Source organism: Oncorhynchus mykiss, chromosome 15, assembly GCF_013265735.2.
Source record: "Oncorhynchus mykiss isolate Arlee chromosome 15, USDA_OmykA_1.1, whole genome shotgun sequence".
NCBI classification, from domain to species: domain Eukaryota; kingdom Metazoa; phylum Chordata; class Actinopteri; order Salmoniformes; family Salmonidae; genus Oncorhynchus; species Oncorhynchus mykiss.
The window spans coordinates 36,272,574-36,560,931 of NC_048579.1; the positions used below are offsets into that span (position 1 = coordinate 36,272,574).

A 288,358-nucleotide genomic window follows, 5' to 3' on the forward strand; every position below is an offset into this window, starting at 1 on the left:
AGGTCCTCTTGACATCATGGGAAAATGCTTTTCTGCAGGAGGGACTGGTGCACTTCACAAAATAGATGGGATCATGAGGGAGGACAATTATATGGATATATTGAAGCAAAATCTCAAGACATCAGTCAGGAAGTTAAAGCTTGGTTGCAAATGGGTCTTCCAAACAAACAATGACCCCAAGTATAACTTCCAAAGTTGTGGCAAAATGGCTTAAGTACAACAAAGTGAAGATATTGGAGTGGCCATCACAAAGCCCTGACCTCAATCCCATAGAAAATTTGTGAGCAGAACTGAAAAAGCATGTGCGAGCAAGGAGGCCTATAAACCTGACTCAGTTACACCAGCTCTGTCAGGAGGAATGGGCCGAAATTCATCCAACGTATTGTGGGAAGCTTGTGAAAGGCTACCCGAAACATTTGGCACAAGTTCAACAATCTAACGGCAATGCTACCAAATACTAATTGGGTGTATGTAAACTTCTGACCCACTGGGAATGTGATGAAAGAAATAAAGCTGAAAATAAATCACTCTACTATTATTCTGACATTTCACATTCTTAAAATAAAGTGGTGATCCTAACTGACCTAAGAAAGGACATTTTTACTCAGATTAAATGTCAGGAATTGTGAAAAACTGGGGTTTAAATGTATTTGGCTCAGGTGTATGTAAACGTCCGACTTCAACTATATATATCTGCAGATGATCTGTCTATCTGGTCAACATTACTGATCCAGATCCTCCTACACCCTCTGGTGGTATGGATAACTTGTTATTATGTCTCCAGAAAATCCTAGATTCAAATAAAGGTCCTATATTTCAAGTTATTGTAGGCATAATTATATGTTTTTGGCTCTGGTCAAAATGATCCCACAGGGCTTGAATTTATGTTTTAACATTCCCCACTGGGAATGGGATGGAAGAAATAAAAGCTGAAATAATTCATTCTCTCTACTATTATTTTGACATTTCACATTCTTAAAATAAAGTGGTGATCCTAACTGACCTAAAACAGGGAATTTTTACTAGGATTAGATGTCAGGAATTGTGAAAAACTGAGTTTAAATGTATTTGGCTCAGGTGTATGTAAACTTCCAACTTCAACTGTAGATATGCCCCAGAGAACTTGCCATAAAGACAGAAATGCCCCTTTGTGACAATGGGGTATAAAACATGTGAGTTAAGAATTTACGTACAGACTAAAACGGACCACAGCTGCAGCATGGTCTAAGATAGTCGTGACCCCACAAACACAACACGAGGAAGAGGACAAAAGAAACTCGTAACAATCAAGGCTACGATTGAATGCTAGATCTACAAAGGTGAATTCAAGAAGGACCAACTGGTTATTCTCTTCAAATCATTGGTTGTCTACACGGCCCTCCTACCCATGCTGGGAGCATCAACACGGCTGATGAGCCTCCTCAGAAGTCCACTCTCACAGAACGAGTGCAAGGCAACAGACCACTAAGAGAAAGGACACCGACATCTTGTGGACAATCAGAGACTTACACCACTAGGTCGAACCGGCCCACTAAGCGGAACTCGGTCCACAAAGAGATACCCAACGAGACCTTCAACAAGTAATTACATCATTCTAATTCTGACCCTTAAGACCGGCAGTTCGGGGCAAGGTGTTCGGGCTAAACTATGCATAGTTTAGAAATGTATCTAAGTGTGCTTTTCTCTCGTGCACTCTCTCGCTCTCTTTATAAATCCCCATCTTGTGTAACACGTGTCATATTGTGTTGCTCCGCTAGGGACCTGTTTCATTGTACTAAGTTCTAATCAATAGCCTGGACTGTGTGTTTGTGTACGTGCATCTTATATTTAGCTTGTTAGTAAATAAATAATCAACTCAATTGGTTTGGTATGGAATGATTTAGTGAGACCCGGGTTTGTGCAGATTTACGAATTATGCAACGTTCAGGAAAAGACTGTAGAGGAAATGTATGAATTAGCGACTGCTGTAAAATCAATATTCTGATTTTTTTGTGTGTTAATTTGGGATAACGGAAACTCATTAAACAAACTTTTCCGATGTGGCCCCAGTTTACTGAGTTAATTATTACCTGATTAATTTAATCACGTAATTACAAACATAGTTAATTATTTGATAAACAGCAGTCGTCACATTAATGATACAACGTTACAACATATTTGATGCCCCGTGTGAGGAATCTAAGATAAAACACATTCTTAACTTCTTGGTGACAGGGGGGCAGTAATGAGTAGCTTGGATGAATAAGGTGCCCAGAGTAAACTGCCTGCTACTCTGTCCCAGATGCTAATATATGCATATTATTAGTAGTATTGGATAGAAAACACTCTGAAGTTTCTAAAACTGTTTGAATGATGTCTGTGAGTATAACAGAACTCATATGGCAGGCGAAAACCTGAGACAAATCCAACCAGGAAGTGGGAAATCTGAGGTTTGTAGTTTCATTTAAGTGATTGCCTATCCAATATGCTGTGTCTATGGGGCCAGATTGCACTTCCCAAGGCTTCCAGCAGATGTCAACAGTCTTTAGAAAGTTGTTTGAGGCTTCTATTGTGGAAGGGGGAGTCCTGGGAGTGCAATCAGACGAAGATCAGCAAAGGTAAGTGAAGATTTTTGACTTTTTTTTATTTATTTATGACTTTTGTTGACTCCACAACTTTGCAGGTAACTGTATGGCTTAATTTCAGATTATTGAATATTGTGCTTTTGCCGTAAAGCTTTTTTGAAATCTGACACAGCGGTTGCATTAAGAACAAGTTTATCTTTAATTCTATGTAAAACATGTATCTTTCATCAAAGTTTATGATGAGTATTTCTGTTATTTGATGTGGCTCTGCAATTTCTCCAGATGTTTGAGGCATTTCTGAACACGGCGCCAATGTAAACTGAGGTTGGTTGGAAAATGGCCGAATGCTTTCTGTGACTAGTTGCTGACCTAACATAATGAATGATATGTTCCGATTTCGCCAAAAATACTTTTTGAAATTGGACACTGTGGTTGGATTAACGAGAAGTGTATCTTTAAAATGGTGTAAAATACTTGGTTGAGGAATTTTAATTATGAGATTTCTGTTGTTTTGAATTTGGCGCCCTGCACTTTCACTGGCTGTTGGCGAGGTGGGACGCTAGTGTTTTTTCCTTTTCACCCAGATACTGGTAGGGAGAGAACCACTCATGTGTTGTATATCTGACGAAAGTCAGTTTGTAGGGGATTTAACGAATACTACGAGCCAGGGCATATGAACCAGCCGATGTTTAGGTATTCGAAAGGAATACATGCATTTGGGCTACAATGTAGTGTTATTTCTGTCTATCGCGGTCAGGAGCGAGTAGACTCGGTCATAAGTCATTTCTAGAGCAGCGGACATATGAGCGTTACATTACGGAAATTTGAGTAGATATATTTGTTTGACCGAAGTGAAGTCATTATCTCTCTACCGCTCACGTTTTGGGAACATGAAGAGCTCAAGGCGGGTATTTATTTTATGTTTCCGCATAGTCCGGAAACATTGCTAGCATAGAAATCCAACCTACGCCGAAAAGGTTGAACTTGAGATCACTTAGTAAACCCATTCTCTTGTTGGAGGGGACTTTTGTCGTGTTGTAAAGTAAGATTCCAAACAAGTGAAGCTAAGCATTGCACTAAATGCTAAGCTAACAAGGGGGAGCAGCCATTTTTGTTTTCCCCTTTGTTCAAAGGGAAATCCCGCGCCGTCCGGGAATCGTATGTGATTTCAGCTTGTGCTATCAGTGACCTCTGGTGGTGAAGAATCACCAGTAATTGTTTTTAAATAATTCAGGTTACACTGTATGGTATCCAACCAATCTCAACTGATTAGATATCATTGTCTCGTTCAATGTAATAAATAAGTTAAATTGCCATACTACCTTTTCAGGTCTTTTATTGGGATAATGTACAAACTCATTGGTTCCAACTTTTCCACTTTAACTTAGATAAAGCAACGCTTTCAGGTTAATTCAAGTTTAATTCCCAAATAGCCTATACAGGTTTGATTAATCATTAACATTGATTAATCAATTACATTTGCATTTGCAAGCTCATTAGAGCCAACTCCCACATTACTGATCTGGTATTGTTGGAAGTCTCGCTTTTGCTAAAATCCAGTGTGAGTTCAGCTTAAAGGCTTAAGTGGTTATCCTGTTATGGCTGCAATCCCGATCCCTGGATCGATATAACAACTACAAGTGAAAATAGAGGGCGCCAAATTCAAACCACAGAAATCTCATAATTACAATTCCTAAAACATACATGTTTTATATCATTTTAAAGCTATTCTCATTGTTAATCCCATCAACGTGTCCGATTTCAAATAAGCTTTTCAGCGAAAGCACTACAAGCGATTATGTTAGGTCTCCACCAAACCACAAAAAGCACAGCCATTTTCCAGCAAAATATAGCATTCACAAAAAGCAGAAATAAAGATAAAATTAATCACTAACCTTGAATTATGTTCATCAGATGACACTCATTGGACTTCATGTTAGACAATATATGCATGTTTTGTTTGATAAAGTTCATATAAAAAAATCTGAGTTTACATTGGCGCGTTAGATTCACTAGTTCCAAAAACATCAAGTGATTTTGCATAGCCACATCATTCAACAGATATACTCATCATAAATGTAAATGATAATACACATGGAATTATAGATATACCTCTCCTTAATGCAACCGCTGTGTCAGATTTCAAAAAAACTTTACGGAAAAAGAAACGCATGCAATAATCTGAGACAGCGCTCAAAAGTAAAAACACCACTGCCACAAAGATGGCGTCAACTTAAACAAGAAATTACATGATAAATATTCCCTTACCTTTGATGATCTACATCAGAGAGCACTCCAGGAATCCCAGGTGCACAATAAATGTTTGTTTTGTTCGAAAATGTCCGTTATTTATGTCCAAATACCTTCCTTTGTTAGTGCGTTTGGTTTACATATCCAAACGCAAATTCTGGTCTACATATCCAAACGCTAATTCTGGTTAGCGTTAAATCGGACAAAAACTTCAAAAAGTGATATTACCGGTCGAAGAAACATTTCAAACTAAGTACAGAATCAATCATTAGGATGTTTTAACATATAGCTTCAATACAGTTCCAACCGGAGTATTCCTTCTTGTCTACGTGAGCAATGGAACGCAAGTGACTACCATGAGGAAAAAGGGCAATCACAAAATGGCTGCTTGATGGACATCTGATATATTTTGCTCTCATTCACTCCCACAACAACATAGAAGCCTCATTATCATTTCTATTGATGGTTGACATCTAGTGGAACCCCTAGGCAGTGCAATATCATTCATATCTCAAGGGGATTTCATTGGGGACTCTTGTGAATACATACAAGCTCAGATTTCTGACTTCCTGTTTTGATTTTCAACTCAGAATTTTGCCTGCCAATATGAGTTATACTCACAGACATCATTCAAACAGTTTTAGAAAGTTCAGAGTGTTTTCTATACAATACTAATAATATGCAAATATTAGCAACTATGACTGAGGAGCAGGCCGTTTGATATGGGCACCTTTCATCCAAGCTACTCAATACTGCCCCTGCAGCCATAAAAAGTTAATGTGAACGTCCAACAGACACGTGACAAGGTTAATCCATTTACAAGAGCAACACGTGCAAAACGACTATGCTAAACTTGCCACAGTTTTGAAAATAGAATACAGGTGTTCTGCGACTCGCAAACATGACAGTTCGTTGGCAAACAATATTAAACAAGCTCGAAATGAACACCCACAAATCTACTATCATAGGCTTTGTTCAGCTTACTTTGGCATGCTCACTGAAACAGGAGTAGGAGAGCTATTACCCATTCAAACAACAGTTTCTGTCAAACATGTCTCCCAACTTCGTTAACCTCTCTAGGGTAGGTGGGACGGTAGCTTCCCACCTGTCAACAGCCAGTGAAACTGCAGGGCGCCAAATTCAAAACAACAGAAATCCCATAATTAAAATTCCTCAAACATACATGTATTTTACACCATTTTAAAGATACACTTGTTGTAAATCCAGCCACAGTGTCCGATTTCAAAAATGCTTTACGTCGAAAGCAAACCAAACGATTATGTTAGGTCAGAGCCAAGTCACAGAATAACACAGTCATTTTTTCCAGCCAAAGAGAGGAGTCACAAAAAGCAGAAATGGAGATAAAATGAATCACTAACCTTTGATGATCTTCATCAGATGGCACTCATAGGACTTCAGTTTACACAATACATGTATGTTTTGTTCGGTAAAGTTCATATTTATATCCAAAAATCTCAGTTTACCTTGACGCTTTATGTTCAGTAGTTCCAAAAATATCCGGTGATTTTGCAGAGAGCCACCGCAATTTATAGAAATACTCATAATAAACATTGATAAACGATACAAGCGTTATTCACAGAATCACCAGCCGACACATATTGCCCTCTCTGATGTGGGAGCGGACATTTTGGTAATAATATTAATAATATTAAAGATATACTAATCCTTAATGCAACCGCTGTGTCAGAATTTTTTTTTAAATTTACGGAAAAAGCAAACCATGCAATAATCTGAGTACGGCGCTCAGACGACAAATCAAGCCAAATTGATATCTGCCATGTTAGAGTCAACAGAAGTCAGAAATAGCATTATAAATATTCACTTGCCTTTGATGATCTTCATCAGAATGCACTCCCAGGAATCGCAGTTCCACACATGTTTGTTTTGTTCAATAATGTCCATAATTTATGTCCAAATTCCTCCTTGTTGTTAGCATGTTCAGCCCAGTAATCCAATAACATAACGCACAAGCTGACAAAGTCCAAAAGTTCCGTTACAGTCCGTAGAAACAGGTCAAACGATGTGTAGAATCAATCTTTAGGATGTTTTTAACATAAATCTTCAATAATTTTCCAACCGGAGAATTCCTTTGTCTTCAGAAATGCAATGGAATGCAGGTCGCTCTCACGTGAACGCGTTTTTTGAAATCTGACACAGCGGTTGCATTAAGGAGAAGTTTATCTAAAGTTCCATGGATAACACTTGTATCTTTTATCAATGTTTATTATGAATATTTCTGTAAATTGATGTGGCTCTGCAAAATCACCGGATATTTTGGAAGCAAAACATTACTAAACATAACACGTCAATGTAAACTGACATTTTTGGATATAAATATGAACTTTATCGAACAAAACATACATGTATTGTGTAACATGAAGTCCTATGAGTGTCATCTGATGAAGATCATCAAAGGTTAGTGATTAATTTGATCTCTATTTCTGCTTTTTGTTACTCCTCTCTTTGGCTGGAAAAATGGCTGTGTTTTTCTGTGACTAGGTACTGACCTAACAATCGTTTGGTGTGCTTTCGTCGTAAAGCCTTTTTGAAATCGGACACTGTGGTCGGATTAACAACAAGTATATCTTTAAAATGGTGTAAAATACTTGTATGTTTGAGGAATTTTAATTATGAGATTTCTTTTGTTTGAATTTGGTGCCCTGCACTTTCACTGGCTGTTGTCATATCAATCCCTTTTGAAGGATCTCAGATGTAAGAAGTTAAATACATCTTGGAGGACTGTTTGACCTGTGATGCTGATAGTTTCTGGTTTGATGATTTCCCTCATATCTGAAACTTTGCTGGATGAACTCAGAAGGGCAGTGGACCCAGCAAAACATTGGTTAAAAACACAATGTTGCAACACGTAACTTTGAGGTTTCACTCAAGCTCTAACCAAGCATCTCTTACTTTACTCAACTTTGAAAGCATCACTGATCCACCCTGTGTACGTGACTAGCATTGACACCAAACAGATGCTGATTGGGATATATTTAATTGATCGTTTTGGTACCACTGATGGATTGGAGAACCAACCAAGTCTGGTCACAAATAACTATGCCAACTCCGTTGACTTCAATTCATTCTTCAAAGGCTACATGCCATACATTATGCAAAGATATGGGTTTGACGTCAGCAACTGACGCAACCCCGGGGAACTTGGTTATGAGGCCGCCATTGGTGGCAAATGACAAGGTGACAAGTTCAACTCGAAACTTAACCAAACATGAGGTTTTCCAATGTGGCTTGGGTGAATCACCAGCCGACATATATTGCCCTCTCTGATGTGGGAGCGGACATTTTGGTAATAATATTAAAGATATACTTCTCCTTAATGCAACTGCTGTGTCAGATTTAAAAAAAGCTTTACGGCAAAATCCCACCATGCGATAATATGAGTACAGCGCTCAGCCACCATACCAGCCGACATATATTGCCCTCTCTGATGTGGGAGCGGACATTTTGGTAATAATATTAAAGATATACTTCTCCTTAATGCAACTGCTGTGTCAGATTTAAAAAAAGCTTTACGGCAAAATCCCACCATGCGATAATATGAGTACAGCGCTCAGCCACCATACAGATACCCGCCATGTTGTGGAGTCAACAAAAGTCAGAAATAGCATTAGAAATATTCACTTACTTTTGATGATCTTCATCGGAATGCACTCCCAGGAATATTTTATAAGCTCTTTATTATGATACTTGAAATTGAGCTCAGGTGCATCCTGTTTCCATTGATCATCCTTGAGCTGTTCCTACAACTTGATTGGAGTCCACCTGTGGTAAATTCAATTGATTGGACATGATTTGTAAAGGCACACACCTGTCTACATAAGGTTCCACAGTTGACAGTAAATGTCAGAGCAAAAACGAAGCCATGAGGTCGAAGGAATTGTCCGTAGAGCTCCGAGACAGGATTGTGTCGAGGCACAGATCTGGGGAAGGGTACCAAACAATTCTGCAGCATTGAAGGTACCCAAGAACACAGTGGCCTCCATCATTCTTAAAAGGAAGAAGTTTAGAACCACCAAGAGACTTCCTAAAGTTGGCCGCCCACCCAAACTGATCAATCGGCTCATTGACTAATTTAGCCTACTTGTGGAACAGTGAATACAGTGCAACATAAGATAGATGCATAATACACCTATCGTAACGTTGTATCATTAACGTGACTGCTGTGTATCAAATAATTAACTATGTTTATAATTACTTGATTAAATTAATCAGATAATCATTAACTCAGTAACCTTGGGCATCATGGAAAAAGTTTGTTTAATGAGTTTCCATTTCCCAAATTAATGCCAAGAATTTCAGAATATCGATTTTACAGCAGTCACTAATTAATTAATTTCCTCTACAGTCTCATCCTGAAGTCGCATAATTCGTAATTCTGCACAAACTCACTAAATCATTCTGTACCACATCAGTTGAGTTGATTATTTATTTACTAACAAGCTAAATGATAATATAAGATACACATACACAAACACACAGTCTAGGCTATTAATTACAACTTAGTACAATGAAACAGGTCCCCAGGGGACCAGCACAATATGACACGTGTTACACAAGATGGGGATTTAGAAAGAGAGAGAGAGAGAGTGCACGAGAGAAAAGCACACTTGATACATATGTAAACTATGCATAGTTTAGCCCGAACACCTTGCCCTGAACTACCGCTCTTATGGTTCAAAATTAGAATGATGTAATTACTTGTTGAAGGTCTCGTTGGGTATCTCTTCGTGGACCGAGTTCCGCTTAGTGGGCCGGTTCGACCGAGTGGTGTAAGTGTCCTTTCTATTAGTGGTCTGTTCCCTTGCACTCGTTCTGTGAGAGTGGACTTCTGCGGAGTCTAATCAGCTGCGTTGACAAGCCCAGCATGGGTAGGAAGGCTGTGGAGACTAGCAGTCCCCAACCTTTTTTTCTCATATAGACAATATTTTCCCGGACCGGGGGAGGGGTTCATGACCGAAATATTGATTAGGCCTATAAGTTTAGTACAGCCACTTTTTCATAACATTTTAGTTTACGTATATTATAAAAACATAAAATGCATATTTTTCTTTAATCACCTTATTATAAAAACATTGCAACTCACCATGTCGCTGAATCAGTGGGAGCCCTGAGCTTGTTTCCCGGCAACAAGACGGTCCCATCTAGGGGTGATGGGAGACAGAGGCATGTTCCTTATGTCCAGTCTACTCCATAATTTCATTTAAGTTGCCGTCATTGCGAAAAACCCTGCTTCGCAGAGATAGGATGTTGGAAATGGAATCAACGTTTAGAGTGCTTTGTGGCTATCTCAAACATACTTTTAAGGACACTGTCATTTGCGACCTCAAGGTGTTGATCTTCTTGCACGGACGCTTCACCTGGGCCATTCACAAATGGGTCGCGGATCCATTCCTTCGCACTTCGTGGGTCTGTAAGGGTTTTCTTCCCTTGAAGGAGAGGAGGACCAAAATGCGCCGTGGTAAGTGTCCATGGTTGTTTATTAAACACATAAACTGAACACTCTTACAAAACAATAAACGTAACGTGAAATGACGAAAACCGAAAACAGTACCGTGTGGTGTAAAACACAGACACGGAAACAATCACCCACAAACAAACAGTGAAACCCAGGCTACCTACAGTGCCTTGCGAAAGTATTCGGCCCCTTTGAACTTTGCGACCTTTTGCCACACTTCAGGCTTCAAACATAAAGATATAAAACTGTATTTTTTTGTGAAGAATCAACAACAAGTGCGACACAATCATGAAGTGGAACGACATTTATTGGATATTTCAAACTTTTTTAACAAATCAAAAACTGAAGAATTGGGCGTGCAAAATGATTCAGCCCCTTTACTTTCAGTGCAGCAAACTCTCTCCAGAAGTTCAGTGGGGATCTCTGAATGATCCAATGTTGACCTAAATGACTAATGATGATAAATACAATCCACCTGTGTGTAATCAAGTCTCCGTATAAATGCACCTGCACTGTGATAGTCTCAGAGGTCCGTTAAAAGCACAGAGAGCATCATGAAGAACAAGGAACATACCAGGCAGGTCCGAGATACTGTTGTGAAGAAGTTTAAAGCCGGATTTTGATACAAAAAGATTTCCCAAGCTTTAAACCTCCCAAGGAGCACTGTGCAAGCGATAATATTGAAATGGAAGGAGTATCAGACCACTGCAAATCTATCAAGACCTGGCCGTCCCTCTAAACTTTCAGCTCATACAAGGAGAAGACTGATCAGAGATGCAGCCAAGAGGCCCATGATCACTCTGGATGAACTGCAGAGATCTACAGCTGAGGTGGGAGACTCTGTCCATAGGACAACAATCAGTCGTATATTGCATAAATCTGGCCTTTATGGAAGAGTGGCAAGAAGAAAGCCATTTCTTAAAGATATCCATAAAAAGTGTTGTTTAAAGATTGCCACAAGCCACCTGGGAGACACACCAAACATGTGGAAGAAGGTGCTCTGGTCAGATGAAACCAAAATTGAACTTTTTGGCAACAATGCAAAACGTTACGTTTGGCGTAAAAGCAACACAGCTGAACACACCATCCCCACTGTCAAACATGGTGGTGGCAGCATCATGGTTTGGGCCTGCTTTTCTTCAGCAGGGACAGGGAAGATGGTTAGAATTGATGGGAAGATGGATGGAGCCAAATACAGGACCATTCTGGAAAAAAACCTGATGGAGTCTGCAAAAGACCTGAGACTGGGACGGAGATTTGTCTTCCAATAAGACAATGATCCAAAACATAAAGCAAAATCCACCATGGAATGGTTCAAAAATAAACATATCCAGGTGTTAGAATGGCCAAGTCAAAGTCCAGACCTGAATCCAATCAAGAATCTGTGGAAAGAACTGAAAACTGCTGTTCACAAATGCTCTCCATCCAACCTCACTGAGCTCGAGCTGTTTTGCAAGGAGGAATGGGAAAAAAATTCAGTCTCTCGATGTGCAAAACTGATAGAGACATACCCCAAGCGACTTACAGCTGTAATCGCAGCAAAAGGTGGCGCTACAAAGTATTAACTTAAGGGGGCTGAATAATTTTGCACGCCCAATTCTTCAGTTTTTGATTTGTTAAAAAAGTTTGAAATATCCAATAAATGTCATTCCACTTCATGATTGTGTCCCACTCGTTGTTGATTCTTCACAGAAAAATACAGTTTTATATCTTTATGTTTGAAGCCTGAAATGTGGCAAAAGGTCGCAAAGTTCAAGGGGGCCGAATACTTTCGCAAGGCACTGTAAGTATGATTCTCAATCAGAGACAACTAACGACACCTGCCTCTGATTGAGAACCATACTGGGCCGAACACAGAAAACCAACCAAGAAACACAAAACATAGAATGCCCACCCAACTCACGTCCTGACCAATTCTTCAGGGCGAATGCCTTGCATACTACGCCAAATCAACTGCTCTCTCTCTTCACTCTTCCCCAATTCTATTAACACCTCCTCGAGTGTCTCCTCATCTCCCATCTGTTTACTCTCCTCCATTCTGTCCAATAACTCCTCGACCCTCTCAGACTCAGCCCTCAGCTTCGCCGACAGCTCCGATAACATCCATGGCTCCTTACGGTAAACAGGGGGAGTTGACTCAGGTCTGACTCCTGACTCTGCCACACTCTCCCTGTGCCTCCCACAATACATTTTTGGGGCTGCCTTTCTGGGCTTCCAGCCGCTCTGCCATGCTAGCTCCTCATAATGCTGCCTCTCTGCTTTCGCTGCCTCCAGCTCGGTTTTGGAGCGGCAATATTCCCCTGGCTCTGCCCAGGGTCCTTTCCCGTCTAGGATCTCCTCCCAAGTCCACTTCTCCAAATAGTGCTGCCTCTCCCACTGCTGCTGCTGTTGTTCCTGCTGCTGCTGCCTCTCCTGCTGCACCTGTTGTTTCTCCTGCTGCTGTTTTTGCTGCTGCTTCTGTTTACCACGCCGCTTGGTCCTTGGTTGGTGGGTGATTCTGTAAGGGTTTTCTTCCCTTGAAGGAGAGGAGGACCAAAATGCGGCGTGGTAAGTGTCTATGGTTGTTTATTAAACACAAACTTAACACTCATACAAAACAATAAACGTAACGTGAAATGACGAAAACCGAAAACAGTACCGTGTGGCGTAAAACACAGACACGGACACAATCACCCACAAACAAACAGTGAAACCCAGGCTACCCAAGTATGATTCTCAATCAGAGACAACTAATGACACCTGCCTCTGATTGAGAACCATACTAGGCCGAACACAGGGTCTTTGGCAGGGTCTTTGGCGGTTGGGAAGTAACGCTCGAACTCTGTTAACAGCGAAGCTAGGTGATCGTGCATCGGCTGGGAGAATGACGGTTCAAAATCACCAATATTGTTTGGAACATAACAAATATGCCCCTGTCCACTCGTTGTCCTCACAGTTCCAGTTTTGCTTTGAATGCAGCCACTTTATCTGCCAACTTATAGACAGTTGTCATTCTCCCCTGAAGTGACAGATTGAGTTCATTGAGCAGTTTGAATATGGCACACATAAACAAGTTTTGCAACCCATTCCTCGTCTTTGAAATGTGCTGCCAGTGGTGACTTTTTCTCTGTAGCGGCTCTCGTAACTCAAACACTCTCAAGCGATCTCCCCCTGGATAGCCATCTGACTTCTGTGTATACTGTAAGAGAAGGCGTTTGTGCTCTGCATCCATTTCCTCACAAAGCTGTCCAAACAGACGCAATTTAAGGGAGTGTGCTTTGATGTGATAACTTTAATAACATCTTTCAATACAAGGTTAAGTGCAGGTACATTTTTCAGCTAGCCAGCATTTCTCTGTGCGTAGACTCACATTCAGCCGCAACGTCTTTAACCCGGGTAGTGAAACCAGACAGCCGTGCATACGCCAGCACAGAATGACCAATCCAATTTTCCTGACATGTAATCATCCAAAGACTTGAATAGTTCTGCAGCCATTGTGTTAGTCGGCAGGGACAGTGCACACAACATATCCTCATGCACATCATCCTGAAATATATTTTGCACATAAACAAGCAGTTTTGCCTTGTTGTCGACATCATTAGATTCTTCAACCTGGATTGGATACCACGTAGACTTGTTTAAGCCTCTCTAACAATTGTGCCTCAACGTCCTCCACTATTTCATCAATTCGCCTAGTGACGGTGGTAGCCGAAAGAGGAACCTGTGCTATCTTTTCAGCTGCAGCCTCCTGGGAGTTCACAGCAAATGTCCTTAGCAGCAGTTAGAATCAACTCCTCGCCAATAATGAAAGGCTTCTTGGCCTTAGCAATACAGCTAGCCACTAAGTATGATGCCCTCAGTGCAGCCATGTTTGTTGATGCAGTGGCTTTCAAGACTTCTGTCCTTCTTGTTCACGTTTTCTTCACTCAAAGATTTCAACAGGTTTGTCTTTAAGTGCAGGGTGCTTGGATTCAATGTGCCGAAGCAGTTTGAGGGCTTCATTACCTCGTTAGACAGCCTATCTCCACATACCACGCACAGGAGACTTGGAGCATGCGAGTCACCTGTCGCAATGAAGCCATATTTTAGGTAGGACTCTTTTTTTTTTTGCAGTCTTGGTCTCTGCATTATCAACATCATAGTTGGGCCTTTTATCCCCCTTACCCCTTCCGAAGAAGATCTCCAGTGACGTTTGTTTGTTTTTATTCATGTCAGCTGAAGTAGCTAGTTAGTACAAAGTTGGCGGGCAACACAGCTCACGCAGAACGTGATGAACTCAAGGCGCGCGCATTACTCAAGTTCAAAATCTGTAAACTGTTGTGGGCGTGACTGTGATATTAGAGTAGTGAGAAAAGGACCAACAGACTGCACCAAGTTCAATGTAATTACTGAACAACTAGCCTATAATTGTACATAATTATTATTATATTTTACAGATTAAAAATAATATATATATATATTTATTATATACAGTATATATATATATACAGTGCCTTGCGAAAGTATTCGGCCCCCTTGAACTTTGCGACCTTTTGCCACATTTCAGGCTTCAAACATAAAGATATAAAACTGTATTTTTTTGTGAAGAATCAACAACAAGTGGGACACAATCATGAAGTGGAACGACATTTATTGGATATTTCAAACTTTTTTAACAATTCAAAAACTGAAAAATTGGGCGTGCAAAATTATTCAGCCCCTTTACTTTCAGTGCAGCAAACTCTCTCCAGAAGTTCAGTGAGGATCTCTGAATGATCCAATGTTGAACTAAATGACTAATGATGATAAATACAATCCACCTGTGTGTAATCAAGTCTCCGTATAAATGCACCTGCACTGTGATAGTCTCAGAGGTCCGTTAAAAGCGCAGAGAGCATGTATGAAGAACAAGGAACACACCAGGCAGGTCCGAGATACTGTTGTGAAGAAGTTTAAAGCCGGATTTGGATACAAAAAGATTTCCCAAGCTTTAAACATCCCAAGGAGCACTGTGCAAGCGATAATATTGAAATGGAAGGAGTATCAGACCACTACAAATCTACCAAGACCTGGTCGTCCCTCTAAACTTTCAGCTCATACAAGGAGAAGACTGATCAGAGATGCAGCCAAGAGGCCCATGATCACTCTGGATGAACTGCAGAGATCTACAGCTGAGGTGGGAGACTCTGTCCATAGGACAACAATCAGTCGTATATTGCACAAATCTGGCCTTTATGGAAGAGTGGCAAGAAGAAAGCCATTTCTTAAAGATATCCATAAAAAGTGTTGTTTAAAGTTTGCCACAAGCCACCTGGGAGACACACCAAACATGTGGAAGAAGGTGCTCTGGTCAGATGAAACCAAAATTGAACTTTTTGGCAACAATGCAAAACGTTATGTTTGGCGTAAAAGCAACACAGCTGAACACACCATCCCCACTGTCAAACATGGTGGTGGCAGCATCATGGTTTGGGCCTGATTTTCTTCAGCAGGGACAGGGAAGATGGTTAAAATTGATGGGAAGATGGATGGAGCCAAATACAGGACCATTCTGGAAGAAAACCTGATGGAGTCTGCAAAAGACCTGAGACTGGGACGGAGATTTGTCTTCCAACAAGACAATGATCCAAAACATAAAGCAAAATCTACAATGGAATGGTTCAAAAATAAACATATCCAGGTGTTAGAATGGCCAAGTCAAAGTCCAGACCTGAATCCAATCGAGAATCTGTGGAAAGAACTGAAAACTGCTGTTCACAAATGCTCTCCATCCAACCTCACTGAGCTCGAGCTGTTTTGCAAGGAGGAATGGGAAAAAATGTCAGTCTCTCGATGTGCAAAACTGATAGAGACATACCCCAAGCGACTTACAGCTGTAATCGCAGCAAAAGGTGGCGCTACAAAGTATTAACTTAAGGGGGCTGAATAATTTTGCACGCCCAATTTTTCAGTTTTTGATTTGTTAAAAAAGTTTGAAATATCCAATAAATGTCGTTCCACTTCATGATTGTGTCCCACTTGTTGTTGATTCTTCACAAAAAAATACAGTTTTATATATTTATGTTAGAAGCCTGAAATGTGGCAAAAGGTCGCAAAGTTCAAGGGGGCCGAATACTTTCGCAAGGCACTGTATGTATATATATATATATATATATATATATATATATATATATATAGATATATATATATATATATATATATATATATATATATATATACTGTATATAATAAATATATATATATTATTTTTAATCTGTAAAATATAATAATAATTATGTACAATTATAGGCTAGTTCAGTAATTACATTGAACTTGGTGCAGTCTGTTGGTCCTTTTCTCACTACTCTAATATCACAGTCACGCCCACAACAGTTTACAGATTTTGAACTTGAGTAATGCGCGCGCCTTGAGTTCATCACGTTCTGCGTGAGCTGTGTTGCCCGCCAACTTTGTACTAACTAGCTACTTCAGCTGACATGAATAAAAACAAACAAACGTCACTGGAGATCTTCTTCGGAAGGGGTAAGGGGGATAAAAGGCCCAACTATGATGTTGATAATGCAGAGACCAAGACTGCAAAAAAAAAAAGAGTCCTACCTAAAATATGGCTTCATTGCGACAGGTGACTCGCATGCTCCAAGTCTCCTGTGCGTGGTATGTGGAGATAGGCTGTCTATATATATATATATATATATTCTTTCCATGTGGCCCAGTAGCGAATGTGCGGCCCGGTGGTTGGTGGCCGCTGGTGTTGACAACCGATGATTTGAAGAGAATAGCCGGTTGGTCCTTTTTGAATTCACCTTCGTAGATCTACTACTCAATCCTTGATTGTTACGAGTTTAGGACCACTTTAAGCCGTACACTCCACAGAGCTGGGCTTTACTGAAGAGTGGCCAGAAAAAAAGCCATTGCTTAAAGAAAAAAATAGGCAAACACATTTGGTGTTCGCCAAAAGGCATGTGGGAGACCCCCAAAACAAATGGAAGAAGGTACTCTGGTCAGATTAGACTAACATTGAGCTTTTTGGCCATCAAGGAAAACGCTGTGTCTGGCGCAAACCCAACACCTCTCATCACTCTGACAACACCATCCAACCATGTGGGGATGTTTTTCATTGGCAGGGACTGAGAAACTGTTCAGAATTGAAGGAATGATGGAGGGCGCTAAATACAGGGAAATTCTTGAGGGAAACCTGTTTCAGCCTTCCAGAGATTTGAGACTGGGACAGAGGTTCACCTTCCAGCAGGACAAAGGCCCTAAGCATACTGCTAAAGCAACACTTGAGTGGTTTAAGGGGAAACATTTAAATGTATTGGAATGGCCTTAGTCAAAGCCCAGACCTCAATCCAATTGAGAATCTGTGGTATGACTTAAAGATTGCTGTACACCAGCGGAATCCATCCAACTTGAAGGAGCTGGAGCAGTTTTTTGGGGCGGGGTTCAAGTTTTCTGTTTTTTTTATCTTATTTCTTGTTTTTTATACAATAAAACATGTTTTGCATCTTCAAAGTGTTGCATGTTGTGTAAATCAAATGATACAACCCCCCCCCCCCCAAAATCTATTTTAATTCCAGGTTGTAAGGCAACAAAAGAGGAAAAATGCCAAGGGGGGTGAATACTATTGCAAGGTCAGTACAGGTGCATCAAAGCAGGGACCGAGAGACTGAAAAACATTTCTATCTCAAGGCCATCAAACTGTTTAACAGCCACCACCAACATTGAGTGGCTGCTGCCAACACACTGACTCAACTCCAGCCACTTTAATAATGGAAATTGATGGAAATTGATGTAAAAATATATCACTAGCCACTTTAAACAATGCTACTTAATATAATGTTTACATACCTTACATTACTCATCTCATATGTATATGTATATACTGTACTCTATATCATCTACTGCATCTTTATGTAATACATGTATCACTAGCCACTTTAAACTATGCCACTTTGTTTAAATACCCTACATTACTCATCTCATATAGGGTAGCCTAGTGGTTAGAGCATTGGACTAGTAACAGGAAGGTTGCAAGTTCAAACCCCCGAGCTGACAAAGTTACAAATCTGTTGTTCTGCCCCTGAACAGGCAGTTAACCCACTGTTCCTAGGCCGTCATTGAAAATAAGAATTTGTTCTTAACTGACTTGCCTAGTTAAATAAAGGTAAAAAAATATGTATATACTGTACCATCACTCATTCATATATCTTTATGTACATATTCTTTATCCCTTTACACTTGTGTGTATAAGGTAGTAGAGGTAGTTTTGGAATTGTTAGGTTCGATTACTCGCTGGTTATTATTGCATTGTCGGAACTAGAAGCACAAGCATTTCGCTACACTTGCATTAACATCTGCTAACCATGTGTTGATTTGATTTCTGAAACTTTGGACTGGTAGTGTACGTACCCAACAAGACACACAATCAGGGGTCTCTTCAGAGTCCCTGAGTCCAGAACAGAGGCTGTGAGACTCACAGTAGAGTATAGAAAAATGACTACATGGAATTCTCTTCCACCTCAGGTAAGTCAGGCAAACAATAAAATCAGTTTTTATAAAAACAGAAAAAACACAGACTGTGAAGAGACACACACATACACTCACTCACTCACTCACTCACTCACTCACTCACTCACTCACTCACTCACTCACTCAAGAATGTTTGAGATTAGTATTATTTGTTTCTTTATTTTTTCTTTCCTATTATTATTTTTAAAATAGTCGTATTGTTCTTTAGTCAAAGTGTTCTAAGTTACAATTTGTGTTGCTGTTATTTTCCTTTAGTGATCTGTATTTTGTCATGTTCTATGTTCTGTGTGGACCCCAGGAAGAATAGCTGCTGCTTCTTGAATGGGGATCTGAATAAAAATCTATAACAAAAAAATCTATAGACCACAGCACATACATGTGCATAGTACATTGCGCACACAACCCATCGGGACTTCAGTGGTAGCGTACAGACCAGTCCGCTTTCTGTACTCCAGGTGTGATAAATGATGCAGTGAGTTAAGAGAGCTGAACAGTGACACTAATACAACACATCCTCTCTGCTCTCACAATCACTCTCACTCTCCTCATCCATTCCTCTTATACACTACACTTTCTCCACCCATTTTGGTGCTCCATTCCAGAACTGGACTTTAAAACCACTTTGAGACTCTGAAATGCTCCCTAATTGAGCCTATCAGAGTTGCAGAGATTACTGCTTTCAGTTTCATCACTTTTCATCACTTCCCCTGGAGTTACCAGATTCTGAGATCTGTTCGAAAAACATTGCAGCCTCCCGGGTGGCGCAGTGGTAAGGGCGCTGTACTGCAGCGCCAGCTGTGCCATCAGAGACTCCCGCCACCGGGAGGTCCGTGGGGCGACGCACAATTGGCCTAGCGTCGTCCGGGTTAGGGAGGGATTGGCCGGTAGGGATGTCCTTGTCTCATCGCGCACCAGCGACTGCTGTGGCGGGCCTGGCGCAGTGCACGCTAAGGTAGCCAGGTGCACAGTGTTTCCTCCAATACATTGGTGCGGCTGGCTTCCGGGTTGGAAGCGTGCTGTGTTAAGAAGCAGTGCGGCTAGGTTGGGTTGTGTATCGGAGGACGCATGACTTTCAACCTTCGTCTCTCCCGAGCCCGTACGGGAGTTGGAGCAATGAGACAAAATAGTAGCTACTAAAAACAATTGGATACCATGAAATTGGGGAGAAAAAGGGGTAAAAAAAAAAGAAAAAAAAAAGAAAAAAGAAAGAAAAACGTTGCAATTAACAACAACCACCCCATAACCCTCTCATAATGTGCCAATAAGCTGACCTACTGACCTAGTAGTGTGGGGCCTCCAGAGTCCATCCAAAACTCCCCTCTCTTCAGTATCTGTGTGTGTGTGTGTGTGTGTGTGTGTGTGTGTGTGTGTGTGTGTCTAGGGCTGTGGCGGTCATGCCATTTTGTCAGCTGATGATTGTCAAGCAAATAACTGCCTGTCTCACAGTAATTGACCGTTTATATTAATTAACACGTTTAGCATCTCCTGGCTTCCACACAAACCACTGACGCAGACCTTTGGAACATCTACAATTAAGAAAGCCTAATAAATACATTTAATATAGCCTTCGCCTTCACAATAAATCCATTATTTATTTTAGACAGGTCTAAAGAAACATGATATGAAGAAAATGCAATCTATTTCGGAAGAACAGAATAGCATACTCTGAGTTGTCTTTATGTTAGGTTCTGATATGACTAAGCCACATGGCTGTGTGCTACACTAGTTCATTTAGCAGATAAGATTAGCTTATTTTTGCTTATTTTATAGTATTAAGAATACAATTAAAGCTTAATAAAATGAGAAAGGATATTTTCTCCAATAGATTTCAAAGGAAGTGCGCACATGTGGCTATTCTGTGTTGAGTGGTTAACAAAGAACTGGTCCTCATATATTTAGTTATTTATGCAACTTTAGTTGTGATACAAACATTGGGCAATGTTTAGACTTGTAATACATTCTAAGGCTGCATAATGATCTGAAAAAAGTTGCAAGCTGCACACACTTCATCAGTCTCTCATTCACAGTTTGACAAGCACTTGATAATATTCTCACCAGGCCTCAAATTTCCAGGCGGCATCCCCCTTGTGTGGCCATGATGCCCCCTAAAAAATCCATGTCTTTTGTGGCCAGTGGCAGTTGTGCCCTGGGCTGAATATAATAATTATAATTCCCTTCTCCTGGCTGCCTTACTCTGAAGCACCTTTCACTCACATGGCTCTCTCAGATATTTCAATTCTTATTAGCCAACGCCCCCCATGTGATAGGGTTCTTCTCAGAAGTAGGCTACAAGTGAATGAAGACAGACGCATCACGGACGCAAATGCACGCGTCTCTCTTATATGACCGCCGAGGCACATATTGAAGATGCTAGAACTGTCCACATTTAGCTGACTTTTCGTCTGCAAACAACATGCCAATCTACTATTCTCCATAGCACAAAGTTAACCTATTCCGTTGGTCAACTTGTCCTTCTGTGCAAGAAATACATGTTCCAAATATACTCTGGGACAGTTGTGGGATGCAATAGATCCCAAATTAATTCAACCATTCGCATCAAAACATTTTTAAAAACAATGAAGCTGATGCAACAGATCAGAATGTTTAGTTTAAAATGTTGATAAACTATTAGGCTTTTTCTTCACATTATAAGCACAGCGATGCCGCACATGTCAGTAGGATATAAGAACAAATGTTCCAAAATGCAATCAATTCGCGCGAAAAACACGTCGAAAGTGACGCCAAATGCAATTTTGCGTGTAACGTTTTATCATAAATGTACATTTCTATGGTGAAAATTATCTTCCCCAACTTGAAACTCATATGTAGCCTATGTATGCCAGTTAGGGTCTACACCGGTTAGAGTTTTTTGGGCTACTTTATTTGTGAAAAAAGCCTTTTCAAAAACACAGAGGCCTATGGCTAGGCTACATGAGGTGTGCGACTATGATTTGAAAAAGTCAGGCAAAAAAAGATATGCAAATGTTTCTTGCCTTGCTACACAAGCTGGTCATCATTCACAAGTGATAAGCTAATATTGTCACCCATCAGACCATTCTTAATTTAATGTTATCTTTACATATATTAAACAAGATGTGTGAATTGAGTTTTTATTTAGAGTGGACCATTACTATGGGGCGGCAGGGTAGCCTAGTGGTAAGAGTGTTGGACTAGTGAATCCCCGAGCTGGCAAGGTATAAATCTGTCGTTCTGCCCCTGAACAGGCAGTTAACCCACTGTTCCTAGGCTGTCATTGAAAATAAGAATTTGTTCTTAACTGACTTGCATAGTTAAATAAAGGTTAAAAAAATATATAATTTGTCTGTTTCAGAACAGGGGCATGGGGAAAAATACATGTCATCTATGCACTTAAATAGCCAATGGAGGACACTTTTCCAGTGGTTAGTTTTCATGCCAGCCAGGTAGGCTATATTCCTGTTGTAATGCAAAGCAATGTGCTTAATATTAGGAACGTTGAATAATAACCTATAGCGTATAGAAAGCTGATGAGATCCTCCTCGTTTTAATAGAGGCCATCAAATTTCTGTTTTCTCCCGCAATTGCATAGCCTATAGGAATGCTGCGCAACATGAGCTCTGATGAAGTGTTTGATTATATTTTCAATTACATTTGCATTGAGTGATTAGAGGGACAATAAAGTGCTGAGTACGAGGCAGTTAGCAAGCTTGGTAGGCTACTAATGACCATCAGTAGAATCAGAGCTTAGAGCCTAATTACTGTGACAAAACGGTCATGTGGAATTTGACTGCCGTCATGGCTTGTGACCACCGGTGTGGCCATAACACAGTCACTGTAGCAGCCCTATGACTGCCTATGTGAGCGTGTATGTTTTGCGCGCCTAGGGCTAGTCACTGTCTCCAGGTGTGTGTCTGTTTCTGCACTCCTACACTGTGAGGAAAACACTGCAGAGCTTTCAATCATGACTGGAATAACAAGGCATAGTAGCTCCGCAGAATTCAATTAAATGGTATGACTACTCCTTTAAAGTGTGACCGCCACCAACCCACACACACAGACCCAGAAACATGTGCACACAGACACACAATTTTGTTTTGCGTCCTTGACCTTGTGTAACCAAACAATTGATTGCCATTCAAAATCCCATTTACCCTAACCCCTGACCCCAAACCTTAATCCTAAAACGGTAACTAAACCTAAATCCTAACCCTAAATTTAACCCTAATTCTAACCCTAACCTTAAGCCTAAAAAAAAAGCATTTTTCCTTGTGGGGACCTGTCTAAATGTCCACACGTCCGAATTTTCCTTGTTTTACTATCCTTGTGAGGATTTCTGGTCCCCACAAGGATAGTACAACCAAACCACACCCAAACAATGGACATGTTTGCTTAGGAATAAATGCAATTATAAACTGGGTGGTTTAAGCCCTAAATTCAGATTGGCTGACAGCTGTTGGTATATCAGACAGTATACCATGGGTATGACAAAACATTTATTTTTACTGCTCCAATTACATTGGTAACCAGTTTATAACAGCAATACGGCACCTTTGAGGTATATGGCCAATATACCACGGCTAAGGGCTGTATCCAGGCACTCCGCGTTGCATTCAGCATTGCATAAGAACAGCCCTTAGCCGTGGTATATTGGCCATATACCACACACCCTCATGCCATATTGCTTTGATATACCTCCGCAAGCACACACTCACACATATAGTACATACACACACAACAAGGATTGCATCTGTCCTTTACTTGACATCAATTATTCTCCATAACACTATCCTCTATTTAACCTACTGTCTTTTTCTTCTCTTCTTTAATCCCATCGCCTCCCCTTCCTCCCCCTCCTCATCTTCCCCCTCCTCAGGGATGCTGGGACCTTAGCGTGTAATCTCTGTCCCACCCAGTTTATAGGTCAGGGGATAAGCCCATAAAAGGGCATGACATGACAGCTCTGTTCACTCCCACAATACCTCACTAACCCTCCTGTCCCCTGGCTCTGATGAGAATTGCTACATCCTAAATGGCACCCTATTCATTACAGAGTGCCTATGGCCCTGGTCAAGGGTGCCATTTAAGACACAAAAGAGGTTAATAAGCAGGGCGGTGCACAGTATTAACAGCTTTACAATATGTAACACTAACCCTAGCTTCAACCCTAACCCTAGCCTCAACCCCAATCCTATCTCTTTGACTGAAAGTAGAATCATCTGTTCGTAGTCTTTGTAGACAACAACACACCCTGTACTGTAACACCTCTTCTAGACAGACAGACAGCACCACAGAGACCTCCAGTGGTGACACAACATAACCCTGAGGAATCCCTCATATTTGACACAGAGCTGAGATCAAATACATGGAAATATTTTCAAATACTTTGAGTCTGCAGTGCCAGGTGGGCAGGTTTGCAGTTTTGTGACTTTTCTATTGTCCATAGGGCTCTGGTTAAACGTAGTGCACTATATAGGAATAGGGTGCTATTTGGGACACAACCTATGTCAGCCAGTCCCCATGTGGAGGCAGAGCTCTGTAGGGCACAGGTGGTATAAATTATCCCCAGCTACAGGCAGCCTCAGCCGGGTAGACAAACGGTGACACACCCCTCACAGGGCTGGATCTCCTCCATGGCCACGGGCAGGGCTGGGTAGTGGGCAGAAAGACAGGCAGCACCATGGGACCATATGGCTGCCATGTATCACCAGCTACCTACAGCTCCTCAGTGCCAGGGGTGAACGATGGCAAATCTTTCTCCAACATAGATTTAGTATGTCGTTTTTTTGTCTCACTGCTTCACCAAGTATGCCATTTTGACAAGATAACAGATAATTAACCAAATACATTCTAATCCTGGAATGTGAGGTGTAGATTTGATGTGCATATAACAGACCTCTCAGAAGGTTCATAATCAATCAATCACTAAACTGATGCGCTGGCCCTTCATCCAGGAAATGTGGCAAAGCTCTACAAGGAAAAGGTAATACTCAAAATGAACCGTGCATAATGACCCTCAGAAGAACCTGAGGCTCTGGAATCTGGTAGTTTAGTTTTGGGCTTTCAGCAGCAGCACTGGCAGGCTGAGTGGCAGACCAGGGACCTCAGAGGTGGGAAATACCCCTGAAGACCTTCCAAAAAAACCTCTAACAGCCTTTCCCCCCTTTCCATAAATCCTTTGATATTTCAAACCTGAAGGCAGCTTCATATTCTTGATTCGTCTGCTGTACTATACCCGTTTTAGTACGTCCCTCGTGTTGCTGACTACGTTTCCTTTCACAAATGAGATTCATAAAGAGCCTCTGCTTTATTCACAGTGGGATCGACTTCAATGCCTCTCTCTCTCTTCCCCTGGCAGAAGGTACAGAGAGAGGGAGAGAGTGAGAGAGAGGGGAGAAAGAGAGAGGACAGGGAGAGGGGGGAGAGAGAGAGGCCCGGCTGCTGGTAAGGGGCAATACCTTTCCTAGCCTGCATTTGACATTAGTACTGTACCCCCTGATATTGTCAATGGCGATCAAGGGGCTTTGGTCAAAAATAGTGCACTATTTAGGGAAAAGGGTTCCATTTCGGACGTGTCCAGAAAGGCCTTCTCTGCATGTTCATCTTCTTATTTCCATCACACTGGTAGTATTCCCCTGAGTGCCTGGATGTTTGATGAAGTGCTGAATAGTATCATGGCCCTAGCATGTTCCACAATCGTGGCTGTCACGTGACAACTTTCCTGCTAAATGCATTATATTTTATTACATCATTGTAAAGGGTTTTCATCATCACATAAGTAAAATATGTTTCTATAACACATTGGATACATCAGTCTGTTGCAGGTTGGTTTCATGTAATATTCTGTAATCCATCTCCCAAATGAGAGAATATATTTGTGTTGGAGGACTGTCCTGACAGACCTCAAGGGATGTGTCCCAAATGGGCCCTGGTCAAAAGAAAATCACTATATAGGGAATAGGGTGCCATTTGGGACTCAACCAAGGTGTTGGTGATTGAAGATTATGGAGTGGAACCCTGAGGGGATGTTTTGCATTTGTCAGCTGAAGGAGGTGAAGGAGGGAGGGATGGAAGTAGGGAAGGAGGGAAGGAGAGCTGGAGGGCCCCATCTTTTCTCTCTTCACCTGAACTAATGGCCCTCGTCAGCCTGACAGTTCCCTGATTACTGCTTTTGAATCAAGCCTTTTGAGGAGAATGAGTGAGAGAGAGAGAGAGAACAGCCAGGTCACCCATGATACAAGTCAGCATTCGACATCCATGTCTGAGAATGTCTGGAAATTACGTGGAAATCAGACACTAGGGGCAACAGTGAGCGCTGTTACCTTCAAGAAGGTTCCGGCTTTGCTTGGGAGTTGTGGACAGGGATGGCGGATGGGTGTAAGCATCTGCCTCTGGTTGCAAGTTCGAATAGCGATAGAAAGAAAGTTGTTTTTTATTTTTTTTAATTAAGCCCATCCCAAACCTTAACCTTTCTGATTTAATGTCTGAACTTAACCTTACTCTTTTTAAACCTATATTTAACTAGGAAAGTTAGTTAAGAACAAATTATTATTTACAATGACGGCCTACTCCGGCCAAACCCGGACGACATTGGGCCAATTGTGCGCCCCCCTATGGGACTCCCAATCATGGCCTGAATTCGAACCAGGTTGTCTTTAGTGACGCCTCTAGCACTGAGATGCAGTCCCTTAGACCGCTGTGCCACTTAAACACTTCAAAATGTTGTGTTTGGTTCAACTTAGAAATGTTACATTTGAGAAACATGTCTAATTTGGACATGAGACAGTGAGAGGGAAAGGGGATTCTTAGTCAGTTGCACAACTGAATGCACTCAACAGAAGAGTGTCGTCTGTATTTAACCCATCCCCTCTGAATCAGAAAGGTGCGGGGGGCTGCCTTAATCGACATGCACGTCATCGGCACCAGGGGAGCAGTTGTTGTTACTGGGCGTTAACCGCTTTGCTCAAGGATAGAACGCCATATTGTTCCACCTTGCCAGCTCGGGAATTTGAACCAACGACCTTTCGGTTCCTGGCTCAACGCTCGTGTGAGAGAGAGAGTGGGAGATGGAGAAAGAGGTGAGTAGAGAGAGCGAGGAGAGAGAAAAAGAGGGATGCAAGAGAGTGGAGTATTGGAGGGGGGCATGACAGGTTGAATAATTAAAATCAGACCACGAGCCGCTGGGAAGAGGTGTCCTCTCACAAAACACTCCATCTTCCTGACGTCCCTCCATCCCGCCATCCATCCATCCTTTCCTTTTTCCTCTCTCTCTCTCCCTCCCTCAACCCGGTGGAGAGGAGTGTGGTAAGGAGGGGAGGGGGTCAGAGTTCAGCCTGGGCAGTGCTTCTCAGGGGGAACAAAAGGACAGACAGGTTGCTCAGAAGAGAGAACAGAGCAAGACGAGACACTATTTCTCACTTAGCTGCCTACAACCATGGTAAACTCTCCTTCTCTCATCTCCTTCCCTCATCTCCTTTCCATTCATCCTTACCCTCTTCTCCTCCTCCTCCCTCCCCTTCCTGCTTTCAGGTGAAATTGATTAGGCAGGTCATTAGTCACCGTTCACTCACAGTCATTCAGTCTGCCAGCAGCTCACCGCTCATCTACAGTCACTGCTGTAATTTCCCACTCATTCACCTCATCTTCCCTGTGACTCATGCTAACACTGTTGTTGGTGCTCGGTCTGGCTGTTATTACCTCACTCTCTCTGTTGGGAACAGGAGTATGAAATCGCATCATTACCATCAATATCACCATTGTGATCATCGTCAACATTATCATCATCGTCGTCTTCGTCATCATCAGCATGGTCATCATTAACATCATCATTATCATTATTACCATCATCAACATCATCATGGTCATCATTAACATCATCAACATCAGCATGGTCATCATCAGCATGGTCATCATTAACATTATCATTATCATCATTACCATCATCAACATCATCATGGTCATCATTGACATCATCAACATCATTATTACCATCATCATCATGGTCATCATTAACATCATCATTATCATCATTACCATCATCAACATCATGGTCATCATTAACATCATCATCATTATTACCATCATCAACATCATCATGGTCATCATTAACATCATCATTATCATCATTACCATCATCAACATCATCATGGTCATCATTAACATCATCATTATCATTATTACCATCATCAACATCATCATGGTCATCATTAACATCATCATTATCATCATTACCATCATCATCATGCTATGCTTTTGTTTTGCATGTCAATGTGACCATCAAACATATCTGGATCTAGTTTTCCATACTGGCCACTGACTTTATTTTTTGTAAGACAAGTTTTTGTTGTCATTTGTGAGACACAGATAGTTATTTCATCATATTTTGTCTTGTTCCGTGACACTGACTGTTGTCGACGAGATTTACTCATTATGTATCTGAGCGTATGTGATAATCACTGAGACAGGAAGGTGCTGGCTGCAAAGTTCCATTTAGCATACACACAGACGATCTGCTGATGTACGCACACACACAAACGTACACACTCACTCATGCACGCACGCATGTACGCACGCACACAGCCCAACTTCCATCCATCTGTTTCTGCTTGTGAAAAAGAGCAATTGAAAACACATTTCTGTAATTTGGCGTGTTCTTTCAAATGGAAATAATCTGCAGTCCTGTTTTTCTTTCCAAAGGGAGGCACCCACCTCTATCACCGGGCGGCTTTCAAGGTAAGATTAAGAGGACGTTTTTATTGCTCAGGTTTAGTTCTTTTCCGGAGGTAATTTTTCTTCCCCTCTTAACTTGATTTTGAAATGTTCGGGGCACAATGCATTTATAAACAGCACTTCTGGCTGCCTAAGGAACATCCATCACACAAAGCAGAGAGGGAAAAGAGAAAGAGGAAGAAGGAAGTTGCAAAACACTTTCCTTTAACACCCAAATAACAACAGGATTACAATAGGGAATGAGGACCGACTCGTTTAACAAAGAATGCATCCCTCTACTCCTCGTCATCCCTCCCGCCATCCTTCTCTCTGTTTAGCAGCCCATCCCTTCTCCTCTTCTTCTCCTCTATAAATTTAGAGGACATTTTGTTCTTACCCCTGCTGTGTGAGGTTAATTAGAGTGAGAGCGATAGAGTGTGTGTGTGGGGTGGGGGGGGGGGGGGGTGTGGGGGTGCAGATTGCCGCTCAGATACTTACTGGCCAACCACACACAGAGTGACTTACAGTTAGTGTATTAATCTAAAGATAGCTAGGTGGGACAACCACATATCTTAGTCATAGTAACTTAATTTTCCCTCAAAGTAGCTATCAGCAAAGTCAGTGCTAGTCAGAGGGGGGGAGGGCACTGTGGAGTTGTCAACCTTCTTGGAAAGGTCTTGGAGCGGGCAGGCCTTCCCCGGGGGGAAGGGCAGCTCCATCATGTCGCGGTTGAGGTGGTGTGACAACATCCAAACTGAGATATCTGCCAGGCACGCAGAGATGTGTTTCGCCACCTGGGTATCAGAAGGGGGGGGAGGAGAAAAGTAGTTAAGTGTCATCCGCATAGCAGTGATAGGAGAGACTATGTGAGGATATGATGGAGCAGAGTGACTTGGTGTATAGATAGAAGAGGAGAGGGCTTTGAACCAAGCCCTGGGACACACCAGTAGTGAGAGTACGTGGTGCAGACAGATCCTCTCCACGTTACCTGGTAGATGCGGCCTGCCAGGTAGAATGCAATCCAAGAGTGTGCAGAGACGCCCAGACCTGAGAGGGTGGAGAGGAGGATCTGATGGTTTACAGTGTTGAATGCAGCCGATAGATCTAGGAGGATGAGAAAAAGAGGAGAGAGCGTCAGTTTTGGCAGTCTGGAGGAGAACAGCCTTGTTTGATTGACCCGTCTTGAAGCCTGACTGGTTAAGGTCAAGAAGATTATTCTGAGAGAGATAGAGTTGGTCGGGGACAGAACGCTTTGGAAAGAAAAGAAAGAAGGGATACCGGTCTGTAGTTTTTGACATCAGAGGAGTCGAGTGTTGGTTCCTTGAGAAAGGGAGCGACTCTGGCCATTTTTGATGAGGGAAGTGAGTTGATGAGGGAAGTGAGGAATGGGAGAAGGTCTCCAGAGATGGTCTGGAGAGGATGGGGTCGAGTGGGCAGGTTGTTGGGCATGACCTTTTTCCAGATGAGAACAAATTGATGTTACTGTTTCATGCGGTCTCTCCTCATTCAAAACTAAACATCTCTACTGAGCAAGGACATGGATGCCTTTTTCTCTAAAAGTTTTGAAATACAAGACATCTCATGCCACTATCTTCTCAGGCAGACACAGACGGATGAGGGTAAATATCAATGCCTTATATCCTCTATCACAACTCCAACACACACACACACACACACACACCATCATAAAAACACACAGCTCAGACTGTAGGTTCTGGCAGAACCGTCCAAACTTACGCTGAAGTTGAGTTCTACTGAGGTCTGACTGGCAAGAGAGAGAAAACCCAGACTCCAGCCGGTTCTAATCATGGTGGAACCAATGTGAAACAGATCCTAAACCGTGTTGCTTCTGCTCTGTTCTCCATTCTCTCTCACCTAGGTGAGATGTGATGTCCACATCACCCCACCCTTCACACTGACGAGTGTAAATCTTCCCGTGTGTGTGTGTGTGTGTGTGTGTGGTTGTGCGTGTGGTTGTGTGTGTGTGTGTGTGTGTGTGTGTGTGTGTGTGTGTGAAGGCACTCCTGACACTTTTTGGGGATAGGTAGATAGATTGTGCCATCTGACTGTGCTATCCCTGCAGGTTAGCTGGTTGTCTGAAGCCATCCTCCTCCTCTAAAGGGTAGATAGAAGATGGCAGCTTCACAGTCGTGTGAGAGCAGAAGAGCAGAGGAGGAGAGAGGCCACAGGGTTTTTCGTTTGCAGCCAGGGAAGACTGGGGCAGGTCAAAAAATAGTGCACTACATAGGAGATAGGTTGCCCCTGTTGTCAGCCTGGCGGCTAGTCAGCCACACAAATGGCCGACACAGCAGAATTATCCTTCTAGTCTCTTCACATCATTTAGCCTGTAGCGCTGTCCGTGTCAGCTTCCTGCGTTTTACAGCAAAACCCCTAATTTCTCTGTTCTCTCTGAGGCTAAAGAACGTGTGTGTGTGTGTGGGGGGGGGGGGTCAAATCAAATCACATTTCTTTGTTACATGCTTCGTAAACAGGCGTAGAGTAACAGTGAAACGCTTACTTTCACTCTGCCCTTCCCAACAAATGCAGAGAGTAAAAAATAGAAATAATTGAAAAATAATAGCACAAGGAATAAATACACAATGGGTAACAATAACTTTCCTATACACGGGGTACCAGTACCGAGTCAATGTGCAGGGCTACGAGGTAAGAGGTAGATATGTACATATAGGTGGGATAAAGTGACTAGACAACAGGATAGACAATAAACAGTAACAGCAGTGCATGTGATGAGTCAAAAGAGTTAGTGTGTGTTTGTGTGCATGTCTGCAGTGTGTGTGTGTGTGTGTGTGTGTGTGTGTTCTTTGTGACACTAAAGAGGACAGGCGGAGTCTCCTGTGTTGTGCTGCTCTGTCGTCCCAGCATGCTAGCTAAGAACAGGTCACCCTGGCTGTGTGAGAGCGACTGTTTACTAGATACTGCAGGGCTCAGGCCCAGCACTGCCCTGCCCTGTTGTGAGCACAGACATGCCAACACACTCTCTCATCACTCTCCTCTGAGAGAGAAGAGAGAAGAGGGCGTGAGAGAGAGGCAGAGAAAGAGAGAGAGGCAGAGAAGGTAAAGGTAGAAAGCAAGAGAGAGAGGGCTTGTTAGCGCTAGCTGGTGGCACCCGAGTTTCTGTACCATGACACCGGCAGCTTAAAAAAAACAAAATTGGTAAGGAAATCGGAAATAACTGACACACCAGGTAACGTCCTGACTCACCTGAGATCTCTTACAGGGCAGTGCTTGGAAGGAGTCTGTTTTCTTTAAGGTGTACCTAAATAGAGATGACATGCCGTAGTGCTGCACGGCACAATAAAAAGTTATAGTACTCCCTCCACTGCACCGGAGGCCCTCGCCTAAAAAAAGCTGAAGTATTTGTTTTCTTTCTTTTTCTTTTCGCTAAAGATTCCTCGGCACACTATTTTCAATGCCAGAGAAAACGGAATCATTGTTGGTTTTAAATTGTTATTCTACTCCATATATCTGTTTTGACCTCCAAATTTGACAAAAAAATACTGATAAAAAAAAAAGAAAAAAAAGTTGAGACTACTTTGACAAATAAATGATGCTTTATGTTATTTAGGTATTCTTTTCTAGAGCTATTACTTTTAATAAAGCAAGACATTTTCCCTGACATTTTTGACTGCTCAGTTTTGATAGAAATTGACATATTGTGGAAATAAATTCCCTTGACTAAATATTTTAATAGCATGATGCATGTACAGTACCTTGACTTATTCCACATTTTGTTGTTACAGCCTGAATTCAAAATTGATTCAATTTATGTTTTTCCTCACCCATATACACACACACACACACACACACACACACACAATACCCCATAATGACGAAGTGAAAACAAGTTTAGAAATGTTTGCAAATTTATTGAAAGTTAAATACAGAAATGTCTAATTTCCATAAGTATTCATACCCCTTTGCTATGACACTCAAAATTGAGTTCAGCTGCATCCAATTTCCTTTGATCATCCTTGAGATGTCACTACAACTTGGAGTCCACCTGTGGCTAATTCAATTGTTTGGATATGATTTAGAAAGAAGCACACCTGTCTATATAAAAGTCCCACAGTTGACAGTGCATGTTAAAGCAGAAACTATATCATGAAGTCGAAGGAACTGTCTGTAGATCTTCGAGATGGAGGCATATATCTGGGGAAGGGTATAAAATAGAGTGTTGAACATTTCCAAGAGCACAGTTGTCTCCATCATTGGGAAATGGAAAAAATATGGAACTACCCAGACTCCAACCAAACTGAGCAACCGGTTAAGGCAAATGATTCTGTGGTCTGATGAGATAAACATTTTACTCTTTGGCCTAAATGCAAAGCACTATGTCTGGAGAAAACCAGGCACAGCTCATCACCCATTTAACACCATCCCTACTGTGAAGCACGGTGGTGGAAGCACAATGCTATGGGGATGCTTTTCAGTGGCAGGAACTGGATATGGGAACAATGAATTAAGCCAAATACAGGGAAATCCTTGATAAGTGCAAACAACCTTAGACTGGGGGGCGAAGATTGATGTTCCAACAGGACAAAGACCCCAAGCATAGAGCCAAAGCAACGCTGGAATGGCTTCAGAACAAGAATGTGAAAGTCCTTGAGTGGCCCAGCCAAAGCCCAGACTTGAAATCCATAAATAATCTGTGGAAAGACTTGAAGATTCCCCATTTAATTTAAGAGAGCTTGAGAAAATATGCAAAGAAGAATGGGACAAAATCCCCAAATACAGATGTGCAAAGCTGATACGGACATACCCAAGACAACTCAAAGCTGTAATCGCCGCCAAAGGTGCTTCTATAAAGTATAAAAAGGTGCTTCTATAAACTATAAAGACTCATGGGTGTGAATATTTACGTAAATTAGATATTTGCATTACATTTTCTATACATTTGCAAACATGATGGGCTATTGTGTGTAGAGGGGGGTGATTTTTTATTCATTTAATCCATTTTGAATTCAGGCTGTAACACAACATAGTGTGGAATACGTCAAGGGATATGAATACTTTCTGAAAGCACTGTATTTGTAGTAGATATCACCCAAGAGTTCTCTCTTGGGTCATGCATGATATATCTTTATAACATGCATGATTGCGTAATACATGGTGGCACTTTTTTGATAACGGTTGCATTATAGCCTGAATAAACCATATTAAAGATATCTATTATTATGGGTGTTTTGAATATCAAATATCGGAGTGATATTAAAATAAGTTGACTGAGGACTGAAGAAAAATGTGCTCCACGTTACAATAGTCTTGTATATCTTGTATCATCTTGGCCCGAGGTGAACAGCAAAATCACACCTGAGCCAGCACCCTCCTCATTAACAATTCTGAACGCCCCCAACCCCCTTTTCCCATCATGGTTTTAATTTCCTGAAACTCAGAAGAAAAGAGTCTGAAGGATCCATGGAACATCACATGTTTTTTTGGTTTTACACATGAATCATGTGCAGTTGTGGGGAGGACACTGGTTTAGCAACAACAGGTACTTGAATCATTTTTATGGGTAGTAGGAGTTTGCAGCCTTTCTTTACATGTATACTCTCTGACCAGTTGTGTTGAGGATAAATCATATTGCTATCAGGCTGGAGGGAAAAGGTCGGAGAGAGGGGAGGGGAGGCGTAGAGGAGAGGGGAGAGACACAAGAAGAGAGGAGAGAGGAAAGATGGTAGAAGGAAGAGGAGAGAGGGGAGAGGGCAGAAGAGTGGGAAGACGTTCTGACAAAAAAAGAGGAAAGCCAGACTGCAGAAGCACAAGAAGGGTAGGTTAACACAGTTGAGGTAATGTCGGTAAAGTTTAATATTATCTCCAAATATTGACATTGAACGTTTTTTCTCTCAGGTACAGGCAAATTATATTAGGAGGGGACAAGAATAGGTCATCATGATTTTCCCATATGATCACACTGCTAGGCCTCCCTCCTCCTCTTCCTCCTGGCAAATTTCATTGAAGCAACATGACCAGGCTGTTTTGAAAGAACGTCCTAGTTACTCTCCTTATTAGAGACCAATTAGGCATCAGACAGAGACCAGCTGTTTAGCACGCCTCCGTTTGTTTGTTTGTGTTTGTGTGTGTCGAGAAAACAAGGCTTTTGTCACCTGCAGTGAACTAGGTCATAATAGAGATGTTACATTTTGAGCGCTTTGAGCGCTTTGCGATATTTGCACATCATTTTTTTATTTTATTATTCAAGCTCTGTCCAGTTGGTAGTTGATCATTGCTTAGACAGCCTTTTTCAAGTCTGGCCATGGATTTTCAAGCCGATTTAAGTAAAAACTGTATTTTTATTTATTTAACCAGGTAGGTTTACTGAGAAAACATTCTCACATCAACGACCGGGGGAATAGTTACATGGGAGAGGAGGGGGGATGAATAAGCCAATTGGAAGCTGGGAATGATTAGGTGCCCATGATGGTATGCAGGCCAGAATGGGAATTTAGCCAGGAAACGCGGGTTAACACCCCTACTCTTACAATGAGTTAATTGTGATCTTTAGTGACCACAGAGAGTCAGGACACCTGTTTAATGTCCCATCTGAAAGACGGAGCCCTACAAGTTGGTATCTTTTTTTTAACACCAGAGGAAAAAGTGCCTCCTACTGGCCCTGCAACACTTCCAGCAGCATCTGGTCTCCCATCCAGGGACCAACCCTGTTCATCTTCAGAGGCAAGCCAGCAGTGTGATGCAGGGTGTCAAAACTGTAACTAGGCCACTATTGTCCTGCTGAAAGGTGCATTTGTCTCCCAGTGTCTGTTGGACAGCAGACTGAATCAGGATTTCCTCTAGGATTTCACCTGTACTTAGCTCTATTCCATTTATTTTTGTGTATAAAAAAAAAAATCCCTAGTCCTTGCTGATAACCAGCATACCCACAACATGATGCAGTCACCACCATGCTTGAAATGTGTTGTGTTGGATTTGCCCCAAACATAACACTTTTTTATTCAAGACTTAAAGTTAATTTCTTTGCCACAGTTTGACTTTAGTACCTTATTGCACACAGGATGCATGCTTTGGAATATTTGTATTCTGTACAGGCTTCCTTGTTTTCACTCTGTCATTTAGGTTAGTATTGTGGAGTAACTACATCGTCGTTAACCTTTTTGGGATAGGGGGCAGCATTTTCACTTTTGGATGAATAGCGTGCCCAGAGTGAACTGCCTCCTACTCTGTCACAGATGCTAGTATATGCATATTATTAGTAGTATTGGATAGAAAACACTGAAGTTTCTAAAACTGTTTGAATGATGTCTGAGTATAACAGAACTCATATGGCAGGCAAAAAACGGAGAAAAATCCAACCAGGAAGTGGGACATCTGAGGTTTGTAGTTTTTCAAAGCTTGGCCTACCGAATACACATTGAGATATGGATGAGGTTGCACTTCCTAGGGCTTCCACTAGATGTCAACCGTCTTTAGAAACTGGTTTAAGGATTCTACTATAAAGGTGGGGCTCATGAGACCTCTTTGAGTCAGTGGTCTGGCAGAGAGCCTCGGTCTCATGATGTGCGCTCCCGACAGAGTTACCTCTCGTTCCAATGCTTTTCTGAAGACAAAGGAATTCTCTGGTTGAAACATTATTGATGTTTTATGTTAAAAACATCCTAACGATTGATTCCATACATCGTTTGATATGTTTCTAAAGGACTGAAACAGAACTTTTCGAGTTTTTGTCTGGATGAAGTGCCTGCGCCTCATGAAGATGGATTACTGGGCAGAACACACTAACAACAAGTGGCTATTTGGACATAAATGAAGGACTTTATGGAACAAATCAGTCATTTATTGTCGACCTGGGATTCCTGGGAGTGCCTTCTGATGACGATCATCAAAGTGAATATTTATGGTGTTGTTTCTAATTTTGTTGATTCCAAAATGGTGGATATTCCTCAGGCTGTTTTGGGTTCTGAGCGCCCTTCTCAGATTATGCTTTTTACGTAAAGTTTTTTTGAAACCTGACACAGCAGTTGCATTAAGGAAAAGTCTATCTTTAATTCTGTGAATAACACTTGTATCTTTTATCAATGTTTATGAGTATTTCTGCAAAATCACCGGATGTTTTTGAATCAAAACATTACTGCACGTATATAATTATGTATTGTGTAACATGATGTCCTATGAGTGTCATCTGATGAAGATCATCAAAGGTTAGTGATTCATTTTATCTATATTTCTGCTTTTGTGACTCCTATCTTTGGCTGGAAAAATGGCTGTGTGTTTTTTCGACTTGGCTATGACCTAACATAATCATATGTGGTGCTATTGCTGTAAAGCATTTTTGAAATGAGACATGATGGGTAAATTAACAAGATGTTTATCTTCCATTTGTTCTAATGGACTTGTTAATTTGTAAAAGTTACAGATTTCTAAAAAATATTTTTGAATTTCGCACACTGCCTTTTCAGCGGAATGTTGTCGAGGGGTTCCGCTACAAAGGTTAATCCATCCTCAGTTTTCTCCTATAACATCCGTTAAAATCTCGAACTGTTTTGAAGTCACCATCGGTGAATTACTTGAGCGGTTTCCTTCCTCTTCGGCAACTGAGTTAGGAAGGACGCCTGTGTCTTTGTAGTGACCATCCAAAGTGTAATTAATAATTTCACCATGCTCAAACGGATATTTAATGTCTGATTTTGAATTTTTTACCCTTCTACTTATAGGTGCCCTTCTTTGCGAGGCATTGGAAAACCTCGATGGTCTTCGTGGTTGAATCTATGTTTGAAATTCACTGCTCGACTTGATAATTGTATGTGTGGGGTTTAGAGATGAGGTAGTCATTCAAAATAATTTTAAACACTATTATTGCACACAGAATGAGTCCAAGCAATTTGTTAAGTGACTTGTTAGGCACGTTTTTACTCCTGAACTTTAGGGTTGAATATTTATTGACTCAAGGCCACTGTCTAGGCCAGTGACATAAAATCTCAATTTAATCCATTTTAAATTCAGACTATAACAACAAAATGTGTACAAAGTCAAGGGGTGTGAATACTTTCTGAAGGGAGTGTTTTCTGTAGGAATGTACAGTAGTAGAGTAAAAGTAAAAGTTGTCAAAAAATACAAATAGTTAAATAAATTGACAGATACCCCAAAACCGACTTATGTAGTACTTTAAAGCAGTTTTACTTAAGAACTTTACACCACTGCTGCCAATGAAACAGAATACCGGGCTTCAGTTTGGACCTCAGGTTTTCAAATAAACAGCAGCAGTCGGTCAGACCTTGGGATCTAAAGTTGGGATAATGTTTTTGTTTCCTTGGATCTGGGCTGTGAAACAGAGGAGGAGTGACAGTATGAGCGATAGAGAATGAGTGAGAGGAGGAGAGGGAAAGAGAGCGGGTGAGAGAAAGAGAAGGAATGACTTTGGCTGAGCCACTCTCTCCATGGTAACACAGCTTTGTGATTTTGTTTTTCTCCATGTGAGTCCCAAACCGCACCTGACTCCCTCTCTCCTTTCCTAAAAATACTCACCAAAAAAATGCATATTGTCAAGTTAATGTACGTTGTTCACACTGGTGAAATTATGGAGATGTTATTTAAAAAGGATGGAGAGGTGGAGGAGAGGAGGATGGAGGTAGGACTCAGAGCAGAGAAGGTGGAAGGCAAGGAGGGAGGAGGGATGGAGGAGAGGGGAATGGAGGGGTGGAGGAGAGGGGGATAGAGGGGTGGAGGAGAGGAAACGAGAGGAGAGGGGGTTGGAGGCAGGAGTTCTGTTCTTGTTGATTAAAGAAGCAGGATCTGTAATGATGGGAGGGCAAGCTCTTGCATCAGGTCCAACTGGGTTCGCATCTCTGTGTGGCACACACACATATATGGGCACACACGCACACACCCAGTAATGGAAGGAGGTGATTGGGTAAATTATTAGATGGAGATCACTGTTTGAGTTCTCCTTGTGCCTGAGATCTATGTTGACTGACCTGCTGTCACAACACATTCCTGCTAATGAACAAAATGGAAAAGGTGAGGCTGAACTGGAAGACAAGGATGTTATCCCAATAACAGGGCCCGGGGTATAAAGAAAAACAGTTGTTGACAACATAGAGGATAGGGTGTGCACTGTTAGTTACAAAGGGAACTACAACAGGCTATAGTCCACAATCAGACTCCATCCATGCAACATAGCTCAATCCAGCCAGGTTTAAATCTGGGGTAATAAGTACAGATCAACACAAGGACTGACTGAGAGGACTAAGCTTGGGCAGGAGTGAAAAGGAAAGAAAACATTTATTTCCCATAAATCATTTCACTTTTTCAGCTCAGGGTCTTTCAGATGTGGCTAGGTTATGTCCCAAATAGCACCCCACTGCACTACTTTTAGTGCACTATATAGGGAATAGGGTGCCATTTGAGACAGTATTATTCTTTGGATAGTAAACTCTCTGGCTCCAGGGGGCTTTTCCTTTCCAACCATAAAATGAGGGAACGAGTTGGAGTAAGAGAGGAGAGAACGCAGGAGGAGAAAAGGAGTAGAGACAAGCAAGAAACATAGCTCTTTTGTGATGCATGGAGGATCTCTGTGATGCTCCCAACATAAATAGAAACTCAAAACAACAAAACCAAAACAGAAGCACTGAAGAATATCTGCTCAACCTTATTACGCCTGTCATTGTTATGGGCTTGTGATCTTCTATGGATTCTGGAAAGAGGGGTGAGAGGAAGCGAGGGAGGAGAGGCGAGGATCGTTAGAGGGAAGAGAGGAAGAAGAGTAGGATAAGAAAAGGAGAGGGAGGAGAGCGGCACCAGGCCAAATGCAAATATTGTGAAAAAAAGGTGCTGAAACGCAACTGTGCCACTTCGCACCTCAAGCCTGCGTGTTGAATTAACACTTATCATAAACATTATGTTCTCGTGGAAAGGGCCTAAGTAACGACAGATGGTTAAGAGCATTATGGAGATAGCTGCCAAGCTCTGTTTGTGTCCCAAATTGCACCCCATTCCCTTTATAGTACACTACTTTTAACCAGGGCCTGTAGGCCCATAGTGCATTATATAGCGAATAGGGTTCCATTTGCTTCCCCGTACATTTAGTCTATTAGTAGTGTATAGACGAGCTAGGCTAAATATTTACTGATATGTTAATTATACTTTGCATAAAGTAATAATTAATCACAAACAGTGCTGGAGTTTTTTTTTTAAGTGGTGGAATTCCCCTTTAAGAGAGTAGGCAAAATAGAGGAATCATGTCGATTTGATAAGAAACTTGAGGTGATGATAATGTGCGTGGTTGGCAGTTGCTTGGATTTGTTCCTTTCTACTGATGTATAATTTACTCTAATGCTCTTAACCGGAGACAGGATCCTTAACCGGAGACAGGATACTTAATCGGAGATAAGAGCCTGTCTCCGGTTAAGTATCCTAACTGGAGACAGGATACTTAACTGGAGACAGGATACTTAACCGGAGACAGGATACTTAACCGGAGACAGGATACTTAACCGGAGACAGGATACTTAACAGGAGACAGGCTCTTAACAGGAGACAGGCTCTTAACCGGAGACAGGCTCTTAACCGGAGACAGGCTCTTAACCGGAGACAGGCTCTTACCTTGAGCAGCTTGACATGATGTGAATGTGATGCCAAGATTGACTCCTGGCTGTGATACAGAGTCACTCCTGCATAGGAGTAACACACAAACACAATACCTTTTTAAGGCGGACTGGATGTGCAACAATTCTACCCACACCTGGGACTACCTACAGTTCTTTTATGTGTGTCCCTTTCTGCACGGTATTATGGATTATGGATGGTACACAGAAGAGAGAGGGTGGGAGGAGGGTTGCAAGAGAGGGATGAAGAGTGAGGAGAGAGAGAGAGGTGAAGAGGAAGAGAGAGAAACAGAGGAAGAGAAAGCAGAGAGAGGAGAGTCAGAGCATCTTACAGTGAGTGGGTGGTAGAGTGGGAGGAATCATTGCATGTCGCGTATCAAAGCCCTCAGAGGGTAGACTGGGACGAGCTCAGAAGAGACTTCACAAACAGACGGGAAGTTTGGAGATGCTACAGTGTATGAACAAAAATGTGGCACGCTAGTACACACACAAATAAACACACAGTAGATCTGACATTGTTGTGTTCAGCACTGTGTGTGTTTGCGTTGGTGCGTGTGTGAAGAGACAGAAAACTGTGCCAGGGAGTAGACGTCAGTTTCAAAGTGTGCTGCCTTGTCAGACAGAGACCCTGTGAACTTTGTGTAATGTTGAAACAAACAAACGCCCTGCCCTTCCAATGAATACAACATAAGTGATGGATCCACAATGAGCAGAACAGAGACAGCTACAGTGACAGGCTGTGGTGTATACTGTATTGTTCTTCTGTGATTGCACCAAACTTAATCAAATTGGCCCTCATTCCTCTTTCGTCACAATCTCAAAAGACACGCAGGCGCTCAGACACGATCATGAATACGACATCAAAGCTCAGATCTTGACACACCCCCCCCCCCCCCCCCAGAGGTCCATTTTACATGAGACAATCATCATGTATGTAGTCTGGAATAATAACATTTAATACAGGACCTCAAACTACAAATTGTGGGTGTACTATTCAATCAGACTGCACTTTACGCAGTGACACCATTAGTTACGTCGGCAAGCAAAAAAACCTGCAATTTACAGCAACCTGACTTGACTCATGCAACACCCTAAAATGACCCCTATGACTCAACAGCAACCAAGAGGAGAATCTCAGTGAATCAAAGGAAATTCAATTGAGAGTTTGTACCTCCTTCTCAAAACCCACCCAACGTGATTTGAGAAGTTGAGATTCTCCCATAGTATCTATCTGTGTTTAAGCATCATCCTCTCCACTGTAGAGGTGACAAGAACATAAGCAGTCTTTCAGCGCACTCTGTTGGAGAAACTGTGCATCAACATACCTTAGCAACAAAATACTTAAATCAATTGATACATATGCATAAACATACACCTCTGTTTTTTTATCTGAGAGAACATACCAGACTTACCAGTTTTCTGTGTCATTGAGGGTTTAGGCATTATATGGAAACTGAAAGCCTAGGGATTAAAGAAACAATGCGTATGTCCCAAATGGTACCCTATTCCCTTTATAGTGCACTACTTTTGACCATGGCCCATGGGGTTCTGTTCAAAAGCTGTGCATTATGAAGGGAATAGGTTGCTATTTGTGACATATCCATTTAGACCATTTCAGGTGATAAAGACGTAAAACAACATCCTTAGATTTAATTTCAATGTTTATTTTCTCTAATATCCTTTATATCACAGAGAGTCTTTAAAACACAGACTAATATTGTTCTATATATAAACTGTACATAAAAGCAAGGCACTATACAACGTTGAATTTATAAGATTCTGTAAATTCATGCCTGTAAAATACAACAATTCTCTTCAATCTGAGCACCTGAATGATGCAGGACAGCCTAGCAATGACAACAGACACTTCAGAATGTAGTAGATACATGATTTGTTCAATAAAATGGCGACATGTACAGTCTCTTGGGAAAGGAGCATTATTGTCCAACTACTTATCAACATATGACAACCTCAACATGAATAACAATACAATGTATTTAATTTCTTATCTCACAGATAATACTCAAAAGGCTTTTTATTCCTAATATGGAGTAAATATAAATATAAATGATTTATTCAAATGCACAAAGAACAGCTTGCAGAGAGTCTGTTTGGGGTGTGTCAAACAGAGTGGTTCTCCTGCTCGCAGACAAACTGCTGTACGGGCGATACTGTAAAAGCATGGTTACACCCACACACATACAGATATACGAGCACACAAGCACACACACAAACAGACACACGAGCACGCAAGCACACACACAAACAGACACACGAGCACGCACATGAGCACGCACACACACACACACACACACGAGCACACGAGCAAGCACACACACACGAGCACGCACACACACGAGCACGCACACGCACACACACGAGCACGCACGAGCACGCACACACACACACACAGTGTGGATTTAAAAAGCCGGGTGCCGACACATTACAAACATCCACTTAACATTCACCCGCACACCACTGAACTACCCACATTTAGAATTACAAAACAAAACTGGTAACACATACAAATAAAATAAGAAAATAAGAAAACTATACACGAGGCTGGCACAACTCTGTTGATCCTCACTCCTTCCACCACTGTGTCTCTCTTCCTCTTCCCTCCCTCCAACCAGGGTAGGGTTCTCAGAAGTGTGTGTTCCCAAGCCTTCTCCAGTCCGGAGATGAAGGGGTGAAATGTTAAATTAAAGAGTTCTCAGTGGCGGGCTCCTGTTACAACTGAACCACGATGCACTGACCGTCGCTTGTTGATGATGTCATCCGGTGGTCAAGCCTTCTGTCCAACGTACTAAAACAATCCTTTGGCTTTCTTCACGTTCACCTGCTTCCAACCTGGCAACACCTCATACTCATCCCTCGACATCTCCAGAGCTTTCTACAGGGGGGCCAAATACACATTGTTACCACACAATAAACACAAAATCTGTCAACCGCTATATCAACTCTTGTGAAATTCCTTATACCCATGAGTTGCAAAAAACAATATCCACAAGAAAATTCAAGGTCACAACATGGTCAGTGGTCCAGTTCATCACTCCAGGAGCATCTAGTGCAGGAAATCCACAAAGCTATTACTTAGTGAGTTGAAACAGACCAAACCATGCAAGAGAGGTTCAGAGTGAGAGTGTGTTGATCCAGACACAGAGTGAGGAGGGAGGTGAGACAGAAAGCAACACACACAGGATTATGGGTGATCTAGTTAGTCAAAGTGAGGACGCTGTGTACATATCTGGGGCCACCTGTGCTCTCAATTCAAAGATCTCACCTTCCCATAAGCCCCTTCACCCTGGCAGGTAAACACATGATGAGCCAGAGAGAGAAAATGAGGACAGAAGGCGATGAAGGGATGGAGAACATATTATGTACATAAAAACACAGACAACAAAAAGTTCAAGGAGACTGAAGGACACTCCTGTGTGATTACTGTGTGGATTTCAGAAAGAAGGACTGTTTTAGACCCGTTTGCCTTGACTACCAGTGTACAATGTTCCAGTATGATCCCTTGTCACACACACTGGAGAGAGTCTCATTATTGTAGGCAAACATAGCTTAGCCCCAGATCGAGTAGACAAACCTGTAATAGTATGGTTTGAGCCCAGGCAAACCTAGACAAAAAAGTCATAATTCACCAGGGAGCAGATGGTACCGTAGGTGTGGACGTGGCCTCACCTCAAAGTCATCATTGTCTAGGTAGATCTCCAGGCGTAGGGGGTCGACTCCCTCGGGTAGGGGCCGTGCCAGCAGGTCTGCCAGGGGGTAGGTGGTCTTACACAGCCGTGCCAACACATCCTCTACCAGAATTATCTGGTTACAAACCTCTGCCTCCTGGGACACACAAAGATGTAAATAAACGTGGTGAGTACACACACTTTCAAAATCAATCCCACCCCTATCCTCAGTACCCTGAGGGTTGCCAATTCGAAACTTCGGGCTGGCCAGGAGGAAATCAGTCTGGAATAAGTCGGCAACAGGAGGAGTTGGTTGCAATATACACTGCTCAAAAAAAATAAAGGGAACACTTAAACAACACAATATAACTCAAAGTCAATCACACTTCTGTGAAATCAAACTGTCCACTTAGGAAGCAACACTGATTGCCAATACATTTCACATGCTGTTGTGCAAATGGAATAGACAACAGGTGGAAATTATAGGCAATTAGCAAGACACCCCCAATAAAGGAGTGGTTCTGCAGGTGGTAACCACAGACCACTTCTCAGTTCCTATGCTTCCTGGCTGATGTTTTGGTCACTTTTGAATGCTGGCGGTGCTTTCACTCTAGTGGTAGCATGAGACGGAGTCTACAACCCACACAAGTGGCTCAGGTAGTGCAGCTCATCCAGGATGGCACATCAATGCGAGCTGTGGCAAGAAGGTTTGCTGTGTCTGTCAGCGTAGTGTCCAGAGCATGGAGGCGCTACCAGGAGACAGGCCAGTACATCAGGAGACGTGGAGGAGGCCGTAGGAGGGCAAAAACCCAGCAGCAGGACCGCTACCTCCGCCTTTGTGCAAGGAGGAGCAGGAGGAGCACTGCCAGAGCCCTGCAAAATGACCTCCAGCAGGCCACAAATGTGCATGTGTCTGCTCAAACAGTCAGAAACAGACTCCATGAGGGTGGTATGAGGGCCCGACGTCCACAGGTGGGGGTTGTGCTTACAGCCCAACACTGTGCAGGAAGTTTGGCATTTGCCAGAGAACACCAAGATTGGCAAATTCGCCACTGGCACCCTGTGCTCTTCACAGATGAAAGCAGGTTCACACTGAGCACGTGACAGGCGTGACAGAGTCTGGAGACGCTGTGGAGAACGTTCTGCTGCCTTCAACATCCTCCAGCATGACCGGTTTGGCGGTGGGTCAGTCATGGTGTGGGGTGGCATTTCTTTGGGGGGCCGCACAGCCCTCCATGTGCTCGCCAGAGGTAGCCTGACTGCCATTAGGTACCGAGATGAGATCCTCAGACCCCTTGTGAGACCATATGCTGGTGCGGTTGGCCCTGGGTTCCTCCTAATGCAAGACAATGTTAGACCTCATGTGGCTGGAGTGTGTCAGCAGTTCCTGCAAGAGGAAGGCATTGATGCTATGGACTGGCCCGCCCGTTCCCCAGACCTGAATCCAATTGAGCACATCTGGGACATCATGTCTCGCTCCATCCACCAACGCCACGTTGCACCACAGCCTGTCCTGTTGTTGGCGGATGCTTTAGTCCAGGTCTGGGAGGAGATCCCTCATGAGACCATCCGCCACCTCATCAGGAGCATGCCCAGGCGTTGTAGGGAGGTCATACAGGCACGTGGAGGCCACACACACTACTGAGCCTCATGTTGACTTGTTTTAAGGACATTACATCAAAGTTGGATCAGCCTGTAGTGTGGTTTTCCACTTTAATTTTGAGTGTGACTCCAAATCCAGACTTCCAAGGGTTGATAAATTTGATTTCCATTGATAATTCTTGTGTGATTTTGTTGTCAGCACATTCAACTATGTAAATAAAAAAAGTATTTAATAAGAATATTTCATTCATTCAGATCTAGGATGTGTTATTTTAGTGTTCCCTTTATTTTTTTGAGCAATGTAGATCTAATGGATATTTAGGTGGACGATAGGGATGTGTTTGGTGTAATGGGTAGGGTATGGGATGGGAAACAGGTGATGGATAGGTGACCCACCCTCTCAGTGATCTCAGCTATGTCCTCTCTGTGTTCCCAGCATGGAAACATGTTGGTGAAGGTTAGAGGTTCAAGTCCCGCATGGATCAGATACGCCTTGGGTGGCTTCTTCTCATTCTTCTCTGTGGGGGGTGGGGGGGGGCAACATTTTTTATGTTTAGTATAAATCAAACAGTTCCACATTCCCTCTCTCTTTTGATGATATACCTAGAACAAGGTATATCATCCTTGGCATGGTGTATGGCCAGTACTGACTGGTATGCCACTGATGAGATGGAGAGCGTTCATGCAAAGGTGGTGACGTTCTACTCCTGCATTCAAACTGCACTTGAATGTATGCATGCCAATCATAAATAAGAAAAACAACAACACTAGGGAGAAGCTCTGGATGACTGAACAAATAAAGGCTGCCATCAGGAAAAGACAGAACACGGTTCAACAGATGGGGAAAACCATGAAATTGAGAAAACACAGTGCAAATGCTTATCAAGGAAACAAATGAAAACTACTACAAAACTGAAATCCAGGACCTAAAGAAGAAAAACCCCAAGGAATGGTGGGACTTCATTAACAAAGGACTGGAACCAAAGAAAACATCAGGAGAGAACATACAGGTCGAGGGAGTTGAAGACGACATGGCTGATGTTTTAAATGGCTTCTTCGCTGAGGCATGGACAAGCACCACACCTCTCGCCACCGTCCCCCTGCCCATGCCTACCAGGCAGGTTGAGCTGTGCATCAACGGCCAGATAAAGCAAGCGCTGATCAGACTCAGCCCAAGGAAAGCATGTGGGCCTGATGGCATTCCAGCCTGGCTACTAAAAGAGCATGCCCCTGTCATCACACACATTGTTAACACCTCCTACCGGCAGGGGACTGTTCCAGCTTCCTGGAAGACTGCCAATGTGTGTCCCATACCTAAAGTGTCAAACCCATGTACAATGAGATGAGTGAGTGTCTGGAGGCCCATCTCTAACTTCATGCATTGGAAAAATCCAGAAGAGCTTCATCATGAAAACACTCATGCCAACAGTCCTCTCTGAGTCCACGAACCAGTATGCCTACCTCCCAAAGCCGAGCATTACTATTGCCCTTGTGAAATCCAAACACTCCTGGCTGACATCTTCAGACTCCAGAAAACCAAACAAGGATGAGGGTGTTACTGTTTGTCCAAAGCCTTTGATAGAGTAGATTACGCAAAGCTCCTGACATTGAACTGTCCAGGTTACTAGTCTGGCTCCACAGCTACACCACCGGAAGAAGGCAGAGGGTGAGGGTGATGGCGAATGGCACTTTCAGCCCTTGATCAGAGGTGGCCTTGGGTGGACATATGAAGGAGAAACCGATATGGTGAAACCATGGCCCCTTGTGGCACACCAGAAACACTGTCTTCAGTGACACTCTGGACACTGGGTATGCAGAATGTAGGGCTGTCCAGAGCCACACCACAACATCCAGGAGAACACATCCATGGTCTTGGAGGCAAACCAGCTGGACGTGTGGGACACATCCAACAACATGCTCTTGAATGGGGAAAAGTCTGGAAATCTGGATATGATTTTTAAGAACCAACCTTCACCACTCGTCCTAGGGGGACAGGAAGTACCAGTGGTAACATCGTCCAAGTATCTTGGTTTTCATCCAGACTCTAACCTCAGCGGTGAGACACATGTGGAGCAGTCAGTGAGGAAGGCCTCAAAACGCCTGCACTTTTCGACTGTTCTTGCCAGAAATGGCCTACCCACTGAAGATCTGGTCACATAATACACTACACTGGTCAGGCCTTGTCTGGAATACGGTGGAGTGTTAGTTGGACGCAACAAAAAAGCAGTAGGCCCAACTTGACAGGGTGCAGAGGAGGGCCCTGTGGATCATCTCCAGAGGTGGAGCAGTCTAACCACAGCTACCGTCACTGCAGAGCAGGCTGCAGTGCACCTGGTGAAGGAAATGTCTTGAACACCCTCTGCATGACCTGCTCCCTCCAAAAAGAGGCAACTACACAACCAGGCTTCTGAAAACAACCCACCAACTGTCCTGTATAAGTGCACTTACAAACCGCCTGAAAAACAACGCTCTAACCACTATTGTCAGACTGTACAACAACTCGAGCTCATAAATGTTTTCCCTAAAATTATATTTTTAACAATCACATTTCGACATTTGTTTCCACCATGAAAACATTTCCTGTAATGTTTTAAGCAATTTTTTTATTACGTAAATTCTGCATTTCTTCAGTTTTATCTGTGAGCAAGATTCATTAAACTCAAAATCAACTAAGTCAATAGCAACACTTTACATCTTATAAGGGTTTATTTTGTTTGGTTTTCTTTGTCTTTTTTGATATTTTGAGTGGTATTGTTAACAAACACGCCCCCATAAAGAAAATGAGAACTGAAAAACAGGTTCAGCCCCTGGTTCGACCTTGATCTTGCACAGTTAGTCCACCTCAAGAATTGCATTTGGCAAAAAGCTCGGCACACGCATACTCAGGCTGACTGGCTCTCGTTCAGGCAAGTGAGAAATAAGTTCCCTCAGGCTATCCGGAAGGCCAATGTTAGTTACTTTAAGGGGGACGGCAGGGAGCAGATCTCTCCCTGTGGGTCTAACAGCAAGTAGCTAAAGAAAACGGTTAATAAAAGAGAATAAAGGTCCTAAATGATGTCACCATTGCCCTTCATTCTCAGCAATGTTGTGCTGCTATTTTTATTTTCTTGGCCAAAGCTTTTGATACGGTAGACCAAATCAAATCAAATCAAATTTTATTTGTCACATACACATACACCATTCCATTCTTGTGGGCTGGCTAAGGAATATTGGTGTCTCTGAGGAGTCTTTGGCCTGGTAAGCTAACTACCTCTCTCAAAGAGGGCAGTGTATAAAGTCAGAACATCGGCTGCCTTAGCCACTGCCTGTCACCAAGGGAGTACCCCAAGGCTCGATCCTAGGTTCCACGCTCTTCTCCATTTACATCAACAACATAGCTCAGGCAGTAGGAAGCTCTCTCATCCATTTATATGCAGATGAGAGAGTCATACTCAGCTGGCCACTCCCCGGATTTTGTGTAAATCGCTCTACAACAAGAGTGATAGTGCCCAACAAGCTTTCTCTACCCTTAACCTTGTTCTGAACACCTCGAGCGGCTAGATGTGCTTTACCATTCGGCCATCAGATTTGCCACCAATGCTCCTTATAGGACACATCACTGCACTCTATAGTCCTATGTAACCTGGTCATCTCTGTATACCTGTCGCAAGACCCACTGGTTGGTGCTTACTTATAAAACCCACTCCCCCCTATATGAGATATATACTACAGCCCTCATCCTCCACATAAAACACCCATTCTGCCAGTCACATTGTGTTAAAGGTTTTTCACAGTGTTAAAACGCACTCATCCCTGGGTCGCTCGTCTTTTCAGTTCGCTGCAGCTAGCGACTGGAATGAGCTGCAACAAAACACTCAAACTGGACAGTTTAATCTATTCATTCAAAGACTCAGTCATGGACACTTACTGACAGTTGTTGCTGCTTTGCGTGATATATTGTTGTCTCTACCTTCTTGCCCTTTGTGATGTTGTCTGTGCCCAATAATGTTTGTACCATGTTTTGTACTGCTACCATGTTGTGTTGCTGCCATGTTGTTGTCATGTTGTGTTGCTATCATGCTGTGTTGTGTGTTGTTGCCTTGCTATGTTGTTGTCTTAGGTCTCTCTTTATGTAGTGTTGTCTCTTGTCGTGATGTGTGTTATGTCCTATATTTAGATTTTTTAATTTTTTTTTTGTAAATAAGAATTTGTTCTTAACTGACTTGCTTAGTTAAATAAAGGTTAAATATAAAAATAAAATTGTGTTCAAGTACCTGTGCAGTACTGCAGCACCGTCTCCATGGCACACTTCCTGTCTGCGTCCCAGCGGATACGGGCAGAGCCAGGGCTCTCGCTGTCCTGGGGCCACCAGCCTTGCCACAGGTAGACCTCGTGGAGGTTGTCGACCAGGAAGAGGGCTACAGGAAGATGAACAGGACGTGATGTCATGATAGACATACACAATGAGAGCTCAAATCTATGTGACATGTTGTAGTGTAGTCTTTAGCCATGTTGTAAGATTTGTTAGTGTATGTGTATTAGGGTTGGGCAGTATCGTGATTTTTAGACCATCATACCGTGTCTGTACTACACTGGGGTATACAGTATTACTGAATGTGCACACAAGGGGCGCTATTTAAAAAATGTAATAATAATAAGTACATTAAAAAAATTAGGCCGGTTGGACTGCCAAATTTTCTAAAACGTCATTGGAGGCTGATTGGTGTAGAAAAAAAGTACATTAAATTCTCTGGCAACATCTCTGGTGGACATTCCTGCAGTCAGCATTCCAATTGCACCCTCCCTCAAAACATCTGTGGTATTGTGTTGTGTGACAAAACTGCACATTTTAAAGTTAGCATTTATTGTCCCCAGCACAAGGTTCATCTGTGAAATGATCATGCTGTTTAATCAGTTTCTTGATATGTCACACATATCTTGGCAAAGGAGAAATGCTAACTAAGAGGAATATTAACACATTTGTGCACAAAATTTGAGCATAATAAGCTTTCTGTGCGAATAAAACATTACTGGTATTTTTTTTATTTCAGCTCATGAAACCAACACTTTACATGTTGCGTTTACATTTATGTTCAGTGTAGGTTTTCTCCTTTTGCTGCAAATCAACCTGCAATAGCCACGGAAGCTAGTGTATCTCTATGGAGTTATATTATTGGGGTCATCGCTATAGGACTAGCTTTCTGTTAAGATTAGGTCTCCATGAAATATACTGACATTTCTAGAACTAGATATATCTCAAAAATATACTAAATAATTTCCATTAACTGCAGTTTTGAAGAAAAGCGCACAGCAATTGCAAGCTGTACGTACGTACGTACATACATACATACATACATACATACATAATATATATAAATAAAATGTTTGGGGGGGGGGGTTGAGTATAAGCAACTGCTTAGAAGTATGACTATAAGAAATCTAAAACGTATCAAATTATGTCCAGCTCAGGGCTCAAGCGATGCATTTGGTTTGCTAACTTGCTAGCTAAGTGGCTAGATGTCAAGCTGTAACCAAGCTTCTTTGTTACAGAAGAGACAATCAACCCCACTTGGATAATAATCCCTATTTTTTTTGTGTTTTTTTTGCACAAAACAATTTAGGCAACAGGGATCTTGATCCAGGAAGGGATTGAATGTCTCTGCTGTAACCAATAAGCTTGGTTGGCTAGCAAGTTAGCAAACCAAATGCATAGCTGGAGCACTGAGCTGGATATAATTACATTTGACACCTTAGATCTTAAAAACATTTATGGTCTTGAAAATCATACCATCGGTATTTCGAAATATGACGTTATACCATACACCGAAGCCTAGTTTGTATGTGTGTGTATATCCTGTACAGTACCTGGTTGAGAGGCAGTGTAGAGGTCCTCCTGTAGGAAGGGCAGTGAGTTGACCTCCTCCGTTATTCTGGCTGGGTAGAAGAACTCCATTGCAACAAACTCTCCAGACGTACTGCTCAGCTGGTAGAGACGAGGGGTGAAGTTGAACTTCCCTGGATCTGTGGATCAAAGGTTGAAGGTCATCACATCAACCAACCAGGGGGATCGTGGACTACCAGAAATAGACCCTTAATTAAAGAAAAAGGACTCTAACCTTGGAGCATGCAGTCGTAGGCCTTCCTATCTCTCCTTCCCAGAGCTTCCCAGAATCCCGTAGGCTCCGCCCCCTCGTCACACTCATAGATGGTCACCTTACTGCTGCTGTGGAGCCCCGCCTCCAACGGACACCTGCATAAAAACAACTGGCTAAACACCTGTGGAACAGAACCTTCGACTACACCAACTGTGACATCAATCCCGTTGACCTTGGAGCATTCAACTAACTCATTCCCAGGTGCTGTATGGCTCACACACTCATGGCATGCATGCGCACACACTGTTAAAAGAGTTACGGCCTGAACCAGGCTTATTGAACACAGTTATACTAATGAGATCCATTTATTCAATTGGATTGGAGACCAACATTATTTAGACTTCAAACAAATCATATCAGCGAGTGCTCAACATCGTCTTCATGATGAGCCCTTTGACCTCTCACAGTGGCACGGTAGGCCATTACCCTAACCCCAACTGAACAATAACATGTCAGGGAGAATGAATGTGCCGTCTTCGGCCTGCCATGTCAGAATACTAGGAAAGAAATCATTGTAAAGTGTTGTGAATGTTGGGACTCACTGTTTTTTGATCTTGTCGGCGGCAGTGCACCCCACGTCGCGGGTGTGGAGCTGGGCCTTGCAGCCATGCCACACGTACATGGTTGCTTTAGAGACGCTGAGAAGCACCATAGAGGTCCGGGAGCGCAGACTGCTGCAGTGGCATGCTACCTCCAGCAGGTGGCCCTCCACCGGGACCTCCCCCCGCACACAGTACAATCGCCAGTCATCTGATGTGGGAGAGGAGTTAGAGGTGAGAAAGATGATGCCCTGGGATGGTAATAACCTATACCTCTCTATAAAAGTGTAATTACATAGCAGTTTCTATGTAACGAAACATTGTTACTACAGTTAATACTATGCAGTTAGGTCCGTATAGGGGCAACTTAAGGTAAAGTGTTGCCAAATATAACAAACACGAACATACACACAACGTACAGACACATGAGAGGGAAAGGTGTGGATGGTAACTTACTCTGTGAGTTCTCCTCCTCCTCTTCTCTCTTCCCTGCATGGACCACCATCCCTCCATTAAAACACTGAAGGAAACATGGAGGCTCCTTCCCCTGCTGCACCTGGACCTGTAAGAGCAGAGGAGAGAGTGGTTACATACACACACGGACAAGGAGGCAGGCGCACGCACACGCATGGATGACTGTATATATGAATGGACAAAGCCATCGATGACGTGACACCATGCATTCCTATGTGAAGACTCAACAGCGCATTGAAGCCAAATGGTTGTTAAGATGGCGTGCGTCTCATGGAGACATACCATGAAAAGTTTGAGTTACACCAGGAACTGACATTATATGCTAGATTAGTGCCGCCCCTTCTCATTGAGTAATTCAAGTTGAAGGCCGACCGGGGTACTACAGGCTGCCATTAGTAACTAAATTGTACTTTTAACTTCTTCTGAATGCATTTTTCAAATGTTTTTATTTATTTTTATAAATCGGTTCAATGACATACATCTGGGGTAATAGAAGCAATTATTGGTACCATGATTGTCTCTAAAAAAAGATTGACATTTTTACATGAACTATAATGGGGATCCTGTTTTCTGCTAACAAGGCCTGCAGTACAGCCTTTTACTTCAATGAGAGGGGGCAGTCATTTTCCCCTGGCGCGCCCGCCCGCACGCACACACACTACCTGTGCTCCTCTCTCCTCGTCCAGTTCAACAGTCATTAGCGCTGACGTCCCCTTTTCACTGACGGTAGAATTCCGGCCCTGCCAGAAGAAATAGGAACACTTCTCCTTCCCAGCTCCTGCGCTCCTCACCGCGTCCGGATTCTGCCTCTTCCCAACTAGGATCAACAGACAGAGACATGGATTCACAAACAGCTCGAATGAGCAACTATAAATTGTTGTGACATACTGTTATGAGACTGGAAATTGAGCTCAGGTGCATCCTGTTTCCATTGACCATCCTTGAGATGTTTCTACAGCTTGATTGTAGTCCACCTGTGGTAAAGTCAATTGATTGGACATGATTTGGAAAGGCACACACCTGTCTATATCCCCACAGTTGATTGTGCATGTCAGAGCAAAAACCAAGCCATGAGGTCGAAGGAATTGTCCATAGAGCTCCAAGACAGGATTGTGTCAAGGCACAGATCTGGGGAAGGGTACCAAAAATGTTTTGCAGCATTGAAGATTCCCATGAACACAGTGGCCTCCATCATTCTTAAATGGAAGAAGTTTGGAAACAACAAGACTCTTCCTAGAGCTGGCCAAACTGAGCAATCGGGGGAGAAGGGCCTTGGGAGGTGACCAAGAAACCGATGGTCACTCTGACAGAGATCCAGAGTTACTCTGTGGAGATGGTTGTCCTTCTGGAAGGTTCTCCCATCAGGACCTTATGGTAGAGTGGCCAGACGGAAGCCACTCCTCAGTAAAAGACACATGACAGCCCGCTTGGAGTTTGCCAAAAGGCACTTAATTAAAGGACTCTCAGACCATGAGAAACAAGATTCTCTGGTAGATGAAAAACAAGATTGAACACGTCGGCCTGAATGCCAAGAGTCACGAGTGGAGGAGACCTGGCACCATCCCGACGGTGAAACATAACCAAGAAAAATGTAGGCTGTAATCACTGCTTCAACAAAGTACTGAGTAAAGGGTCAGAATACTTATGTAAAAGTCATATTTCCATTTTATATTTTTAATACATTTGCAAAACAATTCTCCAGGTGACTGCCACAGGAAAGGAAGACCCAGAGTTACCTCTGCTGCAGAGGATTGGTCCATTAGAGTTACCAGCCTCAGGAATTGCAGCCCAAATAAATGCGTCACAGAGTTCAAGTAACAGACATCAACTGTTCAGTGGCGACTGCGTGAATCAATTGCTGCAATAAAACCACTACTAAAGGACACCAATAAGATGAAGAGATTTGCTTGGGCTAAGAAACACGAGCAATGGACATTAGACTGTTGGAAATCTGTCCTTTGGTCTGAGAGTCCAAATTTGAGATTTTTGATTCCAACCACTGTGTCTTTGTGAGACGCAGAGTAGGTGAACAGATGATCTCCGCATGCGTGGTTCCCACCGTGAAGCATGGAAGAGGAGGTGTGATGGTGCTATGCTGTGACTCTGTCTGTGATTTATTTAGAATTCAAGGCACACTTAACCAGTAAGGCTACCACAGCATTCTGCAGCGATACGCCATCCCATTTGTTTTGCGCTTAGTGGACTATCATTTGTTTTTCAACAGGATAATGACCCAACACACCTCCAGGCTGTGTAAGGGCTATTTGACCAGGAAGGAGAGTGATGGAGTACTGCATCAGATGACCTGGCCTCCACAATCACCCGACCTCAACCCAATTGAGACAGTTTGGGATGAGTTGGAAAAGCATTCCAGGTGAAGCTGGAAATGCCAAGAGTGTGCCACGCTGTCATCAAGGAAAACGGTGGCTTCTTGAAGAACCTAAAATATATTAGAAAATAGTAAAAATAAAGAAAAACCCTGGAATGAGTAGGTGTGTCCAAACTTTTGACTGGAACGGTATATTTTTTAAAAATTATTATTATTTTTCTGAATAGCACCCCTTGTGCACATTCGGTGTATCTGTCAAATCATACACACAACAATGGTACATCAGTGTGCCTGTATCTGTGTACTATGAAAGATGATACTCTATTACTGTAATCGGCTGGCATGTTTAGCAGCCCATACATTGACAAGTCCTATGGTCTCTCTCTCCCTCCCTCTGTGCGGAAGAGAACTAGCCACACTACTGCTAACCAATAAAACTAATCACACTCTCTTCCCACTCGTAGTGATATGAATTACTGTTTGGTTGCACGGGGCTGGCCCTGCCATGAGTTTATGTGATGGTTAATTATTACCCTAACATAGAGAGAGGGTGACGGGGTGACAGGGGGCAATCTTTATATGGCCTTTACATGGAGAAGAAAAGTGTATAAATCAAGGAGGATATGTTCAAGCTTACGCAAAGGTTAGTTGTGCTCAGTCTAAGAGAGGAACACAGGGTGTCTTTCTGTTAAAAAACCGAGGTAAAATCCAGATTTCAAACTCCTGCCCTGGTTTCAAGTGTGTCATCAGCGACAGTAGGAAAAGAGAGACAAAAAAAATAAACAAATAAAAAGAGAGAGAAAGAGAACTTTGTGGTGTGTGATGGTGTAGAGATGTGGCTCGATACTAACCTGCTGTGCTCACCATGTACTTCCATTTCACCACATAGGTGTCTCCCTCATGGAACTGTCCGATGCTCTGCTTGGGCAGCCGGCTGTAGGATATGAGATATAATTTTCCGATTGTCCTTTAACCCAACCGCACAGCGTCACACACATAGTACGCATCCCAAATGGCACCCTATTCCTTATACAGTACCCTATGGGCCCTGCTCAGAACTTACATGTAGCGCATTATGTAGGGAATATGGTGCCATTTGCTACACAGCCATACACACCCACCTGTAGTCAAACTCTAGTATGTGCCAGATGTCCACAGCGGTGGTGCTGATCTCAAAGTGCCTGCGGTCATCCCCCGCCACCGGGCCATAGCCCCGGCCCAGGTCCACCCCATCCAACACCGTACGAACCGGGGTCTGGAGCAGTGGCAGCATCAGAGAGGCATCATAGGCCCGCATCATGTTCTGTTCCGGGCTCTGCTGCTCCTGGGGGGAGGGGAAAGCAAGAAAAAGGGTTTAGGAAGAAAGGGTGAGTAGGGAGGTTAAGACGCGTGTGATGGTTGTTGTGAGGGAGGAGAGGTGGAAATGGGCGATGGGTTGTTGGAACAGAAGTAGGTTTTGTTGTCTTGTCAAATTTTGTATGATTTAGGCCAGTATTATGGCTTACTTTCTAATAAGGAACGCTTGAGAAGCTACAGGACAAAGGGTTGTAAAGGAGGTGAACAAAATAAAATATGTTAAAAACTATTTGGAGCTGTACCTTGTTGTTTTCGTTGAGGTGCTCATGGCCGTTCTTGATGGTACCTTCCTTCTTGGAGTCTGTCCAGTCCAGGAACTTCTCCTTGAACAGGGTGGTCTCGTTGTGTTGCGTCAACCTTCCAAACATAGCCCAGTCTGGACGGCCCTGGCCTTTCCTGCACTCGACAGAGGGAGATAGAGGCCAGGTGGAAAGGTACGAGTTGAAATGGGAGAGGAGAGGTAGAGAGGTAAAAGAGTTGGAATGGGAGAGGTAGAGGTGGAGAGGACAGAGGCTATTTGTAGCTTTTAATTTGATATTTTATTTAAAGGCCCAATGCAGAAGTTTTATATCAATATCATTTCTGTAAAATATTTCGATTTAAATGGCTACATTTTTTTAAGCAAAAATCTATTTCTCAAGCAATAATTTTGCTAGGACTTTCAGAGTGGTCTGAGTGGGGAGGGGAAAACTAGCTGTTATTAGCAGAAAGGAACTCTTTCTTATTGGTCTATTAACCAATTTACCTCATGATGATGTCACTACGGAGAGCCAAAACACCCGCACATTCAAACCTGCTGATTAGAAGGTCCTGTGTAGATTGTATTTTCAACCAGCAACTATCAGGAAATAACACTGACAAAATGTTTTCACAGATTTACAGTGTTAGTTTTCACAGCTGTTGTACAATATGATATAAAACACAGGAAACAAATATTTTAACCTTTATTTTTCCAGGCATTTAAGTTCAGAACCATTTCATATTTCCAATGACAACCTGGCAAGTGCGATTCAAGAAGCCTACCAACTTGTCCATGGGCATAGAGGCAGAGACAGGTTGTTTCGTGCAGAGTGGCGCGATGACACTCCTGCCCATTTATTATAGGAGTCTCCCCTAGCCTCTTAGCTGTTTACACATAGTGGAAAACTTGGCTATGGTACCTATTGGAGGGGGGGCATGTTGTACAACCTGTACTCACCTGGGTGGTTTTAAGAAGGCAGCTCAACGTTATTTGTAAACGCAAATTAACTGAAAGTGGTGGACTTTAAAGAGAAATGTTTTCCTGGTAATTATTATACTTTGTGTGTTGCATGTTTGTGTGGGAGTCAGAATATGAGTGGATATATAGCTGGGTATGAGTGTCTGAAACATACCTGAGTATAAGTGTCTGTGAGCCATACCTGGGTATGAGTGAGTTGCACTCTCCAGGGTCCAGGGGGTTAATGTCACAGTTGGTGTAGTCGAAGGTTCCGTTCCACAGGTGTTTAGCCAGCTGGAAGGCAACTTTTCTCTGGGCCAGAGTCACCTCCTTACCGTGCCACACATACACCTCACTGCCAAAGTCAAACACCAACACCTATAGGAGAGCAGAGCAGAGAGGCAGCAATCTGTCACGAATACCACCGAAGGTGGCTCCCCTTCCTGCTCTGGTGGCGCTCGGCGGTCGTCGTCGCCGGTCTACTAGCTGCCACCGATCCCTTTTTCCTTTTCGTTTGTTTTGGTCTAATTGTTTTCACCTGTTCCTTGTTGGGGTTTTGGGATGGGTGTTATTTAAGTTTGTTTTGCCCGCTGGTGTTTGTGCGGGCTCGTTGTGTTTGTTACGTTTGTGGTGTATCATCGGTTTTGGGTTTTCGCTGTCCGGGTTTGTGTAACTAGGTTTTTGGGTTAGTTTTGCACCTGTGTTTTAGGGCATTCACCCATGTTTGGACCTGTTACTTTGTTAAGGACATTAAAGCGTTTTTTTTCCGTTTACTTTGCTCTCTGTGTTTGACTCCTCACCCATCGTTACACAATCAGTACCAGTACAATGCTCCTTATGCACCAGCTCAAAATAGTCATTTGAAAGTGAGGAACTGTAGCAGGTCAGGTCAGAGGAGTGTACCTGTCAGTGTCAAACAATTCCTATTAAGGAGTTACAGCAGTGTCTGATCAGCCAGGTTAATATCTCTCTCTCTGTCTTAACTTGATTGGGATCCAGTCAGAGTGGAAATCTAAATCCAGCCCAAACAATGTTAGTAGAAGTAATGTCTGACCTGTTTGGGGCTGAGCAGCGTGCATCGGGGAACCTTCCCCCAGAAGTCGTCATCGGGGACCAGTTTGTCGTCCACTAGGCGGTAGATGCAATTGGTTTCTACGATGGCGCTCTCATACAGCTCATCCTCGTCTGGTGTCCCTGCGGCTACAGGGAGGACACAGGAAGTTAGAAAAACAGTTACAAAATTTCATAAAACTATCATCAACGTTAGAAACTGATGATACTGGGAAAACAGGGAAGCCTTTCTGGGTAGCACTTCAGTTGGAAGGGCACCTACATAAGGACTTCATAACACATTCATAACCCATACATATCACATTCATAAGAAGTTGCTACTAAGTTTGGATTGCTACTACATAGCAAGACAAAAAAAGGGGCGTCCCCAAACTGATTAAAATATGAACAGTCAGTTAGCCTTACACTGGTAGCTGATCTGTCCGCCCAGAATCTTCCAGAACTCCTTGGCAGCGTAGCTGTGTGTGTTGATACCCTCCTCGATCAGCTCTACATAATTGGCACGGCAACCCAGGTCTCTCTTGGTCTGGATGAACTGGGCCAGCTCAGCAGCCTGAGAAAGAAAGACACGGACAATAAGAAAACAGTTCATTCTCGGACTAAAATAAGTAATTCACCACTGATGATTTGATGTTTCATTGTTCGACAATTAGATATTTAGCTATTGGTAAATAGATATGTTCTTAAAAAGCATATCCTGAGATGGGCCTCCTATGCAAGTGTTTTGAACAAACCCTCATTGGGTTTTGCAGGTTGACAAAGTGCAGTCAACTTTGTTCTAAGGGCTGAAAGAACCTGTTTGGTTTAGGGCAGAACAAATGTGATTGGTTTCTAAAAGGTCAACGGGCGAAGTTTAGCAGATGCACAACTTTTAAAAACACGGTAAAGGTTTGAACTGAGAATCTTGTAAATAAAACTAGTTGTAACGTTTTTTGAAATGTTACTAGCTCCTAACAATGCAGTAAAATAAAACATTTTTATAAAAAAATACAACAAATCAAGAAGTCTCGGAATGCAATTAACAACCCAAATAGCACTAACAGTAATCCAAATTCAATATCTACATATATACACTGGATGAATTTACACAACATGTACTAAGAATGATATGTACAGCAGTAGATTAGAGTAGGCTATGTCAAGAATCCAGTATATAAATACATATACGGTGTATACAAAGTAACTAAAATGCAATGTACAGTAGTAGAAATATTAGAATGAGCCATGTCGAGAATACAGTATTTACTGTAAATACACAGTGCAAAATGGATAGAATTGCAGGAAATTAGCTTCCTAACCCAAGTCACCTGCTCGTCGAACATCTCCTTCCAAATCCATGGGCATTGATATGGAGTTGGTCCCCCTTTTGCTGCTATAACATTCTCCACTGGAAGGCTTTCCATTAGATGTTAGAACATTGCTGAGGGGACTTGCTTCCATTCAGCCACAAGAGCATTAGTGAGGTCGGGCACAGATGTTGGGCGATTAGGCCAGACTCCACGTCAGCGATCCAATTCATCCCAATGGTGTTCGATAGGTTGAGGTCCGGGCTCTGTCAAGTTCTTCCACACCAAACTCGACAAAGCATTTCTGTATGGACCTCGCTTTGTGCATGGGGGCTTTGTCATGCTGAGACCGGAAAGGGCGTTTCCCCAAACTGTTGCCACAAAGTTGGAAGCACAGAATTGTCTAGAATGTCATTATATGCTGGAGTGTTGAGATTTCCCTTCTGGAACTAAGGGGCCTAGCCCGAACCATTAAAAAAAGCCACACACCATTATTCCCCCTCCACCAAACTTTACAGTTGGCACTAAACATTCGGAAAGGTAGCTTTATCCTTACATCAGCCAAACCCAGATTTGTTCGTTGGACTGCCAGATGGTGAAGTCTGATTCATCACTCCAGAGAACTTGTTTACACTTCTCCAGAGTCCAATGGCGGCGAACTTTACACCACTCAAGCCGACGCTTGGCATGGCACAAGGTGATCCTAGGCTTGTGTACGGTTGCTCGGCCATGGAAACCCATTTCATGAAGTTCCCGACCAACATTTACGTTGCTTCCAGAGGCAGTTTGGAATTCGGTAGTGAGTGTTGCAACCGAAGACAGACAATTGTTACACACTACACAGCACTCGGCGGTCCCGTTCTGTGAGTTTGTGTGGCCTAGTCGTTTCCACTTCACAATAACAGCACTTAAAGTTGACCGGGGCAGCTCTAGCAGGGCAGACATCTGACAAACTGGCTTGTTGGAAAGGTGGCATCCTATGACGGTGACACGTTAAAAGTCACTGAGCTCTTCAGTAAAGCCATTCTACTGCCAACGTTTGTCTATGGAGATCGCATTGTAGTGTGCTCGGGTTTTATACATATGTCAGCAACGGGTGTGGTTGAAATGGTTGAATCCACTAATTTGAAGGGGTGTCCACATACTTTTGTATATATAGTGTATATGTATCTATGAATTGTGTGAATAGACAGTACGGACATTATGTGAATAGAAAAGGTGGATACAGTAGTAGTTATATAGGATGAGCCAAGACTTGAATACAGTATATACATGCACTGTGTACAAAACATTAAGAAAACCTTCATAATATTGAGATGCCTAAGAACAGCCACAATTCATTAGGGCATGGACTTTACAAGGTTTTAAAAGCGTAACACAGGGATGCTGGCTCAAGTCCATAGTTGTGTCAAGTTGGCTGGATGTCCTTTGGGTGGTGGACCATTATTGATACACACAGGAAACTGTTGAGGGTGAAAAACCTAGCAGTGTTGCAGTTGTTGACACAAACCGGTGTGCCTGGCACCTACTACCATACCCCGTTCAAAGGCACTGCAATATTTTGTTGTGCCCATTCACCCTCTGATTGGCACACATACACAGTCCCTGTCACAAGGCTTAAAAGTCCTGTGACACCAGGTGCTGTAGATTAATTTCTTCAGCCTCCTGTCAGTGTGAAGGGACCATTTCCGGTCCTCGGTGATGTGCACAACTAGGAACTTGAAGCTTTTGACCCTCTCTACCGCGGCAATGGAGGCGTGCTCTCTGCAGTTTCCTGTAGTCCACGAAAAGCTCCTTCGTTTCGTTGACGCTGAGGGAGAGGTTATTTTCCTGGCCATGCATGTCCACGCAGTCATGGGTGAACAGGGAGTACAGTAGGGGGCTGAGCACGCATTCCTGTGGGGCCACCTCTGCCACTCCCCCGAATCAGAGTGGCAGAGGTGTTGTTGCCTACCTTCACCACCTGGGGTTGGCCCGTCAGGAAGTCTATGACCCAGTTATACAGGGAGGGGTTTAGACCCAAGCACCTGAGCTTAGTGATGAACTTGGAGTGCACTGTGGTGTTGAAGGATGAGCTGTAGTTGAGGAACAGTATTCTTACATAACAAGAGGAATACCTATGTAAGAATGCTGAGGTGGGATAGGGCAGTATAACGGCGATTGCGTCATCCATGGATCTGCTGGGGCAGAATAGAAATTGTAGTGGGTCTAGGGTGTCGGGTAAGGTGGACGCGATACAATCCTTCACTAGCGACTCAAAGCACTTCATGATGACAGAAGTGAGTGCTATGGGGGCGATAGTCATTTAGTTCAGTTATCTTCGCTTTCTTGAGTACAGGAACAATTGTAGACCTCTTGAAGCAAGTGGGGACAACAGACTGGACTAGGGAGAGATTGAATGTCCGTAAACACTCTAGCCAGCTGGTCTGCACATGCTCTGAGGACACGGCTTGGGATGCCGTCTGGGCTGTTAGCCTTGCGAGGGTTAACAAGCTTGAATGTCTTACTCACGTCAGCCACGGAGATTGGAAGCGCAGCCCTCGTAATCGGCAGGGGCCCACTTTGGCGACTCTGTGTAGTTTTCCTAGAAGCCTAGAAGTCCCTTCCACATGCGTCTCATGTCTGAGCTGTTGAAATGCGACTCCACTTTGTCCCTGTACTATCGTTTTGCCTCTGATTGCCTTACAGAGGTCATAGCTGGTCTATTTGTAGATGTCCATTTTCCCAGTCACCTTGCTGTGGTTCGTGCTTTCAGTTCCCAGTGTGCGTGATCAAACAGTCTTGAAGCGTAGATTCCGATTGGTCAGACCGACGTTGAACAATCCTTTCCATGGGTGCTTCCTGCTTAAGTTTCTGCCTATATTCAGTGAGGAACAGGATAGAGGTGTGATCTGATTTGCCTAAAGAAGGGCGGGGGTGGGCCTTGTAACCATCCCGGAAAAGAGAGTAACAAAGGTCAAGGGTGTTCTCTGCGTGTAGCACAGGAGATGAGACAATATCATTTTTGGGAGCGTTTTCCTCTGGGGGGGGTGGGGGGTATGTTACTGAGTATTTTACAGTCCCTTATGCCTCTCTGAAAGGCGATCCTCGCCCTGAGCTAGTCTACTTTACTGTCCAGGGACTGAACGTCAGCAAGAAATATACTCAAAAGCGGTGGATGGTTTGCTCGCCGCCTGAGCCTGACAAACACCCCATTTCTCCTCCCTCTTCTCCAGCATCAAAGTTTTGGTGTAGCACCCGGGATGAATGGGGCTACCTCAGGAAGTCTAGACAAAGAAACCAGGTCAGGAAAGTCACATTTCTGGTGAGTGACCGCAATTTAACATCCAAAAAGTTATTTTCAAAAAGTAGGTAATAATACTAAAAATATTCAGGCAAATAATGTAAGAAATAACACAGACAAAAAATAGTGCAAAGTTGGCTAGGAGCTAAAAACTGGATGACCATGTTTGTCAGCACCATCTTTTATCAAGAGCAAAAGAGTCAAATGTGGCAAGTTAGCAGCAACCAATCAAATTTGTTCTGCCCTAAACCAATCAAATTATTTCTGCCATTAGAACAAAGTTGACTACACATTATGTCAATCTGCTTGGGGTTTTATAGTCTGAATTATAGTTTTTTTTTTTTTTAAATAGAACTTTAGAAGGAAGTCTGTGTTCCTCCAGGCCATACAGAGTTTAGAGTTCAGTTGAGCAGAGTGTGTTTAAAACAATGGCTCTAGGTCTGGGTTGATGTGTCCTGTTGCTACAGCTCCTCACACACATACACACACACACCTTCCTGTGTTGCTAGCTCCCACGACAATGCACTACATTAATCAAAAATAACAAGCAAAATAGTATTTACTTCCTACACGTGATGTAACACACGCCTAATAATAACAAAGTCCCTTTAAACCTCACTGACAGATTGTTACTCACATTCATCTATGGAGTATAGAAACATACCTAATGTAACAAAAATATTAACGAAATGTGTAAAGTGTTGGTCCCATGTTTCATTAGCTGAAATAAAAGATCGCAGAAATGTTCCATATGCACAAAAGGCGTATTTCTCTAAAATGTTGTGCTCAAATTATTTTGCATTCCACAACCAACAGCCTGATCAACTCTATGTGAAGGATTTGTGTCGCTGCATGAGGCAAATAGTAGTCACACCAGATACCGACTGGTTTTCTGATCCACGTCCCTACCTTTTTTTTAATTAAAGGTATCTGTGACCAACAGATGCATATCTTTATTCCCAGACGTGAAATCCATAGATTAGGGCCTAATGAATTTATTTCAATTGAGCGACTTCCTTATTTCACTCAGTAAAATCTTTGAAATTGTTGTGTTTATATTTTTGTTCAGTATGAATAAGACAGCACTGAGCAGCAATACTTACAATATATGTACGACAACATTGGTGCATGTGTTTTGATTAGTGTGTCTGATAAGCCTGTACTTTTATCATGCTACCCCTTGCTCATGAACCTAATTTTCCTCTAGGGACAATAAGTTACTTATAACACCAAGAGCAAGAAGACTGAATGAAAATGAACATGGCAGACTCACCTTGGCCTTCTCGATGACGTTGGCAAACTCTCCGGTCCAGACAAAGCAGTGATGGGGTGTGATGAGCAGAAAGCAATCCCCGCTGTTTAGAGAGGACGCTCTGGGTTCCACTAGTCTGGTCTGGATGTGCCGTCGGCCTGGTTATCATAAACCAGACAGAAACAAAACAAACACAGACAGAGACAGATAGGCATATATTATCAAATGTTTTTATCTTGATCTTTAACAGCATTTAAGAAGAAATCATTCATTGAGTTGTTAAACAGGGCTTGGGTCAAAATAGTGCACTATATAGGGAATATGGGTGCCATTTTGGACATACCCTAAGGGTGTTTGTAAGATTAGAATACCTGGTCTGGTTGGTTTTATTGGATTTGGGGGGGGGGGGGGGGGGGGGGGTAGAGCGAGGTGACCTGGGTAACATGATTAAGCACCACAGCTGCATGGAAGAGGATAAGAGAAGGATCCAAAACAACCATAAAAATAAAAAATAAACATCCCCTGGAAAAGAAAGGACACCCTTCAAGAGCATCCTTCGTTGCTTTGTGTAAAAATGCCAATTAGGCCATTTTTCTCTGTGGACCTCAGCACAGCAGCACTAGGAAATGGGTTACTACTGTGACAGATGTGGCTGCAATAAGCAGTGCAAACAGGCACAACGTACACAATCCTTTCTTCTTTCCCCAGACTAGAAGACAACAAGGACAAAACAATAATATAATTTAGTCAATTAGCATGCAACAGCAGACAGACATCTGCATCCCAAATGGCACCCCATTCCCTTTATTCCCAAGGGCTCTGGTCAAAAATCGTGCGCTATATAGGGAATAGGGTGCCATTGAGGATGTAGCCAACGTTTTGCTGCTCACTGTCCTGTATGGTTTGCCTTAGCATGCTTGTTATAGGCTACAGTCTCCTTGATACATGGAAGAGGAAGATGTTTTTCCTGCCCTCAATATCTGTCTAATCTAGGCGAATGACCTCTCTGATGACTGGCTGCATCCCAAATGGCACCGTCATTCCCTACATAGTGCACTGTTCACAAGTAGTGCACTACATAATGAATAGGGAGCCATTTGAGACACAGCCTGAGATATTTTTCTCCTCAATGTGACGCGACAGTCAAAGAACACACTGCCTTCCTTCTTTGTGAGGATGAAACCATTATCAGAATACTACACATAACTGATTACTCCAGTCCCTTTGTTGTCATTGTAAAGATGATCTACTATGAGACTGTCTGTTACTTTGTGTGAAATGTGCTTGGGATTCCAGCTCAGATGTATCCTCTAAACGGTTGCGTTTAAATGTAGCATTGTTGACCTGCATGTCTCTCCGAAGAACTACTAGCAAATGGCAGTGGAGGGAGCTGGTTTCAAGGCTGTTTCTTTATTTAACCTGGACTTTGTAAGGGAGTCATGCTGAGATCAAGGATTATTTTACAGATGAGCCCTGTAATTGCAGAAATACAAATGAATAAATATAAAAAGCAAAACAGAGATACAAAGCAATCATAGAAAACAAATACACTCTTCATTCAAATTATCCCTAACAAGAAAAATGCTCTAGAGCAGTGATTCCCAAACTTTTTATAGTCCTGTACCCCTTCAAACATTCAACCTCCAGCTGGGTACCCCCTCTAGCACCAGGGTCAGCGCACTCTCAAATGTTGTTTTTTTGCCATCATTGTAAGCCTGCCACATACGATACAGTTATTAAACATAAGAAGTTTTTGTCATAACCCGGCTCGTGGGAAGTGACAAAGAGCTCATTATAGGACCAGGGCACAAATAATTATATAATAATAATAATAATAATAATAAATAATGAGGATGTGCTTGAAAGTATGCATAAATCTGTAATGTTGGATTGTATTGGAGAGAGTCTCAGTCTTAAATAATTTTCCACACACAGTCTGTGCCTGTATTTAGATTTCATGCTAGTGATGGCCGAGAATCCACTCTCACATAGGTACTTGGTTGCAAAGGACATCAGTGTCTTAACAGCGCGACTTGCCACGGCTGAGCGCAGCCCAATCCAGAAATCTGGCAGTGGATTCTGATTAAATAAAATTTTCACAGAACCGCTTGTTGCAATTTGGATGATGCTCTCTTGTTCAGATATCAGTAAATGGACTGGTGGCAGGGCATGAAAGAGATAACGAATCCAGTTGTTTGTGTCATCCGTTTCAAGAAAGTCCCTGCGTAATTGCGCACCCAACTCACTCAGGTGCTTCGCTGTATAACAATTGACATTGTCCATAAGCTTGAGTTCATTTGCACACAAAAAAAGCATACAATAATGGAAAGACCTGTATGTTGTCTTTGTTAAGAGAAGAGCTCCAACTTCTTATTCATAGCCTCCATTTTGTACCGCACATTGAATATAATTGCTGAGAGTCCCTGTAATCCTAGATTCAGATCATTCAGGTGAGAAAAATCATCACCCAGATAGGCCAGTCGTGTGAGAAACTCGTCATCATGCAAGCAGTCAGACATGTGAAAATTATGGTCAGTAAAGAAACTTTAAGCTCGTCTCTCAATTTAAAAAAAACGTGTCAATACTTTGCCCCTTGATAACCGGTGCAATTCTGTATGTTGTAAAAGCATTATATGGTCGCTGCACATGCAAGATGGCGCCGACCGAGATGGTCGTCTCGCTTCGAGTCCTAAGGAAACTATGCAGTATTTACTTTTTTTTAATGTATTATTTCTTACATTGTTACCCCAAGAAATCTTAAGTCGTATTACATACAGCTGGGATGAACTATTGGATATAAGAGTGACGTCAACTTACCAACATTACGACCAGGAATACAACTTTCCCGAAGTGGATCCTCTGTTTGGGCCACCACCCAGGGCAATGGATCTAATCTCAGAAGCCGACCCAAAACAACGACACCACAGAAGAGGAAGACGGACCGGCGTCCTGGTCAGGCTCCGTAGATGTGCACATCGATCACCGCTCCCGAGTAGACTACTCACCAATGTCCAGTCTCTTGACAACAAGGTAGATGAAATTCGAGCAAGGGTTGCCTTCCAGAGAGACATCAGAGATTGTAACATTCTCTGTATCACGGAAACATGGCTCTCTCGGGATATGTTGTCGGAATCGGTTCAGCCACCGGGCTTCTGCCGGGGGTCTATGCTTCATGATTACAGACTCATGGTGTAATCATAACAACATATAGGAAGTCAAGTTCTTCTGCTCACCCGACCTAGAATTCCTTACAATCAAATGCCAGCCATATTACCTCCCAAGAGAATTATCGTCAGTTATCGTCACAGCTGGGTACATTCCCCCTCAAGCAGACACCAAGACCGCCATCAAGGAACTTCACTGGACTCTATTTAAACTGGAAACCATGGATCACGGGGCTACATTTATTGTGCTGGGGATTTTAAAAAGCACATTTGAGAACAAAGCTACCTAAATTCTATCAGCATATTGATTTTACCACGCGCGGGGGTAATACACTCGATCACGACTACTCTAACATCCACGATGCATACAAATCCCTCCCCCGCCCTACCTTCGACAAATCCGACCACAATGCCATCTTGCTCCTACCGTCTTACAGGCAGAAACTCAAATTATGTTCTAGTGACTAGAACCATTCAGTGCTGGTCTGACCAATCGGAATCCACGCTTCAATGTTGGTTTGATCACGCGGACTGGGATATGTTCCGGTCAGACTCAGATAACGACATCGATCTATACGTTGACTCAGTGAGTGAGTTTATAAAGAAGTACATTGGAGATGTACCCACTGTGACTATTAAAACCTACTCTAACCAGAAACCGTGAACGGATGGCAGCATCCGCGCAAATCTGAAAGTGCGAACCAGGTCTGGGAATATGCCTGAATATAAACAGTTGAGTAATTCCCTCCGCAAGGCAATCAAACAGGAGAAATGCTGGAACAGGGACAAAGTGGAGTCGCAATTCAACAGCTCAGCCACGAGACCTATGTGGCAGGGTCTACAGGAAATCACGGACTACAAAAAGAAAACGAGCCACGTCACGAACACCGACGTCACACTTCCAGACAAACTAACCACCTTCTTTGTCCGCTTTGAGGATAATACAGTGCCACCGTTATGGCCCACTAACAAGGATTGCGCCCCCCCTTCTCTGTGGCCGATGTGAGTGAAACATTTAAATGTGTTAACCCTCGCAAGGCTGCTGGCCCAGACGGCATCCCAAGCCGCATCCTCAGAGCATGCGCAGACCAGCTGACTGGTGTGTTTACAGACATATTGGAATCGCTACCTATCCCAATCTGCTGTCCCAAAATGCTTAAAGATGGCCACCATTGTTCCTGTACCCAAGAAGGCAAAGATAACTGAACGAAATGACTACCGCCCCATAACACTCACTTCTGTTATAATTAAGTGCTTTGAGAGACTAGTCAAGGACCTTAATCACCTCCATGCTACCCGCCCACCCTAGACCCACTTCAGTTTGCATACCACCCCAACAGGTCCACAGACGATGCAATCGCCATCACTCTGCCCTATTTTAATTATTATTTATCCTTCATTTAACTAGGCAAGTCAGTTAAGAACCAATTCTTATTTACAATGACGGCCTAGGAACAGTGGGTTAAATGCCTTGTTCGGGGCAGATTTACAGATTACAGATTTTAACCTTGTCCACTCTGGGATTCAATCCACCAACCTTTCGGTTATTGGTCCAACGCTCTTACCATTAGGCTATCTGTCTCCCCGATCCCATCTGGACAAGATGAATACGGGTCTCAACGCCACCCTGTACAATTGGGTCCTGGACCTTCTGAAGGGCCGCTCCCAGGTGGTAAAGATAGGAAACAACATCTCCACTTCGCTGACCCTCAACACTGGGGACCCACAAGGGTGCGTGCTCAGCCCCCTCCTGTACTCCCTGTTCACCCACGATCGAATGGCTATGCACGCCTGCAACTCAATCATCACGTTTGCAGATGACACAACAGTAGTGGGCTTGATTACCAACAACGACAAGACAGCCTACAGCCTACAGGGAGGAGGTGAGGGCACTGTGGTGTCAGGAAAACAACGTCTCATTCAACGTCAAAAAAACAAAAAGGTGATGATCGTGGACTTCAGGAAACAGCAGAGGGAGCACCCCCCTATCCACATCGAAGGGACAGCGGTGGAGAGGGTGGAAAGTTTTAAATTCCTTAGCTTGTCACCCAAAACCCTCACAAACGAGAGCATCCTGTCGGGCTGTATCACAGCCTGGTACGGCAACTGCACCACCCTCAACCACAAGGCCGCTACCATCCAGAAGGTGAAGGCGAGGTCATTGCAGGTGCATCAAAGCTGGGACCGAGAGACTGAAAAACAGCTTCTATCTCAAGGCCATCGGACTGCTAAACAGCAATAACTAACTCAGAGGCTGCTGCCTACATTGAAACCCAATCACTGGCCACTTTAATAAATTGATAAATTAATAAATTAGTCACTTTAAACAATCCCACTTTAATAATGTTCACATTACTCATATCATTACATTACTCACATCATTACATTACTCAAATCATAAACTCAGCAAAAAAAGAAATACCCCTTTTTCAGGACCCTGTCTTTCAAAGATAACTCGTAACAATACAAATAACTTCACAGATCTTCATTGTAAAGGGTTTAAACACCGTTTCCCATGCTTGTTCAATGAACCATAAACAATTAATGAAGACGCACATGTGGAACGGTAGTTAACACACTAACAGCTTACAGACGGTAGGCAATTAAGGTCACAGTTATGAAAACCTAGGACACTAAAGAGGCCTTTCTATTGACTCTGAAAAACACTAAAAAGAAAGATGCCCAGGGTCCCTGCTCATCTGCGTGAACGTGCCTTAGGCATGCTGCAAGGAGGCATGAGGACTGCAGATTTTCTTTCTACCTTTCTTTCCACTCCTTTCCTTTTTTGACCTTACCCTTCCCAGTCACAAGGTAAGCAATACGCTTGACCTCATCTTCACTAGAGGCTGTTCACCTACTAACCTCACTGCAACCCCATCCATCTCTCTAATCACTACTTTGTTTATTTTTCTCAACATATTTACTCCAACCGTACCCACTTAGCCTCTACCCAGATGGTCATGTGCCGCCACAATCTTTGCTCTTGCTCTCCCCCCCTACCCTCTCCTCTTCTATCTTTTCCTTTTGCCTCTTTTGCTAAATTCTTTTCCCTCCTGTCTCCTTAATATGCCTCTTCATCCTACTCTCCTCCCTTTCTGCATCCTTTGTCTCAATCCAGCATGACTTCTGCCACGCTATAAAAACTGTAAACTCAGAGCTGGGAAATCTGACTTCAGTGAGTTCAAGGCAACTGGGAACTCTGGGGGGGGGGGGGGGGGGGAAGAGCTCTGACTGGGAAACTACGTTCTGAACAGTCACCCAAATCTAAATTGCAAGTCAAAAACTCAGGCCTCTTCCTAGAGCTCTGACCTGAAGTTTCATCGATGTCATCATGATTCAACCTAGTTTTTTCCCCCAAAGTTCCCAGTTGTTTTGAAAGCACCATAAATCCAGAGATTTTGATGACAAAGTTTGATGCCAAAGTGCTGTACTCACCAAGTCCAAAAACATATTGTATGCTGCTGCTTACATTATGTAACATGCCAGGGAGATAGTATTACTTTCTTAGCTACAGTATAGATAAGTATATGTTGTGTAGTAAGCTGTTAATAGCCCAATAGCCCACCATAATAATTGTCCCATTTCCCCCTCTTAAATTCGCCTTCCTGTTCTGACTTGGTGGTGCACTTGTAGCCTACAGCCTGTTTTAGAGAAATGTAATCTTTGAATATTGTAAGAGCTTTCGTTGTCTGCTTTATATGCCCCCTTATCTTACAGCTCTGACTTGGTGTACAGGGAGAACACTGTCAGAACGGTCCATGTTCTGAATTCTGTAGCTGTACATTTCAAAAGTACTGAACAAATAGTTATATTGACTACGTCCGACCTAGCTTGCTCATTAATGTCTTAATCGAAATCACGGATTTCCTCTCATCCGCTCGTCGTCCCCTTTAGCCTTTGTTTGTACATCTCAATTGTCAGTAGAAACCACATTTGTTGAAGCAAGTCAGCCATATGTGCGCGTGTCCGTGTTGTGTGTAAATTGACTATGCAAACAATTTGGAATTTCCAACACATTGTTTCTTATAAAAACAAGAAATGACGCAGTCAGTCTTTCCTTAACTCTTAGCCAAGAGAGACTTGCATGCATAGTTTTAATATTAGCCCTCTGATTACAATGAAGAGCAAGACGTGCGGCTCTGTTCTGGGCCAGGTGCAGTTTAACTTTCTTTGCAGCACTTGACTTATATGACTGGACAATAATCAATGTAAGATAAAACTAGATCCAGCAGGACTTGAATCAAAATGTTTTGACCACGACAATTTACAATCTAAGGTAAGGCCAAGTAATCTCCTACACTTGCTCAACAGTCTCACCATTCATTCCTAGATTCAGCTGAGGTCTAGCACTTAGGGAATGATTTGTACCAAATGCAATGCTCTTAGCTTTAGAGATGTTCAGGACCAGTTTTTTACTGGCCACCCATTCCAAAACAGACTGCAACTCTTTGGTAAGGGCAGTGACTTCATTAGCTGTGGCTGCATATATGGTTGAATCATCAGCATACATAGACAAACATGCTTTGTTTAATGCCAGTGGTAGGTCACTGGTAAAAATAGAAAAGAGTAGAGGGCCTAGAGAGCAGCCCTGTGGTACACCACACTTTACGTGTTTTACATTAGAGAAGCTTCCATTAAAGAAAACCCTCTGAGATATATTAGATAGATGGGTCTGAATCCATGATATGGCAGAGGTTGAAAAGCCATAACACATAGGTTTTAACAACAGGTTATGGTGAATAATACTAAAGGCTGCACTGAAATCTAAAAGTAAAGCTCCCACAATTTTATTATCAATTTCTTTCAGACAACCATCAGCCATTTGTGTCAGTGTAGTACAAGTTGAGTGCCCTTCTCTATAAGCATGCGGAAAGTATGTTGTTAATTTGTTTACAGAGTAATCGCATTGTATTGGTCAAACAGGCTAATGCTAAGATCTGGCAGCAAGCTGATAGGTCTGCTGTTCGAACCAGTAAAGGCCGCTTTACCACTTTTGCGTAGCATAATGGCTTGAGGACAAAGACTTTCCTCTAGGCTCAGATTAAAGACATGGCAGATAGGAGGGGCTATAGAGGCAGCTACGATCCTCAGACGTTTTCCATCTATGTTGTCAAAAGAAAAAAAAAATATATATATATATATAAAATATATATACACCTTTATTTAACTAGGCAAGTCAGTTAAGAACAAATTGTTATTTACATTTACGGCCTACCGGAGAACAGTGGGTTAACTGCCTCGTTCAGGGGCAGAACGACAGATTTTTACCTCGTCAGCTCAGGGATTCGATCCAGCAACCTTTCGGTTACCCCCCAATGCTCTAACCACTAGGTTACCTGCCACCCTGTTAATGCCAGGAGGTTTGTCATTATTAATCAATAACAATAATTATCCCCTCCGTTCTGTGGCCGAGTGATTCACTGCTTGCTAACAGAACAGGGCTGCGGACCGTTGAGTAGAATTGAAGGAAAACGAAACTTCTGGAGGACTTATCCTCCCACTCCCTTCTCTCTACCTTCCTTTCCTCTGTATCCACTTCTAAAGCCTATTTCTGTCACTCTACATTCAAGATTCTGCCTCCATCCCTTGGAAAATTCTCCAAACTCCTTAATCCTCCACCTCCTCTCCTCCCTCTAAGCAGACCATTGAAAAAAAGTTGACAACATCCGGTCATCATTCACTTAGCCTACTGAGCCCACTCACACAGAACTACCTTTGCCTTATTCTCCCTTCTCTCTCCAGATGAAATCCTGCAATTAGGGATGTCCGGCCGCCCAACAACCTGCCCACTTAACCCCATTCCCTCCTGTCTTCTCCAGCCCATCTCTGGAGACCTTATCCCATTCCGCACTTCCCTCATCAACTCATCCCTGACTACTGGCTGCATCCTCTCTGACATTAAGATAGACAATCTCTCCCCTCCTCAAGAAACCAACACTTGACCACTCTGTGAAAAACAGGAAACTGGTATCACTTATTTATTGTCTTTCTAAAACACTTGAGTGCATTGTCTCTGACCAACACTCTCATTATCTCTCTCAGAATGATCTTTATGACCTTAACCTTCAAGGCGGCTCACTAAGACCACTGTCATATGTGTCACAAAAGCTCTCCGCTCTGCCAAAGCTGACTCGCTCCTCTGTTCTCATCTTCCTAGATCTATACGCTGCTTTCGAAACCGTGAATCATCAGATCCTCCTCTCCACGCTCTCAGGGTTGGACGTCTCAGGCTCTGCACACTCCTGGCAGGTCCCTCCTACCAGGTGGTGTAGAGAGGATCTGTGTCTGTACCACGTGCGCCCACTACATGTGTCCCCCAAAGAGGCCCTGTCCTCTTTACACCAAGTCACTCAGCTCTGTCATATCCTCACATGGTCTCTCCTATCATTGCTATACGGATTAAACTCAACCACTTTTCTCCTTACCCCCCTTCTGACACCCAGTTGGCGACAGGCCTCTCTGTGTGCCTGGCAGATATCTCAGCTCGACAAAACAGAGCTCCTCTTCTCTAAAATGCTAATTAAAAGCACCACTGATAAAAATAAACCTCAGTAGTCTGACAACTTGCATAAGCAGGGAAGGAGAGGAATTTCCACGCCTCAGTGCATTAACTGTTTTCCAGCAATTTGACAGATCACAAGCAGAGTCGGATAAAAATAAGTAACTTGATTTGGCGTTCTTAATTGCGGAGGTGCATCTATTTCGCAGCTGCCTGAAAAGCTGACAGCTACAGAGTTTCTAGCTTTAGCTTTTGACTCCAAGGCATTTAAAATGGGGGCGTTTGTCTGCTAAAGAGATAAAAATATATGAAAAAAATGCAGGGTCAGGCATAGAGACTAATACATATCATAAAGAAACCTTTGGGGAGAAAATATTTTATATCCCCATAAAAGGTGAGATTAACATACCCAGTATGTAATCAGTATGTAAACATTTCTGTTTAGAGGGTTGTGTGTGTGAGGCTAACCTGTAACGATGTACGCTGAGAGTCGGGAAGCAAGTTCAGGGAGTGAATCATTTAATAAATCAATTAAAACATAATACAAAACAAGAAACAAACAACGCACGGACATGAAACAGAAACAATGACGACTGGGGAAGAAACCAAAGGGAGTGACTTATAAAGGTCAGGTAATCAAGGAGGTGATGGAGTCCAGGTGAGTGTCATAATGCGCTGTTGCACGTAACGATGGTGACAGGTGTGCGCCATAATGAGCAGCCTGGTGACCTAGAGGCCGGAGAAGGAGCACACGTGACATAACCACATTCTTTCCCTGGGTTTTTTATCTGGGCTTTAACATGACTGACTGATGACCTTGTACCTTTGGGGGGTTGAGTGGTCTAGAGGTCATCTGACAATCTCACCTTTGACTTGCAAGAGCATGAGTTTCTTGTAGGGCACAGCGCTGTTGTTGGACATCTGGTCGGAGATGTTGACACGACGCAGGTTGACACTGCTGAAGTTCTCCTTACTGGCCAGACCCGCCAGAGCCACCTCAGAGAATCCACTATTTTTATTCACTGGAACAAAGAGATGGAGCCATAAGTTAGAGAAGTTATAAAGAAATACAATATACCATATAATTATTAGGAATCAGAACACCAGAATGGAAATGAACCTTCTTATGATGGCATAGATGTGGTAAAGGAGCCAATGGAACGCAGGCGTTCTTAGCTGTAACGCAGTTGATTTGTAACAATGACATGAACATATGTTGGGGTTGACATCCATACAAGCATCATAAGCAGTTTTTTTAAAACCTCAAAACAATCTGAAACACACATTAAAACAATAGCCTAATTGTATACATTTTGCGGGGGGGGGGGGGGGGGGGGTAGTGAGGAGACTCGGGATGTTTCCCCCATGTTTCCATGGCAATTCCACTGTTTTGGTTGATTTCGATTGACCTCTGTACTGCATCTATAAAAGGTCAGACATTATGGTATGGCAGTTGGTCAACCATGGTTTGCCTGCGCAATGAATTTGAAGATTATCGGCACTGTATGTTTGTTAGCTATCCAGACAGTTTTAGTGGAACGATTCCATTGTTTTCTAATTAACTGTCAATATGCCAACATTTCATTCAAACAGTGCAGTCAATCCACAGCCACTACTGGCTGAAATCAGTTGACTTACAGACAAGATGTAAATGCAACAAGTACTGATATTGTATTGTAATAACACACAGCTTTCCAAGACAACAATAATTGAGACATTTATGGCCTGTTTACATCAAGGCCATTTATCAAGGCCATTTATGCAGACAATTGGTTTTGGCATGAAAAGAGTGTTTTGCAACCCAGCCCACAGCACATTACTCAACCAATAATGGTAGAAAAACAACAGTGAACATTTGAATGATTGCTCTGCACAATACCAGGAAATTAAGGCAAGGTTGCATCCATAATGCGCTCTATTTCCCTATAAAGTGCACTACTTTTGACCAGAGCCCCACGGGCCCTGGTTAAAAGTAGTGAACTACATACGGGAATCCTGTGCCATTTTGGGACTCAGACAAGGCATTTAAATATAGGTCACTTTTACAGCGTTTACGTCTGCTATCCCAGAATGCAATGTGTGAATGTATTTATAGAATAGAACTACAGTACAAGGCCTGAGTACCAGCTCCTCCTTGACCTACTGAAGCTGCCAACCGCACTCAAGCTCACCCATTCAACCTGATTTGAATCAGTTCAGGTACTGTAGTATAGGAAGGAAGCGAGTTACTAACATACGATTGAAAGTGTGCTCTGGAAAGTTTGCTGTCGTGGGAAGTGTGGGAAGTGTTGGAGAATATTTTATCAGAGAGCTGTTGTGGTTCTGTTAATGTGTGTGTCTCAACTACAATCACACATACTGTAAAGCAAGCAATTTAAAGCACAGCACACAGCATCCACCTCTGCATAGACTGACAATGCATTTACAACTGAATCACAATCAGATCTAAAACTTATTTTCCCCATATTCCTAGTTACCGAAACTCCCCCAACCACAAGCACTTTTGTAGATCTGAAGGGATGGATAGGTGTAAGGTAAGCAATATGGCAAAATCATATTGTGGACTAACCATAACCCTTCTAAGCCTTCATCCTCTTGCTCTAGATCAGGCCTATGTTGAGTCCCTGCTCTATGTACTCCCTCTCGTGCACTCACTCTTCTCTTGCTTCATCCTCTTGCTCTCCAGCAGGCCAATGTTGAGTCTCTGCTCTGTGTACTCGTGTCGGATGTCCTCTCTGGCCGCCAGCATCTTCAGAGGGTTCCTGGACGACTGGACGTTGCGCACCGGACGCACCGACCGCTTGTGCTCCACCATGGCTGAGGTCAGCCTAGGTCAGAAGTTAGGGTTCAACAGAAAGCAGGTGACGGGTTTTTACAGTGTTGACTCACCCCTGACCTCTGCACTGTGTATTTGTGTGTGTGTGAGTGAATGTGTGCCCATCCTTACTTGGGCATCTGGGTACCACCGAAGATGTCGTCGAAGTCGTCATTGATGTCCACCTTGCTGTTCATGTTGAGGGGCATCTCGGCCATGTGGCGGTAAAACTTGTCGAACATCTCATCATCCAGATTCATGACATCTTTGACCGTCTTCTTCGTGACTGTGATGGTGGATTCCTGCAGGCCGCCCACTGACGGGAGAAGCATGGAAGACAAGATGAGTAACATAACATTATGCTCAAGATGTCCTCAGTCGTCTCCGATGGTGTTTTTACCAACGATTCCAGTAACTTTAAGTAAATGACCTGTAGTTTTGCAAACCTAGACATAACCCAGTCACTAAGGCCTTGATAGACAGAGACCGTCGGTCCCAACCCCTCCCCCTTGGCTTTAAATCTTCAATATTTGCAGATCTGTAGGGTCTGGACAGGAATAAGCAGTGTAGTGGCGAAGCTTCCACCCTATTCCTTCCACCTTACAGATCTGCAAACATCAGAGTTAGTGCCAAAGCGGAAGGGTTGGGAGCGAATTGGGAAAGACGGAAACAGTGTACTAGAACAAGGCACTTACCTTTACTGTTCAACTTGCTCAGGAAAGAGTCCAGCTTATCGAGTTTCCTGTCCGACTCCAGGATCATGTCCGGTTTGGCCTCGATCTCTGCAAAGCAACACGCAAGAGTTACTTTATGAATGGAGAGAGACTGACATCTACACTTAGTCAGCACGGGAATAGGGTGCCATTTGGGACTCACTTTTCAATTAAATCAGAAGACATCCATCCACAAAAAAATGTCAATCACAATAGCAATGAAGGTGACATCTGTCTCATGCATCAACACAGCGTTTAAGTTTGAGGGCAACCAAACACTATCCCGGGGATCATATTCTATCAGACATTGGTTTCCAGATAACAATGACCACACCAATGGTTAATGTCACAGGGAATACACATGACAATTACAGGCGATATGATGCACACAACACAACAGCAAAAGGAATTTGATAAAACACCTTCAGTATCAGATAAATCCTCCATTTCTTAAAGAATAAAAACAAAGACAATTGATTATAACCAAATGTTACCATTGGCAAAATAAGTATTGCACTGTAGTTTGGTCGTGAGTCAAACAGCACAGAGGCTACAATAGCTACGCAGTGATTGGATTATGTTGAGGTGATTTTTGACATATCAGTGCTAGTGTATTTTGTATTGAGTGGCTGATACACACATTTTATGATGAAGATGAGTAGTATAACATTATTCACAAGAACTCCTCAGTAGCGTTTACATTTGGGTCGGCATGACAGTACCCCAAACAACACAATGCAGTCACAACCAGGGGTTGGAACGGAAATTATTTTCCAATCGTTCTGAACAGAACAGCTCATTAACTTACTCAAGCCCTTAGCATGGATAGAGAAGCTTGCTAGTTATTTACGTACATGTTTGATTGGTCAGACAAATGCATGCGTGAGATGCGACTGAAATCTCCCCGGAGAGGAGAACCAGTAACCGAAAGGTCGTTTGTTTGAATCCCAGAGCGGACTAGGTGAAAACTCTGTCAACATGCCCTTGGGCACTTAAGTGCAATTGCTCCTGTAAGTTGCTCTGGATAGGAGCGTCTGCTAAATGACTAAAATGTAAAATGGGAGAGAGGTGGACATGGAGGGGGCTCGGCTTGATCAGCATGACATGACGTGAACTGGAATGTTTAGGCTATTACTAACGTTATAATGTTACAGAATTTTATACTAGACATTAGGCATATTTTTTGGAACAAAAAATGACATTAACCGGTTCTCAAGATCTTAAAATAAAAGTAATATTCTGGAACACTAGAGATCACTTTCGTTCCAGGTTCCGTTTCTGTTCCTAAAATGTTTGTGTTCTTTTTCGGTTCTGTTCCCTGAACCGGTTCCAACCCCTAGTCAAAACTATTTACTGTAAATAATGTTAAAGGAAAATTCCACCCAAAAACAATATTTTGGTATTTGTTTCAATAGTCCATTGTTGACATAGACCCAAACTGTTTTGCTTGTCAGCATTCAAGTTTTCAAGATACAGAAATTATCCCCTTATGATGCAAATTGCTAATTCCTGTATTTTGAAAGATAGTTTTTGGGTGCAGTTTCCCTTTAAGGTAACTCATAGACCAGAGAGGAGAGAGAGGTTTATTGCCCAATTATGATTTTTACCTTTCTCACAAAAACATGAACTTGTTCAATCCTACTCAAAAGTTTAAAGCTTTGGATATGTGTAATAAACATGGTAGACAATCTGTCCAATGCTTTTGAATCCCTAAGGGTGAGGGGAAAAAGGGAAAACTGAATTGGGCTACTGACCTTCCAGAGGCTTGGAGATGGCAGGAGTGGTGTTCTTGGGTTTGGAAGGGAGAGACGTCACAGGGTTCAAAAGAGCAGAAGGAGAAGCCAGACCTGAAACACACACAGACAGACAGAAACAATATAATTGGATGTTCCACCACACGGAACAACAGAAGAGACCTGAAAAGTTAGGGCATAATGTAAATTAACACACATACACACATACACACATACATACATATATATATATATATATATATATATAGTGTTTGAGCTACTGTAGCGATACGCTAGCCACCCACCCAGCAGCAACAGTAGTACTGTAACAGTAACTGTCTGTCAGTCAGTCAGTGTTTGTGTTCTCCCCCCCTCCATTTCTTACAGTAATGCACCACGCTTCACTCAATCTCACTCAGCAGTAAACCTGACTCAACCAGGAACCGCCAAGACCCTCTGTACCACTGCTAACTGGATAATAGGAGACCAAACACATAGCTTTCGGCCCGATTGAAATACACACTGACTGCTGCTACTCTATGGGAGCTGGGAGGGTCTGGGAAGATTGTAGGGATAATTCTAGGCACTGGCTGCCAAAACAAACTGCAGGGTTATATGGAATGAGTGTAACTGAATTGCGAATTGACACGGAAGACCACTATCCACTGACTGACACAAACCCTGGCTCCGTGTGCGCTCAGATGCGTGTGCAAATACATGTGTTTTTGTGCAAGTGTGCCCATTAGATGACCCAACCTTTCTTGACCATGCGTGCGGCCACAGTGAACTGTGTGGAGTCGTTAGCGGCCCCGTGGCCCTTGGACTTCCAGGCCTCTTCTCGGGCCACAATCAGCTGCTTCCTCTCATGGATAGACATCTCGATAGGCTGGTTCTGGTTTTCCGTAGTCTCCTCTCCCCCTCCCATCCTCTGCTTGGAGAACACAGAGACATTGGGATAGGGAGACTCTGGGTGTAATCAGTGATGTGAAATATTGTCTATGTACTAAATGGCAGCCTATTACCTACAGTGCATTCAGGGAAGTATTCAGACCCCTTGACTTTTTCCACATTTTGTTACATTACAGCCTTGTTCTAAAATTGATTAAATATATTTGTTTCTTCATCAATCTACACACAATACCTCATAATGACAAAGCGAAAACAGATTTAGAATTTTTAGCAAATTTATAAAAAATAAAAAACAGTAATACCTAATTTACAAGTGAGACTCGAAATTGAGCTCAGGTGCCTCCTGTTTCCATCTGTGGTAAATTAAATTGATTAGACATGATTTAGAAAGGCAAACACACATCTGTCTATATAAAGGCCCCACAGTTGACAGTGCACGTCAGAGTAAAACCAAGCCATGAGGTCGAAAGAATTGGCCGTAGAGCTCCGAGACACGAATGTGTCGAGGCACAGACCGGGGGAAGGATACCAAAAAAATGTCTGCAGCATTGAAGGTCCCCAAGAACACAGTGGCCTCCATCATTCTTAAATGGATGAAGTTTGGAACCACCAACACTCTTCCTAGAGCTGGCCACCAGGCCAAACTGAGCAGAACCCGATGCTCACTCTGACAGCGCTCCAGAGTTCCTCTGCAGAGATGGGAAAATCTTCCAGAAGGACAACCATCAAAACCAGCAGTCCATCAATCAGGCCTTTATGGTAGAGTGGCCAGACGGAAACCATCATCAGTAAAAGGCAATTGACAGCCCGCTTGCAGTTTGCCAAAAGGCACCTAAAGACTCTCAGACCATGAGAAACAAAATATTCTGGTCTGATGAAACCAAGATTTAACTATTTGGCCTGACTGTCAAGTTTCACATCTGGAGGAAACCTGGCACCATCCCTACAGTGAAGCATGGTGGTGGCAGAATCATGCTGTGGGAAGTTTTTCAGTGGTAGGGACTGGGAGACTAGTCAGGATAGAGGGAAAGATGAATGGAGCTAAGTACAGAGAGATCCTTGATGAAAACCTGCTCCAAAGCGCTCAGGACCTCAGACTGGGGAGAAGGTTCTCCTTCCAACAGGACAACAAAGCCAAGCATACAGCAAAGACAATGCAGCAGTGGCATCAGGACAAGTCTCTGAATGTCCTTGAGTGGTCAAGCCAGAGTCTGAACTTGAACCTGATCGAACATCTCTGGAGAGACCTGAAAATAGCTGTGCAGCGACACTCTCCATCCAACCTGACAAAGCTTGAGGATCTGCAGAGAAGAATGGGAGAAACTCCCCAAATACAACTGTGCCAAGCTGGTAGCGTCATACCCGAGAAGAAGCGAGGCTGTAATTGCTTCCAAAGGTGTTTCAACAAAGTACTGAGTAAAGGGTCAAAATACTTATGTAACTGTGATATCACTTTTTATATATACACACACGAAGTAGGAAGTTTAGATACACTTAGGTTGTAGTCATTAAAACTAGTTTTTCAACCACTCCACAAATGACAAACTATAGTTTTGGCAAGTCGGTTAGGACATCTACTTTGTGCATCACACAAGTCATTTGTCCAACAATTGTTTACAGACAGATTATTTCACTGTATCACAATCTAGTGGGTCTGAAGTTTACATACACTAAGTTGACTGTGCCTTTAAACAGCTTGGAAAATTCCAGAAAAGAATGTCATGGCTTTAGAAGCTTCTGATAGGCTAATTGACATCATTTGAGTCAATTGGAGGTGTACCTGTGAATGTGTTTCAAGGCCTACCTTCAAACTCAGTGCCGCTTTGCTTGACATCATGGGAAATTCAAAAGAAATCAGCCAAGACCTCAGAAATAAAATTGTAGACCTCCACAAGTCTGGTACACCCTTGGGAGCAATTTCCAAATGCCTGAAGGTACCACGTTCATCTGTTCAAACAATAGTACGCAAGTATAAACACGATGGGACCAAGCAGCCGTCATACCGCTCAGGAAAGAGACGCGTCCTGTCTCCTAGAGATGAACATACTTTGGTACAAAAAGTGCAAATCATTCCCAGAACAGCAAAGGACCTTGTGAAGATGCTGGAGGAAACAGGTACAAAAGTATCTATATCCACAGTAAAACGAGTCCTATATCGACATAACCTGAAAGGCCGCTCAGCAATGAAGAAGCCACTGCTCCAAAACCGCCATAAAAAAGCCAGACTACGGGTTGGAACTGCACATGGGGACAAAGATTGTACTTTTTGGAGAAATGTCCTCTGGTGTGAGGAAACAAAAATGTATCTGTTTGGCCATAATGACCATCGTTATGTTTGGAGGGAAAAGGGGTAGGCTTGCAAGCCGAAGAACACCATCACAACCGTGAAGCACGGGGGTGGCAGCATCATGTTGTGAGGGTGCTTTGCTGCAGGAGGGACTGGTGCACTTCACAAAATAGATGGCTTCATGAGGAAGGAGAATTATGTGGATATATTGAAGCAACATCTCAAGTTTGAACCAAGTTCAACAATTTAAAGGCAATGCTACTAAATACTAACTGAGTGTATGTAAACTTCTGACCCACTGGGAATGTGATGAAAGAAATACAACCTGAAATTATTCACTCTCTCTACTACTATTCTGACATTTCACATTCTTAAAATAAAGTGGTGATCCTAACTGACCTAAGACAGGGAATTTTTACTCTGATTAAATGTCAGGAATTGTGAAAAACTGAGTTGAAATGTATTTCGCTAAGGTGTATGTAAACATCCGTCTTCAACTGTATATACACTGCTCAAAAAAATAAAGGGAACACTTAAACAACACAATGTAACTCCAAGTCAATCACACTTCTGTGAAATCAAACTGTCCACTTAGGAAGCAACACTGATTGACAATAAATGTCACATGCAGTTGTGCAAATGGAATAGACAACAGGTGGAAATTATAGGCAATTAGCAAGACACCCCCAATAAAGGAGTGGTTCTGCAGGTGGGGACCACAGGCCACTTCTCAATTCCTATGCTTCCTGGCTGATGTTTTGGTCACTTTTGAATGCTGGTGGTGCTTTCACTCTAGTGGTAGCATGAGACGGAGTCTACAACCCACACAAGTGGCTCAGGTAGTGCAGCTCATCCAGGATGGCACATCAATGCGAGCTGTGGCAAGAAGGTTTGCTGTGTCTGTCAGCGTAGTGTCCAGAGCATGGAGGCGCTACCAGGAGACAGGCCAGTACATCAGGAGACGTGGAGGAGGCCGTAGGAGGGCAACAACCCAGCAGCAGGACCGCTACCTCCGCCTTTGTGCAAGGAGGAGCAGGAGGAGCACTGCCAGAGCCCTGCAAAATGACCTCCAGCAAGCCACAAATGTGCATGTGTCTGCTCAAACGGTCAGAAACAGACTCCATGAGGGTGGTATGAGGGCCCGACGTCCACAGGTGGGGGTTGTGCTTACAGCCCAACACCGTGCAGGAAGTTTGGCATTTGCCAGAGAACAACAAGATTGGCAAATTCGCCACTGGCGCCCTGTGCTCTTCACAGATGAAAGCAGGTTCACACTGAGCACGTGACAGACGTGACAGAGTCTGGAGACGCCGTGGAGAACGTTCTGCTGCCTGCAACATCCTCCAGCATGACCGGTTTGGCGGTGGGTCAGTCATGGTGTGGGGTGGCATTTCTTTGGGGGGCCGCACAGCCCTCCATGTGCTCGCCAGAGGTAGCCTGACTGCCATTAGGTACCGAGATGAGATCCTCAGACCCCTTGTGAGACCTTATGCTGGTGAGGTTGGCCCTGGGTTCCTCCTAATGCAAGACAATGCTAGACCTCATGTGGCTGGAGTGTGTCAGCAGTTCCTGCTAGAGGAAGGCATTGATGCTATGGACTGGCCCGCCCGTTCCCCAGACCTGAATCCAATTGAGCACATCTGGGACATCATGTCTCGCTCCATCCACCAACGCCACGTTGCACCACAGACTGTCCAGGAGTTGGCGGATGCTTTAGTCCAGGTCTGGAGGAGATCCCTCAGGAGACTATCCGCCACCTCATCAGGAGCATGCCCAGGCGTTGTAGGGAGGTCATACAGGCACGTGGAGGCCACACACACTACTGAGCCTCATGTTGACTTGTTTTAAGGACATTACATCAAAGTTGGATCAGCCTGTAGTGTGGTTTTCCACTTTAATTTTGAGTATGACTCCAAATCCAGACCTCCATGGGTTGATACATTTGATTTCCATTGATCATTTTTGTGTGATTTTGTTGTCAGCACATTCAACTATGTAAAGAAAAAAGTATTTAATAAGAATATTTCATTCATTCAGATCTAGGATGTGTTATTTTAGTGTTCCCTTTATTTTTTTGAGCAGTGTATATATATATATATATATATATATATATATATATATATATATATATATATATATATATATATATATATATATATATATATATATATATATATATATATATATATATATACAGTGCCTTGCGAAAGTATTCGGCCCCCTTGAACTTTGCGACCTTTTGCCACATTTCAGGCTTCAAACATAAAGATATAAAACTGTATTTTTTTGTGAAGAATCAACAACAAGTGGGACACAATCATGAAGTGGAACGACATTTATTGGATATTTCAAACTTTTTTAACAAATCAAAAACTGAAAAATTGGGTGTGCAAAATTATTCAGCCCTTTACTTTCAGTGCAGCAAACTCTCTCCAGAAGTTCAGTGAGGATCTCTGAATGATCCAATGTTGACCTAAATGACTAATGATGATAAATACAATCCACCTGTGTGTAATCAAGTCTCCGTATAAATGCACCTGCACTGTGATAGTCTCAGAGGTCCGTTAAAAGCGCAGAGAGCATCATGAAGAACAAGGAACACACCAGGCAGGTCCGAGATACTGTTGTGAAGAAGTTTAAAGCCGGATTTGGATACAAAAAGATTTCCCAAGCTTTAAACATCCCAAGGAGCACTGTGCAAGCGATACTATTGAAATGGAAGGAGTATCAGACCACTGCAAATCTACCAAGACCTGGCCGTCCCTCTAAACTTTCAGCTCATACAAGGAGAAGACTGATCAGAGATGCAGCCAAGAGGCCCATGATCACTCTGGATGAACTGCAGAGATCTACAGCTGAGGTGGGAGACTCTGTCCATAGGACAACAATCAGTCGTATATTGCACAAATCTGGCCTTTATGGAAGAGTGGCAAGAAGAAAGCCATTTCTTAAAGATATCCATAAAAAGTGTTGTTTAAAGTTTGCCATAAGCCACCTGGGAGACACACCAAACATGTGGAAGAAGGTGCTCTGGTCAGATGAAACCAAAATTGAACTTTTTGGCAACAATGCAAAACGTTATGTTTGGCGTAAAAGCAACACAGCTCATCACCCTGAACACACTATCCCCACTGTCAAACATGGTGGTGGCAGCATCATGGTTTGGGCCTGCTTTTCTTCAGCAGGGACAGGGAAGATGGTTAAAATTGATTTGAAGATGGATGGAGCCAAATACAGGACCATTCTGGAAGAAAACCTGATGGAGTCTGCAAAAGACCTGAGACTGGGACGGAGATTTGTCTTCCAACAAGACAATGATCCAAAACATAAAGCAAAATCTACAATGGAATGGTTCAAAAATAAACATATCCAGGTGTTAGAATGGCCAAGTCAAAGTCCAGACCTGAATCAAATCGAGAATCTGTGGAAAGAACTGAAAACCGCTGTTCACAAATGCTCTCCATCCAACCTCACTGAGCTCGAGCTGTTTTGCAAGGAGGAATGGGAAAAAATGTCAGTCTCTCGATGTGCAAAACTGATAGAGACATACCCCAAGCGACTTCCAGCTGTAATCGCAGCAAAAGGTGGCACTACAAAGTATTAACTTAAGGGGGCTGAATAATTTTGCACGCCCAATTTTTCAGTTTTTGATTTGTTAAAAAAGTTTGAAATATCCAATAAATGTTGTTCCACTTCATGATTGTGTCCCACTTGTTGTTGATTCTTCACAAAAAATTACAGTTTTATATCTTTATGTTTGAAGCCTGAAATGTGGCAAAAGGTCGCAAAGTTCAAGGGGGCCGAATACTTTCGCAAGGCACTGTATATAAAATCTGCAAAAATGTATAAAAACCAATTTTTGCTTTGTCATTATGGGGTATTTTGTGTAGATTGGATTAAAAAAAATCACTTTTAGAATAAGGCTTCAACATAACAAAATGTGAAAAAGTCAAGGGGCCTGAATAAAAAAGTCAAGGGGCCTGAATAAAAAAGTCAAGGGGCCCGAATGCAATGTATAGTGCACTACTTTTGATGGACCCTGGAATAGGGCCCCCCCCCCCCTTTATATAGCCTCACTATTGTTATTTTACTGCTGCTGTTTAATTATTTATTACATTTTTTACTTATCTATTTTTAAATTAATAATTTTTCTTAACTTTTTATACAGCATTTCACTGTAAGGTCACCATTTGATTTGAGATGGGTCTGTTACTTGAACTCAGTGAAACAATTATTTGGGCTGCAATTTCTGAGGCTGGTAACTTATCCTGAACTTTATCCTCTGCAGCAGAGCTAACTCTGGGTCTTCCTTTCTTGTGGTGGTCCTCATGAGAGCCAGTTTCATCATAGCGCTTGATGGTTTTGCGACCACACTTGAAGAAACTTTAAAAGTTCTTGACATTTTCCAGATTGACTGAGCTTCATGTCTTAAAGTAAAATTGGACTGTCATTTCTCGTTTCTTATTTGAGGTGTTCTTTCATTAAAATGGACTTGGTCTTTTACCAAATAGGGCTATCTTCTGTATGCCACCCATACCTTGTCACAAAACTGATTGGCCTAAACGCATTAAAAGAAGTTCCACAAATGAACAAGGCACACCTGTTAATTGAAATGCATGCCAAGCTGGTTGAGAGAATGCCAAGAGTGTGCAAAGCTGTCATCAAGGCAAAGGCTGGCTACTTTGAAGAATCTAAAATATATTTTGATTTGCTTAACACTTTTTGGTTACTACATGATTCCAAATGTGTTAATTCATAGTTTTGATGTCTTCACCATTATTCCACAATGTAGAAAATACTAAATAAAGAAAAACCCTGGAATGACCAAAATGGTACTGTATGTAGCGTCACAGCTATCACGCAACAAAGCTATGTACCGTCAAAGCTACAGATCCATAGAACCAAAGCTCTAGAAGCACTGACCGTCAAATCTATAGTGGATTATAAATAACCATGCTTTTCACTGGCAGAACTAGGCGTTTGGAAGAGTAGGTATGTTTTTAAATAGGCCATGAAAAAAAGTTGCCTCAGAATTGTGCTGCAGCGGTAGGACAGGGAGAGCAGCAGCAGAGCAACATCATTACAATGCCTGCAGACACATGGATAGCACTTTAGGAGTAAGGACAACTATAGAGACCGTATAGAACTGCAGGGTAGCGGATTTAACACACAAGCTCACAGCAACAAAAAAAAAACAGGCCTGGGCTTTTTTTGAGAGAGTATACAGTAATGGATATAGTGAATGATATGCATCCATATAGTAGATGAGCTTACCATGCAAAGCCTACAGATGCATGCATGATCTTTGGTGTAGATACTAAGCACATTACTACTCAATAACACTAACTGCATAAAGCAGGTAGGTAGGCTATGCATGCTGGCTATAGTATCCAGGTCATCAAACTGGATGCCTGATCTCACCTGGCTGTACTGATCAAGACAGTGACTAATATCATTGTCAGGGAGATCAGGATGAGAGAAAGTGGTGGTAAAGACCGGCTCCTACGGAGGGAGGGCCATGGAAGACACAGACAGAAAGGTCAAACGGAAAGAATCAATGACAGAGGGGAATAAACATTAGATGGAAAAACCGTGATACCGCCAACCTAATAAGCAACTGTACTCTGACAAAGGTTTGTAAATGTGGATTGTTGTCATAGCCTGCCCGCACAACTTCATTCAACACAAACAATGTCATGCAGTTTATGAGTCTGGATTTAAATGCAACCCAACTGGCACCCTAATCTCTACATAGTGCACTACCTTTGACCAAAGCCCTATGGGCCCTCGCAAAAGCCCTTTATAGGGAATAAGGGGCTAGTTGGGATGCAAACCCATGCCATCACCACTTTACACAAAAAGCCTTGAGACTTGAAGCTACAGCAACAACCACATTAATGACATCTGATAAGCAGCGGGACTGAATTTGAGCAGGTCAATATGACAACACACCATCACCATGGTAATAAATTAAAACATTGATAGGGTTGCACATTTCTGGACACTTAACCCAAATTCCCAGGTTTTTCAAGAAATCCAAGTTGGAAGATTTCCCAAATCAGGTGGGAATAATAAATACAGGAATCCTCCAAACAGGATTTCTGGAAAACCTGCTAAAGTTATCAGAATTTTGCAACCCTATGTAAAAAAAAAAAGAGACCACACCCCTGTCATTAGTGCCTTACCCCCTCAAGCATCAATACTACTGTGTATAAAACACCATACCAACAACACACCAGGGTATGTGTTAGGTTCCCCGCTAACACACTGGTCTTACCCAGAGCTGATCAGACACAGCCAACTCATTAATCAGCATCCCTTCTTCCTAAAGAAGGACAACCAGGAGAAAAAGGACAAGTGTTGTCTGTAGACTAAGTTGTCATCCGATTGGCTGAGGCTAAGCTAAAACATCAACCTCTACCTCAGCACCCTATAAACCTTAACTGACTTTTGAGATGTTGACTTTGAAATACAAGCTATATTCTTGTCAGGTGTCATTTAAACCAGGGGTTCCCAAACATTCCCTCCCCCTATATTAAATACAAACACCAGCTTTATTTTTTATTTTATTTAAGGGACCTAGGAAAATGAAGCTCATTTCCTGCAATTTTACGTGGTTTAACGAGTTTAATTACATCTTTTAGGTTCGAAGACGAAGAAAAGTCTAGAGCTGATTTCCCCAAATGTTATTCCACTACCAAATGTTTTATGATCACTTATATGAACACTTAATTAAATGACACACATTTCTCTAAAAGAGTGATTTGATCAATTGATAGGTGACAGAGTCACACATTCTCAATCTATCAAATCAAGATGCATACACATTCACCATATGGGGGGGCAATGCCCCTTAGGTTGGGAACCCATGATTTAAACAATGTTTTTAGGATCACCACTTTTTTTCCCACTTTCAGTTGAGTCCCTGAAGTTGCTGTGAGCTGTACCTTTAACATTTTAAGCAATGATTCCGTGTAGTTCAAACTCTTCATAAGCATGGACAGTGACATCCTAGAGCAGAATCTCATAAAGGGGTTGCCTTTCCTGATTTCTAATTCCTACTGTACTGTAGGCTACAGTATATCTCCTTTGACGTCAGAAGGACATGGTTTTGATTGAGCTTCCTGGCCAGGCTGAATGGGAGGCTAAAACAAAAACATCCATCCTTGACCTCATTTGAAGCCCTAAGACGGGCTTATTTCAGTTGATTCACTGCTCTTCTCTTTTATGCTTTGATCCTATACATTTAGTTTCCTCACCGTTCTTATCTTCCTCTTCAGAGTTAAAAGATCAGGGCCCATAGTCATAAAGAGTCTCAGAGTAGGAGTGTCGACCTCGGGTCAGACCCACCCCCGTGTAACCTTATTCATTATGATTTAAAGGGAAAACTTACTCTAAGTTACTTACTCTCTACTCTTACTCTCACTCCTACTCTAAGACGCATGATGAATACAGACGACTCAGGCCTGACAACAGCCTCCTTTTGGTTTCACGAAGGAAATCAAGTTTATCGCAAAGTCTTCAGAGGCTGTCATAACTTGACAAATGGCAGCTGTCATCGCATGTCTAATCTATCATAGCAGGCGTAAAAGAAACGCCTAAAACGAATTCCCCCTATATACTGGTCTTGACGAGAGAGAAAAAAAATGAACTGTCGGGGGGGAGTTTCTCTTCTGCACTGTTCCACCAATCAGGTAAATGTGGAGGAGGAGTTAAGAGGGAGTGTCGCCGAAAGCGGAAGTCGAGTCACAGGCTCTCTTTTCATTTCCCCTGAAACCGGAACATCCAGTTGTTGGCGACTCGGCAGAGGTTACCACGTGGAACACTGAAGAATGTTTTCATTCAGTTATGTCAATTACACCCGTACTGTAAAAAAAAAAAAAAACTGACAAAGCAACAGAAAAAAAATAGGATTGGTGAGCCAAAACAAAACATGGTATTTCTGCTTCGGTGATAGGACAGAGAATAGGCGAGGTTGTGAATAGTTCTAAACAGAGAGGTAAAGTGTAAAAAAATCTCCCCACACCACTTAAAAACCCTCACACAACATAACTACAGTGCGCACGCAGAGATTGAAATAAAAGGTTTATTTTGAATGAAAGAAATGCACGCAAACAGAAGGAAGACAAATAGAATAGGAGAAATGACATAGAACATGCATTGGTTATTGTAGGCTAAAGACAAGATACAGAAATGACAACAAACATGCATTAGATTCATATCCTACACTTCATGCCTGACAAATAAAATGTGCAAAACCACAACGGATATGTGATATCAATTAATCCAATTCCTGATACTGCTCAGGAAGTTATCTTGACCAGAATACCGGATTTAAGGAAATGATGCCAACCTTAATCTGGTCTCCTTACGATTACATTTACTTGAAAACTACTGTACAATGTCTTCAGAATACACACATGGTGAGATAGCCTAAGTTCCTTGTCTAAATGGCTTACAGAATATGGTAAAACAGAGTAAATACAGTACTACTGATATAGGCCTACTACTCATTTCCAAAACCAACAATGACTATCATATTTGAGTGTAAGTGCAGTTTAAGATATGCACAGCAATTCTGGCCTCAATAAGCATGATAAGAAGCATGCTTTATAAGTGATTCTAACATGACTGAGATGAAAAGGAAAAGACAGACACACACACACACAATATCGATGACAATACACAACCCCTCTGTTTAGAGATATTCACAACTGTGTCTTGATATGAATTTACAACGAGTTCATATTAAACCAACAATTTTACTTTATTTATGGTTCATTGATACCAGTTAAAGGTGATAGCTGAAAGAAGCGACAACTTCTGCACATGGCAAAAGGACTCATTCATTCAGACAAGTGTTCTTACAATTTCCCCTTTTGGGATTACTTGATTGGAAAAGTAGAAAGCAAATGAAGGTGTTTGTGATTTCCCCCCAAAATATGCCTTAACTGCCTGATTGACTCTTTCATTAACATAAGTGTCAGCCAAAATCCTTTAACCATGTGCTTGTGAAGAGTCTTTAGTAGGGGTATAGTTTTCTGTTGATAAAGGAGCCTACCGTAGAGTATATACAGTAGTGAGTCGGGTTACCTTCTTCTTGAAGCTCTGCTCCACCTCCCATAGCTGACCGTGACGTTCTGACACGGCCACCTTCACCACATCCTGCTTCCGATTAATCCTGTTCCTCCAGTCCTCCTCGCCACTCTTCTTCAACAGGGCCAGCCTGGGGGGGGGGGGGGGGGGGGGAGATGTCAGTCTTGGTTCTGCCAAAGGGCCATGGTTGTATAACACAAAGACACACGTAATACAGCACGCACAGTGGATTGTTTGAGCCACCTGTCCAATATAAGGTCAATTGGATCAATGACAACGAGCTGTGAGAGAGCTGGAGAGATGGGTGATAAACCATTCCCCCTATGGTCTCAGCTCAGTCATAAGGTCAGAACCTAGACTCTACAAGCTAGGTCCATTATTTAGAATTTGGAATCTAGCTCCTATTCTACAAGGAGCCAATCAGAGTGCCGGGAAGGCCTGGATGCTTAAACGACTCCAAAAGTGTGAAATGGCAACCTATTCCCTATATAGTGAACTATTTGACCAGTAACACAATCAAAAGTAGAGCGCTATATATGGAATAGAGTGCCATTTGGGACACAGGCGCACAGAACAGAGCTGAGAATAAATAGAGCAGGTCAGACCACGGGCACAGCGTCAGTCTCAGCCATGGATCTGGACCATAGCTACACACACTGATGGTGACGGTCAGTCATGATGGAACCCGAGTTGGGAGTCTGCTGCCAATGTTTGAAGAGCTGAAGGAAGTTCTTCTTATAACCATCAAAGTAAATAGTAAATTGTACCATTGGCAATGGAGATATTATATAGACTTAATACACTACATGGCCAAAAGTATATAGACAAACCTTCAAATGAGTGGATTTGACTATTTCAGCCACACCCGTTGCATGGAGCATACAGCCATGTAATTTCCATAGACAAACATTGGCAGTGGAATTGCCTTACTGAAGAACTTAGTGACTTTCAATGTGGCACCGTCATAGGATGCCACCTTTCCAACAAGTCAGTTTGTCAAATTTCTGCCCTGTTCAAGCTGCCCTGGTCAACTCCAAGTGCTGTTATTGTGAAGCGGAAAAGTGTCTAAGCGGAAAAGTGGAAGGGCACACAAGCTCACAGAATGGGACTGCAGAGTGCTGTCATGTGTTGCAACACTCTACCGAGTTCCAAACTGTCTCTGGAAGCAACATCAGCACAAAAACTGTTCGTCGGGAGCTTCATGAAATGGGTTTCCATGGCCAAGCAGCCGCACGCACAGAAGCTTAAGATCACCATGTGCAATGCCAAGCATTGGCTGGAGTTGTGTAAAGCTCGCCGCCATTGGACCCAAACAGTGGAAACACATCCTCTGGAGTGATGAATCACGCTTTGCCATTTGGTAGTCCGATGGCTGAATCTGGGTTTGGCGGATGCCACCTTTGGGATGAATTGGAATGCCACCTGGGAGCCAGGCCAAATCGCCCAACATCAGTGCCCGACATCACGAGTGTTTGTGCCTGAATGGAAGCAAGTCCCCGCAGCAATGTTCTAACATCTAGTGGAAAGCCTTCCTGTGGAGGATGTTATAGGAGCAAAGGGGGGACCAACTCCATATTAACGGCCATGATTTTGGAATGAAATGAGCAGGTGTCCACATACATTTGGCCATGTTGTGTAGGTAGAAATACTGTAGTCAGCTAATTTAATGAAGCTACAAATGGGCACATACTGTAACCTTTAAATATACCACATAATGCTGACAAGTAAACGCAAAGCTATAATCCCCTAAAACTGTTAAATGGCTAACACCTACTGTTCCTCCTCACACCTACGCTGCTACTAAAATTACTATGGATTATTACCACTACGATTTTGTTCATTGATTGCCATGATCATTAGTATCTATTTATCCTGGTACTGCTCACTATTAGTCCTGTTCACATGTATACATCGACAACTCAATAGCTCATAATGATCAAATGAAAACGTGTCGAATATGAAATACAGAAAAAATCTAATTTACATACATAAGCATTCACACCCCTGACTCAATACTTTTTAGAAGCACCTTTGGCAGCGATAACAGCCGTGAGTCATTCTGGGTAAGTCTCCAAGTGCTTTCCACACCTGGATTGTGCAGCATTTGCCCATTATTATTTTTTTAATTCTTCAAGCTCTGTCAAATTGGTTGTTGATCATTGCTAGACAACCATTTTCAGGTCTTGCCAAAGATTTTCAAGTAGATTTAAGTCAAAGCGGTAACTCGGCCATTCAGGAACATTCACTGTTTTCTTTGTAAGCATCTCCTGTGTAGATTCTGCCTTTTGTTTTAGGTTATTGTCCAGCTGAAAGGTGAATTCATCTCCCAGTGACTGGTGGAGAGTAAACTGAGCCAAGTTTTCCTCTAGGATTTTGCTTGTGCTTAGCTACATTCAGTAAATTTTTTATCCTGAAAAACTCCCCAGTCCTTAACAATTACAAGCATACCCATAGCATGATGCTGCCACCACTGTGCATGAACATTTGGAGAGTGGTACTCAGTAATGAGTTGTAGGACAAAAAGTTATTGCTTTGCCACATTACTTCAGTGCCTTGTTGCAAACAGGATGCATGTTTTGGAATATTGTTCATCTGTACAGGCTTCCTTCTTTTCACTCGGTCAATTAGGCTAGTATTGTAGAGTAACTACAATGTTGTTGATACATCCTCAACTTTCTCCTATCACAGCCATTAAACCGTGTAACTGTTTTAAAGTCACCATTGGCCTCATGGTGAAATCCCTGAGCGGTTTCCTTCCTCTCCAGCAAGTTAGGAAGGACGCCTGTGTGTGGGTGTGTCGATACACCATTCAGAGTGTAATTAATAACTTCAACATGCTTTTTTTTGTTACCTCTTACTCGTGAACTTACCTCTTACTCGTGAACGTGCCATAACAAAGGGGTTGAATACTTATTGAGCCAAGACATTTCAGCTTTTCATCTTTAATTACATTGTAAAATAAAAAATAAAAATAATTCCACTTTGACATTATGGGGTATTGTGTGTAGGCCAGTGACACAATCTCAATGTAATCCATTTGTTATTCAGGCTGTAACACAACAAAATGTGGAAAAAGGCAAGTGGTGTGTATACTTTCCGAAGGCACTGTATATATTATAATTCTATATATACACACTCCTTTTTCCAGTCATTTTTCAGCCTCATTTACATGTTTATCTGCCTATCACGCCTACACTGGCACTCTGCACACACACACTAACACCCTCACACACCAACCCACCACTTATGCTGTTGCCATACTGTTGACTATTGTTATTTATCCTGCTACCAGTCTCTTTCTCCTAATCGCCAGCCGAAAATAACACTGTATCTACTGTAGCTTCCCGTATTATTTTTTATGTTTTCTGTATTATAAGTTGGTGGTTGAAGATATCCCTCTAGTGGTGTGGGGGCTGTGCTTTGGCAAAGTGGGTGGGGTTATATCCTTCCTGTTTGGCCCTGTCCGGGGGTGTCCTCGGAGTGTCTCCTGACCCCTCCTGTCTCAGCCTCCAGTATTTATGCTGCAGTAGTTTATGTGTCGGGGGGACTAGGGTCAGTTTGTTATATCTGGAGTACTTCTCCTGTCCTATTCGGTGTCCTGTGTGAATCTAAGTGTGCGTTCTCTAATTCTCTCCTTCTCTCTTTCTTTCTCTCTCTCGGAGGACCTGAGCCCTAGGACCATGCCCCAGGACTACCTGACATGATGACTCCTTGCTGTCCCCAGTCCACCTGACCGTGCTGCTGCTCCAGTTTCAACTGTTCTGCCTTATTATTATTCGACCATGCTGGTCATTTATGAACATTTGAACATCTTGGCCATGTTCTATCATAATCTCCACCCGGCACAGCCAGAAGAGGACTGGCCACCCCACATAGCCTGGTTCCTCTCTAGGTTTCTTCCTAGGTTTTGGCCTTTCTAGGGAGTTTTTCCTAGCCACCGTGCTTCTACACCTGCATTGCTTGCTGTTTGGGGTTTTAGGCTGGGTTTCTGTACAGCACTTTGAGATATCAGCTGATGTACGAAGGGCTATATAAATACATTTGATTTGATTTGATTTGATTATATATATACACAGGTCAATGATTTATTATACTATATTAATATTGATTACTGCACTGTTACAAGTTAAGCATTTCACTGTATCTGTGCATCTGACAAAACTTTAACTTGAAGGCAGACTTTCTACTGTAAGCAGAATCACATAAATCCAGATCATAGTCAAAGTCACAATGGGGCGGTTTCACGGACACAGATTAAGCCTGGCGCATCGGGCTCTGGTCAAAATGTGTGCACTATATAGGGGATGGGGTGCCATTTGGGACACATCCCTAGTAGGAGACAGGACATAGTGGTCATAAAGCCTGGGTCAGTGGTACCCCTCTGTTCCTCTCAAAAACACCCCTATGTCCCAAATGAGTGGGCGTACAATGATGGATGCATCATGCACTTCATGGAGGATTCAAGAGGACAAACTCAATTTTGCACACACGCACACACAGAGTTTTGAAAGGACGAGGTGGATTTACACGCTTCCGTGACAGAAACACACAGACACACACAGCTTTGGCTAGTCGTTGGAAGCAAATGTTGTTCCATTATGTCACCAATCAATTTAAAAGCCAATCAATGGCCAGCTTGTTGACATGGAGAACAGATAGAAACATGCTTATCTAATTGATTGGATGCGCAAAACCATCACCGGTCTGTAATACTGATGGATCGGAAACATTCCTGTTCCTTGAACTAGATTTAAAAATCACGACTCCACATATTCTGCATTCCCCATTTGCTACAGAACACGACAAAACAACACTGACTACAATTGACAGCTAGTTACAGTAGATCATAGAGACTAGTGTATGTAAACTACTGACCCACTGGAATTGCGGTACAGTGAACTATAAGTGAAATAATCTGTCTAAACAATTGTTGGAAAATAACTGATGCCCTAATCGACGTGCCAAAACTATAGTTTGTTAGAAATTAATTTGTGGAGGTGTTTAAAAACAAGTTCTAATGACTCCAACCTAAGAGTACGTAAACTTCTGACTTCAAATGTACCTGTCTATATAAAGTTCCCACAGTTGACAGTGCATGTCAGAGCATAAAACCAAGTCAAGAGGTCGAAGGAACTGTCCATAGGACTCCGAGACAGGATTGTGCACAGATCTATATTATATTATTATTGCATTATTGAAGGTCCCCAAGAACACAGCGGCCTCCATTCTTAAATGGAAGAAGTGTGGAACCACCAAGACACTTCCTAGAGCTGGCCACCAGGCCAAACTGAGCAATCAAGGGATAAGGGCCTTGGTCAGGGAGGTGAACAAGAACCCGATGCTCACTCTGACAGAGCTCCAAAGTTACTCTATGGAAATGGGAGAAGTTGTCCAGAAGGACAACCATCTCTGCATCACTCAAACAGTTAGGCCTTCATGATAGAGTGGCTAGACGGAAGCCACTCCTCTGTAAAAGGCACAACAGCCCGCTTGGAATTTTACAAAAGGCACCTAAAGACTCTCAGACCACCAAGCCTGAATGCCAAGCATCACGTCTGGAGGAAACCTGGCACCATCCCTACGGTGAAGCATAGTGGTGGTGGCAGCATCATGCTGTGGGGAGGTTTTTCAGCGGCAGGGACTGGGATGGTGGTCACGATTGAGGCAAAGATGAATGGAATAAAGTACAGAGAGATCCTTGATGAAAACCTGCTCCAGAGTGCTCAGGACCTCAAACTGGGGCGACGGTTCACCTTCCAACAGGACAACAACCCTAAAAACACAGCCAAGACAACACAGGAGTGGCCTCGGCAAAAGTCTCTGAATGTCCTTGAGCGGCCCAGGCAGAGCCCGGACATGTACCCAATCGAACATCTCGGGAGAGACCTGGAAATAGCTGTGCAGCAATGCTCCCCATCCAACCTGACAGCGCTTGAGATGATCTGCAGAGAAGAATGGGAGGGAAGCTCTAAATATAGGTGTGCCAAGCTTGTAGCGCCATACCCAAGAAAGCTTGATGCTGTAATCGCTGCCAAAGGTGCTTCAACAAAGTACTGAGTAAAGGGTCTGAATACTTATGTAAACGTGATCTGTGTGGTGTGGGGGCTGTGCTTTGGCAAAGTGGGTGGGGTTATATCCTTCCTGTTTGGCCCTGTCCGGGGGTGTCCTCGGAGTGGGCCACAGTGTCTCCTGACCCCTCCTGTCTCAGCCTCCAGTATTTATGCTGCAGTAGTTTATGTGTCGGGGGGCTAGGGTCAGTTTGTTATATCTGGAGTACTTCTCCTGTCCTATTCGGTGTCCTGTGTGAATCTAAGTGTGCGTTCTCTAATTCTCTCCTTCTCTCTTTCTCTCTCTCGGAGGACCTGAGCCCTAGGACCATGCCCCAGGACTACCTGACATGATGACTCCTTGCTGTCCCCAGTCCACCTGGCTGTGCTGCTGCTCCAGTTTCAACTGTTCTGCCTTATTATTATTCGACCATGCTGATCATTTATGAACATTTGAACATCTTGGCCATGTTCTGTTATAATCTCCACCCGGCACAGCCAGAAGAGGACTGGCCATCCCACATATGCTCTCTCTAATTCTCTCTTTCTTTCTCTCTCTCGGAGGACCTGAGCCCTAGGACCATGCCCCAGGAATACCTGACATGATGACTCCTTGCTGTCCCCAGTCCACCTGACTGTGCTGCTGCTCCAGTTTCAACTATTCTGCCTTATTATTATTCGACCATGCTGGTCATTTATGAACATTTGAACATCTTGACCATGTTTTGTTATAATCTCCACCCGGCACAGCCAGAAGAGGACTGGCCACCCCACATAGCCTGGTTCCTCTCTAGGTTTCTTCCTAGGTTTTGGCCTTTCTAGGGAGTTTTTCCTAGCCACCGTGCTTCTTCACCTGCATTGCTTGCTGTTTGGGGTTTTAGGCTGGGTTTCTGTACAGCACTTTGAGATATCAGCTGATGTACGAAGGGCTATATAAAATAAATTTGATTGATTGATTGATCTTACATTTTCTCATTTGTTTATAAATTCTCAAAAATTTCTAAAAACCTATTTTTGCTTTGTCATTACGGGGTATTGTGTTTAGATTTCTGAGAGGAAAACAATAATTTAATACATTTTAGAATAAGGCTAACGTTACAAAATGTGGAAAAAGTTAAGGGTTTAGAATTCTTTCTGAAGGCACTGCATTTAAAATAATATATAAAATGTAATAATATATAAAAACAAACTCAGCAAAAAGTCCCCTTTAGAGGACCCTGTCTTTCAAAGATAAGTCATAAAAATACAAATAACTTCACAGATCTTCATTGTAAAGGGTTTAAACACTGGTTCCCATGCTTATTCAATGTACCATAAACAATTAATGAACATGGACCTGTGGAACGGTCGTTAAGACACTAACAGCTTACAGATGGTAGGCAATTAAGGTCACAGTTATGAAAACTTAGGACACTAAAGAGGTCTTTCTACTGACTCTGAAAAACACCAAAACAAAGATGCCCAGGGTCCCTGCTCATCTGCGTGAACGTTCCTTAGGCATGCTGCAAGGAGGCATGAGGACTGCAGATGTTACCAGGGCAATAAATTGCAATGTCTGTACTGTGAGACGCCTAAGACATTGCTACAGGGAAACAGGATGGACAGCTGATCGTCCTCGCAATGGCAGACCACGTGTAACAATACCTGCACAGGATCGGTACATCTAAATATCACAGGTACAGGTACAGGATGGCAACAACAACTGCCAGAGTTACACCAGGATGGCACAATCCCTCCATCAGTGCTCAAACTGTCCGCAATAGGCTGAGAGAGGCTGGACTGAGGGCTTGTAGGCCTATTGAAAGGCAGGTCCTTACCAGACGTCACCGGCAACAACGTCGCCTATGGATACAAACCCACCGTCGCTGGACCAGACAGGATTGGCAAAAAGTGCTCTTCACTGACGAGTCACGGTTTTGTCTCATCGGGGGTGATGGTCAGATTCACGTTTATTGTCGAAGGAATGAGCGTTACACCGAGACCTGTACTCTGGAGCAGGATCGATTTGGAGGTGAAGGGTCCGTCATGGTCTGGGGCGGCGTGTCACAGCATCATCGGACTGGGCTTGTCGTCATTGCAGGAAATCTCAATGTTGTGCGTTACTGGGAAGACATCCTCCTCCCTCATGTGGTACACTTCCTGCAGGCTCATCCTGACATGATCCTCCAGCATAACAATGCCACCAGCCATACTGCTCGTTCTGTGCGTGATTTCCTGCAAGACAGGAATGTCAGTGTTCTGCCATGGCCAGCAAAGAGCCCGGATCTCAATCCCATTGAGCACTACTGGGACCAGTTGGATCGGCGGGTGAGGGCTAGGGCTAGCCCCAGAAATGTCCTGGAACTTGGAGGTGCCTTGGTGGAAGAGTGGGGTAACATCTCACAGTAAGAACTGCAGTACTGCAGTACTTAATGCAGCTGGTGGCCACAAAAGATACTCACTGTTACTTTTGATTTTGACCCCCCTTTTGTTCAGGGACACATTATTACATTTCTGTTAGTCACATGTCTGTGGAACTTGTTCAGTTTATGTCTCAGTTGGTGAATCTTAATATGTTCATACAGATATTTACACATGTTAAGTTTGCTGAAAATAAATGCAGTTGACAGTGAGAGGACATTTTTTTCCCCCTGAGTTTATACACATTACCGTTCAAAAGTTTGGGTTCACTTAGAAATGTCCTTATTTTTAAAGAAAATCACATTTTCTGTCCATTAAAATAAGATAAATTTATCAGAAATACAGTGTAATTTCTAATGTTGTAATTATCTACATAGGCGTACAGAGGCCCATTATCAGCAACCATCACTCCTGTGTTCCAATAGCACGTTGTGTTAGCGAATCCAAGTTTATCATTTAAAAGGCTAATTTATCATTAGAAAACCCTTTTGTAATTATGTTAGCACAGTTGAAAACTGTTATTCTGATTAAAGAAGCAATAAAACTGGCCTTCTTTAGACTAGTTCAGTATCTGGAGCATCAGCATTGTTGGGTTCGATTACAGGCTCAAAATGTCCAGAAACAAATGACTTGCTTCTGAAACTCAGACTATTCTTGTTTTGAGAAATGAAGGCTATTCCATGTGAGAAATTGCCAAGAAACTGACGATCTCATTCAACTCGGTGTACTACTCCCTTCACAGAACAGCACAAACTGGCTCTAACCAGAATATAAAGAGTGGGAGGCCCCGGTGCACCACTGAGCAAGAGGACAAGTACATTACAGTGTCTAGTTTGAGAAACAGACGTCTTACAAGTCCTCAACTGGCAGCTTCATTAAATAGTACTCGCAAAACACCAGTCTCAACGTCAACAGTGAAGAGGCGACTCCGGGATGCTGGCCTTCTAGGCAGAGACTCTGTGTTCTTTGGCCCATCTTCATCTTTTCTTTTTATTGGCCAGTCTGAGATATGGCTTTTTCATTGCAACTCTGCCTAGATGCCAGCATCCCGGAGTTGCCTCTTCACTGTTGACGTTGAGACTGGTGTTTTGTGAGTACTATTTAATGAAGCTGCCATTTGAGGACTTGTGAGGTGTTTGTTTCTCAAACTAGACACTAGTGTACTTGTCCTCTTGCTCAGTTGTGCACCGGGGCCTCCCATTCCACTTTCTATGGAATAGCATTCATTTCTCAGAACAAGAATAGACTGACGTTTTTCAGAAGAAAGTTATTTGTTTCTTGCTAATTCGAGCCTGTAATCGAACCCACAAATGCTGACGCTCCAGATACTCAACTAGTGCAGTGCTTGTTTAAATCAACACAACCGTTTTCAGCTGTGCTAACATAATTGCAAAATGGTTTTCTAACAACGTCTACACTGTATTTCTGATCAATTTGATGGTATTTTAAAATGGACAAAAAAATGTGCTTTTCTTTAAAAAACAAGGACATTTCTAAATGACCCTAAACCTTTGAACGGTAGTGTATATATATGGGGGATTGGAAATGATGCAGACAATTACATTGATAGAAGCCACAATCTATTTGCAATATTAAAGCGGATCTATCCCCGCCCCCCAAAAATGCAATAATAATAAAATGTCCCAGTTCTTCCATGGTCTGCATACTCAGACATGTCACCCATTGAGCATGTTTGGGATGCTCTGGATTGACGTGTTCGAAAGCATGTTCCAGTTCCCGCCAATATCCAGCAACATCGCACAGACATTGAAGAGGAGTGGGTCAACATTCCACAATCCACAATCAACAACCGCTGCATGAGGCAAATGTTGGTTTCTGCAGATGCTGTCTTTCTGATGCACACCCCTACCCTTTTTAAAAAGATATCTGTGGCAAATAGATCTAGGTCTGTTTTCCAATTCATGTGAAATCCGTAGATTAGGTCCTAATGAATTTATTTCTGATTTCCTTATATGAACTGCAACTCAGTAAAATCTAGGAATTTATTGCATTTTAAGTTTATATTTTTGTTCAGTATAATTTCCTCCTTATCAGAGAGATGAGGGATGGGGTTAGAGCTGAGCAGCTCTCTCTCTCTCTTCTGCCGACCATCACTGCGGTCTTCCTCCTTGGGTGCTCACAGCTCTAACCAACCAACCGACCTACCGCCCAAAACAAATCCCTTTAACTCACGTCAAAACGCACCCAGGGCTGCCTCGCTTTCTCTCTCGCTCTTTCCTTCCATCGGTCTTGCAACCTACATTCCACAATGAGAGTCAAGGTAAGTCTCTAACTCTCTCCCATCTCTCTCGAACATACTAATATAAGGACAAGAAAATAAAACACTACATCTTATCATTTTGACCTCATGCAGATCAAAAAGTCCACAAGCGTAAACATACTGACTGAGTCAGTGCCAATATCCAACAGGAGTCACACTGCATTCAAAAAACACAGCCCAATCAGACAATGATTCAGAGAATGTCATATGCTCACACACATAGTGTACAAAGAATGACCAAAACTGCCTTGCCAAAAATGATTCATTACACTTAGGATCATGTATCAATACACCCAGTCACTACAAAGATACAGGCGCCCATCCTAACATAGTTGCCGGAGAGGAAGGAAACCGCTCAGGGATTTCACCATGAGAAGAAAGGTGACTTTAAAACAGAGTTTAATGCCTGTGAAATGGGAAACCGGAGGATGGTGAGCAAAACATGCGGTCTAGAGACAACTGCCTAGATACAAAAGGCTTTCCCTAATCAACCAGGGTTTCTTTGATGAGAAAAAGAAAATGAACTCACCTGTCTTTGATGGACATCTGTCTAGCCGACATGGCTTCTGAGAGCTCTATGTCCTCTTGCTCAGACTGGACCAGGCTGTGTGTGTGTCCCAGACCACTGCTGCCGTCCGTGTGTGTGTCCGCCCCGCCCAGCTCCCGAGCCTGAGGCAGCAGTGTGTGTGGAGAGAGAGATGCACTTCTTAGCTGCTCTGCTGCTCTCGATGATGACACACTAGAGTCTGGCAGCTCTGCACACACACAGGAAGGCGTTAGTAGAGCTCCCCTAGCACAATCATGTTTGCAAACACACTTATCAAAAATCTCTAAAACAGCTGTAGAAAAGCATAACACTCTGAAAATGTTAAAACCCTCCGCCCTGTTGCTCTTCTAGTTGTGTACAGCGAACCTCCCTCTACAGAAGCCACACCATAAGAGAGTCTCTCGCTCTCGGCTGGTCCGTGCCCTAACAGGCTGCGAGAAAAGCCAAACGCTGATACAGACTGACAAGACAAAACAGGGGAGAGCTTGCTAGAGTCTGCGCCCAGAGTGAATCGTCAAATAAGGGAAAGCTTGAAAACCACAGACACTGCGTGTGAACATAATTCAGAGACACAGGAAGTTTTTTTTTTGATGAGAGAGATACAGCATCTCTGGTATATCTGCAGCTTAACACTTAAGTTTACACTGTGTCGTACGTAGTATTGGCTATGTTGATGTTTTTTGCGAGTAGTCTACCTGGATTTCATTTACAACAGGAGCCATAGTGGGAGTACCAAGGGGGAAATAAATGTATTTGATTGAGCTAATGTGATCTGTCAGATGGTCGGCATCGGAAATAATTTCATAACTCTCTCCCACAAACACACAGCCAAGCGATGATCAGAATTATTGGCACCATTGATAAAGAGGAGCAAAAAAGACTGTATAAAATAAATAAAACAAATACTGAGGTATATTTTATGCTGAAAATTATACTAATACAATTGCTCAGAGAAATAGATTGTGTATAAGTCATAAAAACAAATCTAAAAAACATTGGGGGTTAAAATGATTGGGACCCCTGTTTTCAATACTCTTTCACCCTCCCGTTACGAGGATAAAGACAGCGAGCCTCTTTCAGAAAACAACGAGATTGGAGAGCACGTTGGGAAAGATGTTAGACCATTACTCTGTAGAGAACAGGGGTTGAATAGTAATTGACTCAATTCATTTTAGCTTAATTTGTAAAAAAATAAAAATACAAAAATAAAAATCCACTTTGACATTATGGGGTATTGTGTATAGGCCAGCTACAAAATCCTTGATATCCTTTGTTTGTGCTTATGGATTGCCCTCTTCAATTCAAACCATAGGTTTTCAATGGGGTTTAAGTCCAGAGACTGAAACAACCCTTCCTCCCTCACACTCTTTGACCTTTTGAAGTTTTGTTGTGTTACAGTCTGAATTTAAAATGGATTACATTTAGATTTTGTAGCTGGCCTATACACAATACCCCATAATGTCAAAGTGGATTTTTATTTTTTTTAATTTTTTTTGACAAATTAAGCTAAAATGTATTGAGTCAATAACTATTCAACCCCTGTGTTATGGGAAGCCTAACTACATTTAGGAGTAAACATTTGCTTAACAAGTCACAAAATAAGTTGAATGGACTGTGTGCAATAATAGTGTTTAACATAGTTTTTTTATGACTACCTCATCTCTGTACCACACAAATTATTTTTAAAGGTCCCTAAATTTCAAACACAGATTCAACCACAAAGACCAGAGAGATTGTCGCAAAGAAGGGCACCTATTGGTAAATGGGTAAAAAAAAAAAAACACACAAAAAGCAGACATTGAATATCTCTTTGAGCATGGTGAAGTTAGAATTTACACTGGTGTATCAATACACCCAGTCACTACACAGATACAGGCGCTCTTCCTAACTCGGAGAGGAAGGAAACCGTTCAGGGATTTCACCATGAGGCCAATGGTGACTTTAAAACAGTTAAAAGCTGAGGATGCATCAACAACATTGTAGTTACTCTACAATACTAACCTAATTGACAGAGCGAAAAGAAGGAAGCCTGTAACAGAATAAAAATATTCCAAAACATGCATCCTGTTTGCAACAAGGCCCTCAAGTAATACTGCAAAAATAATGTGGCAAAGGAATTCACTTTTTCTCCTGAGTACCAAAATCCAATACAACACATAACTGAGTACCACTCTCCATATTTTCAAGTATCATGTTATGGTTATGCTTGTAATAGTTAAGGACTGGGGAATTTTTACGGATTAAAAAAAACAGAGTGGAGGTAAACACAGGCAAAATCCTAGAGGAAAAGTTGGCTCAGTTTACTTTCCACCAGACACTGGGAGATGAATTCAGCTTTCAGCTGGACAATAACCTAAAACAAAAGGCAGAATCTACACAGGAGTTGCTTACAAAGACAGTGAATGTTCCCGAGTGGCCGTGTTACAGTTTTAACTTAAATCTGCTTGAAAATCTATGGCAAGACATGACAATGGTTGCCTAGCAATGATCAACAACCAACTTGACAGAGTTGCAGAATCCAGGTGTGGAAAGCTGTTAAAGAGACTTACCCAGAAAGGCTCACAGCTGTAATCGCTGCCAAAGATGATTCAAACATGTACTCTCAGGGGGTCGAATACCTTTTTAATCAAGATATATTTGTTTACAAATGTTATAATTATTCTTCCACTTTGATAATTTAATCCCACCTTTTAATACAACAAAATGGGAAAAGTTAAAGGGTGTGAATACTTCGTGAAGGCACTGTATGTATGCATGTACAGTTGAAGTCGAAAGTTTACATACACAGACAGTTTAAATGTATTTGGCTAAGGTGTATGTAAACTTCCGACTTCAACTGTATGTGTGTGTGTGAGCAAGCGCGAGAGAGAGAGAGAGTGGAGAATTTCTAAGAATTTGATGTGGATTTTTTAAAGCATGAGCGAAAGAGAGGCAGAGTGAGAGAAAGTGAAAGACTAACAGAAAAGACCACCCTTCCTCCCTCCTTCCCCCTGTCAGACCACAGCCCCTGGAAGCTTGTCTCACCAGCATTGCTGGGGAGTAGTGAACTACATGTCATTTAACTACATTTTTGTTGGTAGTAGAACTAAACTTCAATCGTGTTGGTGTTTTCAGTAGTTAATTACTTTTTGTTGTTGTAGCGATGTAGCCAACTACTGGAACTACACACTACTTGTTCTGCAAAAATAAACAATAATATGGGTGTGGAAGATTTTCCTTTCTTTGTTGGCACCAGACCTGCCAGAATTCTCACTTGAAACATAGTTTCTGTGTTTAATAGGCTAAACTACACATTCTGTTAACATCTGACTGCAGAGTGATCTGTTCTTGCAATTTGTACTCCATGACATTTCAATATGATAATTTATCTCTATATTTTTCTTAAGGGCAGCTTCAGTGTAGCTTACTTATTCCAGTGTGAAGTAGTTGGTAGCTTGGTAAACTATATTTTCAGAATAGCTTCTGCTTACCAGTGCTGATGACCTTTGATCTGTGTCCGTCTGGGTCCTGGAGGTCTAATGATGACTGTCTCAGATAGCCCCTCTGCTCCTGGTGCTGCCTGTGGTCCTGGTGGAGACCACCACCACCAGTCTCTGTCCCCTTCAACACACGCTGGGGCTCCACACCCTCACCACCACCCAACCTGGCCAAACGCTGGTCCTCCTCCCATTCCCTCTCACCAGACCAGGCCTGAGGCATGGGGGCCTTTCTGACACCTCCCTCCGGAGAGGGCAACTTTCTCTTCCCTCCCCACAGATCGCCCTCCTCTCCCTGGGGGAGGATGGTGGTTGAGTCAGTCTGGTTCGCCTGGAGATCCAGAGAGGCTTGGTGGTGGGGGCCAGGCACAGACCTCCAGACGGCATTGGAGGGTTCTGTGATCTGGGTGGGAGGGCTAGGGTGGTGGGGGATGTACCTTTCGCAGTACCCAGGGTTGGGTGCCTCTGCTGGGCTACCCCCACCCCCAGTGGCTAAGTGGATGTCCCCTGCGTGGTCTGTGGCCCCAGGTCTGAGGGCAGATGAGAATAGCTGGCCCAACTTGGCCCCGTTATGGATCTGGGTCGAGGGAAAAGGGCGAGAGCGAGAGAGAGAGAGAGCGAGAGACAAGAGCGCGGGATGAGAGAGGCAGAGAGAGAAAACAAAGTCAGCTAGAGGGGACAAAGTCTGCTGAACAACGTCTGCTGAAGTTCCCTCAGCAGATGAGCCCGTCTGCCTAGTAATAGTGAGGCAGCAGGCTAACCAACAGACAATGGAACTAAAAGCTGAATAATCACAGGCTGAGCACTTCCTGTGTGGATCAAAAGGACTGCAGTTTGCCTAGCCAATCACGGCCCACCCCCTGACAACCACAAAGCACAATGAATCCAGGGTCATATTCATTGGGCACCAAACAGAAGCAAACTGACCCAAAAAAGGTAGTGACTTGTTTATGTTTTTGGTTACAAAACGTTTTGCTACAGTGTGCACTTATGAATGCGACGCAGCTGCTGCAACAGTCTGTGAAGCAAAGGATGAGTCCAGCCACACACACACTCTCCCTCCCGCTCTATTCACAGAATCATGCTCTAATAATAACACTGAATCAGTAGACATTGACACAATCGTCCATTCATTTAGGACTGACCCACAAATGTCACTTTTCAACGGAGAAAAAAAACTGACAATTTCTCTGATGTTAATCAAAAACGCTAACATCTAAAGTCATACACTTTTATGAATCATCTCATCTTTGTTGTTACATAACTTACATATCCTGTTGTGGTGTAAACAGAATCAAGTTAAAGGACATTCCTCATCTTCTAAGTCGAAGGACAAACCTAGAAATCACTTTCACAACACACATAACAGAAAACTAACTAATGTATTTCATCTGAGGTAATCAGCTCAGATTACAACAATGTACTGTACATTTACAGTGCTGTACTCTTTATGAGAGGAAAGTAGGCAGACCTCAATGCTGTCTGAACAAGCTGTACTCAAACGTTGATACCATTTAGGAGTGAATAATGTTAAGACTTCACTGTCTGTGTCAACCCTATACTGTATGGCTCACTAACTACAGTCTCAAGAAGCCCGTTCCTTCATTCATCCCTCTCTTTCAGTCACAACAACCTTGTTTCTAACAGTGACTGGTGAGAGATCAACATCGGCTGATAAACTGCAGTCAGACCATCCCTCCATTCAGAGAATGAACAAGGGAGCAGCTTTTTATTCTCTTCCCTTTTCCTCTCCTCTCCCACAGAGGGTCTTGCTTATGCCAAAGAGCAGCTCAGTGAAATAGCGCCTGCAACCCAAATGGCACCCTATTCCCCATTTAGTGCACTACTTTGGACAGCGCCCCAAAAGTAGTGCAACAGTGGAGGCTGCTGAGGAGAGGACGGCTCATAATGACGTCCGGAACGGAGTAAATGGAATGGCATCAAATACATGTAAACCATAAATGTGATACCATTCCACTAATTACGCTCCAGCCATTACCACCAGCCCGCCCTCCCCAATTAAGGTGCCACCATCCTCCTGTGTCGCGCACTATATTGGGAATAGAGTGCCATTTGGGAGAAACCATGCCCAGCCTTCGTCCGCACATCATCACACAACAATCTCTTAATTGACATCACAGGCCAATCAGGGAGATAGCACTTGTGTCTTGTGCTCTAATTAAATGAGGCTTTCTTCAAAAGCTGCTCCGGCATGCGATGACAATGTGTTTCGCTTTCAAATGAAGCAGCCTCAGATTCATTAGAAGAGCATCAGTAAATGATCCATAGATTCTCTAAGTTATTGTATGCTATTGCTATTTTATTCACGGAACTAACAAAAGCAAACTATTCATGTTTACTAATGAATCTGATCTTTTCATTTTGGTCACGCACATACGGACAAAGCTGGTGTTGCCAAGAGCCAAGCATAGCTCCAGATGCATTAGCCTCCACTCCACACTGGTACTAAACACACAATGGGTGATGTTGAACGTCAATAAAGGGGGATAAGAGGCTTGAATCAATGTTGAACTAGATAAGGGACAGCACTATATATAAGAAGGGTTATGGATAGTATACGATTACAGCGACAATCACCACGATGACCCCGTCACACACGAATACAGTCAGAACCCCCCTGCTATAATATCTGCTCCATTGTCTCCCTACCTGCTCCAGGTCTCCCAGGGTGATGGGCTGGGTCTGGTAACGGGCGTTGGCCCTGCGCCCCCTGCTGTCCGGCCTGGTGCGGATCACCCTGGTGGCTGGCTGGGCCAGCCTGTTGAACAGAGCCATCTTCTCTGCCAAGCTTAAGGTGGACAGATCCGGCTCTGCGTCCCCCTGGCCCTGCTGGGTTTTTGATTTGATTTAATTTACTTGACACATGGCCGATACAACGCATTTCAAACCACCGAAGAGAAAACACAAACTTTTAAAAGTGTACGTTCTGGCTGGAAGGCAGGATAGGATTGGCATACTGATGATGATACATACACCAGATTATAAATACACTGCTCAAAAAAATAAAGGGAACACTAAAATAACATCCTAGATCTGAATTAATGAAATAGTCTTATTAAATACATTTTTCTTTACGTAGTTGAATTTGGAGTCACACTCCAAATTAAAGTGGAAAACCACACTACAGGCTGATCCAACTTTGATGTCATGTCCTTAAAACAAGTCAAAATGAGGCTCAGTAGTGTGTGTTGCCGCCACATGCCTGTATGACCTCACTACAAGCCTGGGCATGCTCCTGATGAGGTGGTGGATGGTCTCCTGAGGGATCTCCTCCCAGACCTGGACTAAAGCATCCGCCAACTCCTGGACAGTCTGTGGTGCAACGTGGCGTTGGTGGATGGAGCGAGACATGATGTCCCAGATGTGCTCAATTGGATTCAGGTCTGGGGAACGGGCGGGCCAGTCCATAGCATCAATGCCTTCCTCTTGCAGGAACTGCTGACACACTCCAGCCACATGAGGTCTAGCATTGTCTTGCATTAGGAGGAACCCAGGGCCAACCGCACCAGCAAATGGTCTCACAAGGGGTCTGAGGATCTCATCTCGGTACCTAATGGCAGTCAGGCTACCTCTGGCGAGCACATGGAGGGCTATGCGGCCCCCCAAAGAAATGCCACCCCACACCATGACTGACCCACCGCCAAACCGGTCATGCTGGAGGATGTTGCAGGCAGCAGAACGTTCTCCACGGCGTCTCCAGACTCTGTTACGTCTGTCACATGTGCTCAGTGTGAACCTGCTTTCATCTGTGAAGAGCACAGGGCGCCAGTGGCGAATTTGCCAATCTTGGTGTTCTCTGGCAAATGAAAAATGTCCTGCACGGTGTTGGGCTGTAAGCACAACCCCCACCTGTGGACGTCAGGCCCTCATACCACCCTCATGGAGTCTGTTTCTGACCGTTTGAGCAGACACATGCACATTTGTGGCCTGCTGGTGGTCATTTTTCAGGGCTCTGGCAGTGCTCCTCCTTGCACAAAGGCGGAGGTAGCGGTCCTGCTGCTGGGTTGTTGCCCTCCTACACCCTCCTCCACGTCTCCTGATGTACTGGCCTGTCTCCTGGTAGCGCCTCCATGCTCTGGACACTACGCTGACAGACACAGCAAACCTTCTTGCCACAGCTCGCATTGATGTGCCATCCTGGATGAGCTGCACTACCTGAGCCACTTGTGTGGTTTGTAGACTCCGTCTCATGCTACCACTAGAGTGAAAGCACCACCAGCATTCAAAAGTGACCAAAACATCAGCCAGGAAGCATAGGAACTGAGAAGTGGTCTGTGGTCACCACCTGCACAACCACTCCTTTATTGGGGGTGTCTTGCTAATTGCCTATAATTTCCACCTGTTGTCTATTCCAATTGCACAACAGCATGTGAAATTTATTGTCAATCAGTGTTGCTTCCTAAGTGGACAGTTTTATTTCACAGAAGTGTGATTGACTTGGAGTTACATTGTGTTGTTTAAGTGTTCCCTTTATTTTTTTGAGCAGTGTATATTAATACAATACGCATCATTCATGAATACATACATGATACTGGGTCTGGGGCTGGTTCTCCTCAGGAGAAGAAGTCTGGAGGAGCTTGGAGGACGTACGCTGGGCCTCTCTCTGGACCTCTGGTGCATTATGGGTCTGCCTGGCCTGCTCCCTGGCTGCAGCACTCTCCTGTGAGGACGCATGCAGGCTGGGAGGAGGAATTACACACAGATAGGGAGATGGGGGGGAGAAAATGAACAGGAAGGCAGGCTAGTTCATGAAGGCCAGGACCATGCTACACAGACAGAAAGGGTGTACAGTCCAGTGCATAGCCTACAAAATGTGGACAAATGCAGTATCATTGTAATGACCGGTTGACAAAGCACAATTTCTATGCTCCATCTTTTGAGGAGGTTGTAGGAGATCCTGGATACCACAAAATTGACAATGGTGTAACATCATAACGTGTAGAGAAAAGGGAAAATAGAGTAATAGGTGCAACAGATTTTACATGCAAGTTGTTCCCTCAAATTACACAAGGGGGTGCCAAACACCCCTCCTGACCTCGTGAGAACAGATTGATGGTTGAAATTTCAGCAAAGGTTAATATAATTACACACAGACAAACACTCTGATTGGACCAAATGCTCCATCAACGATATCTCCGTCATGATGGAGCCAGTAAACAACCAACGATGCAATGATGAGCAAATTATGTCAGGAAAAAAAAAGTTGTTTGAAGAAACGTAATTGTTGTTGTAATATCGCAAATGGCTGTGAGAGTTTGACCGTTAAAGGATTCCAGCTTTAAATGAAGGCAGTTCACTTCACAATAGAATAGTGAGTATAATGTAAATGGAGTGTTTATAAGCTGCTATAAACTGTTTATATTGTGTTAAGTGTTTATAAGCTTCAGTGGATCCTTACTATGTTTCAGTGTCAAGCCCTTGGTAAGTCAAACCGAGGTGACTGTTTTAAGGCAAAATGACGCAAGGCAGAAAGGTAACAACAGATGGAGGAATGGAGAGGCAGGTATAGTTGGGACTTACGTGGCAGCAATGACCACCTCCTCAGTAGTGACTGGCTGGGTATGGGAGCGGTCCTGGGTGCGTCTCAGTCGCCTCTCCATGGCCACGTTCCGTGATGGGGGTTTTGGGGAGCCCCCATCCGTGTTCCTCTCCAACTCCTGGGGAGGCCATGCAGGGAGACCAGAGTCATCTTCCATGTTTTCAAACCCATTCAAAGCTCAAACTCTGTATTAAGGGAATAGATTGATACTTCAATAGAAAAGAGTAAGAGAGGGCCACCCGGGTGGCGCAGTGGGCTAATGCACTGCATCGCAGGGCTAGCTGTGCCACCATTCTGGGTTCGAGCCAAGGCTCTGTCGCAGCCGGCCGCGACCTGGGAGGCCCATGGGGCGACACACAATTGGCGACCAGGTCGCCAGGTGTAAGGTGTTTCCTCCGACACATTGGTGCATACCCTGAAGAGAGAACGCTTGGCTGCAACACTCAGCTTGGCCCGCTCATCCAATTTCTCTTCATCGGCTAGAGAGAGAGAGACGGAGAGATAGGCAAAAAAAAAAAAGGGAGAAAGAGGGGAAGGAAGAGAGAGAGAGAAAGATTAATATCACAAGGAAAATTCCAAGTGTCTCAAATAGAGCGAGAGTCTGAGAACCTTGAAAACCAATTCCCATAATAAAAACAGCATGCTTGAATCCTTTAAAACCTACTTAGTGTGTTCCACCGGTAGTGAAGTAAGTACTAAATGCCAGTACAATGGCTGCAATTTGAGTTAGATCTCACAGCTTGTGCTGCGAAGTACTACAGGCCAAAGGTTTATAATCATCATGATGGTCACCATCTGTAATGTCTATAGAACAAAGACAAGCGAGATTTCCATGTGGTGTGAGTGACTGCAGTGGAGACAGAGCCAGACATACAGTGTTTCCCCTATATTAATTCAGCAGCAGTGGCCCACCATTTGTTTTATATAAAGTGCCTTCAGAAAGTTCACACCCCTTTACTTTTTTCACATTTTGTTGTGTTACATCGCGCCGACAGGAATAAACATCTCCGGTAAGAAGAAGGGCGGAGGTGTATGTTTCAAGATTAACGACTCATGGTTTAATTGTAACAACATGTCCTTTTGTTCACCTGACCTAGAATTCCTCACAATCAAACGCCAACTGAATTATCTCCCAAGATAACTCTCCTCGGTTATTGTCAGAGCCGTATATCCCCTCGCAAGTGGATACCAATACGACCATCAAGGAACTTCAAACTGGAAACCATATATCCTGAGGCTGCGTTTATTGTAGCTGGAGATTTTAACAAAGCTAATTTGAGAACAAGGCTACCTAAATTCTATCAGCGTATTGTTTGCAGTACACGGGCGAGTAACACGCTCGACCATTGCTACTCTAACTTCCGCGATGCATACAAGGCCCTCCCCCTCCCTCCTTTTGGCAAATCTGACTCCATCTTGTTGCTCACCTCCTATAGGCAGAAACTAAAACAGGAAGCGCGCGTGCTTAGGTCCATCCAACGCTGGTCTGACCAATCGGATTCCACGCAAAAGATTGCTGGGATATGTTCCAGGTAGCCTCAGAGAACAACATTGACGTATACGCTGACTCGGTGAGCGAGTTTATAAGGAAGTGTATAGGAGATGTTGTACCCACTGTGACTATTAAAACCTTTAATTATGGCAAGGCAACTGGGAATATGGCCGAATACAAACAGTGTAGTTATCCCCTCCGTAAGGGAGTGTGGTGTCAGGAAAATAACCTCTCACTCAATGTCAGCAAAACAAAATAAATTATTGTGGACTTCAGGAAACAGCAAAGGGAGCACCCCCCTATCCACATCGACAGGGCATAAGTGGGGAAGGTGGTAAGTTTTATGTTCGTCGGTGTACATACATATCACCGACAAACTGAAATGGTCCACACACACAGGCAGTGTGGTGAAGAAGGCGCAATAGCGCCTTTTCAACCTCAGGAGGCTGAAAAAAGTGTGGCTTGTCTGCAAAAACCCTCTAACTTTTACAGGTGCATAATTAAGAGCATATTGTCAGGCTGTATCACCGCCTGGTACAGCAACAACCACAGTGCTCTCCAGAGGGTGGTGCGGTCTGCACAACGCATCACCAGGGGCAAACTACCTGCCCTCCAGGACACCTACAACACCCGATGTCACATAAAAAGATAATCAAGGACAATAACCACCCAAGCCAATGCCTGTTCACCCCACTTCCATCCAGAAGGCGAAGTCAGTACAGGTGTATCAAAGCTGGGATAGAGAGATTGAAAAACAGCTTCTATATCAAGGCCATCAGATTGTTAAACAGCCATCACTAGCACCGAGAGGCGGCTGCCTACCTACAGACTTGATATCATTGGCCACTTTAATAAATGGAACACTAGTCACTCGCATTACTTATCTCATATGTATATACTGTATCCTACACTATCTATTCTATAGTATCTATTGCATCTTAGCCGCTCTGTCACTGCTCATTTACAAATGTTATATTTATATATTCTTATCCCATTCCTTTACTAGATTGTGTATATCAGGTTTCGTTGTGGAATTGTTAGATATTACGTTTTGTTGTGGAATTGTTATATATGACCTGATAGACACTGATGTACTGTCAGATCTAGAAGCACTAGCATTTCACAATAAATCAGCTAACTGTCGGGTCTAGAAGCACACTCACAATAACGTCTGCTAACTGTTGGATCTAGAAGCACACTCACAATAACATCTGCTAACTGTCGGATCTAGAAGCACACTCACAATAACATCTGCTAACTGTCGGATCTAGAAGCACACTCACAATAACATCTGCTAACCATGTGTATGTGACCAATAAAACTTGATTTGAGCCCAGATCTACCCAGCACCGGTCTACCCAGCACCGGTCTACCCAGCACCTAATTGACAGAGTGAAAAGAAGGAAGCCTGTACAGAATACAAATATTCCCAAAAATAGCACTAAAATAAAATAATTGGCAAAGCAATTTACTTTTTGTCCTGAAAATAAAGGGTATGCTAGTAATCCTTAAGAAATGGGGAGTTTTTCTAGATACAAAATAAATGGATTGGAAATAGTGAGGCAGAATCCTTTCTACCAGACACAGGGAGATGAATATACCTTTCAGCAGGACAATGATCTAAAACACAAGGCCATTCTACACTGGAGTTGCTTACCAAAAAGACAGTAAATGTTCCTGAGTTGCCAAGCTACAGTTTTCACTTAAATCTACATGAACATCTATGGCAAGACCTGAACATGGCTGTCTAGTAATGAATAACAATCAATTTGACAGAGCTTGAAGAAATTTCAAAACAATAAAAATGGGCAAATGTTGCACAATCCAGGTGTGGAAAGCTCTTAGAGACAACCAGAAAGACTCACAGTAGTAATGTAAATTAGATTTCTGTATTTAATGTGAGAACAACTAGCATCACCAGAAACCACCACCACCCCCCCCCCCCCCCCCCCCCCCCCCCCTACCCCTGCCGAAAACATTCCTAGGGGAAACACTGCATACAGGTGTGATCTCAGAGGGTTACAGGGAATGGCACCTTTGACCAGGGCCAACAGGGCTTTGGTCAAAAGTAGTGCACTATAAATGGGAATAGGGTGCCATTTTGGACACAAAAGAGAAATACCACAGGACATCACTATGGAAGCATCCCCTTTTGGCTGACGCTGCGCTACACTGCTGACTGACTAACTGATGGTGGGTATTAACCATGTGTGTGAGTGTGTGTATAATTATAGGAACCAGATGGATGTATGGATGTATAGTGCTCTGCTCTATAGAACAATAGCTGTGTTACGTACAGTTGAGAATGACACAAATATTAATTTTCACAAAGTCTGCTGCCTCAGTTTGTATGATGGCAACTTGCATATACTCCAGAATGTTATGGAGAGTGATCAGATTCATTGTAATTGATTTCAAAGTCCCCCTTTGCCATGCAAATGAACTGAATCCCCAAAAAGCATTACCACTACATTTCAGCCCTGCCACAAAAGGACCAGTTGACATCATGTCAGTGATTATCTTGTTAACACAGGTGTGAGTGTTGACAAGGACAAAGCTGGAGATCACTCTGTCATGCTGATTGAGTTCGAATAACAGACTGGAAGCTTCAAAAGGAGGGTGGTGCTTGGAATCATTGTTCTTCCTCCGTCAACCATGGTTACCTGCAAGGAAACACGTGCCGTCATCATTGCTTTGCACAAAAATGGCTTCACAGGCAAGGATATTGCTGCCAGTAAGATTGCACCTAAATCAACCATTTATCGGATCATCAAGAACTTCAAGGAGAGCGGTTCAATTGTTGTGAAGGCCTCAGGGCGCACAAGCAAGTCCAGCAAGCATCAGGACCATCTCCTAAAGTTGATTCAGCTGCGGGATCAGGGCACCACCAGTACAGAGCTTGCTCAGGAATGGCAACAGGCAGGTGTGAGTGCATCTGCATGCACAGTGAGGCAAATACTTTTGGAGGATGGCCTGGTGTCAAGAAGGGCAGCAAATAAGACACTTCTCTCCAGGAAAAACATCAGGGACAGACTGATATTCTGCAAAAGGTACAGGGATTGGACTACTGAGGACTGGGGGTAAAGTCATTTTCTCTAATGAATCCCCTTTCTGATTGTTTGGGGCATCCGGAAAAAAGCTTGTCCGTTGAAGACAATGTGAGCGCTACCATCAGTCCTGTGTCATGCCAACAGTAAAGCATCCTGTGTGGGGCTGCTTCTCAGTCAAGAGAGTGGGCTCACTCACCATTTTGCCTAAGAACACAGCCATGAATAAAGAATGGTACCAACACATCCTCCGAGAACAACTTCTCCTAACCATCCAGCAACAGTTTGGTGACGAACAATGCCTTTTCCAGCATGATGGAGCACCTTGCCATAACTAAGTGGCTCGGGGAACAAAACATCAATATTTTGGGTCCGTGGCCAGGAAACTCCCCAGACCTTAATCCCATTGAGAACTTGTGGTCAATCCTCAAGAGGCGGGTGGACAAACAAAAATCCACAAATTCTGACAAACTCCAAGCATTGGTAATGCAAGAATGGGCTGCCATCAATCAGGATGTGGTCCAGAAGTTAATTGACAGCATGCCAGGGCGGATTGCAGAGGTCTTGAAAAAGAAGGGTCAACACTGCAGATATTGACTCGTTGCATCAACTTCCTGTAATTGTCAATAAAAGCCTTGATACTTATGAAATGCTTGTAATTATACTTCAGTATTCCATAGTAACATCTGACAAAAATATCTAAAGACAGTGAAGCAACAAATTTTGTGGAAATGAATATTTGGCCACGACTATTGTGAGCACCAATAGTAACTAAAATGTTTTTCTTTCTCCTTTATGAATCAAACATTATATACACAAAAGTATGTGGACACCCCTTCAAATGAGTGGATTCTGCTATTTCAGCCACACCCATTGCTGACCGGTGTATAACGTCAAGCACACTGCCATGCAATCTCCATAGACAAACATTGACAGTAGAATGGCCCGAACTGAAGATCTCAGTGACTCCAACGTAGCACTGTCATAGGATGCCACCTTTCCAACAAGTCAAATTTCTGCCCTGCTAGAGCGGCTCCAGGTCAACTGTAAGTGTTGTTATTGTGAAGTGAAAATGTCTAAGAGCAACAGCGTCTCAGCCGCGAAGTGGTAGGCCACACAAGCTCACAGAATGGGACCACAGAGTACTTAAGTGCGTAGCACGTACAAACCCTCTGTCCTCAGTTGCAACTCACTACCGAGTTCCAAACTGCCTCTGGAAGCAACGTCAGGTGCTTAATGAAATGGGTTTCCAATGCCAAACAGCCTAAGATCACCATGCACAATGCGAAGCGTCAGCTGGAGTGGTATAAAGCTTGCCGCCATTGGACTCTGGAGCAGTTGAAACGCATTCTCTGGAGTGATGAATCTCGCTTCACCACCTGGCAGTTTGACGGACGTCAGGAGAACGCTACCTTCCTGAATGCATTGCACCAACTTTAAAGTTTGGTGGAGGAGGAATAATGGTCTGGGACTGTTTTTCATGGTTCGGGCTAGGCCCCCTAGTTCCAGAAGGGAAATCTTAATGCTACAGCATACAATGACATTCTAGATGATTCTGTGCTTCCAACTTTGTGGCAAGTTTGGGGAAGGCCCTTTCCTGTTTCAGCTTGACAATAACCCCGTGCACAAAGTGAGGTCCATACAGAATTGGTTTGTCGAGATCGGTGTTGAACTTGACTGGCCTACACAGAGCCCTGACCTCAACCACATCTAACACCTTTGGGATGAATTGGAACGCCGACTGCGAGCCAGGCCAAATCGCACAATATCCGACCTCACTAACGCTTGTGGCTAAATTAAAGTAAGTCTCTGCAGCAATGTTCCAACATCTAGTGGAAAGCCTTCAAAGAAGAGTAGAGGCTGTTATATTAGCAAAAGGGAGAACAACTCCATATTAATGCCCATGATTTTGGAATGAGATTTTCGATGAGCACATTTCCACACACTTTTGGTCATGTAGTTTAAGTTTAATGATAAGCCTTGCATCATTAAGCTTTTCTCATTAAGGGGAATCATTCAAACAAAAATGACTGATATGTTCTTTAGCGGAACGCAAACATATTACATTTATCCGATGGCATGTACCTGTTCAAAGTTATATACAAATAATTTTTTCCTTTTACCAATGGAGAAAAAGTTCAAAAATAACTTACCTTCAGTGCTTGGTAGATCTGGGCTCAAACCAGACCTTCAGGAGAAAAGGCAAGAAGAAATACAGAAAGAAAAAACACATTAATAGACAATCAAATCAAGTTGTTGGAAATCGATGGCAAATGACTGCAACTGTGAGTACAGCTACCCAGAGATGAGAGATTGAGAGCAGAAAGAAAGCAGTAGATTTTCCCAGCAGTAGAAACAGAGGTAACGTGATAGGTGGTGTTAGGATATTAAACAGAATGTGTCCCTAACGGCACCCTATTCCCTATTTATGCATAACTTTTGACCAGGGAACAAATAGATCAATTCAAATATAGTGCACTACATTGGGAATAGGGTGCCATTTGGGACAAGACCACAGAAATCAGAGTTTCTAACAGAGAGAGTTGCCCAATCTAAGGCATTACAGACTGCTAGACCTTAAGAATAAACAACAACAATAGGAGTGATTCATTCACCCTGGCGAGCATAGAGAGGCGAGCGCGGGTCACATGGAGTGTCCACTGCCAGGATACACTCAGCAACCACGAAACAGACCTTTGGGTTCTAATCTCCTGTCACGCTCTGCTGCCTGGCCAGAGAGCTTAGAGCCTGTGTTTAGGCCATCAGAGATTGGATGACTAGAAGGGAGGGAGGGTGAATCTATAGGTTTCTGAATGAGCCTGTGTGTGTGTTACAGTTGAAGTCGGAAGTTTACATACACTTAGGTTGGAGTAATTAAAGCTTGTTTTTCAACCACTCTACAAATGTCTTGTTAACAAACTATAGTTTTCGGTTAGGACATCTACTTTGTGCATGACAAGTAATTTTTCCAACAATTGTTTACAGACAGATTATTTCACTTATAATTCACTGTATCACAATTCCAGTTGGTCAGAAGTTTACATTGACTAAGTTGACTGTGCCTTTAAACATCTTGGAAAATTCCAGAAAATGGCTTTAGAAGCTTCTGATAGGCTAATTGACATAATTTGAGTCAATTGGAGGTGTACCTGTGGATGTATTTCAAGGCCTACCATCAAACTAAGTGCCTCTTCGCTTGGCATCATGGAAAAATCAAAAGAAAATCAGCCAAGACCACCACAAGTCTGGTTCATCCTTGGGAGCAATATTCAAATGCCTGAAGATACCACGTTCATCTGTACAAACAATAGTACGCAAGTACAAACACCATGGGACCATGCAGCCGTCATACTGCTCAGGAAGGAGACGCGTTCGTTCTGTCTCCTAGAGATGAGCGTACTTTGGTGTGAAAACTGCAAATCAATACCAGAACAACAGCAAAGGTCCTTGTGAAGATGCTGGAGGAAACAGGTACAAACGTATCTATATCCACAGTAAAACAAGTCCTATATCGACATAACCTGAAAGGCCACTCAACAAGGATGAAGCCACTGCTCCAAAACCGCCATAAAAAAGCTAGACTACTGTTTGCAACTGCACATGGGGACAAAGATCGTACTTTTTGGACAAATGTCCTCTGGTGTGATGAAACAAAAAAAGAACTGTTTGGCCATAATGACCATTGTTATTTTTGGAAGAACACCACCCCAATCGTGAAGCACGGGGGTGGCAGCATCCGGTTGTGGGGGTGCTTTGCTGCAGGAGGAACTGGTACACTTCACAAAATAGATGGCATCATGAGGGAAGATAACATCTCAAGACATCATTCAGGAAGTTAAAGCTTGGTCGCAAATGGGTCTTCCAAATGGACAATGACCTTAAGCATACTTCCAAAGTTGTGGCAAAATGGCTTAAGGACAACAAAGTCAATGTATTGGAGTGGCCATCACAAAGCCCTGACCTCAACCCTTTAGAACATTTGTGGGCAGAACTGAAAAAGCATGTGTGAGCAAGGAGACCTACAAACCTGTCTCAGTTACACCAGCTCTGTCAGGAGGAATGGGCCAAAATTCACCCAAATTATTGTGGGAAGCATGTGGAAGGCTACCCGAAACGTTCGACTCAAGTTAAACAATTTAGAGGCAATGCTACCAAATACTAATTGAGTGTATGTAAACTTCTGACCCACTGGGAATGTGATGAAAGAAATTAAAGCTGAAATAAATGACTCTCTCTTCTATTACTCTGACATTTCACAGTCTTAAATACAGCATAGTGGTCATCCTAACTGACCTAAGACGGGGAATGTTTACTAGGATTAAATATCAGGAATTGTGAAAAACTGAGTTTAAATGTATTTGGCTAAGGTGTATGTAAACTTCCAACTTCAACTGTATGTGAACACATGCTGTTGATTTATAAGAACTCACGTCAGCCTAAACGAACACTTCCTGCACACTAAACCCAATAGGATCTATATACTGTAGTCTTTTCCCATGGGGAGTGATGAGGGAGGACACTTCATTCTCCATAATTTCCTTTGCTGGCCAGGCAATGAGTCGGGCGAGAGGGATTTACATCAGACACCCTAACAGGCCTTCATCCCTGTCATTTGCAGTAGGAAGTTGTGGAAGGAGATCGGGATGCCATCTGGCGACGAGTGGCTAATCTCCCTTTGCCATCGGTACTATTGGCCAACATCAAATCGTTGGATAATAAAGTGGACGAACTACAAGAACGTATATCCTACCAACAGACATTAAAATCTGTAATATCTTATGTTTCATCGAGTCGTGACTGAACGACGACATGAATAACATACAGCTGGTGGGTTGTACACTGTATCGGCAGGATAGAACAGCAACCTCAGAGTATCTCATGATAAGTTGTAGACCACACTATCTACCTTGAGACTTTTCACCTATATTCTTCGTAGTTGTCTATTTACCACCACAAACCAATGCTGGCACTAAGACCGCACACAATGAGCTGTATACAGCCATTAGCAAACAGGAAACCGCTCATCCAAAGGTGGTGCTCCTCGTACCCGGGGACTTTAAATCTGTTTTTACCAAATTTCTACCAGCAGGTTAAATGTGCAACCAGAGAGAAAAAAAAAATTAAAAAAAATAAAATTAAAAAAACTCTATACCACCTTTAGTCCACACACAGATGTATACAAAGCTATCCCTTTGTGACCATAATTATATCCTCCTGATTCCTGCTTACAAGCAAAAATTAAAGCATGAAGCACCAGTGACTCGATCAATAAAAAAGTGGTCAGATAAAGCAGATGTTAAGATACAGGACTGTTTTGCTAGCACAGACTGGAATATGTTCCGGGATTCTTCCGATGGCATTGAGGAGTACACCACATCAGTCACTGGCTTCATCAATAAATGCATTGAGGACGTCGTCCCCACAATGACTGTATGTACATACCCCAACCAGAATTCATGGATTACAGGCAACATTCATACTGAGCTAAAGGATAGAGCTGCCACTTTCAAGGAGCAGGAATCTAACACAGAAGCTTATAAGAAATCCACCTATGCCCTCTGATGAACAAATCAAACAGGCAAAACATCAATACAGGACTAAGATCGAATCGTACTACACTGGCTCCGATGCTCGTCGGATGTGGCAGGGCTTGCAAACTATTAGACTGCAAAAGGGAAGCACAACCAAGAGCTACCCAGTGACACAAGCCTACCAGACGAGCTAAATTACTTCTATGCTCGTTTCGAGGCAAGTACTGAAACATGCATGAGAACATCAGTTGTTCCAGATGACTGTGTGATCACGCTCTCCATAGCAGATGTGAGTAAGACCGTTAAACAAGTCAACATTCACAAGGCCGCAGGGCCGGACGGATTCCGAGCATGTACTGACCAACTGGCAATTGTCTTCACTGACATTTTCAACCTATCCCTGTCTGAGTCTGTAATACCAACATGTTTCAAGCAGACCACATAGTCCCTGTGCCCAAGAAAACTAAGGTAACCTGCCTAAACAACTACAGACTTGTGGACCTCACGCCTGTAGCCATGAAGTGCTTTGAAAGGCTGGTCATGGCTCACATCAACACCATTATCCCAGAAACCCTAGACCCACTCCAATTTGCATACCGCCCCAGCAGATACACAGATGACACAATCTCTATTGCACCCCACACTGCCCTTTCACGCCTGTACAAAAGGAACGCCTATGTAAGAATGCTATTCATTGACTACAGCTTAGCGTTCAACACCATAGTGCCCTCAAAGATCATCACCAAGCTAAGGACCCTGGGCCTAAACACATCCCTCTGCAACTGGATCCTGGACTTCCTGATGGGCAGTCCACAGGTGGTAAGGGTAGGTAACAACACATCTGTCACGCTGATCCTCAACACGGGGGCCCCTCAGGGGTGCGTGCTCAGTCCCCTCCAGTACTCCCTGTTCACTCATTACTGCACGGCCATGCACGACTCCAACACCATCATTAAGTTTGCCGATGGTGTTGGAGTCGTGCATGGCCTGATCACCGACAACGACGAGAGCCTATAGGGAGGTCAGAGACCTGACCTTGTGGTGCCAGAACAATAACCTCTACCTCAACGTGATCAAGACAAAGGAGATGATAGTGGACTACAGGAAAAGGAGGACCGAGCACACCCCCATTCTCCAACACAGTCGTGAAGAGGGCACGACAAAACCTAACCTACCTACCGGTCCTCAGATCCTCAAAATGTTCTACAGCTGCACCATCGAGAGCATCCTGACTAGTTGCATCACTGCCTGGTATGGCAACTACTCGGCCTCCGACCGTAAGGCACTACAGAGGGTAGGCCCCAGTACATCACTGGGGCCAAGCTCCTGCCATCCAGGACCTCTATACCAGGCAGTGTCAGAGAAAGGCCTTACAATTGCCACTCCAGTCACCCTATTCATCGACTGTTCTCTCTGTTACCGCACGGCAAGTGGTACCAGAGCATCAAGTCTAGGTCCAAGAGGCTTCTAAACTTAAACAACCAAGCCATAAAACTCCTGAACATCTAATCAAATGGCTACCCAGACTATCTGCATTGCCCCCCCCCCCCCCCCCTTTACGCTGCTGCTACTCTCAGTTATTATCTATGCATAGTCACTTTAATAACTCTACCTACATGTACAGTGGGGCAAAAAAGTATTTAGTCAGCCACCAATTGTGCAAGTTCTCCCACTTAAAAAGATGAGAGAGGCCTCTAATTTTCATCATAGGTACACTTCAACTATGACAGACAAAATGAGAAAAAAAATCCAGAAAATCACATTGTAGGATTTTTTATTAATTTATTTGCAAATTATGGTGGAAAATAAGTATTTGGTCACCTACAAACAAGCAAGATTTCTGTCTCTCACAGACCTGTAACTTCTTCTTTAAGAGGCTCCTCTATCCTCCACTCGTTACCTGTATTAATGGCACCTGTTTGAACGTGTTATCAGTACAAAAGACACCTGTCCACAACCTCAAACAGTCACACTCCAAACTCCACTATGGCCAAGACCAAAGAGCTGTCAAAGGACACCAGAAACAAAATTGTAGAACTGCACCAGGCTGGGAAGATTGAATCTGCAATAGGTAAGCAGCTTGGTTTGAAGAAATCAACTGTGGGAGCAATTATTAGGAAATGGAAGACACACAAGACCACTGATAATCTCCCTCGATCTGGGGCTCCACGCAAGATCTCACCCCGTGGGGTCAAAATGATCACAAGAACAGTGAGCAAAAATCCCAGAACCACACGGGGGGACCTAGTGAATGACCTGCAGAGAGCTGGGACCAAAGTAACAAAGCCTACCATCAGTAACACACTACGCCGCCAGGGACTCAAATCCTGCAGTGCCAGACGTGTCCCCCTGCTTAAGCCAGTACATGTCCAGGCTCGTTTGAAGTTTGCTAGAGAGCATTTGGATGATCCAGAAGAAGATTGGGATAATGTCATATGGTCAGATGAAACCAAAATAGTACTTTTTGGTAAAAACTCAACTCGTCGTGTTTGGAGGACAAAGAATGCTGAGTTGCATCCAAAGAACACCATACCTACTGTGAAGCATGGGGGTGGTAACATCATGCTTTGGGGCTGTTTTTCTGCAAAGGGACCAGGACGACTGATCCGTGTAAAGGAAAGAATGAATGGGGCCATGTATCGTGAGATTTTGAGTGAAAACCTCCTTCCATCAGCAAGGGCATTGAAGATGAAACGTGGCTGGGTCTTTCAGCATGACAATGATCCCAAACACACCGCCCGGGCAATGAAGGAGTGGCTTCGTAAGAAGCATTTCAAGGTCCTGGAGTGGCCTAGCCAGTCTCCAGATCTCAACCCCATAGAAAATCTTTGGAGGGAGTTGAAAGTCCGTGTTGCCCAGCAACAGCCCCAAAACATCACTGCTCTAGAGGAGAACTGCATGGAGGAATGGGCCAAAATACCAGCAACAGTGTGTGAAAACCTTGTGAAGACTTACAGAAAACATTTGACCTCTGTCATTGCCAACAAAGGGTATATAACAAAGTATTGAGATAAACTTGTGTTATTTCCACCATAATTTGCAAATAAATTCATTAAAAATCCTACAATGTGATTTTCTGGATTTTTTTTCTCATTTTGTCTGTCATAGTTGAAGTGTACCTATGATGAAAATTACAGAGGCCTCTCATCTTTTTAAGTGGGAGAACTTGCACAATTGGTGGCTGACTAAATACTTTTTTGCCCCACTGTACATATTACCTCAACTAACCAGTTCCCTGCACATTGACTCTGTACCGGTACCCCCTGTATATAGCCTCGCTATTGTTATTTTACTGCTGCTCTTTAATTATTTGTTACTTTTATTTATTTTTTGAGGAATTTTTCTTAAAACTGCATTGTTGTTTAAGGGCTTGTAAGTAAGCATTTCACTGTAAGGTCTACTACACCTGTTGTATTCGCTGCATGTGACAAATACAATTTGATTTGATTTGAATAAAAAGGCAACACACATCTTGCCGTATGTCAGGAACAGTACATGCAGCCGGAGAGAGAAAGCAAAGGTTTCTGGATTAGCCTGTGTGAATGTGTGTGTGTATGTTCCTCCAGAGCTGAAAAATATGAGGACTAATTCCTTTTGTTTGCCATGCATTAGCCACAGCACACACAACCCACAGTACCTATCAGACCGGTGTCTCTCAGCGGTGGTGATGGGCTGGGTCCTAAACCTCTCTGAGGTCCTTCTACTCTCTCCAGGCGAGATAGAGAGTCTGGGCCTGCGCCCCCAGTCCCTGTCCCCCCTCCATGGGACTACTGTATTGTCCCGCACCCCTCTCCAGGGGACCTCCGTCCCCCCTGGGTACACCCACTTTATTTCCTCCTCTCTTTGGAGCACAACAAAGAGATGGAGAAGGGTCGGAGTGATGAAGAAAGGAAAGAAAAATAGCAGGGTGAGAGAACAAAAGTAAGAGCAGGAAAATAGTCATTTAAGAATTGAAGCATACTTTTCATTTGATTCCCCACACAGAATCCCAACCCCTGGTTTTATAATTGGAGGAGCAATGAAGGCCACACTCATGCAGAAGTTGGCTTGATTGGCCACTACATTGTGTTAGACACACATAAACACACACACACACACACACACACACACAACTGTCCATCAGGTAAGAGAAAGCAACAAGTCAAACCTCCTCCTGCGAAACACACTACTGCTAGCGTTAGTGATTGGATGAGAGTTTCTATAAGTAGAAGAAACAGTTAAGAATTATCAAAAAGATGATTTCAGTCAGTCAGGAGGTTGGTGTTAGCTAGGCAGTGCATGGCAGTGAGTGAGTTCCAGATAGAAGCCAGCAGCAGTTCCCAGCAGTATGCATTGAAGAAACTATACTGTATCAGCTTTTAGATGAGTGTTTCTACACGTTAGAAACAGTGAAAACAATCACACTGATTATCATTTCGTGTTAGGCAGCGGATGACTGAGTTCCAAACAGAGAAGCCAGCCGCAACTCTTAGCAGAATGCATTGTAGAGCAGCACTGTATTACAGAAGCACCTACAGCTCAGGTTTCCTGACGACTGGGGCAGTAGCAGTCGTAGCACTTTCCAGGTAGGAGTGACGAAGCTTGGCCACAGAGATACGAACGTCCCTGGTCTCCAGTGGTCTCTGGTCTCTATTTCTGATCCCTTCTTCAATGGCCCCCCTCCGCAGGCCTGCTGCCTCTTTGAACGACCATGGCTCCTGGGCCCTGGGGATGGAGCCTCTAGGGGCCCCATGGGGCCCAGTGTCGGATGAGGAGCGGATGAAGGCATCAGTGGTCATGGTGGTGGCGGTTGGGCCTCCTCCCCTGTTCTGGATGTGGGTAGAGATGGGGGAAACGCCTCTCTGGATGTAGATGGCGTTGTCACTCCACAGTTGTTGGCCCTTCTCCCTGGAGGCTCTGAGCTCTGCTCTGACCTCGGCGGCCTGCAGGCGGGTCATGGGTTGTTCCGTAGGTCTGATTGGTTCAGGGTCTGTGTCTGATTCCTCCCATCTCATCCTGGGTCTCTCTCCCCCTCTTTCCATGTACCCTCCTCTGGGCTCAGCCTCCCTCCCCTGTCCCACTCCCTGGACTCCTCTGATCTCTGATGGCAGCACAGCTTTCCTGCCCTCCCTAGGGGCTCCCCTCTTCTCCTCTTCTTCCACTTCTCCCTCCATCTCCTTTTCCTCCTCTGGCAGAGGCTGTTGGGGCCGCTGTGCCCCGGAACCGGGGCCAGTAGTCATGGACAGATAGCTGGGGTCATCACTCCGCCCAGAACGGGTGAGCTGAGGCTGGTGGTGAGAGTAGGACTTGGGGCCTGGAGAGTCAGTGGTGGTATACGCCGGAGCCTGGGGGTCATGGTGGTAGGCTGTGGAGCAGGTGGTGATCTGGGGGTGTCTCCTGTACAGGGGGGCCTCAGGGACATGGTGGCCCAGCTCTGGACTCCTCTTTCGAACTCCCTCCTCCCTGGCCAGTTTGTCCCTAACTCTGATTCTTTAGGGAGAGAAAGAGGGTTTACAACACGCTCCAGTTTGTACTGAAACTCAGAGTGCAGAGAGATAAATGATGGTAAATGCCCAACACATCCCCTTCCCTCAGCCACAAACATACCTTTGCCCCCCATCCCTCCCTCACCTCCTCCCTTGCTTCCCCTCTCTTATTCAAGCATGGCTCCATTTAGAGAAAACAGTCCAAATGTAATCAACGATATAACCCAGAAATAAGAATGTAATACCATCTTACCAGTGAGATACTAATGAGAAACACATGATGAACACCAAGTCACCAAACTTAAACAAACAGGGAATCAATTGGATGCAGAGCATAGACAGATCACATGCTGGATGATGGTGGGGGTCGGTTGGGTGACAACACGCTAGGCTACAGCTGTTGTCAGGTGGTGGCTAATGCTTTTCCAACAGTAGTTAAATATAAAACAGTAGCTCTTTCCCATAAGACTTGATTTTGTGGTTCTGGGGGAGTTAAAGCCAGCAGTATTGTACAGGTTAATCTCTCTGGAAGGCGGCTAGCATATGGCATAAAAACACTCAGCTCTTCACCATTTTCCTATAGTACATCTAAGATGTTACTGGAACAGTTGACAGAGTGCCCTCTCCTTATTTTCCTTTCTCTCTTCACTGGCCTCTACTACTCAAGGTCCGGGAAGACTTCCACAGCTGAGCAGGCCTGGGCCTGGATTCACATCACATATCTTCAGAAGAAATCTCTTCTTAACTGCCATTTTTCCCTTAAAGGCCCAGTGCAGACAGCAACGTGATTTTCCTGTGTTTTATATATATTTCCACACTATGAAGTTGGAATAATACTGTGAAATTGTGAAAATATTGATAATGCCCTTTTAGTGTAAGACCTGTTTGAATAGAATATCTGAAATTGTAGCCTGTGTTGGTGGGGTGGGAGCTTTGGCCTGCCTGGGGACATCACAACAGTAAATTAGTTTGACCAATAAGAGAGTTCCAAACCGATCTACCAATAACAGCTAGTTTTCAGCTTTCTCCTCTCCACTCAGACAATCCTAACAAATATCTTGCTTGAGAAATTGCTCTTTGCTAAGAAGCTATTTTGTTTCTTTTTGACCATTTCAAATCGAAAAAAAAATCACAGTAAGGTACTTAAAATGTTACCCGGGAATTATTTGACAGAGATGAAAACGGCTGCATTGGATCTTTAACTATAGACTTATGAGGAAAGTTAAGCAAAGCTTAGTCTGCTTTTATCCTAATCTCTGAACGACACATTCCTTTATGACTAAATCCGGTAATCAGGTATAGTGGGTCAGAAATGGTCTACTATGATGTCAATGTCGTGAATATAGAAATTTAGTCCGCATAACTCTACTGGACTCCATTGTCTGTCTGTAATCACAAGGTTACCACTGCTTTGAGTCCATTTCCAATGATCTGATTGTTGAAATCTAGAAAAAGGAAACGAAGAGGAGCTAATGGCGCTAACAGCAATACTTTTTCCAGCTCTAATTTCACATTTCTCTGACTATGTGGGTGGGCCTGAGAGAGAGAGGATACATTACTGGATATATCTGCTGAGTCAAGACAGAGAGGAGTGGGGGATGAGTCGTGACTAAAAGGGTTTTCCCCCACTGTGACTACCAGCATCATCCTCCCCTCTCCCTCAGTCTGGCCTAGTCAGCAGAGAAACAGGGATTAACAAAGAGAGTACCTCAATAGAGCACTTACTGTAAGTAACTCTACAAATCTATAAGTCATTGAGATAGAAACTTCTGCAGTCATTAGACAACCTGAATGGAGGTGGGGAGGGGGAGAATTTGGTCAATAAAATGAGACCACAGCAACACCATGTTGATGGGGGGTGAGGTCAGATGTGACAATGCCATGATGGGATAGGTTAAGAGATGGGCATGTGGAGGGGAAGGAGGGAAGGTCAGACACCCACTGTACCTGGAGGGCCAGTTGATAAGGGACTGGGTGTTGCCTGCCGAATCACTCTGGAGGAACCAATCGCTGGGTGGTTTCACTTCCGGGCTGTACCAATGGGACGGGAGATGCAGTGAGTCAGCGACACACTTGGGCATGTCCAAAATGTCACTCTATTATTCCCATGTAGTGCATTACATTTGACCAGAGAAGTGTGGATCTCTGGTCAAAAGTAGTGCACTATATAGGGAATAGGGTGTAATTTTGGAAGCACACTGGGTGAGTGCGTGGCTAGCGGCTAGACTGCCCAGCATTTCACTTGTAGCACACACACGATTGACTTCATATTGAACTTGACCAAAAAAGACCATACATCTGCCTGGAACTTCAATGGATATCCCATTCTCTAGTAGTCTAGTGCACGCTCTGTTATGATACTGGTATTTGGAGAAATGTCAACAAACATGAAACAAATATGAAATATGAAACAAATCCTCTCCAGGAACGTTAATCACAATGAACAATGAATTGGGGTTTATGGGGTTGGGTTTTATGAAAATAATAGGACCATAGAGTCAGACCAGTGGAGGCTGCTGAGGGAAGAATGGCTCATAATAATGGCTGGGACGGAGCCAATGGAATGGCATCAAACCATGTGTTTGATGTATTTGATACCTATTCCACTGATTCCTCTCCAGCCATTACCATGAGCCCGTCCTCCCCAATTAAGGTGCCACCAACCTCCTGTAATACAGACATAACACAAAACAGCAGCATGTATTGCACACAGTGTACTGTACATGTTCAGTGCCTTCATAATAAGTTACATGGACTCACTCTGTGTGCAATAATATTGGTTAACATGATTTTTGAATAACTACCCCTCAGTCAAGTAGTGAATTTCAAGCACATATTCAACCAGTCCAAGGTTTTCCAATGCCTCGCAAAGAAGGGCACCACTTAGAAGATGAAGAGATATATATATATATATATATATATATATATATATATATATATATATATATATATATATATATATATATATATATATATATATATATATATATATAAAAAGAAGAACGAATATCCCTTTGAGCATGGTGAAGTTATTAATAAGGCTTTGGATGGTGTATTTATACACTGAGGCACTACAAAGATAGAGGCGTCCTTCCCAACTCAGTTGCCGTAGAGTAAGGAAACTGCTTACGGATTTCACCATAAGGCAAGTCATTTTAAATGACAGTTTAATGGCTTTAATGCAACAAAACATGGAACAGGTAAAGGGGGTTGAATACTTTATAAAGGCACTGTATATGGGAAAGAATTAGTATACAGACAGTCAATTGATGTAGCCTATTGTAAACACTGCATGATTTGGTCCTAAAAAAAGAAATGAAAAAAATCCCTGTGTAGTCCGGTCCCATGTGGCTACATAGTATATGTCCTTCCTTATCTGTCTTACCGATATCCAGAGCCATAACTTCCTAGTATAGAGGGCTGTACCGGATTGAAACTTCTATCTATTCTATGCAGAAAGGAGAGATATTTAAATAACTAGTCATAGGTCAGTGCCGCTTGGCAGGGTTGTGTTTTGGAGGACGCACGGCTCTCAACCTTGGCTTCTCCCAAGTTCATACGGGAGTTGCAGCGATTGGACAAACTGTAACTACCAATTGGATATGACGAAATCAGGGAGGAAAATGGTGAGAAAAAAATGTAAGAAAATAAATGACAGAGTGAAAGAGAGAGGATAAGAAAAAAAAGAGAGCTAGTGAGTGATAGACAGCTAGCCCTCTGCTCCATGACCTAAACCCTAAACTCTTTCTCCAGGCAGGCGGTTTGGCATGGTGTTGCTGGCCTTCATCAGTCCCAGCTGTGTCTCTGTATGCTGTCATAGTTCTGACCGAGGAGTCACACAGTGCACCCCGTAACTCAACACCCCTTCTGATGGTTAACGCAACACAGCTGCTGCTAAGTTTTGAAACCAGAGAGTGAGAGACAAACACAGCGAGAGAGAGCGACAGACACAGAGAGACCGACACAGAGAGAGACAGATGAGGGAAAGAGTAATGCCTGGTGGGATGTGGAATATAAATGTCCCCCTTAGTGAGTACACATTTACTACCTGCAGGGTACAGCAAGGCCAAGAGCTGGCTGTTAAAAGACTGAGGGACTGAGGGGAGGAGTATGAAGAGCACTGGAAAAAAACATTGGAAAATGCAATGTCTCCAAACACCGAACTGCATTGGCCAGGACTGTGAATGCCAAATTAAGTATTCCTTTAACTATTTGTTGAGGATATCTAACATTGACAGTGCCATTTTTTACAACATGACACCATTACAGTTTCACCGCCTGAAATAAAGGGCTTTGGGTGACTCAGTCATAAGCTGTGTTCGAAAACCCATACTAACATACTGTATACTACACACTTAATGAGTATAAATGGCATACTATTGGTTAATTTTTGTGTACTGTACACAAACAATATCCTTTCAGTCGAGCGTACTAGCTCTTCGCCAGTCTACCGGAAGTTGATGCTGTTGCTATGCAACCATTTGCTAGCTTGTTAGCATAAAAAATGACTAGTTAGACATTTTACGACTTCAAGGGTGTTATTAAACTCAATCTGGAGTGCCAGAGTGCTTGTGTTGTCAGATTGTAAATTCAGAGCGTCTCGCTCTGGGAGCGCACACTGACCATACAACTGCAGTCAATCACCTAAGCTAACGTTGGCTAGCTTGCTAGTTACTTCCAGACACAAATGAGACCACTGATAATTTTACTCGCCCTAGCAGAGTCAGTTATGTGCTGCTGGCAACAATTTAATTACGTTTTTTGCCAACATTTAGTTAGTAAATTCATTGCGCTCTGGTACACTCAGACGAGAGTGCTCTGAAATAGATTAGATAGCCAGAGCGAATTTACGAAAGCACCCGAATGTCCATTGAGAACGCACAATGACGATACCATTTAGCTAAGAACGACAAGAATAATGAAGTCAAAAACCATTGGATAGTTAGCAATTAGACAGCCTATAGTTAATATATACTGGCAAGTTTGATGTTTTATTAGTAGCAAATTTAGTAGGACATCCGGGAACTTTTGGCATACTAACTATATCCATGCTTTGACCAATAAGCATACTACATACTTAAATCACGTCACAAATAGTATGGTTAGTGCAGTTAGTGTGAGGATTCGAACACCGCTCTAGTATGAAAGCAACTGTACAATTATAGTAGATTCTTAATATAATTTTGACTTCAACTAAATCCCCAAAGCAACTCCTTTTTATCTAGTCTAACTTAACATCTTAACAGTACAGGTTGCTGTTAAACATGAAAGACATGCAGCACTAACATCCATGCCTGATCTGAGGTCAGTTCAGAATTAAGTCCTCTCAGTCCCAGCTGCGTGTCTGTTTGAACCCTTTTGGACTGACTGAGCCTGCCTGAGCTGCACTTTAATTCCACTCCAGACAACTGCTCTGGGTTCAGATTGCGGTTTGAAATAATGTGTGCGTCCCAGTGGTGGTCAAAAGTAGTGCATTATATAGGGAATAGGGTGCCATTTGGGACACAGTCAATGTTCCTGCCAAGAGGACGACTTTGTGAGGGAGCGAGCGATGAGTGTGCTGCAAGCCTAATGGATGATGTGTCATCTTCCAGTCCCAAACGCAGCCCACCCATCCTTCCATAGGAGGACATTAAAAACCAGACACACAGGAGCGTCTCCTTACGCACACGCTAACACACAGTCACACACACGCCCGCAAACATAGGGCCGGGGTCAGAGAGGGGGACAGGCTCTGGGCTGGAGCGAGCACAGGCACTGTAGTTCTGTTAAAGGCATCTAGGAGACGCAGTGTGTGTGTGTGTGTGTGTGTGTGTGTGTGTGTGAGGGAGGGAGGGAGGGAGGGAGGGAGATACAGAGACTCTTTCTCTCCATCTGTTATGTTTACAGTAAGGGGACAGAGAAAGAACGAAGCAGATCTAGACATAGTGTAGGAGGTAGGGCCACTCACCCCTGTCTGCTGAGGATGTTGTGGGCCTGTTGCTCTATGAACAGGTCCCCCTCCCCCTGTTTGGGGGAGGGCAGCAAGGACTTCCGGCCAGTCTTGGGTGAGCTGGGGGGCAACCCCATGATGGTGTTGTGCTTAGCAATGGGCACTTTGGCAGAGGTCGACGACGTCACATCCATGTAGGTGGAGGAAGATGGCGGCTGCGGCTCGGGGGCTTTGATGTTCCTCTCCTGCTGAGCTGCCCTGCGCTGGTTCTCCAGGTTGATGTTCCTCTCCTGCTGAGCCGCCCTGCGCTGGTTCTCCAGGTTCTCCACCCTCTCCCTCTCTGTGAAAGAGTCAACCCTGGGTCGCCCCTGGTCAGGCTTGCCGTAGCCCTGTGGTGGGGGGGCCACTCTACCCACCCTGGATCTACTGGATGTGTAGGAGTGTTCGTCCCCCACAGACTCTGCCCTGCAGCGTGTTTCTGGGTGTGTGTAGCCCTGTTGCCTCTCAGAGGAAGAAGCCAACTCCTTGAGTCCACAGGAGGCACCGTATCGGGAAGAGAAGTGGTCGGTGACAGTGGTGTCTGGCTCTTGGTCCAGCGAGATACCATAGCGCTCGGCCAACTGGCGACGCCTTTCTGCCTTGTAGCGAGCGATCCGCTCCACCTTGGAGTCCAGGTCAGAACCAGCGGGGTCTGTGGGTTCGGTGAGGACGGTCTGGGTCTGTTCCTCGGGTCTGCACCGGGCTCTGGACTGCCTCTCTGGAGCAGTGACCAGCTGATGGGTCATCATCTCTGGACTCTCCATGTCCTCCTTACTGTAACGTTGTACTGTGACTGGGGATAGAGGGAGAGACCATTGTTGCTTCAGACTATTACATTATGTATGGACTAAAACACTACGCAAGTAATATATATAATGCATGATGTCAATGTATATCTTGCAAATTACTTAATACTGTAAGCAAATATTGACCAAATTCATATTAAAAAGCATGGGTCAGGTCTCTTTATTTATATGGTATATGGAGCTCTGACTACGCTCTAGTGCTGTCATTCTGTGGGTTGCGTAGGTAGCTGATGCAGCCATGTAGGAACTCCAGGTACAAGTTTAGTGAGTGGGTGACTGTATTCTGTTGTGCCTAGGTGCCCTTGTCCTCACTGACACAGGGTACTCTGTGTAGTGTGTCCTCACCAACACAGGTGTCCGAGGCGCGTGTGTAACGGGGCGTGTCTTCCTCTACCAGCTGATTGGTCACCAGGCCTGGGCAGCTGGGTAATATGGCGGGATGCACTTCGCTCTCTATGCCCTCCAACCGCCGGGCAATCCTCTCCTTCCTACACAATCAGACAGAGTCAAATACACACACAGTGACACACACACGTTCTCATCCATCACGAATGTCTCGGTTGTACCTGTTCATTTCCCAGTCACAGCTAGTGCTTGGGCTGATGCCTTCAAAACGCTTCCTCAATTCTGAAACTGGACAGATGAAAACACAGGTAGGTTAAACGTGATAAAACTGGAAAGTAGAGAATAAAGTCTATTCAATTCAGTAGTCATAAGAGAGAGACACACTTCACAGCAGATAAGGATGGACAGTTTAAGCTCACATTAGCCAACAGAGTTTACTGTAAGTTCAAACCGATCTTGGACAGGCTACTGTCACATCTAGAGCAAGAATAGATCTCGGTTTGTTTGTGGGTCTTGTTATAAGGAAGTGCCGATTCCTCCAGTAGCAGACTCTGTTCTCTACAACACAGTGACAAATCGCTGAGAGACACATTCACAAGGAACTGACAAAATCTCTATCCCACTTTGAAAATAGAAAGAGTCCAATCTGCTACTGACTAATTGACTTAGCGAAAGAAGTAGTTACACTCGGAATCTTTCATGTGATTGATCGAGCCCTACATAGAGACCGAGAGATCACACAAAATGCACCCAGACCCATAGGCTGTGTTTACACAGGCAGCCCAATTATCATCTTCTGGGCAATTATTAGCGAAAGATCTAATCCGATTGTTCAAAATACTAATTACAGGCAAAAATAACAGAATTGGTCTGCCCATGTAAACACAGCCAGAGCAGGGCAGTCAGGTAATAGCCTATTGGGTTGGACTGAACCGGACAGCCCCTCTAGGGGGACAGACAGACAGAGTCCTATCCATGAGCTAGTAGGAAAGGAGCTGCACTGTAGTCAGGATAAACAGAACAGTACAGCTTGTTACACGTGTTACTGCTGGACACCACATGTAATAAAGCAACTTTTTAATACACAACAGAAACAAAACAACCAAACGCACTCCAAGTGCCATGTGCCCTGGCCTCTCTGTGTGAGCACACACTGAGGGAAACCGAAAATGTTACCTAAAATTATCGACACCGACCAAATAGAACAATTATCGTGGACACTTTGCTGATATCGTTTATTATTATAAATAAACTTTAGGGCCCTACTAGAGAAATTAGATGTTAGAAATTAAATAATTTTGATTGTTAGCGGAGAAATTGATAGCTACAACACTCAATGTAGTAGTACAAGTTTAAGGGTAATATCAATAAATAACTGTGGTGCACATTCATGGTATAAACTTAACGTTTTATTTATCACTATCGTGACAATTCAGTCAATTTACCGCGATATGGATCGCCCAGGGCCCGGTTTTCCGATAGCGATGGAACTTAGGCGTACCAGTGTTTTAACAATGCATCTTTCCTACAACAGCCGAAGATGTAACATGCGTTTCCCACAACATCGCGCAGGGAGAACGGTCGCTAAGTGCATCGTTGGAGCATGTGTCGATACTGATAGGATCGAAAGAAAGGGAGAGCTGCTCTTGGATCAGCTTTCTTCATTCAAATCTTTTCTTAACATTACAATTATTTCACATTACCGACAACATCAGCTCCTAAAGATATTACTACCTACAGCTGCAAATATTAAGGCAGCTTATTCTATACTTCCCCAATAAATTGCATTAAAATCACAGATTTGGCACATCATTGCGCACATGTTAGGCTACTCAAGAAATAGATTGAGAAAAATTACAGACACTAGCCTACAATTAGCAAAATAACAATTGATTGAACATGAAATGTATTTCAATATGATTGAAATAGGCCTAAAGCCTACTGTTTATATTTTAATGCACTCATCTCAGTTTTCATTTAAAAACATATTTTTATTCATTGTTTCTTTGTAACACTTGCATAGAGAACTTTGTATTTGTAGTCAACTTTGTTCTGAAGTTAATCAGATGCGCAACCTTTATTTAACTAGGCAAGTCAGTTAAGAACAAATTCTTATTTACAATGACGGCCTACACCGGCCAAACCCGGATGACGCTGGGCCAATTGTGCACCGCCCTATGAGACTCCCAATCACGGCCGGTTGTGATACAGCCTGGATTCGAACCAGGGTGTCTGTAGTGACGCCTCTAGCACGAAGATGCAGTGCCCACTCGGGAGCCTGAGAGATGGATAATCCATGTGATTCTACATTTAGCGGAGACCTTGCGTGTATAAAGTGATGCGGGAGAGCAAAAAGCATCTAACAAAGCACTTAGCTGTTCTATGAGTGGTCTGAGGCAGGCATTAGCGTACAAGTGTTTTGAAGTGCTTACACACTGTTCACATGAAAAAATATTTATATTATTTCTGACTGAACCTTGTCAAAGCAGTAAGCACCCTCAGTTACACAACAGGCACCACTTCCCATAACCCTGGGAAAGTATCCTTTGTCCGAGAATATGCCCCAAATGGCATTCCCTATGTAGTGCACAACTTTTGACAAGGGCCAAAAGGGCTTTGGTCAAATGTAGTGCACTATATAGAGAATAGGGTGCCATTTGAGATGCAAACTTTGTCAGATAGAGTAATGTGTTTCATGCAGCACAGCATTCCGAAATAGAAAGTCACCTTTAGGGAGGCTTGCCAAGAGATTTACATCTATATCCTTGGTGTTCTTGGCCAGGGTGTTTTTCTCTTCGAACAAGAACACTTTCTGGAAGCTGCAGGGGGACACAAATATAAACAGAACAGCTCAGTCAGTCATAACCAATTTTGTATATAAACACTAGATTGCTGATGCTATGTACAGTCGTGGCCAAAAGTTTGGAGAATGACAAATATTAATTTCCACAAAGTTTGCTGATTCAGTGTCTTCATATATTTTTGTCAGATGTTACTATGGAATACTGAAGTATAATTACAAGCATTTCATATGTGTCAAAGGCTTTTATCGACAATTACATGAAGTTGATGCAAAAATTAAATATTTGCAGTGTTGACCCTTCTTTTTCAAGACCTCTGCAATCTGCCCTGGTATGCTGTCAATTAACTTCTGGGCCACATCCTGATGGCAGCCCATTCTTGCATAATCAATGCTTGGAGTTTGTCAGAATGTGTGGGTTTTGTTTCGCCACTTGCCTCTTGAGGATTGACCACAAGTTCTCAATGGGATTAAGGTCTGGGGAGTTTCCTGGCGATGGACCCAAAATATCGATGTTTTGTTCCCAGAGCCACTTAGTTATCACTTTTGCCTTATGGCATGGTGCTCCATCATGCTGGAAAAGGCATTGTTTGTCACCAAACTGTTCCTGGATGGTTGGGAGAAGTTGCTCTCAGAGGATGTGCTAGTACCATTCTTTATTCATGGCTGTGTTCTTAGGCAAGATTGTGAGTGAGCCCAATCCCTTGGCTGAAAAGCAATCCCACACACATGAATGGTCTCAGGATGCTTTACTGTTGGCATGACACAGGACTGATGGTAGCACTCACCTTGTCTTCTCCGGACAAGCTTTTTTCCGGATGCCCCAAACAATCTGAAAGGGGATTCATCAGAGAAAATTACTTTACCCCAGTCCTCAGCAGTCCAATCCCTGTACCTTTTGCAGAATATCAGTCTGTCCCTGATGTTTTTCCTGGAGAGAAGTGTCTTCTTTGCTGCCCTTCTTGACACCAGGCCATCCTCCAAAAGCCTTCGCCTCACTGTGCGTGCAGATACACCTGCCTGCTGCCATTCCTGAGCAAGCTCTGTACTGCTGGTGCCCAGATCCCACAGCTGAATCAACTTTAGGAGACGGTCCTGGCGCTTGCTGGACTTTCTTGGGCGCCCTGAAGCCTTCTTCACAACAATTGAACCGCTCTCCTTGAAGTTCTTGATGATCCGATAAATGGTTGATTTAGGTGCAATCTTACTGGCAGCAATATCCTTGCCTGTGAAGCCCTTTTGTGCAAAGCAATGATGACGGCACGTGTTTCCTTGCAGGTAACCATGGTTGACAGAGGAAGAACAATGATTCCAAGCATCACCCTCCTTTTGAAGCATCCAGTCTGTTATTCGAACTCAATCAGCATGACAGAGTGATCTCCAGCCTTGTCCTCGTCAACACTCACACCTGTGTTAACGAGAGAATCACTGACATCACTGTCAGCCGGTTCCTTTTGCGGCAGGGTTAAAATGCAGTGGAAATGTTTTTTGGGGGATTCAGTTCATTTGTATGGCAAAGAGGAATTCATCTGATCACTCTTCGTAACATATATGCAAATTGCCATCATACAAACTGAGGCAGCAGACTTTGTGAAAATGTATATTTGTGTCATTCTCAAAACTTTTGGCGACAACTGTATTGGTCAATGAAAGGCTTTGAAGCTACCGGTCGGCCATATTGGTTCTTCTCAGAAGACGCAGTCCTCCATAGGAATTAATAGAATTATACAGTATTTCAATTACATATGCTAAGGACAAAATGACACGTATTTAAGTATCTTGTTGTGGTAGTGGGGACAGTAACATTAGTGCTCTCCAAAAATGTTACGTTAAAATGTTGAAACAAATGTTTTTCTATATTTCAATGTTTTTATTTGTATGTTTAGCTCACATAATATAATTTTAAAGTATACATTAAGGCGTCTGTCATAGAATAAATGTGGCATAAGCAAATTACATTAATAAATGCATTTCTACAGCTTACAAAATATATGTTTTTGTTACAAACGGTGGGGGAGTAGTAAAATAGAGGAGCAGCGGTTTCAAATCAGCTCCCCCTGTCAGTCATCTAGTGTGCATAGTATATAAATAATTGGTCAGAACCATGTCCATGGGTTCATTTCAGTAAGCAGAAATTAACTATGTAATTATATTCTGGTTGCATCTCAAATGCCAGAAATGCACTACCCAAAAGTATTGATATAGGGAATAGGGTAAAAACAATGCACTGAAAGAGGAATCAATGGCTGGGTTAGAAAACGGGGGTACTGGATTCTTAGGAGGTCATGAGGACATCCAAATGTTTAAAAAATATTTTTGGAAGAGAGAGAGAGAGAATCTAAATAGCCGACCAGTAAATCTTGGCCCTAAGTTCTTCCTATTAGCAACTAAAATAAGTCATTATCAAAACTATGTGCAGTTATTTTCAGTAATAGGCCGATTACATCAAAGTCGTAGATCCTGTTGATCTATTCACACTGACTCAAATCTAAAAGGCACCTGTTATGTCTATTGACGTTACGTCTATCCATTACGGATGGGAAAAGAATACCGATGAAAAATATTAGATGTATTAGATGTGCAAGGATACTGTATACAGAACTGAAACAATAGACAAATATTTATATTATCCATGAAAATAGCATCTTACCTAAGAGCCCTCTTCTGTAAAAGTCTTGCCTTCCCAAGTTTGATGGGGGTCTCACTCCCAAGTTCTAGAGAGGAGAGAGAAAACATCATTTAGACTTTAAGACCATACTCAGTTCTTCGTCACTGGAGTGAGAGGAGACGGACCATTCACAATGGCCTAACTTTACATTTTTAATGACAAAACGTTCAAACGAGTGTATTAGAGGCATCTTAAGGTCCTTCAACAACATTTCTCTATGCACGACATTAGTCATGTGGACTTGCAGCACTGCAGAGGAATTAAATACATTAGAAAACTAAAACATGTTTTATTGAATCATGTTGAACAATAAGATCTGTGCAGCCTTTGGGTTGTAATGAGAACAATGTAACTGTGAGCACATCCAAAATTGCACCTATTCCCTGTATACTGCAGTACTTTAACAGAGCCGCAGACTAGTGTTTATTTGAAAATGAAACCAGGTGAGAGTTGAGACAGCTAACTCACAAAGACACACGCACGCACACAGTAAATTGCAGTACAGCTCTTTCTAAAGTGGCTTGTCTCTATGTCGTCACAGCTCAAGGCGTTAGAGGTTTGATTGCTTTTCATTGAGACGGATTGGATTCTTTAAAGTCTGATCACATGTAGGACTGGCACAATTAACCATATAACCAACGGTCACGGCCGGATGTGATTTTTATATTTTATTTATTTCACCTTTATTTAACCAGGTAGGCTAGTTGAGAACAAGTTCTCATTTGCAACTGCGACCTGGCCAAGATAAAGCATAGCAGTGTGAACAGACAACACCGAGTTACACATGAAGTAAACAATTAACAAGCCAATAACACAGTAGAAAAAATTATGAAGCCTGGATTCGAAATCAGGTGACGCCTGTTGTACTGAGATGCAGTGTCTTAGTCCACTGTGCCACTCGGGAGCCCTTCGTGCGGTTAAGTCCGTTTCTGTGGAAACATGGATTCTTTACAACGTGAAACTTTGTTGCTCCTTGCTGAAACAAGCAAGGTGCTGTAGCAAAAAAAGTATTCAGTTGCCTAGGGAACACATCCTAGATTGCCTGCACTGTCACACATAGAAATAGAATGAATAAAACTGGCTTGGAATAAAAAATGAATAAAACCTCTAACCCTGGCATTTTGACTGAGTACATGTGTACACTCGCAATGGCTGCCGGGTATTGTGATGCAATAATTTCCATGGTAATGTAGAATGTTCATTCAAGTGATGTTAACTGATGTGGCTCATGAACATGGAAGGAATCAACAAATCACATATTGATGGGTACACTTCCTGATTTGCTCCTATGGGTACATTCGCAATGGCCACCAATCCACCCATTATGCCAACATGGACTTAAATGGGGACGGCCGTTATATTCATTCTGTCTATGGCAGCCCATGCAGGCAAGAGTGGAGGAGATAAGAAAATGTGCGGAATTTTGTTTCATAGATTTGTTTATTTATTGTGCTTTTCGAACAGTTAAGAAGACCACGGTCACTTGGCTGCCCAATTAAGGTCCTCCAAATTTCCATGAACATCACAGCCCTAATCACATGTCATGGTTGTTTCTTTGTGAGTATGTGGCAGCACCTACCAACTCTACCTAATAGAAGCCTCTCTATGAGAGAAAAATACAGAAGAGAGATACAAGCAATTCAAATTAAATACATGGTAACCAACCCTCACACATAGGTGACTGATGAGCCTTTTCTACTTTTCTAACTCATGACACAGGCGCATCGAAGTGATAAGTGCCAGCCACCATCGATGCAAAGACAGTTGTCAAACTCTGCCCTAATACACCACACAAACATCATAGTTCCTATGAAGAAAGCAGCAGCCTTGAATATGTGCAACACAATTTTAGACATAGAAAAACAAAAACAATGGAGACCGTTTAAAGTCAATGTTGCAGTAGAATGGCCAAGTCTTGAATTTGCTTTGACATACAATGCCTTCAGAAAGTATTCACACCACTTGACTTTTCACAATTTTGTTGTGTTACATCCTGCATTTAAAATGAATTACTGGCCTACACACACAATACCGCATGTCAAAATGGAATTATGTTTAGACATTTTTTACAAATGAATGAAAAATGAATTGCTGGAAATGTCTTGAGTCAATAAGGATTCAACACCTTTGTTATGGCAAGCCTAAATACACTACATGACCAAAATTAAGTACACCTGCTCGTCAAATAACTCATTCCAAAATCAGGAGCATTAATAGGGAGTTGGTCCCCCCTTTTCTGCTACAACAGCCTCCACTCTTCTAGGAAGGCTTTCCACTAGATGTTGGAACATTGCTGCGGGTACTTGCTTCCATTCCATTCAGTTTGGAACTTTGTAGTGAGTTTTGCAACCGATGACAGACGATTTTTATGCGCTATGCGCTTCAGAACTCGGCGGGCACGGTCTTTGAGCTGGTGTGGCTTACAACTTCATGGCTGTGCCGTTGCTGCTCATAGACATTTTCACTTGACAATAACAGCACATACAGTTGACCCGGGCAGCTCTAGCAGGGCATAAATTTGACAAACTGACTTGTTGGAAAGGCTAGAAGGGGTGTCCACATACATATATATACACAAACACACACAAAAGTAACAGTATAGCTTCCGTCCCTCTCCTCGCACCTACCTGGGCTTGAACCAGGGACCCTCTGCCCACAGACAACAGTCACCCACGAAGCATCGTTACCCATCGCTCCACAAAAGCCGCGGCCCTTGCAGAGCAAGGGGAACCACTACTTCAAGGTCTCAGAGCGAGTGACGTCACCGATCGAAACGCTATTAGTGCGCACCACCGCTAACTAGCCAGCCATTTCACATCGGTTACACATTTTATATATATAAAAAAAATCTTAACAAGTTGCAAAATAAGTTGCATGGACTGACTGTGTGCAATAATAATGTTTAACATGATTTTAGAACAACTACCTCATCTCTGTACCACACACATACAGATAATTGTAAGGTCCCTCAGTACAGCATTGACACAGATTCAACCACAAAGACCAGGGAGGTTTTCCAATGCCTCGCAAAGGGCACCTATTGGTAGATCTTTTTTTTAAAAAGCAAACATTGAATACAGTGATGATTTTAGTATGTAAATCTTGGTGGGGCAAACTCAAACTGCCAGCAAAGCCACAACACAACACTAAACAATACATGAATTGCACTATAAAGGTGACAAACGGTGCCCACAAACTGTTAGGGCCTACATAAAGCTGTCCCAACAGCAGAGCTTTCTTTTCAGCACCGTGGAGTGAATCATTACAACTGCTACACCTGGATATCAGCGGAGCCTTGTCTGGCAGCGAAACAGTTAATTCAGTCAATATGGCTAACTTGCTTAAACAAATGTGGTTTCTACTGACAATTGAGATATACAAACTATGGCATAAGGGGACGACGAACGGATAAGAGACAATCCGTCATCTCAATTAAGACAAACTATTTGTTCAGCACTTTTGAAATGTACAGCGACAGTATTATCCCTGTACACCAAGTCAGAACTGTAGGATTAATAAAGGGGACATGAAAGCTCTTACAATATTTGATGGCATTTCTCTAAAACAGGCTATAAACTACATGTGCATCACCAAGTCAGAAAAGTAGGCTAAGTTATTAGGGTGAGGCACACGGGCTACTAACAGCTTACTGCACAACATACACTTAGTATTACTTTGTGAGCTACAGTATACATGTCTCCCTGGCATATTACATAATTTATGCAACAGCATACAATACATTCTTGGACTCACCTTGTTGTGATGTGCTCACTTGAAAAGAAAGTTGGCGCAGCAGTCAAACTTTGTCAAAGTATTTCCTTTTCTGGAGATTATAGTGCTTTCAAAACAACAGGGAACTAAGGGGGAAAAACAAGGTCGAATCATGACGTCAGTGATCTTCAGGCCGATCATTAAGTTTGCCGATGACACAGCCTGCGTTCCCGACTTGGAATTCCGAATTGGATGACTGTTTAAAACTTATGTTCCCAGTTGTCTTGAATGTGGCAGAAGTCATGCTGGATTGACAGCATGGCCAATGTAATCAAACTTTTCTGGCCCATGGTGTTGAATGTTTATCCTTTTAAGCTTGGAAAAAAGACCCTTAAACCCAGACTTGAACCACACAGCCACTCCACTGAATAGCAGGCTTGTGATTGCTTTGCAACACTTGCAGTTAGCCACTGATTCCTTCCAAACCACTCATTGTTGAATTTGCGATTTCCAACTTGTTGTGTAATGTCCAATGGCCGATGAGCACTGATACATTTGATCTATAATTTGCGAGTAGATTGTCGACGTGATTCATGATAATGACTGCTTGTCTAGCTTGCTAGCTAAGATTTGGAAAGTATGATATTGACATGATCAGTCCAATCAAAGCTACGGTAGATGTAACATGATTTGACGTCATTCTATCTGTGGCCAATGACCTTGAGCCTTTTAGGATGGGCACTTCTAATGTAACTCAAGGGGCTTGAATTTTTCAGTTCTCCCCGTAGATTTTGAGGTGACGTAGTGTCCCCATCAATGAGCCAATCACGGCGCAAATAGAGTACATTACCAACCCCAATGTTCAGTATTTTCCGCTGGCTGCCCCTCCACCACAGAAAGCACTGAGCTCAGCTGAAACACCTGCATTTTGGAGCTGCCTTACTCAAGGAAGCAAAAAAGAGACCATGTTTGTATACGGCTTTATTTACTCAATTATTTAATTCTATACAATGTTTGTAAACTGATATGTGACACAAATTAATTCCAAAATAACATTGAAAACAAGCAAGAAAAAATGTTTTAATATATATATATATATATATATATATATATATATATATATATATATATATATATATATATATATATATATATATATATATATATATATATATATATATATATATATAGAAAAATTATATATACAGTGGGGCAAAAAAATATTTAGTCAGCCACCAATTGTGCAAGTTCTCCCACTTAAAAAGATGAGAGGCCTGTAATTTTCATCATAGGTACACTTCAACTATGACAGACAAAATTTGAAAAACATTGTAGGATTTTTTAGGAATTTATTTGCAAATTATGGTGGAAAATAAGTTTTTGGTCACCTACAAACAAGCAAGATTTCTGGCTCTCACAGACCTGTAACTTCTTCTTTAAGAGGCTCCTCTTTCCTCCACTCGTTACCTGTATTAATGGCACCTGTTTGAACTTGTTATCAGTATAAAAGACACCTGTCCACAACCTCAAACAGCTTGCAGATAGCCTACTGTAGGCTAGTCTACATGGAATTATTACGGAAAACAGCGAGAATATATTTATTTGTTAAACAGCAGTCAAGCAACGATCATCATGTCACCAGAATAAGACAGACAATATTTATTTGGAAAGGAGCATCAAGATCACCATGCACTTTCACCACCCTGTGAAGTTCATCATAACTTATTTCATCTGTAGCCTAACAAACTGCAAGGTTTCCCAAGTCATAGTGGGCGGACCACACACACACACACACACACCATATTGTCGCGTGACTTCAAGTTTACTTCGATGGTATGGTTATTATATCAATATTTGTAAATAAAGACGTTTCCACCACCATTTCTAGCGTAATTAATTTTAGACACAAAAATAACCCACCATGTTGAACTAACCCGTCGGCATTTAAAAAAAAATGTTATAAAACTTCCTGTTTCCATTATAGCTGTCATTATTATTTTTCATACGGTATGACTTTACTCACATAAAAACTGTGGATGGAAACGTGGTTCATTATGTAGGCAAAACATTTTCACTTAACGGGGGCCCCTCAGGGGTGCTTGCTTAGTCCTGTACTCCCTGTTCACCCATGACTGTGTGGCCAAGCACGACTCCAACACCACTGTTAAGCTTGCTGACGACAACGGTGGTAGGCTTGATCACAGACAACGATGAGAAAGCCTATAGTGAGGTGGTCAGAGACATGGCAGTGTGGTGCCAGGACAACAACCTCTCCCTCAACGTGAGCAAGACAAAGAAGCTGACTGTGGACTTCAGGAAAACGAAGGCCGAACCCGCCCCCATTCATATTAACAGGCTGTAGTGGAGCATGTCGAGCGCTTTAAATTCCTTGGTGTCCACAACAACAAAAATATCATGGTCCAAACGCACCAAGATGTGAAGAGGGCACGACAATGCCTATTCCCCCTCAGGAGACTGAAAAGATTTGTCATGGGTCCCCAGATCCTCAAAAACATCTATAGCTGCACCGTCGAGAGCATCCGGAGCAGTTGCATCACCGCCTGGTATGGCAACTGCTCGGCATCCGACTAAGGCGCAACAGAGGGTAATGCATACAGCCCAGTACATCACTGGGGCCAACCTCCTGCCATCCACGACCTCTATACTAGGCGGTATGAGAGGAGGGCCGCAAAAATTGTCAAACTCCAGCCACCCAAGTCATAGACTGTTCTCTCTGCTACTGCAGGGCAAGCGGTGCCAGAGTGCACAGTCTTGGTCCACCCACGTTTTTTTTAACACTGCTGCTACTCTGTTTATTATCTATACATAGTCACTTTACCCCTACCTACATGTACATTTAACCCAAATACCTCGACTAACCTGTATCCCAGCACTTTGACTCAGTACCGGTACCTCCTGTCTATAGCCTCACTATAGTTATTTTATTGTGTTACTTAAGAAAATATTTACTAAATAAACAAAACTTATTTTCTTAAAACTGCATTGTTGGTTAAGGGCTTGTAAGTAAGCATTTCATGGTAATGTCTACACCCGTTGTGCTCGGCGCATGTGACAAATTACATTTGATTTAACCTGGTCACTATTCTGCTTGTGCAGAGGAATTGGCAAGACACCACAAACAGGCTATACCATACTATCACTGCAGTGTAAAACCACATTTAGCGGTTGAGATCCTAGTGGTGCTGGATGAGTCAACATGTTGTAGCCTACAGGGGGCATAGAAGGCCATCAGATACATGCCTGTGTTACTTTAACAGCCTCAATGGCAGCATGCAGGTCCATTTAGAGCAGAGGAAAGATAAATAGTAGGAGGGTGCTTCAATGCACTACACATTCCATACACACACTAACATGATCACAGACGTCCCAACCCTTTGATGTTAAAGATGTAATCTACAGGCCACTAGGGATGCAATAGTGTTATAAGAAAGATATATAAGATATGCACGTAGACAGAGCTATTAAAGTTGCCCTGCACGAGTAAAACATGGGGATGAACTGATTTCATGATTCAATGGAGTCTCATAGGCATACGCCCCCCCTAGGTCTAAGCTGAGATATCAAAAGATCATAGCATAGACTTCATACCACTTTGTGGGGCGGCAGATAGCCTAGTGGTTAGAGCGTTAGGCCAGTAACCGAAAGGTTGCTGGATCGAATCCCTGACTTGGCAAGGTACGAATCTGTCGTTCTGCCCTTGAACGAGGCAGTTACCCCCTGTTCCCTGGTAGGCCGTCATTGTAATTAAGAATTTGTTCTTAACTGACCTGACTAGAAGGTTCAATTTTAAAAAAAAAAAACAATTTTAATCAAATGTATGTGCTCAACTTCAATAGGTACAGTGCCTTCAGAAAGTATTCACACCCCGTTACTTTTTCCACATTTTGTTGTCGTACAAACTGAATAAAAAATGTATTAAATTGAAATTATTTGGTCAAATGGTCTGTCTATATACACATTACATGTCATAATGTCAAAGTGGAATTACATGTCACAAAGTCATTAAATATCGGCATGGAATATCTCGAGTTAATAAGTATTCAATAGGACTTCAATAAGTCTAAATAGGTTCAGGAATACAAATCTGTACTCCACACACACAGATCATTTATAAGGTCCATAAGTCAAGCAGTACATTTCAAAAACAGATGCAATCACAAAGAACAGGGAGGTTTTCCAATGCCTCTCAAAGAAGGGCATCTATTGGATATAAAAAATGAGACATTAATATCCCTTTGAGCATGGTGAAGTTATTCATTAGACTTTGGGTGGTGTATCAATACAGTCACTACAAAGACACAGGCGTCCTTCCTAACTCAGTTGCTGGAGAGGAATGAAACTGCTCATTGATTTAGCCATATTTCATTTTCAATAAATTTGCTAAACATTTCTAAATACATGTTTTCACTTTGTCATTATGGGGCAGTGTGTGTAGATGGGTAAAAAAAAAAGATAATTTTAATAAATGTTGAATTCAGGTTGCAACAAAATATGGAGTAAGTCAAGGGGTTTGAATACTTTCTGAAGGTACAGTAGATCTGATCCTGAATGCCGATTGCTTGAAACTGCATTAGACATGATTTATTTCATGATAAACCTACTGTGTTTGACAGCGAGATAACCCTTTACTGTTCTATAAGTAAGTTCTTTCTTGCTACAGGCTCTATACACTAACGCTAATACTTGGAGAAGGCAATAATCCCACATTGGGCTTATTAAGTAAGTGTGTGCAGAAAATACTCACTCCATTCAAGAGCATATGTCCCTGCTGAGATGGGATTACCCTGAGCAGAACAGCCCGCGATTAGAGAGCGCCCAAAAGGAAATGTGACTAAAATGACACAACAGGATGACTTACATTACAACTCCGACTACCCCCCCCACCACAGTTTGTGTGTTGAAAATGCCTAATCACTTGTATAATCTTTCGCATACACTTGAAACATGCACACATACCCCACCAGACACTCCACTATGGGTTTCTTCACGAAACCCAATACAAAAACTGATTTAATGCATCGCTCAGTTATGTATAGAGCCATGTCATCGTGAAATGCTCTGCCACAAGAGGTTACTCAGATAAAAAGCAAGTTTAGCTTAAAAAAAATAAAAAATAAAAAACATTGAATCACAGTACCTCTCCTCCTACTAAAGATCTAATTTAACTGTACTGTATATAATAATATATGTATCTATGAATAGTGTGTAAACAGTATTGTTGTTGTTGTCTCTTGGTGTCTTTCCACTATACATTACCAATCAAAAAGTTCAAAAGGTTTTTCTAAAGTGTAGAATAATAGTGAAGACATCAAAATTATGGAATCATGTACTAACCAAAACAAAGTGTTAAACAAATCAAAATATATTTTATATTTGAGATTGTTCAAAGTAGCCACCCTTTGCCTCGAAAGCTTTGCGCACCTCATTTCAATTAACAGGTGTGCCTTGTTAAAAGTTCACTTGTGGAATTTCGTTCCTTAATGCGTTTCAGCCAATCAGCTGTGTTGGGACAAGGTAGGGTTGGTCTACAGAAGATAGCCCTATTTGGTAAATGACAAAGTCCATATTATGGCAAGAACATGTAAAATAAGCAAAGAGAAATGAGAATCCATCATTACTTTAAGACATGAATGTCAGTCAATATGGAAAATGTCAAGAAAGTTTCTTTAAGTGCAGTCGCAAAAACCTCCACAGGAAAGGAAGACGCAGAGTTACCTCTGCTGCAGAGGATAAGTTCATTAGAGCTAACTGCACCTCTGATTGCAGCCCAAATAAATGCTTCACAGAGTTCAAGCAACTGACACATCTCAACATCAACTGTTCAAAGGAGACTGCGTGAATCAGGACTTTGTGGTTGAATTGCTGCAAAGAAACCACTACTAAAAGGACACCAATAATAAGAAGAGACTTACTTGGGCCAAGAAACACGAGCAATAGACATTTACTGGTGGAAATCTGCTCTTTGGTCTGATTAATCCAAATGTGAGATTTTTGGTTCCAACCGCCATGTTTTTGAGACCCAGAGTAGGTGAACGGATGATCTCCGCAAGTGTGGTTCCCACTGTGAAGTATGGAGGAGGTGGTGTGATGGTGTGTGGGTGCTTTGCTGGTGACACTGTCGGTGATTTATTTAGAATTTAAGGCACACTTAACCAGCATGGCTATTTTTGTGGTATCCAATTTGGTAGTTAAAGTGTTGTCTCATTGCTGCAACTTCCGTACGGACTCGGGAGAGGCGAAGGTCAAAAGTAATGCGTCCTGCGAAACACGACCCAACCAAGCAGCACTACTTCTTGACACAATGCCCACTTAATTTGGAAACCAGCCTCACCAATGTGTCGGAGGAAACACCATACTCCTGGTGACTTTGTCAGCGTGCAGGCCAAACCCTCCCCTAACCTGGACGATGCTGGGCCAATTGTGCGCCTCCCAATAGGTCACCCGGTTGCGCGACAGCCTGGACTCGAACCAGGATCTCTAGGTGGCACAGCTAGCAACAAGGCAGTGCCTTAGACCACTGCGCCACTCAGGTGGCCTACCATAGCATTCTGCAGCGATACGCCTTCCCATCTGGCTTGCGCTTAGTGGGCTTATCATTTGTTTTTCAATAGGACAATGACCCAAAACACACATCCAGGCTGTGTAAGGGCTATTTGACCAAGGAGAGTGATGGAGTGCTGCATTAGACAACCTGGCCTCCGCAAATCACCCGACCTCAACCGGATTGAGATGGTTTGGGATGAGTTGCACCGCAGATTGAAGGAAAAGCAGCCAACAAGTACCCAGCATATGTGGGAACTCCTTCAAGAACGTTGGAAAAGCATTCTAGGTGAAGCTGGTTGAGAGAATGCCAAGCATGTGCAAAGCTGTCACCAAGGCAGAGGATGGCTACTTTGAAGAATCTCAAAAGTAACATTGATTTTCATTTGTTTAAACACTTTTTGGTTACTACCTGATTCCATGTGTTATTTCATAATTTTGAAGTCTTCGCTATTATTCTTCAGTGTAGAAAATAGTAAAAATAAAGAAAACCCCTTGAATTAGTAGGTATGTACGAACTTTTGATTGGTTGTCTACACACACACACACACACACACAGGGCATTCATAAAGTATTACAGTCCTGTTCTAAAAATGGATTGGGGGAAAAAGAAATCCCTCAATCTACACACAATAACCCAAAATGTCAATGCAAAAACACATGCACATTTATTAAAAATATAAATATTACATTTACAGGGTCCTGGCTAGGCCACTCCAGGACCTTGAAATGCTTATTACGAAGCCACTCCTTCATTGCCCGGGCGGTGTGTTTGGGATCATTGTCATGCTGAAAGACCCAGCCACGTTTCATCTTCAATGCCCTTGCTGATGGAAGGAGGTTTTCACTCAAAATCTCACGATACATGGCCCCATTCATTCTTTCCTTTACACCGATCAGTCGTCCTGGTCCCTTTGCAGAAAAATAGCCCCAAAGCATGATGTTTCCACCCCCATGCTTCACAGTAGGTATGGTGTTCTTTGGATGCAACTCAGCATTCCCTGTCCTCCAAACACGACGAGTTGAGTTTTTACCAAAAAGTTATATTTTGGTTTCATCTAACCATATGACATTCTCCCAATCTTCTTCTGGATCATCCAAATGCTCTCTAGCCAACTTCAAACGGGCCTGGACATGTACTGGCTTAAGCATGGGGACACCTCTGGCACTGCAGGATTTGAGTCCCTGGCGGCGTAGTGTGTTACTGATGGTAGGCTTTGTTACTTTGGTCCCAGCTCTCTGCACGTCATTCACTAGGTCCCCCCGTGTGGTTCTGGGATTTTTCCTCACCGTTCTTGTGATCATTTTGACCCCACGGGGTGAGATCTTGCGTGGAGCCCCAGATCGAGGGAGATTATCAGTGGTCTTGTATGTCTTCCATTTCCTAATAATTGCTCCCACAGTTGATTTCTTCAAACCAAGCTGCTTACCAATTGCAGATTCAGTCTTCCCGGCCTGGTGCAGGTCTACAATTTTGTTTCTGGTGTCCTATGAAGTTACAGGTCTGTGAGAGCCAGAAATCTTGCTTATTTGTAGGTGACCAAATACTTATTTTCCACCATAATTGGCAAATAAATTCATTAAAAATCCTACAATGTAATTTTCTGGATTTTTTTTCTCATTTTGTCTGTCATAGTTGAAGTGTGCCTATGATGAAAAGTACAGGCCTCATCTTTTCAAGTGGGAGAACTTGCACAATTGGTGGCTGAATAAATACTTTTTTGTCCCACTGTATGTATTCAGACGCTTTAAATCAGTACTTTGTTTTAGCGCCTTTTGGCAGTGACTACAGCCTCGAGTCTTCTTGGGTATGACACTACGAGCTTGGCACACCTGTATTTGGGGAGTTTGTCCCATTCTTCTCTGCAGATCCTCTCAAGCTCTGTCAGGTTGGATGGGGTGTGTGGCTGCACAGCTACTTTCAAGTCTCTCCAGAGATGTTCGATCGGGTTCAAGTCCGGGCTCTGGCTGGGCCACTCAAGGACATTCAGAGACTTGTCTTGAAGCCACTCCGCGTTGTCTTGGCTGTGTGCATAGGGTCATTGTCATTTTGGAATGTGAACCCTCATCCCAGTCGGAGGTCCTGAGCACTCTGGAGCAGGTTTTTACTTAAGTAAATAAGGTCTATGTTTTTATTGCTACATGTTCTAAAAACCTGTTTTTCCTTTGTCATTATGGGGTATTGTATATAGACTGATGGGGGGGGGGGGGATTATTTACAAAAGTTAAAATAAAGACATACCTTTGAATGAGTAGGTATCCAAACTTTTGACTGGTACTGTATAACATTTATTTAGAATTGAATGTAATATCTTATATTGTTCTTGTCTATTCATGTTCTGTACATCGTCATGTATTTGTACGTTATTTGTGGACTCGAGGAAGAGTATCTGTTGCATATGCAGTCGCTCATGGGGATCCTAATAAAATAAAAACCCACACCCACCCACACAGACGCCCACCTGCCCTGACCTCCCTGATGTTCTACTCCGAGAGACAAGGTAATCAAAGGAGGATGTGGCATGAGAGGCTTATAGAGTAAAGAGATCAAATGAGGGAGAGGTTTAGTTTATTCAGAAAACCAAGGAGGGGTAAGTCAGGTGAGACTGAGTCAACTAAAGTCTTAAACCCCTCCCTACAAACAGAGGACTTACAGTAGATACTACTATAAGCCAATTATAGACAATCAATCAAGACAATGAACAGCTAACAAAGCCTAGTCTTATTCCATTAGCAAGAGCATTGCATGTGTAGCCATTGTGGAATCGTTAGTTGTGCGCTAGTAGTAAATGGCTGATCAAATGACGGATGGCTAAGTACATGGCGTGTACAGGAGACTCTTATGTATGGTCAATGTGCTGTAAAAACCTTAACCCCAAACAACAACAAAAACCTCACCAGACCAGAATGGCATGCTATTCCCTATATAGTGTATTACTTTTGACCAGAGTCCTATGGGCCTGGGTCAAAAGTAGTGCACTAGGTTAAGGAAAAGTGTGCCATTTGGGATGCAGACCCTCCTACTGGGTTTGAATGGCTGGGAACCCATCCTGGGATACCACCAGGAACATCTGTTGTGAATTCTCAGCCAGTTAAGCAAGCAGAACCCCCATTCAACACTCTGGAAGCATTATTGAAAGGGTGAAAATGGTATACAGCTATGAGAATCATTGGCTACACAAGCACACACACTCAAACAGCGTCTGTCACACACACACACATAATATGCCTTAACATAACTCTCCAAAAATAAACCTCAGACAAAGTAGAGCCCAGAAATAGCTCTCCCTCCTTCTGCAATCAGCTAGTCCCTCATCTTGGCTGCTACGTAAGTCCTTGGAGGCTACAGCTGCAGACAGCGCAAGGAAAGCTGGAAACTGGGGTATTTAAAAAGAGAGCCAGCTACAGCCCACAATCCCAACCCTATCCTCAGTCCCAGCCTCTCTCTTACCTTGGCCGCAGAACTTGACATGGCTCAGGTAGTTTGAGATCCATGGGTTTGCGCTCCGATACATTTTTGCAAGACCAGGTAGGTACAGCGGACAGATTGAAATAAAAAGAGAGCTGGAGAGAAAAAGTGAGAAGTGCTGAGGTCCAACCCACAGGCAGGCAACTGACTGCAAGGTGATGCAGAGAAACAAAGGCAGCCAGTAACTGCCCCGGGATGAGCAGCACGAGAGAGAGAGAGACAGGGAGAGAAAGACAGGAGAGGGAGTGAGCTGAGCAGTAGTAGTAGTACGTAGTAGCGTCGGCAGTGTAGCGTTTGAGAGGAGCGTCGAGGCTGTGGCTACGACGCTAGGCTGAGTCTCTTGACAGCTCCCCTCTAGTCTCCTCCAGCACTAACGCTAATAGCTAACTGGCTAAATAGACAGGTTGCAGGCATGCAGGGAGACAGGGGCTAACTAAAGCTGCTCAGTGCCTGCTAATCTGATTACAGCCAAGAAATTAGCTAGTCTAGGCCCCATCGCTACACTAACAGATTGGACCTGAGAGGCTGGACATCCCTCTCCTACAGAATCTCAGAGATAGAGAGAGAGAGAGCTGAAGAGATAGGGAGAGTGGAAGGAGAGCGAGAGAGAGAGAAAGGTATAGTCAGGAAGTACGAAGAGTGTGCTACTGTGTTCCCTTGGCCTAGTGACAAGACAGCAGTGGGATGCTACAGAGCGAGAGAGGAGAGAGAGACGCACAGAGGGAGGAGAGGGAAAGAGAGCTGGAGGGAGAGAGAAAGAGAGAATGGGAAATCAGCTGCGATGGAGCTCACATCATGGGATTGTTTGTCTGACTAATCGTATCATTATGGTAAATACTCTAGTAATCCATCCCCAGAGCAAGGCAAAAGAGGAGCAGTGTGGGAGGAAAATATTGATTTATAGTCTGACAGCTTCTCACACACACACACACACAGACGGAGACCACATAAAGTGAATGAGATTGAAAAGTAGAAGGATACATGTTCAGACGTGCAGAATCACACAATAACTGATAGTGTACACACACAGGGAGACAAATAGGATTACTTTGATTTCTCAGCCAAGAAATTCATGTGATGTGTCCAAACACATCCCACTTGAACCCAGGTGTGATCAGTTTATTAGAGGTGGCAGGTTTGCTAACTGCCTGCTACTCAGCACACTAATTGTCCCTCTAATCTCTCTGACAATGCAAATGTATTCGAAAATCTAATCAAGTACTTTATGAGAGCCCATGATGCGTAACATTTCAATAGGTTATGCAATTGCGCGAGAAAAACAGTGATGGCCTCTACTGAAAAGAGGAAGTTCAGCTTTCACTATAGGCTAGGCCCACTATATATATATATTTTTTTAAACGTTCCTAATATTGAGCACATTGCTTATATTTACAACAGGAGTATAGCCTACCTGGCATGAAAATAAACCACGGGGAATAGTGTCCTCCATTCGTTATTTAAGAGCAAACTGTTGATGACATGTATTCTTTCCAGCTGCCCCTGTTGTTTCGATACAGGTGCATAATAATGGTCCATTGTAAATCAAAACAAATTTCACACATATACTAAATAATGTATGTAAAGACAAGATGAAGTCAACAATAATATGATGGGTGGCAATATTCGCCTGTCACTTGTGAATGATGCCCAGCATAAGAAATAACGCCTTTTTTTTTATAACTTTTTTGAATCATAGTCGCACACATCACGTAGCCTTGCCCATAGGCCTATAGTGGCCAAATAACGTCTTAAAATTAAGCACATGAATCCACTTTACATTGGTTGTAGAGCCTAACTGGCATACATAAGCAGCGCGTGAGTTTATATTTGGGGAAGATCATTTTCACCATAAAAAAAGAAACTTTATAATAAAAGCATTACATCGACACAGCCCTAGGCCGCATGCACACCAGACGCACTTCAGACCTCGCAAGTCACACCGCGGGTGAGACAGACAGCTATACGTTTGTCTGTAGTCTACATGCTAGGCTAGTAACCATATCATCCTCAGTAAAAGTTGCCACCTGACTGACCTGCTTAACTTGCACTGTAAAACCCATTCATTTTCAAGTATGTAGCTAGGTGAATTACATACCAAATGAGACATGGAAGTGGCTAAAGAGAAACATCTACTGTAGCCTACGCCATACCAAAGCAGAGAGAAACTAAACATTTTCTTGAAAAGCAAAACACTTCAGCTCTACTGTCTCTAATGGCAGCAGGACGCCGCAGAAGCTCAGCCATAAAATAACCATAAACACCCCAGACCTACACAGCAGTGTTCTCACTGACACTTAACACTCATCCCATATAGACTGAGGAGGAGTTGAAGAGGACTGGGGTCTGTCACTGGAGAAATGCAGTATTGAGTCTGTGGAGAGGCCTGGGAAGAAACAGACGTGGGCCATGGTCTGGTGTTCATGCCTTTACTGCTGGCTCCAGACCTGGGTTCTAATAGTATTGTTTATTTTCCGATACTTTGAGTGTTTGATTGAGCCGGTCTAGTGTCCCAAATGGGGCCGGGTTTGTACTTTTGAAACTATTCCATCGGTCCCATTCTCCTGGGTAACCTCACTCAAGTGCAGCTAAATTATTTTAACGAAAACGAAATACTACTTGAACCCAGGTGTGGTTGGCTCACATAGAGGGTGGGGCTAACAGTGGGGCTAACAGCCTAATAGAGAACAGGAGAACAGAGCCTTCTGATCCACCTTTATCATGGAAAACTATCACCATCTGACGCATACCAGACCTGCAGACTAACGTCCTTATTATTATCATCTGTCCCAGCTTCCACCCCCCCCCCACCCCCCCATCCCCAGCCCCATCTGCTCGATGGGCACAGTCAAAGCCTTGGGAAAAATGCATCTGTACGTGATTTACTCACCTGGTTTAAGGATGACATCAGGACTTGAAATGACTTGGTGGTGAAGCCTATCATTAAATATGACGACCCTACCGTGCCAAAGGATGGGCAGGTAGATTCAGGCTCCGCTATAACACATGCCTGGCCCTGTCCGTGTACTGTAGCTAGCTCTGTGATTACCAATGTAGTTCCGAATCACGGAGACAGTTAACTAGCCCAGTCCCAGATCTGTTTGTGCTGTGTAGCCAACATAATAATGAATGACCATAGGAATTGGCAAGACAGCACAAAACAGATCACGCTTATGCACAAGTTCAAAATGCAGACACGCGCATGTTCATTTGCAGTTACACGCCTTACAGTCAAACCTTGCTGCTCCGCATTAGGAGGGATTACAGGTCATTCAAGCCAAAAGGTTACCCAATATGGCAACCGCATCCCAAATCAAATCTTCAAGGTAAACCACTAGAACACAATGTTAGTCTATGTAGGCCTAACTTCAGTACCTGTACTGACAAAGATCAAAATGCCATGTTTTAACAAGATATGATTGACTCGATTCCAGTACTAAGAGTATGCTGCTCTGTTCCCTTGGCCCAGTGACAAGACAGCAGTGGGATGCTACACACACAGAGAGAGAGAGAGAGATTGTAATACTAAACAAATGTCAGTAATTTGACAGGTACAATCCAAGCAAATCGCTTTTTTGTGGGGGATCTTGAAGAGAAACAGGCCATCGATGAGACATCAGCGCCCGTATCCACAAAGCATCTCAGAAAAGGTCCTAGGAATCCTGTTAAAACCTGTTTTAAGACAACAACAAAATCCCAGATCAGAGAAGGTTTTTTAGGATGATGTTAAGACACTGACCAGACAAAGTCTGAGCCAGGAGTAAAATCAACTGATAAAAGTTGACCTATGCTAGTAATCACAACGGTTGGAGGTACCGCAAAGGAAAGCAACGACGCTCATTGACATGGCTGAAAATGGGGAATAATCAAACCGCAAGCTGTGCACACTTCAGACAACCACAATGAATGTAACTGTACATCAAATGTTGCAATGGTAAAACGTTGTGTCATTTTCACCTGGAAATCACTTTGCCTCCTCTTAACTCTTGGCTAATATGAAGGCATGCATTACCTTTTTTTTAACCAATTCTGATGGTTGTTAAAAGTGGAATTTGTACAATTAACAACGAAATAGCTTTGGCACAGTTGGTATCAACTCACTTGCCAATAATGTTGCATAAAACATTTTAAAAAGGTCTATAATGTTCATTGAACACAGTCAAAGTTAACATAGGTCCTAGTTGCCTTCAATTGCCCACTTATGGGCATGCCCAATTTAAAAATAAATAAATACAATGTGATATTGCACTACAAAGGGATAACTTGAAATAACACGTAGGTTAATTAAATAATCTCAGGAAAAATGGGATTATTTACTAGCCTGTGGTTCTGCAAGTATTTAGGGATATCTATTTATGGATTGATCATATAGAAACATTCTTGCAACAATTCCAAAGCAATTGTATGTGGCGCAGCAACCACTGACCCACTGCCTTTTTTCTACTGGTTAGAGCAGCTCACGGGTTGTCTTAATTATCTGTCATAGGTGGGACACACGACTAAAGAGGCTCCATAAGAGTAAGCGTAAAATGTCTATTCTCAGCACTTGTGACAATTTTCTACTCCGAGATGCTTTATGGATACAGACCCAGGTCTTCGATCATCATAACAGCACATGTATGCATGTCCACACCTCCCCACCAATCATGCACAATACTGATGACTGGATGTCACATTAATTCGACATAGAAGACTTGTATTATTGCATACAGTGAAACCGGTGATTTCTATGTAAACACTTAAAAAGAGATCCAGCGACAGTGTGGCCCTTTAAATGACCCCTGCCGTTTCAAGCCCGGTAATGAAGTGTGTGCATGCTTGGGCGTGTGTGAAATCCTGTAAGTTAACACGGTTTGTTAAATAATTTGTAGTGTAGAAGGAAAACTTTAGCAGGTTTGTCTCAAACTCCGGACCCAGGCCTCTCTCAGAAATAGTCCAGATATACTGGTTTCTCCCACAGGACAAATATCCCTCTCTTCTGGCAAGTTAACAAATGGAGGAGACCAGCACGTTTGGCTCTACAGACAGAGAGCAGGCAAAGATATTCAGATAATCACACTCATGCTTGTACAGAACTGGGATGGAGGGAATCAAAGTTGACCTTGGTTGATGGTAAAAGGCCATTGTTTCATAGAGGACATACGGTAGAGATAAGGTACAAGGCAACACTGATGACTTCAAAGTACACCTTCAACCCAACAGTTGAGACTGTGTCCCAAATGGCACCCCATTCCCTATGTACAGTAGGGTAACTACTTTTGAGCAGGACCCATATGTTTCTGTTAAAAATGTATGCACTACATGGGGTAGAGGGTGCCATTTGGGACATAAACACAATAGGGAAGTATTTGGGACTGATACATTTCCTCAGACAGCTCTGAAAGGACCACGGGTCCACATTTACTTGATTGTTTTCCTGTTATAATGGTCCTTGGACAGTTAATACACACTCAGACGCATGCATGCTGACACAGCGTGGACGGTAGGTTGACCTTGTTTGTAGCTCACTGTTCTATCTACCCTAATAAGGTGAGGTGTTGCCCAAGTAGCTGGGCATGTACCGTCACTGTTTACTGGCTGGTACCCAGGTGTGGTCTGGCCTTACCCAGACCATCTCTATAGGGTCCAAGGCCAGTCACAAAACCCAGGATCAGTTCAAAAGACCAGACCATGGCAATGTCCAAGACAGTTCACACGAACGTCAACATTTTCAAAAAGACCACAGCCTCTACATACTGTACCCAAGCCTGGTCTTCAACATAACTGACACGAATAGGAGGACCAAGATAACGTCGTCCCAACACCATCATTTGGAACACACACAGCTAGCCATGCCCTGTTGCCTCACCCCTGACGGGCTAACCCAAAATAAACCAGATAAAAGTGTGCCTAATGGGCTCAATGGCTCTAGGTGGAACGATCTCTGAAGGGCACCATCGACTACTACCCCCCACAGTGGTGGTCAACAGCATGCAGCTTGAGAGTTGAAACCTGACATGAGATTTTAATTTACTGTACATCCTGAGAAAAATGTGCACACAGGTACAAAGACATTTCCACAGAGAAAAACAGAAAACACAAACAGAAGTCCACTTGTGATATTGGCAGCTCTATCAAGTGAGACGCAACATTCAGTACCAGAATACTTCACTGATCCAATTTGCTAAAGTATTCCATGTGTTATTCCCATTCTGTTCCATTCTCACCACACAGTCTTCCCGGGAACTGTCATCCCGTTGTTTAGTGTATTGGAAGAGCTGGGACTAGGAGAGATGTCGATACTGGAAACACTTAGTATCTCTTTTCCATCCACTGAAGGGCCAGAACAGTCAACAGAACACAAGGTAAGCCAGCGGGTAGGAGACTGTTCCCGTGGCATACCAAACCAACTGTAGCACCAGAATATGCTGCTGGCAAAGATAGAACACCTATTCCCAGAGACTGGAAACTCAATTAACAAAAGGAGTGGTCCAAGGGTGAGGAAGGTTGCCTACATGCTTTGTAAGTAGGAAAACCTGCAATATCGGCAGTGTATCCACTCTGTGTGTGGTGTGTGTGTGTGTGTGTGTGTGTGTGTGTGTGTGTGTGTGTGTGTGTGTGTGTGTGTGTGTGTGTGTGTGTGTATATATATATATATATATATATATATATATATATATATATATATATATATATATATATATATATATATATATATATATATATATATATATATATATATATATATATATATATATATATATATATATATATATATATATATATATATATATATATATATATATATATATATATACATACATATACACACACATACATACACACACAGAAAATAAGTATTTATTCAGCCACCAATTGTGCAAGTTCTCCCACTTAAAAAGATGAGGCCTGTAATTTTCATCATTAGGTACACTTCAACTATGACAGACAAAATGAAAAAACAAATACAGAAAATCACATACATACATACATACATACATACATACCATTACATTACATACATACAGATCAAGTGACACTTAGTTAAATAAAGTCCACCTGTGTGCAATCTAATTATGTGACTTCTGAAGGTAATTGGTTGCACCAGATCTTATTTAGTGGCTTCATAGCAAAGGGGATGTATACATATGCACGCACCACTTTTCCGTTTCATTTTTTTTTTAAACAAGTTATTTTTTTCATTTCACCAATTTAGACTATTTTGTGTATGTCCAATTTAAATTACAGGTTGTAATGCAACAAAATAGGAAAAACGCCAAGGGGGATGAATACTTTCGCAAGGCGCTGTACACACCTACTCATTCAAGGGTTTTTCTATATTTTTACCATTTTCTACATGGTAGAATAATAGTGAAGACATCAAAACTATGAAATAACACACGTGGAATGTAGTAACCCCAACGAAATGTTAACAAATGAAATATTTGAGATTTGAGATTCTTCCAAGTTACCACCCTTTGCCTTCATGACAGCTTTGCACACTCTTGGCATTAACTCAACCACCTTCATGAGGTAGTCATCTGGAATGCATTTCAATTAACAGGTGTGCCTTCTTAAAAGTTAATTTGTGGAATTTCTTTCCTTCTTAATGCGTTTGAGCCAGTCAGTTGTGTTGTGACAAGGTAGGGGTGGTATACAGAAGATGGTCTTTTACCAAATAAGGCTGAGTCCATATTATGGCAAGAAAAGCTCAAATAAGAAGATAAACGACAGTCCATCATTACTTTAAGACATGAAGGTCAGTCAATACTTTTCAAGTTTCTTCAAGTGCAGTCGCAAAACCATAAAGCGCTATGATGAAACTGGCTCTCATTAGACCCTCCACAGGAAAGGAAGACCCAGAGTTACCTCTGCTTCAGAGGATAAGTTAGAGTTAACAGCAACTCTGATTGCAGCCCAAATAAATGCTTCACAGAGTTCAAGTAACAGACACATCTCAACATCAACTGTTCAGAAGAGACTGCGTGAATCAGGCCTTCAAGGTCAAATTGCTGCAAAGAAACCACGACTAAAGGACACCATTAATAAGAAGAGACTTGCTTGGGCCAAGAAACACGAGCAATAGACAGACAGGTGGAAATCTGTCTTTGGTCTGATGAGTTCAAATGTGAGATTTTTGGTTCCAACCGCCATGTCTTTGTGAGACGCAGAGTAGGGGAACGGATGATCTCCGTATGTGTGGTTCCCACCGTGAAGCATGGAGGAGGTGGTGTGATGCCGTAGGGGCGCTTTGCTGGTGACACTACCAGGGATTTATTTAGAAATCAAGGCACACTTAACCAGCATGGCTACCATAGCAGAGTGAAGGAAAAACAGCCAACAAGTGCTCAGCATATGTGGGAACTCCTTCAAGACTGTTAGAAAATCATTCCTCATTAAACTGATTGAAAGAATGCATAGATTGTGCAAAGCTGTCATCAAGGCAAAGGGTGGCTACTTTGAAGAAACTCAACTATAAAATCTATTTTGATTTGTTTAACACTTTTTTGGTTACTACATGAATCCATGTGTTATTTCATAGTTGATGTCTTCACCATTATTCTATTATGTAGAAAATAGTAAAAATTAAAACCCTTGAATGAGTAGATGTACACACACACCCCAGGTCAAACGTTTTAGAACACCTACTCATTCAAGGGTTTTTGACAGCTTTGCACACTCTTGGCATAGCCTTTGACAGCTTTGCACACTCTTAGCATTCTCTCAACCATGCTTTTCCAACAGTCTTGAAGAAGTTCCCACATATGCGAAGCACTTGTTGGCTGCTTTTCCTTCACTCTTTGGTCCGACTCGTCCCAAACAATCTCAATTTGATTGAGGTCGGGGGATTGTGGAGGCCAGGTCATCTGATGCAGCACTCCATCACTATCCTTCTTGATAAAATAGCCCTTACACAGCCTGGAGGTGTGTTGGGTAATTGTCATTTGTTGAAAAACAAATGATAGTGGGACTAAGCCCAAACCAGATGGGATGGCGTATCACTACAGAATGCTGTGGTAGCCATGATTCCATATGTGTTATTTCATAGTTTTGATGTCTTCACTATTATTCTACAATGTAGGAAATCATAAAATAAAGAAACTGTTAGGTGTTCTAAAACTTTTGACCGGTAGTGTATATATAAAATGTTGTATAAATAAAGAGCTATACTGATCAACAGAAAGTGCACAATTGTCTTTTTAAATCAGACAATAGAGTTTGCCCAATTCAAAGCTCACCTATACCTGTGCATATCATCTATTACTAAGAGGTAATAATAGCTATTAATAATAGCTATTATTTTCTCAATGTTGCTGGTTTAGTCATTATGTACTTGGTAGTGTTTAAGGATGAGGCTGCCATCTTGTCAGAATCCTGTCACAGAGGAAACAAGGTCCTGGGCTAGGTTAGTTGCTAATCAGCTCCAAGTCAAACAGCCAGGTTCTGGCAGGGAATTGGGAATGTTCCGCAAGAACCAGAATGGGTTCTATAAACCAGTTCCCTTCCAATAGATAAGGATTGGGCCAGCTCGCGATCAAATTGATAAGAGCTATCCCGCCAACTATCATATCAATCAGACCACTTCTTCACTGAACACAGAATAACAGACAGCCCAGCTAGCTTTCGCTTCAAACCGTATAAAAGCATTTAGAAGCCAGTAAGTATTTCAATGAGTCTACTAAAAATGTTATCTTCTCAGCACAAACTCTCTCCTGCCATGTCAGCAACTCAACTCCTTACTTACTTGGCTCAAGTTTTCCTCTCAGGCTACATTAGATGTGACAGAGTAATGCCTGGGCTGGGGTAGGTCTGTTGGTAGTAGTACCTAGTTTGGGTGGGTAGTTCCACAGTGGGTCTGGAAAAAAAGTCACAGTTGAGCACAGGAGGGCTTGCGGGACAACTGACAGGAGTGGCATGAGGCACGAGTAGCCAGCACCAGTGGAACGATGACCACCTTCCCCCCTGCTCACCCCCCTCTCAGGAAAGCATGTGTGGTAGCTTCGTCTGCAACAGGCATGATTCAGGGAGCTGACTAATTTAGAAAGCTGCTTTTACACTCTGGCGATGCCAGGCCAATCAAACATGGAGACAGAGAGGATAGAAGAGGACAGGACAGAGAGAGATATACCATGATTCATGTCCTAGGTTATAACTGGATACGCCAGCAGCCATTGATGGCCTCAATGCTGGAGCTTTGATAGCCCTCAATCTCCCAGAAATATATTTCTCTCTTGCTCAGTCTCAACACAAAAAAAGGAACAAGTCAGCGGTCACAGGGCAAGAATCCACTCTCGGATTGACACCAAACTTTCAACACTTAAAACACAGACTTTCCACCAACTTAAAAAAAAACTAACAGTAGCTAGCTAGCTATTATTTTCTCAATGTTGCTGGTTTAGTCATTATGTAGTGTTTAAGGATGAGGCAGCCATCTTGTCAGAATCCCTTTGATATACTTTATTAATGACTAGTGAAAACTACTACCCTCTCCAGAGGGTGTACAGGTGACAACAATATGTAAGTCAAGGTCTCACATGGCTCCAAAAGCATTAAGAGAAAAGTTCACTGGACCACTATTTTAAGATCATAACAACCCATAGGCAGTAACTCGTGTAACATATTGGCCTATAGGAAGTGATGAAAGATGAGGTTTGCCATAGCGTTTCGGGTTGATGTGGTGGGTTAAATCTGTCCCGTGTCGATGACAGGGTGAGGGCATGTTCTGGATGTGGGCCAATACTAAACACTATTGTCCTGTTGCCAAGGCAGCCTCCGTGCCAGATACTTTTAGAACCATCGCAAGACACCAGAGCCTGTCGTTTCCAATGGAAGAAAATGAATCATAGCGAGCAGAACAAGCAACGTGGTGGGCAGAGCCAAGCACAAGCTAGTGAGATCCTATTGGCGAGTTCTAGCATTTATTTGTCAAATTTCTGTTAGGGAATGGCTACACTGAATTGCGCATGTGCAATAACTCAATTCGCCTGTGTTCTCCTAAACACCGCATTCTTTTTAACTTTGGGCAAAGGGTAAAGTGCACAAAATGCAGTCCACTCTGTTTGTTACAGATTATAGCTTTGGAAACAGAAAACTGTACGGAGATCAAATGTTTAATAGATGAGAAAATGAGCAGAATTTCAGACAAAATCCATCCAATCCATCCACCCATTAAATGAAAAGACATGTTGACCGTTATTAGGTTCAAATCCCAGGAAAAGTACTCAATAAGTCAGCAAGCAACACAGAGCCTAAATAGTCACCAGGAAACACAAAGCTGAACTGACCCCCATCACCTGCCACTCAAAGAGATTCTCATCATCAAACAGTACCCTCTGGTGTTCACCGACAGATACTGACTGAGAATCCCCCTTTACTTAGCCAACGGCTGGCTCAACAATAACATGAATTAACTGTATTTCAAAACATATTTTTTATTGATTTGTTTAGCTTTGAGTTACAAACGTCAACCCTGAAGCTGATTTATGTTCTGTCAGTTGGTTGGGAAATTGGGTCCTGGGCATGAGGCCAGAGCTTTGAGGTTATTCAGCACAGAGGCAAGGCGCATCGCTTTGTGCTTTCTCTCAGTGGGTTAGCAACGGTTAGCTTAGAAGGCAGAGGAGAGGAAACTGACTCACAGACAAATTAGCTGAGGGGAAATATTAGCACTTTCGTAGCCAACCACTACACGACTTTCAAAATCGTAATGTCGCTGAGCCCCTCACATTAAACAATCTTTCCTGTGGTTATTTTTGCCAACGTAATGGTGCACACACTAAACGTTCTGGCACAGGCAGGGTGTCACTAGGGTTGCATAATTTGGTCACTTTCCCCCCCTCATAACTTAGCCTACTGTTCTGACTTGGTGGTGCACATGTAGCCTATAGCCTGTTTTAGAGAAATGTAATTGAATATTTTAAGAGCTTTCATTGACTGCTTATATAACCCCTTTATTTATCCTATGCTTCTAACTTGGTGTACAGGGAGAATACTGTAAGAACGCCGCATGTTCTGAATTCTGTCGCTGTACATTTCAAAAAAAGTGTTGAACAAGTAGTTTTATTGACTACGTCCGTCCTACAGTAGCTCGCTCATTAAGGTCTTAATTGAAATAACGGATTGGCTCTTATGCGCTTGTCGTTCCCTTATGCCATAGTTTGTACATCTCAATTGTCAGTAGAAACCATATTTGCCAAAGCAAGTCAGCCATATCAGCTATGTTACTTTTAAAAAAGCAGTACATGAGGCTGAATTAACTGTTTTGCTGCCAGACAAGGCTCCGCTGATAGCCAGGTGTAGCGATGGTAAGAATTCACTCCATGGTGCTGAAAAGAAAGCTCTGCTGTCGGGACAGCTTTATGTAGGCCCTAACAGTATGTGGGCACCATTATAGTGCAATTAATGTATTATTTAGTGGTATTGCTGGCAAGTATCTAAAAAGTAGAGGTTTTTTTGCCCCACCAAGATTTACATGCTAAAATCATTACTGTGGGTCTGAAAGAACTGCTATTGCCTTCCTGCCTGCCCACTCTCTTGGCTTCTGTATTTAACATTGGGCAAACAAGAACTTGCATCCCTCTTTAAATAGTCTATTGGTATAAGAAATGCAAGAACAAAACATGTCTAGCTAACTACTCTAGTCTAGCTTTTCCTGCATGGGACTCCAATAACTAAGGAGCATGTTTTAAGGCGAGGCCAGCAGACCACAGGTGCATGCGCACTGTGCACGAGACAGAGTCTATAAATTATAAGCTTATTATGAATAACCCATCATTCATTAGCTAAATATAAGGCTAATACTGCATTGAAATTATTTACCGAAAGAGGTAGGCTAGGATACGGAGAGATGTATACACACTGAACAAAAATAAAAAGCAAAACGGAACAATTTAAATGATTTTACTGAGGTACAGTTCATAAGGAAATCATTCAAATGAAGTACTCATTAGGCCCTAATCTATGGATTTCACATGACTGGACAGGAGCGCAGCCATGGGTTGGCATAGGCCTACCCACTGGGGAGCCAGGCCCAGCCAATGAGAATGCGTTTATCCCCACAAAAGGGCTTTATTACAGACAGAAATACTCCTCAGTTTCATCATCAGCTGTCCGAGTGGCTGGTCTCGGGAGATTCACCCAGGTGAAGAAGCCGGCTGTGGAGGTCCTGGGCTGGCGTGGTTACACGTGGTCTGCATTTGTAACGCTTATTGGACGTACTACCAAATTCTCTAAAATGACGGCGGTGGTTTATGGTAGAGAAATTAACATTAAATTATCTGGCAACAGCTCTGGGACATTCCTGCCGTCAGCATGCCAATTGCAGGCTCCCTGAAAACGTGAGACATCTGTGGCAAACTGCCTATTTTAGAGAGGCCTTTTATTGTCCCCAGCACAAGGTGAACCTGTGTAATGATCATGCTGTTTAATCAGCTTCTTGATATGCCACACTTGTTTTGTGGATAGATGATCTTGGCAAAGGAGAAATGCTCACTAACAGGCATGTAAACAAATGTATAGAAAACCAGAAGTTTTTTGTGCACATGGAAAAATGCTGGGGTCTTTTATTTCAGCTCATGAAACCAACACTTTACATGTTATGTTTATATTTTTGTTCAATATACACAGTACCTGTCAAAAGTTTGGACAAACCTACTCATTCATGGGTTCTTTATTTTGACCATGTTCTACATTGTAGAACAATAGTAAAGACATCAAAACTATGAAATAACACATATGGAATCATATAGTAACCAAAGTGTTAAACCAATCAAAATATATTTTATGTGAGATTCTTCAAAGCAGCTACCCTTTGCCTTGATGACAGCTTTGCACACTCTTGGCATTCATTGAAGCAGCTTCACGAGGTAGTCACCTAGATGGCATTTCAATTAACAGGTGTGCCTTGTTAAAAGTTCACTTGTGGAATTTATTTCCTTCTTAATGCGTTCGATCCAATCAGTTGTGTTGTGACAAAGTAGGGCTGGTAAATAGAAGATAGGGCTATTCGGTAAAAGACCAAGTCCATAATATGGCAAGAACAGCTAAAATACACAAAGAGAAACAAGAGACCATCATTACTTTAAGACACGAAGGTCAGTCAATCTGGAAAATTTCAAGAACTTTTAAAGTTTCTCCAAGTGCAGTCGCAAAAACCACCAAGCACTATGATGAAACTGGCTCTCTTGAGGACCACCACAGGAAAGGAAGGCCCAGAGTTACCTCTGCTGCAGAGGACAAGTTCATTAGAGTTAACTGCACCTCAGATTGCAGCCCAAATAAAAGCTTCAGAGTTCAAGTAACAGAAATACATCTCAACATCAACTGTTCAGGGGAGACTGCGTGAAATCAGGCCTTCATGATCAAATTGCTGCAAAGAAACCACTACTAAAGGACACCAATAAGAAGAGACTTGCTTGGGCTGAGAAACACGAGCAATAGACATTAGACCAGTGGAAAACTGTCCTGTGATCTGATGAGTCCAAATTTGAGACTTTTGGTTCCTCTGTGTCACGGTTCCTCCGTGTCAACCTCCGTGTCTTTGTGAGACAGAGTAGGTGAACGGATGATCTCCGCATGTGTTGTTCCCACGTGAAGCACGGAGGAGGAGGTGTAGTGGTTCTGTGCTGGTGACACTGTCTGATTTATTTAGAATTCAAGACACACTTAGCCAGCATGGCTACCTCAGCATTCTGCAGCGATACACCATCCTATCTGGTTTGTGCTGAGTGGGACCATCATTTGTTTTTGTTCAACAGGACAATGACCCAAAACACCTCCAGGGTGTGTAAGGGCTATTTGACCAAGAAGGAGAGTGATGGAGTGCTGCATCAGATGACCTGGCCTCCACAATCCCTCGACCTCAAACCAATTGAGATGATTTTGGATGAGTTGGACTGCAGAGTGAAGTAAAAACAACCAACAAGTGCTCAGCATATATGAGTACTCCGTCAAGACTGTTGTAAAAGCAGTGCTCATAAAGCGGTTTGAGAGAATGCATAGATTGTGCAAATATGTCATCAAGGCCTTTGAGGAATATTAAATATTTTATTTGTTTACTACTTTTTTGGTTACTACATGATTCCATGTGTCATTTCATAGTTTTGATATATTCACTATTTATTCTACAATGTCGAAAATAGTACAAATATAGAAAAACTCTTGAATGAGTAGGTGTGTCCAAACTTTTGACAGGTACTGTATCTATATCAATCTTGAACAAGATTATCTATTTTGGATGCAATTTGAACAGAATTGCTGTAGAAAAAGACTGCGTGAGAGTGCTCGCACGTGCACTGATTTCAATTAATGCCATTCGAGCGATAGGCTGTTTTAAAACTCTGCAGCTACAATTTAAAAAATATAATCTTTACAATAAAAAAAAATGAAGTGACCTCCGAAAGCCAGATGGAGATGTGTAAATCAGACGTGCATTCGGTCCTTATATTACTGTTGAATAGGCTATGCTGCAGCAAATTTAGGCCTACCTGTCACAAGAAAAAAAGATACCATGATGAGATGATAAGCCTACATGCATACCGAGATGGGCTGTCGGTCTCCACCCTGAGCGTTGATGATTGATCATATGGAGAGCAGAGAGAAGGCACATTTAGACATTGCATAGAATTTAACAGTTCCATTTCACATCACGCTGTTTATACAAATAATTTACTTATAATTTCCTGGTTTCTCGCAGTTATTTATCCCGGGAAAGGGGTGTGGTTTTGGGCGGTAAATCTCGGTAACCGGGTTCCCGCCATTCAACCCTAGGTATCACACACTACAAGATTTTTCACTTGGTCGTGAAGATTCTCGATACCACCACGCTGTCTCGCGAAAACAATGTGATGATGTGGATAGATTGTTAACATAGCTAGAACGAGTCATAGCTCAAAGCAGCCTAATAAACGTTTTCAGTCAGCTTGCAATAGAGTAAAAAAACGCATTGGCCTACTAGTAGTAGCCTAGTCATCGCTCCTGCTCGAGAGTACACATTCTGGGTGATGCGAAACATTGTCTCACTGGCTTCTTCTCTGGCAAGCGCTCATTAGCTGCTGCTGATCACCGTTCTCAAAGCCTTTGTTCTGATAAAATCAAACATGTCCCGGTATTTTCAAACATCTGGCATCGCTCAAAGACGGGATCAGTAGACACATGGTGGAGAGAGTTGCGAATGAGATTTCAATTTAACTTTGTGTTGTGAGGCAGGGCAGAATGCTAATTACAAAAATGCCCAGAGTTGATCACATGGGAACAGTCAGCACAACAGAGACTGAGACAAATTGTCCAGTCACGGCAAATAGCTAGCCAACTACCCTTCTGTCTTTCCATAACACCAGCAAATTTTCCACCCCCACGATTATTATGACACCTCAACATTTCCACCATGACCCAGAAGCACACTTAGACACTGCTTATTCAGCAACCAGGGGAGCCGAAGCACTCTGATAAAGAAAAGAGTATCCCTTTACAAGTACTATACAGATGTACTCCCATCTCAACCCCAGTAACCCACCACACTTCAGACAGACTGGCTGGGTGTATGTAAGTTCACCAGTTACTGCACAAGACGCTGTGGATTGCACAATTCCAACAAAATACAGCAACCCCACATGGAAGCAGACACAGAAAGATAAGGCTGCAGAAGACATAAGCCTTCAAAGAACTGGTGCATAGAGGGAGAGAGAAGAGGAGAGGTTTTTGGGAGCCATGTGTGTCAGAGCCTCTTATCTGAGCAGGCTTCAGTGCCGGCAGGAGGCTCTCCCTGCTCTCATATCATTTTTCTCCCCCCCCCCCCCCCTCCCCAAAAACACCCACCCCTCTCTGACCTAAATGCTTACCCAACAGACGCCAAAATCAGTTACACAAACCAGACCCCTTCCTTTCCCACCACAGCCTGCCACTTTGCTCGGCAGCCCCAGGCCAGCCACAGAAAATAAATTACATTTAACAGTGCATTAACATGCAGATATGTCAGCTCAAAATGTGGATGAACAGTAGTAACAAGACACAGAGACATGGAGAGAATGAGAGGAGGCCTATGCATGGCCCAAAAAGGCTGCTGCGTCTGGTAACCCTAAAGAGCCACGGAAGCCTACCTTTCATGATGCCCTTGTCTCAGTGAACGGTGTAGATCTATCCTCTGACAAACAACCTCCGATGCCAGATTGGTCCAGAGTGGGAAGAGAAAGAAAGAGAAGAGGGAGGCAGGGCAGGGCTAAGTCACATGACAACCAGACTGGGGGGAGAAACTAACTGGCTGTTCCCAGTTCCTGTGTGCGTCCCAAATGGCCCCTTATTCCCTATATAGTGCACTACTTTTGACCAGAGCATTACGGGTCCTGGTCAAAAGTAGAGCACTATAAACGGAATAGGGGGCCATTTGGAACACACAACCTATGCCAGCCAGGCCAGGGCTCCCCACCAGTAACCACAGCCAACACGACCCACAAAGCCATGGGGCGGTGACAGGGTTTGGCGGTGACAGGAAAAGGTTGGCCTGCTGTCACCTGTCTATTCGGACGGCCATTAGACAGCTAGTCTGCATCCGAAATGGCACCCTATTCCCTAATATATATATATATATATATATCACTACTTTTGACCAAAACTATGTAAGAAATAGGGTGCTATTAGGACACACCTTTAGTCTGCTGTGTGTTTCTCTCTGGCCCTATAGGATTCTCCCCAGAGAAGAGTTAACCAATCAACAGGCTGAACTGTCGTTGGCGCAATGGAACTCGTTATCGTTGAGAAAAGGATAGCAAAAGGAGTCATTGGCTAGAACAATCTCCATGGAAGGAGGGACAGATGTGGGTCAACTGTAAGAGATGATGAGCCAAACAGAGGGACAGTAAAAAGAGAAGGAAAAAACTATAACAAAAGAGGAAAACAGAGAAAACAACTTTACCACATGGATGGATGCCAACACACAAACAGTCTACGCTCACTGTCCTGCAGTAGACCGTTTCTGTCAGATGTGAACAAAGCTTCTCATCCAGGTCGAAGGTCAGAGGTTAAGTGGGGTCTATGCCGCCCAGGTTACTGATAGTATGTGCTGACACACAGATATGCATTCAAACCACAGAGTAGAACACTAATAATTCACCATTTGCAAAAGGGATCAGGTTTGCAAACAGTCAATTGTGTAGAAAGCTAAAATGTCAGCAATGCAGTTTGTTGAATATGGCAATCAGCCTAAAGCTCACTAAAAGACTTAAACGATCTGGCAGCACTGAAGATAGCCCATTAAGGACGGAGTAAGAGGTTCTGAAGAGGCCTACTACTGGAATGGTCTTTAGATAAGGGAGTAGAGCAGAGACTGAAGGACAGACAGGCTCTCTATCAGCTTTACAGTGCAAATATACCAGCTCTCTCCGTTTCACAAGCTGCCGTTGTCCTAAATGGCATTCTTTCCCCTTTAACGTGCACTACTTTTAACCAGAGCCAAATGGGCCCTGGTCAAAAGTAGAGCACGGGCCTCCCGGGTGGCGCAGTGGTTAAGGGCGATGTACTGCAGCACCAGCTGTGCCACCAGAGCCTCTGGGTTCACGCCCAGGCTCTGTCGTAACCGCCCGCGACCTGGAGGTCCGTGGGGCGACGCACAATTGGCATAGAGTTGTAGGGTTAGGGAGGGCTTGGCCAGTAGGAATATCCTTGTCTCAAAAAGGGCAATGTGATCTGAGAGTTTCAGACCACCTCTCAAAATGTTCTCAGTTCATTAAGGGATCTTATTTCCTTTGGAAAGCGAACCACAATGAGTTCACAAAACTAGGGTGAAAGAGACCAACTGTTAAAACACCCTTAGTGTCTTTGCTTATGTCCTGTACTAATTTCTCCCAGTCTCTTCATCTCGCACTGACAGACACAATTAGGCTAGTAACAGACGCCAGAGTATCTGTGTGTACAAAGTACAAACTAGTGTTTTCAGGACTACAGTACAACAAAAATACAGCATATTTCCGTATGGTTTTGTGCTATGAGATTATGCACAACGGACTCAGACTAGGGACCGTTTGGGAATGATGACAAGGCAATGTGACATAACATGTCAACCAGTCCTCAGAGGTGGAAGGGAAGGACCAAGTAAATGTCATAAAAATAGTGAAACATGAAAAAGTTTAACTTTTCAGATAAAACTATACTAAATAATTTCACATAACCAAATAATTGATTAAAACACACTGTTATGCAATGTAGGTCTACAGTAGCCTCAACAGCACTCTGTAGGGAGGCACAATGGTGTAGCCAGAGGACAGCTAGTTTCCGTCCTCCTACAGTGGGTCTTCCTTTAAAAGTTATAAGCTTATGCCGCAACCGCTAGTGGTAGATGGTAGCATTCTGTGATTGCACCACACTATCAAAGGGGGGAGTTAGAACGCTGATCTATCAGTAGTCTAAACTGCGGCACAAATTGACCATCTTTTCGTAAACTAATGGAGTTATCAGTATCAGTCAGAGAGTCTCTTTTCTCTGGCACTAGACTCCTGCATCAGACAACAACAACAAAAAACTGTCGGTGGTCCTGGAGTTAAGAGAGAACTTGGGTAAATACAAAATGGGGGAATTACACTTTTCTTTCCCTCTAAAAACAGAAATAAATCATTGTAAATAACAAACTGGCTTTACTTACAAATTAGTAAGAATGTCTTACCCGATGTTCAAGAATGGGCTTTATCCAGATGACAACAGCTCACTTTGAAAACTAAATTTCCAAAATATCGTTATTTTTTTAAACAAAACATATAAAGTTGGTTGCAATTTCAGTTTTATGCACCAGAAAAGACAGAAGAAATAATTCAACAAATATTGTGGTTAAACTCAAATACACTAATTGATTAAAAGAAAAATGTTATCAATTGGAAGGGGGGGAAAGTAAGGAACTCGTCTGTCGGCCCTGAATTAAAGACTAAAATTGGTTCAAGAAAATTGTGATAATTAAAAATATATACCAGTGTCCTGACTCTGCTGTGAGGATCTGAAGGATCAGGTTAAAGTGGGTGCACCTCTACTCCGCTCTCTCTCTCCCGTAGAGGGGGAGAGGGGTGAAGTAGGCCGTTTTATGACAGTCGTAAATACCTGCAGGCACTCGCTCTCCCACTCTGCAGAAATGGAAGTTAAAATCCCTTTGTACTACTGCGACATCCAAGATTGGATAATGAAACAATATTTCTGAAATCCAAACATTTGGAATGGTGCGTGGGTATTTAAAATAAATAAAACTGGCCTTCTTTAGACTAGTTGAGTATCTGGAGCATCAGCATTTGTGGGTTTGATAACAGGCTCAAAATGTCCAGAAACAAAGGACTTTCTTCTGAAACTCAGTCTATTCTTGTTCTGAGATCCCTTCAGTCCAGAATAGACTGACTAGTTTCAGAAGAAAGTTATTTGTTTCTGGACATTTTGAGCCTGTAATCGAACCCACAAATGCTGATGCTCCAGATACTCAACTAGTTCAAAGGCCAGTTTTATTGCAAATAATAATTTGTTCTTAAACTGACTCGCCTAGTTAAATAAAGGTTAAATAAATCAAATGAAAATGTCTTCTGTAAATCAGAACAACTGTTTTCAGCTGTGCTAACATAATTGCAAAATGTTTTCTAATGATCAATTAGCCTTTTAAAATGATGCCATTGGAACACAGGTGTGATGATTGCTGATAATAGGCTTCTGTACGCCTACATAGATATTCCATTAAAAATCAGCCGTTTACAGCTACAGTAGTAATTTACAACATTAACAATGTATATCTATCAATGTCTATCTGTCTGTCTATCTATCAATTTGAAACAGACAAAAAAAAATAGCTTTTCTTTAAAAAACAAGGACATTTCTAAGTGACCCCAAACTTTTGAACGGTGGTGTATATAAAATGTCTTACAGAGCCTTTCCATAAGTCCACTCAAGTTCCTTCAACTGTCTTCTGACTGTGATTAGAGCGTGGTGATGTTGTGCCGTGATGCCAGCAGATTCCAGATTGCCGGTCGCTCATCACCTTCAACCATCAGTGAGTCGATGGCTTGAATAGTCTAGCTGGAAATGGAATACAAATGTAAAAATTTGCAGCATACAGTAAAGGCCAGCAGTTTATTTATTTAAGCATTATTTGGCCTACTTTACAGTATTGTAGCCTACTGTAACCTATTCATTTTCCTGGGTTTTCTCAGTCGGTGTAACACCGGCGAATAGCACAGTCCGTGACTATAACCCCCAAGTCTAACAGTATTTTACCGACATGTTTAAATATTCAAGGCTCCTTTCTCTTCAAGTTATTTTAAGCCATCCACCTTTGATTGGCTATTAGCAGGACAATAGACTCTTACCAAGTCCACCAAATGCATTGTTTTCTCACCACATTGGGATGGATCCATAACAAATTACTATGTGAATAAATATCACTGAATGACAGAAATATTGGAATAAAGTATGGTAATGACGGCAACAAATTGCTGCTTACTGGAACACCCAAAAAGTCATCCAATTGTTATAATAGGATTTGAAGCAAAAGCCTACCTGCGTGTAGTCAACTATTTCAGCACTGTTTTGCGCTGCTCAGACAAGCATGGGGACTGGTCTTGATAAATTAATGAGATTTTTTATTTTCACTGAATCTCCGTTTGGGTATCGGTTAGCCTACGATTAGGGTGTGGAAATGTTAGGATTATTTTGCTCTTCACTCGCAGTCACTTAGTAAGCCTACTCCCGACTGGTCACGTTGTACAGCACCATATTTTCCTAACGGAAACCCAGAGGGTTTCATTTTTCTTGGAATAGAAACACCATAATATTAAATCAAATTAATTAAGCAACATTTCTAAGAACATAGTAAATGGGATTGATATTAACAAAAATATGTTTCTCTAGTACAGCCAATTTTAAAAACAGTCAAATGCAAGTCAAAGGTGCCCTCTGGTGGTCAAACTAGCACTAACTAGCATTAATGGTAACAATGGCTGACACCTAAATAACGTGCCATAGAATTATGCAGCAGCCCGCAAGCTGTGCTGCAGTACGACACAACTTTTAAAGGAAGAACCACTGTATGGGTACATTGACTTGATTCAATGTACCAATACAGGTACATGGTTCTCACTCTCTTCCATAAACTTATGACAACTACCGGAGGACCTCCGTCAACCTATCAGAGCTCTTGCAGCATGAACTGACATGTTGTCCACCCAATCAAAGGATCAGAGAATGAATCTAGTACAAAAATCATAAGTTACAGCTAGCTAGCAGTGCATAAAATATGGTGAGTAGTTGACTAACAGAAAGAAAATACTGTTCTAACAAATGTATTTATTTAAAAATGAGAAAGAAACAGCGAGCGATATATATTTAGTTGTATTTTTTATTTAACTTGCTAGCAAATGCAGCTAGCTAGTTTAGCCTACTCAAACAGACAGGGATTCCATGTTAGCTAGCTGGCTATCCAACACTGGAACTTCTCCAAGTCAAGGTAAGCTTTTGGTTTTATTAATGTATTACCACTGGGGCCCGCAGGTGTAATTTCTAAACTGCTTGCTGCTGACATACACTGTACTGCATGATTATAGCGGGTTTAATAATGCATAGGTGACAATGATGAAGTTTTTTTAATATACTTGGGCACAGACAGCTGATGTGTTGTGCACTAAAGTCCACATGCGAAGGGAAAAGGTAAGAGGAGAGTGTGTAGATGTGTCACTGAAGAATTAGGGGCCAAATGTCTCAATCTTGGGGTCTCAATTTGAGGAGGGAGGGGGTGTGCAAAGATCCCTTCAGTCCAGGGGGTGGGGGGGGGGGGGAATAGAGTGAGCGTGAGACCTTTCAAACACAAACAGGGACAGTAAACTGTTCCAAGATTTATCAGAACATACAGTGCTGCCTGTTACTACCACACACGCAGCACACAGTCAGTATCTGGATAACGTGTGAAATGCTTGATAAAGTATGTGATATCAACAGAGAGGTATATTTCTGTGTGATTTAAATACTGACTGGCTTTCATCAAGCAGCTCACTCAAGAAAAAGCTTCAACCTACCAGTATAGTTACAAACAGCACAGGAATTAAAATCAACATGTATTGATCACATCTTTACTAATGCTGCAGAAATTTGCTTGAAAGCAGTATCCAGATCCATTAGATGTAGTGATCACAATATAGTAGCCATATCTAGGAAAACCAAAGCTCCAAAGGCTGGGCCTAATATAAAATATACGTTTTATAGTTATTCCTATGATGTCAAGAATATCTGGTTGGTCCGTGGTGTGTAATGAGGAGCAAACAGACACTGCAAACTTAGGCAAAACATGCCAGCAACAGATGCGGACACTACACATCCATGTATATCTGACCAAATTATGAAAGACTAACATTGTAATTTTAAATCCCATAAATTTAGTGTGGAAGAGGTGAAAAAATGATTGTTGTCTATCAACAATCACAAGCCACCGGGGTCTGACAACTTGGATGGAAAATTACTGAGGATAATAGCGGACGATATTGCCATATCTTCAATTTAAGCCCACTAGAAAGTATGTGCCCTCAGGCTTGGAGGGAAGCAAAAATAATTCTGGTACTTAAGAACAGTAAGCCCCCTTTACTGGCTCAAATAGCCAATCAATCAGCCTGTTACCAACCCTTAGTAAACTTTTGGAAACATTTTGTTTGACCAGATACAATACTATTTTACAGTAAACAAATTGACAAACTTTCAGCATGCTTATAGAGAAGGATATTCAACGAGCACAGCACTTACACAAATGACTGATGGTTGGCTGAGAGAAATTGATGATCAAAAGATTGAGGGCTGTTTTGTTAGACTTCAGTGCAGTTTTTGACATTATCGATCATAGTCTGCTGCTGGCAAAACGTATGTGTTTTTTAAAATTATTATTATTATTCGTTTTTAAATCGTCCGATTAATCGGTATCGGCTTTTTTGGCCCCCAATAATTGGTATTGGCGTTGAAAAATCATAATCGGTCGACCTCTAATACACACACGATGGCATACACACTATACACACACGTACACATGGATTGTGTACTGTACTGTAGTGGTGATGTAGGGGCCTGAGGTCAAACAGTCTGAATGTATTGTAAAATTGCATAAACTGCCTTAATTTTGCTGGACCCCAGAAAGAGTAGCTGCTGGCAGCAGCTTAATACAAATACACACAGTTGATGGTGAGCTGGGTGGGGGTAAAGAGAGAACAAGACAGGAGACATTTCTGACAGTCTGGGGGAAGGAGGGAGAATGATTAAGGATGGATCGATTGAAGTAGCTGAGGACAGCGCAGGAATGAGTGCATAGTTACCTGCAAAAGCTAAATTAACCCCGTTCCTAGGAGAGAATGTAGAAAACAAGAACATGGACAGAGAAAAAAAAAAGTGAATACCCTAAACTCCCTCCCCTCCTTGTACCTAAATCAGATTAGGATGTGTCCAGAATGCTACCCTACTCCCTATATAAAGGCTGACCAAACTGACCACGTTTGGTTTGACCCGCCAGGACCACTAGGGGGCCCCCAACCAAAAAAAAGGCAGTCAGTCTTAACTCACTGTTTAAATATAGCATAGTAGAATACACAACCTGCAATTTCTGCATTTGATAAGTTTTCCTCTTGTAATGTCAGTCACTGAAAATCAATTAGCCCATGACACCTAACATTTTATAGATTGCTATGTAAGATAGCTGGCTACTAGACTATCTAAACCTTGTAGTAATCATGTGGCCAAATTACTGACTGGGCACCAATGACTGCATGGCCGTGCATGACTCCAACCCCATCATTAAGTTTGCTGACGACACCTGATCACCGACGATGAGACAGCCTATAGGGAGGAGGTAAGTGACCTGGCAGTGTGGTGCCAGGACAACCATCTTTCCCTCAAAGTTAACAAAAACAAAGCATACGGCCCAATACATCACATCACTGGGGCCCGAGCTCCCTGCTATCCAGGACCTCTATACCAGGCGGTGTCAGAGGAAGGCCCCAAAAAATTGTCAGACTCCAACCACCCATGTTATAGACTGTTCTCTCTGCTACCGCACGGCAAGCAGTATCGATGCATCAAGTCTGCAACCAACAGGATCCTGAACAGCTTCTACTCCCCAAACCATATTACTGCTAAATAGTTAAAATATCTACCCGGACTATCTGCATTGAGCCCCACTTGCAATAAATATTTTGACTCATCACATACGCTGCTGCTACTGCTTATAATCTATACTGTTGCCTAGTCACTTTATCCCTACCAAAATGCACATATCTACCTCAATGACTTTGTACCCCTGCACATCGACTCTGCGTGGTATCTTTCTATTATCCTTCTATTTTTCTTTGCATTGTTGGGAAAGGCCCATTAGTAAGCATTTTAATGTTAGTTGACCAAACTTGAAACAAATCAAATGTTATTTGAAGTCACTCACTCAAGACATCATATGAACATGGCATTTCATAGCAAAATGTGTAGAACTACAGGGAATTACCATTAAAAACGGCAACATTCTCTCCATCCAATGGCTAAATGAGTATAATCACATTACATTTGTTTTAAAACTGCTAAGTTTGATCTCTGCCACATGGTAAAACGTGTAGAATTGCAGGACATGAACTTTAAAGCAGAAAATGGGGGGGGGGGGGGGGGGTGTCACTAAAATGTTTTGCCTGCGAGGTGGAGATTTTATGGTACAATGGTAATACTGGTAATCACAATGTGCTGTTTAGTGTCAAGCAATATGGCCACAAATTGATTGTTTGTAATTTTATGCTAACTTTTAAAAAATATATTGTTTCAAGACCCTAAAAACTACACTGAACAAAAATATAAATGTAACATGTAAAGTGTTGGTCCCATGAGCTAAAATAAAAGATCGCATACACACAAAAAGCGTATTTCGCTCAACTTTTGTGCACAAATTTGTTTACATCCCTGTTAGTGAGCATTTCTCTTTTGCCAAGATAATCCATCCACCTGACAGGTGTGGCATATCAAGAAGCTGATTAAACAGCATGATCATTACACAGGTGCACCTTGTGCTGGTGGCGATAAAAGAACACTAAACTGTGCAGTTGTCACAGCACAATGCCACAGATGTCTCAAGTTGAGGGAGCGTGCAATTGGAATGATGATGCCAGGAATGTCCACCAGAGCTGTTGCCAGATAATTTAATGTTAATTTATCTACCATAAGCCAACTCCAACGTCATTTTAGAGAATCTGGCAGCATGTCCAACAGGCCTCACAACCGCAGACCACGTGTAATAACGCCAGCCCAGGACCTCCACATCCGGCTTCTTCACCTGCGGGATCGTGAGAGACCAGTCCAACCGGAAAGCTGATGAAACTGTGGGTTTGCACAACCAAAGATCAAAAATCGTCTCAGGGAAGTTCATTTGCATCCTCACCAGGGTCTTGACTTGACAGCAGTTTGTCATCGTAACCGACCTCGATGGCCACTGGCACGCTGGAGAAGTTCTCTTCATGGATGAATCCCGGTTTCAACTGTATGGCAGACAGCGTATGGCGTCGTGTGAGCAAGCAGTTTGCTTTTGTCAATGTTGTGAACAGAGTGCCCCAAGGTGGGGGTGAGGTTATGGTATGGGCAGACATGAGCTACGGACAACGAGCACAATTGCATTTTATCGATGGCAATTTGAATGCACAGAGATACCGTGACGCGATCCTGAGGCCCAATGTCGTGCCATTCATCCACCTCCATCACCTCCTGTTTTGGCATGATAATGCACGGCCCCATGTCGCAAGGATCTGTACACAATTCCTGGAAGCTAAAAATGTCCCAATTCTTCCATGGCCTGCATACTCAGACATGTCACCCATTGAGCAGGTTTGGGATGTTCTGGATCAGCGTGTAAGACAGCGTGTTCCAGTTCCTGCCAATATCCAGCAACTTCGCACAGCCATTAGAGGTGTGGGACAAAATTCCACAGGCACAATCAACAGCTTGATTAACTCTATGCGAAGGAGTGGTGTCACGCTGCATGAGGCAAATGGTGGTCACACCAGATACAGACTGGTTTTCTGATTTCATGTGAACTACTGTATATAGATTAGGCCCTAATTAATTTCAATTGACAGATTTCCTTGTATGAACTGTAACTCTGTTAACAAAAAAATGTGCATGTTGCATTTTTGCTGCATTTATATTTTTGTTCAGTGTAAGAAGCTATTGTTTACCTTTTATTTTTCTAAATAAATTATGTTGATTTGTTCTGCTAGCTACCCACCACTCTGAATATATTTTGTCCCCTCCAAGCCCAAAAGTGTAAGCACCCCTGATTTATAAAGTGCACTACATTTGACCAAAGCCTAATGTTGTGGTGGGTCTAACATTTGAAGTTTATATACCTAACCTCACACTTCTTCCACTTGTATGACAGACAGACCAGTCCACAGTGAAACCTCCCCCAAACCAATAATGCTCACTAGACAGATTTATATCCCCCTCATTTCCATCAATTACAAACTCTAAGCCAGCTCATTCGTCCAAGGTCTAGGAGTCTGAAAGGATGTGGGCAGCAATGGTCAATGTTGCCATATCTGTTCTGTCAAGTCTTGAGCTGCAGTCCCTTTTTCAGGACCCCGTCTTTCAAAGATATTTTGTAAAAATCCAAATAACTTCACAGATCTTCATTGTAAAGGGTTTAAACATTGCTTGTTCAATAAACCATGAACAATTAATGAACATGCACCTGTGGAACAGTCGTTAAGACACTAACAGCTTTCAGACGTTGGGCAATTTAGGACACTAAAGAGGCCATTCTACTGACTCTAAAAAACACCAAAAGAAAGATGCCCAGGGTCCCTGCTCATCTGTGTGAACGTGCCTTAGGCATGCTGCAAGGAGGCATGAGGACTGCAGATGTGACCTGGGCAATAAATTGCAATGTCCGTACTGTGAGACACCTAAGACATCACTACAGGGAGACAGGACGGACAGCTGTTCGTCCTCGCAGTGGCAGAACACGTGTAACAACACCTGCACAGGATCGGTACATCCGAACATCACACCTGCGGGACAGGTACAGGATGGAAACAACAACTGCCCAAGTTACACCAGAAATGCACAATCCCTCCATCAGTGCTCAGACTGTCCGCAATAGCCAGAGAGAGGCTGGACTGAGGGCTTGTAGGCCTGTTGTAAGGCAGGTCCTCACCAGACATCATAGTGGAGTTTGGAGTGTGACTGTTTGAGGTTGTGGACAGGAGTCTTATATACTGATAACAAGTTCAAAAAGTTGCCATTAATACAGGTAATGAGTGGAGCACAGAGGAGCCTCTTAAAGAAGAAGTTACAGTGACCAAATACTTATTTTCCACGATAATTTGCAAATAAATTCATTAAAAATCCTACAATGTGATTTTCTGGATTTTTTCTCATTTTGCCTGTCATAGTTGAAGTGTACCTATGATGAAAATTACAGGCCTCTCATCTTTTTAAGTGGGAGAACTTGCACAATTGGTGGCTGACTAAATACTTTTTTTGCCCCACTGTACATGACCAGTTCCAGTTAGAACTGCTGGGGAAAAAAAAGGTTACATTAAAAGGGGGTTAGTGAGTTACGTCTTTGTGTTTGTGGATAGTGGGGGCATTTGGTCATGGCCCAAAAAGACCGTCAGACTTGGGAGGACACAGTAATTGAAAAATCATGTGGAGATTCCATGCTGCATGGGCTGGGCTTTAAGCTGAGGCTTGTGCACGCACACACACACACACACACACACACACACCCCTTCTGAACAAACAGAGAACCCTCTCACATCCCTCCCACCCACCCCTGACATCCAGCAGCAGTGGTTGCCATGGTGCCAGGGTAATGTTTAGAACCCCTACTCCACATGGCAGAGGTCTGTTGTTGATCCACCAACTGCATCACCGTGGAGACATGCCACAAATGAGGTCACTGACAAATGTAGCGATTGACTGACATACCTGAAACGGCGAACGAGAGCTACATAGAGAGAGGCTTTCTAGAGTTGAAGACAGCCATGACCCCAGCAAGATGATTTCACCAACTTCCTACTGTGAGAACTAGAGCCCGCAGGCTATACAGTCAACCTCAGTGAAGCATATAGGCCTAGTACTCCACCCTGGCAAGAGGTGCTTTCTTAGCAGGTGGTGATTTTCTGACTTAGTCCTATGTCATCCCAGGTTCAGAGCGTAGGGGAAAGCTGACATAACAAACCTACTATGAACACCTGCTATGCAGTCCCTCTTTCACAATGTTTTGATGCTTTAGTCTAATCTAAGCTCTCAATGTGATTTATGGCAGAGGCAGACACTAGCAACCGTTTATGCAATGATCATTAGTCATTACAATCCAAACATCTGAGTGCCTGTCAGCCTGAAACTGTTTAATTGGTTTTGTCCCTCGCATTAGTGAACACTTAAAAGTAGACAATGTGTGTGCAAACTCCAGATTGTTTGGGCTTGGGGTAGGGAGGGAAATAATATGGCTTGCAAATAGCATTTAGTCCCATAAATGTGAATACCGCACAAATGAATGGGCCTGGAATTAGGGCACTCAGGATTTTCCTGGATTTATGAATGTCTCCAATGAGATACACCGTTTTCATTATCTTTTACAAAACGTTTGGTTACCGTGCACTAATGAACATGACCCCGCTGTTTTCCCTGGGCTGGTCAAGCACCAGGCCCTCTACTGCACCTCCCCTGCAATGCTGCTGTTCTTGTTCAGTAGTTTCAAAGCAGATCAGGAATGCCCTGTTACCTCTTGGACAAGTCATCTACTCTAGCTAACTCCATGTAGTTCCTCAACATATTCACAGCAAACCAATTGAGTTCATGTGGTTGGTTTTACGTGATAACTTGGGTGGGACTGAGAATAATTATTTCTGTATATAGTTGTAAGTTGCTTGGGGAGATTTCAGGATTGACATCCGACCTGCTGTAGCATTATTCATACATAGTATTTTGGATATTGTTGGACTTTTGGAGAACACACAGAGAGGTGCTGTTGTTTGAGGGATTTTATACACCGGGTGGGTCTAATCCTGAATGCTGATTGGTTAAAAGCGCATTCCAGCCGGTGTCTATTCCACAATTAACCACCAGCTAAATCTATGAAGGCAAAATACCCATTTACTCCATTCCAGCGGATCCACTGTCTCAACAGCCCAGCCAGGCAATTTATAAACTTGCCCTCCACTCATAAAAAGCATCTAGACATTCTCACATTTCTTTTTAACTAACATTTAGTTTTCAACCGTGGATATTTGTATAAACCTTGCTGTCTGTCTCTCCGACATTTGCAACATTGTTTCAATATTCTAATTCGATCTCCAGCTGTCCCATAATAATGAATGTGTCAGGAGTCAGGATGAGAGACAGGCAGACAGCTTTTCTCAGCCAGTCGAAATAATGAATCAGTAGCATTTTTATGTATATATACACACACACACACACACACACACACACATAACTATCAATAGAAAACAAGTAGAACAAAACGAAGTGCAACTAGTTTGCAGTCTTTCCAGCTCCAGTTTGAAGTGATTGTGTTAGATGTGTTGTTGGCTAGCTCCACTGAAAAACAGTGCCCTGACGAGAGAGCACATTTTCTATGCCAGGCAAAATCGCGCCTCATTCGCGCATTGTTATGGGTGTATCCAAATAAAAGTCACTAGAAACAGCTTAAACAAACACAAATGCAGCTCCTTTGATGTTATTCTGGCTGCATTATTTTTTGACATGACTGTAAGTTAGCCATAGTTGGCTAGCTAGCAAGCAAGGGATAAGAACATTGCCAGCCAGTATGGCAATGGAATATTTAGAACGAACGACTGGGTCGCGTCAATACAGTAGATGCAGAACAAAACACTGAACAACTGGGTGACATCTCTGGCAACTAAACGACCAGCCAGCTTGGGTAAGACCCCTAGGTTTGTGTCAGGACTAGATCTTGTGGAAGGATGAAATGGTATGAATCAATTCATCAAAATAATGTTTCATAAAAATGTGTAAATCATTATTTGAATATGTTGGTAACCCATTGTATAAAGTGATAATGCCCTCGAAGCCGGCATTTGGAGGATATATTGGCACTTGACTTTGTCTCGTGCCTAACAACACCCGTGGCAATATATCCTCCAAACACCAGGTTCTCAGGCATTATCACTTGAACATTCTGTACGTATCAATCAACATCACCATGGCAACAAAGCCCACCCAAAACATTATCCTCTCATCCATCGCATAACTTCATCATCAGAACCTAATAGAGAGAGAAGAGCCAGAGGGACCACAGCACAGGGTGAGTCCCCCTGGTCAAAAGTAACGCACTATATAGGGAACGAGGTGCCTTTTGGGATGCACACAGTCATTATGGCATCATCCTGCTCTGTCTCTCTGCTGCTTTAATGCTACATTAGGTGGAGGCCCTTTTCACCACAAACACCGACTCATTATTCACAACAGAGGAGACAGAGCAGAGCAAACGTCCAACATCAGGGCACTCAATGTGCTTCCAATACCCGCCAACGAGAGGGTCTGTGTTGGAGGAGGAGAGGAGGCTGAGGGCCTTTGAACCCCAACAGACTATGTAACCACGGCTTCAGCAGAGCAGTTCCTCACTGACACAGATGTTGGAACTCTGGATAGACATACTGGCTGACAGGTAAACACAAAGGTTGCATCCCAAATGGCACCCTCTTCCCTATACAGTGCACTAGTTATGACCAGAGCCCTATGGGCCCTTATCAAAAGTATTTCACAATAGGGTGCCATTTGGGAACACATTCACAGAGAGACTGGACATTAGTTAGATGCTGTTGGCTTATACTGGGGGGGGTTAATAGATAATCATCCCCAGGTGTGAAGGGGCTAGATCAGTCCAGGCCAGCTATGGCATTATGGGATGGATAGACTGTGGTGGTCAAGGGACTAAGTTGGGTCCAGTTGCCAAGTTGATACAATATTCATATAACAACACCATGTGTCTCTCGAATGGTACCCAAACAACTTTTTGGACTGGTCAAAAGTTGTGCACTATATAGGGAAAAGGCTGCAGTTTGGGACAGCCGCTAGGCTCTTCTGTTTCTACCACCACACCACAGACAAATAAGGGAGTCATCCAAAACAGTGCTCACCATGCAGTCATACTATGGCCTATCTCCAGTCATCGCTTTCATCTGACGCCATATTACTAATCCTCTGTTAGTCTTCAGTTCAACAGAGAGCGCTACAGATGTCGGGCGACAGGTAGCCTATCGGTTAAGAGAGTTGAGCCAGTAACCGAAAGGTCGCTGGGTCGAATCCCTGAGTCGACAAAGCACGTTATTCCAATTACTTCTGTAAGTCGCTCTGGATAAGAGTGTCTGCGAGACGTCGGCAAGTAAAAGGAGCTGATTTTTGACGACAGGAAATGGAGGGCCGAGCACGGCCCTATTCACAATCAACGTGGCTGTGGAGCATGTCGAGAGCTTCAAGTTCCTTGGTGTCCACATCACTAAGGATCTATCATGGTCCAAACACATCAACAAAGTCATGAAGAGGGCACAACAACTCCTCTTCCCCCTCAGGAGGCTGAAAAGATTTGGCATGGGCCCGCAGAGACTCAAAAAGTTCTACAGCTGCACCGTGGAGAGCATCTTGACTGGCTGCATCACCGCTTGGTATAGTAACTGCTTGGCATCGGACCTCAAGGCGCTCCACAGGGTAGTGCGTAAGGCCCAGTATATCACTGGGCCGAGCTCCCTGCCACCCATACCAGGCGGTGTCCGAGGAAGGCCCTAAAGATATTCAAAGACTCCAGCCACCCAAGTCATAAGACTGTTCTCTCTGCTACCACATACGGATGTGCCAACCAACTGGTCCCTGAACAGCTTCAACCCCAACACTAAATGAGACTGCGAAATAGTTGTTATCCAAACAGCTATCTGCATTGACCCTTTTTGCACTAACTTTGACTCACCACTTACACTGCTGCCACTTTCTATTATCTGTCCCGTCGCAGTCACTTTATTCCTAGTTATATGTACTTAGTACTGGTACCCCATGTATATATCCAAAGTTATCATTACTTGTGTATTTATTATTACTTTTCTATTTTCTTTCTCTGCATTGTTGGGAAGTGCCCGTAAATAAGCATTTCACTGTTAGTCGACACCTGTTGGAATTGTATTTGAAATGACTAAAATGTAAGTCAAGGACAGCCCCAGTGGCTGATTTCAGTGGTGAAATATGGTGCCAGTGAACTTGTATGGAGTAGAGAGGAAGTAGAGAGAGAGGAAGGTGAAGGAATAACAGTTCAAATGTGAATGGAAGAACATCTCTGAGAAAAACAATCATCAACTGACTCATCTTCAACTCATCCTGTTTTATTAAAGTTATTATCCTGATAACTTTATATTCATCTTTGAGAAGAAAAAAAAATGCTTTTTAAGCAATTATTTATATTCCATAAGGTTGTCAGATCAACTCTGACAGTAAACAAACCAAGGATACATTTTGTAATAGTCCAGAAAATAAAACATTAAATAATTTGCAGACATCATAACATGGAAATTCAGCGAGGCAGATTGACGTCACTTCTTGACCGGCTGTTAAAGAGCAAAAAAAAAAAAAAAAGTTAAAAAAAAAAAGTATTTACTGCTACTTCACTGCATGCTTGTGGTGCTTTCCTAACCTGACAGTACAGTGGCTTAGGGCACAAACATAGAAATATAATCTCATTCTAGTTCAGTGGTAGAAGCATCACATTGTTTGCAAAACTGCACCATAGGATGGGGCCATGATCAAAATGTGTGCACTATATAGAGAATAGGGTGCCATTTGGGACGTACCCACAATCGTCTCCAGTTACTATGGAGAGTCAAAGCTGGGTAAGTAGTGACTGCACCACCCATTCCTTAGTAATAAAATCATATCACAAAGGGAAGGTCAATACTAGCAATAATATGGTCCTCATCACCCCAGCCCAGCCACCCATCCCCCTATACTGATCAAGAATGATGTTCTCATCTCTGCCTGAGGTCGAGCTACTGACACAAACACACAGGAAAGGAGGAAAGTAATTAGCCTTCAAGACCAATTAGCCTTCAAGTAGTACAACAACATAAAGCTCAAATATAATAGGAGGGAGTCTATGTAATTAGGCTACGGAGTAGTTCTTTATTTTGGCAGGTACTGTTATACCTACACTACAGTACCTGCCAAATAAGGAGGAATAACATAGCATTCTAGTTTATTGGTCTTGGTATTCTACCTTGAACTTGGACCGACAACGACGCCGTCTGAAATTAGTTCATGAAAACAGGCCTAATGAGCATCGAGTCCTACATATACAGCAGTCAGTTAGCAACATGCTCAAGAGCAAGACAGAAAGAGGACATGAGATCAGAGAGATCAGAGAGATCAGAGAGACTTCGAGAAAAATGGAGTTGCGTCCCAAATGGCAGTATTCCCTTACAGTGCCTTCAGAAAGTATTCACACCCTTTGACTTATTCCACATGTTGTTGTGTTACAGCCTGAATCCTTACCCATCTACACACAATACCAAAGTGAAAACATGCTTTTCAAAATGATTGCAAATGTATTTAAAATGAAATACAGAAAAGTATGTACACACACCTAAGTCAATAGTTTGTTGAAACACCTTGGCAGCAATTACAGCTGTGAGTCTTTCTGGGTAAGTCTAAGAGCTTTCCACACCTGGATTGTGCAACACTTGCCCATTAAGCTCTCAAATTGGTTGTTTATCATTGCTAGACAACCATTTTCAGGTCTTGCCATAGATTTTCAAGTAGATGTGTGAAAACTAACTCATCCACTCAGGAAAATTCACTGTCTTCTTGGTAAGCAACTCCATTGTAGATTTGGCCTTGTGTTTAAGGTTATTGTCCTGCTGAAAGGTGAATCCATCTCCCAGTGTCTGGTGGAAAGCAGACTGAACCAGATTTTCCTTTGGGATTTTCGCCCTTGCGAACTGTATGTGCTGTTATGGTGTGTGTTCATGATGTGTTTATCACAAAGCCTCAAAAGAAGAGGCTGCTAGGTACAGAATGAGGTCCAGCTTGTATGTATTCCTTTAGGTGTAGACCACAGCAAAGAACATCATCGTATAACATGCAGTCTTTTCTCCCAAGAGATATAGGCTACCCACCTATTGTTAGGCCCATTCCCCTGGACTCCAGTCCTGGATGCTGAGGTATTAGGTGACATGTTGTTCGGGTCATGTTCAAAAATGTTCTACAAACAAAATTTCACTTTCATTATGGGGTATCTTGTGTATATCAGTGACACACAATCTCAAATCAATGTTAAATTCCGGCTGTAAGAACAAGATTTTGAAAAAGTAAAGGGGGGGGGGGTAGATTTTATGGAAAAGAGATGCATGTTTTTGGACGATGCAGCACCCTGCCTTGTTGACAACATGACCGAACAGCGCAGATTACAGTTCGATTCAAATTTGCCGATTCACGTGCCATGGATCCGTGCATCGCGGCTCAGGTTATTTGAACAATCAGGGCATTGGTCCAAATGTGATGTGATAGATAGCGTACAGTGCGCAATCAAAGGGAAGCGCTGCATGTTTTTGTTGCACTACTGTGCAATGTTAATTGACTAGTTGATTGATCACACTTATAAACAAAACTAACAGCCCAACAAATAATGCGTTGAAACATTAACATTTCCAAAGATTTAAACAAGCCGTGAAATGAACTTACCAATGTCACTCTGTTGAATTTTAAACGATATGACAAGTTATGGCGGATGTCCCCGAATATTCTGACGTGAAAGTTATTTATTTGTCCACTGCTATTTCTAACAAACGCTAACGTTTGCGAGAGAAATCTCATCAGGCGTTCCTATACATTTGAACATCAATTTCCCAAAGTATTTAGAATGTCAACTCCTCACGCGCTCTAATGCCTTATTCAAAGTCATCTTCAATCACCTAAGATCGCCTACTGTTTCTTTTAGAAAATTAAATACGAACGCTGTCCGGAGAGAAACTGACGATGCCGAGTAGTCTTGCTCAATTGCAAACTCTCGTTGTATAGGAACGCAAGTACGACTGTAATTCACTTTCGCCTGCTTCGCAAACTTCTCCACTGTTGCCTTGTGCTCGTTGCTTCCGGACAACATTAACCGTTTCTTAAAGGAGCAGACCTATCAGGGCACGGTCCAAAGCTCAAAGTCACCTGTATAGAGTAGACACACCTCTTGAACCAACGAATCATTCAGGTTAGCCAGGTTGAAAAGGAACCAAAGAGTATCTATTTTTGTTTTACACACACACACACAGGACCAGCAGGGGCAAAGAGCCTTGACCTGAAATGACTGATGGGGTCAATATGATTCCAATGGACAATCAATGGTCAGTCTTAGTTAATGGAATGCAGTAGACCAGACCAGAGGTCCTCTTTCCATTACGATGTCCCATAAATAAACCAGAACCATCCCGCTGTTCAGACACTGCCAGTTTGTCACACACTTTACATTGCTGTCTCTGTGGCGTGTACTGTATTATAGGCCTGGGAAACGTTGACACATTAGGACATACAGCATCACCTTCCAACATAACGACTGTGTATGGAAACAAAAAAACAACAATCAATCTATTTTACTTTACTATTTGTGTATATTTTCCCATCAGTGGGATTTGAATCCCTGTCCATCCCTGCCAATCCCTGTCCACTCCACTCCACTCCACTGGGCAGAGAGTCTCATCCTGGCCAAGGACAGATAAACAGGGGCGGTGGGTGTTGCTAGGAGCAATCAGCTGGTTGCAAAAAAAAAAATTGTGGAGGACAAGGACACTTGTTTACAGATGTACAAGAGACTGCAATTATAAATATGGTTTTGGCCAACAATGCAATTAGGATTCGAGAGATAAGAAAGCATATCTTGAATAATGACACCATATTTAACAACATCAATGCTGTAAGCCTGTCGACCATACAACGCATCCTCCAACGGCACCGAGTGACGATGAAAAAACTTTACAAGGTGCCATTTGAGAGAAACTCTGACAGAGTCAAGAATATGCAACATGACTTTGTGGAGGTATGTATGCAACACTACTTCCAGTACTTCAGACATACCATATTTACTCATCCGTATATCCTTTTGTCTGTTGCAGAGAGTATTGGAGCTGGATGCCCATGTAATTCGCTATAAATTTATTTATTTGGATGAGGTTGGCTTCAACCTCACCAAAACCAGGCGCCGCGGAAGATATGTAATAGGACAGAGGGCAATTACCAATGTCCCTGGACAGCGTGGGGGTAATATAACTATGTTCACCTTTTCTAAATCCCATAGAGGAATTCTTCTCAGCCTGGCGCTGGAAAGTGTATGATCGCCAACCCTATGTCCGCATGCCACTTCTCCAGGCAATGGAGGATGCATGTGGGGACATAGAGGTTGCCTCTGTCCAAGGTTGGATACGCCATGCTAGGAGATACGTTTCTCTTGCCAAACATCGGGGGAAGTATCTTGTGATGTGGACGAAGTATTGTGGCCAGACCCAGGCCGGAGAAGAGATGGAGCTTAGCTTAGCACTGGTGACTGCCCCCCCCTATATTTATGGTTTTGTTGTATGCTACTTTATGGCATTTTGAATGCAGTGTTACATTTTGAAGGAGATGTGAGGTATTTTGCATTTTGTGTGTGCAGTTTTGGGAATTGTGTGTGAAGTTTTGAAAAAAGGAGACAGTTTTGAAAATGTGTGTAAGCAGTTGGAAAAAACTGTATTCCAACCTCATAGTGTGAAAATATTATATAAAACCCAGGAAAATCACATTTCTGACTGTGCAGGACCTTGAAAAAATATTTTATAACTCCGTATACCAAAGCACATCAAAGTGTATCCTTATAGCAAAGTGTTACCAGTAGGGGTACTTAGCAAAAGTATTCAGTTAATCTATATACCGTAGTTAGGGAAATTATATTACAAAGTTATGCATTGCTGTGGTTTTGATGGCATTACTCATTCTGGGAATTATATTATGCAGATGACATGGTGGCATAGATAGAGGACCTTTTGTTTGCAGGGAATTATAATTCCAAAGAAAATTGGTCCTCATGTTACATAGCGAGCGCTATCAAAATGGCATGACAATAAACAATAACAAGAGATCACAGGGAAAATATACATAAAAGAGTCAAGGCATGGAATAAATACATGTGAAAGATTACAAGTTACAGTAAATCTGAGCCCGATGTGTCTCAGCTACCAAAGGATGGAGAGACAGACAGACGTTGTAATTTCCTTAATGTCACTGTGACCTTCTTATGTTGCAGTGCTGATATCAAAGATTTCTTGGAGCCTGATGAACGGTGTGTGTGTGTGTGTGTGTGTGTGCGTGCGCGTGAATGCGTCCCAAATGGCACCCTATTCCTTATATAATGCACTACTTTTGACCACAGCCCTATGAGCCCTGTTTAAAAGTAGTGCACTATAAAGGGAACAGGGTGGCATTTTGGACTCACCCTGTGTTTCTAAATCCACCCGAAATCTGAAAGAAATATAACCTGTTAGATGCCATAAATAATGTCAGCCTTCAAAGCTATGGCTCTCATGCGGGTAAGGAGCAGTTTGACAACAATTCCATTTGGCATTTAATACACAAGAAACATACAGTATGTGTCACACAAGCAAAGGATTTTAAGTTTTCAGCTGTGTAAGATGACATTGCACGGATGGATTTTGCATCAGTACCCAAGGAACCTGAGCCTGAAGAGCAAAGGGAACCAGAACAGTTGAGACACTCCAAGTTACTGTGAATGTTGGATTTATGGCCAATAACATTTTAAGTGGTTCAATGGCACATGAAAGCAGCTGAATTATTAGTCAAACTGGTATAAATAATTTCAACATGGGTCCTTAGTTACCCTCTCCATGCCCGTATAAGGTGAAAAGATGATCATGATGACATGATGTACCCAGCCAAAGAAACTGCTCATCGCTTTACAGTGTCAGTAGTACCCCACCTCACCCTCTAACTAACTGAATCTGTTCTCCATTCCCTCACACTAGTACTAATAAATGTAATCACTCCAATTGAACTATAGTTGTCTTTACTGACATCCATTGTGGTGGTATGGGAAGATTCCAACTTGGTTTGGAATCTCTCTGTCCCTCTGTCATTGTCTACATGTCGTATCTCAATGACAAAGAACAACACATATCCCAACAGATATTACTAATCTGACTGTCTGTCACCCTGAAGCTTGTCTGATAACCTGTGTGTGTGTGTGTGTGTGTGTGTGTGTGTGTGTGTGTGTGTGTGTGTGTGTGTGTGTGTGTGACTTATTAAAGACAAGACTGGAATAGCCCGGAGCCCGGGATTCACACTCCCAGACAGACAACAGCAGACGTCATGTACTGCAAATTACGTCTGCCAGGCTCCTTGGAACGCGATGTGTAGGTGTGTGTGTGTGTGTGTGTGTATGCCAGTCTCCTTTGAAGCAATGACTGTTTTCAGCATGTAGTAACCACTTTGGGGGGGTAACACAACAGACACATTACAGTATGACTGTGTCTTTGTAAAGGTTTCAAACAATCTGAACAAGTCAACAATGCAGTCCCTTGCTATATTATAGTGCCTTGACCAAAATATCTGACCCCTGGCAATAGTTAATATTCAACCTTTCTTGCCCTCCCTCTTGTGTAAACTCGTCATCACACATTTTACCATATCGTGTAAGATTTGGTAGAACTGTGTCATTTTAACTTGCCTAGTTAAATAAAGGTTCAATAAAATAAAAAATGAAGGAACCACAGAGTTTCAGAGAATTCAGGCCCTGTCTCTCTCTCTCTTTGTCTCTGTCTCTGTCTCTGTGTATGTGCATGTGTGCGTGCTCTCCCTCCCCATTCTGTTTCTCTCTGACTGACTGGTAAACTCCAGTAATGAGCTCAAGCTAGCAGTAGTGGCTACACTACAAGACCCCTTTCATTACAGCATTTCTACCACAGTATGTCATGCAGTGGGAACTGTTATTATGTACCTCATATGACAGTCTCTTACATGAATGAATAGAGATGTATCGCTCTGATCTTTTGTTATCTCATCAAAAATTTAGAAAGAAGAAGCCAACAAAGAGCACCCTATTCCCCATTTAGTGCACTACTTTTGACTAATATCAACAGTACAGCACTATAGAGAATAGGGTCATAGAGCTCTGGTCGAAAGTAGTGCACTATTTACTTACTTACTTAGTCCCCTTCGTTCCTATGTGGAACATAAGGCTTCCACGATAGAGTGCCACTGCTGCCGATCTTCTTTCTTTTTGGGGATGGTTTTCCATGACAGGCCACTGTCCTTTTCCCATCTGCTGTCCAGTAAAGGGCTGTCTTTGGTAATGCAGGCTCATTCATCCGGCATACATGCCCTAACCATCTCCATATTTTGATTGTTTGGGTAATTGTGATGCTGTTTGTCTTTTATATTGTGTGTGGCCAGTAAATGCCCAGTACCTTCCAGTACATTCCCAGTACCTTACTGTACATGCCCAGTACCTTAGTAAATGCCCAGTACCTTCCAGTACATGACCAGTACCTTCCAGTAAATGCCCAGTACCTTCCAGTAAATGCCCAGTACCTTCCAGTAAATGCCCAGTACCTTCCAGTAAATGCCCAGTACCTTCCAGTAAATGCCCAGTACCTTCCAGAGACATTTGTTTTGGAAAGTATCTAGTTTTCTAGACAGTCTGGATGTTTCCTTCCAACATTCAGAGCTGTACAGAAACACACAGAACATTACTATTGAACAGGCAAAGTTTGGTTTTGATGTGAGTTGTTTTTATTTCCATACGGTTTTTAACATGCCAAATGTGCACGGATCTTAATTTGAGCCATTTCGCTACAGCAGGAAAATCATTATTTGAATTACTATGTGTAGTATAATCAATGGACAATTTTGTAAGGGTTGATACATTTTTTGTCCGGGCAAATCAAGTCTGAAATACCAAAGTGGAAATAACAAACTTTAGAAGCCTTTTTAAAAACTCAAATACACTATACGTTTGCATTTCCTGCAGTGCAGGAAAGTTCTCAACAACAAAAGAGTGATCAAATTAAGATCCTACATCTGTATGTTGCTTTAATGATCTTTTAACATTGATTTTCAAACCCATTTGGAGGGATGTGTTTGTGAGCCTGTCAACCTTTTCTTTCATGTCAGATAGTCTGCCGGAGAAACAGGGTGATGTCATCTGCATAATCCAGGGCTTCCAGAGTTGAGTGTCCATCTGATGCACCTCTTTCTGTTTTTCAGGGTCTGTGTCCTACACCAATCAATGGCTATTATGAACTGAACTGGGTGGGGGAGAGAATGCATCCTTGTTTAACACATGCGTTAACTCCAAAACTGTTGGTTACGTGTCCATTACAGACAACCTGACAGTGAAATCAGTCTACAAGGTCTTGATGATGTTGAGGGAGGGATTCCATAGTGGCATAGGGAGGGAGGGATTCCATAGTGGCATAGTGGCACCTTCATTGATTTTGAAATGGCCTTCGACGGTCTCCACCAAATATGGAAAATATGGGGCTGTTCCATTCAATACTTTGTTCCAGTATTTGGCAGAGTGTGAAGATGTGATCTGTGCAGGTCCTCTCTTTTCTAAAACCGGCTTGTTCTTGTCTCATATAGTGCATTATGTACTGTAGGGAATAGGGTGCCACTTGGGACATAAACATTACTTTACTAAATCATGCTTAAACAAAGTTGCGAAACAATAGATATCATGTACCTAATTTGAATTTTTTTTCCCCCTTTGTGGACAAAGCCAGAAACCACACAAGTTATGAGGCCATTCTGAACAATACTGCATTTCCTTTCACATGACAGGCGAGAGGAGTGGCAAAGCGAAACAGATCGTGCGAAGCAAAGACAATGCTTCTGTGGAGAAAAGACCGTTTTAGGACACCCACCTGGTAATTTGAAAGGCTAATCAAACACTCACATTTTTTCTCTAACCTTGAGAGGTGAAATAACTTTGAGCAAAACTTTGAGAAAATTGCTGTGGTCAACATACACTGGCCACTCGTGGGCCAATGTGTCATCCGTCCATATCTTTTGTTTTAATTCAATGAGTCTAAGACAGCAAAGTTAGACATTGTTTGGGGCCAACAAGGTACTCTAATGAGTATAATTCTGAAAAAAATTGGAGCTGTGATTATACAGTAATTAAGTTTGAACTTTATCCTTCCATTGTGGTGTTCTTCTGTCAGCCAGCTGCTGTTCTTTTATTTCTGTGACAGGATCAAGCAGGATTTGAGAGTTTACATCTCTGGTAACAATCACGCTCGCTCTCTCTCTGTGTAGCTCTATCCCAGGAGGTGCGAAAAATAGTATGGCACTGAAACACCATATTAAAGTATATCACTGTGAACTTTGCCTCACTTTTTTAAAATGTTTTCACAAACTAGAGCACAGTGAAAGTGAGATTTTCTGAGGTAGTGCGGTCTAGCTAATGTGGTTCCCTTTGAACTGTAATGGCAACAATGTGTTTTAAAGGTGTAGTATCTAACTGAGGCTTACAAGTGCCTAAAATGGTCTTCACTATGTTCTAGAATGTAACTGCTCACTAACGTCAAGGGCTAAAGCTCCTGTACTCATCAGACCCATGACAATGCTGACGATAGTTGTCACTGCTTGGAGATTACATACACCATCTCTCATGTCAAATCAAATAAACGATTATTGGTCACAAGAGACACATTTAGCAGATGTTATTGCGGGTAAAGCGAAACGCTTGTCTTCCTAGCTCCAACAGTGCAGTAGTATATAACAATCCACAACAATACACACAAATCTAAAAGTAAAAGAATGTCTCTCTTTTTGTTCTGCTGGTGCCCCTACCGGTTGATGGATCTGGGCCTTGAGTGGATCTGACCTGAGCTGAGCGATCTCGCAGACAGGCAGTTGAATGGGAAAGGGCACATTTGGACACATACTTGTGAGTCCCAAATGGCACCCTAATCACTGAAGCCCTATGAGCCCTGGTCTAAAGTAGTGCTCTATTTAGGGAATAGGGCGTCATTTGGTACGCACTTATTGAGTAGGGAGCCTGTTGGGATGAATGAGACGCATTGTGTGTATGTTTGTGTTGACCTATTACAGAATGGATGGATGTGGGGCCTAAGGGGCATTTAATGTCCAGACTGCCTCTGTAAATGTCTCCTGTGTATTATAGTAAACCCCAGCTCGTTACTGGGCAGAACAAGCCTTTAATAGCTTTGGTAAGGTGCTTAGCTGGCAGGGGAGCAAGAATTTTCAGGATAATATAAAGGGCTGCAGTAATACAGTATATATATCTAGTGTCTTGATTTGAATGAAACCCTATAAAACACAGGTAATTATATGCATATGTTTTACATTTATAACTTGACATCAGAGTAATACTTTTTTGCTTGGTACTGTGAAGTATAGGGTCAGTATGTCAACTGATTATGTCATACTGTGAGAAATATTCTAATGCCATTTTTTTTACCCAGACATGTTAATTGTAAAAAGTATTAAATATATAGGTTTTTAGGTTGTTGTTTTCTTACACCAAAAATATGTGAAATCTCCTGGTTTGTGATTTTTATGAATGCTGGTATTTCATGGTAATGTTCAAGATCTTGGGGAATAACTTTGATTAAAAAAAACTTTGGAAGAAAGGTTTTAGAATACTTGCATGTGACCATAACAATTATATTGTGAGTTTTTTCTCCATTTAAACTAGCTGTGAAAAATTTTCCAACAGCTAGTTTAAAAATGGAGAAAAAAACTCAAAATATAATTGTTTTTTAAAATAAAATTACAAAGAACAATGATACGAACTTACCAATAAATGTTTACAGCTGATAGTACAAAATATTCAATAAATATTGCTCAATAAAAAGGAATTGTTCTGGTGAACAATGTCATAAACTAAAATAGGAACAACAATGTTAACTAATTACAAATTCAACTACATTGTGGGTACAGTCATATGTAATTACTATTTACTAAGAAAAGAAACATGGCCCTAGGCATGGTCATATCAACTGTTAAAACATAATACATTTACATTTAACATTTTAGTCATTTAGCAGATAATCTTTTTAGTTAGTGCATTCATCTTAAGATAGCTAGGTGAAACAACCACATATCACAGTCATAGCAAGTGGATATGGGCCTTGAGTCAGTGCTAGAAGGAAAAGTCAAGTGCAATTTTTATATATTGTTTTTACAATAACAAGTCTAACTTCCATCCAGAGACCCTGTTAATTGCATACATTCTTATTGTATGTATCCAGGTAACACAAACATTATAGAAACCTTCACAGTGTTGCCAGACAAAACCAATTACATAATCATGAATGGTTGGGTCTGACGTGTGAAGCCTATAGCCAGCGACAACATATACAATGCCTTCAGAACGTATTCACACGCCTTGATTTTCCACATTTTGTTGTGTGACAAAGTGGGATTAAAATTGATTAGTCATTTTTTCAAAACATCTACACAAAATACTATGTAATGTCAAAATGGAAGAAACATTTAAATATTTATGATGGCAAAAAATATTTATACAAAATATAACACTAATGTATCTTGATTACATAAGTATTTAACCCCCAGAGTCAATAAATGTTAGAATCACCTTTGGCAGCGATAACAGCCATGAGTCGTTTTGGGTATGTCTCTAAGAGCTTTCCACACATAGATTGTGCAACATTTCCCCATTATTATTTTCTAAATTCTTCAAGCTCTGTCAAAAAGGGTTGTTGATCATCATCAACCATTTTCAGGTCTTGCCATAGATTTTCAAGCAGATTTAAGTCAAAACTGTAACTGGGCCACTCAAGAACATTCGCTGTCTTCTTGGTAAGCAACTCCAGTGTAGATTTAGCATTGTGTTTTAGGTTATTGTCCTGCTGAAAGGTAAATTAATCTCCCAGTCCCTGTTGGCAAGCAGACTGAACCAGGTTTTCCTCTAGGGTTTTTCCTGTGCTTAGCTCCATTCTGTTTCTTTTTATCCTGAAAAACTCACCAGTCCTTAGCGATTACAAGCACACCCTTAACATGATACACCACTTTTCTTGAAAATATGAAGAGTGGTACTCACTAATGTGTTGTATTGGATTTGCCCCAAACATAACACATTGTATTCTGGAAAAAAGGGAATTGCTTTGCCACATTTTTTGCAGTATCACTATAGTACATTGTTGCAAACAGGATGCATGTTTTGGAATATTTTTTATTCTGTACAGGCTTCCTTCTTTTCACTCTGTCAATTAGTTTAGTACTGTGGAGTAACAACGTTGTTGAGCCATCATCCGTTTTCTCCTATTACAGCCATTAATCTCTGTAGCGGTTTTAAAGTCCCCATTGTCCTCATGGTGAAATCCCTGAGCTCTTTCCTTCCTCACCGGCAAGTGAGATAAGAAGGACGCCTGTATCTTTGTAGTGACTGGGTGTATTAATACACCAACCAAAGTGTAATTAATAACATCACCATGCGCAAAGGGATATTACATGTCTGCTTTTTTTAGTATTACCCATCTACAAATAGGTGCGTATCTTTGTGAGGCATTGGAAAACCTCCCTGGTCTTTGTGGTTGAATCTGTGTTTGAAATTCACTGCTCGACTGATGGACCTTACAGACAATTGTATGTGTGGGGTACAGAGATGAGGTAGTCATTCAAAAATCACATTAAAACACTGTTATTGCACACAAAGAGTCCAATGCAACTTACTGTGTGACTTGTTAAGCACATTTTTAACTCCTGAACTAATTTAGGCTTGCCACAACAAAGGGGTTGAATACTTATTGACTCAAGAGATAACAGCTTTTCCTTTTTTTATTAAGTAGTAAGAATTTTGGAAAACATAATTCTACGTTGACTTTATAGCCAGTGGAAAAAAAATCGAAATGTTATCCATTTTAAATTCAGGCGGTAACATAACAAAATGGGGGAAAAGTCAAGGGGTGTGAATACTTTCTGAAGGCACTCTGTAACGGTTTTCTTCTGGTGAAAGAGAGGCGGACCAAAATGCAGCGTGGTTAGTTTTGTACATCTTTAATAAAGATGAAAATACAACAATCTACAAAACAAGAACCGTGAAAAACCAAAACAGTCCTATCTGGTGCCACAAACACAAAGACAGGAACAATCACCCACAAACACAGTGAAACCCAGGCTACCTAAGTATGATTCTCAATCAGAGACAACTAATGACACCTGCCTCTGATTGAGAACCATACTAGGCCGAAACATAGAAATACCCAAATCATAGAAAAACAAACATAGACTGCCCACCCCAACTCACGCCCTGACCATACTAAATAATGACAAAACAAAGGAAATAAAAAGGTCAGAACGTGACACACTCTAGATAACACAGAGTTCTCATTGAGTCACTTACAGCCTAGACTGATTGTGTCATCACCACAAACAGTGTTACTGTGTTCTTCTCTATAGAGGAAAGGTAATAGATTAGGTGAGTGGTTCAATCCTGGGCCGATGAGCAAGCATTGTCTTATTAGATCATGATGATGGACTATGGTACAACTATCTATCACATGGCCTCTAACACAAGAAACATCTATTGCTTTGTGTAATTCTTCCCCTAAAGCCACATTGGATAAGTGTTTGAGGTAGGCCTAGCCTAATCAACAACTGTCTCAGAATTTGTTCTCTTGTAAATGAATGGGTGTGATTGATAGATGAGAAATAACAAATGTATAGCAAATGTTCTTCATCATACTTATTGTGTGTTTGTGGCCACGCACAGACAGTGTGGTCCATTACATAACTGCAATGGATGTCCCTTTTCAACCTAAATATTTAGATAGAAATTAAACCCAACCAAACACAATGGAAAAGTTGAATAATGTCTTGGAACACTTGAACTGCGCAAAATGAACGATAAATGACAAATATGATGAATACTGCAAAGGGTTCTGAGAGGCAGTGAGGCTCTCCCATAGAACAATACAGTTCCAGGGAACAATGTACTCAGTCCAGACAACTTAGGCTGTCTGGAAGCAAAACGGATTGGGCTTAAGGGAAAGGGAGAGAGAGAATGAAACAATGCTTTTGGATTGTTCCGAACAAGAAATATCATGTGTGTATTTATTGACAAGGGTGCGCGTATGTACAGTATGTACTAATATACCCACGTTTCATGAGCTGAAACAAAAGATCCCGGAAATTTCTCATACGCACAAAAAGCTTATTTCTCTAAAATGTTATTTATGTCCCTGTTAGTGAGCATTTCTCCTTTGCCAAGATAATCAAGCCACCTGACAGGTGTGGCATATCAAGAAACTGATTAAACAGAATGATCGTTACACACGTGCACCTTGTGCTGGGGACAATAAAAGGCCATTCTAAAATGTACAATTTTGTCACAGCACAATGCAACAGATGTCTCAAGTTGAGGGAGTGTGCAATTGACATGCTGCCTGCAGGAATGTCCACCAGAATTGAATGTTAATTTCTCTACCATAAGCCACCTCCAACATTGTTTTAGAGAATTTGGCAATACATCCACCTGACTGCAGTTCGGCATCGTAACTGACTCACCTTTGATGGCCACTGGCGTGCAGGAGAAGTGTGGTCTTCACAGATGATTCCCAGTTTTAACTGTAGGCAGCGTGTATGGCGTTGTGTGTTAGTGGTTTGCTGATGTCAACGTTGTGAACAGAGTGCCGCATGTTGGTGGTGAGGTCGTGGTATGGGCAGGCATAAGCTAAGGACAATGAACACAATTGCATTTTATCGATGGCAGTTTGAATGCACAGAGATACTGTGAAGAGATCCTGAGGCCCATTGTCATGTCATTCATCTGCAGCCGTCATCTTATGTTTCAGCATGGCCCCATGTTGCAAGGATCTGTACACAATTCCTGGAAACTAAAAATAACCCAGTTCATCCATGACTTGCATACTCACCAGACATGTCGCCCATTGGACATGTTTGAGATGCTCTGGATCGACGTGTACAACAGTGTGTTCCAGTTCCCGATAATATCCTACAACTTTGCACAGCCGTTGAAGAGGAGTGGGACAACATTCCACAATCAACAGCCTGATCAACTGTATGCGAAGGGGATGTGTTGCGTTGCATGAGGAAAATGGTGGTTACACCAGATACTGACTGGCTTTCTGATCCACGCCCCTACCTTTTTTTAAAGGTATCTCTGACCAACAGATGCATATCTGTATTCTCAGTCATGTGAGAAGGGCCTAATACATTAGGGCCTAATACATTTTTTTCAATTGACCGATTTCCACTAGGAACTGTAACTCAGTAAAATCTTTGAAATTGTTGCATGTTGCGTACATATTTTTGTTTAGTGTCTATAGTGTGTGTGCGTGAGATTGTGTGTGTGTGTGTGTGTGCATGCGTGTGGGCACACACATGCATGTATGTGTGGAGGGGGATAAAAATAGGGTGTAAATGGTATTGAAGAGATTGAGTCTGGCTCCACACTGGGGATGTAAGTGTCACACCGTGTCTGCTGCTTTGCCCTTCTCTGTCTCTTTGTAGCGTCATGAGGTGCCTGTTCCAGGGTGGTCCAGATGCTTACACTCATCTCTCCGTCAGCACTTTACTGTTGCCAGGGGGATTAGGCAGATTTAGGGCGGACCACGTCAGGCACTCTCCTCCTCCTCCTTTTCCTCATCCATTTCCTCATCCTACTCCTCTTCCTCCTCCTCCTCATTCATCTCGCATTTTCTCTTCTTTCCTCTCCTCTCTTCTTCCTCCTCCATACCTTCTTCTTCCTCCATACCTTCTTCTTCTTCCTCCTCCTCTCCTCTCCATTGCCTATTGTTTTTCCCTCATCGGATTTCTTCCTCATCCCTTCTTTTGGCTACGGTATGCTGATTGCTTCCAGGAATACTCGTCTTGTGTCTCTACTTCAATGCCACTGATGTAAATGCCCTTTACAGTCATGTCTGAAGAACATGCAATTCACAGTGGAGGACTATGGTCCTCACCTGTCTTTCAACCTCAAAAACAAACAATTTGATTCCTGCGATGATTGATATTCAACTAGAAAGTGTTTGAAAAAGTACTTTATTATGAGCAATCATTATCATTATTTCTATTAGTATGGTGGATTCTAGAAAAATATCAACCAATAGATAATGTCGCGAGATGTCCTCTATAATTACAGTCTCCTCTGATTGTTGGTATTGTATGGCATTTACTGGTACGTATTTCGATATTGAATGGTTTGTGTAGCCTGGTCCCAGATCTGTTTGCACTGTCATGCCAACTCCTAAAGACATGATGTGGCAATGACCATATAAGTTGGCAAGAAAGCACAGATCTGGGATCAAGCTACGATCAAAGTAAGTGGCCTCTTTGATGTGCGCATAGGGCCAACCTGGCTACTCCATTGGCTGTTGGGGTTCCATCCCGTCACAGAATCAGCTGCTTGTGGGCGGAACCATCCCCACTATGGAGAGCGGTGGCGCCATGGTGACTTAAACGGTTAATGTGGCCAGACTTTGGATGACAGCTGACCAATTGGCTCACTGACAAGACTAACAAGCCCCTTCTGCCGTTGACTGTCTTTACCAGGGTAACATGGGCTGATCAGTTCATCTCAGTGCAAGGTGTGGTCTTTTTGGAAAACATAGGCAGCTTTCATACACAGTACAGACTGATGACACCCAGGACCAATATACAAAGTGTCTTGAGTGTTTCTGTGCTTTTTTTTGCAATGGGAAGTCTTTGCAATGGACAATTTCCTGATGTACATGCTGGTGTGAGTTAAGAGAGATCTTGACACCATGGTCTGATACTTTCTGTGACTTCAGACTGGATCAGAGGAACGCAGGTCACATGATCAACCTGCGAAGGGGTAACAGTCTAACAGAGGTCACTGTGCTAACATGGTCATTGGGCAATTATGTGAAATGGAAAACCACAAAAACAACCAACTTAAATAACATTCTGTGTGTCTCAAATGCCACCGTATTCCCTACATGGTTCCCTACTTTTGACAAGGGCCCATATGGAATAGGGCGCCATTTGGAATGCAGAACAAAAACCCTGAAACAGTTGACATAAACAACATTATTTGCTGGCAAAGGTTGAAGCAGCGAGTCAGAGCATATAAATTACACTTACAGTAATAAAATGTTAAAAGGGTGGAAAGAGTGTCTATTCCTGTTCCAAAGCAAATTGCTCTGGGTAGTTAACCTACAGCAAAATACTAGGGGCATAATACAAGGAAGAGGAAAATCTGTCAGTTCCAAAAATCTTTGCCGCTTGGTTTAAGAAAAATAATGTGGTTTCAACAAGTGCTGGGCTGTAATGGTTCAAGGTTCTGACATTTTATGGCATATCTATTTACAGTACATACACAACAGAAATCATGCAGTTATAGCAACAAACCCTGGATTGTATAGTCCAACTAGAAACAAAGCCAAAACATATAACAGGTACTGGGACCATTTCCAGACTTCATTTGGTAAAGTTGTTAGTCAGGCTGGTTAATCCCATGAAACTTTATTGACTGAACAGTGGTTACACTCCAAAGCATTCACCTTTTCACCAATGAACCAGTTCCCCCTGAATTGAATTCATCATAGTATAAGTCAGTATGTACTTTTAGTATGTGTATGTGACACAGGAGGCTGCTGTGGGGAGAATGGCTCATAATAATGGCCGGTTACGGAGAAAATGGAATGGCATCAAACACCTGGAAACCATGTGTTTGATGTATTTGATACCATTCCATCTACCCCACTCCAGTCATTACCATAAGCCCGTTCTCCCCAATTAAGATGCCACCAACCTCCTGTGGTATGTGATCTCTTCTGGAATTGAACCCACAACCTTGGTGTTTAAAAAAAAAAAATGTATTTCATCTTTATTTAACTAGGCAAGTCATTTAAGAACAAATTCTTATTTACAACAACGTCCTACCAGGGAACAGTGGGTTAACTGCCTTGTTCAGGGGCAGAACAACAGATTTTTACAGTATCTGTCTGCATATTTAATCACGTAAAGAGAGTTAGAAAATGGAAGATATTCAACACAAAAACATAATAAACAAGCTAAACTCAACACATTCATAAGCAGTGCGTGTCAATAAAGGAGTGGAATGTAACAGAGCCATTGGCTACTTTCATTACTAGGCTTATACAGGATTGTTGAATAAAATGTTTAGTTCAATTGTTTCGTGAACTATTTTCCAAAGATGTCCGCCTAAACCCCAAACAACCCTGTCCCTTTATTTTGTTCTTTAGAATCAGAACCAGATGTAGTTCTCTGTCCATTTGATAAACCCTATTCTGTTTGTTAAACTCCATGACCACTTTACCAGAGCAAAGCAGCAAGTTTTGTTCAGTGGAGAATCAAGGCTCCCTCAGGCCGGAGAAACAACACAAATATGTTGGTTGAAGAAAGTGTTTGGGAAGCTAGCATGACTCAGACCAGAGAAGAAAACTAAGATGTGAGAGTGAGAGTGAGACAGAGAGAGAGAGAGAGAGAGAGAGAGGCTGGTTATGTCACTAATGGATATTAAATGGCCCCTATTCAAGCCCTTGACCTTGGCTTCACCGCACTTGAAAACTCTGCAATATTCCCTCTGTGGAATGATATGTGTGTGTGAAACCAAAAAAAGCTGTTTTATAGCAGCCAGCGCACAACACAGGGACCAAACTTGTGCAAGGACTTTTTAAAAAACATTTTTTACATTGAGGCAAAACATTAGATAGTGATGTGATAACAGTTTCAGTGAACCAGGGCTACATCTTGACAGACAGCCATGATTCAGCTGTAAAAACACAGAACGGATGAGATTTGGTGTGTGAACTGATGACTGCTCATAATTTGCAGATAGTTGTTGACCCATCAACCAGGATCAAGGGGCAGGACAAATTGTGACTTGTTTTGGTAATCAGTGGCTGTATTGGAGGAGGAGTGGTTTCACCTCTGTAAATAGAAATTAGTGTTAGTTCTTTAGTCTCCCTTGGTTTCTCAGCAGCAACTGTAAGCGGTTTTGTGGCAAAACTAAGACCGTAGCCGAAATAAAGACTGTTCTGAAAAGTTATTTGAGGAAGGAAAGAGAGGAAGGCTCCACACCACTCTCTCACTTGAGTGTCTTACCTAGTTATTTACAGATTATCTCATTTGGCTCTTTTGCAGATTTGTCAACAACGTGTGTGTTTCTATACCTGTTCGCAACCCTTCCAATTTATTCTACCCTGCGCGCACAACCTATGTGGAATTCCGGGTCTCTGGCAGTGTTTGGAACTGCCAATCTGTGGTCAAGAACGCCGATATCACCTCAGCCTATGCTGCCCTTCAGTCCCTTGACTTTTTGGCCCTGACAGAGACATGGATCACCCCAGAGAACACTGCTACTCCAGCTGCTCTTTCTTCATTGGATTATGTCTTCTCTCATAGTCCGAGAACATCTGGTCGTCGCGGTGGTGGCACAGGTCTACTCATTTCTCCTAAGTGGAGATTTTCTCTTGCCTGTCTAACTCCTCATTTGAACTCCATGCTGTCACTTTCACTTGTCCACTCAAGCTTGACATTATTGTCATCTATCGCCCACCAGGTGCCCTCGGAGAGTTCCTGAACGAGCTTGACAACTTGATACGCTCATTTCCTGAGGATGGCTCACCGCTCTTCGTACTTCGCAACTTCAACTTCCCGACGTCTACCTTCAATTCACTTCTTTCCAACTCTATCTTGCAACACCTTGCCTCTTTTGATCTTACCCTTTCCCAATCCCCTCCAGCTCACAAGGCAGTCAATATGCTTGACCTCATCTTTACTGGAGGCTGCTCGCCTACTAATCTCACTGCAATCCGCCTCCAGGTCTCTGATCACTACTTTGTTTCCTTTTCGGGCTCCCTTTCCTCCAACCCTAACCACTTAGCCCCTAAACAGATGGTCATGTGCCGTTGCAATCTTCACTCTCTCTCCCACTACTCTCTCCTCTTCTGTCCTATCATCTCTCCCTTCTGCTAAATCCTTCCCCCTCTTGTCTCCTGATTCTCCCTCTTCGACCCTACTCTCCTCCTATGACTCGCACTTTCCCGTTTCCTCCTGGCCGGCTCGGTCCTCCCCTTCTGCTCAGTGGCTGAGTGACTCATTGCGAGATTACAGAACAGGGCTACGAGCAGCTGAGAGAAAATCGGGGAAAACTAAACTTTCGGGGGACTTATCCTTTCACTCCCTCCTCTTTACCGTCTCTTTCTCTGTATCCTCTGCTAAAGCCACTTCCTACCACTCTAAATGTCAACCTTCTGCATACAACTCTAAGAAACTATTTTCCACCTTCTCCTTCCTCCTTAAAAAAAATTTGCAAATCAGAATGAACTAAACTGAGTGAGCTCAACTGTGAATGGTCCTGGCTAAAAAAAAGATGTGTCAAGCCAGCATACATCATAAACAGAAACATCTTTAATTGTTCCATCTCGTTGTGTTGTTGTCCTCCAGTGGCTAGCTAAGTTAGGCCCTTTCCTAAATTAGCCATGGATGGAGATCGGGATTCGAACTTGTAGTTTTACTTAATTCTCCGTACTGGCCAATGACTATACCGTACTGGCCAAGCGATTCTAGTTGTCACTGTATTAGACTAAGTGGAGGTGAATTGACATTGTTAAAGTTGAAATGGTGCTGGAATAGTGGAGGCAACTCAGTGTAGGTTGTAATATGGCTTTTTGGGGGGGGGGGGGGGGGGGGGGTTGGCTTCCCCAGTGATTTCACCCACACACCGCTACTGCCTCACGCAGGAAGCGGCGCAGGTCCTAATCCAGGCACTTGTCCTCTCTTGTCTGGCCTACTGCAACTCGCTATCTTAAGATGAATGCACTAACTGTAAGTCACTCTGGATAAGAGAGTCTGGTAAATGACTAAAATGTCAATGATAATCTGTACAGTATGTTTTGGACCCAATATTTTGGTTAATTTCGAGAGAGGATTTCTCACTGAATTATGCTTGCCACATAATTACTCACATCCTCTTATTGAATGTGTTTCTCAACCTTTTTACCAGGAAGAGACTGGCAAGCTATGGTTCTTCCTCTTCACAGGATCCCTTCAATTACAGTTTCTCAATTGCTAAAACACTAAAACCCATTGGCAATACAATGGATGAATTGTATGGCCCTGAACATTGTGCTTTCTATTTATTAACAGTACTGACTGCTCAGTAGATTTTGACTGGTTGCAGGTTCATATCAACAAAGAACAAGAATTACAGTATCACAGAGATAAAGGACAAGTTTGTGAGACGCAGGGTACAGTACTGTAAAAATAGGGACCACAAGGAGAAGGAAGAACAAAAAACAAAATTGCAAAGAGCAAAGCAGAGTAGTAATTTCTGATCAATTTTGAGCTACTATGATAGAACATGTTTTCGTTCATCAAAAGACAATGACGGAAAAATATGAATATTTTTTTAGATCAAAAAGGTACTTCTCCCTGAGAATTGTATGTTTTGAACAATGTGTTTTCTATTCTTCGGTGTATTGTTTACTGACTGCTTGAGAGTGTATATAATTTTGATCACTTTGTTTATGATTTGAGAGCAGTGTTTGATTTTGAACACAGGTAAAACTGTTTTGAGGCAAATGTTTCATTTTGCAAGAGGAGGTTATGTAAATAGTGCTTGAAGACGAGGTTTTGTGTTTAATGTTTTCAGGAAATGGAGCAAGGTTTCAGAAATTGTGTTTTAGCAATTGAGAAAAACTGTAACAATTGAGAGCAGCAGTTTCTCTTGAATCACATTGGATACGGTCAGCTCTGAGAGAGAGAGAGCGAGAACATACAACATTATACATTTCATGTACACAAACATCAAGTGTGTGGTTAAAATTAGCAAAAACACACATTTCTTTCCACAGGGCCATGGATTGAGACAGGGATGCAGCTTAAGCCCCACCCTCTTCAACATATATGTCAACGAATTGACGAGGACACTAGAACAGTCTGCAGCACACTGAAGTCAAATGTCTACTGTTTGCTGATGATGCGGTGCTTCTGTCCCCAACCAAGGAGGGCCTACAGCAGCACCTAGATCTTCTGCACAGATTCTGTCAGACCTGGGCCCTGACAGTAAATCTCAGTAAGACAAAATAATGGTGTTCCAAAAAAGGTCCAGTTGCCAGGACAACAAATACAAAATCCATCTAGACACCGTTGCCCTAGAGCAGTTATTCCCAAACTGGGGTAACCCCAGGGGTATGCGCAATGCCGTCAAGGGTACACCAAATAAAAATGTGACTCACATTTTTAAAAAAACTAATATTCTTCACATTTTATAACAGTACATTTATATTTTCCAATAGGGCTATACATTTGGGTGAGCTTTTTTTTCTCGCCTGAGTAGCCTCGTTTCCCTGCCCAAAATAAAATGAAACCATCTAGTGTTCAGCAAAATAACAACACAATGTCACACACAGGTAGCCTTGTCAAATAATGAACATCCAATCACATTAACCGTTACTCTCTCGCAGGAAACCTTCACTCTTGTGCAGACATCTAGAAACATGACAATTTGAAAAAAAAGCCACAGGAGTTTTTGGAGTGAGTATAAAGACCACTTTCAAGTAGTACGACATGTATAAAAGCAACATATACCATGAATAAGAAGGGGCTAGAACATCTTATATGGTATGCTACCGAGTGGCTAGGACAGGCAAGCCCCATACTATTGTGGAGGACTTAATTCCGCTTGCTGCCGTGGATATGGCTGGGACAATGCTGAGGGAAAAGGCCAAAAAACTATACAGACAATTCCTTCATCAAACAACACTGTTTCACGACGCATCAGTGACATGGCAGGAGATGTTTTGAAACAATTACTGCTTCGCATACAAGCAAGTGAATTATATGCATTACAGCTGGATGAGTCAACAGACATGGCGGGCCTGGCACAGCTCCTGGTACGTCTGTTAGGTTTATGGGGGGTCAATTAAGGAGATATCCTCTTCTGCAAACCCCTGGAAACCAGGACAACATGAGAGGATATTTTTTAAGTACTGGACAGCTTTGTGACATCAAATGGACTTTGGTGGTCAAGATGTGTTGGTATCTGTACTGATGGCGCAAAAACCATGACAGGGAGATATAGTGGAGTGGTAATGCGCGTGCAAGCAGTTGCTCCCGATGCTACTTGGGTACACTGCAGCATCCACCTAGAAGCTCTTGCTGCCAAGGGAATGCCTGACAGCTTTAAAGACGTTTTGGACACTACAATGAAAATGGTTCACTTTGTTAATAACTTCTTGTGACTCTCAAACCCGGATCCGGGAGCGTAATCATCGCCTCAAACTAATTAGCATAACACAGCGGACATAAATATCACTAGAAAATCACAAATTAAATATATTGAGACACAGCTTAGCCTTTTGTTAATCACACTGTCATCTCAGATTTTCAAAATATGCTTTACTGCCAACGCTAGACAAGCATTTGTGTAAGTTTATCATAGCCTAGCATAGCATTAAGCTCTGCTAGCAACAGGCAACATTTTCATGAAAATAAGAAAAGCAATCAAATTAAGTAATTTACCTTTGAAGAACTTCGGATGTTTTCACTCAGGAGACTCCCAGTTAGATAGCAAATGTTCCCTTTTTCCAAAAAGATTATTTTTGTAGGCGAAATAGCTCCCGTTTGTTCTTTACGTTTGGCTGAGAAATCGACCGGAAAATGCGGTCACTATAACTGTAACGGTTTTCTTCCTGGGAAGGAGAGGAGGACCAAAATGCAGCGTGGTTATGGTTGAACATCTTTAATGAAAGATGATAACGTGAACAATATACATATACAAAATAAGAAACCATGGATAAACCAAAACAGTCCTAACTGGTGCAAAACACAAAACACAGACAGGAAACAATCACCCACAAAATACCCAAAGAATATGGCTGCCTAAATATGGTTCCCAATCAGAGACAACGATAAACACCTGCCTCTGATTGAGAACCACTCTAGGCAACCATAGACTTACCTAGAATACTACACTGAACACAACCCCATCAATCTACAGAAACCCCTAGACAAGACAAACACATAATCACCCATGTCACACCCTGGCCTAACCACAATAATAAAGAAAACACAAAATACTAAGGCCAGGGCGTGACAACAACGCCAAACCTTTTTCCAAATTAGCTCCATAATATCGACAGAAACATGGCAAACGTTGTTTAGAATCACTCCTCAAGGTGTTTTTCACATATCTATTCGATAATATATCCGTCGGGACAATTGGTTTCTCATCAGAAGCGATAGGAATATTTTCTGCTGGAGCCATCATGTGACCACTTGCTCAATGTGGTCCCTTACGGCTATTTTTCAACATAAATGCGTAAAAAGACGTCACAATGCTGTAGACACCTTGGGGAATACGTAGAAAACGTAAGCTCATTCGTGGCCCATTCACAGCCATATAAGGAGTCATTGGCATGCAGCGCTTTCAAAATATAGGGCACTTCCTGATTGGATTTTTATCTGGGTTTCGCCTGTAACATCAGTTCTGTTGCACTCACAGACAATATCTTTGCAGTTCTGGAAACGTCAGAGTGTTTTCTATCCAAAGCTGTCAATTATATGCATAGTCGAGCATCTTGTCGTGACAAAATATCTTGTTTAAAACGGGAACGTTTTTTATCCAAAAATGAAAATACTGCCCCCTAGTTACAAAAGGTTAGCCTTTCTAGCGCAGGCGTTCCACTAGCGGAACCCCTCGACAACATTCCGCTGGCAGCGCGCGAAATTCAAAAATATTTTTCTGAAATATGTCACTTTCACACATTAACAAGTCCAATACAGCAAATGAAAGATAAACATCTTGTTATTAATCTACCCATCGTGTCCTATTTCAAAAATGCTTGACAGCGAAACACAACATATGATTATGTCAGGTCATAGCCAAGTAAAAAAAAACACAGCCATTTTCCCAGACAAAGATAGGAGTCACAAAAAGCAGAAATATAGATAAAATGAATCACTAACCTTTGATGATCTTCATCAGATGACACTCATAGGACATCATGTTACACAATATCCAAAAATCTCAGTTTACATTGGCGCCTTACGTGCAGTAATGTTTTGATTCCAAAACATCCGGTGATTTTGCAGGAATTCTCACAATAAACATTGATAAAAGATACAACTGTTATTCACAGAATTAAAGATAGACTTCTCCTTAATGCAACCGCTGTGTCAGATAAAAAAAAACTGAGAACGACACTCAGAGCACAATCCAGCCAGAGAAATATCCGCCATTTTGGAGTCAACAGAAGTTAGAAATAACACCATAAATATTCACTTATCTTTGATGATCTTCATCAGAAGGCACTCCCAGGAATCCCAGTTCGACAATAAATAATGGATATGTGTCCAAATAGCCACTTGTTGTTAGAGTGTTCAGCCCAGTAATCCATCTTCATGAGGCGCAGGCACTTCGCCCAGACAAAAACTCAAAAAGTTCCGTTACAGGTCGTAGAAACAAGTCAAACGATATATGGAATCAATCTTTAGGACGTTTTAACATAAAACATTAATAATGTTCCAATCGGAGAATTCCCATGTCTGAAGAAAAGCACTGGAACGAGAGGTAACTTTGTCGGGAGTGCGCGTCACGAGCCTGAGACACTCTGTCAGACCACTGACTCAAACAGGTCTCATGAGCCCCTCCTTTATAGTTGAATCCTCATTCAAGTTTCTAAAGACGGTTGACATCTAGTGGAATCCGTAGGAAGTCCAACTTTATCCATATCCCACTGTGTATTCGGTAGGCCAAGCTTTCAAAAACTACAAACCTCAGATTTCCCACTTCCTGGTTGGATTTGTCTCAGGTTTTCACCTGCCTTATGAGTTCTGTTATACTCACAGACATCATTGAAACAGTTTTAGAAACTTCAGAGTGTTTTCTATCCAATACTACTAATAATATACATATATTAGCATCTAGAATAGAGTAGCAGGCAGTTTACTCTGGGCCCCTTATTCATCCAAGCTACTCAATACTGCCCCCCTGTCACCAAGAAGTTAAAGAACCCATTGCCCTTTCTGGTTGTGAGGTCTGCGGTCCGCTCACCAACCAAGAATTCACAAAATGGGATAAACACCAAATTGAGACTATGCATGCAGAATTCTGCAAAAATATCCTCTGTGTACAACATACAATACCAAATAATGCATACATAGCAGAATTAGGTTGATACCTGCTAATGATCAAAATCCAGAAAAGAGACAACTGTTGTACAATTGTACAACCACCTAAAAGGAAGCGATTCCCAAACCTTCCAAAACAAAGCCATCACCTACAGAGAGATGAACCTGGGGCAAGCAAGCTTGTCCTGGGGCTCTTTCCACAAACACAAACAGACCCCACAGAGCCCCAGAACAGCAACACAATTAGACACAACCAAATCATGAGAAAACAAAAAGATAATTACTTGACACATTGGAAAGAATGAACAAAAAAAACAGAGCAAACTAGAATGCTATTTGGCCATAAACAGAGAGTACACCGTGGAAGAATACAAGACAGGCTTTGTGCACACTGCCCACAAAATGAGGTGAAAACTGAGCTGAACTTTCTAACCTCCTGCAAATGTATGACCATATTAGAGACACACATTTCCCTCAGATTACACAGATCCACAAAGAATTTTGAAACAACCCCCATTTTGATAAACTCCCATATCGACTAGGGAAATACCACAGTGTGGAATCACAGCAGCAAGATGTGTGACCTGTTGCCAGAAAAAAGGGGAACCAGTGAAGAACAAACAACATTGCAAATACAATCCATATTTATGTTAATTTATTTTCCCTTTTGTACTTTAACTTTTTGCACATAATTTGACAATGGTGATGTCTGTATTATTTTGGAACTTTTGTGACTGTAATGTTTACTGTACATTTTATTTGTTTATTTCACTTTTGTTTATCCTCTACTTAATTTGCTTTGGCAAGGTTAACATATAAGAGAGATATACAGTTGAAGTCGGAAGTTTTGAATATTATCGAATAGATATGTCATTTGTCAACCACCTTTTGTTAACAAACTATAGTTTGGCAAGTCGGTTGGGACGTCTACTTTGTGCATGACACAAGTCATTTTTCCAACAATTGTTTACATTCAGATTATTTCACTTATAATACACTGTATCACATTTCCAGTGGGTCAGAAGTTTACATACACTGAGTTGACTGTGCCTTTAAACAGCTTGGAAAATTCCAGAAAAGGATGTCATGGATTCAGAAGCTTCTGATAGGCTAATTGACATCATTTGAGTCAATTGGAGGTGTACCTGTGGATGTATTTCAAGGCCTACCTTCAAACTCAGTCCCTCTTTGCTTGACATCATAGGAAAATCAAAAGAAATCAGCCAAGACCTCAGAAATTACCTCTGATCTGATCTGATGAAACAAAAATAGAACTGTTTGGCCATAATGACCACCGTTATGTTTGGAGGAAAACGGGGAGGCTTGCAAGCTGAATAATACGATCCCAACCATGAAGCACGGGCAGCATCATGTTGTGGCGGTGCTTTGCTGCAGGAGGGACTGGTGCACTTCACAAAATAGATGGCTTCATGAATGAGGAAAATTATGTGGATATATTGAAGCAACACCTCAAGACATCAGTCAGGAAGTTAAAGCTTGCTCGTAAATGGGTCTTCCAAATGGACAATGACCACAAGCATACTTCCAAAGTTGTGGCAAAAGGGCTTAAGGACAACAAAGTCAAGGTATTGGAGTGGCCATCACAAAGCCCTGACCTCAATCCCATAGAACATTTGTGGGCAGAACTGAAAAAGCGTGTGCGAGCAAGGAGGCCTATAAACTTGACTCAGTTACACCAGTTCTGTCAGGAGGAATGGGACAAAATTCACCCAACTTATTGTGGGAATCTTGTGGAAGGCTACCCGAAACATTTGACCGACGTTAAACAATTTAAAGGCAATGCTACCAAATACTAATTGAGTGTATGTAAACTTCTAATCCACTGGGAATGTGATGAAAGAAATAAAAGCTGAAATAAATCAATCTCTCTACTATTATTCTGACATTTCACATTCTTAAAATAAAGGGGTGATCCTAACTGACCTAAAACAGGGAATTGTTACTAGGATTAAATGTCAGGAATTATGAAAAACTGAGTTTTAAATGTACTTGGCTAAGGTGTATGTAAATGTCTGACTTCAACTGTGAGAGAGAGAGAGAGAGAGAGAGAGAGAAATGGCTGAGCTAACATCTACTGGTGTGGTGATATTTGACACATTGACCTGCTGCCCAGTCTATAAAGCTGGAGTAAATGTTCACGGTGCTGGGCCAATTAACCCACAAGACAAAAGGGCTCCATTCCAAATGGTACCCTATTCCTTACATAGTGCATTACTTTTTACAAGTGTGTATGCTATTTGGGATGAAGGGATGTAAGGCCAGGCACCACACCCTCATAACGTAATTGTTGTTCCTTAATCATATCACAATCAACTACTTTTTTCTAATAACAAATGTCTGAAATGACTTTCTGGAAATTGCAATTAAGGACAAGTACACTGAATTTAGACTACCAAACGCCAAAGCCTATTTAGACCAAATCACCATCTCTTTAAATTAAGTTGCTAAATATAGCCCAGTTTGTAACGTTCTCTATGAAATGGGCTTTGAAATTATGTCTAAAATATTGTAGTGGGATTGGAAATTGATCTATGTCCATTTTAAAGTGGTTCAAGTTCATACACATTTTAATTAAGCTTTTTACAGTTTTAGGTTTACTTTTTGAAAATACTAATTTTAATGGACAAAAATACCAACATATCTCAAAATTGATAGGTAGATGCAAAAAAAAAAATTTTTGCCTGTGGTGCCTGGCTTTAAACATCAATGGGTTGGCTCCAGCCAAGTCCGAGTAATCGCTTCAATTTGGAACCAAGAAGTCTAAATCTTTCGACAAGGGGAGACTTATGAGGACAATACTGATGACTTTGATAGAAACATGTAATTATTAAGCTATTGCACTCCACACTGCCCTTTCCCACCTGGACAAAAGGAACACCTATGTGAGAATGCTGTTCATTGACTACAGCTCAGCGTTCAACACCATAGTACCCTCAAAGCTCATCACCAAGCTAAGGATCCTTGGACTAAACACCTCCATCTGCAACTGGATCCTGGACTTCCTGACAGGCCGCCCCCAGGTGGTGAGGGTAGGCAGCAACACATCTGCCACAATGATCCTCAACACTGGAGCTCCCCAGGGGTGCGTGCTCAGTCCCCTCCTGTATTCCCTGTTCACCCACGACTGCATGGCCCGGCACGACTCCAACACCATCATTAAGTTTGCTGACGACACAAGTGCCTGATCACCGACAATGACGAGACAGCCTATAGGGAGGAGGTCAGAGACCTGGCCGGGTGGTGCCAGATTAACAACCTATCCCTCAACGTAACCAAGACTAAGGAGATGAATGTGGACTACAGGAAAAGGAGCACCAAGCACGTCCCAATTCTCATCGACGGGGCTGTAGTGGAGCAAGTTGAGAGCTTCAAATTCCTTGGTGTCCACATCAACAATAAAGTCGATTGGTCCAAACACACCAATACAGTCGTGAAGAGGGCACGACAAAGCCTATTCCCCCTCAGGAAACTAAAAAGATTTGGCATGGGTCCTGAGACCCCAGCCACCCAAGTCATAGACTGTTCTCTCTACTACCGCATGGCAAGCGGTACCGGAGTGCCAAGTCTAGGACAAAAAGGCTTCTCAACAGTTTTTACCCCCAAGCCATAAGACTCCTGAACAGGTAACCAAATGGTTACCCGGACTGTTTGCATTGTGTGCCTCCCCCCCAGCCCCTCTTTTACGCTGCGCTACTCTTTGTTTATCTTATAAGCATAGTCACTTTAACTATACATTCATTTACATACTACCTAAATGGCCCGACCAACCAGTGCTCCCGCACATTGGCTAACCGGGCTATCTGCATTGTGTCCCACCACCCGCCAACCCCTCTTTTTACACTTCTGCTACTCTCTGTTCATCATATATGCATAGTCACTTTAACAAAACCTACATGTACATACTACCTCAATAAGCCTGACTAACAGGTGTCTGTAAATAGCCTTGCTACTCTTTTTTCCAATGTCTTTTTACTGTTGTTTTATTTCTTTACTTACCTACACACACAGACACATACACACCTTTTTTCCTGCACCATTGGTTAGAGCCTGTAAGTAAGCATTTCACTGTAAGGTCTACTACACCTGTTGTATTCGGCGCACGTGACAAATAAACTTTGATTTGATTTGATCTTGCTGGTAGTCATATCAAACGCCAATTGAGATGTCACCACCAGGTCTTATTAACCACATCAGATGGCCTCAATAACTCTAATGAGGAAGTTCCATCCGCCCCTCCCCTATAAACCCCCACAGCTGTCTGGCAACAGCCCTCAGATCTGCCAGTCCCCTGAGACCCGAGAACAGCAGAACGAGCTTCCTCTCTGTGCCAAACACCTGGACGTCAACAGGCTCTGGCGCCATGTCTTATTTTCAGTTGTCAGAAAGTGAAAACAGCCACCGCTCTGTTCGCTCTAGGCCTTGTGTTTTTGCTGTCTTTCCCAGACAAAATAAAATATGGTGATTACATGAATCAGATGTGCCAGGCCAAGCAGTAATCACCCTTTTACATTGAAGTGAGAATCTTTTTTCTGAATGTAATATTCTTTATGCACAAGTGGAGATGTTTTAATCAGTTGGTGACAACTGGGTCTGATAGTCAGAGTGGGGAAAGTGGGCAGGTTCCATGACTGGGAACAGGACATCTCTAATCTTGTGATCTGCAGCATACTTACTCCACATAGATAAGCACATCGAGTGCATTCCAAATTGTACCTTTTTAGGGCACTACTTTTAACCAGGACTCCATATAAGGTGTCATTTGGGACTCGACCATCCTGTAGGCTTCAACTACGGCTACCCACAATGCAGCAGGCAGGCAGGACCTACCCACAATGGCAATTGATTCCATGTGACCAATCACACCAGGAGACAAAATACCCATTGAGCTAAAACCAGGGAGGGAAAGGTGTAACTCTTATGCAACAGTCAGCGTGGACTGTGGCTAGTTCGCCTATTAGGCTGTGAAACCTACTGTAGATTACAGGAATACAATATGACTCATACATACTGCTAATATGTTTGCCTATTTAATGACTCTCAATCTGACGATGGATGGGGCCCAGGCAATTTGTTTCCTATCACTCCCTAACACAGTCCGATTGGATTAAGACTGGGCTGACGTCTGCAGTGGTGCTGGTCCTGGTTCTGATCTTTAACCCCTTTACTATGGAAAGTGTGAGGTTCAGTAGTACAACTGAGACAGAAAGGCAAGATACAATAGGGCAGGAAACAATAATGAACAACCATGTGTGGTACCACCAAGGCCCGGGTAGCGACTTTAGACGAGAAAATGAACAAAACACAACACAATGATGCTATGAACTTAGCTGAACCCGATTCTGAGATAACCTATTATTGCATTATCATTTCACGAGCAGAAACGGCTCAATTAATGTGTTTGCGTGTGTGTACTGAATGTGAAAAGTTTATTTCCAAAACACAATATCCACAAATGTTTCACATTTAGTTTTTCACTAGAAATTATTGCTTGTGTGTACCTTCATGTGTATGTAAAATATTTCTGTTCAAATATTTTTTATTAATAGATTGTAGATGTGTATTAAAATGTGTTTTCTTTGCAAAACGCTATATATTCATTGTTTAGCTGCAGTGGAATGTTCTTATCCTATGTATTTGACAGTGATATGTGGTCGCTCTGGATAAGAGCATCTGCTAAATGACTAAAATGTAAAATGTAAATGCTTTACATTTAAAGTTCATATTACTGTATTGAATTAGATATATATATACATACAGTACACACGGTGTATTCGGAAAGGATTCATACTCTTTCACTTTTTAAATATTTTGTTATTTGTCAGTCTTATTCTAAAATTGTCATGTATTGTCATGTTGTGTCTTTCTGTCCTTTCCTTTCACCCTGTCTCCCTCTGCTGGTCGTATTAGGTTACCTTTTCTCCCCCGCTTTCCCCCAGCTGTTCCTTGTCTCCTCTTGACTACCTCGTCACCCCTTCTCCCACCTGTTCCCCTTTTCCCTCTGATTAGTCCCCTATATCTCTCTCTGTTTTTGTTCCTGTCCTTGTCGGATTCTTGTTTGTTGTGTTTCATGCCTGAGCCAGACTATCGTCATGTTTGCTGTAACCTTGTCCTGTCCTGTCGGAATCTGCCGGTCTATCTGAGCCTACCTATGTTTGGTTATTAAAGAAGCTCTGTTTAAGTTAGTTCGCTTTTGGGTCCTCATTCACTCACCGTAACAGAAGAATCCGACCAAGAATGGACCCAGCGACTTCGGATCCTCTCCACTCAGCCGTCGAGATCCAGGGAGCGATGCTAGGCAGACACGAGCAGGAATTGTCTGCTGCTCGACATGCCGTTGAGACCCTGGCCACCCAAGTCTCCAACCTCACAGAACAGGTTCACCATCTCCGCCTCGATCCACCGGCCACTTCCAGGGCTTTCGAATCTCCGGAGCCCAGAATCAATAACCCGCCGTGTTACTCTGGGGAGCCCACTGAATGCCGCTCGTTCCTCACCCAGTGTGATATTGTGTTTTCTCTCCAGCCCAACACTTACTCCAGGAGCACTGCTCGTGTCGCCTACGTCATATCTCTCCTTATTGGACGGGCTCGTGAGTGGGGCACGGCAATCTGGGAGGCAAGGGCTGAGTGTACTAACCAGTATCAGGACTTTAAGGAGGAGATGATACGGGTTTTTGATCGATCTGTTTTTGGGGAGGAGGCTTCCAGGGCCCTGTCTTCCCTATGTCAAGGTAATCGATCCATAACAGACTACTCTATTGAGTTTCGCACTCTTGCTGCCTCCAGTGGCTGGAACGAGCCGGCTTTGCTCGCTCGTTTTCTGGAGGGTCTCCGCGCAGAGGTAAAGGATGAGATTCTCTCCCGGGAGGTCCCTTCCAGCGTGGATTCCCTGATTGAACTCGCTATTCGCATTGAGCGACGGGTTGATCTTCGTCACCGAGCTCGTGGAAAGGAGCTCGCGTTCTCCGTTGCCCCCCTCTCCGCATCACTACCATCTTCCTCTGCCGGCTCGGGAGCTGAGCCTATGCAGCTGGGAGGTATCCGCATCTCGACTAAGGAGAGGGAACGGAGAATCACCAACCGCCTCTGTCTCTATTGCGGTTCTGCTGGTCATTTTGTCACTTCATGTCCAGTAAAAGCCAGAGCTCATCAGTAAGCGGAGGGCTACTGGTGAGCGCTACTACTCCTGTCTCTCCTTCAAGATCCTGCACTACCTTGTCGGTCCATCTACGCTGGACCGGTTCGTCAGCTTCCTGCAGTGCCTTAATAGACTCTGGGGCGGAGGGCTGTTTTATGGACGAGACCTGGGCTCGGGAACATGACATTCCTCTCAGACAGTTAAGGGAGTCCACGGCCTTGTTCGCCCTGGATGGTAGTCCTCTCCCCAGGATTCAGCGTGAGACGCTACCTTTAACCCTCACTGTTTCTGGTAATCATAGCGAAACCATTTCTTTTTTGATTTTTCGTTCACCTTTTACACCTGTTGTTTTGGGCCATCCCTGGCTAGTTTGTCATAATCCTTCCATTAATTGGTCTAGTAATTCTATCCTCTCCTGGAACGTCTCTTGTCATGTGAAATGTTTAATGTCTGCTATCCCTCCTGTTTCCTCTGTCTCTTCTTCACAGGAGGAGCCTGGTGATTTGACAGGGGTGCCGGAGGAATATCACGATCTGCGCACGGTGTTCAGTCGGTCCAGGGCCACCTCTCTTCCTCCACACCGGTCGTATGATTGTAGTATTGATCTCCTTCCGGGAACCACTCCCCCCCGGGGTAGACTATACTCTCTGTCGGCTCCCGAACGTAAGGCTCTCGAGGATTATTTGTCTGTAGCTCTTGACGCCGGTACCATAGTCCCCTCCTCCTCTCCCGCCGGAGCGGGGGTTTTTTTTGTCAAGAAGAAGGACGGGTCTCTGCGCCCCTGCATAGATTATCGAGGGCTGAATGACATAACAGTTAAGAATCGTTATCCGCTTCCTCTTATGTCTTCAGCCTTCGAGATCCTGCAGGGAGCCAGGTTTTTCACTAAGTTGGACCTTCGTAACGCTTACCATCTCGTGCGCATCAGGGAGGGGGACGAGTGGAAGACGGCGTTTAACACTCCGTTAGGGCACTTTGAATACCGGGTTCTTCCTTTCGGCCTCGCTAACGCTCCAGCTGTCTTTCAGGCATTAGTCAATGATGTCCTGAGAGACATGCTGAACATCTTTGTTTTCGTTTACCTTGACGATATCCTGATTTTTTCACCGTCACTCCAGATTCATCTTCAGCACGTTCGACGTGTCCTCCAGCGCCTTTTAGAGAATTGTCTTTTTGTGAAGGCTGAGAAGTGCACTTTTCATGCCTCCTCCGTCACATTTCTCGGTTCTGTTATTTCCGCTGAAGGCATTAAGATGGATCCCGCTAAGGTCCAAGCTGTCATTGATTGGCCCGCCCCTAAGTCACGCGTCGAGCTGCAGCGCTTTCTCGGCTTCGCGAACTTCTATCGTCGTTTCATCCGTAATTTCGGTCAGGTGGCAGCTCCTCTCACAGCCCTTACTTCTGTCAAGACGTGCTTTAAGTGGTCCGTTTCCGCCCAGGGAGCTTTTGATCTCCTCAAGAATCGTTTTACATCCGCTCCTATCCTTGTTACACCTGACGTCTCTAGACAGTTCGTTGTCGAGGTTGACGCGTCAGAGGTGGGCGTGGGAGCCATTCTTTCTCAGCGCTCCCTCTCTGACGACAAGGTCCACCCATGCGCGTATTTTTCTCATCGCCTGTCGCCGTCGGAACGTAACTATGATGTGGGAAACCGCGAACTGCTCGCCATCCGGTTAGCCCTAGGCGAATGGCGACAGTGGTTGGAGGGGGCGACCGTTCCTTTTGTCGTTTGGACTGACCATAGGAACCTTGAGTACATCCGCTCTGCCAAACGACTTAATGCGCTTCAGGCGCGTTGGGCGCTGTTTTTCGCTCGTTTCGAGTTCGTGATTTCTTATCGTCCGGGCTCTAAGAACACCAAGCCTGATGCTTTATCTCGTCTCTTCAGTTCTCCAGTAGCCTCCACTGACCCCGAGGGGATTCTCCCTGAGGGGCGTGTTGTCGGGTTGACTGTCTGGGGAATTGAGAGGCAGGTAAAGCAAGCGCTCACTCACACTCCGTCGCCGCGCGCTTGTCCTAGGAACCTTCTTTTCGTTCCCGTTCCTACTCGTCTGGCCGTTCTTCAGTGGGCTCACTCTGCCAAGTTAGCCGGCCACCCTGGCGTTCGGGGTACGCTTGCTTCCATTCGCCAGCGTTTTTGGTGGCCCACCCGGGAGCATGACACGCGTCGTTTCGTGGCTGCTTGTTCGGTCTGCGCGCAGACTAAGTCCGGTAACTCCCCTCCTGCCGGCCGTCTCAGGCCGCTTCCCATTCCCTCTCGACCGTGGTCTCACATCGCCTTAGATTTTGTCACCGGACTGCCTTCGTCAGCGGGGAAGACTGTTATTCTTACGGTTGTCGATAGGTTCTCTAAGGCGGCTCATTTCATTCCCCTTGCTAAGCTTCCTTCTGCTAAAGAGACGGCACAAATCATCATCGAGAATGTTTTCAGAATTCATGGCCTTCCGTCAGACGTCGTTTCGGACAGAGGTCCGCAATTCACGTCTCAATTTTGGAGGGAGTTTTGCCGTTTGATTGGGGCTTCCGTCAGTCTCTCTTCCGGCTTTCACCCCCAGTCTAACGGTCAAGCAGAACGGGCCAATCAGACTATTGGTCGCATCTTACGCAGTCTTTCTTTTCGCAACCCTGCGTCTTGGTCAGAACAGCTCCCCTGGGCAGAATACGCCCACAACTCGCTTCCTTCGTCTGCGACCGGGCTATCTCCTTTTCAGAGTAGCCTCGGGTACCAGCCTCCGCTGTTCTCATCTCAGTTCGCCGAGTCCAGCGTCCCCTCCGCTCAGGCTTTTGTCCAACGTTGCGAGCGCACCTGGAAGAGGGTCAGGTCTGCACTTTGCCGTTATAGGACGCAGACTGTGAGGGCTGCTAATAAGCGTAGAACTAAGAGTCCTAGATATTGTCGCGGTCAGAGAGTTTGGCTCTCCACTCAGAACCTTCCCCTTAAGACGGCTTCTCGCAAGTTGACCCCGCGGTTCATTGGTCCGTTCCGTATTTCTCGGGTCATTAATCCTGTCGCAGTTCGACTTCTTCTTCCGCGATACCTTCGTCGCGTCCACCCGGTCTTCCATGTCTCCTGTATTAAGCCCGTTCTTCGCGCCCCCGCTCGTCTCCCCCCCCCCCCCCCCCCATCCTTGTCGAGGGCGCACCCATCTACAGGGTCCGCAGGATTTTGGACATGCGTCCTCGGGGCCGTGGTCACCAGTACCTCGTTGATTGGGAGGGGTACGGTCCTGAGGAGAGGAGTTGGGTTCCCTCTCGGGACGTGCTGGACCGTGCGCTGATCGAGGATTTCCTCCGTTGCCGCCAGGTTTCCTCCTCGAGTGCGCCAGGAGGCGCTCGGTGAGTGGGGGGGTACTGTCATGTATTGTCATGTTGTGTCTTTCTGTCCTTTCCTTTCACCCTGTCTCCCTCTGCTGGTCGTATTAGGTTACCTTTTCTCCCCCGCTTTCCCCCAGCTGTTCCTTGTCTCCTCTTGACTACCTCGTCACCCCTTCTCCCACCTGTTCCCCTTTTCCCTCTGATTAGTCCCCTATATCTCTCTCTGTTTTTGTTCCTGTCCTTGTCGGATTCTTGTTTGTTGTGTTTCATGCCTGAGCCAGACTATCGTCATGTTTGCTGTAACCTTGTCCTGTCCTGTCGGAATCTGCCGGTCTATCTGAGCCTACCTATGTTTGGTTATTAAAGAAGCTCTGTTTAAGTTAGTTCGCTTTTGGGTCCTCATTCACTCACCGTAACAAAAATGGATTACATTGCTTTTCCCCCTCATTAATCTACACGCAATAGTCCATAATGACAAAGCAAAAACAGGTTTTTAGAAATGTTTGCTAATTTATTTTAAAAAAAATGTAAAACTGAAATATTACATTTACATAAGTATTCAGACCCTTTACTCAGTATTTTGTTGAAGCACCATTGGGAGCATTTACAGCTTTGAGTCTTCTTGGGTATGATGCTACAAGCTTGGCACACCTGTATTTGCGGAGTTTCTCCCATTCTTCTCTGCAGATCCTCTAAAGCTCTGTCAGGTTGGATGGGAGCGTCACTTAACAGCTATTTTCACGTGTCTCCAGAGATGTTCGGTCAGGTTCAAGTCCGGGCTCTGGCTGGGCCACTCAAGGACATTCAGAAACTTGTCCCGAAGCCACTCCTGTGTTGTCTTGGCTGTGTGCTTCGGGTCATTGTCCTGTTGGAAGATGAACATTTGCCCCAGTCTGAGATCCTGAGCGCTTGGAGCAGATCCCATCAAGGATCTTTTCCTCGATCCTGACTAGTCTCCCAGTCCCTGCCGCTGAAAACATTTCCACGGCATGATGCTGCAACCACCATGCTTCACCGTAGGAATGGTGCAAGGTTTCCTCTAGACGTGGCGCTTGTTATTCAGGCCAAAGGGTTCAATCTTGGTTTCATCAGACCAGATAGTCTTGTTTCTCATGCTCTGAGAGTCCTTTAGGTGCCTTTTGGAAAACTCCAAGTCATGTGCCTTTTTCCTGAGGAGGGGCTCCGTCTGGCCGTTCTACCACAAAGGCCTGATTAGTGGAGTGCTGCAGAGATGGTTGTCCTTCTGGAAGGTTCTCCCATCTCCACAGAGGAACTTTGGAGCTTTATCAGAGTGCCCATCGGGTTCTTGGATACCTCCCTGACCAATGCCCTTCTCCCCCGATTCCTCAGTTTGTTCTAGGAAGAGTCTTGGTGGTTCTAAACTTCTTCCATTTAAGAATGATGGAGGCCACTGTGTTCTTGGGGACCTTCAATGCTGCAGACATGTTTTGGTACCCTTCCCCAGATCTGTGCCTCGACACAATCCTGTGTCGGAGCGCTACGGACAATTCCTTTGACCTCATGGCTTGTTCTTTGCTCTGACATGCACTGTCAACTGTGCGACTTGATATAGACAGGTGTGTGCCTTTCCAAATCCTGTCCAATCAATTGAATTTACCACAGGTGGACTCCAAACAAGTTGTAGAAACATATAGAAGTACTACTGGTTTTCCATTAAGCCTCTATTGATTTCCATTTGTCTGTGTGAACGCACACTGCACTCAGTTTACTCATCCTATTGCCCCATAACATTACAACTTTACTATCCTGTAACTAGCTTGGTTTTTATGAAGTCACACTGTAAACTATAACTGACACTATAGATAGAATATGGTAAGAATTTGGTATGTCAATATGAATGGAAGATACACAACAGTTCATTATTTGTTCACCTTTTGAAGACAGGACAATCCGCTCGTGGTAAAATGAGTCAATCACAGGGAGGGAAGGACACGACATGAGAATGCCTGAACAAGAGGAAATAACCAACATCATTGTTATATTTGGACGTTCAAATGCTGTTCACATGCCAAGGAGGCTAGCTTTGATCATGCGTGCATCCCAAATGGCACCCTATTACCTAATGTGCACTACTACTTTGGGCCCTTGTCAGAAAGTACTTATGGGTTCTAAAATGGTACAGTACAGGCAGGCCTACGTCACTGACCCTGTTGTTCTTCTATAGCTGAAAAACAGTACCATGCAGAGCTACTAGATCAGTTATACAGTGCCTTGCGAAAGTATTCGGCCCCCTTGAACTTTGCGACCGCTTGCCACATTTCAGGCTTCAAACATAAAGATATAAAACTGTATTTTTTTGTGAAGAATCAACAACAAGTGGGACACAATCATGAAGTGGAACAACATTTATTGGATATTTCAAACTTTTTTAACAAATCAAAAACTGAAAAATTGGGCGTGCAAAATTATTCAGCCCCTTTACTTTCAGTGCAGCAAACTCTCTCCAGAAGTTCAGTGAGGATCTCTGAATGATCCAATGTTGACCTAAATGACTAATGATGATAAATACAATCCACCTGTGTGTAATCAAGTCTCTGTGTAAATGCACCTGCACTGTGATAGTCTCAGAGGTCCGTTAAAAGCGCAGAGAGCATCATGAAGAACAAGGAACACACCAGGCAGGTCCGAGATACTGTTGTGAAGAAGTTTAAAGCCGGATTTGGATACAAAAATATTTCCCAAGCTTTAAACATCCCAAGGAGCACTGTGCATGGAAGGAGTATCAGACCACTGCAAATCTACCAAGACCTGGCCGTCCCTCTAAACTTTCATTTCATACAAGGAGAAGACTGATCAGAGATGCAGCCAAGAGGCCCATGATCACTCTGAATGAACTGCAGAGATCTACAGCTGAGGTGGGAGACTCTGTCCATAGGACAACAATCAGTCGTATATTGCACAAATCTGGCCTTTATGGAAGAGTGGCAAGAAGAAAGCCATTTCTTAAAGAAATCCATAAAAAGTGTTGTTTAAAGTTTGCCACAAGCCACCTGGGAGACACACCAAACATGTGGAAGAAGATGCTCTGGTCAGTTGAAACCAAAATTGAACTTTTTGGCAACAATGCAAAACGTTATGTTTGGCGTAAAAGCAACACAGCTGAACACACCATCCCCACTGTCAAACATGGTGGTGGCAGCATCATGGTTTGGGCCTGCTTTTCTTCAGCAGGGACAGGGAAGATGGTTAAAATTGATGGGAAGATGGATGTAGCCAAATACAGGACCATTCTGGAAGAAAACCTGATGGAGTCTGCAAAAGACCTGAGACTGGGACGGAGATTTGTCTTCCAACAAGACAATGATCCAAAACATAAAGCAAAATCTACAATGGAATGGTTCAAAAATAAACATATCCAGGTGTTAGAATGGCCAAGTCAAAGTCCAGAACTGAATCCAATCAAGAATCTGTGGAAAGAACTGAAAACTGCTGTTCACAAATGCTCCAATGCTCCAACCTCGCTGAGCTCGAGCTGTTTTGCAAGGAGGAATGGGAAAAAATGTCAGTCTCTCGATGTGCAAAACTGATAGAGACATACCCCAAGCGACTTACAGCTGTAATCGCAGCAAAAGGTGGCGCTACAAAGTATTAACTTAAGGGGGCTGAATCATTTTGCACGCCCAATTTTTCAGTTTTTGATTTGTTAAAAAAGTTTGAAATATCCAATAAATGTCGTTCCACTTCATGATTGTGTCCCACTTGTTGTTGATTCTTCACAAAAAAATACAGTTTTATATCTTTATGTTTGAAGCCTGAAATGTGGCAAAAGGTCGCAAAGTTCAAGGGGGGCGAATACTTTCGCAAGGCACTGTATATCTTGTTCAGCACCATGGACAGATTCAATCACGCCCTACCATCAAGGAACCATGTGCGATGTAGGGTAGGTTCTTTAAGTTCTGTCCTTGCTTGACATGTGTCAGCCAAATATCTCACTATTTGCAAATGTTTGTTTTCCATCTGCTGTACTTTTATTATACTGTCCAAGTAATTTCATCACTATATGTTGGTTAAACGTTGACATGATTGACATGTCACTATTGCTGTCACTATAATAATAATAATTTTGCACGCCCAATTTTTCAGTTTTTGATTTGTTAAAAAAGTTTGAAATATCCAATAAATGTCGTTCCACTTCATGATTGTGTCCCACTTGTTGTTGATTCTTCACAAAAAATACAGTTTTATATCTTTATGTTTGAAGCCTGAAATGTGGCAAAAGGTCGCAAAGTTCAAGGGGGCCGAATACTTTCGCATGGCACTGTACATATTTCTCCAGGGATATTAGCACTAGAAGTGCCAAGCCCTTCATTTTGACTGCCTTCCGTTCTAGACTTATCCTAAATGCCAAAATGTTACTTTTTCAAATCCTCCTGCAGAGTCACTTGCAGGTAAGATATTTTGAGTTCTATAGTACCAGAAAGAGCAGATTCTGAGGTTTTCAAAACACTTACCGTACCTTTGTAAGATATGAGCTCTATTTCAAAATATCACATTTTCCAAGAATAACCTTGCAGCAGATCACCTACAGTAATATAAACTAATGAAAATGCTATTGTGTTCTTTGAAATACATATTTTTTTTCGTATTCGAATGTTACCCAAGACCGTCATTAACACAACCAAAAGATAATTTCCCCGATAGCATATATTCAATCTATTTATCATACTGTTAGAATGTTACAGTCAAAATGGCTGCTCATTGGCGTAGTAAGGGGGTAGCGAGGCCCAGAAGTGTTCATACGAAACAGAGGCATAGCTTACATGCAAAGTTGATTTAATAATCGGCAAAGTTATACAAAAGAAGCACACTATGACTGTACGTATGCTCATTTCTAATGATCATACCATGAATACAGACAAACATGTGCCTTTAAACACAGAGTTCCCTTTTTTAGAATACTCAAAAAAATACCTTGCTTTCATTTTAAATACTTGCCGAAAAAAATGAGAAAATAAAATATGCATTATATGAAATATATAACGGCTGCTTATCAGGTATACTATAGTACCAAATGCAATTATATGCAAATAACTTTCTCTCCATAACATCTAACGCATTTACAAGCAAGAACAAACAAAAAAAGATGTAAAGACTGTATGAAAATAGAAAATGTCACAGCAAGATGTGCAACAATAGTCTATGTTACAAATACCTTGCAGTACAAAAGGTCTATTACAATGTGCACATAACTATAGTCCACCTGGAACCTAGCCTAGAGTTACAGGGAAGGACAGTGTTGGTAGTGTAAACCATAGAATTAGAATAATTTTGAAGTAAAATTATTCTTAGAATTAGAATCAGAATCATTCTAGGGTATCAACATTATCCTGTGCTTGATATCAGGAATACAGTATCACAAACTAAAGCTCAAACTGACTTCCTGCTTATGCATGTCTTGAACCAGATCAAGTAACATTCATCCATACCATGTAACTTCAAACAAGGGGTAAAGAAAATAGCACTATGTTTGTAACAAGCAGATAGAAATGGTTTGTTTATGTTAAGTCTTTATACACAGAAAACTGTTTTGGTTCAGAACTAGATCTTTCAACCAGTACTGGTTGATAATGCACAATGACTTGCATTTAGGCTAATGTAATATGCAAGTCAGTTATTTTAACAAAAACATCAAGGTGTATAACAATTAGAAGTCAATTCGAAAGTGAAGAATTCTTTGCCAGCTTACAAGGTCGTTTGATATGTTCAACACTTACATTTATCAGATTCATAAATGTACGTTTTACAGTATATATCCAAAAAGTTAATTCAAAAATATATGTTTTTGATTTCCAAAATAACTAAAAATGGTCTTATCCATATACAATTAACAATGAATTACAACATGTCCAGTTGAAATGAAGAAATTAGCTAAGTTACAGTACATCAATTGTACGTGTTGAACACAAATAAACATTGGGTACATCCCAAATGGTACCCTATATCCTAAATAGTGCACTAATATTGACTTTTTCCATAGAAACAGAAATGTGTACAAGGCACACTGAGATGTTATGTCTATCATTCATTGCAACACCAAATTCATTAATTACAAAAAAATACATATTCACATGGACGTATGTGAGCAAATGAAATTGCACAATTAATTATAAACCTTTTTAACATTTGAAAATATTTGAAAATACACTTTTTTATTTGTACAGTAACAAACTCTAACCTGTCACACCACCCTGACACAGTCTTGACACACTATTGGCAGAGTCATGTTTGGGGGGTGGCACTGTAAATAAAATGTAACGGTCCTCACATTCACCCCTGAGGGATACCACCAATGCAAAACCACCAGCAACTCACAGACAGGTGACACGGGACCAATAACATTACTAAGCAGTGCAACCCCTGGTACTCTTAGTAGCAAATTGTACAGATGTAACACATGGATGTGTAATGAGATCAATTTCTTAGGCCCCATCCCAAATGGACCCCTAGACCGTAGTGCATCTAAGGGTCGTTCTGGGATTGGGCCTTTAATACACAGGCTCTCAGCTGCTCACTCAAAGCAGCCCCAAGAGAAGTCCTGTGCAACAACAGTATAGCTCTGAGTGACAAACACCACAGTGTTATATACAGTTGAAGTCAGAAGTTTACATACACTTAGGTTGGAGTCATTAAAACTTGTTTTTCAACCACTCCACAAATTTCTTGTTAACAAACTAAAGTTTTGGCAAGTTGGTTAGGACATCTACTTTGTGCATGACACAAGTCATTTTCCCAACAATTGTTTACAGATTATTTCACTTAGAATTCACTGTATCACATTTCCAGTGGGTCATAAGTTTACATACACGAAGTTGACTGTGCCTTTAAACAGCTTGGAAAATTCCAGAAAATGATGTCATGGCTTTAGAAGCTTCTGATAGGCTAATTGACATCATTTGAGCCAATTGGAGGTGTACCTGTGGATGTATTTCAAGACCTACCTTCAAACTCAGTGCCTCTTTGTATTGACATCATGGGAAAATCAAAAGAAATAAGCCATGACCTCAGAAAAAATATTGTATACCTCCACAAGTCTGGATCATCCTTGGGAGCAATTTACAAACACATGAAGGTACCACATTCATCTATACAAACAATGGTACGCAAGTATAAACACAATGGGACCACGCAGCCATCATACCGTTCAGGAAGGAGACGCGTTCAGACTCCTAGAGATGAACGTACTTAGGTACAAAAAGTGCAAATCAATACCAGAACAACAGCAAATGACCTTGTGAAGATGCTGGAGGAAACAGGTACAAAAGTATCTATATCCACAGTAAAATGAGTCCTATATCGACATAACCTGAAAGGCCGCTCAGCAAGGAAGAAGCCACTGCTCCAAAACCACCATAAAAAAGTCAGACTACGGTTTTCAACTGCACATGGGGACAAAGATCATACTTTTGGAGAAATGTCCTCTGGTCTGATGAAACAACAATAGAACTGTTTGGCCATAATGACCATCGTTATGTTTGGAGGAAAAAGGGGGACGCTTGTAAGGCAAATAACTCCATCCCAACCGCAAAGCAAGGGGGTGGCAGCATCATGTTGTGGGGGTGCTTTGCTGCAGGAGGGACTGGTGCACTTCACAAAATAGATGGCTTCATGAGTGAGGAAAATTATGTGGATATATTGAAGCAACATCTCAAGACATCAGTCAGGAAGTTAAAGCTTGGTCGCAAATGGGTCTTCCAAATGGACAATGACCAAAGTTGTGCATACTTCCAAAGTTGTGGCAAAATTGCTTAAGGACAAAGTCAAGGTATTGGAGTGGCCATCACAAACCCTGACCTCAATCCCATAGAATATTTGTGGGCAGAACTGAAAAAGCGTGTGCGAGCAAGGAGGCCTACAAACATGTCAGTTACACCAGCTCTGTCAGGAGGAATGTGACAAAATTCCCACAAATTATTGTGGGAAGCTTATGGAAGGCTACCAGAAACATTTGACCCAAGTTAAACAATTTAAAGGCAATGCTACCAAATACTAATTGAGTGTATGTAAAATTCTGACCCACTGGGAATGTGATGAAATAAATAAAAGCTGAAATAAATCACTCTCTCTACTATTATTCTGACATTTCACATTCTTAAAATAAAGTGTTGATCCTAACTGACTTAAGACATGGAATTTTTACTAGGATTGAATGTCAGGAATTGTGAAAAACTGAGTTTAAATGTATTTGGCTAAGGTGTATGTAAACTTCTGGCCCCAGATCTGTTTTGCTGTCACACCAACTGTCGCGGCAATTTCCATATAGGAGTTGACAAAACAGCAAAAACAATCAATCTGATCCAGCCTGACATATAAGTACATTCTCAGGCCTCACGGCCAAGCCACAAACACACAAGTGTAGAGAACAGGAGAGAAGTATCAATTGGCAATAACATCTCAAGAGTAAAGCTTCAAAATCAGATTCTTCTTCAACATATACACAGAGTATACCAAACATTAGGAACACCTTCCTAATATTGAGTTGCACCCCCTTTTGCCCTCAGAACAGCCTCAATTCATCAGGGCATGGACTATATAAGGTGTTGAAAGTGTTCCAAAGGGATGCTGGCCCATGTTGACTCCAATGCTTCCCACAGTTGTGTCAAGTTGGCTGGATCTCCTTTGGGTGGTGGATCGTTCTGTTGCGTGTGAAAAACCCAGCAGCGTTGCAGTTCTTGACGCAAACTGGTGAGCCTGGCATGTACTGCCATACCCCGTTCAAAGGCACTTAAATGTTTTGTCTCGCCCATTCACCTTCGGAATGGTATACATTCCATGTCTCAATTGTCTCAAGGCTGAAACATCCTTCTTTAACCATTCTCCTCCCCATCATCTCCTCTAATTGAAGTGGACTTAACAAGTGCCATCAATAAGGGATCATAACTTTCACCTGGATTCACCTGGTCAGTCTGTCATGGAAAGTGTAGTTGTTCTTAATGTTTTGTATACTCAGTGTAAGTTTTAACACAGGTAAGAAAATATACAGTTTTTCAGCAACAAACATCACAAAAGTCTGTTGGAACAAAACCTTAAACCTCCATAATTCTTATTTACATTTGGTGTACATAGGTAACACTGATTGTAACGCGAGGCATTTGTCTTATTGTGGTTTGGTCTTAAAGCCTTTGTTTGTGTTTGAGAAGCATAAGCACTTCTTTACATTCATAGGAACCACAGTGCTGTTGTATTGGGAGACAGTCGATGGCAGACATGCAATTCCAAGAAAACCAAACCCGCATTCCAAAGGGCACCCTATTCCCTATACAGTGTACTACATTTGACCGGGGCCCTAGTCAAAAGTAGTACACTATAAAGGTGCCATTTGGGATGCACAAACAACACAAAAAAATGCCAGACAGGACAGGGTAGGAAAATCAACCCCGTTAAGCAACAGTGGTTGGCTCATGACTGGAAGCGTCTGGAAGGAGAGGAAGATGGTGAAGAGGAGGATGAGGAGTGTGAGTAGAAGGATGAAGGACAGATGGGTCCCAGTAATTGTCTTGTTTGGCAGTCGGAAGGTCCATTGGAGCACCAGGTTAGAGTCAGGACTGTTGCTGTTGCTTAAACAATGCTTGTATTGGTGAAAAGGGGGCACAGTGGTTGGGGGGGTCATTGAGTGAGATTAAGTTTCGTCCTTATTCCCTATATAGTGCAGTACTTTTAACCAGTCCCCATAGAGCTCAAACAAACTATATAGGCATTAACCAAGGCATTGACTGGAAAGTTGACGGACGGATGGGAGGACGGACGGAGCGGTGATCAAAGCCGATCCCCCCCAGATGTCGAAGGTATTCATAGAGGTCAGAGGCTACACTCTCTCCACTCGACTAGGATCATAGGAGTCTGAGGAGAAAAAATGGCATCAATCACAATCCAGTCAGACATTCATGATGATATTCCATATACAGTAACGAGGGAAATCCTTACTGCCAGTCTGTTTGTGCTATCAAGCCAATGCTTGGTCACTCATTATCATGCCACACTGGCAGAGCACAAACAGATCTGGGACCAGGCTAGGGAAATCCATCTTATCTCTAAAACAATGTGTTTCAGTAAGTCCCCGTGTCTCTGTGGATTCCCAGCTCACACAATGGCTTGGCTTGGTCTTCCCTCCCTTCTTCCATCCACACCCGCTAAACCAACCCCATAAAAACCTCTATCGTACAGCTAGGGTAACTGCTAGGTTCTGGAGTGGTTTATTGGCCGGGTTCTCTCACAGTTTTGCTATAAAAACACCTAAATTGTCCATTTGGGTCAAAATGTCACAAAACCAACAAAATCAGAGTTTGCATCCCTCCTTGTTAATCTGACAATGTTCTTGGTGTTTTTTCCAGCAGTATGTACGTAAAATATTTTCTAAATTCCATCCTGATCCTTCATGTTACGGTAGGATGATGGCTCCCTCTTGTGATAAACATGATAAAATGAAGCTTTAAATAAAACAGGAGACAAAGAGTTTTACACAAAGATGAGGTAAAGAACTTAACATACATGTGTATATTGTAGATTTTGTGATTATTTTCCCCCAGTGTATGAAAAGTCCTATATAAATATGTAACAGTTACATGTATTATTGTTAAAGGCGTGTGTGTGTGTGTGTGTGTGTCCATGTTCCTACCTAGGAGCAGCTCGTCCTCCTCTAGGGTTGTAGAGGAGCCACAGGAAGAGACACTGAAGCTCAGGGGAAGGGTGATCTCTCTTTTGGCCACTGTGCCGCTGCGAGGCATGGGGACAGGCTTGGGGAGGAGAGGAGGTTTCACTGGCCTGGACACCGGCTCTGGCCGAACCTCCTGTTGCTGTTCGTCATCTGACTCTTCACTCCTCTCCTCCTCTCTTTTCACCTCTGGCTCTTTCTCTTCCTCCTCCACTTGCCTCTCTGTATTATCCTCCCCCTCTGGTTCTTTCTCCCCCTCCTGCACTTCTCTTTCCTCTTCCTGCTGACTCCCACTTTTCTCCTCCTCCATTCTCACCTTTAGCTCTCTCTCCACCTTGATTGTCAACTCTCGCTCTTTCTCCTCTATTTTCAACTCCTCCTCCTCCAGTTCTTTCTCCTCTCCCGACACTATCCTCTCATCTTCTCTCTTGTCTGCCCTGTCTATCTCGTTCCCCTCCGGCTCTGACTCTATCCTCAACTTTTCCTCTTCCATCTCTTCTCTCTCTCCCTGGCTCATCCCCTTATCTTTCTCCTGCTCAGCCTCTACCTGTACTACTACCACTACCTCTGTATCTGTCTCCTGCTCTGGCTCTCCTGAGTCTAAACTGCTGATAAGTACGCAGGAGACTGAGAACACCTCATCCAAGTGGACCATACTCTCTGTGCAGCCTTGTGACTTCGAGGATGAGAGCCTGGGGGAGGCCCGACCAGTGTGCCCCTTCCTCTCCCCTCCTCCACCCACACTCAGCAAGCTAAGGGCCAGCTCCTCGTCTGGGGTCACAGGCAGAGACAAGGGGAGGCTGCTAGGGGGGAACTCTGGCAGGTCCAGCACCATGGAGGGGTGGCTTAATCTCTCTCTGTCTCCTCCATAATGTTTGTCCTCACATACTGATAAGCTGTCATCCTTACTGGGTCCTCCTCTCGTCTCCTCCTCTTCTTCTATCGTCTCCTCTTCCAAGGTAACCACGGATACCTGTACCTTCATCACTTGCTCGTACTCTCTTCTCACATGCTTTTTATCTCCGTCTTCATCTGGACTTTGCTTCAGTGTTTCTCCTATTAGAGTTTCGTCCTCATTCTCTGGGTTGTCTCTGTGCTCCTCCACTTTCTGTTCGACCCCGCCTAGTGATTCCACAGCATGTGCTCCTTCTGGACTGAGTTCCTGGGCCTCTCTCTCAGTCTCTGTGTTGTCTCTGTGCTCCTGTGTTTCACTTATGACAGTTTCTCCCTCATTCTCTCTGTACTGCCTGTCCTCCTCTCTCACCTTGACAGCCCCCTGTGGTGACACCTCATCCTCTCTCTCCTCTACAACCCCCTGCAGTGACTCCTCCTCCTCTCTCTGCTCCTCCTCTCTCTCCTGGACCATCCCCCGCAGTGAATCCAGGGCTACGTCTATCCCCAATATCCTGGCTGCTCTCTGCTCCATTGTCTCATTCTCAGGGATCCCCTTGGCACACTTCACCTCATATAGATTACTCAGGTCCTCTGTGGGCATGGTGTTTGCTTTCTCCTTGATCAGCAGGGTCTCCAGGTGTATATCTGCCAACGTAGCCTCGTTACGCCAACTCAGAGGATCGGAGCTGACGCTGTATCTGTAGACGTCATCCTCAAATGCAAACGCTGCCTCCCTAGTCAATCTGCCGGTGTGTGGTGTCCCCTGAGACCCTTCACCTCTGGGCGACCTGCTGTTCTCACTCCGGGCCCTGCGGATGTTCAGATTGGGCTCATGCCCCCTAAATCTGGGTGGCACGATGGGCACGTTATCCTTCTTTACCTTCCTCCCTCCCTCCACTACTTTGGCGGAGCCAAGCTCTTCCTTATTAGTGCCATCACTGATGTGCACAACCTCAACCTGGTTGTTCTTGGCAAAAAAGTCTCTGTCTCTGTTCTCCCTTGATAGCTGTACATTCTGGCATAGTTCATTGTGGTCTAATGGTGTGATCAGTGTGAATGGGCGGCCACAATCCTGGCCCTGCTCTATGGTGCCTCCAGGGACAGTGTAGACGGTGAGCCCCACGTCCCTCAATAGAGACTCCTTGGCGACGGGGATGTCCAGCTCCTGCCTGTAGGTCATTCTGGAGTCATAGGTTACCCTGGGGTCACCCTTAGCATTGTGGGAGTTGTAGTCTCGGAAGCCAGTGGACTCTGTTAGGGTGGCAGTGGGAGCCATGTCCTCTCTCTTCAGCCTGAGGATGCTAGTTCTGCTCTGGGGCTGAGGCCTGGAGAAAGCACTCCTCACCTCCCTGTAGTCTGGGTCAATGGTAGAGCCAGGGCCCCAGCTGTCTAGCCTTGGCATGATGGTAGGGATGTTGTTGTTGGGTTTGTTATTCAGGTGCTGGTCTGGAAGGCGAACCGTCTCCCTCTCAGGGTCCAGATGTGGAGGGGCTATGTGCTGATGTTGTTGTTGTTGTTGTGTGTCTTCTCCGCTCAGCTCCATGATGGTCCTGTAGACCTCGTCCAGGTCGTCTATACACTGGTCGACACTGGGTCTCCTGGGCTGGACCTTCATTTTCTTCTGGACCTGGTCTACATCTACGCCTGCAGCCTTGTTGAAACTCTCCAGCTCCTCAATGGCGTCCCACGGCCGCCGGCTCACCGGCTTCAGCAGGAACTGGCCGAATGCCACCTGGCCCTGGATGTTAGCATTGGCACTGACTGGGGGTTTGGTGGTGTTGGAGGTGGTAGTACCAGTCTTCCTGGATGTGGAGGTCTGTTGGTTTCTCCCCTCCCAAGGGACAGGGGGTGGAGGCTGGGGTGGGAGTGACAGGGGTTGGGCCGGGCTGATACTGAGACAGGAGAAGGCGCTGTTGCTGGACAGGTGGAGGTTCTTCTGGCCCTTCATGGGATAGTCCACACCATACGAGCCGGAGCTGCAGTCGGTGCCTGCACCACTGTCCATGGTGGTATCGGAGGCTGGGTGGCCTGTCTCCTGCCCCCCCTGTCCCTGTCCTCCAGGGGGACTCTGAGGCTGACCTGTCCCCCCAGTACCCCCAGGACCCTTCACTGCCACGGGTGAGCTGGTCTGGGTCTCTTGGTTCCTGTACTGGTCCCCGGGCCAGGAGCCGGCGTAGCACAGCTCCTTGTCAGCACTGGCCTGGAGTGACCAGGCATCTACTATCTCCTTCCTCAGAGGACCCTTCCTGGTGCTTCTCATTGAGGTGAAGCTGCTGGTGTGGGAGGGGGGTTTGAGACCCATGTCTGATAACGACTTGCTACAGAGGCTTTGGCTGTTCTCTGATTTGGATTGGACCACAGTGTTTTGGTTGTCTTCTGTGGCGATGACGCTCACGATTGGCAGAATACTTGGCAGACTGGCAGGCATATTCTCGTTATTGTTCTGGTCAGCTGCTGAGACTGAGTCTTTATTGGTTTGTTGCATGTGGATGGGGACAGACACCAGGCAGAATATGGTCTCACTGTGAGCCTTCCTCTTTGAGTTCCTGTTGAGGTTGTCTACTCCTGAGTCTCCTGGAACTATCTTCTTCACCTGTGTGATGGTTGTTTCTGAGAAGCCCTGATCTGAGCTGGAGCTGTGACACACTGGCAGAGCAGGGGCTGGTGGCTGGAAGGCAGAGGGACCACCTTGGTTTGGTTTAGGATTATACCTGTTACAGTTTTGGGAAGTTGCTGCTGGGAAGTTATCTAGTGAGCCAGTCTCTTTGTGCAAATCACAGTGCTGCTGCTGTTGCTGCCACCTGTTATTGTTATTGTCATAGTCGCTAGAAGACCTCAGCGGCATGGGACTGGCCGGGTCTGGCGCGCTGGCAAGTGGCGGTGGGGCCCCCGTGGAAGCGGACGACAAAAAGGCACTGTCATCAGACGAGTGGTCTGACACGGTGACACTGGGAAGCTCGGAGGATGTGGAGTTACGGATGTGGCGGATCTTGTCGGCGTCCGTCATGGAGTTACCTCGGCCACATAGAGACGAGTTTCCTCCCCGGGACACATGTCGGAGGCGTGGGTCGTCGAAGGGGATGTACTGGATGCCAGGACCCAGGACCGGCTGGTGCTGCTGCTTACTGTAGCCAGTGGAGTGCTGCTTCCTGTGGGGTACACTCCTCTCTCTGTGAGGCTCCGGCCCGGACCCTCCTCCACCGGTGTGCCTGCTACCAAACCAGGGGTCTGGGGTCCCACGCATCTGCTGCTTCTGCTGGTACATCTGGTGGTACCTGATAATAACACATTATCATTTATTTAACTTCTAAATTGTACATTGCATTTACATTAATTTGGTCATTTAGCAAATTCGCCTCTATAGCGCTATTCATTACAGAAAATAATGTCAAAGTGCTTCAATAGCAAATAAAAAAAAGCAATATAAAATCATGAGTAGGTAAGCTACATAATTTGTTACCTGTAGTTGACAGGGACCTCTCCATAGCCCCTGTGACCTCCATGGCTTCCTCTCATAGGTCGAGGAGCTCTCTTGGGGGGATACGATGGGGGAGGGATATACCCCGGAGGCTCCGTGCCAGGCCCTCCATCCTGTGTATAATAGTCCAGCCTGGGGTCACCTATACTGGGATGAGGAAGGGGGGTTCTGTCCCTGGCCTGGGGCTGGGGGCTTGATGCTGCTTCTGGCTCTCCTGAGAGCGTTTCGGAGCTCCCCCGGGTCTGCTGATGCACCTCGTAGGACGGAGGTCGCAGGGGACGGCTGTGCCGGACCTTTGGTACTTGAGAAGCCTGACTCACCTGGCTGACCTGGCTAGTCATACTAGTCTGACTGGAGGGTCTGTTGTCATTCTCAGGCCACCTGTCCCTGTCCCCTACCCCGGCCTGGTTGTGGTTATATATGCTGTAAGGGTCGTAATGAAACCCTGGGTGGCCGTTGACCCTCCTGTGCACGTCCTGCCCAGGCACAGACCCAATAGACCCAGACATTTCCACGTACTGCAGGCTGTCCGGCTGCAGCATCCTGGGCAGAGACTGGGACTTCCCTTTGTTCCTGGGACCCATTACAACCATAGCACCATCCGGTGTGCGGAGGTGGCGCTGCTGCAGATACTGCTCCTGAGCCTGAGACCACCTCTCGCCCTCGCTGTCTGAAAGCTGGCAGGAGAAGCTCACCACGGCGGGCCGCCACTCGTCCGTGCCCAGGCTCTGACACTTCCTGTCCACGGCGGTCATCCTCCACTGCTGCAGTGCTGCCTCTCTCTGCCTGGAGCGGGCCTGGACCTGAGCTTGGGACTGGGCTGCCCAGCTCTGCTTCTCACGCTGCTGGCAGTCCTCCGGGGGCTCCTAGACAGAGGACAGAACCACAATGGTCTTTGGCTCGTTCCCAAATGGCAACATATTCCCAATATAGTGGACTACTTTTAAGTGCACCCATAGGCTCTGGTTAAAGGTAGTGTACTATAGAGGACTATTTCATTTTGAATTGTTCAATAAACAAATCATAGAATCAAATCACCTCCTGTCTCTTCTGCTGCTGCACCCCCTCTGTCCTCCTACAGGTACCACCTCCTCGGGGCTCTCTGAAGTCAGCGTAGTCCAGGAGGATGCTGAAGTCCTGGCCCCTCCTCCTCCAGTAGGACAAGTCTCTGGGGCCCCTGTGATGAGAATACACGCCTCTGGGCCCCTCATAGAACCTAGAACACAGAACACACAGTATCAGAACCTAGAACACAGAACAGACATAGTATTAGAACTGAGAACCAGTGGTTTCGCTCATAGACCATAGAACACACACAGGACACATCAGGAATAGTTCTCCAGTAGATGAATGTGATGATGTGTCTGTTGTTGAGCCCCTCTACCACTAGGGGGAGTTAGACCACCACAGACAGGCTAAAGTCAGACTGCTATCAGTCTGCTACTGATAGTGCACTGTATCTGAAGACTTCATAACAGCATATCCGATTTGCAGAACAATGCACTGTGTTTATCATCATCTCTCTCTGCAAGCTCAACATCTCTGTTTCTGGATATTCCTACTGAACATGTTTAACAAACATGCACATGTGTGCACCCTATGGGCTGAGGGAGGCTGATTTTCCATCCATGATCTGATCTGCCCTTTTCATTTAATGTCAGTACAGGCAGACGTGACCATTATGTAAGTTCCACTGCATCCCATAATATAGTATAGCCTAGTTAGCCAATCCTCAGTGGATATTATCTGCACCTCCTCGTGGAAAGATTAGGAATATTCCATATGTACGTTCTAAAACTGAGCTAAAAACACCCCAGCAACAACAATTTCAAAAAGTGGCACATTTGATTATCTTGCATTTTCAAATCAAATGCACTGTTTGGACTTGAGGCAAGGGTAGGGGATATGCAGGTTGTGTTGTGTTGCCTAATATCATCAACGTATCCATGGATTGTATTCAGGGTCAAGCGACTGTTCCATAAGCAAATAGTACATACTTGAGTGGCATCGGGCACTGATATCATAGAATTACATGTCAAAATGAATTAAGCTATAGGATCTCTATGACTGGTGGATGCTATTAACCGTCCTTGCATCTACAGAGCTATAGAATACACAATCCTCCAGGACTGGTACTGCAAACTAGGCTACTCGAGCTGACAAGAAGAAAAGGCAGAGACGAAAGAAAAAGTGCCTCGGTAAAAATCGTACATTTCACTCGGGGACATTCGGGGACATTCCCCGGGAAAGGTTTCCATTGCATAACTCGTGAAACTGAATGAAATAGAGCAGGAGGCATCTCTTCTTCGTATAGCCTACATATTTAAAGGCTGTGCGCATGAGGGAGGTTCTATGTGTGGCGACTAAGAGCGAGGCTATCGATACGCCGGGCAGACATCCCTATCTGTCTGGAGGCGTCCAAAATGGCACCCTATTCCCTATACAGTGCACTACTTTTGAACAGAGCTCTATGGACCCCCTTTACGTCCTGGTGAAAAGTAATGCACTATATAGGGATTTAAGGTGCCATTTGGGATGCTGTTTCTGTCTGTAGAACTGGGCATGCTCAGGCGGTGGTGCTGGGGTCTATCAGCAGTAGCAGCAGCTCTAGTCTGTTTACAACACAACTGTCCCATGTGGCAGATTAAGACTCCAGAACACATTACCCCAACTCCCTGTCTACTGGCTTTATAGAGAAGAGGAGGGAGGGAGGAGCATTACCCCAACTCCCTGTCTACTGGCTTTATAGAGAAGAGGAGGGAGGGAGGAGCATTACCCCAACTCCCTGTCTACTGGCTTTATAGAGAAGAGGAGGGAGGGAGGAGCATTACCCCAACTCCCTGTCTACTGGCTTTATAGAGAAGAGGAGGGGGAGGGAGGAGCATTACTCCAACTCCCTGTCTACTGACTTTATAGAGAAGAGGAGGGGGAGGGAGGAGCATTACTCCAACTCCCTGTCTACTGGCTTTATAGAAAAGAGGAGGGAGGGAGGAGCATTACTCCAACTCCCTGTCTACTGGCTTTATAGAGAAGAGGAGGGGGAGGGAGGAGCATTACCCCAACTCCCTGTCTACTGGCTTTATAGAGAAGAGGAGGGGGAGGGAGGAGCATTACCCAAACTCCCTGTCTACTGGCTTTATAGAGAAGAGGAGGGGGAGGGAGGAGCATTACCCCAACTCCCTGTCTACTGGCTTTATAGAGAAGAGGAGGGGGAGGGAGGAGCATTACTCCAACTCCCTGTCTACTGGCTTTATAGAGAAGAGGAGGGAGGGAGGGAGGGAGGAGCATTACCACAACTCCCTGTCTACTGGCTTTATAGAGAAGAGGAGGGAGGGAGGGAGGGAGGGAGGGAGGAGCATTACCCCAACTCCATGTCTACTGGCTTTATAGAGAAGAGGAGGGAGGGAGGGAGGGAGGGAGGGAGGGAGGGGCATTACTCCAACTCCCTGTCTACTGGCTTTATAGAGAAGAGGAGGGAGGGAGGGAGGAGCATTACCCAAACTCCCTGTCTACTGGCTTTATAGAGAAGAGGAGGGAGGAGCATTACCCCAACTCCCTGTCTACTGGCTTTATAGAGAAGAGGAGGGGGATGGAGGAGCATTACCCCAACTCCCTGTCTACTGGCTTTATAGAGAAGAGGAGGGAGTTAGGGGAGGAGAAAAGCATTACCCAAACTACCTGTTTACTGGCTTTATAAAGGGAGGTAGATAGGTAGGTAGGTAGGTAGGTAGGTAGGTAGGTAGGTAGGTAGGGAGGTAGGTAGGTAGGTAGGTAGGTAGGGAGTTGGGGGGGAGGACATTACCCCAACTCCCTGTCTATTAGAAGGAGAGGAAGAGGGAGAGTGGGAGGGAGGGAGAGTGGGGAAAGCGTAGTAAAGAGAGAAAGGGAGCAACCTCCCAATGCAGAACTTCTTGACTGACAGAGTCCACCTTTGCATGAATCTATTTGTGCCAAACAAGCTCTGTGCAGCAGACTCACCCGCTATCTGTCGTGAGAGAATCGCCCATGGAGTGCGCGTCACCTTGGTTACCGCTGTCCGCTTCCCTCCTCTGTGGTTGGCTATTTCTGTCCCTCCCACCTTTGGTTGGGGCCGGTGGCTGGGGCCACCTGCTGGTGCTGGTGCTGTTGCTATACACATAGACCCCTGGCCCAGACTGTATCTCATACCCGTTCACTGTTCCATGACCACCACCGGACCGGGTCTCTAAGATCTCCTGGCGGCAGGAGGACGGGTCGCCGTAACGCTTGTTATCGTAAGAGGACGGGGGTGTGGGGGAGGCAGCAGGAGTAGAGGTAGAGGTTTTTTGGGGCAGTTTGTATCCATGCGAGATGAGCAGGTCATCCACGCTGTACATGGTCACATTTGTTTTGCTGGTGTTGTTTTTGGGATGAGGTTGTAGGGGACTGGTAGAGGGGGGCGTCACCCAGACCTGGTTCCTAGAGGCAGCGACAGGAGCCCAAGCACAGCTGCGCAGCTGATGAGGCCATCACTGGGAAAACAGGAGAGAAAGAGAGAGGGGGGAGAGTTAGAAAGAGTGAAAGGGAATGTGCCATTAAAATCATTATCCCTCTGTCTCCGTGTCCTTCTCTTCAGAGAACTGACTGGACGGAGGCGAGGAGAGAAGAGAGGGGAGAGAACGAACCAACCACTCTGTCTGCCTCCGTCTCCTCTCCCCGTCCCTCCTCTCCTCTCTGCCCGACAACAGGACTCCCGTCACCTTTCCCCATTATTTTTCTGTCCTCTCTTCTACCCATCCTTCTTTTCCTCTCTTTCCCTTCTCTCCTTTCCTCTCTGCCCTACAACAGGACTCTCTCCATCTCAGTCCGAGACAGAGCTCCGATACTAAGCCCACCACATGCAGACAGTGGGAGAGGAAAATCGACAACACTAGTCAGAGCAACCCAAAATATAATTATCACTACTAATGATAATAGTAATAACGTTGCTAGTGATAAATATAATGTATTAACTATGTAATAATAACTGAAGTAATAAGGACAGTGTTCCCTTTAGACCTGAGGCAGCGGTTGGTTGGCTAGCCCATGTTTGGTAAATCAACGGTGGGGATTGGGTAAGTAGTCAGTGTTGCAGTGGCTCTTGACGTAACAGTCTTAGCGGAGCTCCCCTCATCTTGCGTGCTTCAGCTTGCTTGCACCACCAGGACTGCGTGTGTGTCTGTGTGTGTGTCTCGGCCTCTATCCACATCCAAATCCTAATCTGGGGCGTAGCTTTAATAATTACCCACCCAGCCAGTCATGCAGCTCCAGAAAGCCTTGAGGGTATTCCTGAAATCCTGGGCATATGCCTGAAAGCCTGGGTAATATGAGTGGATTACGCTCTGACTGTATTGTACTGATCTCTGTAAGTGATGTTTACAACAGCGTACTACTGGACAGATATTAATGACAGTCTTTGTGTCACTCTATCCCAAACAAGAGTTAGCCTAGTTTATACCAACACATTCTGGGATTAGCCCCATAAGTACAGATAGGAGGAAGAGCCTGTAGTTGTGTACTACTGTAAAGTAAGTTAAAACATGTTTATAAAGTATTCCTACATTACAACATACTACTGTAGCCTAGCCTTACTGCATACTGTAGGCTTGGCCTACAGTATGCAGCTTTTGCAATGTCTTGAAGACCAGGCTCCGCATTCACAAAGTGTCTAGGTGTGCTGATCAAGGATCAGTTTTGCCTTTAGTTTTAGATCATAATTATAAGGACGGGGGTAGAGGTCGACCGATTATGGTTTTTGAACGCCGATACCGATTATTGGAGGACCAAAAAAAGCCGGTACCGATTAATCGGCTGATTAATTAATTACAACAATACTGAATGAACACTTATTTTAACTTAATATAATACATTAATAAAATCAATTTAGCCTCAAATAAATAATGAAACATGTTGAATTTGGTTTAAATAATGCAAAAACAAAGTGTTGGAGAAGAAATTAAAAGTGCAATATGTGCCATGTAAAAAAGCTAACGTTTAAAAGTTCCTTGCTCAGAACATATGAAAGCTGGTGGTTCCTTTTAACATGAGTCTTCAATATTCCCAGGTAAGAAAGTTTAGGTTGTTGTTATTATAGGAGTTATAGGACTATTTCTCTCTATACCATTTGTATTTCATATACCTTTGACTATTGGATGTTCTTATAGGCACTTTAGTATTGCCAGTGTAACAGTATAGCTTCCGTCCCTCTCCTCGCCTGGGCTCGAACCAAGAACACATCAACAACAGCCATAGCGTTTGAATAGCGTTTGATAGCGTTTGAAACACTATTAGCGCTAACTAGCTAGCCATTTCTCATCGGTTACACCAGCCTAATCTCGGGAGTTGATAGGCTTGAAGTCATAAACAGCGCAATGCTTGAAGCACAACGAAGAGCTGCTGGCAAAACGCACGAAAGTGCTGTTTGAATGAATGCTTACAAGCCTGCTTCTGCCTACCACCGCTCAGTCAGACTTCTCTATCAAATCATAGACTTAGTTATAACATAATAACACACACGGAAACTATTATCTCGAAAACAAGACGTTTATTCTTTCAGTGAAATACGGAACCGTTCCGTATTTTATCTAACGGGTGGCATCCATTAGTCTAAATATTCCTGTTACATTGCACAACCTTCAATGTTATGTCACAATTACGTAAAATTCTGGCAAATTAGGCGGCCCAAACTGTTGCATATACACTGACTCTGCATGCAATGAACGCAAGAGAAGTGACACAATTTCACCTGGTTAATATTGCCTCCTAACCTGGATTTCTTTTAGCAAATATGCAGGTTTAAAAATATATACTTCTGTGTATTGATTTTAAGAAAGGCATTGATGTTTATGGTTAGGTACACATTGGAGTAACGATACGCACCGCATCGATTATACGCAACGCATCAACCATGTGTAGTTAACTAGTGATTATGATTGATTGTTTTTTTATAAGATAAGTTTAATGCTAGCTAGCAATTTACCTTGGCTTACTGCATTCGCGTAACAGGCAGGCTCCTCGTGGAGTGCAATGTAATCAGGTGGTTAGAGCGTTGGACTAGTTAACTGTAAGGTTGCAAGATTGAATCCCCCGAGCTGACAAGGTAAAAATCTGTTTTTCTGCCCCTGAACGAGGCAGTTAACCCCCCGTTCCTAGGCCGTCATTGAAAATAAGAATGTGTTCTTAATTGACTTGCCTAGTAAAAATAAAGATTAAATAAAGGTGTAAAATTATTATTTTATTTTTTTAATCGGCCAAATCGGTGTCCAAAAATACTGATTTCCGATTGTTTGAAAACTTAATCGGCCATTCCGATTAATCGGTCAACCTCTAGATGGGGGACCTGATCCTAAATCAGAACTCATACTTTGAAACACTTGATAGCCCCTGATTGGCAACATTGTGTAGCTGTGTTGACCCGTCTTCCACCTGAGCATTAGAGTCTGTAGTGATACTAGCTAGGTTATTACGTGTCTCTCTACTCTAGGTGTGTGAAATGCTGCTCTCTCTCTTTGTATGATCAGCCCTCTAATGCGATTATCTTTCTCATTTAAAACTTTAAACCTGTTAGTATTAGCGGATTGACTCTTGGCTCTGGTTCAGTGATACTTTCTCATGTTTAAATGTTGAGTATTTTACACGGACAGGCACATTTCTGTAAGTGAGTATGGTATTTTCCAACATTGCACAAACTAAATACTGGATTTGATTACTGAAGAATTAACTCACTGTCAAATTCAGCTTAAACTGCAAACTTGTTTTCACAATCTTAAATCCAAAAGGATGCAAAGTCTCTATTAGCTAGGCCTAAACAACAAATGTATCCAAGCCTTGCCAGATATGACACTATGTGCAAACCACATTTGAATTGCAAACCACATTCCATCTGTACGAATGCTATATTCTAACTGCTAGGCCTAAAACGTGAGTGGGTTCAATAGTTCAACCAGCCTAGCCCTAGAGTTGTCTGTAACTTCCTCCATTTATTGCAGGAAACAAGTGAAGTGAGAAACCACCCTGGCCATTAGCAAAGAGACTTTGTCCTAAACGGCACCCTATTCATAGTGCAGTACTTTTTTACCAGATCTCTATGGTCAAGGAGATCATTATGTAGGAAACGGTGTGCGATTTGGGAAAGCGATCAGATACCTCTTGATCAAATCAGTGTTACACACCCTTTACTCCCTTCCTGCACATTAACAACCCCTTCAGCCTCTGGTTTATCAGCTGTTTACTTCAGACACACACAGAAACAGACTTTGTGTAATTCGGCAATGTCATAATATGATCAAAACTGAGTATGATCCATAACATATGCTGCCTGCTGCCCTATCTAAGACCTATTTAAAGTCCTAAACCCACAATTGTAATTCCTGTCAGTCACTTAGCATCTCCAAATGGGGCTTATCTTCACCATCATAAGTCAACATCGAGATCAGGATTTCCTCTCCGTTCGTGACACTCCTCCCCTCATGTCCCATGTCGAGCTCAGTTTAAATACCAGGGCAATTACACAGGAAAGTCAGCCTGAGCATCCACAAATAAATTTAGTCATTCCCGAATGAAACTACATTCACAATTCACTTAATATCTATATGCTGGAGTACAGGCTTTATTTGCAACGTTTAAGTAGGAAATTGTATGAATTTTGACCATTATAGAGTAGGATGCCTTGTCTCTCGTAGAGGTCGACCAATTATGATTTTTCAACGCCGATACCGATACCGATTATTGGAGGACCAAAAAAAGCAGATACAGATTAATCGGACGATTTTAATATATATATTTGTAATAATGACAATTACAACAATACTGAATGTATTGTGTATGTGCCATGTAAAAAAGCTGACGTTTAAGTTTTTAACATGAGTCTTCAATATCGCCAGGTAAGAAGTTTTAGGTTGTAGTTATTTTAGGACTATTTCTCTCTATACCATTTGTATTTCATATACCTTTGACTATTGGACGTTCTAATAGGTACTTTAGTATTGCCAGCCTAAACTCGGGAGTTGATAGGCTTGAAGTCATAAACAGCGCAATGCTTGAAGCATTGAGAAGAGCTGCTGGCAAACGCATGAAAGTGCTGTTTGAATGAATGCTTACGAACCTGCTGCTGCCTACCACCACTCAGTCAGACTGCTCTATCAAATCATAGACTTAGTTATAACATAATAACACACAGAAATACGAGCCTTAGGTCATTAATATGGTCAAATCCAGGAACTATAATTTCGAAAAGAAAACGTTTATTCTTTCAGTGAAATACGGAACCACATCCATAAGTCTAAATATTGCTGTTACATTGCACAACCTTCAATGTTATGTCATAATTATGTAAAATTCTGGCAAATTAGTTTGCAACAAGCCAGGCGGCCCAGACTGTTGCATATACCCTGACTCTGTTGCACAGAATGCAAGAGAAGTGAAACAATTTCCCTAGTTAATATTGCCTGCTAACATGAATTTCTTTTAACTAAATATGCAGGTTTAAAAATACTTCTGTGTATTGGTTTTAAGAAAGGCATTGATGTTTATGATAAGGTACATTCGTGCAACGATTGTGCTTTTCTCGCAAATGCGCTTTTGTTAAATCATCCCCCGTTTGGCGAAGTAGGCTGTGATTCAATGATAAATTAACAGGCACCGCATCGATTATATGCAACGCAGGACAAGCTAGTTAAACTAGTAATATCATCAACCATGTGTAGTTAACTAGTGATTTTGTTAAGATAGTTTTTTATGAGATACGTTTAATGCTAGCTAGCACCTTACCTTGGCCCCTTGCTGCACTCGCATAACATGTAGTCAGCCTGCCACGCAGTCTCCTTGTGGGGTGCAATGTAATCGGCCATAATCGGTGTCCAAAAATGCTGATTACCGATTGTTATGAAAACTTGAAATCGACCCCAATTAATCGGCCATTCTGATTAATCGGTCGACTTCTAGTCTCTAGGGCCAGTTGTTTTGGCTGGGTTTGGTTGTTTTACTAAAAAACAAATTGACCGGTATTTCCAGCATTATCCACTAGGTTTGCTGCAAGTAGGAAAATACCAGGAAATGTTCTTTAATTGACACAAGCGGTCTCCAATGAATGAATGAATGAATCAATCAATGTCTAGTGGTGTGTGAGTGTTTGGTAGAGGGATCCCCTATGCCAGGGAAGGCGTAGCTCTACGAATCTTAATTGCACAAAACCTATTATTTGGCAGGGAATACTATTCGTAGATCAGTTATTCTACACCTCACTTAAACATGGGTCAATAAGGGGTGAGTAATTGAAACCAACCATTGAAGTACATTGTTGCGAATTCGGGAGGTAGCCCCGACCAGGACTCAAACCCAGGTCTAGTGACTGTCAAACCAACGCCTTAACCATTACGCCAAGAGGTCTGAAAAAAAACACATAAACCAACTGGCCCTACTCATGGATAACATAACTTGTTTCCCCAGTGTTATTTATTTAGTTATTTAACCTTCAGTTAACTAGGAAAGTGAGTTAAGAACAAATTCTTATTTACAATGACAATCTACCTTGGCCAAAGCCTAACCCGGACGATACTGGGACAATTGTGCGCCGCCCTACAGGACTCCCAATCACGACCGGTTGTGATACAGCCTGGAATCTAACCAGGGTCTGTAGTGACGCCTCTAGCACTGAGCACGGTGCATTACACCGCTGCTCCACTCTGGAGCCCTAGTTATGAAGATGAGACGTTAATGAAGCAATGCAGACCAAATTTCAAGTATCTTGAGCTTTGTTTGTGTGTTCTACAGTCTTGTAAAAAGACTACATCAGATCATCTTCAAACTGTCACTGTGAAGCTAACTTTCATCAAGGTTTTACATGGTCTTTAATTGGTTTCTCTCTTTTCATTGTCAGTATCTTTTTTTTTGTAGCGTTATGATTTCCGTAACATCCGATTGTGGATGTGATGGATATCGATGTATAATATCTTAACTTTAGAAGCTTGTGCTTTCACCACATTGTGTGTGCTTGTTCTAAGATGTATTCTATATGAATCCTTTGCAGAAGCAATTGTTGATATCTTTGAAATGACGTGTTCTAGCGAGGATTCTCTTGGAAAAGTTAGGCTGAAATGCATTTCTGATACATGGCAGTAGTACTGTTTGCGTAGAAGGATGAGAAGATTGTTGAAAAACAATCTGTGACTAGTCCTGGAATGTCTTTTATAAATGAAAGCCCCCCAAAATATACTGACTTCAATCAAGTGTTCAGAAAAGTGGATTGGCAGTATAGGCACATGCATATTGTCTAATTTGCTAATGTTGATATAATATCTCAGGACAATTGTAATTCAACAAAATCTTATATTTGTGTCTACGTTCAACTGGTCCATTTGTATATATACAGGGCCTTCAGAAAGTATTCAGACCCCTTGACGTTTTCCACATTTTGTTATGTTACAGCCTTGTTCTAAAATGTATTAAAGTTTTTAAAAATCCTCAGCAATCTACAATCTACAGCATACATTTTTGCAAATTTATTACAAATAAAAACAGAAATACCTTACATAAGAATTCAGACCCTTTGCTAGGAGACTTGAAATTGAGCTCAGGTGCATCCTCTTTCCATTGATCATCCTTGAGCTGTTTCTACAACTTGGAGTCCAACTGTGGTAAATTCAATTGATTGGACATGAGTTGGAAAGGCACATACCTGTCTATATAAGGTCCCACCGTTGACAGTGCATGTCAGAGCAATAACCAAGCCATAAGGTTGAAGGAATTGTCAGTAGAGCTCAGAGACAGGATTGTTTCAAGGCATATCTGGGGAAGTGTACCAAAACATTTCTGCAGCATTTAAGGGCCCAAAGAACACAGTGGCCTTCATTGTTCTTAAATGGAAGAAGTTTGGGGCCACCAAGACTCTTCCTAGAGCTGGTCGCCCAAACAAACTGAGCAATCGGGGAAGAAGGGACTTGGTCAGGGAGGTGACCAAGAACCCGATGGTCACTCTGACAGAGCTCCAGAGTTTCTCTGTGGAGGTGGAGAACCTTCCAGAAGGACAACCATCTCTGCAGCACTCCACCAATCAGGCCTTTATGGTAGAGTGGCCCGACGGAAGGTCCTCAGTAAAAGACACATAACAGCCTGCTTGGACTTTGCCAAAAGACTCTCAGGGCATGAGAAACAAGATTCTCTGGTCTGATGAAACCAAGATTGAACGCTTTGGCCTGAATGCCAAGCATCATGTCTGGAGGAAACCTGGCACCATCCCTACTGTGAAGCATGATGGTGGCAGCATCATGCTGTAGGGATGTTTTTCAGTGACAGGGACTGGGACTGGGAGACTAGTCAGGATCGAGGCAAAGATGAACGGAGCAAAGTACAGAGAGGTCCTTGATGAAAATCTGTTCCAGAGCACTCAGGACCTCAGACTTGGACGAAGGTTCACCTTCCAACCTGACAACGAACCTAAGCACACATCCAAGACAGCACAGGAGTGGTTTCGGGACATGTCTCTTCCAAACAATACAGAGAGAAAGAAAATAGACAAATTATAGAAAAGTAAAACATGTAATAATACTAATTATTGATACACAATGAGTAACGATAACTTGGCTATATACAAACGGAACCAGTACAAGGTAACTGAGATAGATATGTACATATAACTACGAATAAAGTGACAGATAGTAAACAGTAGTAGAAGCGTATGTGATGAGTCACAAAAAGTGCAAAAATAGTGAATGTCTAGGTAGGTATTTGGTTAACTATTTAACTAACTATTTAGCAGTCTTATGGCGTGGAGGTAGAAGCTGTTCAGGGTCCTGTTGGTTCCAGATTGGGTGCATCGGTACCACTTGCCGTGCGGTAGCAGAGAGTACAGTCTATGACTTGGGTGGCTGGAGTCATTGACCATTTGTTGGGCCTTCCTCTGACACCGCCTGGTATAGAGGTCCTGGATGGCAGAGAGCTCGGCCTCTGTGATGTACTGGGCCGTCCGCACTACCCCCTGTAGCACCTTGCGGTCAGATGCCAAGCAGTTGACATACCAAGCGATGATGAGGCCAGTCAAGATGCTCTCAATGGTGCAGCTATATAACATTTTGAGGATCTGAAGTCCCATGCCAAATCTTTTCAGTCTCCTGAGGGGGAAGAGGTGTTGTTGTGCCCTCTTCACGTCTATGTTGGTGTGTTCGGACCATGATAGATCCTTAGTGATGTGGACACTGAGGAACTTGAAGTTCTCAGCCCCATAGATGTGAATGGAGGTGTCCTCGGCCCTCTGTTTCCTGTAGTTCACGAACAGCTATTTTGTTTGTCCATTCTGTGAGCCAAAGTTGCGATTTTGCATGCAAATGTAACATCATAACGCTGGAATCACCCACCATTAATTCTCTTATGCAATGGAATTGGCATTTGATATCAAATAAAAACCACGACAGCAGAAGCTAGCCCACAACAATGGCCCATTTGATTTCCTCTTTCCCTAACAACAACAACATTGTGTTTTGTTAACAATGTGTACATTGTGTTAGTGTGTGAGTTAGATGGCGTTAGAGATCGTTCAAGATCCTGGCAATAAAGCAACACTTTGTTACTTCTGCTGCTGATTCTTGAATAGTGCAGATCTGGTAATTATTTATCCTTTTTACTCTTTCAAAACTAAATTAATTATCTTCTTTATGGATAACATATGTAGACTAGCTGCTCAGTAAGCTAAAAAATAATCTAAACTATATGCAGACCAGACCAGACCTGGCATTACACAGAACTATACTCTCATTCTATGTAGCCTAGTAGGTGAAATGGAAAATTAATGTAGCCAAATCACAACTACTTGTTATATTACTAGATAGCTTACAAATACTAGTGTCCAATTAATAAAGTAGGTATGGGGGTAAAAAAAAAACTCCAAGTATTGGTTTGTTAAAAATGATTTATTTCTTGTTAGGTAGCTAACGTTAGCTTGCGCAGGTCAGGCTGTCCCTGCACCAAAACTCTGGTAGTTCTCATCCTATAGCTTGTTCTCAATATTCTTTAAAAGTGTTTTAAATGGTGTGCCAACATGTTTTGAGTACTTTTATCTTCAAAACAAATGTTCTCATGGCTCTCACTTGTTCCACTGCAGGAGACATATAGTGAACAAAACGTTTGGAACATCAAATCACTATATATCACGTACAGAATCAGAACCTAAGTATCGTGATAACATCATATTGTGAGGTTGTCACGTTCTGACCTCTATTTCTGTTGTTTTGTATTTATTTAGTATGGTCAGGGCGTGAGTTGGGTGGGCAGTCTATGTTTGTTTTTCTATGTTTTGGGGCATTTCTATGTTTTCGGCCTAGTATGGTTCTCAATCAGAGGCAGGTGTCATTAGTTGTCTCTGATTGAGAATCATACTTAGGTAGCCTGGGTTTCACTGTGTGTTTGTGGGTGATTGTTCCTGTCACTGTGTTTGTTGTCACAGGATAGGACTGTTTTGCGTTTTCACATTTCTTGTTTTTGTTAGTTTGTTCATGTGTAGTGATTTATTAAAACATGAATAACCACCACGCTGCGCTTTGGTCCGCTTCTCTTCCTCCTACAGACGAACGCCCTTACAGAATCACCCACCACAACAGGACCAAGCAGCGTGTCAACAGGCAGGAGCAGCAGGAGAAGCAACAGCGGCTGCAGGAGATACGTAGTAAGGAATTCTGGACATGGGAGGAAATCCTCGACGGGAGAGGACCCTGGGCTAAGCCAGGAGAATATTGCCGCCCCAAGGCCGAGCTGGAGGCAGCAAAAGCAGAGAGGCGGCATTCTGAGAAGCAAGCACGGCGGCGCGGACGGAAGCCCGAGAGTCACCCCCAAAAATTTCTTGGGGGGGGGCACAGGGGGAGTGTGGCAGAGTCAGGAGTCAGACCTGAGCCAACTCCCCCCGTTTATCGTGAGGAGCCAAGGAGGAGCTCAGAACCAGAGCTGGTGTTGGAGGTGAGCGAAGCAGAGACTGTGAAGGAGTTAATGGGGAAATTGGAGGAGAGTGATATGAGGGACTTGCTGGTTTGGTGCATGAGGCACGACATTCGCCCGACGGAGCGTGTCAGGGATTTAATGGCACCGGGGTCAGCTCTCCATACTCATCCTGAGGTGCGTGCGAGGGGTCTGGTGAAGACTGTGCCAGCCTCACGCACCAGGCCTCCTGTGCATCTCCCTAGCCTTGCACGTCCTGTGCCATCTCAGCACTACAGTGCTCCTAGCAGTGCTAACTGTGGCGGGCGTGGTGCTGGTCAGGCACCGTGTTATGCAGTTGTGCGCACGGTGTCCCCAGTACGCGTGCTTAGCCCGGTGCGCTACATCCCAGCTCCCCACATCTGCCGGGCTAGGGTGAAGATCCAGCCAGGGCGGTTGGTGCCAGCCCTGCTCTCAAGATCTCCAGTACGCCTTCACGGACCGGTCTATCCGTCACCACCTCCACGCACCAGCCCTCCGGTGGCAGCCCCCCGTACCAGGCTGTCTCTCCGGCCCATCCTTACAGGGGCTTCCTCCTCTCCAGCGCTGCCGGAGCCTCCCGCCTGTCCGGCGCCGCTGCCGGAGCCTCCCGCCTGTCCGGCGCCGCTGCCGGAGCCTCCCGCCTGTCCGGCGCCGCTGCCGGAGCCTCCCGTCTGCCCAGCGCCGCCTACGCCGCCCGTCTGCCCAGCGGCGCCAGCGCCGTCCGTCTGGCCAGCGCCGTCCGTCTGCCCAGCGCCGTCCGTCTGCCCAGCGCCGCCAGTGCCGCCCGTCTGCCAGGAGCCGCCAGTGCCGCCCGTCAGCCAGGGGCCGCCAGTGCCGCCAGTCAGCCAGGGGCCGCCAGTGCCGCCAGTAAGCCAGGGGCCGCCAGTAAGCCAGGGGCCGCCAGTGCCGCCAGTCAGCCAGGGGCCGCCAGTAAGCCAGGGGCCGCCAGTGCCGTCAGTCAGCCAGGGGCCGCCCGAGCAGCTGCCCCTCTGTCCAGAGCAGCTGTCGCCCCTCTGTCCCAAGCTGCTGCCGCCCCTCTGTCCCGAGCAGCTGTCCCTCTGTCCCGAGCAGCTGTCCCTCGGTCCCGAGCAGCTATCGCCCCTCTGTCCCGAGCTGCTATCGCCCCTCTGTCCCGAGCAGTTGTCCCTCTGTCCCGAGCAGTTGTCCCTCTGTCCCGAGCAGCTGCTTCACCTCTGTCCCGAGCTGCCCCTCTGTCCCGAGCAGCCCCTCTGTCCAGTGGGGTCATTGAGAGGGGTGGCCATGGTGAGTAAGCCGGGGAGGCGGACAATAAGGCGGACTAAGACAATGGTGAAGTGGGGTCCGCGTCCCGCGCCAGAGCCGCCACCGCGGACAGACGCCCACCCAGACCCTCCCCTATAGGTCAAGGTTTTGCGGCCGGAGTCCGCACCTTTGGGGGGGGGTACTGTCACGTTCTGACCTCTATTTCTGTTGTTTTGTATTTATTTAGTATGGTCAGGGCGTGAGTTGGGTGGGCAGTCTATGTTTGTTTTTCTATGTTTTGGGGCATTTCTATGTTTTCGGCCTAGTATGGTTCTCAATCAGAGGCAGGTGTCATTAGTTGTCTCTGATTGAGAATCATACTTAGGTAGCCTGGGTTTCACTGTGTGTTTGTGGGTGATTGTTCCTGTCACTGTGTTTGTTGTCACAGGATAGGACTGTTTTGCGTTTTCACATTTCTTGTTTTTGTTAGTTTGTTCATGTGTAGTGATTTATTAAAACATGAATAACCACCACGCTGCGCTTTGGTCCGCTTCTCTTCCTCCTACAGACGAACGCCCTTACAGAGGTCCGTGGCAATTCCCACCCTATAATAAAGCAGGGTGTTTTATTTTAGAGTAAAGTGTTCTTCTGGTAAGGGCATGACTATAATAAATAAAAGGCATTTTTAGATCATCTCGGAGAAGAGAAGAAGGCATCTGCCCTGACTGGTGGCTAGTGGCTACAATACCGTGTTTGCATCCCAATTGGCACCATATTCCCTATATAGTGCACTACTTTTGATGAGTGCACTACACAGTGCCATTTGGGATGCAGACCAGAAGGTTGAAGGAGGATGATGACAGTTTCCAGGTTGACAGTTTGGTGTCAGATCCTTATTCATGGCCTCAGTAGGAGGGAGGAAGAGATGGAGAGGAGAGAGCGAGATGAATTGAATTGAGAGAGAGAGGGAGATATAAGAGAGAGAGAGACCTAGATTAGGGATGGGAGGACACAGATGAAGAGCCCTATTCAGGAAATTAAGGTTAGGTCTATAGCTACTTTAAATTACAAAAACATAACAAAAACAAGCAACAACAGTGCAGTCTAGATTGATGGTATCCAACAGATAGCTTAAGCAGAAAGGATAGTGGACTGTAGGCCTATATAAAGAATGTGTTAAGCTGTTTCTACTTGATAGCCGTCTATTTAAAAAAAAGGTTTCACAGTCAAAATATCTGCAGGCAGACATTCGCTCACATCAAAACAATTTTGTCGAAATGACAACATCTGACATTATTATTATAGCTCTGGGCGTTAGTAATAGTTTCTGAAACTGAACCCTGACAAGGAATGAATGAAGGACAAATTGGTCTTGGTTACACATTCCTACATAATCCTTAGTGAATAACTATTAATGTTTCTTCAAGTTATCTACCTGCAGTGGCTTGCGAAAGTATTCACCCCCTTGGCATTTTCCCCATTTTGGAACTTAAATGGATTTTTGGGGGGTTTGTTTCATTTGATTTACACAACATGCCTACCACTTAGAAGATGCAAATTATTTTTTGTGAAACAAACAAGACATAAGACCAAAAAAACAGAAAACAGGGTGTTTCTGTGCATAACTATTCACCCCCCCCCCCCCCCCCCCCCCCCCAAGTCTCTTGGGGTATGTCTCTATAAGCTTGGCACATTCTTCAAGGCAAAACTGCTCCAGCTCATTCAAGTTGGATGGGTTTTGCTGGTGTACAGCAATCTTTAAGTCAAACCACAGATTCTCAATTGGATTGAGGTCTGGGCTTTGACTAGGCCATTCCAAGGCATTTAAATGTTTCCCCTTAAACCACTTGAGTGTTGCTTTAGCAGTATGCTTAGTGCCATTGTCCTGCTGGAAGATGAACCTCCATCCCAGTCTCAAATCTCTGGAAGACTAAAACATGTTTCCCTCAAGAATTTTCCTGTATATAGCGCCATCCATCATTCCTTCAATTCTGACCAGTTTCCCAGTCCCTGCCGATGAAAAACATCCCCACAGCATGATGCTGCCACCACCATGCTTCACTGTGGGGATGATGCTCTTGGGGTGATGAGAGGTGTTGGGTTTGCACCAGACATAGCATTTTCCTTGGTGGCTAAAAATATAGATTTTAGTCTCATCTGACCAAAGTACCCTTTTCCATATGTTTGGGGAGTCTCCCACATGCCTTTTGGTGAACACCAAACGTGTTTGCTTGATGTTTTCTTTAAGCAACTCTTCTGTAAATCCCAGCTCTGTGGCTTAAAGTGGTCCTATGGACAGATACCCCAATCTACGCTGCAGAGTTTAGCGGCTCCTTCAGGGTTATCTTTGGTCTCTTTGTTGCCTCTCTGATTAATGCCCTCCTTGCCTGGTCTGTGAGTTTTGATGGGCGGCCCTCTCTTGGCAGGTTTGTTGTGGTGCCATATTCTTTCAATTTTTAAATAATAGATTTAATGGTGCTCCGTGGGATGTTCAAAGTTTCGGATATGTTTTAATAACCCAACCTTGATCTGTACTTCTCAACAACTTTGTCCCTGACCTGTTTGGACAGCTCCTTGGTCTTCATGGTGCCGCTTGCTTGGTGGCAGGCCTTTCAGACCAGATGTGAATATATACTGAGATTGTGTGAGACTCAGATTGCACACAGGTGGACTTTATCTAACTAATTATGTGACTTCTGAAGATCTCAGTGCCCCCCTCCCCTCCCAGTAGTCAAGTTACTGGGGTGTAGAACTGTGATGGACAGTCAGTGCCTCTTAACATTGTTTTAAACAACGACGGGGATAGCTTGGTAAAATCAATTTCAGATCATAGGGCCTCCATAGTTAGTTCGGAATTGCGAATTTGGTTCTTAAATATGGGTGACATAGCTGTTGTCTGTTTCTTGTTGAGTAGTTACGGAATTCATGTGTGGCTGTAAAATAGTTTTTGAAGATGAGGGTAATAAGTGATTTGAAGTGCCGTAAAGAAATTGAGCAAATTGAAAATAATACATTTTATAAATATTCAGGAGTCCTCATTTTTGAAAAAGTGATGCTGAATGGTCTCTAAAACCGGCAGATGATTTTTTTCTTACCGAGTGTTTCTGCATGCGATAGATTGATAGTAGTTTGGTATGGTGTGTGCTGGCCGACATAATGTGTGAATGGGAAGATCATTGTGTGATAGAGACTTGAAAGCAGTGATTCTGTTTATGGGATATGTAATTTTGCCAAGTATCCCCGAATTTTGGCGAACTTAGAGGTTATTGTCTTTTTGTGTGGTTTCCATGACAATTCATAATCAATCAGAACACCAAGCAAGCGGGTTGTACAGGCCTGATCAATATGGATCCCAATATAATCTGTAATGTATTTTCTAGTCTTTGGACCAAAATAATAATTGGATTCTGTGACGATTTGTTCATTTTAAACTGCACAACCCAATTGTGCGGGTGGTGCTTGAGACAGCGTTTTCAACAACCATCAACAAAAAAAACAAATTATGGAATTTCTCGTGGAAGAATGGTGCTGCATCCCTCCAATCGACTTCCAAACACTTGTAGATTCTACAGTGCCCTCGGAAAGTATTCAGACCCCTTGACTTGTTCCACATTACAACCTTATTCTAAAATGGATTAAATAAAACAATTTCCTCACACACAATACCCAATTTTGATGAAACCAAGACTGAACTCTTTGACCTCTTTGGCCTCACGTCTGGAGGAAACCTGGCACCATCCCTACATTGACGCATGGTGGTGGCAGCATCAGGCTGTGGGGATGTTTTTCAGCGGGAGGGTCTGGGAGACTAGTCAGGATCAAGGCAAAGATGAACGGAGCAAAGTACAGAGAGGTCCTTGATTAAAACCTTCTCCAGAGCGCTCAGGACCTTAGACTGGGGTGAAGGTTCACCTTTCAACAGGACAAACATGCGTTAACAAAGTACTGAGTAAAGAGTCTGAATTCTTATGTAAATTTATATTTACGTTTTTTTTTATACAGTACCGGTCAAAAGATTTAGAACACCTATTCATTCAAGGGTTATTCTTTATTTTTACTATTTTGCACATTTTAGAATAATAGTGAAGACATCAATGAAATGAAATAACACATGGAATCATATAGAATCAAGTTCTCAATGGGATTAAGGTCTGGGGAGTTTCCTGGCCATGGACCCAAAATATCAATGTTTTGTTCCCCGAGCCACTTAGGTATCACTTTTGCTTAATGGCAAGGTGCTCCATCATGCTGGAAAAGGCCTTGTTCGTCACCAAACTGTTCCTGGATGGTTGGGAGAAGTTGCTCTCGGAGGATGTGTTAAAATTATGAGTGAGCCCACTCCCTTGGCTGAGAAGCAACTCCGCACATGAATGGTCTCAGGATGCTTTACTGTTGGCATGACACAGGACTGATGGTAGCGCTCACCTTGTCTTCTCCGGACAAGCTTTTTTCCGGATGCCCCAAACAATCGGAAAGGGGATTCATTAGATAAAATGACTTTACCCCAGTCCTCAGCAGTCCAATCCCTGTACCTTTTGCAGAATATCAGTCTGTCCCTGATGTTTTTCCTGGAGAGAAGTGGCTCCTTTGCTGCCCTTCTTGACACCAGGCCATCCTCCAAAAGTCTTCGCCTCACTGTGCGTGCAGATGCACTCACACCTACCTGCTGCCATTCCTGAGCAAGCTCTGTACTGGTGGTGCCCCGATCCCGCAGCTGAATCAACTTCAGGAGACGGTCCTGGCGCGTGCTGGACTTTCTTGGGCGCCCTGAAGCCTTCTTCACAACAATTGAACCGCTCTCCTTGAAGTTCTTGATGATCCGATACATGGTTGATTTAGGTGCAATCTTACTGGCAGCAATATCCTTGTCTGTGAAGCCCTTTTTGTGCAAAGCAATGATGATGGCACGTGTTTCCTTGCAGGTAACCATAGTTGACAGAGGAAGAACAATGATTCCAAGCACCACCCTCCTTTTGAAGCTTCCAGTCTGTTATTCGAACTCAATCAGCATGACAGAGTGATCTCCAGCCTTGTCCACATCAACACTCACACCTGTGTTAACAAGAGAATCACTGACATGATGTCAGCTGGTCCTTTTGTGACAGGGTTGAAATGCAGTGGAAATGTTTTTTGGGGATTCAATTAATTTGCATGGCAAAGAGTGACTTTGCAATTAATTGCAATTCATCTGATCACTCTTCATAACATTCTGGAGTATATGCAAATTGCCATCATACAAACTGAGGCAGCAGACTTTGTGAAAATTAATATTTGTATCATTCTCAAAAACTTTTGGCCACGACTGTAGCCCTATTCACTTTCTATAAAAGAGAACATGTTTAAACCCAGGCAGTGTTTAGGGATTAACTTGTGACCATCTCTTGTTGGGGTAAAGCCACCGAAGAGTAACCAGGAGTTAAAGTTGAAATTTTTCTGCACCTGGCCTCTGTCTGGGGTGTAAAGGTAACTTTTGAAAATAAGCTACAATTCATGACGTCTCCGATGTAATTATATGCAAACAGTGAAAGTTTAATTGCAAACAAGACTGGTTTGGTAGAGGAGAAATCTGGTATGATGAACGCATATGGCATATCGCTCTATCCATTCTTCCCTGAAACGTATATTTCTATAAGTCTATATTTTGGGACTACTTTCTCCTGCAAGCAAGCTGATTGTTTTGAGCTAATAAAAAGTAGGGTAGGCTACCATCAACACTACTATCAGCGTACAGAGAAATAGACATAGGCTACAAAACTATTTTACTAGAGACATTGGTTATTTTTATCTAAATTATGATATTGAATTGTAACTTAGCAGATGTGTTAAAAATGGAGTTCAACATTTATTTTTACATTGTTTTTATTTCTCCTTTATTTAACCAGGTAGGCTAGTTGAGAACAAGTTCTCATTTGCAACTGCGACCTGGCCAAGATAAAGCAAAGCAGTTCTACACATGCAACAACACAGAGTTACACATGGAATAAACAAACATACAATCAATAATACAGTAGAAAAATCTATATAGGATAGGATAAGAGAGGTAAGGCAATACAATATAGCAATTAAACACTGGAATGGTAGGATGTGCAGAAGAAGAAGTAGAGATAATGGGGTACAAAGGAGCAAGATAAATAAATAAATACAGTATGAGGATGAGGTAGATTGGATGGGCTATTTACAGATGAGCTATGTACAGGTGCAGTGATCTGTGAGCTGCTCTGACAGCTGGTGCTTAAAGCTAGTGAGGGAGATATGAGTCTCCAGCTTCAGAGATTTTTGCAGTTCGTTCCAGTCATTGGCAGCAGAGAACTGGAAGGAGAGGCGGCCAAAGGAAGAATTGGCTTTGGGGGTGAGCAGTGAGATATACCTGCTGGAGCACGTGCTACGGGTGGGTGCTGCTATGGTGACAAGTGAGCTGAGATAAGGCTGGGCTTTACCTAGCAGAGACTTGTAGATGACCTGGAGCCAGTGGGTTTGGCAATGAGTATGAAGCGAGAGCCAGCCAACGAGATCATACAGTGGTGGGTAGTATATGGGGCTTTGGTGACAAAACGGATGGCACTGTGATAGACTGCATCCAATTTGTTGAGTAGAGTGTTGGAGCCTATTTTGTAAATTACATCGCCAAAGTCGAGGATAGGTAGGATGGTCAGTTTTATAAGGGTATGTTTGGCAGCATGAGTGAAGGATGCTTTGTTGCGAAATAGGAAGCTGATTCTAGATTTAATTCTGGATTGGAGATGTTTAATGTGAGTCTGGAAGGAGAGTTTACAGTCTAGCCAGACACCTAGGTATTTGTGTCCTAGGTAAAATAGTGTCGGTCTACGAATTGGGCTGCTATTATATTATGAGTGTTTCACAGTATTACTTACCCGCCAGTGTTGTGATTGGCTGTAAAATCTGCCTATTGATTTCTGCCGAAAGAGCGACATCGGTTGTCAAAATGGGAAAGAGGTTCCACTTTGTGGCTGTGGTATATATCTCTCTGCAATTTCCTGGTTGCTAAATTTCAGTTTATGTGAGAAAACAAACACTGAATTGTGTGGGGAATCATTGTACCATCTATCGCGGTGAAATATATTTTCAATAACAAAAAGTATTGTTTTTACAGCTGTTTGAAGCAGGTGGACCAAAACTGAAAGTAAAAGGCTCAACTCGCGCTTGCCAACAGATGCCGCTCCGCTGGGAGAAATCAATGGGCCAAAATCACAACACTGGTGGGTTAGTAATAATGTGAAACACTATCATTACACTATTACCAGAGATATATTATAGACATTTTCTGAAATTACAATGCAAAAATTCAAAAAAAATACTACGTCCTTTAAGGTAGGCTTGATTGAGCTATCCTGTTACAATGGAACTAATAGAATTTTTGCAAAAGGGCAAACCCCATCCATCTGGCAGGGTAAAGAAAACTGTAAAAGTATTTGAAAGATTTTAATTAGTATTTGAACCCAGGTCTAGCAGAGACCCAGAGGAGGACAACCCATCTGCTCCCTGCCTCAAATATTCCTTCAGAGGAGCCACATATCTGTATTGGTCCAAACATCATTGGAAACCTGACCAGACCACTGGGGGAGGGGCCAAAAACATTCGCTAACAGCCTCCTTATTGTTTGGCTTTGTGACATCATCGTCCAGTGGACCCCGCTCGGCGCTTCCTGAGGATGTGCGTCGATGGCTTGAGGGAACAGTGCCAGTGTCGCAAGTGTTTTCCAATCAGCTTCCTCTACAGGACAAGCCTGTAAGTTTCTCTGAGACGCTGTGGCGAAGGCTGAGAAGGAGTGCTTCTCAAATGGCACCCGATTCCCTATATAGTGCACTACTTTTGACCAGGGCCATGGACCTGAGCCCAAATGGAATAAATGGTCAAACACAGGGCCATATTTCATCCACACCGTTACCCCAGCCTAGAATAATGTGGGGCTCCCTCCGCTATAACTCAGAGATGGCCGGGTGGTGTGGTAGTGTGACAGGGAAACTATCCAGTCCCCTCTGTCCCGAGCCCAGCCCACTGTGTCCGCTATCTCTGTCTCAATCCTCTCTTTGCCTGTCTGTCTCTGTCTGTCTGTTTCTCAGCCTTGTATTAAACAACGGAGGGTGAGGGACCCTGGCTGGAAAATGTGTACTACCTCCATCAAATCAAATCAAACATTATTTGTCACATGCGCCGAATACAACAAGTGTAGACCTTGCAGTGAAATGCTTACTTACAAGCCCTTAAACAACAGTGTAGTTCAAGAAGAGTTAAGACATTTTTTACAAAATAAACAGAAGTAAAAAATAATAAAAAGTAACACAGTAACAAGGCTATATACAGGGGGTATCGGTACCGAGTCAGTGTGCAGGGGTACAGGTTAGAGGTGAAGTGACTATGCATAGATAATAAACAGCGAGTGTACAGCAGTGTACAAAACAAATGGAGTGGGGGGGGTCTCAATGTAATAGTCCAATGATCATTTGATTAATTGTTCAGCACTCTTATGGCTTGGGGGTAGAAGATGTTAAGGAACCTTTTGGTCCAAGACTTGGCGCTCCAGTACTGCTTGCCGTGCAGTAGCAGAGAAAACAGTCTATGACCTGGGTGACCGGAGTCGCTGCCAATTCTATGGTCTTTCATCTGACACCGCCTATTATATAGGTCCTGGATTGCAGGAATCTTGGCCCCAGTGATGTACTGGGCCGTACGCACTACCCTCTGTAGCGTCTTACGGTCATATGCCAAGCAGTTGCCAAACCTGGTGGTGATGCAAATGGTCAGGATGCTCTCGATGGTGCAGCTGTATAACTTTTTGAGGATCTGGGGACCATTGCCAAATCTTTCCAGTCTCCTGAGGGGGAAAATATTGTGTTGTGCCCTCTTGGTGTGTCTGGACAATGATAGATCGTTGGTGATGTAGACACCAAGGAACTTAAAACTCTCGACCCGCTCCACTGGTGCCCTGTTGATGTTAATGGGAGCCTGTCCGGCCCGCCTTTTCCTGTAGTCCACGATCAGCTCCTTTGTCTTTCTCACATTGAGGGAGAGGTTTCACCACACTGCCAGTTCTCTGACCTCCTCCCTATAGGCTGTCTCATCGTTGTCAGTGATCAGGTCTACCACTGTGTCGTCAGCAACCTTAATGGTGGTGTTGGAGTCGTGTTTGGCCACGCAGTAGTGGGCGTACTGGAGGGGACTAAGTACACACCCCTGAGGGGCCCCAGTGTTGAGGAGCAGCGTGGGAGATGTGTTTGTTGCCTACCCTTACCACCTGGGGGCGGCCCGTCAGGAAGTCCAGGATCCAGTTGCAGAGGGAGGTGTTTCGTCCCAGGGTCATTAGCTTAGTGATGAGCTTTGTGGGCACTAGGATGTTGAATGCTGCACTGTAGTCAATGAACACCATTCTCACACAGGTGTTCCTTTTGTCCAGGTGGGAAAGGGCAGTGTGGAGTGGGATTGATATTGCATCATCTGTGGATCTGTTGGGGAGGTATGTGAACTGGAGTGGGTCTAGGGTATCTGGGAGGGTGCTGTTGATATGAGCCATGACAGAGCCTTCAAACAACTTCATGGCTACTGACGTGAGTGCTACGGAGCAGGTTACCTTTGCTTCCTTGGGCACAGGGACTATGGTGGTCTGCTTGAAACATGTAGATATTACAGACTCAATCAGTGGAGACACTTGCCAGTTGGTCCACGCATGCTTTGATTACGCGTCCTGGTAATCCATCTGGCCCCGCGGCTTTGTCAATGTTTAGTTTAGCCTCTTTGGGCTGGGGAGCGGTATTTTGACGTCCAGATGAAAAGCGTGTAAACTGCCTGCTACTCAGGACCAGAAGCTAAAAAACTGTTAAAATAATGTATGTGAGTATAACAGAACTGAAATGGCAGGCAAAACCCCGAGGACAAACCTGCCCCCCCCCAAAAAAAAAATTCAGCATTACACTGATTTCAATGGCTGCCACTTTTATTATAGGGCGAAATCCTCCCTGATAGCAGTTCCTAGGGCTTCCACTAGATGTAAACAGTCTTAAGAAAGAGTTTCAGACTGGTTTTTGGAAAAATGAGTGAGAAGGAAAGCGCGTTCTTTGTTATTTATCTCCGGTAAAGACAATAACGATTCTCCGTCTTAAATTTGATTGTTTATTTGCGTATTAGGGTACCTAAGGTTTGATTATAAACGTTGATTGACTTGTTTGGATACGTTTATTGGTAACGTTTGGGATTCATTTTGTATGCATTTTGAAGGAGGGAAATCGGTGGATTATTGACTGAAGCGCGCCAGCTAAAATGAGTTTTTATGGATATAAAAGAAGGACATTATCGAACAAAGGGACCATTTGTAATGTAACTGAGTCCTTTTGGAGTGCCAACAGAAGAAGAGCTTCAAAGGTAAGGCATAACTTATATCGCTATTTCTGACTTTCATGTCGCAACTGCCTGGTTGAAATATGATTTGTCATGCATTTGTATGCGGGGCGCTGTCCTCAAATAATCGCATGGTGTGCTTTCACCGTAAAGCTGGATTAACAAGAAGTTAAGCTTTATTTTGGTGTATAACACATATATTTTCAAGAAATATTTTAATTTAGTATTTTTGAATTTGGCGCTCTGCAATTTCACCGGATGTTGGCCAGGTGGGACGCTACCGTCCCACGTATCCGTAAGAAGTTAAAGTAGAGGTCGACCGATTATGATTTTTCAATTATTGAAGGACCAAAAAAAGCCGATACCGATTAATCGGTCGATTTTTTATAAAAATGTGTAATGATGACAATTACAACAATACTGAATGAACACTTATTATTATTTTATTATTATTTTAACTTAATATAATACATAAATAAAATCAATTTAGTCTCAAATAAATAATGAAACCAGTTCAATTTGCTTAAAATAATGCAAAAACAGTGTTAGAGACAAAGGAAAAGTGCAATATGTGCCATGTAACAAAGCTAGCTCGTTGCGAAATGTGTGAAGACCATTTCTTCGTAACAAAGAGTAATTAATTTGCCAGAATTTTACATAATTATGACATAACATTGAAGGTTGGGCAATGTAACAGCAATATTTAGACTTATGGATGCCACCCGTTCGATAAAATACGGAACGGTTCAGTATTTCACTGAAAGAATAAACGTTTTGTTTTCGAAATGATAGTTTCTGGATTTGACCATATTAATGACCTAAGGCTCGTATTTCTGTGTGTTTATTATAATTAAGTCTATGATTTGATATTTGATAGAGCAGTCTGACTGAGCGGTGGTAGGCAGCAGCTTGCTCGTAAGCATTCAATAAACAGCACTTTCCTGCGTTTGCCAGCAGTTCTTCGCAATGCTTTTAGTACAGCTCTGTTTATGACTTCAAGCCTATCAACTCCCGAGATTAGGCTGGCAATATTATAGAACATAAGAACATCCAATAGTCAAAGGTATATGAAATACAAATGGTATAGGGAGAAATAGTCCACTAATTTCTATAATAACTACAACCTAAAACTTCTTAACTGGGAATATTGATGACTCATGTTAAAAGGAACCACCAGCTTTCATATGTTCTGAGCAAGGAACTTTTAAACGTTAGCTTTTTTACATGGCACATATTACACTTTTAATTTCTTCTCTAACACTGTGTTTTTGCATGTTTAATTATTTATGAGACTAAATTGACTTTTATTAATGTATTAATCTAAAATAAGTGTTCATTCGGTATTGTTGTAATTGTCATTATTACAAATATATATAAAAACCGGCGGATTAATCGGTATCGGCTATTTTTGGTCCTCCAATAATCGGTATCGGCGTTGAAAAATCATAAATGATTGACCTCTAGTCTACACCCCACTCCAGTTTTAAAACGAAACATGTAAAAGAATTGGCAGAATCTCATTGTTCCAAAATACATTGCCAATGCAAGCATGTGATAACATTTGCAGTGTAAAATACTCCTTGGAACGTATTGAAAAGCCTCTGTCTGAAACATTAGCAGGTTTAAGACCCTGATATACAGTTCTCTACAGTTCCCAAAATAATCGCATCAAGTATGACTAACTCTCCAGCACTATATCCAAGGAGATGTTGTTTTGTTTTTTGACACATAGAAATAGTATTATGGAACGTTGACTTGAATGGAGATGTTCCATTCTAGTAATTATATTTCTTTCTTCTATATTTTTTGACCCTGTCCACTGCTCAGCTTGTCTTTACATGGTCATTAGTTCTCATCAATGTTCTGGGGCAACCTTGAGATGACAGAGGCATGGTTTATCAGACAGAACCACTGTGATCAAAGGATTAACACACTACAGTACACTAACCCGCTGCTAATCAGGTATGGACAGACTTGGCAGGCAGCTGAACACTCAGTCTTCAGTGAAGGGGGTAAGAAAGGAGAAAGAATCAAAACAACTTCTGAGACAAAATGTCCAGAACTCAAAATTAATGACTGATATCACGACATGACTGATGTCATACTCTTTGATAAGGCAAAATCTGCGTCAGCTGCTATTTTATGAACTACTCAATAACATCCTACAGAACGAGTGCAGGTCAACAGACCAAAAAGTGGTGGTGCGGGGGGTCTCTCTAGCTAACTGACTTATTGCTGTATGGCTCTTTGAGATAAGTTATGGAAACTGAATTGGTACAGTATGAGTCACTTAGCCAGGCTACATCCATGCAACGCCTTTGGAAAGTTGTGGTTGTGCTGACCAGCCCGTTTCCTTTCCTCTCCTCTAGTACTGCCGGAATTAATGAGCCACTTCCCTCTTTACCCCCGTCTCCCGGGGGCATCTAACGGGCCTTACTTTCTCACACCAACCCTGCCAAAGGAGGGTATGTGTCAAAGCACACACTCACACACACTCTCTCTCGCTCAAGCACACGCACACACTGAACTCAAACCCCAGAGACAAACTTGTTTAGGTGCATCTCAAGGAGTTTCTCCCTCTCTATTTACATGGTGAGTGTCTGTTCTGTTCTCTTTCAAAAACTTCAGTGATGTTACCAAAAGATAACAAAGTGTCAATCTAAGAATGCCAGAGAAATAAGATTGTAATAACATTATTACAAACGTAACTGAAGAAGTCACAGCTAACATTAACCTCTCACACTGCCTATTGTTTGAGTATATGTTCTCTGTCTAGACAATGCATTTTAGTCTACTGCTTCATTTTAGGTGGCAGATAGCCTAGTGGTTAGAGCGTTGGGCAAGTAATCAAAAGGTCCTGGATCGAGTCCCTGAGCTGACAAGGTAAAAATCTGTCATTCTGCCCCTGAACAAGGAAGTTAACCCACTGTTCCCCGGTAGGCTGTCATTGTAAATAAAAATGTGTTCTTAACTGACTTGCCTAGTTAAATAAAAATCTGTTGTGAATCAATGATCACTTATAATGGCGCCGGACAGGATGGCTGCAGTTTTATGGGCTCCTAACCAAGTGTGCTATTTTGTTCGTTTTTTCGCATTGTTTTGTACTTAAAGTTGCTGCTAAAGTCACTTATGACCAAAAAGAGCATCTGGACATCAGAACAGCGATTACTCACCTTAATGAGTCCGACACAAAGGATATACTTGCTTTCCGGAGACAAGGCCAAAATCCCCGTCATTTGCGTGAGAAAAAGGCGGAGACACAGAGGGAGAAGGTCGAGGGTGCCTTGTGAGGATTCGGAGGCGAGTGAGTAAATCGCCACTAACAATGGTTCTATTGGCCAACGTGCAATCACTGGAAAACAAACTCTATGCTCTACGGTCGAGACTATCCTACCAACGGGACATAAAAAACTGTAATATCTTATGTTTCAAGGAGCTGTGGCTGAACGATGACACGGATAATATAGAGCTGGTTCGGTTTTCCATGCTTCGGCAGGACAGAGCAGCTATGTCTGGTAAGACGAGGGGCAGGGTTATGTCTACTTGTCAATAACTGCTGGTGCGCGATGTATAATATTAAAGAAGTCTTGAGGTATTGCTCGCCTGAGGTAGAGTACCTCATGATAAGCTGTAGACCACACTATCTACCAAGACAGTTCTCATATATATTATGGGTAGCTGTCTATTTACCACCACAAACAGTTGCTGGCATTAAGACTGCACTCAACGAGCTGTGTAAGGCCATAAGCAAACAAGAAAACGCTCATCCAGAAGCAGTGCTCCTAGTGGCCGTGGACTTTAATGCAGGCAAACTTAAATCTGTTTCACCTAAGTTTTACCACCATGTCACATGGGCAACCATAGGAAAAAAACTCTAGACCACCTTTACTCCACACACAGAGACACATACAAAGCTTTCCCTCGCCCTCCATTTGGTAAATCTGACCATAATTATATCCTCCTGATTCCTGCTTACAAGCAAAAACTAAACTAAAGCAGGAAGTAACAGTGACTGGCTCAATATGGAAGTGGTTAGATGACGCGGATGCTACGCAACAGGACTGCGCTCCCGAGTGGAGCAGCGGTCTAAGGCACTGCATCTCAGTGTTAGAGGCGTCACTACAGACACCCTGGTTTGATTCCAGACGGTATCACAACCGGCTGTGTTTGGGAGTCCCATAGGGTGGTGCACAGCATCAGCATCATCTGGGTTTGGCCGGTGTATGCTGTCATTGTAACTACGAATTTGTTATTAACTAACTTGCCCAGTTATATAAAAGGTTAAAAAAAAAAAATGCTAGCACAGACCGGAATATGTTCTGTGATTCAGCCAATGGCATTGATGAGTATACCACCTCAGTCACCGGCTTCATCAATAAGTGCATCTACGACGTCGTCCCCACAGTGACCGTACGTACAGTTAAAGTCGGAAGTTTACATACACTTAGGTTGGAGTCATTAAAACTAGTTTTTCAACCACTCCACAAATTTCTTGTTAACAAACTATAGTTTTGGCAAGTCAGTTAGGGCATCTACTGTGTGCATGACAAGTCATTTGTCCAATAATTGTTCACAGACAGATTATTTCACTTATAATTTACTGTATCACAATTCCAGTGGGTCAGAAGTTTACATACACTAAGTTGACTGTGCCTTTAAACAGCTTGGAAAATTCCAGAAAATGATGTCATGGCTTTAGAAGCTTCTGATAGGCTAATTGACATCATTTGAGTGTACCTGTGGATGTATTTCAAGGCCTACCTTCAAACTCTGTGTCTCTTTGCTTGACATCATGGGAAAATCAAAAGAAATCAGCCAAGACCTCTGAGAAAAATCTACATAAAAATCGACATCGACATAACCTGAAAGGCTGCTCAGCAATGAAGAAGCCACTGCTTCAAAACTGCCATAAAAAAGCCAGACTACGGTTTGCAACTGCACGTGGGGACAAAGATTGTACTTTTTGGAGAAATGTCCTCTGGTCTGATGAAACAACAATAGAACTGTTTGGCCATAATGACCATCGTTATGTTTGGAGGAAAAAGGGGGAGGCAAGCCGAAGAACACCATCCCAACCGTGAAGCACGGGGGTGGCAGCATCATGTTGTGGGGGTGCTTTGCTGCAGGAGGGACTGGTGCACTTCACAAAATAGATGGCATCATGAAGTAGGAAAATGATGTGGAAGCAACATCTCAAGACATCAGTCAGGAAGTTAAAGCTTGCTCGCAAATGGGTCTTCCAAATGGACAATGACCCCAAGCATACTTCCAAAGTTGTGGCAAAGTGGCTTAAGGACAACAAAGTCAAGGTATCGGAGTGGCCATCACAAAGCCCTGACCTCAATACAATAAAAATTTGTGGGCAGAACTTAAAAAGCCTGTTTTTTTTTCTTTCAGTTAAAAAAGTCACCACTGCCAGCATATTTCAATGACGAGGAATGGTCACAAACTTGCTTAACTGTGCGACATATTCAACCTGCTCAACAAACACAATCTGCCACTTCAGGGGAGAATGACAACGGCCTGTAAGTTGGCAGATAAAGTGGTTGCATTCAAAGCAAAACGGGAACTGTGGGGACGGTGAGTGGATAGGGGCATATTTGACGTGTTCCAAACATTAGCAGGGATTTTGGGAGAGACTGAGACTGGGCCGTCTTTCTCCCAGCTGGTGCGCAATCACCTAGCTTCACTGTCAACGGAGCTTGAGCGTTACTTCCCAACCGCCAACGACCCACAAAGTGCGAAGGAATGGATCTGTGACCCATTTGTGAATGTTCCAGGTGAATCGTCCATCTCCATGCAGGAAGAAGATCAACTCCTTGTGGTTGCAAATGACGGTGGCCTTAAAAGTATGTTTGAGATAACGTAATCTCTGCCGACCTTCTGGTTTTCAATCAAGGCTGAATATCCTGAGAGGGCCACAAAAGCACTTAAAACGTTGCTTCCATTTCCAACATCCTATCTCTGCGAAGCAGTGACGGCAACAAAAACGAAATTACAGAGTATACTGGACACAAGGAACATGTCACTGTCTAACAATCAACCGTCTTGTTGCTGGGAAACAAACAGCAACATGGTGAGTTGCAATGTCTTTATTATATGGTAATCAAAATATGCACTTAATGTTTTTATAATATCACGGTAGACCTACTCGAACTAAAGTCTGGGAAAATATTGTCTATATGAGACCTGTCTGTGGTGCAATTTTTTGGGGGGACTGCTGCTCTAGAGGACACCAAGGGAAAGGTCAAGAGAAAGGTATTGCCTGGCTTTCAACACCCCCTCTACTCCATTCGAATGCTTTTCGATTCATATGGCCTAGTACATCTGCATGCATCATTTTCCATTTATACACAATCACAATAGGGCTTTGGTTTTCTCATTGGTGATTTTACAAGCCGATCTTAAAACTTATTGCGTGGACTGGTCACCACTCAGTTATAGAGGTTATTATTACTAATATTAGAAAATCACTAGACTCATTACATAGGCATGCTACATTTGGCCTTCATTATCAGTGTTTTCCAGGAAGCAGACCTTACTTTTCTCCATGTAATCCAAGATAAGTGACGCCTGGCAAAACTCTCTTCCTCTTTGCTTTCCTTCAACCGCACTCCTCTCTCCCTAAAGGTTATATTGAGTTCTCCTCCTAGGTGACATAAAACAGACCCAGTAAGTGGGAATAAGTGGTAGAGTCAAGTTTTCATACAGAATCATGGAATGAGCCATGGGCTAGACAATCTGAAATGTCAGAATGAAGTGAAACAAGTCATTACCCTGTTCATTCTTTGTGCAATACTCATCATGGCCCTAAAGTTGCATATAGGTATCACCATCTTGCTATGTTTTTGTTTACTCACAAGAGGACAAGAAATACAAACGGACCTGATGGTCCTCATGCTGCAGTGGTAGACTGAACTTACAAGTAGTGTGGCCGACTAATATGAACACATTAAAAATGGAGTAGCCTATGCTATCTTAGTTAGTTGACCATGAGCATCCATCCCATCAGTTGTTAACCTTGTCCCCTTGCGCCTGTTATCATCGCCATAGGTCATTTCCCTGAGATTTTACACTTCAGCACTCGCAGGTTCTCCCCCGGTCTGTCAACACAGTCAGTGTCAGTCACATGCACATCGCCTACAGCTCAAATCTGTAAGTAAATGTCTCTCTATTGTCGTTAAATTGTCACTATTAATCCACCAGCATAACTCTATTGTAGAACGAAACGCTTTAAAACATTTAAACGTTTTTAAAAGTTCGACGAAATGGGACAAATGTGTAGCGACGATAATAGTGATGATTGGTTGTTGTTGTAAATGTGGAAGCACATGTGAATGAGAAGACGTTGCAGGTGCGACAAAACATCAAAGCTATCCGCCTGTATTTGACATACCAACCATATCCCATGGCTGGGTCATTGCTATTCTCACTGCCATTTGTTGTTAGTTACAAATATTTCAAATATAACTGCCCTGTGAAGATAGCAAGATTGAAGGCGTTCGTGCTCGCTGGGTTAAACGCGGTCATGTTAAACTTTAGGAAAAACATATAACATTTGCTAGAAAACTCTCTTGCACAGAGAGCCACAATGTTTGTTATTCTAATCTTCAGCAAGCTATTGATAGCTGGCTATATTGTAAACTGGCGAAATGTTGCTAAATGTTCAGTATAGGTTGCTAGGTATGTCTGAAGTGCCTTTGCAGGTACTGCTTCAGCGAGGCTAGCTAGCACTCAATATATGGAAGTTGGAAAATACATCTGTAAATGGTCATTCCGTTCGTGGTCCCCGTTGCTCAGTCATCCATTCCCCAATTGTATCATATCTTTTACATCCCGTTTTATTATCGGCACACAGTGAGCTAACTACAGATCAAATGCTAGCAAATGCAGCAGATATGAAGATCACCAGCCAGCCAGACTGAGGTTGCAAATCAAGGCATCCTTAGCAGATGCGCCTCTGCTCTGTTTACTTCATGCCAACGGCATTCTTCAACCTTCTCTCACTCTGCCGAATATGTATCCAGCGGACACAGCTAAATATTACTCGATACCATATACAATTCGTCGTTTTCTTGTATTACATTTCACACACATAGGCTACGGCTATCATCACCCTGAGAATAAGCATGTATAGACTTTTATTTTTTAATTTTTTTTTTACCTTGGAGATGCGTAGGGTCGCGTTGCGGTGTCGTACTAGATCCCTGCGCTCAGCATCTACCGCTGAGAGAGCTCTGTGCTGTAGGGAGTATTTGCAGCATGCCTATTCGGGGGGGCGGCACCTGCAGGGGCGCAGGAGCAGACAGTTCCCCAGCGCCCTATTAGCAGGCAAGGAATATATTTTCACCAGTCGTGCTGCTGGATAATTTTTGTGTTCTAAGGTTGGGACAGATTTTGTTTCACTTTTCAATTAGCCTAGCTAAGTAATTGAGATCATGATAGTAGCCTTAACTAACAGTTAGGTAAGTAGTTACTAACTTTTATTTTGCCCTTATTTAACAATGGTAAGTCAACATCTAACGAACTCCATGCCATTGGGAAACTAATAGGTAAAACACAAGGTAATAGAACCTTGCAATTAAAGGTGTACTATGCAGAAGTCACTCCACCTGGTTGCTAATTTTGAACAGTTTGCATAATTTAAGTTTCTGACAAAACAAACAAATATAGTGTAGAGAGACGCATTGTCAAATGTAAACCGCTTAGAAATCTATTTTGCAAAACCACAAGTATTGTATTTTCAGCTGTTTGGAGCTGATGTAAAAAAACGAAAGTAAAAGACTCAAAAACTAAATTTAAGAACGGGAAGCATAGAAATAATGCACATAGAACAGATATTCTGCTTCTTAGACTGCTTTCAATGAGAATGACAGATCTATAACTCACGTGAATTTAACACACAAACACACACACACAGAAATACAGTAGGAGTACACCAGCAATCGCACATCCATACACACATACCTGAATGTTTTCATTGCTGAATGTTCACAGATGGAGAGTTGTTCTCTTTTTTCCACCACATAGAAGAACAGAGAAACCAAAAGACCCCCATAATATTGACACAGATGTTGCAAATAACTGAATCCCCCAAAACTGAGGGAGGGAACTGGCATTTTCTGTCTGCCTCAACCTGTGTATTCCCACAACAGAAAGAATTCCAGTAGTAGGCTATAACGTCTGTGATTCACCCATTCTAACGTTTCAATATAGGTCTATTGCCTAATTTATTTGTAATGGCCCTTCTGCCTGCTGTTACTATGCTCCCTTGGTGATTGACCCAACTATATGCTCATGTTTACAGAGCCAGCGTCCCAAATGGCACCCTATTAGAGCCCTATTGGCCCTGGTCAAAAGTAGTTGAGTAGTTGCAATTGCTAATTAGCACTAGCACAATGATGGGAAGTTTATGGTAACTGCTAGCATGCTAGTAGATACCACAGACTTTCAGTCATTGCGCTCACGCTAGTTAGCATTGACTTCAGGGACTACCTCTAACTTCCTTCATACTGGATGCAGACAAATAAAAATGGTATCCAAGAGTTCATCTGACTCTGGGGAAATAAAAAACTGCTTCATTACCAAAATCCCAAAGTATTCCTTTAACTTCAATTTACTTATCTGCTTCCTGTAACCTAGCCATTGTTTGAGTCTGTGGCCAGCAGCCCATAGTCATCTCCTGTGGGCCATTATATATGTAAGAACAACATTAATACGGCAAGTCATAGTGTGCATGTCCAGTATGTGTGTGACAAGGGACCCACCATGGTCTCTATTGTATGTGTATGTATGTGCAATAAAACCCTTATAAATAATTACCGTAGGTCTATACCACAGCTGTATAGATAGAACCTTTGGCTGACATGTAGACTTTGCTGAGACCTGTCCCTCTGAATTGGAGGAGAGAAGTTGGAGATACAAGCTGAACAGAGGAGAGATAGGCTAATCTCATCCACCACCCGGCTCTAGCAATTGAGCTTGGGGATGAGGTTATGGGATTTAAGATTATCAAATCATAATGTCCTCTATATTAGCAAGTCCAGTACATAAGCTTATATAATACAAAACAAGATATATAAATGATGAGTTTGACAGTGTCACTGAAGTTCATTGGTTTGTTTTTGAACCAATCTGTTACTCATTGTTCAGGCTATGTCTTTGCCTTGCTGTCTTCATATCTGCACTCAATTCTCTTGCTCACTTTGTTTCATGTTGTAATAACTATATGTTCTTAAGATGTGATGCACTGTAATATATGCAACAAGCTGGATTCAGATGGTGATGTAATGCCAGGCCTTTCTTTGTGCTCAATGCTGAGTTCTGGCGTGCATTCCAAATGGCAGAGGAGAGGCATTTGAACCCCACATTTTTTGGGGGGGCAGAAATGCCTTCTGGAACATGTGGATTTCACGTGCCTTAATAACAAACTTGTATGCAATCTGTAAATACGAATCAAATGGTTAAATTACAGGCCTAGTTGGTTCAGCCACGGGAAAAGACATGAACCTTTCACGCTAGCCATGATTGACTGACATAATGAATGGGCTGGACATGCCGAGAGTTGAGTTTGGATTGGTCTGCCATGTAGCACTCTTCTGTCTATAGCATGAGCTGGTCAGTATGTGTTGGTAATTATTTCTAACACAGCCTTTTTGAAAGATATCACGTAGTAGATCTGCTAAAGTGTTACTCTCTTCTTTCTGAAGGACCGAATTTTGAAATCAGTGGAATGCCCGATGGAATTAAAGTATGATAGAAATTCTGCCGTTTGATTGAAAATATGCAGAGAGCATCAAAAACTGAACACACAGAAGGCTGTTGTATAAAACATCTGTTTCCTGATTACATCTTCAAACTAAGGGCAACCATGGCATTCGTGACAGAGTGGGAGAAGCATCCATCCATGTATGGTTTAAGATTGTCTAGCTAGCTACATTTTCAGATATTTTACGTTTCACATTTTGTCATGAAGTTGTTTTCATTTCAAGTTAGTGTATTGTTCGCTAGCTAGCTAATGTTAGCTGGCTGGCTCGCTAGCTACTGTTAGTGTTCAAAAACTGGAGAGTTGAGACCAAATCACGGACGCTGGACAGAGTGGATTTCAGTTGTAACAAAAGACAGTTTTAATGAGTCAGAGATATCTTGTCCCGCAGTTTTACGTGCACGGACCTAGTTCACATAACTCGGCAAGGAGCCAGGTGAAAAAGAGGCCTATACAATGGTTACATACATTTTTATACATAGAATAAAGTAGGTGGAGTCTTGTCGTTTCGGTCTTCTTGACTGGTCGGAGGGTTGGAGGCGGGCCTTGCTCTAGCCAGAGCGGGCCCCATTGGTGCACAGCAAAAGTTCTTTGCTCTTGGGACAGGCCAGTTAGAGGGAGATGAGATGTGTGTTTATATAAGGAAGAGGGGGTCAGTCTTATGGCTGGGTGTATGTGTTCTTACTACGGAATGTCTTTGTTTATATGAGCTATGTGTATGAATATTTATATAACACTACCGTTACGTGTATGATATGTGTTATTTAAATCTCAGAGCCATTTGCATTGCTAGTTATGGCCTAATATTAGCTAGCTAGCTAACATTGAACCTGCTTGGTTAGCTACTAGCAGATTCATGCAGGGTAGTAACATTATCAGTTGGGATTATGGTTCATTGTTTAGCTAGCTAGCTAGTTACATGTCTAAACAAAATACCAAACTTTTCAAGTAACCATTACACTATACCTTCTGTATCCTTTGCGTGTGACAAATAAGCTTAGAATGTATTTGACATATTATGTGTTTACTAGAGACGGTAATGTGAAGAACATGACCTGCACCAAAGTCCAATTAGGATATAATGTTAGGCCAACTAGACCGTATCCCAAGTTTTTTTTTAATTGTCACACAAAGCTATTTTCTGTAATTGGCTCATAATTATTTGTAAACAATGATCTTGTAGTGAGGTCATTTTCCTGTAATAAATGAGCTGAAGTGAAGACGTTGTCAGCTATATGATATGGTTATTATTTGAACAAGCTAGAAACAGACCAAAACATAGTTTAGAAAGTTGCTTTTAGTTACCTGGTTTGCTAGATTGACATATACTAAATTCATTTTTAAACGTGTGGGTTTATTGGTGTTAAAATACACTAGTTATGCTATTTTTGGACGACCAGGCTGCTGATGTCATGCACCCTGAAGTTTTTGTGTTTATACTATTTCATAATGACAGCATCAGTCAAGTTTGATGTCGGACGACAATAGAATGTTCATGATGTCACTGCGACAACTGTCGATAAATGTAGAATAAACCAGCCTTTAGTCTTGAAATATTTGGTTGTTTAGTATATGACCTCACATGTGAATCCTTAAACAGATGGGTGGGGCTAAGGCTTAAGAGGGTGTAAACGATGTACACGAAGAAGAGCTCTCCAGTAGATGTACAAAACATTCAAGGGCCTCAAAAGTGAGGTTACAAGTTTATGAACTTTCAAAGAAGAATTACTTTCCCATTGTTCCGCAACTGTTGTGTATGATATACCATTTTCTAACTCTGAGTCTCTACTTTTATCCAATGTAAAAAATACAAGTTCAAATTTTGCTACATGAGACCAGATCAAGCCGGTCGATCACATATTATCTTTAACATAGCGTAGCTCAGTGCCACCTGGCAAGCATGTTTATCCTCTCTCTCTGTGATCTGCCTCGTTCAGTTCTAGACCCGTATTCATAAAGCATCTCATAGTAGCAGTGCTGATCTAGGATCAGGTTCCCCCTGTCCGTATAATCTTATTATGATCTCAAAGATCCTAGATCAGCTGTTATGATAGGGGGGAGGTTAGTGTTAGGCCATAGACAAACATACTATCCAGGTTACACTTCCACACTCCATTCCCCCAGGGTGCAGCAGCAACCTTGCCCAAGTGCTGCCAATTAGGGTGATCAGTCAGAGTGCCAGCTTGGAGAGCCATGAGGCTGCTGGTTGATTTGGTGGTCTTAAGGCCTTTTGTTTGGTTTGCGTCTTTAGTTTGGGTATGCCTGTTTTGTAGGTTTCCATTTTGTATGTTTATTTTCATCACCATCTGAACAACTACTAATCCGCTTGGGCTCACCGACCCAAAGGCATCAAGACAGAGCTGGTCCTGGACCTAAGGTAAGGTTTCTGTCTCTCTGGGCACATGTGCATTCAACACGGTCCTCAAATGCTGATTTCTCACAAAACTGCACACATTCATTCAGGTTACAGACCAAGATGACAGAAATCTGTAAGTCATTGAGAGAGGACATCAGTTCTGTATGTGAATCCATGATAACAATGACAGAGAAATCAGATTATCTCGAGGGACAATCAAGGCAGAAAAAATGGTTGTGGATGGAATTTCAGAATATCCACATGAGACCTGGACGGAGTCTGAGGACAAAGTGAGGCACAGGCCCAGGTGACAGGCCAATAGTGGTCAAATACTTTTTCTCTTTTCCATATGATTTCCTATCCAGGAAAGGGCTGAAATAGTCCATATTAATATATTTAGCCTTAGAAATAATGTTCATGAAATCAATAACTTGCTAACATCAGAGAAAATGTATATATTAGCCATTTATGAGACTCAGTTAGATCATGAATTTGTTGATAGAGCAGTTTGAAGTGTTGTGGTTGCAGGTTCACTTGCACATCTAAAGCCTTCTCTTTTGGGGTGTTGCTCTAGGTCACCAAGTGCTAAACAGTCAGTATTTAAATAATATGTGTGAAATGTTATCTTTATTTAACTAGGCAAGTCAGTTAAGAACAAATTCTTATTTTCAATGACTGCCACGGAACAGTGCCTGTTCAGGGGCAGAATGACAGATTTGTACCATGTCAGCTCAGGGATTTGAACTTGCAACCTTTCGGTTACTAGTCCAATGCTCTAACCACTAGGCCACCCCAAATGCTTGATAGTGTGTGTAAACAGAGGTCTACTTTCTTTGGGACCCGAATATTGACTGTTTTTTATCAAGCTGTCCACTCAAGAGGAAGCTTCTCACTGTAACCAGTGCCTGCAATCTGGTTCAGGTTATTAATCAACCTTCCAGGGTGTTTACAAACACCACAGGAACAAGATCATCCACATGTATTGATAACATTTTTACTGATACTGTAGAACTTTTTTCTAAAGCTGTATCCTTACCCATTACTGTAGACTTTTGTTCTAAAGCTGTATCCTTACCCATTGGATGCAGTGATCACAATATAGTGGCTAAATCCAGGAAAGCCAAAGTTCTTAAAGCTGGGCCTAAAATAATGTATAAGAGGTCACACAAAAGATTTTACTATGACTTTTACGTGGATGATGTTAAAAATATTTGTTGGTCTGATCTGATTAATAAGGAGCATCGAGACACTACACTTGATGAAATTGCTTCTTCCAATTATGATGAGGAATTGAACAACTGTATGGTTGAAGAGATGGGGTAAAAGGAGTGGTTAAAAAGTATGGCTGCACATCTGACTGGCTGACTTCCTGCTAATTGAGAAATTATGTGGCCAAACTCAACAAAATAATCAGAAAATGTATTATGAAACCAAAACAAAGCAAACAGAAAGACATATTCAACTCCATCTTTCATTGAATCAGATGGCTTACATGTCACAAAACCATTTGATGTTGCCAATTATTTAAATGATTTCTTCGTTGGGCAAACTTAGGCAGTAAATGCTAAAAATGAACACTGAGCCATCAAACTCATGAATCAAAAAACAAATAAGGAAAGTTTGAATATTTATAAAGTTAGTGTGGGAGATGTGATTAATATATATATTTTTTGTAATTTTAGCAGACACTCTTATGCAGAGCAACTTACAGCAGTGAGTGCATAAATTTTCATACTGGTCCGCCGCGGGATTCAAACCCACAACTCTGGCATTGCCAGTGCCATGCTCTACCAAGTCAACAATGACAAACCCAATGTAAACAAATCAGCACTTATTGTCCAGCATTTGGTTGGCATATCCTATAGGCTAGGTCTAGGTCAAGTTCTCAAAAATAATTGTCAATAAAAATCTAGCCTAGTTTGTAAGATCATTTTGGAGTGTACCACTTTTGACTAAGAATTCATTGCAAGGGTTCAGATTTCTCTTCTTGATTAAAGAAATGTGCTTAAATTGGCCGAGCTATACAGATATTGGATCTTAATTTGATCACTGTTGCAGGAAATTTAAAACATGTCATGAATTTTAGGTTTGAAAATGCTTCTGAAGTTTGTAACTTCCACTTTGAAATTTCAGTCTTGATCGTCCCGTATGAAAAATAGATCAACCCTACAAAAATGTCCATTAATTATAATCCACCTAATAATTCACATATCCTTTTGCTTCAGGATTATTTTTTTTGCTGTAGTAAACTTGCTCAAATTAAGGTCCTACATCTGTAATAACTAACCTCATGCAAGGCATCCTCCATGCACCAAAACCGTCCATTTCCCTTCAGAGGCCTTACTCCGGACCTATAATTTGAACAGACTATTTCAGGAACCCAAGACTATCCTGTGGCTACTCTATCCTCACATTCTATCACAAAGAACCACAAGATGTCCCAAACCAACCCAAACAATCGAGCCATAGTACTAGTCCAGACACACAACTGCATCCCAAGTGGCACCCTGTTCCCTATGAGCCTTGGTCAAAAGTAGTGCACTATATAAGGAATATGATGACATTTGGGACACAGGCTGTTTTTCCCGGTACTTTCCAATGGTCATCACTTTTGATTGCCTTTGACACCAATGTCCGGTGAACCAACCAGCACCCTTTGGAACTACGTTCAACATTTCTGACATGGTCTAGCTGCAACACAGAAATGTGCTATTGAGTTATTATCTAATACATGTGGTTGAAGTAAAAACAACAAAACAAAATCTCTCAATACCTTTTAAAAGTATGTTGAAAGATGGGAATGATCCATTTTGTGGACGATACATGAATGAGAAAGGAAGAATGATGTAACCTATCCCTCACTATCTAAATCTACTCATTTTTTTTCCCTCCGGAAAGCTTGTCTTTTATGAAACTCTGCTTTTCACAAAATTTAAATAAAGCAATTTCTAAATATAGCAACTGCGTAAATCAATATGGTACAAACGCACAGTTTGCATCCCAAATGCCACCCTATTCCCTATAGTGCAGTACTTTGACCAGGGCCCAGACGCAATAACACTATCTGTCATGTTGTATAACGGCCACAGTAGATGTCTGGTAGTGTACCCCCACTGAACCACTTTCAGGCCTCCTCGGGCACGTAATAAACCCATAATCAAACTAGCTCTACACCAACAAAGCAAATCCTTAAATGACTGGGTTTCACAGAGGTAAGCGCCTCCTGTAACAGATAACAGATGGAGTGGGAGGGAGGGAGGGAGGGAGGGAGGGAGGGAGCCCAGCACTATGTGGTCCGTCTCTGGTCTGATCCTAAAACCTGCCCGGAGCCATGCCTGGGTTCAAATACTATTTTTAATAATTTGGCACCGCATGCTGGCTAATGCAAACGTTTAAAGTATTTGAAAGATTTTAAGTATTATTTGAACCAAGGGAACCAAGGTATTACCTGAGTCCAGCCTGGTGGTGCAAAGTCACCCAGAGAGGCATCTACTCCAGAGATCAGAGGGCTGTAGCTGTGGGATCTGATTATTGTTGTAAGGTAAGGGATCTGTGGACATTCGTGGAGAGTGGGGCCACAGGGGATACTCAACAAAGGGAGAACATGTAAAGCTCCTCACCTCTGAACCGACAGTGCAAACAGCTGCTTATTGTTGATACTGCAGTCACTTTGATCCACTTCCTTGTGAAACAAGCCCGCACAACCGCAGTTTCATAAGCTACTGAGCTTCTGTTCTGTGGGGAAAGGTAATTACAGTATCTACGCAATCTACAGTCTCCAACAGATTCTACTATTTGTGTCTCAAATGGTACCCTATTATCTATACAGTATTCCGTGCTGTGGAAAAGTATTTTCCCCCTTTCTGATGTTCTCTATTTTTGCTTATTTTTGATAAGGAATGTTATCAGATGTTCAATCAAAACTTAATATTAGAAAAAGGGAACCTAAGTTTACAAATAACAAAACAAATTGATTTGATACTTTATTTTAGTGCCAACTGTAAAGTTTGGCGGAGGACAAATAATGGTCTGGGTCTGTTTTTCATGTTAGTTCCAGTGAAGGGAAATCTTAATGTTGCAGCATACAATGACATTCTAGATGATGCTGTGCTTCCAACTTTGTGTCAACAGTTTGGGGAGGCCCTTTCCTGTTTCAGCTTGCCAATGCACAAAGCGAGGTCCATACAGATTTTTTTTGTTGAGATCGCTGTGGAATAACTTGACTGGCCTGCACAGAGCCCTGACCTCTAACACCTTTGGGATGAATTAGAACGCCAACTGCGAGCCAGGCCTAATCGCCCAACATCAGTGCCCAACCTCACTAATGCTCTTGTGGCTGAATGGAAGTCACTACAGCAGTCTTCCAACATCTAGTGGAAAGCCTTCCCAGAAGAGTGGAGGCTGTTATAGCATATTAATTCCCATCATTTTGGAATGCGATCTATGATGAGCAGGTGTCCACATACTTTTGGTCATGTAGTGTAGGTCCTGGTCAAACAGTGCACTATATAGGGAATAAGATGCCATTTGGGACAGACTTTATGTGAAAGTCTCAATAAGTTATTATGTGAAGTTAATAAAGATGTTAAAGTAAAGACATGGACTGTTTTTTTCTGCAGTGCTTTCTTTTGCTACTTTTACTACTTTCATGGCTTCGCATCAGATGTGACCTCTAGCGTGTGATATTTGAGTCATCTGTCTGAATGTGTCTTTGCCTAGACAGCATGGCTAATTGTCTCTCTCTGTGTGTGTGTGTGTGTGTGTGTGTGTGTGTGTGTGTGTGTGTGTGTGTGTGTGAGTGAGGCATAGCTAATTCAATACGTCCCGTGCCAGAGATGACATCAGACACAGCACTTCACAGAGAAGAGAGGGAACCCAGGCAGCTAGGGGAATCACTATGTGACAATGCAGTGAATTGATGTCATGTTGGTCCCGCGCAGTCGCGGTTAACATGAGAACTCTGGGCCAAAGATTTTGGACTAAAGATGCTGCACAACAACACATTTCAGTTGATTTACATTGATAAAGACGAGGCCTTTCCACCATGAGTGAAATGCAATGTGTCATCCCTTTAAAAACACAAACAGCTCTCTTCAAGAACTAGTTAGAAAGCTGCATGAATCACTATGTATGTTTTAACGTCCGAGTGGCCTGTTTGCACAGTTTCATGCTCCAAGTATCACCTTGCTGTTACATGAAAGAACACGCAGCCCTTCCTGTAATTCTACAGGGGCCATGCCAAGGAGGCAACATGGGCCCATTTCCACATTGATCTGGGTCCATAAACACACACATTGCATTCCAACTATGTACTGTAACAAATTATCATGTAAGTAACAGGTTTAGGGCCAAGTGGAAACAAAAATAATTAAGTCAGTTGTTACACTATGTTAATGTTGTAATCAGTTAATGGTGAATCAAATTCATTTTCCCGGTGGGCTCTATAATGACAATATGCAGATTAGGAACTACACATCTCTGATATTGAAGGAGAGATGATGCATGTGTTCCCCAACTTTTTTGATTCGTGACCCACATGTTGAGGTGTCTTTTGAGTCGTGACCCACCATAAGGGTTGAGCGGTGGAAAAAAAACACAGACGAAAGACAAAATCAAACACAGATTAATAATGCCCTTCAAAACATTTAACTGAATATAGATTTAAGCAGGGGTGCAACTTTCACTGGGGACCTCACATTCTGAAATTGCATTTTTGTCCCCCCCTCCCCTCAGTTTTATAATTGGAATGTGATATAAAATGGGGCACCGGTGTGCTTTAGGACCATGCGGATGCCTCCGAGCATCGGGAAGGCTTTTTGGAATGTTTAAGTTAAAAAAATTATACACTAAAGTTGCGTCCCTGGATTGAAGTATGGGCTCTTGTGACCAATTATATAAAATGGACTGTACGATAATGAAATTATAACAATGCAGGAGTTTTTCTGGATGAAAAACAGGTTTAGGTGCTGGGCGTGACAGGGGGTGTGGCAATGGGCTGAATTCTGTAGGCCCTGAGTACAAACATTTGAGGCCCTCATCATGGCAGTGGAGAGAAGATCATTTTTCAGATTTTTCTGCTAATCTACAAATTTTGCCATGGAGCTGAAATAAAAGTTTGCAGTTTTAATGCAATTTCTGGCAATTCTATACATTTTGCTTTTTTTGATTTGGTTTAAAATAAAAAAAAATCACACATTTTGCAAACATAATAGATTAATTCATATAAATACTGTACAAATCTGTTTTTACATTAATACATGGGTTCATCATTAGGCTACTGACCAGGATTTACATATTTAATAGTGTCCATTGAAGTTTTTGTAGGTCAACTTGTTTTTTTGAGTCCAGCTTCTTTCTTTTTAATTCCGTTTTCATTTGTTTAAAAATTATGTTAGAGGGGACAAAAAGTTATTTTGTAGTCATCATACATCTTCCAAATCTTATTGTTCACAATGTACACTACTGTTCAAAAGTTAGGGGTCGCTAAGAAATGTCCTTGTTTTTTAAAGAAAAACACATTTTTTGTCCATTAAAATAACATCAAATTGATCAGAAATACAGTGTGGAAATTGTTAATGTTGTAAATGACTATTGTAGCTGGAAACGGCAGATTTATTTTATGGAATATCTACTTAGGCGTACAGAGGCCCATTATCAGCAACCATCACTCCTGTGTTCCAATGGCATGTTGTGTTAGCTAATACAAGTTTATAATTTTAAAAGGCTAATTGATCATTAGAAAACTCTTTTGCATTTATGTTAGCACAGCTGAAAACTGTTGTTCTAATTAAAGAAGCAATAAAACTGGCCTTTGTTAGACTAGTTGAGTATCTGAAGCATCAGCATTTGTGGGTTAGATTATAGGCTCAAAATGGCCAAAAACAAAGGACCTTCTTCTGAAACCTGTCAGTCTATTCTTGTTCTGAGAAATGAAGGCTATTCCATGTGAAGAATTGCCTAGAAACTGAAGATCTCATACAACGCTAATTATTACTCCCTTCACAGAACAGCGCAAACGGGCTATAACCAGAATAGAAAGAGGAGTGCGAGTCCCTGGTGCACAACTGAGCAAGAGGACAAGTACATTAGAGTGTCTAGTTTGAGAAACAGACGCCTCACAAGTCCTCAACTGGCAGCTTCATTACATAGTACCCGCAAAACACCAGTCTCAACGTCAACAGTGAAGAGGCGACTCCGGGATGCTGGCCTTCTAGGCAGAGTTGCAAGGAAAAAGTCATAACTCAGACTGGCCAATAAAAAGAAAAGATTAAGATGGGCAAAAGAACACAGACACTGGACAGAGGAAGATTGGAAAAAAAAGTGTTATGGACAGACAACTAAGTTTGAGGTGTTCGGATCTCAAAGAAGAACATTCGTGAGATGCATAAAAAAATGAAAATATGCTGGAGGAGTGCTTGACTCCACCTGTCAAGCATGGTAGAGGCAATGCGATGGTCCGGGGGTGCTTTGGTGGTGGTAAAGTGGGAGATTTGTACAGAGTAAAAGGGATCTTGAAGAAGGAGGGCTATCACTCCATTTTGCAACGCCATGCCATACCCTCTGGCTGGTGCTTAATTGGAGCCAATTTCCTCCTACAACAGGAAAAGGACCCAAAGCACAGCTCCAAACTATGCAATAACTATTTTGGGAAGAAGCAGTCAGCTGGTATTCTGTCTATAATGGAGTGGCCAGCACAGTCCTTGGATCTCAACCCTATTGAGCTGTTGCGGGAGCAGCTTGATTGTATGGTACGCAAGAAGTGCCCATCAAGCCGATCCAATTTGTGGGAGGTGCTTCAGGAAGCATGGGGTGAAATCTCTTTAGATTACCCCAGCACATTTGAGGATTAGAATGCCAAAGGTCTGCAAGGCTGTAATTGCTGCAAATGGAGGATTCTTTGAAGAGGACACAATTATTATTTCAATTAAAAATCATTATAACCTTGTCAACATCTTGACTATATTTTCTATATATTTTTCATCTCATTTCATGAATGTTTTCATGGAAAACATGAACATTTCTACGTGACCCCAAACTTTTGAACGGAAGTGTTTAATATTGTATATTATTGTCCACCATAGATCTTTAGTATTGTCATCCATGGGAGTATCAAAAACACAGTAAAATACTTTCTTGGGATTTATACATACATCGAAATCATTACTTCTCATCAGGTCCCATATTTACTTAGTTCTGTAGCAGTTCAATAAAAGGTGTTCTAAACTCTCATCACTACAATTCGGCATTGGGCAAAATGTACTTTCAACAAAACAACTCCACTTTACTACAGCACACAATGGGAAACGTTATACAGAAATCAACCATGCAGTATCTCTGACATTTTCTGACAGTTGTGTACTGAGTAAATGTTTTCTAAGTTCTTTAGTTTCTGCTGGGGTCAAGTTGCGGTATGCAACTTCACCACCGTACATTTCATCAGATATCAATTTTATAGATTGTTTTGTTTGAATCTATTCCAGTTCATATTCAAATGTTGAAAGTTGTCAGTAAAGTCACCATAGCACAATGTGTGATGAGGTACATTTTTTCTTGATTTCCCACCCATGCAGGTCACCCAACCAAAGGACATTTCTAGCAATAGCACTTGCCAAAATATTACAGTAAAGTAAAATGTTTAACTTCCAACCTACGTTCACTGCATCGAAGCCTCCTAATTCTTTACTCTAAAAAATAATATCTTGCTTTGTTACCTTCCTATTGGAACTCCATATTAACCAAGCACATGCCTTATTGATCCTTATGATGCAATCATCAGTCAGGGGGAATATAATGCTTAGGAACATTAATTTAGATAAAATACACATCTTAAAAATATTTATTCTGCATTATAAAGCTGAGAGAAAATGTTGCCGTTTTATGCAAATTTCCTGCAATTCGACTCATTTCGACATGGCTAATGCCCATGACATGGCTACCCAGTGAAGTTCACTGTTGAGGTGTTCTTCTCTTCACCACAGTCCTCCTACAGACCTATACCACAACTCTGGAACGGTGCTCCTTCAGTCCTTCCACAGAGCAAAACAACATCCATGTTTGGAGAAGTTAGATTCCATCAGGATCAGCATAGAGAAAAACAACAAACTCTTTTAGACATTTTGGCTTGGCTTCTATGCCCTCTGTCTTTACCTTTGCAAACCAAAGCACATGCATTCATTGTAGCTCAACAAAAAATAACATTGTCATATTTTCCTCCAGAAAAGTGATTTAATGTTCAATTGAGCCTGAAAACCCTGGTGGGCTTTTGTTTTTCTATTCTCACACAGCACGTCTCCCACTCGCTCCCTAACTCATACCTCTCCCTCTATCTGGTTCCTGCAGGTCATGGTGTTGTGAAATAAATTGAGGCTTTGTGGTACACTTGACCTGCAAGATACTGTGAGTGTTGTGGGGGCCACAATGGAAGTGCATTTCATGCCAAGCGATAGCCCCTGTGTGTTAAATGACAAGCTTCCATTATTGCAGAGCATCAAATAGTGTTCAAATAGTATTTGTTTTCTTTTAAATACTTCAGATGTGTGTGATTGAGTTTGCATGTCGCAAACCCTACCTGATATGGCACTCCAGGCATGCTCAATTAAACGTTGTAAGTTGTTTGAAAGATACAAAAAAAGTATTTGAACCCAGGCCTGCTGCTGCAGAGAGTACAGAGCCAGACTACTACTCCCAGTTATAAACCTCCACATCTGGCATGTAGAGGGAGGACAAGGACTCACTGGTCTAGACTGGCCGGGGGGGTGCAGATAGGCTGACACTATAATTAGTCACCCCAAGGATACTGGGAAAAGCAAATAGCGACCTGGGAGAGTCCTAAGAGTTCCTAAGAGGCCAGGCGGACAGAGTGTCTCCCTCCTTCTATCAAAGGAAAACATGGAGTGTGTCCCAAATGGAACCCTATTCCCTACATAGTGTACTGCTTGTAACCACTAGCAATATGGCTCTGGTCAAAAGTAGTGCACTAATAGGGTGCCATTTGGGACACAGACATGGTAAAAGATAGGGAGAAAACGGACAGAGGGAGGAATCCCAACCATGTCTCATGTGTACTGTACCTTGGCTCTAACCCATGTGGGTCATCAATCTACTGTACGTGTGCTTTTTGTCAGCCCATACGGAGTGAACAATGCAATGCCCCTAACTACTTTTGACCAGAGCTATGGGCCCTAGTTAAAAGTAGTGCACTGTAAAGGGAATGAGGTGCAATTTTGTCCACACCCTGTGAGTGAAGGGAGGAAGGGTCTATGGGGAGACCACCTGGGCTCTGTCTAGCAACACTAGATATGTTGGGTGACCACATGTCCCAGATTGTGCAGGACAGTCCCGCATTTGGCCCTTTGTCCCGCAACAAAGGGTATGATATAAGGATATGATACTGGTGATGTTAAACACTTCTCCAATCATTGTTGAGATCTGAACAAAATGTTTTAATGGAGACTACACTGTCC

At 42.9% G+C, this 288,358-nt stretch overlaps 2 protein-coding genes across 5 annotated transcripts; both read right to left on the reverse strand.

Moving 5' to 3' along the window:
- Window positions 1-42,864: 42,864 nt before the first annotated feature.
- On the reverse strand, window positions 42,865-189,758 carry LOC110490717 (supervillin). Of its 4 annotated transcripts, none has more exons than XM_036944313.1 (41): window positions 189,329-189,758; window positions 188,764-188,849; window positions 139,903-139,966; window positions 137,180-137,271; window positions 134,674-134,740; window positions 134,453-134,595; window positions 133,281-134,094; window positions 129,278-129,361; window positions 126,381-127,334; window positions 118,488-118,522; window positions 112,210-112,274; window positions 111,777-111,913; window positions 110,782-110,935; window positions 108,906-109,085; window positions 106,230-106,812; window positions 102,742-102,967; window positions 91,482-91,614; window positions 88,666-88,713; window positions 79,949-80,123; window positions 79,214-79,306; window positions 77,442-77,528; window positions 76,879-77,062; window positions 76,587-76,759; window positions 74,798-74,953; window positions 64,290-64,426; window positions 58,853-59,000; window positions 58,431-58,576; window positions 57,579-57,754; window positions 56,421-56,574; window positions 55,944-56,146; window positions 55,674-55,756; window positions 53,156-53,310; window positions 52,476-52,581; window positions 52,023-52,230; window positions 51,442-51,575; window positions 51,191-51,346; window positions 49,600-49,743; window positions 45,743-45,864; window positions 43,746-43,901; window positions 43,342-43,362; window positions 42,865-42,951 (listed from the first exon to the last, which is right to left on the reverse strand). In XM_036944313.1, the coding sequence occupies exons 2-41, from the start codon at window positions 188,834-188,836 to the stop codon at window positions 42,865-42,867; spliced, it is 7,056 nt and encodes a 2,351-aa protein (XP_036800208.1). In that variant the 5' UTR covers window positions 188,837-188,849; window positions 189,329-189,758. The 4 variants fall into 4 exon arrangements, with proteins under 4 accessions (XP_036800208.1, XP_036800207.1, XP_036800209.1 ...); XM_036944312.1 differs by lacking the exons at window positions 188,764-188,849; window positions 189,329-189,758 and adding exons at window positions 125,503-125,706; window positions 153,644-154,047; XM_036944314.1 differs by lacking the exon at window positions 126,381-127,334 and having other exon boundaries at window positions 189,329-189,756.
- A 41,576-nt stretch (window positions 189,759-231,334) lies between these two features.
- On the reverse strand, window positions 231,335-272,997 carry LOC110490025. Its single transcript, XM_021563112.2, has 6 exons — window positions 272,939-272,997; window positions 242,245-242,756; window positions 239,305-239,482; window positions 238,249-239,132; window positions 233,859-238,063; window positions 231,335-233,083 (listed from the first exon to the last, which is right to left on the reverse strand). The coding sequence occupies exons 2-6, from the start codon at window positions 242,619-242,621 to the stop codon at window positions 233,049-233,051; spliced, it is 5,679 nt and encodes a 1,892-aa protein (XP_021418787.2). The 5' UTR covers window positions 242,622-242,756; window positions 272,939-272,997; the 3' UTR covers window positions 231,335-233,048.
- Between the last annotated feature and the right edge of the window lie 15,361 nt (window positions 272,998-288,358).

Bases quoted from the DNA above. Each gene is read 5' to 3' on its own strand.
- LOC110490717 (XM_036944312.1), bottom strand. From the start codon at position 153,707: ATGTATCGGAGCGCAAACCCATGGATCTCAAACTACCTGAGCCATGTC. The intron at 76,760-76,878 runs GTAAGGATGGGC...CTTCTGACCTAG, and splicing joins GGTGGTACCCAGATGCCCAA to GCTGACCTCAGCCATGGTGG. The intron at 43,902-45,742 runs GTGGGTCACCTA...TGTGTGTCCCAG, and splicing joins TAGCTGAGATCACTGAGAGG to GAGGCAGAGGTTTGTAACCA.
- LOC110490025 (XM_021563112.2), bottom strand. From the start codon at position 242,621: ATGTACAGCGTGGATGACCTGCTCATCTCGCATGGATACAAACTGCCC. The intron at 239,483-242,244 runs GTGAGTCTGCTG...TCTGTGTTCTAG, and splicing joins TCTCTCACGACAGATAGCGG to GTTCTATGAGGGGCCCAGAG. The intron at 238,064-238,248 runs GTAACAAATTAT...TGTTATTATCAG, and splicing joins GAGGTCCCTGTCAACTACAG to GTACCACCAGATGTACCAGC.